At 38.0% G+C, this 288,358-nt stretch overlaps 3 protein-coding genes and 1 non-coding gene across 4 annotated transcripts; 3 read left to right on the forward strand and 1 right to left on the reverse strand.

The window, feature by feature from the left end:
- Positions 1-20,095: 20,095 nt before the first annotated feature.
- Positions 20,096-157,397, forward strand: LOC126027864 (bifunctional heparan sulfate N-deacetylase/N-sulfotransferase 3; the record flags this gene model as incomplete). The annotated part of the gene is made up of 13 exons (XM_049786902.1): positions 20,096-21,130; positions 64,710-64,797; positions 69,337-69,491; positions 83,545-83,730; positions 88,021-88,149; positions 123,770-123,952; positions 127,670-127,766; positions 133,978-134,101; positions 138,278-138,452; positions 140,395-140,565; positions 142,949-143,058; positions 147,498-147,600; positions 157,035-157,397. Coding segments are annotated over 13 exons (2,676 nt in total), but the record flags the coding sequence as incomplete, so codon positions are not given.
- A 21,243-nt stretch (positions 157,398-178,640) lies between these two features.
- Positions 178,641-178,769, forward strand: LOC126029326 (small nucleolar RNA SNORA24). The gene has a single exon (XR_007502941.1). It is a non-coding gene; the product is annotated as a small nucleolar RNA SNORA24 (small nucleolar RNA).
- A 1,611-nt stretch (positions 178,770-180,380) lies between these two features.
- PRSS12 (serine protease 12) lies at positions 180,381-245,319 on the reverse strand. Its single transcript, XM_049786898.1, has 11 exons — positions 244,749-245,319; positions 223,999-224,149; positions 211,056-211,234; positions 208,299-208,440; positions 203,241-203,437; positions 199,226-199,367; positions 194,610-194,815; positions 190,615-190,693; positions 189,567-189,689; positions 182,845-183,125; positions 180,381-180,841 (listed from the first exon to the last, which is right to left on the reverse strand). Exons 1-11 carry the CDS (start codon positions 245,251-245,253, stop codon positions 180,534-180,536), a joined length of 2,313 nt encoding a protein of 770 aa, XP_049642855.1. The 5' UTR covers positions 245,254-245,319; the 3' UTR covers positions 180,381-180,533.
- Positions 245,320-252,522: 7,203 nt separating this feature from the next.
- LOC126027939 (NADH dehydrogenase [ubiquinone] iron-sulfur protein 5-like) lies at positions 252,523-252,834 on the forward strand. The gene is given in 1 exon segment (XM_049786972.1): positions 252,523-252,834. A coding segment is annotated over 1 exon segment (312 nt).
- Positions 252,835-288,358: the final 35,524 nt, after the last annotated feature.

Below are 288,358 nucleotides of genomic sequence, written 5' to 3' on the forward strand. Positions count from 1 at the left end.
TATTTTTCTTTCTTCTCCCACTCCATATCTCATAGGTTATGATTAGTGACATGGGATTTGGGAATATTACTTGTACCTCCTACACCTAATTTACTAGTTTTACTAGAAATTACAATTAGACTCTGTTGAGCTCTTGAAGAGATCACATAATGCATTTATACAAAGCTTCAGCATGTGACATGCTTCTGTTCTGGCTTTGGTTGTTCCAAATTCTCTCCTACATTAAAAAGTTAAGGGGCCAGGAAGGTGGCGCTAGAGATAAGGTGTCTGCCTTGTAAGCGCTAGCCAAGGAACGGACCGCGGTTCGATCCCCCGGCGTCCCATATGGTCCCCCCAAGCCAGGGGCAATTTCTGAGCACTTAGCCAGGAGTAACCCCTGAGCGTCAAACGGGTGTGGCCCAAAAACCAAAAAAAAAAAAAAAAAAAAAAAGTTAAGTTTTCAACCTTGAATTACAGTTGATATTTTTGACAAGAACCAAACAATTGTTTGTTACTCCATAGTAGTGAGTCTTAACTAAGAGTAGATCTGTTGGGCGTTGAAGAGATAGCACAGTGGGTAAGGAATTTGTCAACCCAGGTTCAATCCTCTGCATCCCATATGATCCCCCTGACCCCTGAGCATTGCCAGATGAGGCTCAACAACCAAAGAGAGAAAAAAAAATCTTTTACCACTTAAGTCCCTTTACATCAGCTAAGTTTTTTTCTATACTAAATACAAAGAAAATACAAATTTTAGAACAGTAGAGATTATCTGCTGACCTAACATCCTGCCCAATCAATGAGAAAATTGTGTTATTGTGTTTAATTATGGTAATTCAGCTATATTATTATAGGCACAAATTACTAGAATATTTCAAAGTAGTGAAGAATATTTCTCCAGTACATTATATAAAGGACTTTAAGAAAATGAGTATTTTAAGATTTAAATACATTATCTAACATATACGTAATTACCTTTTCCAGAGAGCTCCATGTGGAATAAAAATAAAATGATAATGAGTCCTATAGTTAAAAGTTAGACTTGGGGGGCTGGAGCTGTGGTGCAGAGTGCTAAGGTATTGCCTGCACTAGCCTAGGACAGACCGTGGTTTGATACCCCAGCATCCCATATGGTCCCCCAAGCCAGGAGCTATTTCTGAGCATATAGCCAGGAGTAACCCCTGAGTGTCACTGGGTGTGACCCAAAGCAAACAAATAAACAAAAATTAGACTTGGGAGGAGCAGAGTACTTTTCATATACCCAGAAAATTTCTCTCATGTTATTTCATTGCTTTGAGTGTGAGTTCTATTTCTTAAAAAGAATTAAAGTTATAAATTAATTTTAAAAAATAATAAAAGTTTCTATTACCTTTCTCTCATAACCTTAAGGTGCTGCACAACACTGTGCTGTAAGTTCTATTATGCAAAACTTCCCCAAAAAGCTAATATTTTAAAGAGATGAGCAGAAAATGGACATTCCAACCAGTTGATAGTAAAACTATAAAAATGGCTGAGTCATTCCCAAGAAATTGCATTAACAATACACATCATATTCTGCACAGAAGAGTTAAAATTAGTCTCTAATTAAATAAAGCTATTTTTGAAGGCAAAGCATTTGAAAATATAACAGAAATGATAGAAAATAATGTGTAGAAGAATTTTTCTATAAATTGCTTTTTTCAAAAAGTAATACAGTAATTTCTTTAATTTGGGATGTACAAAACCATACCTATGATTTGCAAGAAAATAATACTTTTTATTTTTTTAGTACTTTAAATATATGCTTTAAAAATAAATAACCAGGGTCTGGAGTGATAGCACAGCAGTAGATTGCATGCAGCTGCCCAGGACAGACCTGGATTTGATCCCCTGTGTTCCTTATGGTCCATCGAGCCAGGAGTGATTTCTGAGAGCATAGCCAGGAGTAACTCCTGAGCCTCATCGGGTGTGGCCCAAAAACCAAAAAAAAAAAAAAAAAAAGAAAAAGGAAAGAAAAGAAAAGAAAAGAAAAGGAAAAGAAGAGAAGAGAAAAGAAATGAAAAGAAAAACAAAATTACCAAAAACACTGCTAATGTGCATGACCTTATTTCCCAACTGCTCTGAAATCTATGCCAAAAGCCTTGCGTTTTTTAACAAGTCATTTTCTATTCTTTAGCAATTTACCTAATTGGTTGTATGGAGAGTCATTAAAATGTTCAACTGACTGCATACTCACCACGATTTTCATTAACACGGATTTCATTTTGAGACCAGATGTTTATGGAATAATATACAATCGTTCTTACAAACCCACCAAAAGATGCAAACTGTGTTTTGGGTAAGGCTCTATCACAAGGATCTTAAAGGGGTCCCAGAGTGTCGCCTGCAGCATCTAAAAACCTGTTTACAAAACAATTTCTCAAGCTTTGCCTACTCCTACAGAATCAGAAAGTCTGGAGTGGGCCAGAATGGGGGATCACTTTCAACAATGACTGGAAAGGTAGCACCAAGGGCATACCCTAAAATGCTCAGAGGCCAGGGTTTCCATGTGGAGCTGGCGGTGGAACTGAGGACATGAAAGGCCGGAGCTCTCCCACTGGAACCATTTCCATTACCCGAAGTGAATCTGATTCCTGACTCTATTCCTATACCTCAGAACATAGGAAACATGCAGATTCAGAAAATATACCCACTCTAGATCCTGTAGAAGAAGCTGACTTCTTACAGTTAGCTCAACTCATCAGAAGTAACTAAAGCACATAGATAGGGAACACATCTGCTTTTCCTTTCTCTTAAAGGATTGTTGAAATCTCAGAGTCAGAGATGGTTTTCATTTTCTATAATGCAAGTGATAAATATGCCATACATGTTTATGAGATATGCAATAAGTTTAAAGAATATTAACTATATCTCGGCTATTTTAGTTGGCTTCCAAAGGTGCAATTTGTTACATCACTCCTGTAATCTACCAAGGCACATCAACAACAAAACAACAACAAAAACAACTATAAAACATTGACACTTTAAATTCCCAATTAATTACTTTAAGAACATTAGGTTCTAATCTTGATATACAAAATCCAAATGCCCTAGAAAGTTCAGCAACATCTAAAAGTCTTACTTTCTTTATCATTTTGGGTGAGACTCAATCCAGTAGACAGAAATGTCACTTATGACATAAGTGAATTTAGTGATCACATATGTAAACGTCCAGAGGTAAAGATGTGCATCAGCCATGTCTGGACTCCGGCTCAAATACCCCAGCAGAGTGAGGACTTGTCCTCCCAGCCTCCCTCCTTAGTATATGCATGCATTCCCGGACTCCCTGGGAGGACTGATGAAGGGCTGAGTCAAATTTTATTCTGCAAAGCCCAGTAAAAGAGAATTTTGCCATAGTCTTCTACTTCCTTAAGGGAGAAATCCCATAGAGGTTCCTTTTGTCAGTGATTGACCAAATGTGGGTCACAAGTATCTAACCAACGCCAGCAACCAGCCAGGCACATGGCTTCGCAAGGTGTCACCTAGTGGTTGTCACCAAAGCAAGTGGACAGGAGGTGGATGGATCTCGCCCGAATGGGGCAACACTACCACACACAGAGGGGGGTTGCTGGGAAGCAAACCATACCCATTGGCTGCAAATTATTAGTAAAGTTCACCATACACACACACACACACACACACACACACACACACACACACACACACTCACACACACACTTCCAATGCCCCTACTGGGAAGCAAACCACACCCATTGGCTGCAAATTATTAGTAAACTTCACCACACACACACACACACACACACACACACACACACACACACACACACACACACACACACACACACACATTTCCAATGCCCCTACTGATCAGAACTCCTGAGCATGAAGGAAACGAGGGGAGCAACACGAAAAGACACACTGGATGGAAGCTCAAGCCCTCGTTTCCAAAAGTGCGCCCTTACACCTGGTACCAAAACATCCCTCCAACTGCTGGCTGTCACCCAGGCTGCAGGAGCACCACGCAAGGCCTTCCCGGAGCCCTTGGCGCCAACTCCCCTCTGGCTTCCCAAAACCGCCCCCACGTGCTTCCAGGTCATGTGTCACCAGCAGGGTTAGAGCCCAGCTGGGGGCTAGGGTTGAAGTCGGGGGGTGGGAGGGACGCCGCGGTGGCGCCGCGCCTTCCCGCAGTAGCCCGGGGCGTTGCATTAGCTCCCGCGCCCGCCCGCCCGCCCGCTGCTGCGGCGCACTCAGTCCCGTCCTGGGTGGCCGCCGCCTAGCATCACCGGGTGCCCCAATGTGTGGCCAGGCCGGAGATCGGCCGGACCACCCGGGCGGGGCTGAGCGGGGCGCGGCCGGGGGTCCGTGAATGGGGGCGCCCCTGGCCCTCGGACCCCGCGCTTTCCCCCGGAGCAGTAACGCGCGCTCCAGGAGGCGGCGCGAGGGCGGAGGTGGCGCGGCCGGGCGGGTCCCGGAGGTGCTGGAGCGTGGCGGGGACAGCGCGGGGGACCCGGGCGCCTGCCACAACCGCCCGCCTGGAACCCCTCGCAGTCGGTCGGGGACCCCGGGCGCTCCTGGGACGGGGCGAGCTGTCCTGCTCCCCGCCCCGCGAGCCCCGAGTCGGCCGGACAGCCGGGCCGCCTGCAGGAGGCGCTGAGCGCGCAGCCCTGGACGAGCCTCGGCAGAAGCTGCGCCCGAGGTCCCCGCCGCTGCCCCCCGAGTTCTCTCGCCCTGAGACCCCCACTCGTAACGCGGGCTCCGGGGGACCGACGCGCTCTGGACAAGTTTCTGGCGACTGGAAAATGAAGCGTCCAGGAGCCGACCCTGGGCGTATGTAATCAGCCTTTGCCTGTCTGCTTTTGAGCACCGCGCCTGCTTTGCGACGATGAAAAATGCAGCCGCCCGGGGAACTGTAGGTTTGTAGCCTTAATCCTGAAAGTTTTTTTTTTTTTGCATGGGGTGCTTATTTGTTTGTGCCTATGTGGTAGCCCGGTAACTCTTCCGCCGTCGGAAAACTGGCATTTAAAATATTCTTGGAGGAATATTTACAAGTTCGCGGCTGATTGGGGCATGGTGTTATTTATCAGCTTAGTTAGCATCTGTCTTCCCGAACCGGTACCAAAGCTGGTCCCTTGGCGATGGGCTTTGTGTGTGACACTCTTGCCCTCTAGTGCCTCGCCAGTTTGGTAGCAGTTTGATGGCTAATATTAATAAGATGTTACATAACACAAAGGTGCTGGGCCAGAGCTGCTGTTGCTGCTGCTGCTGCTGCTGCTGCCGCCGCCTGGAAAGCCAAAGAGCCACCACTGATGGTCCAGGCTCAGGCTCTTTCCGTTTCTTTGCAATTCTCGGAAACTTTGCTCAAGCACTTTCTGCTCCTGCAACCTGAATTCCAGGTAAGTGCATCTGTTTGTTTGCATTGTGCGTTAACGCCTCATTCATACATTTCAGTAAGAGAAAGCAACTTTGTTTTCACATCATCTAAGCTTTCCAAGACTGAATGAAGAGTGTCCTCTTTGAGTCTTGGAGAAGTAAAACATATCAATGAAGTGAAACAAAGAAATACCTTATCGTTCTAGGGGGAAACTTTAAAACCTCCCTACCATAGAACTAAAGTGCTAAGGAGATGACCCTTTGTCATGGTTTTATGTGGAGACAAGCAACTTGTCCTGTAGCAGATTTGTTCAACAGAATACACGTCTTTTTGATGTACTAGAAATATGTAATCAGCATTGGAGAGTTCATCTCTAACTGTCCATCTGTAAAACCCTCAACAAATCTATCTGAATCTATCTGAAATCTATCATAGTACAAATTATATTAAAATAAAACGAAACAGGAACGAAATAATCGGCCTCAGCATTGACTATAGAAACCTGAAAGGAAAAGAAAAATACATATTTATTTCAATTTAATATATCCACTTTTAAAAATAAAAAGAAGTTCCATTCTTTAAGGAATCTAGTTGTATTATCTCCTAACGAATTCTTTAAATATCTGGAAACTACTTAAGCTTTAAACTTGTCTCAAGTTGAAATTGTATCCCTATTTTTATATACATACTGGAGTACGGCAGCATTTGTGATCTGAAAGAGTTTTGAGTAAATCATTTCTGAGCAATCTAAACAGCTACTGCTTGGTATTAGGTTAAAATATAAATTAATTATTGGGACACATGTAGAGTTAATTTCAGATCTGCCTTTTCTTTGACCTAAGAAGACATCAACTATTGAACAATACTCTTCACTACAGAGTAGAATGATGTAGAGACACTTTGCAATATCTGATATTTGGCTGAAAGACATTCCTCTTGTTCTTCTTGGCTACCTTTGGCATTTGAAATTTTGAAAATATAGTTAAGAATCTTTTTAGGAAAAGTATTAAACAAATCTAGAGACTTGTCTAACAGAAACTCTTTTGAAAGAGAAAAACTCCAGTTGACACAGTATCTACTATCTCTGTAATACTTGTGCTTGGTTTTTTTTATGGCCTTGAGGTAAAATAAATTTTTTTTTAACTATAAAGAAGTACTAACATTAAACTGGTCACATGAGTTACTTTATAGTGTTTGAAGTTAGAATTACTTTACTCGAGTTTTTATAATATTTTAGATAAGATAAAACTTTGATCTCCTTTGGAGAAATCAGCTATAGTTTAGCCCCACTGCATTGTAGTTTATTTTCTCTTATTTTCGTGAGAAAATCATTGAGTCTGAAGATTGCAGCTAATATCAGAGTAGTTGGGGTTTAACTAAAAATACATTGGGAAAAAATATAGACAAGATAATCAGGGCTTTGACCTTACTTATTCTGAATTTATATGCTACTAAATAATAAACATATCATAATCATAAGAAGAAAGTCTACATATTTAGTGATTGGGATGTCATTCCAAAATTGTAAAACCATAAGTAAATTACAATTGTTCCTTTAAGTTCAAAGCTCTTATCACAGTGGAGTTTTAAGTGTTCTTTGGTGACCAGTTTTAACTTTTTAGCTTAAATATCTGTTTTGGGGGTATCAAATATATGCAAAGTGGGGCAAAGGAAGACCACTGGGGGAAAGATATTCAAAGAAAACTATATGTAACTATTTGTGGTCTGTAAGCACTATAAAAGCAGGAGAGCATTATTAATGGTAAAGTACTATTCCCAACTAAATGAGCCTTTAAAAACCCTCTGATCCTCTCAATTGCTTAATATTGTATATAATACTATAAATGAATGAAAGTTGATTTTTGTCATGCTATGGTTATTGAAGATGAGCATTCACACAGAAATTCATAAGCTCTAAACACCTGTCCACAATAAAGCATGCTATAGGGCCACATATATAACAAGTTACTGTAAAGATAGTTATTCGAAACAATAATCCAAGTTCTTTTACAACTGAAGTTTATCTTGGAAAACCCAAGTAGTTTAGAAAGCCTATTACATGGTTGGTTTTTATTAATTTAACTGGCAATGCTCAAAGCATACTACTGGTTCTGTCCTGAGGAATGACTCCTGGTGGTCTTGAAGGGCCATATGGGATGTGAGGGAATGAACTCAAATTGGCCACATGAAAAGCAAATGCTCTATCTGCTATACTATCGCTCTGACCCCAGTTGGATTATTTTTAATAAAACCAATATTCTGGGGCCAGAGTGGTGGCACAGTAGTAGGGTTTTGCCTTGCACACGACTGACCCAGGACAGACCGCGGGTCGATCCCCCGAAATCCCATATGGTCCCCCAACCCAGAAGCAATTTTTGAGTACATAGCCAGGAGTACTCCCTGAGCATCACTAGGTGTGGCTTAAAAAGCAAAAAACAAACAAAAACCAAAAAAAATACCAATATCCTTACATTTTGATATATTGCAATGAATGTTTGATGTTACTTGACTATATTGTCATCAATTTCATGTAAATTGCCTAACTAAAATAATGGTCAAAAGTCACTACAACTATACAATAACTATACAAATTATTCTTATTCCCAAATACGTACACATACTCCCAAAGGATAGAACTCTTGAGGACCTGTTGCTTAACAAGTACTTAAAGATCAAATATTCAAGACCTACATACTAAAACCTTTAAGAATCTCATGATCATGATAACCATTTTTTGTGGGTTTCATTTTAAAAACTCTTATTGTCTTTTATGCCAGTATTTGGGAATGACATGAAACTAGATCTAGACTCCATACCTGGTTCTGCCATCGTGCTTGTAGGCAATGGTTTGTGGTCCCTCACCTGGAACAGGGTTATCTCAAAGATCCTTGCCTTGCCTCTTTCTTTCCCAGCAATATCAAGATAGGGGAAATAGGGCAAAAAGACAGAATAAAATATTAGAGAATAATACTAAATTTAATATACTGATAGGTACTATCATTATGTAGATTCTCCTGAATTAATTAATAATCAAGTAATGTTATGTAATCATTTATGGATATTTCTAGGCCACACCTAGCAGTGTTCAGGGACTGGTGGGGGCAGTAGGGTTGGAGGGTTGAGCTCATTGTGGTGTGTAGGAAACTACAGTGACCAAGCCTCCCTCCGTGCATTTGAAACAAGCACTCAGCTCTCTGAATTCTCTCCAATCCTGATGCAAGTGATTGAAATGGTAGCACTGACAGAATGTTTTCCTGGTAGTACATTCTATTCTAAGTACTTTACCTATTATTTTGTATCTCATGTAATCATCACAAAATAATGTCTTCTGTGAGACTCTATTTCCATTTCACAAATGAAGAAATAGAGACACGAAAAGATTATAAACCTAAGATTCACATGGTGATTCTGGGACACAATTCATCTCTGACTCCAATGCACATGCTCTTAACCATTCTATCACATTGTCCCTCTATAAATTTTCAAATATTTGTTCTGGAAGTTTCTCTTGATATAATAGAGGCAATTCATGTGCATTTCAACCATTCCCACTACTTCTCTACATGCATATAAAATGACCATTCATTCATTCAAGAGTTATTTAGCTCCCAACTGCTGTGTTAGACTTGTTTGTAGCAGTCCCTGACAAATACAGATGGTGCCCTCCCTTAGGAAGTATCACAGTCTAGCTTCAATGACTTCTTTATCTGATTTCCATGCCCTAGTTGGGTGGATTGTCACCTGTTCTAAATTGAAATTTTTCTGACTTCTTTATGGTCCATATATTGGACAGAGACTAATAGCACCAGGAAGCAGGATACCTCAGTGTTCCCCTGAATTTTCTTAGGCCTTCATTGCTCATCTAGTCTCTACACATTGATTGGGACTTCCTTGCCCAAAATAAATCCAAACAGGTTATCTGTAACTTTGCATCTTACAGTGCGAGGAAACAGCACAAGATTGGACCCACTTACCCCATGACTCTGAAAAGGACACAGATGACAGTGGTTGTATCATATTTTGAAGACAGACTAGGCAGTAGTCACAGGACCTTGCTGTTAGGCGTATATTGATGTGTAGATTCTAGCTCAATTTAAGAGGACATAGGTCAGCATTTTCCCATTTAAGCCTCACTGGCAGAACAAAAAACAAGCAGCTGAAAAACAGTTTGCTTCTCTTGTCTCAGTGGTTGTTGAGTCTATTGAAAAAATTATTTTTCATTTCATGGGTTCTAAATACAAAGAAAGAGAAGAGATTGCAATAAAAATCTCTTTCCCTTTGTTGTTGTTTCAAGAGCAAAGCTTGTATGGCTTTTCTTCCATCTTTTTTGTTTAAATTCCGTTTCTAGAGAGTTCCTTCTTGATTGTAATCCATGCAAATCATCTTACTTGTCTACCACAACAGCATTCCATTAATATGACACAATTTCACATATTCTTTCCCAAAAATAATGCATTATTTCTCAATTTTTTACTATTACTAAATTAGTTTTAGCAAGCTATGTCATGTATTTGAGGTCTCCTAATACATTTTTAATGTTATAAAACAGATTCAAATTTTGAGAAAGAGGAATAGTGTCAGGTCTTTTGAATATCTTTCATTTCTGTTAGAATCTGAAGTTCTTTAGTTATTAATACTCATTTTCCAGATGGCAGTCTTTTTTCACATTTCTGCTACTGCCAAGTTTAGCTTGATTCTAACTTTACTTAGAAATTGATTTTTCCTTTGGGTTGATGGTGAGGAAATAGAGGTTACAGTGGCAAGCAGATATTTTCCTTGCAGATGCTGTATTACTTGGCAAAATATATGTTTGTATATATTCATTTCTTCACAATATATAGAATGACCAGTGATTTTAAAAAAGCAATTCTGCTGTCTTTTGTTAATGATATATAATTAAATAACTGTTAATTTTCCCTTGGTGAAAAGCATATGTTTTTTGCCTTAAAAAAAAACAGATACATTAGAAAACAACTCTAGCCATACTCAACTCTGAAACATAGAAGAATGGGAGAAATAACTATCTGCGTCCCTAAAAGGCAAACTCTATGATTGATTCATGACTGGAGTAAAGGAGTTTACTGTCATTCATGGTGTTTATATGTCCCCCTGAGACATAGGTTTGTGGTCACTAAAGAGTGTGGCTTTATGACTCCCCAGTTTATGAATGCAGATAATATTTCTAAAATTTAGTGTAAAGCATCTTTTCCCCCAACTCATTTAGCAAGTATTCAGTGGGGTATTTATCCCTCAACCCCTTAGTTGACATCAGGAATAGAGATATGAACAAAGGCCTAAAAGAAAAAAGCATGCTTACCATAGTAAGGGATGGGAGGGAGGCAAGGGGGTATTGGTGGGAGGAAGTAGACACTGTTGAAGAGATTGGTATTGGAACATTACATTTCTGAATCTCAATTATGAATTACTTTGTAATTCGTGGTGTCTCATTTTTAAGTGGGTGGTGGAAGCAGGAGAATACTAAGTCTTAATGAGGGCAGAGGTGTATTTCTATGAAGAAATGTTTAGAAGAAAAATCATGTGACTAAGTACAACCATACAACATAGTAGAAATAATGCAGATATATGTGTAACACAGAGACTGAAATTCTGGGGTGAAAAATATGAGAAGACTTTGAGAGGTTAGCACCAATTGAATTCTGAGGAGAAACCAAACAAAGCAATGGGGTGAGAGGGGGACTGCCAAAAAGAACTGAATAAGAGAAGGCTCTGAGTGAGAAAAGGTGTTCTTGGGAGAAGTAGGTAGGACCTGATTCTTGCACTTGCTCCAACGACAACAGCACTATCTGGATAAGGAGAGACGTGTATGTGGTGTACTTGGTCAGAGGAGCTATGAGAAATAGAAAGGAGGGAACTTGGGTCACTTTAGCTAAGCAGACAGAAAGGAAAAGGAGGTGGTAAAGATGAGGCATTAGAGTGAGAAGATAGAGTTAGTTTTAAAGAACAGATCACAAATCCTAGTTTTAAAGAACAGATCACAAATCCCATGTTAGAAAGGTTGAATTTGCCTGCACTATTTCCAGTGTGCCAAATTGCAACTAGAAGATAATAAGGAAGGACACAGTTACTGCGTGTTGTTGTCATTATTTCAAGTTGATTGCTCCATTTGAAATCCTATCAAGAAAGGAAGTATGGTTGAATTATACATGACCATTTTGGATGTATTGGGATGTAGGAGGTAAGGAAAGTCAGAATGTACAGGAGCAGCCTAGGGTAGCTACAGTGCTGGTGGGATTGAATCTCTGCTTCTGCTCCGAGACCCCCTGGACCACAAAATCTTGGACTAACTGTGGCCTTCCCAAGCTCTTCATAGCTGACTGCTTCTGAACTAAATCCTGAGTGTATTTCTGTTGGCCGTCTCCAGAATTGGACTTATTTTTTTTTTGATCACTGATCTATAGCATCATCATTGCCATCATAATGGAAAATTTATATTCATCATATTCATTGTGCATGCCAGACATTTTTCTAGAGCTTCTTCTAGCTAATTTCAAAATCCTCATCAGAAACCTGTGAAGTTCATCTCATAAATATCCTCACTCTCATTTCAGGGAGTTGTGGCATGTGTGGGTAACAGCTGTAAGGTTTACAAAGTCCTACATGTTACAGCATAAAAGGGCCATGATGTAATTGCTTTGGTCAGATTCTCCTGCCTCACACTCAGGCTATTAGGTTCAAGTTTCAATGCAACCAGACTGAGATCTGGAAAATTTGCTAGGTTACTTAGTTTTTAAAGGCAGGGCCCAGCATCATGCAATTTTACAAATGTAGAGAGATTAAATATAGATAAATAATAAAGATAGATTATAGATATAGGTTTAGATAGGTATAAATACAGAGATAGAGATATGGTATTCATTGATCATAACTGGTTTGCTATTAGTTATCTTATGTATCTTATAGCTGGTTATCTTATGTTTCCATATAATCATTCCTTAAAGTGACATACAGAAAATCCTGATGAAGTGATGTTTATAAGGAGTCCAACCCTGAAAGTTTCCTACACCTAAAGCAACTATTTCAAAATGCCACTAAATGGTTTATATATTTTCTATGCAGTGAATATACCTTAGAGGTTATTTGGTCTATCATAGATGTCAGCTAGTTCTCCACATGCGATCACACTTTCAGCTCCAAACTTCTAAGGATAAGTCATATCTTGTGAACCCTGACACAGCAACAACTGGGCCTGTTGGCAAGTCATTGATGATCCCACAAACTTTGGTCATTTTTATTGCATTTTTATTTCAAAATACCGTATTTTCCAGCATATAAGATGACTGGGCATATAAGACATCCCCCTACTTTTCCTGTTAAAAAATATAGGGTTTGGGCTATATTCACCGTATAAGACTACCTCTCTTTAAATGCCCACCAAATGGAAATTAAAAAACGTTAAGAGAAAAAGAGTAGAACCCTCAAAGGTTAACAGTATATGTTTAATAAAGCTAGACTTTGGAGTGCCAACAATCATTTTACATTTGTCATTAGTAGTGAGTGACTGGTTTTTTTTTGGTTTTTTTTGGGGGGGAGGCCACACCCGTTTGATGCTCAGGGGTTACTCCTGGCTAAGCCCCTAGCTTGGGGAGATCATATGGGACGCCGGGGGATTGAACTGCAGTCCTTCCTTGGCTAGCGCTTGCAAGGCAGACACCTTACTTCTAGCTCCACCTCACCGGCCCCAAGTCACTGATTTTTCTACATTGAAAGCAGGAAGAGGGGGCTTCTTTAAGAGCAGTGGCTGGAGTGCAGTGATTAATAGGACAGCTAGAGGGAGATAGAGTGCCTCCTCTGCGTCCCATAAAAGCTGAACAGAGGACTGAGCACCAGAAAGCCGCATATCAACGATGACAACCAGCAGCTGCATGGGATGCAGTGCTCGGTAACTCAGCTCTTCTGTGTGCCCTGAAAGATGAATCAGGACAAGCAGAGGACTGAGTGATGACGCCTGGCTGGATGGGATGCGGCAGTAAGAGGGTGGTGGATCACTAGTCCCTGAGGCTGGAGTATTTTTCAGCATGTCGTACACCAGCGTATAAGACAACCTCTGACTTTAAAGAATTTTTTTTTATTTAAACACCTTGATTACATACATGATTGTGTTTGGGTTTCAGTCATGTAAAGAACACCACCCATCACCAGTGCAACATTCCCACCACCAATGTCCCAAGTCTCCCTCCTCCCCACCCGACCCCCGCCTGTACTCTAAACAGGCTCTCCATTTCCCTCATACATTCTCATTATTAGGACAGTTCAAAATGTAGTTATTTCTCTAACTAAACTCATCACTCTTTGTGGTGAGCTTCCTGTGGTGAGCTGGAACTTCCAGCTCTTTTCTCTTTTGTGTCTGAAAATTATTATTGCAAGAATGTCTTTCATTTTTCTTAAAACCCATAGATGAGTGAGACCATTCTGCGTTTCTCTCTCTCTCTCTCTCTCTCTCTCTCTCTCTCTCTCTCTCTCTCTCTCTCTCTCTCTCTCTGACTTATTTCACTCAGCATAATAGATTCCGTGTACATCCATGTATAGGAAAATTTCATGACTTCATCTCTCCTGACAGCTGCATAATATTCCATTGTGTATATGTACCACAGTTTCTTTAGCCATTCGTTTGTTGAAGGGCATCTGGGTTGTTTCCAGAGTCTTGCTATGGTAAATAGTGCTGCAATGAATATAGGTGTAAGGAAGGGGTTTTTGTATTGTATTTTTGTGTTCCTAGGGTATATTCCTAGGAGTGGTATAGCTGGATCATATGGGAGCTCGATTTCCAGTTTTTGGAGGAATCTCCATATCGCTTTCCATAAAGGTTGAACTAGAGGGCATTCCCACCAGCAGTGGATAAGAGTTCCTTTCTCTCCACATCCCCGCCAACACTGTTTATTCTCATTCTTTGTGATGTGTGCCATTCTCTGTGGTGTGAGGTGGTATCTCATCATTGTTTTGATTTGCATCTCCCTGATGATTAGTGATGTGGAGCACTTTTTCATGTGTCTTTTGGCCATTTGTATTTCTTCTTTGTCAAAGTGTCTGTTCATTTCTTCTCCCCATTTTTTGATGGGATTAGATGTTTTTTTTCTTGTAAAGTTCTGTCAGTGCCTTGTATATTTTGGAGATTAGCCCCTTATCTGATGGGTATTGGGTGAATAGTTTCTCCCACTCAGTGGGTGGCTCTTGTATCCTGGGCACTATTTCCTTTGAGGTGCAGAATCTTCTCAGCTTAATATATTTCCATCTGTTAATCTCTGCTTTCACTTGCTTGGAGAGTGCAGTTTCCTCCTTAAAGATATCTGTAATGTCCTGGAGTGTCTTGCCTATATGCTGTTCTATATATCTTATGGTTTTGGGGCTGATATCGAGGTCTTTAATCCATTTGGATTTTACCTTTGTACATGATGTTAGCTGGGGGTCTAAGTTCAATTTTTTGCAAGTGGCTATCCAGTTGTGCCAACACCACTCGTTGAAGAGGCTTTCCCTGCTCCATTTAGGGTTTCCTGCTCCTTTATCAAAAATTAGGTGATTGTATGTCTGGGGAACATTTTCTGAGTATTCAAGCCTATTCCACTGATCTGAGGGCCTGTCCTTATTCCAATACCATGCTGTTTTGATAACTATTGCTTTGTAGGACTTTAAAGAATTTTTCATGGGTTAAAAAGTCGTCTTCTACTTTGGAAACTATGGTACATGCATCTTCATTGTATTCATTGTACTCCAGGTATACAGTCACCGGTACACTGAAGTGTTTGCCTGCTAATCTTGTTAACTTTCAAATAAAAGTTTCTATCCCATTTATTGCTTGAAGGAGAATTCAGAGTAACATAAGCCTCCTTGGAAATTCCAGTCTACAAGAAAAAGGGCACTGAATAAATAAATTTGCTCATCATATTCAGTAGGACTTGTGAATGAATGTCCTACATAAAAAATAATTCTAATTAGAGTGCATGATCTTTTACTTGGTCTCAAAGAAAGCGGAAGTGGGGTTGGTCAGGCAAGAAATCCCTATGGGAGAAAAAAAAAAAGAAACACAATCCTTTTTTAAAAAGTTGCTGTTGCTGGTCTGGTTTCTTTCTTTCTTTCTTTCTTTCTTTCTTTCTTTCTTTCTTTCTTTCTTTCTTTCTTTCTTTCTTTCTTTCTTTCTTTCTTTCTTTCTCTTTCTTTCTTTCTTTCTTTCTTTCTTTCTTTCTCTTTCTTTCTTTTTCTTTCTTTCTTTCCTTTCTTTCCTTCTTTCTTTCCTTTTTTCTTTCTTTCTTTCTCTCTTTCTTTCTTTCTTTTACTCTTTTCTTGTTTTTGCTTTTGTATTTGTTTTGGGTTTTTTGGGGGGTTTGTTTCTTTGTAGCTGATGGTTTTGGGTTTTGCTTTACTCTTTTTTCTCTTTTTTTAAATCCTTTTTGTACTTTTTTTTCTTATTGGTTTTTTGTTTTTGTCTTGTCTCATTTTATTTTGTTTTGTTACTTTTTTCTTCTTTCCCCTTTCTTCTTCCAGCACCTAGACAGACTCCTCCCATATCCCTTCTGATATCTCCAGTAGAGCCACATTATTGGAATCACCTTGATCAGCATCATAATTGGAGGGAGGAAAATGAATGGTACCAAGACCAGACAGTCGTATGTCCATTTGGTGGAAATAAAAAATGATCAGACTTGAACACAAAATCCAAAGTCAGCGACAGCAGAAATGATACCCAATCTACATCAAGCTGTACATGGGGGGAACGGATGCACTAGCATTATGGGGGGTAGAGGAGGGGGAAAAGGGATGCATGCTGGGAACAGGAGTAGAAGGACAACACTGGTGGTGAGAATGCCCCTGTACATTACTATGTACATTCCTTAAATATTACTGTGAAATATTTGTAATTCACTTTGCCCACATTAAAAAAAGAAATCTCTATGGAATTGGGCTTAGGTAACAGATCATTTTCCTACAAGACATAAATAGAAAATATTGCCATGTCTTTATTTTAAAGTGTCAACATTTATCTATCTCCAAGAAGTTTGAGATTCTGCACTGCTTCCCTATATCTTGAGGTCATTCAGACAGAATTCATTCAAGTCAACCGTCCTTCTAAACTTCTGATTCTCCATGATTGACAAGTTTCATTCTAGATTCTAAACTTGCCCTGCTCTCCCAATTATCATGTAAGAGCAATCATGCCCTTTTTTTATTTTCCTTCCAAGTATTTGTTTTTCATGTTCTGCATCATTTCAAAACTGGACACATCCCACAGCCACCTGAATCAGGAAGTTCCTCATGTCCCCACTCTCGTGTGCCCTCTTGGGAGTAGTATGTGTTTGCTCTTTCATCATCATCACATTGTTGTTTATCTACTCTACAAGTCACTGTTGCACCCATCTTCTGTAAACACTGGTTTTATTGTCTTTCTCCTATACCAAGAAAACCAGTGCTATTTCCAAGTAGATTCTCTTGTGTGTCAAAATCTCAACCCAAGGAGCTTCAATACTTAGCAACCCTCTTTCAATCAATAGCGTCCCCAACTGCAGCCCAACACTTTCTGTCCTGTCATTACTCTCATCTCCCACTCAAAAAAACACATTGTAACTAGATGTCTGCTTTTTTCCATGTTGGATTTGCCTGAAACGCTCGCCCCAACCTCAGACCCAAATCCATATTTCTCACAACAACCCCCCAAACACCATGTGTCTTAGAAGCTGTTTCTTGCTTTCAAAGACTTCATCAATCTCCTTTGTCCTGAAACTCGCCACAGTTGTAGTCTGTCCTACATTAATCACTACTTATTATGTGCAGTGTCAGCTTGGCTGGCATTTCCCAAATCTTACTTCCTGTGGCAGAGACACTTCTTCTAGAAGAAGGGGTCATTTCTGCCATGCCCTCACTTGTGCTCCCAGAACAAAGCACAGCATTAAGTCCAAGGCAGGTGTTCAATAAATACCTAATGAGTGAATGCAGGATGATTAATCAGACCCCAGAGGCAACAAAGGCTTCATATGTACTAAAATGGGGCTTTTTATCCCACAATGGAATAGAACGATTGGATTTTCTTATTACTTTAAATAGACACATCAAGCCTATCAAATTTAGAGATCATTAAAATCATATTAATAGGAATGTGTAACCTTAAAGATAAAGTCAGGAACTCAGAATACAATAGAAATGTCAAATTACCTCATAGAAGTAATGCACCATTGTATCCCATGAATTCCCCACATGGGGAAGCCCTCCATGCCTGGAGCTGACTGATAGATACTGAGGCCTTATCTCTGATCTATGCAAATTCACAGATAGACAAGGGAGACTAACTTTCAACAAAATGCAATTATAACTAGGGCAGTAGTATATGTAGAGATGCTTTGCACAATGAGCTGTTTGACTTCTGCATTTTTATAAGTTTGGAAGGTCAGACAGGCTGAGGCAAGAGGTTTATGTGGAGAAACCTAATTTTTGGTCCACAATGACCAAAATGGCACAGTTAACAATGAAAAAAAAATCTCTAAGTCCTAATTACATGAAAAAATACATGCCAAATACAATAATTTCCAACAATGCTTTCATTCTGTCTGCCAGTTTTCAGCCTGTCTATGGACAGTAACCAAAAACTTTATTTGACAAGTGCCACATGTTCAATGCCAGGTAAATGGATAAAGAAGTTGTTTTATGCTATCTTATGCTCAGCACAGCACTATTCACAATAACCAGAAGCTAAAAACAGCCCAGGTGTCCAACAACAGATGAGTGACTATAAAACTATGTTATATCTACACAATGGAATGCTATGCAGCCATTAAGAAACATGAAGTCATAAAATTTGCCTAAACATGGATGGCTATGGAGACTATTATGCTGAATGAAATGAGTTAGATGGAGAAGTATAGACATAGAATAATCTCACTCATTTATAAAATATAAGAAAAACAAGAGATAGTATGGTAATAATACCCAGAGACAATAGAAACAAAGCCAGGAGGTCCAGCTCAGTGTAGAAAGCTCGCCACAAAGCAGTCAGTATAGCTAGAGTAAAGAAGTGGAGAAGGGAGGCCGGGCGGTGGCGCTAAAGGTAAGGTGTGTGCCTTGCCTGCGCTAGCCTTGGACGGACCGCGGTTTGATCCCCCGGTGTCCCATATGGTCCCCCAAGCCAGGAGCAACTTCTGAGCACATAGCCAGGAGTAACCCCTGAGCGTTACCGGTGTGGCCCAAAAACCAAAAAAAAAAAAAAAAAAAAAAAAAAAAAGAAGAAGTGGAGGAGGACAATAATAGATGGAAATGATGGTTCTGGACAAGAGCTCGGTGCTGAAAGGAGAAAAACTAACAAGCAAGGCACCCCTCCATTAAAAATAGTGCATCTCATCTTGGGAGATGAGAGGGGTGTGTGTGTGTGTGTGTGTGTGTGTGTGTGTGTGTGTGTGTGTGTGTGTGTGTGTGTGTGTGTGTGTGTGTTTAAAACCAGAGTCAAAAAGAAGAGAGAAAGGTAGAGATAATGAGTGAGAGAGAAACAATTTGTCTGTCCTAGAGCAATGCAGGTCTGGGGATAGGGGTGGCATAGAAACAGGAGACATTTGGGATGTTGATGGGAAAGGTGCACTGATGAATGATGATGCACATTGTATGACTTAAACCCAACAATGAACAAATTTGTAACCACGATGCTTAAGTAAAGCAATTAAAATTTAAAAAATAATTTAAATGTAAGTTCTATAACATATGCACAGTGGGATATTACACACCTATAAGAAACCTTATTTCCAATGTGTTGAAAATAAATTAATAAAAACTATTTAAAAAAAGAAATCTTATTATTTGCTGAGCTCAGAATAAACTGGAGGACATTATATTAAGCGAAATAAGCCAAACACTGTATATTCCCACTCATCTGTGGTAGTGAGAAACAAAACAAGGAAATGAACAGCACTGATAGATGATATACCCTCCCTTTTTAGCACAAAACTGACTTATCAAGAAGTGGAGGAAGGGGAGAAAGGAAACACACAGACCAGCTTGCCCATAAGGCCAATGATGGAGGGTTCTCAGTACTTTGTTGGTAGTGAAGGTCTAGATTGTGAACTACAATTATCATGACTGCACTGTGTTACCAAAAATTCAAAAGAACAATTCTAGGAATGTTCAGGCTGGCCAGGAAGATAGTTCAAAGAACTGGAGCTCTGCCTACCATGCCTAGGTTCATGACAGAAACCCTGCAAGTGTTTACAAAGGTCACTAAAACATGAAAAGGATTTAAAATTACAGCCTAATAGGATGTTTAGAGAAGTTATCATTGTTGCATGTGTATGTGTTTTTCATACTTTATGAGAAGTTTTTGACATACTCATAATTACTGAGCCCATTTCAATAAATGTAGAAACCAGAAGATAGAGAACATTAGTTTCTGGGTAAATATCAAATTGGTACAAAGTCTGCCAGGGGTAGAGACATTATGCTCAGCAGAGGCCTTTTCCTATGCTGCTCTTCTGTGTCCTCCACTAAATATGGGTGAGGAAGGAATGTTTTCCTGTCTATCACACACCAGGGCATTGCACTTATGAGTGGCCCCTTGTTCCAGTCAAGAGGATTATGAATGTTAGCTAATCTTATGCTACAAATTGAATGTTTGATGTTTTCTTCTATTTCAGACAAGATTCTCTGGGAACCCTGATTCAGCGATTCCAATGTGCTGCAATGGTGACATAAATTATTGACTGGGACTGAAACAACAGCAAAGTCTCCTTCTTATCATCTCTCTCTCACTCTTAATCTTTACAAACCCCTTCTTCACTCCTTTTATGGTGCTTCTTTTGGAACCATCTGTGTAAAAGAATAAATAACATAAGTTTTATCATGAAGCTTCACAGACACTTTCAAAGGACAGTTCTCCTGCTGACCACGTTCTGTATGGTGAGCATTATTATCTCTGCTTATTACCTTTACAGTGGCTACAAGCAAGTGAATGAGCTCTCTGAGATGGCCTCAGAAGTAGACTGTGGGGACTTCCAGTCCCCGCCATATCAGCCATATCAGTTGATGGGAGTGAAGACAACTAAGTTGTCTGAGGCTGCCAGGACAGAACTCACAGTGCTGGTGTTTGTGGAGAGCCAGTACTCGTCCCTTGGCCAAGACATCATCATGGTTCTCGAATCAAGCCGATTCCAGTATCATATTGAAATTGCTGCTGGAAAGGGGGATCTCCCTGCACTTACAGAAAAAATGAAAGGCAAATATGTTCTCATCATTTATGAGAATATTTTGAAATATATCAACATGGACTCTTGGAATCGAAGCCTTTTGGATAAATACTGTCTAGAATATGGTGTGGGTATTATTGGATTCCACAAAGCTAGTGAGAAAAACCTACAGAGTTTTCAGTTGAAAGGTTTTCCATTTTCCATCTATGGGAACCTCGCAGTGAAGGACTGTTGTATCAATCCTCATTCTCCTTTGCTTCATGTGACCAAATCATCTAAGCTTGAAAAAGGCTTTTTACCTGGAACTGACTGGACAGTTTTCCAGATCAATCACTCGGCCTACCAACCAGTCATCTTTGCCAAAGTCAAGACCCCAGAAAACCTTTCTCCTCCCATCTCTAAAGGTGCTTTTTATGCTACTGTCATACACGACCTGGGGCTCCGTGATGGAATTCAGCGAGTTCTTTTCGGCAACAACTTGAACTTTTGGCTGCATAAGCTTATCTTCATTGATGCTGTTTTCTTCTTGTCAGGGAAGAGGCTGACACTGACCTTGGATAGGTATATTCTTGTGGACATTGATGATATTTTTGTGGGAAAGGAGGGAACAAGGATGAATACCAATGATGTGAAGGTAAGTTCTATTTATCTCAAAGTTTCAAAGTTGAGTTCTTCTCTGTCAATTTTCCAACTGTTTTTGTTTGTCAGGACTATGGGATTCTGAAGACAAAGGGCTTCAATTTTATCAGTGACATCTCGGATAAACAAGGAGGGAGGGTGACTTTGCTCTCAGACCTGGAATAAATAATTTTTTTGTCCCCAAATAAAGAAAGATGAAAACTGTGTCACAGGACTGAGTGTAGCAGAACTCTGAAATGTTTAAAAAGTAATTAGGGAAAATCACATTTTTTCTCTCCTAAAATCTTCATACCTCTTACATTCTAGATGAATATGCGTGAGCAAATAACACTATTCACTTGACTAATTTTTCCCTCAGCTTTGAGGTTAGTTAGATGTATTACTAACAGCAATTCATTACATTAATAGTCTCAAGTAATTTTTCTAGAAGTGCATCCACAGGAGACTAATTAAAAAATAATTTTAAAACCAGGACCACCACACAGTAACTGAAACACTGGTCATCATTTTCATTTCACCTTTTTACTCTTTCTGTATATTCTCTTTGACTTCTTTTGTGTTCCTACATCCACCTCAGCATCAATGCTTTAATTTGATTTTATGAGCTTTTTTCCCTCTTTGGACTCACTAATGTAATTACTCCAGTCCCCAAACAACAATAGAGCTGTGATCCATCTTTGCTCCCTTCCTTTCTCTGATATTTGGATTTGTACAGTAATGCCTCTTTTATCCTCCTATACATTTACATATTTATTTTTATGGAACTAGCTATTTCTATTTTTTCCTCTCAACTATATATACTGAGTATGGCCAGCTATCTCTCCCCACCAAAAAGAGAAAAGAAATGAAAATTTTCTGTGTGTGAGAATCAAACCAGCTGGTTGGGATATTGACCAAAACTCTTCCCCCAACTCCTTGCCCCCACAAAAGCATTCACTACTCTTTGTTTTGAATTCAATAATCTACTCAAACAAGGAAAACTGGGAACAGAGCCTCCTCTTTTTCAGGAATCCTAAGAGACGAGGTATTTTAGATTACATAAAAAGGCAACCTGATATTCTTGAGTAAATGAATTAGTAGTTTTAACAATCAGTCTGTGAAAGATTGGAGTTTCTGTCATCAAGATAGCACTTGTAACCTACTAAACTTGGGGTTTCTGAGATACTGACAAAACTTTCCATGGATTTTGTAGAACATTTTTAACAAAAATTACCTGACAATATTTTGAAAAGGAAGAGTCATTATAATGAACATTTATTTAACTCTATTCTATTCATCTAACAAAGAAAATTAAGATCAGTACCAAAAAGATGTTCTTTGAGTCAAAAAGATAATACAGCATGTAGGGCACCTGCCAGGAGTGATCCCTGTGCACAGAGAAAGGAACAACCACTGAACAAAGTCAGGTATGCAAATATACCCCCCACACACACAAAATAAAAGTGTTCTCTTCTCTAAAAATATAAAAAAAATTTTGGTTTTTGGGCCATACCTGGTGACGCTCAGGGGTTACTCCTGGCTATGTGCTCAAAAGTCACTTCTGGCTTGGGGGACCATATGGGGCATCGAAGGATCAAACTGTGGTCCATCCTAGATCAGTGCATACAAGGCAAAAGCTCTACCATCTGTGCCACTGCTCTGGCCCCTAGAAATATAAGATATTTTTTTTAAGTTGAGGGATGTTTTCAATAAAGTTGTTATGAACTATGAACACAGGCATGTAGTATCTCTTCAAATCAGTGTAAATTAGTGGTCTTGTGTTATTTTGATGCTACTTCAGAATGGAGTTTCTGAATCATAAGGCAAATTTATTTTAATACTTTAAGAATTGTCAGGGCCGGAGCGGTGGTGCAAGAGGTAAGGCATCTGTCTTGCACATGCTAGCCTAGGATGGACCACGGTTTGATCCCCCAGTGTCCCATATGGTCCCCCAAGCCAGGAGCGATTTCTGAGCACATAGCCAGAAGTAACCCCTGAGCATCAGCAGGTGTGGCCCAACACCCCCCCCCCAAAGAATTGTCTATATTAGTTTCATGGATGCTGTACTACTTTAGACTTCCACTAATTCTGCAAAAAGATTTTCTCTCTTGTTTCTGGCCTTTTTATTCTGTTGTGGATCAGCTGCACAAGTGTAAGGCAGTTTCTCATTGTTTTGACTTTCATTTCCACAAAAATAAATGACAATGGAATTTTTTTCTGCTGAATATCTTCATGTTTTGTTTAGTAAAGTGCTTGTTCAAAAATTTTCTCCAGTTCTGATATGGTGGTTTGACTTTTTATTATTGAATTTTATGAGTCCCTTATTTGCCAGGGCTATAGTGAATGAATATTTTCTCTGATTTGGTAAAATATGTTTTCATTTTTTCTGCTGAGCAGAAGCTTTTGGTTTTATGTAATCACATCCATGTCTTTTCAGTTTTTGGTTTTCTTATGAACTGACTCCCCCAAATACATCAGAGAAACTGATATCTTGGAGGATTTTTCTCATCTTTTCTTCACTAGATTAATGAGCTGGAGTCTAACATCCGAGTCTTTAATTAATTTCAGTTTGATTTTATGTGTGGTGTAAGATATTCATTCAGTTTCATGTGACTAGCCAGTTTTCACAATGGAGTTTTCATTAATGGATACTTCCTACACTTTACGCTCCTGCTTCTTTATTACAAATCAACCATTCATGTAGCTAAGAGTCTAATCTGGGTTCTAAATTCTATTGCTGTGCGTCAAGTAACCAACTTCAAGAGAACAAGGGGAAAAAATGTGGTATATAGCACCATGGAATACTATTTAGTCATAAAGAAAAAAGAGTTCTTGACAATTGCAAAACCATACATAGAACTGGAGAAATTCATATGTGAAATATAAACAGACATATCATGAAAAATACTAAACTGAATGAAAACAAACCTAGCATAACCAAAGAGAGGGGGGAAACCCATTGGCTTATATAGGAGGGATATCGCTACTTTGGTGGTGATTTTGGTATGGTAATTTATACTTGGAAGAAGCAGTATCTTCTTTCCCCTAGGAGATCAGCCATGCAAAATATTATTATGTTAATAAAAGTGAAAGAAGAGAGAAGATAGAAACTTTCACAATTTGTTTTTACTTATCTGAAGCAGGGTTTAGTAATGGTGTGTAACAGATGAAATATGGGAAAGAAAGCTGTCTTTCCAAACATCCTTAGAACTTTCTTGCTAAAAGGAAATCTCTAAAATTGTATCACTTGAAACTTCATGGAAACTACTTCTCAGGGAACTATCATTTTTTTCATTGCTCTCAGAAAAAAAAGTCAATTTCCTAAAAAGGTTTCAGACTATGGGATTCCACTAAACAGAGACTGTTTTTCAATCCTCTTAGATAATTTAGAGCCATTGAAGCTACCATGTCAGGTGTGCTCAGAAATAGATTTAATGTCTCAGTAATATCTCCCAAAGCAGGGAGAACACTGAAGGAGAGGAACTCACAGCACATCTGTATTTCTCAGCCACCAATACTTTTCAGATGTTTTCTCTAGCCAAACTGAATTCCTCTAGGGGCAAAATCATCTCTGAATTGAGGCTGAGCCCTTAAATCTTTTATGTTTGACATATTCAGTACATTCAGAAGAAGTGCATTTTTATTGTTGATGAGTCTTAAAGCCCAAACATATTTAAGTATTCAGGATAAATCTACTTGGAAATCTACAACAATAAAAGCCATTACTCTAGTATTTTTAAAAGAAAGAACGTAGGAATTTGTGACTACTTTCATCTAAAACTTATCTCAGAAATGTGATGATATTTTCTTAAGTTTCTTAAGTTTCAAAATCATTTAAAATTATTAAAATCATTTAAATGATTATTAAAGTATTTTAAAATCTTGAGAAATACATATTTGTTTAATCTCATATTCACAGTCTTTAGACCTCCAAATTCTGACTTGGAAGCCTAAGGAGGACCCAGGAATATAGGTAATATGTAATATATGCTAATCTTGATAGTTTCAGGCAGTGGGAAAAACCCATGTTGTAGGAAACAGTGTTTTGATAAATTGCATTCCTTTTTTTGCAAAAGATTAATAGATAATTCTTATCTCTACATGAATCAAATTAGAATGATTTCACATTAAATATTTAATTACCTCTCTAAACCTTTCTGTAACAGAAAGAGATCATAACAGAATTAATATATTTAAACTTACTACCCTTGACTCAGAAAGTTTTTGTTTTTACTGAATTGACAGTTACATACCAAGGCAATCAGTAGGAGTCTATTTTGGCAAATGTTTATACTTGGGAAATTTCTTGGGGGAATGAATAAAGGAGAATTTACAGGAAGGTATGAGCAGCAGAAGATGAGGAGATGATTCTGATGCCTAACAAAGCATCGGTGGATAATTCTGTGAAATTTAAATAATGAGACATGATTACTTCTGTGCATTAAGTCAGAAGAGTCTCCAGATACAAAACCAACCAGGAGAAGGAATGTTAAGTAGTAAAGGAGTAGTGGGTATTGGGGAATGAAGGGAGGAGAGAAGAAAGAAGACCCAGACAGAAAGAATTGTGAGAAAAAAAAGTCATGACAGAGAGAGAAAGGTAAGGAGAAAAAAGGAAGTGAAGGAAGGTGTATTTATTCACAAAGTTTCCAATTTAGTTACATTTTTAACATTGATATCAAAGAAATCATTAAGATTCATATTTTCAATGACAGGTACAGAGGTTTCCTACCCAGTGAAAAAAGGAAGATAGAAAAATATTGGGGATGGGGCCTAGTTGGCAGAGCACAGGCCTGAAAAGTATGAGCTGAACCTTAGGCACTGGAGCTGAACTGCCAGCCCCTGGTGACCAAGACTTACCAGTCTGGTCCCTGAACTTCGCGAGCATTGTTCAGGGGACCTACTTAAGTACAAAACATACACACAATATGCATAGTTTAAAATAAAAGGTCAAATAATGAAGAAAACTATAAAGAAGGTAGACACCGAGAACTCAATAAAAGGTATTTTAAATGTTCGAAGATGCTATAAGAATTTTCTGAATTTTAAGTTATAATTTGTATTTAGTTGTGGCATAGGGTTAAAGTCATTAAATGTTTGTTGCCCATTTGAGAACTCACTTTGGCCCATTTATTTATTGGGCTCCAATTAACTAGAAATATTTTTAAGGGGCCAGAGTGGTAGCAGAGTGATAGGACATTTGCCTTGCACGCGGCTGACCCAGGATGGACCTGGGTTCAGTTTCCAGCATTCTATATGGTCCCCTGAGCCAGGAGTGATTTCTTAATGTAGAGCCAGGCATAACTCCTGAGCAATGCTGGATGTGGCAAAAAAAAAAAAAAATGAAGAAGGAAGGAAGGAAGGAAGGAAGGAAGGAAGGAAGGAAGGAAGGAAGGAATATTTTAAAATTTTACTTTATTATTAACCTGTATATAACGCCATGTCTTCACAAATCAAAAGAAGGTGCTGTATAAATATAAAAAAGTGATTTCTAGGCTCCCTGTGTGTGACACCAGGCGGGGAAAATCCGTGAAAGTACACCGGCCCAGTGGGGCTCAGCTGTGAAAGACTGTGAGTGTGACCTGTCTATGTCTGTCTACTGTCCTCTTGCGTGAAACTCTTGCGAGTGGGGCAAAAAGAGCCTCCAGAAACCTCGCTCGCCCAGACGCCATTTTCAGGGAGGGACTTCAGAGCATAAAAACCGGCTATCCTTTGCAAAAGCTGGCTCCCTGTGTGTGACACCAGGCGGGGAAAATCCGCGAAAGTACACCGGCCCAGTGGGGCTCAGCTGTGAAAGACTGTGAGTGTGACCTGTCTATGTCTGTCTACTGTCCTCTTGCGTGAAACTCTTGCGAGTGGGGCAAAAAGAGCCTCCAGAAACCTCGCTCGCCCAGACGCCATTTTCAGGGAGGGACTTCAGAGCATAAAAACCGGCTATCCTTTGCAAAAGCTGGCTCCCTGTGTGTGACACCAGGCGGGGAAAATCCGCGAAAGTACACCGGCCCAGTGGGGCTCAGCTGTGAAAGACTGTGAGTGTGACCTGTCTATGTCTGTCTACTGTCCTCTTGCGTGAAACTCTTGCGAGTGGGGCAAAAAGAGCCTCCAGAAACCTCGCTCGCCCAGACGCCATTTTCAGGGAGGGACTTCAGAGCATAAAAACCGGCTATCCTTTGCAAAAGCTGGCTCCCTGTGTGTGACACCAGGCGGGGAAAATCCGCGAAAGTACACCGGCCCAGTGGGGCTCAGCTGTGAAAGACTGTGAGTGTGACCTGTCTATGTCTGTCTACTGTCCTCTTGCGTGAAACTCTTGCGAGTGGGGCAAAAAGAGGCTCAGAGGAGCACGGCCGCTCCGCTTCGCTACGCGGCCGTGCACTCTTTCTAAGGAAAGAACTCCATTGCAACAAGAAGGAAAAATCACACTAAGAACGGCGCTATATCACAGAAGCAAACATTTCTCTCTGGACTGTCTTCTCTGTTACATGCTCGGGCCTAAGATTTGACCCAGTGTGAGGCTTCATCCACGGAGGACTCCCCTCCCTTAGAGGCAAGTCAGCCCATCCAGAAAGGGAGGAGCCAGAGGAGTGTGCTGCCTACATCATATAGACAATGAATACCACTACAACACGTAGAAAAACCCACAATACAAATGTGACAATGGGGAAACAGCGCAGGCCAGCATCAGACATAGAGAATGAAGATGACAATTCTGAGGACCAGATAATGACTGAACAACTAATCAACCTCTCAGATAAGGACTTTAGACTAGCAATATGGAAGGTGCTCAACAGACTCCAAGAAACCATGGATCGAGTTGAACAGAACACTAATAAGAACCAAGAAAATATGAAGGCAGAAATGACAAAACTCCAAACTGAAATAACATGTCAACTAACAGGCCTGAAAAACTCAGTAAACGAAGTGAATGACAAAATGGATAAGCTCTGGGACAGGGTATCAGAAGCTGAGAATAGACTTGGTGCTGTGGAAGATGAGATACATAACAATTCCATACAGCAGGAGAGATTGGACAAAAAACTTAAAGCAAATGAGCAGACAATGGAAAAATTAGTCAAAGAATGGGAACAGACGAAAATAGAAGTCTATGATAAGATCAACAGAAACAACTTAAGAATCATTGGAGTCCCAGAGACCCAGGAAGAAAATTTCCAGGAAGAATCAATGGTCAAGAACATCATTAAAGAGAAACTCCCAGAGCTAAAGAATATATGTGATCAAATCCTGCATGCCCGAAGAGTACCAACCAAAAGAGACCCCAGAAAAACCACCCCAAGACACATCCTAGTCACAATGACAAATCCCACAGATAGAGACAGAATTCTGAAAACAGCAAGATCAAAAGGGGAAATCATGTTCAAGCAAGCTTCCCTGAGATTTACAGCAGACCTGTCACCAGAAACGCTCAATGCCAGAAAGCAGTGGTGGGATATTGTGACAAGACTGAATGAAATGAATGCTTCACCCAGAATACTATACCCAGCAAAACTCACTTTCCGGTTTGATGGAAGAATACATGGTTTCACAGACAAAAAACAGCTCAGAAACTTCACAGACACAAAACCAGTCTTAAGAGAAAAACTGAAAGACCTAATCTAAGACAAGACTACCCAAAAGACACACCAAATTTTGAAATAAAGATGGCGTTAAATCCCAGGACAATTCTTTCTCTCAACGTCAATGGACTAAATGCACCAGTTAAGAGACACAGAGTGGCTAAATGGATCAAAAAACTCAATCCAACCTTCTGCTGCCTACAAGAAACGCACCTGAATAGTCAGAACAAACATAGACTCAAAATAAAAGGCTGGAGAAAAGTTATCCAAGCAAACAACACCCATAAAAAAGCTGGAGTGGCCATACTAATATCAGATAATGCAAACTTTATACTCAGGAAGGTTGTAAGGGACAAAGACGGACATTTTATATTAATCAAGGGGTACGTAGAGCAGGAAGAATTCACTCTCCTAAACATATATGCACCGAATGAGGGGCCAGCAAAATATTTAATACAACTGCTGACAAATCTGAAAAATAATATCAACAACAACACAATAATTGTGGGGGACCTAAACACGGCTTTGTCAACACTGGACAGGTCAACCAGACTGAAACCCAACAAGAATATACTAGACCTGAGGAGAGAAATGGAAGAAAGAGGCCTAGTGGATATATATAGGACACTCCATCCACAGAAACCTGGATACACATTCTTCTCCAATGTACATGGGACATTCTCCAGGATAGACTACATGCTGGCACATAAAACATACCTCCATAAGATCAAGAGGATAGAAATTTTGCAGACTACCTTCGCTGACCACAAGGCTCTGAAATTATTTGTGAACTCCAAAGGGACTCAGAAGAAACACTTTAACACCTGGAAGTTAAACAGCCTCATGCTCAATAACCAGTGGGTCCGAGATGAAATCAAGGAGGAAATAAAAAGGTTCCTGGAAACAAATGACAATAAAGACACAAACTCTCAGAACTTATGGGACACAGCAAAAGCAGTACTGAGAGGAAAATTTATAGCTTTGCAAGCACACATCAGGAAGGAAGAAGGAGCTTACCTGAGTAGCTTAATGACACAGCTAATAGAACTAGAAAATGCTCAACAAAAGGACCCAAGAACAGGAAGACAGAAGGAAATAACAAAGCTGAGAGCAGAAATCAACGAAGTGGAAACTCAAAAAACAATCCGAAAGATCAACGAAAGCAGAAGTTGGTTCTTTGAAAAAATAAACAAGATTGATAGACCACTGGCAAACCTAACAAAGAAAGAGAGAGAGAGAAACTTGATAACTCGTATCAGGAATGAAAAAGGAGAGATCACTACTGATATGACAGAGATTCAAAGGGTAATCAGAAACTACTTTGAAAAACTCTACGCCACTAAAAATGAGAACCTGGAAGAAATGGATAAATTCTTGGACTCTTATAATCTTCCACGGTTGAAGGAAGAGGATGTAGCATATCTAAACACCCCCATCACCATTGATGAAATTAAAACAGTAATCAAATGTCTGCCGAAAAACAAAAGCCCAGGTCCAGATGGATTCACTAATGAATTCTATCAAACTTTCCAAGAGGAACTACTGCCAATCTTGGCAAGACTCTTTCATGAAATTAAACAAACAGAAACACTTCCAAATAGCTTTTATGAAGCCAACATCACCTTGATACCTAAACCAGACAGAGACGCTACCAAAAAAGAAAATTACAGACCAATATCACTGATGAATGCAGATGCAAAGATCCTCAACAAAATCCTGGCAAATAGGATTCAATGCCTCATTAAGAAGATCATCCACTACGATCAAGTAGGTTTCATCCCAGGAATGCAAGGCTGGTTTAACATCCGTAAATCTATCAACATAATACACAACATCAATAACAAGAAAAATAAAAACCACATGATCATATCAATAGATGCAGAGAAAGCATTTGATAAGGTCCAACACCCATTCTTGATCAAAACTCTCAGCAAGATGGGAATGGAGGGAACCTTTCTCAATATAGTGAAGGCCATCTACCACAAGCCAGTGGCAAATATTATCCTCAATGGAGAAAAACTGAAAGCCTTCCCTCTAAATTCTGGCACAAGACAAGGCTGTCCTCTCTCACCACTCCTATTCAACATAGCACTGGAAGTACTTGCTATAGCGATTAGGCAAGAAAAGGATATCAAGGGAATCCAGATAGGAAAGGAAGAAGTCAAGCTCTCACTGTTTGCAGATGACATGATACTCTACTTAGAAAACCCTAAAGACTCTATCAAAAAGCTTCTAGAAACAATAGACTCATATAGCAAGGTGGCAGGCTACAAAATTAACACACAAAAATCAATGGCCTTTCTATACACCAACAGTAATAAAGAAGAAATGGACATTAAGAAAACAACCCCATTCACAATAGTACCACACAAACTCAAATATCTTGGAATCAACTTGACTAAATATGTGAAGGACCTATACAAAGAAAACTATAAAACTCTGCTCCAAGAAATAAGAGAGGACACACGGAAATGGAAACACATACCCTGCTCATGGATTGGCAGGATTAACATCATCAAAATGTCAATACTCCCCAAGGCATTATACAGATTTAATGCCATCCCTCTAAAGATACCCATGACATTCTTCAAAGAAGTGGATCAGACACTTTTGAAATTCATTTGGAACAATAAACACCCTCGAATAGCTAAAGCAATCATTGGGAAAAAGAATATGGGAGGAATTACTTTTCCCAACTTTAAACTGTACTACAAAGCAACAGTTATCAAAACAGCATGGTATTGGAATAAGGATAGGTCCTCAGATCAGTGGAATAGGCTTGAATACTCAGAAAATGTTCCCCAGAGATACAACCATCTAATTTTTGATAAAGGAGCAGGAAATCCTAAATGGAGCAGGGAAAGCCTCTTCAACAAGTGGTGTTGGCACAATTGGATAGCCACTTGCAAAAAATTAAACTTAGACCCCCAGCTAACATCATGTACAAAGGTAAAATCCAAATGGATTAAAGACCTCGATATCAGCCCCAAAACCATAAGATATATAGAACAGCACATAGGCAAAACACTACAGGACATTACAGGCATCTTCAAGGAGGAAACTGCACTCTCCAAGCAAGTGAATGCAGAGATTAACAGATGGGAATATATTAAGCTGAGAAGCTTCTGCACCTCAAAGGAAATAGTGCCCAGGATACAAGAGCCACCCACTGAGTGGGAGAAACTATTCACCCAATACCCATCAGATAAGGGGCTAATCTCCAAAATATACAAGGCACTGACAGAACTTTACAAGAAAAAAACATCTAACCCCATCAAAAAATGGGGAGAAGAAATGAACAGACACTTTGACAAAGAAGAAATACGCATGGCCAAAAGACACATGAAAAAATGTTCCACATCACTAATCATCAGGGAGATGCAAATCAAAACAACGATGAGATACCACCTCACACCCCAGAGAATGGCACACATCACAAAGAATGAGAATAAACAGTGTTGGCGGGGATGTGGAGAGAAAGGAACTCTTATCCACTGCTGGTGGGAATGCTGTCTAGTTCAACCTTTATGGAAAGCGATATGGAGATTCCTCCAAAAACTGGAAATCGAGCTCCCATACGATCCAGCTATACCACTCCTAGGAATATACCCTAGGAACACAAAAATACAATACAAAAACCCCTTCCTTACACCTATATTCATTGCAGCTCTATTTACCATAGCAAGACTCTGGAAACAACCAAGATGCCCTTCAACAGATGAATGGCTAAAGAAACTGTGGTACATATATGCAATGGAATATTATGCAGCTGTCAGGAGAGATGAAGTCATGAAATTTTCCTATACATGGATGTACATGGAATCTATTATGCTGAGTGAAATAAGTCAGAGAGAGAGAGAAAAACGCAGAATGGTCTCACTCATCTATGGGTTTTAAGAAAAATGAAAGACACCCTTGTAATAATAATTTTCAGACACAAAAGAGAAAAGAGCTGGAAGTTCCAGCTCACCTCAGGAAGCTCACCACAAAGAGTGATGAGTTTAGTTAGAGAAATAACTACATTTTGAACTGTCCTAATATTGAGAATGTATGAGGGAAATGTAGAGCCTGTTTAGGGTACAGGCGGGGGTTGGGTGGGGAGGAGGGTGATTTGGGACTTGGGTGATGGGAATGTTGCACTGGTGATGGGTGGTGTTCCTTTTATGACTGAAACCCAAACACAATCATGTATGTAATCAAGGTGTTTAAATAAAAAAAAAAATTAAAAAAAAAAAAAAAAAAAAAAGTGATTTCTACTGTTAAAGTAAAACTAATTGGGCATCACATGAAGGTGAGCATCTACCTTCATTTTCCTTTGCATACAACAAAAATTGCTTTAACTATACCTTTAAAGGAAGTATTCCATTTCCTTACTCTAAGTTTCTCTGGTGGGTTATCAATTTCTGTTTTATTTAATATACCATAGTTAGAACCAGATATTTCTGAGTTGGTGTATAGCCCTCACATTAATTTTTCTGAGAAAACCTCATGAGAATTCTCAAAATTGGATGAAATAAAGCCTCATTAATCCCAAGGCAGGCTAAAGTAAGTGTGGCCTGATGGTTCAATGTGGTGAGGGACCACACAGGTATGTGGAAAGATGGGCAGGGAAGTAGCTGAATATTAAAATAATATCATGGGTTAAGTGTAATTTTCTGAGAGGAGGAAGCTGAACTTCTATGTGTAATCTAGAAATCACAACTCTTTAAGATTCTTTAAAACACTGACAAGGATGACAGTATGCTTTAGGGTGGACAGATGGTCCCTGTATCTCTTAGGCCCAGGGAATTTCCTTTCTAATTTCCCTGATACTTACTGTGCCTATGCAAAAGAATAAAAACAAACAAACAAACAAGCAAAAACTTGCCACATCAGCCCCCCTTTTTTCTTTTTTTTTCTTTTTTTTCTTTTAAATTTATATATATAGCTTCAAAACAGGGCTTTCACCAGTTTTATTTAACAGAACCATTGAATATGAATCATTTTGCTTCGCCCCATATTTCTAAAGCTTTCTACAAATTGAGAAAACAAAAATGTGGATGGTACTAGAGGAAAAGCAGTCTCATGAGCATTGAGTTGAAATAAAAAAATGATCAGACCTAAATACCCAACCCAAAGTCAATAGACAGTAGAATCAAGAAACCCAAACTGCAACAAACTATACACAGAAGGGACCTGTTATACTAGCAGTCCAAGGGGCTAACGGTGAAAGTATGGGATGCATGCTGGGAACAGAGAGGGAGGTCAACAATGGTGGTGGGAATTGCCCGAATTAATTCACTCTCGCTATATGCCTTAAATATAACTGTGAAAGACTTGTAATTCACATTGGTCTCAATAAAAATTTAAAAATAAATAAATAAATAAAACACTGACAAGGAACAAGGCAACAGAGCAACAGAGCAACAGAGCAGGAGAGCAGAACAGCTTCTGAGACTCCAAGTCTATCACAGAATGGATGAATATCCATCCATGGAGACAGAATCCCAAGTCATTAATACAGAATCGTAAGATACAAATCACAACAACTGCACTTAAAACATGCCTTCCAGGAGGAAGGCTGAGGTATGGAAGGCGAGTTGCCCCCATTGACAGAGAAAAATGTACTTGATGATGGGTCTGGAGTTGGAACACTGTATGCCTGAAATTATTGTTAGCTTGGTATATAATTCTTTTTAAATGAGAATAGTAAAAGGCATGGGGTTGGGGTCAGGGGAAGTATAAGGGGAGTTCTACCTTGGATAAGTTGAGGGGAAAATCTGCTGTACTACAGCACTGAGCAGAGATTTGAAAGAGGAGGTAGCAAACACAAAAACTTGGGATAAAAGGATCCATGCAAAGGGACTTGACATGTAATAAAACCATCTTTTCTAGAATAAACTGAGTGAGCAGCCAGATAAGGCAGCCAGTGTGGAGTAGAGGGTGTGAAGGCGCTAGGGTGAGATTAGTCCAGAAAGACAGGCAGGGATCAGCTAAGGTGAAGTCTGACAGAAGACGGGGGTTTTCTTCTCCTTTCAATAAACAGCCATTAGAAGTATTCAGCTAGGTAGTGATAAGGTCTTATGGGATTTTTTTTAAATACACTGGCTATCATTTGAGGAATGGGCAATAGAAAAAGAATGAAGTGTTGACCACACAGATGGTGTTCAGAGGTTAGGTGAGGAATAATGAGGCTAAGAACAATAGTGAGAAGGCAGCAGATTTAAAACATATATTTGGGGGAAAAAAGCAGAGAAGAGCCATTAATATGAGAATAATTAAGAATGAGTCAAATAAGGGGCTGGGATGAGATGCCATGGAGCAGACAGCAGACAGGGAGTTTGATCCCTGGTCCATGAACAGAGAGCCAGCAGTAAGCCCTGAACACTTCCAGGTGTGGCCCAAAAATAAACAAAGAATGAATAAAGCAAAAAACATTCCTAAGGTCTTTGACACCTGACCTTGTTCCTGCGAGGGGGTGATAGTGGTCAAAAGCAAGCTCTGAGACAAGGGTCAAATTAAGTCCCCATCTCCATTACATCCTACGTTAGCTTTTGTGACTCAGTGTCTTTTTGTATAAAATTAGAACCATTTTAGCATCTATATCATGGTTATGCCCTAAGATGTAAATGGTTAAATGGATATAAACCTCTAAGGGAAGAGTCTCTGCTGATGGTAGTAGCTATTTGGGGAGAAGTGGGACTGAGGCCACACCTGGATGTGTCAGGGATCACTCCTGGCAAGCTTTGGTGTCCATAGGAGATGCCAAGGATCAAATCTGGGCCACTTCATCCAATGCTTGTGCTCTACCCACTGTTAACTCTCCAGCCCCATGGCAAGAGCTATTTTTAAGGGAAGAAATCAATAGCTCTTTTTGCACTGGCTAATTTAATGGTGTTTTGTAAATGTCCACTAAAAAGGTACAGGCACATGAGTATGTTCTGAGACAAGTGAGGAAGAAAATGTAAGTCAGGAACTCATTGGCATATTGATGCTCTATAAAGCCTTGACACTGGATGAACCCACTGAGGAAAAGAGAGCAGAGATGAACATGAGAAGGACCAGTGTGAGTGCTTCATGGTTAAGGTCAAGGCTCCAGCATGTTTAGAAGTCACAGAAAGGTTGAGAGTCTAGTGAATTCCTTATCTCATTTATTTCTAAAAAGTTTCCTATTCCTAAATTAGTTCATGAAAGTCTCATTTTCAAGTTCCAGATCACACACTATTTTACATTTCACATCTATGCTTTGTCATCAAAGACTCCTCCTAGTGACATTACATACCCTGATGTTTTTAATTTCCTTCATTGTCCCTATCATACAGCAGAAAATATAGGTTATCTTAATTAGTATTTTATGGGTTCATTATTTAATGAAGTTATAATGAATACTTTAGTGTTTTCCAGGGGACCATATGAATGACTGATTACTGGGAATGCGATTATTTTGTTCTTTCGAAGATTAACTGATTGTTTTCTTGCCAACAATGACAAAAAAGTGTCCCTATTGAGAGACCAAAGAAAAATCCAGGCTTATAAATAAATGTGTCTTCCTATCCTTCTTTCTCTGCTACACAAGGACTAGTTATAAAGGAAATCTAATGAGGCTTTGAACTTAAACAAACTCATGCCCCAAATCCCAGGCCCATACCCATTATGAGACTTGAACATTTCTTACTTGTGTTACCTGATATCACAGCATCTATTTCATGATGTCTCAGGGGAATTGTCCAGGGCACAAATAGGGCTTAACTTAGGTTTCTTTTTATCTCCCACATATTATACCGCATCTTATAGGAGTATTTTGTGTGAAAAATCATCATTGATAAGATTCTCTGAAGAGAAAGTGAATTTGTAAATGATTCAATGCAAGAAGTAGGCTTTGTGTCATCTGAGTCCACTGAGATATAAAAGTACTCTCTAGTTTTACTTAAAATTTACTTATTGCTAAATTATAGATATGATGGGATCTTTCAAATGTAAGAGAGAAACTTGTTGGGGCCGGCGAGGTGGCGCTAGAGGTAAGGTGTCTGCCTTGCAAGCGCTAGCCAAGGAAAGGGCCATGGTTCGATCCCCCGGCGTCCCATATGGTCCCCCCCAAGCCAGGGGCAATTTCTGAGCACGTAGCCAGGAGTAACCCCTGAGCATCAAAAGGGTGTGGCCCGAAAAACCAGAGAGAGAGAGAGAGAGAGAGAGAGAGAGAGAGAGAGAGAGAGAGAGAGAGAGAGAGAGAGAGAGAGAGAGAGAGAGAGAGAGAGAGAGAAACTTGTTATGATAAGCTGTTGCTTTAAAACAGACTTAACAAGATCCAGCAGGGAGGGCAGTTATGGTCTCATTATTTCCTGCCCCTCAGAGATGAACTGTGTTAATTAAGTCCATTTAAAAGAGGAAAAAAACTCTTTACTATATATCCCCATTAAGCTACTACTTCTTTAGTTCCTGGTGCTTGCTCCAATGTATTAATTGTGAATTAAACTTCACAGTAAATTAACCCTTTTTATCTCCACTCAGTTGGCCAGAGGTAGAAGTTAGGTAATGGAACCCACTGGCCTTCTGGCTTCCTGGAGAAGACAGACATAAAACTATTTCCTGCAGCAGTGAATCTTGGATTAGTTTAACCGATGCTGGTTAAACTATCTGTGAATCTGGTACCAATGCTAGTTTTTGAGCCAGGAGCAAATATATAAATCATGTGCAGCCTGCTGTACCTGTCTTTAGAAAACAGTTTACTGTCATGTATATTTATTGGTCAGCCATAGTTTCAAGCAATATTTTTCTTTGCCTCCCCTTTTTGTATGCACACACACAAATTCCTATCCCCTAAACCTCTTCGGTTCATCATAAAATACAGCCTTTGAGAATGATTATTTTTCTCACCTACATCCCTTGCACTGTTGCTTGAGGTAGAACTGTAAATGAATTGGAGCTTTTGCTGTCTAGGATGTTTATGGAGCTCCTTTGCCACTTGTTAAGAGCTATGGATAGTCTGAAATTTCCCCCAGCTTGTAGACTAACAGGCAGCCTGGTTTGGAGACTCCCAAGGTCTAAGGAAAGGGACTTTATGGCTTGCAGCAGTAGCAGTAGCCAGAGTAGCCCATTTGAGTTCATTTTACAAGCCTCAGTTCCTCCAGGGGTTGTGAAAAGGCTCAGATGTTTGATACTGCCCAGGCAGATTCTTCTGTGAGAGGAGCATGATTCTTTTATAATGGGGAGGAAAACTTCATGACTTTTGCCCTGGAGGCAGCATTTATCTTTTTACTGAAAAGTAAATTAACTTGCCCTTTTGCTGAAAAGAAAAATATCACCTTTGTCTTATAGGGTTATCTACTGTAGTAACAATCCTTCAAAAGATTATCAGGAATCCTGAAACACAGTACAGCAAGTAAGGCACTTGCTTTGCAAGTGTCCAGAGTTTGATAGGCAGTTCTGTACGTGGTTCTCTGAGCACCACTGAGAGTGATCCCTGAGCACAGAGTCAGAAGCAAGAGCTGAGTAGTATTATGACCTCCTTCCCCAAATAAAGGATCGTACAATGAAAAGTAGTACTGACTACTCACGGACAAGCAGAAACCCAGAGTACCATAGCATATCATTCTTCTAAATTTCTAAAACATTCCTTCATGCATAGCCTTGTGCTATTTACAAAGGTTTTCAAAACCAATTCCATGCCAGGAACGTGGATGTACTCCCAAAACTTCATCCTTGTAAAAACCCTCAGAACTCAGCCTTGCAAAAGAATTTATACTCCATATCCCATCTTATAAACTAAACTAAAATTCTACTTTAAATTTCTGCTCCATTGATTTAACCTCATCAATGTCTCCATTTCCTCATCTGCAAAAATGAATCCTATAATAATACTTTAATTCAATGAATCTTTGAAAGCTTCAATGAAATTATTCCAGTGTGAAACACAAACCCTACCAAACATTAACTGCTCTTTGCACAGTCAATGTCAGCATTAAATAGAACTTGCAATAAGAACGTTTTGATCAAGAAATATAAAATAATCTGTTTGTAAAACACATCATGGGCCTATTCCTAGTAAACCTTGGAGTGCTATTTGACTTCGGTTGCAACACAAGCAATTGTCATTAAAGAATAAAGGGCTGATGAGACAGTATATGGGTTCAGATGCTCCCTTTGCTGTATAGCCAACTCTACTCTACTCTCTGCCCCCATCTACAATACCCAGGGAATTGCCAATGAATGATCAATGAGCACAGAGCAAGGAGTAAGCTCTGAGCACTGCCAGGTATGCATCCCCCCCACCCCCCCGCTCAAAAAAAAGATAAGAGAAAGGAAAAGCTTGTTTGTATTTTCAGTTGATTATTTGGTCTTGTGCTCATGTATTATGAACATATAGTACCTTATATCTAGTGACCATATATTATTTCAATCATTCTCCACAGCTTTGTCATAAAGAAGGTGTCATTTTACAGTCCAAATCCTTGAATATGTAAGAACAAACATTGTCTGACTCTAATCTGACTGTGCATTTTCCACTAGAAAAACACTGGATGTGAATTCTCTCAACTCTCACCATGCTTTGAAATAACTATATGCACAAGATATTTTATTTCAAGCCTAAAGGCAAATAATTCTTATATTTATATTTATAATTAAATAATTATAACACAACCTATTGCCAAGTCCTTTGATTCAGTGAAGAATTTTTATCCCTCTTTTTATTCCATCTTTGTCAGATGCAAGGATATTGTCTTTGCAAAATTAAATAGAAATTTTAAAAGTAAACAAAGGACCAGAGCAAGAGTACTGTAGTAGGGTCCTTGCCTTGCTTGCTGTTGGCCCAGGTCCACATGATCCTCAAGTCCCACCAGAAGTGATTCCTGAGCATAGAAGCAGGAATAAGTCCCAAGCACCACAGCTGGATATGACCTCCCTCAAAAAAGTAAATTAACAATCTAATATAACTCCATGTATGATAAGTCGTAAAAACTCACTTGTAAGTGTAGAAAATATTTTGTTGTATTAAAACAAACATGAAAATGTGTCCTTTAAACTTAGTTCATGGTGATTGTCGTATTGTAATTTTTGTAGAAAATTAAGTTCTATAATCTAAAGCAATATATAAAATCAGATTGGGGCTATAATGGTTTCTTATTAACATTGTAATAAAGCATTCTAGAGATTTGAATCAAAATCTGTATTTTCTGAAAATATCTACTGAATTATTAAACATTTTATTAAATGTTTTCTGAAATGATGCATCTACTCTTCAGCACCTTAAGAAAACTCTAGCAGAAGAGTTTGGACAATTCCAGACCTTTTGGAAAATATTGAGATTCCATGCAAAAATCATTAGAAAGATAAATAAAGAGGGAAAAGAACTGACAGATTATTCTGGTGCTATAATTGAACATAGTCAAACAAGTCCCTAAATAGAATCAACTGATGCTATAATATTGGAAATGAAATCAATCAACATACTATTCAGAATAATAAGGGGGTGAAATATTGCAATCTTTTGTTGATAAAATTGATGATTTCAGGTTTATACCCTTCTTGTTCATGTTGAATAATCTGAAATTTTATTAATTCTATTTGTGTCCCACATTGGATTTTATGGAATCTTTTTGTTGTTGTTGTTGTTGTTTCTTTAGTATTCTGAGTGAAACAGAAGTAAATATATAGTACAGTCTTTTAAGAAAATCAGAACATAAAGCCATGAAATGAAGAATTTCTTTCTATCAGCTAATCTCACTTTCCCTAAGAGTCCAATTACTATATCAACTTTTATCTCTTCAACTGAGCATTTGCTAAGAAAATTACCTATTATAGACTACCAACAGATCCTGGCTGTATTGTTCCTTCAGATTTATCTGAATTCCTTTCAAGGATTACAATAGAGATTTTTATTCTGTTCCATATTACTACCATTTGTAGGAAGTTTTGTGATTTTACCTAAGAAAAGATGGTACACAAGTTCTTAATTTTCTCAAAAATTTATTCATCCCATGTGGATATGTATTTGTTTCTTTTCTTATTTGGGGAGGGGGCATACTAAGTAATGTTCAGGCCTTACTCCTGGGTCTGTGCTCAAGGATCACTCCTGGTGGACCAGATGTGGTGCTGGGGATAGAACCCAAGTCAGCCACATGCAAGACAACTGTCCTACCCACTGTACTATCACTCTAGGCCAATGTGACCAGTTATTAAAAGTTCTGTGACTTGCTCAAAATTTATTTATGATTATATTTCTTAGTCTCTTTACTATACTTTATTAACTATTTCAGCTTTAGTATTTTATAACCAAGTCCTACTACTGCAGCTTATTTAAACTCTGTTCTGTGTTAAAATTTATGAATGGGTATTTATCTTAACTTTATTTATAAAATAAAGTCCAAGACCCAAACAATATACATAGTAAAATGTTCCTGAGTTTTCATTTGATTCATTGATATCCGTCTCCTCATGCGTACAGCTTCCTCGGAAGACTCCTTCTTATAACAAATTATTTTTCAGTTCCCCAATCATCTTAAATTTACTCATTCAGACACCACCCACACACCCTCTAACACCTTCTTCCTGTTTGAAAGAAGCTTTTATGTGTATGCGTCACCACCTTCCAGATTAACAGGAATTACATAAAAGCAATCTGTCAACTAGCTTGGCCTATGGACAAAAAAAAAAAAATTGTATTTAGTGTCAACATGAAAGTCATTCTTGCTTGTGGAGAATCACAATAGAGCACTTTGAATACCTAAAACTCTTAGGATATCAATCCTTAATCTATATCTTATGCTCCAAATGAGTGGCCTCTAAAGTTTACATTTTGGGAGGTTTCGTCTAAGCTTTTTGGCCTGAAAATGCTAAATCCACTTTAAGTGGGTTTTTTCAAATATAGCTGCAAAGTGAAAGGCCAATTCACATGTAAGAAAGATTATGTAACTACATATGTAGAGAGAATATCAATTAATAAATAAACATAATATTGTCAAAAAACTTTGGTTTTAACACAGATACAAAATATTTGTGTGGAAAAATATAAAAGATATGGTTTTCAGTAAGAAAGATTGTTTTCTAGTGTTCAAAAATCTTTAAGATATGTTTACATAAGGTACTGTACTTGGGACATATATTAATCAAGATATTTTTTGTTTTCTTTTTACTAGACAAGGTAACTCAAATGAAAATATGGCTTAAGTCTTCACCTACCATCAACCCCTGCCATTCTTCCTCTTTCTTTTTAATATATTTTATTTAAACACCTTGATTACATACATGATTGTGTTTGGTCTTCAGTCATGTAAAGAACACCACCCATCACCAGTGCAACATCCCATCACCAATGTCCCAAATCTCCCTCCTCCCCACCCGACCCCCGCCTGTACTCTAGACAGGCTTTCCATTTCCCTCATACATTCTCATTATTAGGACAGTTCAAAATGTAGTTATTTCTCTAACTAAACTCATCACTCTTTGTGGTGAGCTTCCTGAGATGAGCTGGAACTTCCAGCTCTTTTCTCTTTTGTGTCTGAAAATTATTGTTGCAAGAATGTCTTTCATTTTTCTTAAAACCCATAGATGAGTGAGACCATTCTGCATCTTTCTCTCTCTCTCTGACTTACTTCACTCAGCATAATAGATTCCATGTACATCCATGAATAGGAAAATTTTCATAACTTCATCTCTCCTGACAGCTGCATAATATTCCATTGTGTATATGTACCACAGTTTCTTTAGCCATTCGTCTGTTGAAGGGCATCTTGGTTGTTTCCAGAGTCTTGCTATGATAAATAGTGCTGCAATGAATATAGGTGTAAGGAAAAGATTTTTGTATTGTATTTTTGTGTTCCTAGGGTATATTCCTAGGAGTGGAATAGCTGGATTGTATGGGAACTCGATTTCCAGTTTTTGGAGGAATCTCCATATCGCTTTCCATAAAGGTTGAACTAGACAGCATTCCCACCAGCAGTGGATAAGAGTTCCTTTCTCTCCACAGCCCCGCCAACACTGTTTGTTTTCATTCTTTGTGATCTGTGCCAATCTCTCCCTCTTATTCCATGTGTGAATTTAAGCAAGTCTCTTCTCCAAGCTTTGGTTTTTTGAAATGTAAAGTAGCAATAATACTGCATTTCTCGCCTCTCTGTAGATAATTCCTGTAGACAATTATCAGTAATAAACCTATAAATTTCTGGGGGTGGGAAGCATGGCTCAGCAGTAGAAAGCATGCTGCAAATATGTGCAGCTCTACTTGTGACTTCTCCAAACAGAAAAAATAGCAAATAGATGGAGTAAAGTGATGCTAGTTTTATCCCAAGTACAGTACACACATCCTGGTCATTACTCTGATAAAGCTTGATCAAAATAGTGTCTTGTCAATGTACATGGGCACGTTTGGGGACCAGGTTGTTTGTGCTAAATCCTTTCTAGTTTGAGGCTTTCCACAAGGACCACCCAGCTTGGGCTTTTCTTGTACTGGAATCCTGAAAGCAGCTGACACAGCCCTAACTCCTTCTAGCTGAAAGTGAACCCTGGGAGGTCCCATGTAATTCACTCTCCTCCTTTCTTTCCAGCTGGCTTTTCACCCCACACTCAAGAAACTTCAACAAAGCTTTTTGGGAGTTGCCTACACACTTCTCTATAGAGGCAGTAGAGATTTTCCTTCTCTAGGAGCGTCCTAGTCAGTTCCCAGATATATTGGGATTCTGGGGTGTGAGATGCAAATCACTGCCTCCTACTGTAACTGGCGCACCTGCTGTCAGGCTGCAGACCTTGAGTTTTTCCAGTGGCGGAGGACTGGCTTCTCGAAGAGGCTTGAGTCACTGGCTTTCTGAAAGCGACTGAAAGGAGACTTTTCAATTCACATACTCTAGGTAACAAAGAACAAGACACAGTGAGACAATAAAATAAAACAAGACAATCAAGGGATCCCATTGGAGGCAAAACATAGGCTCCTCCCCTAATGCCAATTCCAGACTAGGAAGGCAGAGGAGGCTCAACGAGGCTGGCCTTGCCTATTCAAACTTGTAGGGTACTGGCTTACATGTTGGGGGTCTTAAAGGATATAAAGGTCCCCTTTTGTGGTTTGTTTACGTTTCCTTGCACTTTCTGAGTGAAGTTGGAAGTAAATAAACCTATAACATGGAACTTTAGTCACCACTTTTGTTTTCTGTAAAAATACCAGTCAAGTGAGAGGAATAATATCTGTCCAGGTAGATCAGAAGCGTTCAGTTTAAAAGAATGAGGGAATGCAACATGTGGCTATGAATTAAAGAACTTGCCTGGCTGGCTAAGGGTTGTGATTCATGTCCCCAGTGCTATCGTGACCCATTAGTGATCCACAATTAAAGGGAGCCAGAGGTTGCTTAGAGGCTCAGAGTTCTTGCTTACATGTATTTGAAACCTACTGCCATCTGCATAACCCTATGATGATCCTGACCTTCCTGTAGACTGAGGTAACTGACAAAAGAGGTTGGGGTAAAGCAGAGCATAATAAAAATAGCAGGCATGGGCCCAAAAGATAGTAGAGCAAAGGGTGCTTACCTCATCTGCAACCACCTAAAGTTCAAACATCAGCACCTCAGATGGTTCCCTGAGCCCACCAGGAGTGGTCCTGAGTGCAGAGTCAGGTAACCAGAGCATTGCTGGGTATGACCCAAAACAAAACAAAACAAAACAAAAACAATAATAGCAGGCAAAGTCAGGAATACCACTATTTGCACTGAGCACATGCTTTGTGTGCCTGAGACATACCTAGATTCTATACTTAGCCCCTCATGGTCCTTCATGCACCTTCAAAAGTCCCCATCCCTCCACTCCTGCCTCAGCATTGGGTTAGAAATAGCCTCTGAGAACCCTGGGTGTGGCAAAAAAGACCCCCCAAAAGATACACAATGAAATCATTGGAATGACTATTTTTAGAAGCACATATCCAAACAGTCACTATTTAGAATTCAGCTAAAGCAGATTTGTAGGATTATATGTGTGCAGTTCTTAAAAAGCACAGTCAATACAGAATTTTTGAAAGTTTTCCCTTAGGCACTTATTGAGGGCATTTAATGGAGAGTGCAGAGACAGTATATTAAAGGGAATAACAGATTATAAGGAACTCAAAATTATCTTTGATTTCCCCCCGGTCAGTGCAAGAGGGCCTTGGGAAGCTGGGCTGCCAAGTGCCAGAATAAGGAACCAGCACTTGTCCCCCTATCCCCCATAGCCATAATCCCACCTGCCACAGTTTTTTCTGCATTATTCCTCTCAGTCTGGAGTAACATGCTAATAAAGCAAAGAAATTGCACAGGAGTCATCACCATCAGTTTCGTGGAATTTCATTAGCCTCTGAAATGTTTGCATTTATAAGAGTAGACTGTTTCTGAGAAGGGCCTTTCCAAAACCCTTCTTTTCAAACCACTTGTTTTCATCTGAATTTTCAAACAGAGAAATACAAAACCCATTAGACAGTATCAACTCAACCCTTCAGTCATGGCTTGGTTGAGAAGTCTGGGTGGACACTTGAAAAGTTGACAGTTGCTGGCCCTGAGAGTTCTGGGCCTCACTGAGGTTGTTATTAGTAGATTTTCCATTAGACAGACTCAAGAAATATATAGTCTCCACTAGACAGCTGTTCTCCACTGAATTGGGGAATTGGAACAGTGAACTCCTATTTGGAATCTAACCATCCAACAAGCATGAGCTTGTGGGGAAATAAAGAATACTTGGAATCTTGTATTGTTGTTATTTTTTCTTAAACAATAATTTTGCTTAGGCACTATGATTTATAATTGTATCCAGACTAGATTTTTAGCATACAATGTTCCAATACCAATGCCATTATCAGTATCAACTTCCCTCCACCAATATCTCCAGGACCCATCCTCTGCCCTAGCCTGCCTCCTTAGCAGGCACAGTTTCAAGATTAATTTTTTTGAAGTTTGGGTTTAACAGTGCTTAAATACGAATGGCTCCACAATACATTTGTTGTTGACAGTTTTGAATCAACTCTAGTAGAAACTAGTCATACAATTGGATTGGTATGTCTATTTCCCTAGTAATTATTTAAATATATTGATATATATCAGTGGACCAATTTGTATGTATATAAATTCATGACATACAAACAGTAGAACTAACTTATGGAGCCTGGACAATTCTATCATTCTTTCAATTGTCACTTTAGTTTAATGTAGCATCGTGTATATCAAGAAACTTCTTTTCATTAAGAAACTAGCTAGATGTCCTGACTTCCTTCTGGAGAGATGAGGGTCTTTTCACATAGCACCCCGGTTTATATCTGATCTAGATCATAAAGAACTAGTAAGTAATCTCAGTTGACTAAAACACCCTTAAATTGAAAAGCAAGTTTCACAGTAAACTCACCCATGAAATTTAACCTAGGAATTATTATTATTAGAAAAGAAACAGACTGGTTTGATGTCACTATGAAGACAGATATTATCTGTTCGGTAACTTGAGAGATAAAAGCACCAGTGTGTATATCTGAGTACCCTCATGAATCCCTTGATTCTTCATTACTCTGGTGTGTATCCCCCAATTTCATAACAAATGAGGGGCCCTTGGCCACATTATCTAACAGGTTATTATCTAAGGGCTTCATGTTGCTCTTATTCATGTGGCCAATTATTAATCCTGAAATAAGAAGACTGGGGCATAAATTTCAAGAATAAACTGAAAGTCGAGAGAAATGTAAGAAAGAAAATATGGAATAAGGCACTTGGGATACTAACTTGCTTATAAAGCTCAATTCCACCGTTGCTATACCATAAGGGCACATCTAAAAAGAAAAGACATAAATATTCAGAGCACCAATCAACAGAGACCACCTGCCAAACACAAGGAAGAAGAAAACTCCACTTCCCCAGCCCAGAGAGTATGGCAAGACCATGTCTCCACTCCTTAGGTCTTGTTACAAGAATCCTGCCCTCAGCACTAAGAATGAACCAACATTCTCCTCCACCTTCAGACTCTGCAAAGTCCTCCTAGCAGAAGTTGATTGTCGAAGTCAGGTCTTTGATGCCACATTTCACAGAGATTTCAACAGGGGCCATATACTGAAAGCAAACTGGAGTAAGTTCAAGTTTAGTTCTTCTTAGAAAAATCCATTAATGAGGCATTTAGAAACACAGGAATGACATATCCTCCAGGTATTTTTTTCCCCTGCAATGATTGAGACGAAACCCAAGCATTGGTTTGAGCACCAAATCAAGCCATGATTAAATTCAGTCAAAATTAACCATACTGAATGACACCTCCAGATTGGAAAGTACATTAAAAAATGAATGACTATTCATTTTTACTGATGCAGCCTTAAATTAATTATAAAGCAAATATATTCTTTGTATATTATAATACATCTAATGTTAAATTGTTATAATGCAAGGCTGTTTCAATTAATTTTAAAATATTTAGGGCCCAGAGAGAGAGCACAGGAGCGTTTGCCTTGCAAGCAGCCGATCCAGGACCAAAGGTGGTTGGTTCGAATCCCGGTGTCCCATATGGTCCCCCGTGCCTGCCAGGAGCTATTTCTGAGCAGACAGCCAGGAGTAACTGGGTGTGGCCCCCCAAAAAAATATTTTAAAAAAATAATAAAATGAGTTGCACTGTCTTCTTAAAGTTTATGAGATGCATATAAAGTCAAGAGTCATGGGAACTAATTGGCTTTGGTTCTTTGACTTTTAATTAATTAAAACAGATGAATCACTGAACTTTCTTTATATTTACAAGAGAAATTTGAAATGCAAACTGATAGAGCAATACAAATAGGCTGCTATTTGTACTAACAAATAAATAGCATAAAACCTAAACAAACTCCACAAACACAAATTTGAACTGTAACTTTTTGTAATATTCTTCACTCAAATAGAAAAAAAAAACTTTTAAAAAAAGAAATACTTCCCCTTAGATAAATTACTAGGACACATAAGCAATTTTCAAATAGCCTCTGAGCTAATTACAGTATTAGATTTCTTATTATAAGAACATTTCCTACCAAAAATTCCATAAGTTTTATAGGTAGAAGAGTTCTCTGAGTGGGTCTGGATTGAGTCACCTACAAAGAAGTGAAACTTAAATTGTTTACATAAGCAAATCATGGTATGCACATGTCACAACGTTTTCAGTGTTTTGGGATTTGAGATCACACTTTGCAGACACAGTGCTCCTTGGGGAACTATGCTATATCAGGGATCAACCTTGGGGTTCTTGTATCAAAGCAGATAGGCAAAGACCCAGAACTCAGAACCACCTAAGAATGTGCAGAGGGATGAACTGAATTAGCATTGAGTATCTCCCCAGCCTCCACAACAATGTGTTTCTCTTGTTCTGATTGGTTTTGTCCTTTAACTGTGAACCCTTTAAAGCAGGGGTCCTCAAACTTTTAAAACAGGGGTTCAGTTCACTGTCTCTCAGACCATTGGAGGGCTGGACTATAGTAAAAACAAAAACCATGAACAAATTTCTATGCATACTGCCTATATCTTATTTTGAATTGAAGAAACAAATGGGAACAAATACAATATTTACAATGAAGTAAAATTAAATAAAAAAAATTTACCAGTATTTCAATGGGAACTATGGACCTGCTTTTCGCTAATGTTAAGTTCCATATTTGTCACTGCTAGTCATAACAAATGATGCAAGTGTGCATTTATTATTCTTGATCTGGTGAGAGATTTCAAATGCTTCATTCTAGAAAAAGTCTTTTCACAGACATAAGTGCTGCCAAAGATGGTTGCCATTTTAAGTGCATTGTTCCTGAGATGAGGATATGTCTCAGAGGGGAGAGTGGCAGAAAAATTAAGAAGGCTGCTTGGCTTGAATGCATTTTTCAGAGTCACAATTCTGCAGTTCAGCCAGTTCTATTTGGTAAACTGTATCCACATTTTCAATGTAAATAGAAAATGGGTTATGAAATGCTGTATGTCCTGTTCGTGGAGATGAAGCTCTTTAAATCTAACTTGGAACTCCTTTTGCAATATTTCCAGTGAATCCACACATGTTTCTTTGGAAATGCAACCAATGGTTTTTCCGCTAACAAATTTTGAGTTATGGGAGATGGCAGAAGTTTTCCTCCTTCACTTGTTTGATGAGGAGGCCTAATTTTACTTCAAAAGCTTTGACATGTGATTGCATTTCATAGATAAGCTTTCCCTTTCCTTGAAGTTGCACATTAAAATTGTTGAGTAGCTCTGTTACATCTGCCAGAAAGACAAGGTACCATTTCCATTCTGCACCACTGAGCTCTGGTACTTCTTTGTTTTTTGAAAGCAGAAAAGTTGTAATCTGTGCAAGTAACTCATTGAAAAGTTTCAAAACCCTCCCTTGACTCAGCCAATGGACTTTACTGTGACACAGAACATCTTCATAGTCAACATTTAGCACAGACAAAAATTCCTAAAATTGTCCGTGGTTTTGTGCCTGAGCTCTAATGAATTTGACACAAGATACCACAATTTTCACAACAGAGTCCCACTTTAGTGATTTACAACACAATGCTTGTTGGTGGATGAGGCAGTATGGTCATTGGATGAAATGATTATTTTTTGTCCATCTCTTGGTTAATGCAAGCAATTGCTCCTTTCTTAGACCCCACCATGCTAGGAGCATCATCAGTTGTCACGCTGGCTAGTTTAACCCAGTCCAGCTCCAAAACATTCACAGTTTGGCAAATCTTTTCACAGATTTCCTTGCCTGTAGTTGTTCCTTTGATACTTTGCAGTGCAGCACACTCTTCTGTGACTTCAAAATAATCATTCGTCTCACGAATAAAAATTAAAAGTTGTGCAGAATCACAAGCATCATTGCTTTTGTTGAGTGCCAAGGAAAAATATGAAAATTTTTTGGTGAAGTTCTGCAAATGCTGATGCAAATTGTCTCCTATTTCTTCAATCCTTCATATAATTGTAGGTCCTAAAAGACTCACTGTACTAAATAAATTGGCCTTTTCTGGACATAAATCTTAGGCAACAAAAAGAAGGCATTCTTTAAGATTCTCCTTCCACGAATGGTCTGCAAGTGCATGTTATCAGCTTGCCAACTTAAAAACTTGTTCACAGTGATGAAATATTTAGCTGCTTCTTCACAAAAGTATTTTGCTGAATTGTCAATATAGTTTTCAGTTTTATTATTTTATCTTTTCTCAATCATCCGACCAAACAATCGAATTTATCTGTATGTTGAGTTTCATAGTGCTGAAGCAAATTGTATTCTTTGAACACAGAAACTATTTTCTGGCATATAGGATACATAGCTTTTTCCTTGTACTGCATGAAAAAGTAATCAAAAGTCCACTGTTTTTTGAATATCCTACACTCCAAGTCAATTTTTCTCTTTCTTAACATCATTGTTTCCTAGAGATTCCAAATTACTATTAGTAAAACACCAATATATGTATACATATATATGCATATATATGTGTATATATATATACAGTGCTGCAAAAACAATATACCAGCAATAACTGTTCTCATAGAGACATACAGACTGTAATGCAGAGTTTCTGCTTTTATGCAAAAACTCCATTTTTACCTCAGGCTCATATTGGTGCATATGCCATTAACCACTTGACATCTGCAGTGTTCTGCCTCCTTAATGACTAGGCCCTTTTAAGAAATTTTGAAATCTGCGACTTTAAGGTTATTGCGCAGACATACCATATAATACAAGCGATCAGGTCAACACATTTTTCCCACCACATCTAGAGCTTTCGTTTAAGACTGTTTGATTGCTTTTGCAACTTCTATTTTTTTGTAAATTAATAAAAATTATAGTAAATGTTAATTTTTATTATCATTTTTACAATACAGCAATCCTTAAACAATTAAAAAGTTAATTACCCCTGCAGTTTTGTTCATAGATTACAACAGTATAAATCGGGGTTTAAACAACATACAACATATGACATTATGCAACTGAACATAAATGCACTCATTGTATTTTAAATTGGGTTTTGTTACTCCTCAGCTGTTTGTCATTGACCAGTAGGGGAGAACAGCAGGCAGCCCATACAGAGATCAGAGATCACTGTTACCACCCATCCAGCGTAACATCTTTTCTTCTCTCCTTTCCACTTTTCCTCCTTTCCTGCCTTTTCCCCTATCTTTCTGTTCTACCTTACTTCTTTCCTTATTCACACCATAACTTCTTTCCTCCTTTCTACATTTCCTTCTGTCCATCTTTCAGTGTTTCCTTCTTTTCACCCTTAACTACATTTATTCTTCTTCTTATCCACAATTCCTTCTATTTATTCTGGTAGTGACCAGGGAACTCATCTCTGAATAATGCTGCCAACTTTCTCCAAGCTGTCTCTGCCCAGCACCTCTGTCTCCCTCGCTCTCTCTCCCGCTCTCTGACCTTCACTGCCCACAAGCCACTGAATCCTGGATAGTTGTAGTCTGGCTGCGATGTTCCAATCCTCTCACCACCTAAAGGCCGGACATCAATTCCCATAATTACCTGCTCCCTCTTTCTCTGATGACTGTCCTTCTGTTAAAAAAAAAAAATGAGAGGCAACAGCCGGCTCAGTGGGCCGGCAGGCCAGATAAATGTCCTCAATGGGCCGCATGTGGCCCACAGGCCATAGTTTGAGGACCCCTGCTTTAAAGGATTCTGTCTAAAATAAGGCAGAATTCTGCTAAGATTTCTCAGATAAAGATGAAACTCTTATGTATGTAGGGAGTATATGCCAGACTATGGAGCCAAGACTCAGAGGTTTGGAGAACAGGTTTGAGAAAGGCCAGGTATGGTGATCATGAAAATGTTCCCCAGCTCAAACATTCTGTGACTATTCATAGTGATGGTGCCTCCCACCTGCACCCCAGGCAGAGGACACTTCAGTCAGGTCTGGCTGTCAGTCTTTCCACTTGTGATACTAAGGTATGAGAGAGCAGCTACATTAAACTATTCCTGGGCCCTTTCCTGACTCCACAGGTAGCAATATTCTTACCCCATTAGACAACACAATACTACCCTGCACCTTGCATCTATTTTATTCTGCTCTGGCTTATTTGCTTGTCCATTTTCCTAGTGAAAAATATTTTGTGGGCCAGATCAATCAGTACAACAGGTAGAGTGCTTGTGTCACATATGGTCAACAGAGATTCAATCCCCAGCACCCCATATAATCCCCTAAAGTCCTTTCCAGGAGTGACCCTGAGCACAGAGCCAGAATTAAGTGCTGAGCACAGTTGGATGTGGTCCCAAAACTAAAAACAAACAAACAAACAAAAAAGTAAGGCTGAAGAGATTGACTCAAGTTCATCCCTAATTATCTTATACAGTCCCCTGATCCCCATTAGGAGTTTTTCCTGAGCACAGAGCCAGGAGTGAGACCTGAGCACTGTGAGGTATGTACCATAAACGAATGATAAAAATACAAAGAAGTATTTGTGCACCTCCTCTGTTCTCTCTTGAGTGCATTCCCCTCTCTTTTATCTTAGTTTTTAAATAAAATAAAATTTTAAATAAAATAAAATTTGTATATAATTTGATGTTATATGAGTACATAACAACTTAAAATATCTTTTAGAATTAAAATAGGACACTACATCTTTTTTAATTTTTACTTAATTTTATTCATACTAATATGTATTATACACACAAAAACAATGAATGTACAGACACGTGTATTCTTCAATTAATGAGTGATTTTAAGTTATTTAAGGGCACAAGTAGATTATATACCTTTTTCCTATACTCTATTCTTATTTCCATATTGACTATTGCACTGAACATGAACATTTAAATGCAGTAAACTTAAGTGTATAAAGAGTCTAATTTTCCTGTAAGTCTATCTTTAGTTAAATTGGAAATTTGAGCAGTAATACATATATGTATAATATATATTAACTATGTCCTCGTATATATCTTGATAATTTCTGGCTTTCAGACACTAGGTATTACATCACCCAAAATTTATATTCCTATGAGTCATGCAGTGTCACCCACTGTTTTTTCTCCTGAATAAGGAAAGTATGGCTCAGATAAGTGAGTCAAGGCAAAAGCAACTCACTCTCTGAAAAGCTGCTCTGAAACCCAGGACTATACCAGCGAAGGCTCCTGGTTCCTCCCACTGGATGGCCTCTGTGCACCTGCATTGAAGCCTTTATCAAAGGTGAAACCTTTTCTCTTTCTAGTTTCCTCAATTCCGCTGGTTAGCATTTCCCTCTTCAATGCTTAGCACCCCTATTTCTGCTTTGACTGCCATTCCTTAAAACCCTAGAAGTTGAACTAGCTCAAAGTCATTTTTATCTCAGTTTTTGGTCTTTCAGTGGAGAGGGGAGCAAAGTGTACTTCAGTTCTAGGCTCACACACCCCTAAACTCTAGGTCATTAGCATACACTTGTTCACTCAACACCCTTGCCTATTACATAGGCCCAGCCCTTGGCACCTTTTGGTAAATGCATCTCCCAGCCCTAACCCCTCATGCTCTCTTTAGGGGGAGATCAGTCCAGATGCAGGAGGCATAGCTGCCATGACAGAAGCTGCAAGATTGATGCTGGAGGGCAGAGAAAATGGGGGGTCAGTACCCAAGAAAGGAGGTATGTGACTGATGAGATGAAGAGGAAAGAAAGGCTCCCTAAAAAGGTCCATAGAAGCAGAGACATGAGAGGAAGGCAGGTTCAATACTGTGATGGTCTTTGTTCAAATAAAACAAATTCGGGCTATAAAACCCAAATGGTCGTGATCTCCAGAGAAAAGAGAGCAGAAGCAGTGAAATCAGTAGAGGTGGTGGAACCTGGGAAATGATGTGGACTTATAGGGCCATTGCTATCCCCAGCCCCATTCTTCCTTTGTAACCTTACCTGCTAGTAAGATCTGCCCATTTCTGGGAGGGGTCTTTGGGAGATATCAAAAGATTGCCTCAGGGTCAGGAAGGAGGATTGATTGAAAGATTGGGAGAGATTCAGGAAAGAAGCAGCAGCTGGAGAAGAGATGGTTGAAACATGTTAAGATGACAGGAATAGGCTGCTTAAATGGTTAGCCTAGATGGCTAGGGCCTTGAAAGCTTCATGTCTCCTGAAGCCTGACTGCTGTGGATGTTTTCCTCACCGTTATCCTGAACTTGCAGACCTGCCGACTGAAGAGGGTTGCAGATGCATGGCCAGGGCCAGCAAAGAAAGGCACCTCTATCCATCTCACCATCATCCAGCCCCATCTAGGGCTGTTATTCTACAGGCCAGATATTTGAAACTTGGATCAAGTCATAGCTCAAGGTTAACAGAATAATAGTAATAAATTGAATATGAATGCAAGTGAATAAAACGGGAATAAATTTCTGGGGAGGAGAAAGCAGCAAGCAAAAGCCTGAAGCAAAGATCCTTTGGGTATGCCTGTCCTTGAGGGAGGCCTATGGGCCCAATTCATTGAGAAAGAGCTGAAGCTGAAAGGACTCGACTCATCTGTTTGTCACTCAAGAGTGAGAAATGGGGGCCCAAGAGGAGTAAATTTGGCTATATATGGCTATATATGGCTGCCCAGTATCCTGTATGGTCCCCCAAAATATTTGCCAGGAGTAATTCTTAAATACAGAGCTAGGAGTGACCCCTGAGCATCACTGTGTGTAGATCATAAAGCAAGGAGGAAAAAAAAGAGAAGTGTCTGATTTTAAAACTAGATGCTAATGAAAAAGATAGAGAGAAGGAAAAAAATAAAAAAGAGAAAAAAAACCTAGATGCTATTTCTTTAGAACACTTACTACTATGACAATGATAATGAAAGAGAGAGGTGGGATGCCTGTATTGAAGACAGGCAAGGGGTGGGGAGAGGCAAATGTTGCATATTTTGGTGGCAGGAAGGTTGTACAGGTGAAGAGTGGTGTACATGCAATAATACAAACATTTCTGTAACCACAGTGCTTAAATAAAAAAATTATTTAAAGAAAAAAATAACAAAAAAGAGGATCCCTGGTTTCTAAACCAGATATTCTGATCAACAGAGTTCACACTCTTGCTTCCAACTGAGGTCTGAGTTCATTTTTTTTTGCTTGTAACCAGTTGTCCAAACAATACTCATTGAAGAGGCTTTCCTTGCTCTATTTGTGTTTCTTGTCCCTTTATGAAATATTAATTAATTGTATATCTTGGGTTCATTCTCTGAATTCCCAAGTATATTCTATTGATGTGAGGATCATTCTTTATTACAATAGCATACTGTTTTAAAGACTATTGTTTTGGAATACAATTTAAAGTTGAAGAAAGTGATATCTCCCATCTTCTTTTTTCTCAAGGTTGTATTAACTATTGTCAGCATTTATTGTTCCAAATTAATTTTCAGGAATGTTTGATCCACTTCTTTAAAGAATGTCATGGATTTCCATAAAGGGATCACATTAAATCTGTATAATGATTTAGGGAGTATTGCCATTTTAATTATGTTAATCCTCCCAATAGGGTGTATGTCTCCATTTCCTCATGTCCTCTTTTATTTTTGAAGCAGTGTTTTATAATTTTCTTTATATAGATAATTCACCTCTTCAGTTAAATTGACTCCAAAGTATTTGAGTTTCTGTGGTACTATTAAGAATTAAATTGTTTCTTAATGTTGATTTCTTCTTTATCATTATTTGTGTATATAAGAAGGCCATTGATTTTTGTGTGTTAATTTTGTAGTCTGCCACTTTGCTATATGAATCTATTGTTTCTAAAAAGCTTTTTGGTAGAGTCTGTAGGGTTTTCTATATATAGTATCATCTCATTTGCAAACAGTGAGAACTTGACTTCTTTTCCTATACGAATGCTCTTGATATATGTTTCTTGCCTAATTGCTATGCCAAATACTTTCAGTACTATGCTGAAAAGGAGTGGCAAGAGGGGGTAGGTTTGTCTGTGCCAGAGTTTAGAGGAAAGAGTTTCAGTTTATCTTCATTGAGTATAATGTTTTCCATGGTTGCAGTAAATATCCTTGATTACGTTGATAAAAGTTCCTTTTATCCCCATTTTGTTGAGTTTTTATTATGAATGGATGTTTGATTTTATGAAATGCTTTCTCTTTCTATTAATATTATAAAATGTTTTATATTTTTCCTTTTGTTTATATGAGATATAACATTGATTGACCTGTATATGTTAAACCATCTTTGCATCTCTGGAATAAAAGCTACTTGCTCATGATGTATGTATGATTTTCTTGGTGAGACATTGGATCCTCTTTGCTAGGATTTTATTGAGGATTTTTGTATCTGTGTTCATCAGAGATATTGGTCTATAGTTGTCTTTTATGTGATATCTCAGTCTGCTTTAGGTATCAAGGTGATGTTAACTTCATAAAACTATTTCGAAGTGATCCTGTTTCTTCAATTTCCTGGAAGAATATAAAAAGGATTGGTAACAGGTCCTCTAGAAAAGTGTGAAAGAATTTGTTAGTGAGTCTATCTGAGCCTGGGCTTTGATTTTAAGAAGATTTTTGCTTACCATTTTAATTTCTTCAATAGTAATAGGCCTGTTTAGATATGTTAGATCATCTTAGTTCAACCTTGGGAAGTTATAAGAATCCAAAATTTTATCTATTTCTTCCAAGTTTTTTTGTTTTGTGGCAGAGAGTTTCTCAAACTTTGAGAAATTACCCTTTGAATTTCTGTAGTCTCTTCCCTTTTTTATTTCTAATTTGGCTTATTAAGTTTCTCTCTCCTTTTCTTTGTGAGTTTCTCTAGTGGTCTATTAATCTTGTTTGTTTTTTCAAAGAACCAATACTTGCTTTCATTGATCTTCCATACTATGTTTTGTATTTACATTTCATTTATTTTTTCTCTAAGTTTTATTATTTTCTTTCTTTTGCATATTTTTGGTTCATTTTGTTGATCACTTTCCAATTTTTTTTTTTTTTTGGTTTTTGGGCCACACCCATTTGACCCTCAGGCGTTACTCCTGGCTTTGCGCTCAGAAATTGTGCCTGGCTTGAGGGGACCATATGGGATGCCGTGGGATCGAACCAAGGTCCATCCTACGCTAGCACTTGCAAGGCAGACACCTTACCTCTAGTGCCACCTCTCCGGCCCCATACACTTTCCAATTTTTTAAGCTGTGCCATCAAGTTACTTCTTTAATCCCCTTCTTCTAGCCTATGATGATTCCTGTTGAGTACTGTGAAGCTAAAAAGTTTCCTCTTAGTATCTCTTTTGCTGTGTCCCACAATTTCTGATAATTTATGTCTTCCTTCTTGTTTGTTTCCAGGAGTCTTGATTTTTTCTTTGATTTCATCTTAGTAGTGAGCTGTTTAACTTCTACTTGTCAAAAGTTTTCTCTGCGTTTGTTTGTAATTCACTTCTAATTTTAGTGAATCATGACCTGAGAAGGTACTTTATTGCAATTTCTAGCCCTTTATTTTATGGTGGTATGTTTTTTTATAGGCCAGCATGTGGTCTATTTTGGAGAATAACCCATGTGCATTGGAGAAGAATGTGTATCCATTTTTCTGGGGATGGAGAGCCCAGTTTATATCTACTAAGTCACTCTCTTCCATTTCTTTCTTCATATCCAGTATATCTTGTTAGGTTTTAGCCTGGCTGACTGATCAAGTATTACATGGTGAAGTTGAAGTCTCCAAATACTCTTGTGTTGTTATTGATGACTTTCTTCATATCTCTAATTGTTTTAAATGTTTCTGGTCCTTCATTGGGTGTGTATATGTTTAGGAGTGTGATTTTTTCCTGTTGTATGTATCCCTTAATATTAATAATTTTTCATCTCTGTCCCTTATAACATTTTAAAATCTAAAGTCTGTGTTATCGTATATTAGTATGGTCACCCTAGTCTTTTAAAGGGAGCTCTTTGCTTGAATGATTGTTCTCCAACCTTTGACTTTGAGTCTATATTTGTTCTGACTATTTAGATGTGTTTCTTGTGGGCAGCACAAAGTTGGATTCAGTTTTTTCATAAATTTTTCCACTCTTTGTCTCTTAACTGGTACATTTTATCCATTAACATTGAGAGAGATGATTGTTCTGGGACTCCTTGTCATCTTTTTGTAGAAGTTTGGTGTATCTTTTGTTTGTCTTATCTTAAAGCAGACCTTTCAGTTTATCTTTTAAGGCTGGTTTTGAATCTGTAAAGATTCCAAGCTGCTGTTTATCTGTGAGTTGTATATTGTTCATTTAAACTTGAATGTGAATCTGGCTGTGTGAAGTACTATTGGCACTCTTTTCATTTCATTGTGTTTTGTCACTATATCCCACCAGTACCTTTGGGCCTTGAGAGTTGCTTGTGACAAATCTGCTATAAATCTTAATCGTGCTCCTTTGTATGTAATTTCACTTTTTGATCTTTCTGCCTTTAATGTTCTATTCCTATCTGTGGTATTGGTATTCATCATTGTGGCTAGGATGTGTCTTGGAGTAATTTTCTTTGGATCTCTTTTAGTTGATACTCTTCAGGCATGCAGGATTTAGGTATGTACTCTTTAGCTCTCAGATTTTCTCTGCAATGATGTCCTTGACTGCTGATACTTCATGGAGGTTTTCTTCTTGGGTCTCTGGGACTCCAGTGTTTCTGATGGTGTTTCTATTGAGTTTATCAAAGACTTCTATTTTCGTCTGTTCACATGCTTTGAGCATTTTTTTCAATTGTCTCATCATTTGTTTTAAGGTTCTTTTCTAACCTCTTCTGTTGTATGGAGTTGTTATGCATCTTATCTTCCAGCTCACCAATTTTGTCCTCAGCTGCTATTACTCTGCTGAAGAGGCTTCCCAGTGAGGTTTTCATTTCACCTACCAAGTTTTTCAGCCCTGTTATTTCAGTTTGAGGTTTTTCTCTTTCTACTTTAATATCCTCTTGATTTTTATTTGTGGTTCATTCAGTTCATTCCATAGTTTCTTTGAGTTCTTTAGCATTCTCCAGATTTCCTCTCTAAAGTCTTTATCGGAGAGGTTACATAGGTAATCAGCACTTGTTGGGTCTGCAGACTTACTACCATCATTTTTCTCTAAGCATAGTGGTGTTCTTCATTGTTACCCCACTGTGTCCTTTGCAGTGTGGTGTGGTGTTTTCTGTGTTGTTCTGGAGTTCACTAACTAGAGGATATGTGTGTAGCCTTTGAGCAGGGATTGGGGAGCTCACCACACTGCTGGTCATCCCTCCTGCTGGCTCCATTTAGGACTGCAGGCTTGGACACAAGTCTCTGAGCAGGTTGTTGGCCACCACCTCTGGCTCACCTCTGCTGAACTCACCACATTTCCAGTCACTCTTCCCTGCTGGTTCCCTTCCTCTTTTTTTGTTATTTTGTTGGTGTGGTGTTTTTTTTTTTTTAATTAGTGGTCACACTTAGCAATACTCAAGTAATCAGGATCACTCCTAGAAGTACTCAGGGAACTATATGTGCTGCCAGGGATAAATCTATGTGAGACATGTGCAATGCCAGCACCTTACTTTGACCTGAAATCTGCTGCTTTATAAAGATTTACAGGTGATCCTCAAGTACATAAAACTTTGAGAAGCACAGAAATAAGAATGCACATTTTAAAACTATGTGAAGAAATATTTTATAATTACTTTATTGAACTAGAATGATATTGGAACTACCTGTCAATACTCAACACAGCTTATAAAATAAAGAGTAGAGGATTATTCCTCAGTGTTCTCTGTCTTCCCTCTGTGTTTACTGCACCATCAGAGCAATTAGAAACCATACTTGTCTGTACTCCTTAGAGAGACCAGGCCAGTCTTTTTGTTCCTATATCACATTGAGCTTTGGAAATGAATGAAAGGTGAGCCAGATAAACAGTATCACTATTGCACAGAGTATATAATAGCCCCGCCACAGCTAACTTTTTTTTTAATATACAACACAAACATTTTATTTGTTGAAGGAAACAGCTAGGGAATATTTCATCCATGGAGCAAAAAAATCCATAGCATCTCACTCATGTATAAAATATAAAGAAACAAAGGAAGAGATCAGAAAATGTCTAATGAAAACCAACCTTTAGAATTGAGATTTCCAAGGAGCAGTGGATGGTGATGGTAAGATTTTGGCACTTAGGGGTGGGCGTGGCATAGGAACACTTCCCCAAAGCACAGGAACATTCACATTCTTGAAACCAATGTTGCTTTAGTTAAAACAAATTAATTTGGGGGCCAGAGAGATAGCACAGCAGTAAGGCGTTTGCCTTAGACACAGTAGGATGGAGGTTTAAATCCCGGCATCTCATATGGTCCTCGAGCCTGCCAGGAGCAATTTCTGAGCATAGAGTCAGGAGTAACCCCTGAGCACTGCCGGGTGTGACTCAAAGAAACCAAAAGAAAAAGAGAACATAAAAGAAAAAGAATCAATTTTTATAAAAATCACGTTAGTTTCTAAAGTATGACAAAATTTGCATATGAATTTTGAATGAATCTGCAGCATGGTACTCCTTTTCTATTTCCTCATTTCTGTATCATTATTTTCAAATGTTGGTTCAATATGTTCTAGCAAACTGTCTCATCTATACAGTTCATGGGTGAATATGCTCCGTACTAGTTTACAAACATAACAAAATTCAGCATTACAGTGCAACTATTCTTAACTATCACACAAAGCCCTGTCATTACTCTGTTGCTACAATACAAACAAAATAGGTAAACATCCAAGACCAGAATAAAAAATTCCCTTAAAATCACTTAGGAAAAAAGCTACAATATTGTTTTTTGGATTGTTTTATTCTTCTGTTTAAATCCTTTGTGCTACAAAATTGTTACAAAATTGCTAAAACTTGATTTGAAAGTATTGTTTTAAATCTTTAGGGATATCTCTGATTTTTCTAAAAACCATTCTGAGTGGATTTTGCATGCACAACAGGATAGCTAAGAGCTATACAACAGATTCTCACCACAGGGAATATCAGGGTTGGTTAGTAGAGATCTATGTATATTTTTTGTCAAGAAACTTGCTATGCCATTGCAAAATGTGATCATGTATCATGCACTCCACTAATTTACCCCTTTTTCCCCTGTGCTTCTTTCTTATTTCCATCCCCAGTGTAGGCTGGTCATAGATTTTTGTTTTGTTTTTTTCATTGGTTCCCTCTAATTATCTAAGATTATTATCACCTCAATATTAAGTCTATGAAGTTTTTTTTTTTTTTTTTTTTGGTTTTTGGGCCACACCCTGTGCCGCTCAGGGGTTACTCCTGGCTATGCGCTCAGAAATTGCTCCTGGCTTCTTGGGGGACCCTATGGGACACCGGGGGATCGAACCGCGGTCCGTCCTAGGCTAGCGCAGGCAAGGCAGGCACCTTACCTCCAGCGCCACCGCCCGGCAAGTCTATGAAGTTTTCCCACTAAATTTCATTGATATACTCAGCTGGGAATAAGCATTACACAAAGAGGCCTTCCAGTTCTGTGCATGGTTAAGAGAGAGGCCAGTGTAATGATTGTATTTGGGGTGAATTAAATAACTCTTCTTCCATCTCGAAGCATGCACTGAAGCCTTCTTAGTTTGGGCTTTCACTGATACCCATCCTTCTTTCTCCTATTACCCGTTAGGTAAGGGAATAAAGAGCTAAAGCTAGTAGAGAAAATGATTTAAATAAAACTTAATTTTCTTCTAGTGGATTATGTCACATGGGTCTGTATGCCAGTGATACAATGTTCCATTTCAGTATCTTTGTTGTTTCTACAGAAAACAGAAGCATTGAGCTTAAACTGTGCAAAATTATTGTTAAATTGCCCAGCATTTAACTAGCTTTGTGAAAACAGTTAAATCATTTGAAGTATGTAAATTATATAAATTATAACTGCTGTGTTATAAAATTGAGGAGGGGTATCTCTTTAACTTTGTATCAGAAATCTAAGAGTATGTATGTGTGTGTATGTTTCAATAGACACAAGTTTATAATTAGTTGTTTAATTGTTTTCATTTGTTTTAATACATGAAAATGCAAAATATATTAAATTTAGGTTGGCTAAGAAAATAGCAACTCTAAAACTTTCTGCTACTAAAACCAAAAAATCAACACTGAAATTTCTTTCACAGCTTTAATTTGACTCACCAATTCCTTTGACTGGCTTCAAATGATAAAAAAAAGGGGGCCGGAGAGATAGCATGGAGGTAAGGCGTTTGCCTTTCATGCAGGAGGTCATTGGTTCGAATCCCGGCGCCCCATATGGTCCCCCGTGCCTGCCAGGAGCAATTTCTGAGCCTGGAGCCAGGAATAACCCCTGAGCACTGCCGGGTGTGACCCAAAAACCAAAAAAAAAAAAAATGATAGAAAAAGATTTAAAACATAATCTAGGAATACATACATGAAACAAAATATTAGCAGATGTTCCCCTAAAGAATGGCATACTTGTAATGGTATTAATATGAAGTACTAATATAAAATTCATTTGCAGTGATTTTTAATTTTTGCCTTCTTGATTTACTCTAACCAACATAATCTTTTTTATAGAATGTTGGAGAAAATCCAGAGGAATAAAAATAAAGCCTCTATTATGCTCTATTCTCAGAATTCAAGTTTTTATTAGATTTTTTTGATGTACCTTAGGTGAAAATGTTTAAATCCTGCAAGTGTTTTTGGCTTTGAAGTATGAAGCATCCAAAACCAACTTAGCAGCCAACAATGCAGATTCAAGAAGAGTAATGTTGGAATTAACTACATTTTGTGACCCACTATATACATATTTAAATTTTCTAACAATGTTTATTTGGTATTTTTTTCTCTTAACACTTCCATAACCATTCTTCAATTTGTTGCATAACTGATAAAATATAAATAGAACTATTTTCTCCTGAAGAAATGACTGCTTTATTGACATATAAATGAGCACTGGTAAGAAGAACAGTGTTCTTACTAACCAAAAATGCATAAACAGCTAAATGGACAGCAATAGGATAACAGGATTCAGTGAACTGTAGAGTATCCATTTGACACAACATTCTGTGTCCATTAAAATGTGATTTGGAAGAATTAATGTGACAGAAGAAAACTCATGATACACTTTCAAGTAAAATGAAAATAGAAAATTTCAAAACTAAAGTTTTTGTGATTATTGTGACAGTTCTCTTCATTTTTTCTTGGCTATTAACTTCATATATCTGGTTACCCATATAGCTGCATACAAATATCTTTATATTTTATTAACTACCTATCTGCATACATAAATCTTTGTATTTTAATTGGAAGTAATTAAAATGCTGTCCTTACTTAAAATTTTAATAACTTGCCCTAAGGTAAATTAGTCATTTTGATTTTTCAATTAGAAAAATATTATTAACAAAAATGTGATTTCTTTGAACTATACATTGTCCTGCTAAATAAATATACATGATGTTTTAAAAAAGCAAAAGTTTCATTTGTCAATAATGGAACACTTTTAATAGTGGACCTCTATTTTCCTTGGGTTCTTGGGTTGGAACAGACAGATCAGTGAAAGATGGATGCTGTTACCTGTCTCCCATTTATGTCAGAATTTGGTATAGTAATATTAACATGATCATATTTTTAGATTTCAAAATTATCACACCATCATAAGCACATTGTATGGAGAGAATAAACGTGTCATATAATTTATAACATTTTGTGCATGAGTATTAGTTATTTCGATTTAAAATAGAATGGCGCAAGGCCAGAAAGATCATTCAGGGGTCAGGTGCAAAGACTCAAGTTCAATCCCTAACACCACATTATTCTGAATACCACCAAGTGTGGCCTTTTTATGAGGGCACTGTGAGGCAACTCAGGAGGATCCAACACTGAGCCCAAACAGAACTGTATTGCCAAGCCGTGGCACTGAACTCCATGGCATGATCAGCTGAGAATCATGGGACCCTCATTACTGTTTGGGAGGCCAAATTAAATAAAGTTTAATGATGCTGAATTAAAATAAATCTAATTATGAGAAGGATGTGACATAAAAACACCGATGAATGTTGAGCTTCTACAGCACAATTTACAAAAATAGGAATGATGGGGTGAATATATGACACTGCTCTCCATAGATAAAAATTCTGGTTCATAAAAGTAAAATAATCTTAGCCTTGGTCATTTTAACCATGAAAATAATCAAGCCACCTCCCCTAAATTTTTCTACATGTAAAGAAGTGCTGGTTAAAATCTTCAAAAACCCAAAGTTGAAGCAATTAGTTCAGCAAGTAGGCACTTGCCTTACAGGTTCAATCTTAGGAGTCCCGTATGTTCCCCCAAGTATCACCAAATATCCCTGAAAGCAAGCCAGTAACTTTGGGGAATCTGGATGTGACCCTGAAACACAAACATTATAATTAAAAATAAAAATATATAAAAATCTCCAGAAGTCCACCATTTAGTGTTACTTTCCACCTAACTAAAGTGAGTGCTCACATACTCTGCATTGTGTTTGTGTGTTTGTGTGTGTGTGTGTGTGTGTGTGTGTGAGAGAGAGAGAGAGAGAGAGAGAGAGAGAGAGAGTAAGAAACAGAGATAGGAGTGGAGATAGAGAAAGAAATGTAAAATAGAATTTTCAATAAAAATAACCAAGAAATGGAGAAGAAATAAAAATCCACTAAGTATGTATTGAATTAATGGTAAATATATTCATTGGATGAATATAAACACTTAAATAAGATATTAGAGATTTTAAAAACCCTTTCCTTATATGAAGCAGAGAAAATAAGAGATTTTACAATATGACCCTTTAAAGTCAATCACTATCTTTTGGGAATCAAAGATTGACCGCCTGAGAAGCCCTGGATAGTGAAGGCTAAAAGCAGACTAAGAATGTTTCTTCCATATCTTTACCTGCAGTTTCATTTAATGAGAGTCTCCTTCTCTTGACAACTGGTGATCTATTCCCTGAAATGAAGAGGGAAATATGTTTTATGTACTCGAAACTAGTTCCTTTGATACATTCAGAAAAAAAAACATTTTTATTTAACTGCCTTTTTCTAGCTGACATGTGCTGCTGATTTATTACAAGCTAAAGGATATATATGTGTGTGTTTTATATAATCTCAAAAACATCTCACTGGCTTTAAAGGGGTACAGAAACTGTTTTCTCTCATTTAATTCTCTCATGTACAAGGGGTTATTTTACCCTAGGAATAAAAAAAAAGCCAGATGTCTCTTAAAACTTCTCAATGCCATTCTCTTCCTGATACATTTTTTAAAATTATGTGTTCCAGGCCCTACTTGATACTCAGAATCTTCTGCGTGCACAAATTGCAAATTTTACTTTCAACCTGGGATTCTCAGGGAAATTTTACCATACAGGTAAGGGAAGGAAAATGAATTCTTTCCATTTAATCTCTTTAAACTTGCTCACCCCTCCTGTTCACACCTTCCTCCACTCCTCCTCTGTCTTCCTGTCCTTCAAGCCCATTTAACATGGTACTTCCTAACCTTTACAAAATGTTAACAGTTTGAAATTTTAGTCACCATAGTCACTAATAACCTTCCCTTCCTATTAGGCTCTAATTTACATAATGACAGTGAATAAATAATACACATAAGACCCAGTAAGTTTTCACACAAAATACATATGTGTGTAGTCAGCATTAGGAAGTAGAATTCTAAGAGATCTACTTCTTGTCTCTGCTCCCACAATCAGGATCTTGTCTCAGAGTGAACCACTTTCCCAACTCCTAGTACCATAGGGGTTGGTTGGCTTTGATATGTATATGAGAGAAACCTGGTAAACTTTTCTTTACCTAGTTTGCTTTGCTTGGCATCATTTTAATTTCACCAACAGTATTGCATAGAGTTATAGTTCTTTCATTTTCAGAGTTCTGCATTATTTGATTATACCAGTTTATCATTCCGGTGTAATGTAGAGGTTCCGGCCATTTCCTGTGTTTTGTTTTTAACAGTTAAGACTATCCTTCAAAGGGTATAATTATTCTTGTTCTTGGTTGTCAACCCAAAATAAAGTGCTGGTTATATACACAGTTATTATCAGCTTTTGTACAAAACGTCAGTCTCTAAATGGCTGTGATGATGTAAATCCCCAATGGCGTATAACCATTCCTATTGTTCCTAATTCTCACCAATATTTAATATGATTTGTCTTTTTAATATTAGTCTTCTGGTGGAGATATACAAATACCATAATTACAATGAATATTTTTCTAATGAAAACTGAAATTGTGCTTGCATATGCTTGTTAACCATTTAGATACAAAGTTTTATAAATCATTTGGGTGGGATTATTTTATTACGTTGTCTATTCTTTAAAGATATGTAGAATTCTTTTTTATTTTATTTTTAGGCCACTCCTGGAGGGACTCAGGAGTTACTCTTAGTTTTACACTCAGGAATCACTCTTGGCAGGCTCAGGAACCATATTGGGTGCTGGGGATCAAACCCAGGTTAAGTGCATACATGGCTAGCAATTTATTTACTAGACTATATCTCTGGACCCTAAACTGATGCATATTTTTAAATTTTCAATAACTTTATAAGATCCCACTGTCAGGAAACAACTTAAGAAATGACATTTAAAATTCAGGAGTTTTATTTCTTCTTTATTTTTTATTTTATTTTATTTTTGGTTTTGGGGCCACACCTAGTGACCCTCAGGGGTTACTCCTGGCTATGCACTCAGAAATCGATCCTGACTTGGAGGACCATATGGGACACCAGGGAATCAAACTGGTCTGTCCTAGGTCAGCGCATACAAGGCAAATACCCTACTGCTTGAGTCACCACTCTTGTCCCAAGGGGTTTTACTTCTAATTCTACCTTCCTCCATTCCTGACAAAGATGAGAATGTGGGAAGATAAGAGACAGTAGGAATAAGTGCAATTCAATCATAAACAACTATTTTTAAATATTCTTATCATAATGTTTAATCATAATTATATCTAATTGTCCTCCATATGATTAATTTGTATGTAAAATATCCCTAAATTGGGATTAAGGGAAATCCAATTTTAATAAAAGAATTATGAAGCAAACTTGAAAGGTCTCAATTATGCTTATTCTGAATTTACATATATGTGGTAGGGAAGATATAATTTGTCTAACTCCCACACAATCCAAATGTACGGATATTCTGTTCTTCTACATGGTATTAGAGCTCAAACAAGGGCCTCATGCATGCAAGACATGTTCTCTCCTACAAGGCTTCACTCCAGGCCAGTGTATGAACATTTTAATGTTCACCATGATTTCACCATGATGCTCAGCATAAGACAACTGCTAGGTAATCTTCCACAGAACACTGAGATCTGACACTCTGTCCTAAATAGAAACTAGAAAGAAAAAGAGGAAGAAGAAAGACACAGGTAAAAAGGAGTTATAGGAGTTAAGGGACAGAATAGGGTGAGTCTTCATATACTAGAAAATCTCTACTCACTTTACCCAGGGGAGGTGACGCATTACTGGGAAACCTCAGGAGGCTTTTGCCTGTTCTCAGCACAGGAAGTCAATTTGCAACTGGCTGTAATCTCAGCTACGAAGGTCTCCTCAACATGTCCAGAAAAAAATATCCAACAGAAACAAGACACATTTGGCATATCTGCCCCATCAGCAGAGTAGCACATTCTCATCCTGAGTTCCATTATTTATCAACTATCACTAAGATGAGCACCAACTCACCTGCCTTTTCCAAAAGCAAAAAAACAAAATTATTCAGCACTTACAAACAAGAATTGCCCCCTTCCTGCAATTTCACCTGAGACAACTAGAGCCCTTCAGCCCAAGGGACAGACCCCTACTTAAAGAAACAGTGACCAAAGAGGTAGATGGAGGCATAATCCCACCTGTATTGGGGTCATGGAGACTCAAGAGCCTTGACTGCCCATTCCTTTTGTTCCCATTCTTTTCTAGAAGACACTTGAGCTGTGAAATCTTCATTCAGCTACCTCAGGAAGCTCAAATAGTTGTAACTTATTAAATAAAAGGCCAATGTGTTAATATCATCTCTTGAGTCCCCTTGCCATGGCCTAAAGCACTATTACAGTCAGAACAAAAACAAAATGCAAAACACTTCAGGAAGACTTGCAAGAACAGTAAGAAGAAATAGAGATGAAGGAAAGCAGGGGGGCATTTTAAATGACCTGCCAGTGCCACCTAGGCAGATACTTCCTCACTCTAATCTATTAGTGAGTAATGGCACAGGAAGCCTGTCTACCTTCTAAATCTGCTACTCGACTTTAGCTGTGTTGGAATCTTAAACTCCACTAAAATCTGACTCTAAAGGCTATTCTTGTTCCATTCTACTATGGCAACACAAATATATCATACAGAGAGAGAAAAAGAAGGCAAATAAAATAAAGTATCTGTCTTTTATGTGAATGTGAAGGAAAGGCCCAGGGTACTTTATGTGAGACAGGACATTCTTCCCCTTGAAAGACTGTCATTCCTCTCATTCTGCATCACACATGCCAGCCCCGCTAGTATAAGTGAGCAGGCAGTGCCGTCTCCTTCTACACCTTTATCTCTGCTAAGTGGCTTTTATTATCGTTAAATCAAAGAAGCCAGTTCTTTACCTGACAGCAGTCTGTGTATTTCTTCTCTTGGGAAATTGCATGAAAGAACTGGAATGACAGGAGGGGCCCAGAGGGCTTAGGACAAGTACCATTCATCCTTCCTCATTACCTGTTACAATCAGTCCGAAAGGAACCGCTACTAAAAACACATGAGAGGACACATTCTTTGCACAGTGGGAACACGGAATACCTCATTGTCCTAGAAACATAGTGAAGACCATGTGTGGCTTGAATGTGCAATGTGGCTGCCTTGGGCTGATTATCAGCATCTTAAGATGTGCCAGGATAGTATGGAGATGCCCTTGACTGCACTCGCTTTCTGTATTAGTAAAGAAAGTCTTTTTCACCTGGTTCAGTTCAGAGAAGATTAAGAATGAATTCATTTATTCAGTTGAATGAATGCGGAAAATGGGAAAAACCCAGTGGAAAAGACTAGAGGAACTGTAAGAGCTGCCCCTAGAGGAAGGTGAGCTTCCTGATGGACCATCTGTCCCTAAACCCCTGAGGGGATTATGATAACAGGAACCCTCAAAGGGGCAGGTGGCTTTGCTCTGCTTTCCTACTTCCTAACCTCCTGTACCACATCTGTCTTTTCTTTTTATCCTGTCCATCATCACTAATTCTCCCAATGGCAATTCCTACATTTCCTTTTTCTCCCCATTTTGCTCCTTTGGGTACCAAGGAGTTTGGGGTCACAGGAACTCAGGAACATGCCTTTGCTCTGTGTTCAAAGGATGCCCATGGAAGTGCTCAAAGGCCCATATGTAGTACCAGAGCCTTGAGCCCAGTACTTTCTCTCTAGCCCTTTCTGCTCTTCTTCAAACATTACTTTTTATTAAGTAGTAGATTCTTCTCCAACTAAAGAGTAACCCACATAAATCATGACAGGATTTTGTTGTAAATGTGTTGAAACATCCCATGTTAAGACCATCTAATCCCATGGCTCTGCCACACATCTCCTGACTCACATTCCTTTTTACCACATGTTCCAGTTATCCTATTAGACCACACACTGTCAAGATGAGCCAGAATCAAAAGTCCTTGGAAATGGGTGTGGATTCCCATTTTGCAATAATTTGGTCACCATATGTCATGTTTAAAGACATTTTAAAAGATTTTGATCCATATTCTCTTGGTCGTTTCCCAAGTAACAGTTTATTTTTTGCTAATGTTGGTGTTCAAAGTCTAAATATACACTAGGCATCTAATACAGTCTAAATCATGTCTTCTAAAGATGCATGTAGAAGTGCATAATTAGATGATACACTGATTGTCAGTGGACCTGGAATTTATTACATAATATGTGCCCCTCTCCCCCAAGGAACTGAAGAAGAAGACGAAGGGGATGACCGTCTTTTGGGTTCCGTGGATGAGTTCTGGTGGTTTCCACACATGTGGAGCCACATGCAGCCCCACCTCTTCCACAATGAGTCATCGCTGGTGGAGCAGATGATTCTCAACAAAAAATTTGCCTTAGTAAGTACCTCATTTTGAATTCCACATTGAACTCTTTATATAACTGTAGAAACACCTTGCTTTCAGTAGAGAGACCCTCAGCACAACACACTGGCACTGGCAAGCATGCTTCTTGGTCTGGCCCTTGCCAGGCAGCCAGTGCACTCTGTTTGTGACTTTCAGATGGAGGTGCAGTTTACATCACTGTACTCAGTGAGGTCTCATTTAAGAAGGTCTTACCTGATTGTCTTAAGACTTGGTTACATGGCCCAGAGAGATACTTTGCTAAGTAGGTGCATGCCTTGCATGTGGATTGCCCCAGATTGAGCCCTTCTATTATATGCAGCTCCAAGCACACACTTGCTGTGTTTGATTATTTGTCCAAAAATCAAGAAGAGTTTTGTCCATGATGAGAATGTGAAAATGTCATGACAGTATTTATCAAACCCCCTGAGGAAAAAATATGCCCCCACCCCACACCAGGACTTAAGTCAGTAAGAACTTGAGAAAATACAATACTCACAGTGCCACCATTTGTAACAGGGACCCTGGCAAACCTATCACAATGTAGTAGGCACTAATTCCACCATCAGGACTGCTATTATCAGCAAGATACCCGTGGAGAAGAAAATGAAAAACTGGCTATATAGCTTTTTAGATAAAAAGAAAGGGATTTGAGAAAGGAAAATAATAACTACCATGAAATTTTACAAAATGTATACAGAGTGAGGTTTCTGTTGTTTGTTGTAACTCTTGTGGTAGTCTTCAGGACAAATAGTTCAGACAGATCTGATAATAGACGCAACATTCATTATCAAACACCAAAGAAAATAGAATATTATCCAAAACATAGATTATTTAAAGTGTTTTTATCATTTGGATGAAACAAACGCATGTCAATCTGATCCTTAATGGTATATATTGTCTATATATATATCAATAGACAAGCATTATACCAATTTATTTACATTTTCAGCTAAATATTACAAATACAAATAATTCAAAATATGAATTCAATCAATTTAATGGGGGTGTGGGGGAGAGTAAGGGGAGGACCTTCCCAAGCAATACTCAGCTTCAGCGCTAGAGCCTGGTGATAAGGTTCAGCATGAACCCAGAGGTGCCAGAGACATACTAGGGTCCCCCAGGTATGCTTAGTAAATCATGCATTACATGTGCTACATTAAACTCAGAACTTTATGCATGCAGGGTGTGTCTCCTTTTAGACTCTATCTCCCTGGCCTCTATTGGCACAATCTTATCTTCCTAACTCAAAACCAAGCAAAACACGGCTCTTAGAAGTGTTATTCTTCACTACTGGTTGATACCTCACATAATGTTCCTTGAGGCAATAGAATGTTCATAAAAGCTCTTGTGTTCTTCAGTGTTTAATCAAACACGGTTAACATTTTTTTGTTAGGAGAGGACAGATATGAACAAAAGGCAGAATTAGACCCACTTGCTCCCCAGCCATGACTTCATAGAAGAGAACATAGCAGGGAAACAATGGGAAATAGTGATCAACACATAGTAAACAGTAAGCAGATGGTAGCTGTTGTTATTATTATGCTCAATATCATAAAATTGCCATCTTCAATTTCTTTAAAAATCCTCTATTTGAAAAGCTTTTCGAAGCATGGGAGTAGCATTTGGTTAATGTGAGTTTTGCACATTCCTAAATATGTGTTAATTTACTTCTTACATAGGCATTAGTTGTACAAAATTGACCTGGGAATTTAAAGCCTAAATGAGAAAAAGAAAAACAAAGTTTTTAGGGTTTTTTTTTTTAATATAGATTTCAAGGCTAAAGCAATAGCATAGTTTGTAGGATATCTGCCCTTGCTCAAGGCCAACCCAGGTTCTTTCCAGGCATCCCATATGGTCTCCAGAGTTTGCCAGGAGAAATTTCTGAGCACAGAGTCAGAAGTAAACCCTGAGTACATCCAGGTGTAGTACAAAAAAAAAAAATCTGCATTTTTTTATTCTTACAATAACATCATCCAAAATATCCAAAACAATATCTAAACTCTGATATGTAGATATATTTATTCTTACTATACAGATCAGGAAACTGAACACCAAAAGAAATAAAATCACTTTCTCAGGTTTATAGGACTATTTTATGGAAGAATTAAAAACTGTGTAAATCACAACCTTGGCTTCTTCCCTGTCCTCCAGGCCCTATTCACTGATATAAACCTACCCTCCCTGCTTTCTGTCAGTGTGTCAGCCAAGGGAATTCCTTGTAAACCTGATCATATAAGAGAAATTGAGAGAAAACTAGTGGAAGAATCTTCCCTAAGGTTCCTGAAGGTTCTCAAAGGGAGAGGAAGCAGATGGAAAAACAACTGGATCTGAGGAACGTTCTACCTGACAGTGTCGTGGATAGAGATATAAAGGCTATTTTCAGTTCCATGGTCTCCAAAGCCTAATGTTAACACACACAAACTATTCTGAAGAAAAGGCTGCCGCAAATCTTGACTCATTACATGGAACAAGAAAGTCTTAACTTATGCTTAAAAAAATACTATTTTTCCTAAACTGGATTACAACTTGCCTCTCTTCACCAAGCTGGTGGTTCTTAATTTTCAAACAACCATAAGGATGGAGAGACAGATCTAAGAGCATATATGTGCATGCAGGATTTCTGGGATAGATCCCCAGTATTTCATGGTCCCCAGAACAAGATTAAGAGCAAGCCCCAAGAACACAGAGTAGCCAGAGCACAGCCATGGATCAAAAACAACCAAAAATTAATATAAATGAATAAAAAGACCACCAGTGTACCCTAGTGAAGGAACTGAGAAAACCTATAGCTACCTTCAGAATTATTGGGACTCAAGATAAAATTCAATAGGCAAATAAGTGTGTTAGAGAATGTTTTATAGCCATTCCAATAAAAAAAACTAAATTTATAATGTAAGTTTTGTGTACTGGAGGCATTCTCTATCACAACTGACAGCTGAACACATGCTATTTTCATTGAGTTTTGGCAAGCACATCTGGTCTCTTATTCTTTTGCAAAATGTGGACAGTTCTGTATTACAAGGGAATTTAATGTCCATTTTCATTTAGTTTTGAAAGCTCTGTCTAATAGCTTATTAGGAAAGGTCCAGAAATTCTTTAAGCAAACTTGCATTTGATGACAGCCATCAGTAAATGCAGCTTTAGAGGCTGATTCGGAAACATTTTTTAGTTATCAAATATGGGCCTATTTGGATATTAAATTGAAATTTCAGCAAGGATTTTGTTAAGTAATATCTTCTAAGCAAGGATCAATTATAATGGCAATGATAAGCATACATCAGCATTTACAATATCTATTGTACAATTTTAACAATGGAACACAATTAAAAAAGTAAAATAATTATCTGTATCTAGCCCTAAAAACAAATTAGTATAATGGAAGAGATAGTACAGCAGGTCAGGCACTTTCCTTGCACACAGTCAACCTGGATTTAGTTCCCAGCACCCCACTGGATACACTAGGAGTGACCCCTGAGTGCAGAGCCTGGAACATGCCCCAAACCAAACAAAAAAAATCAGTAAATACATTCTCAACTGAAGAAATAGATCTAAACTTAGGATTATTAAGTAGCTTACCAACAATTATTAAAAAGTCTACCACATGGGGCTGGATCGATAGTGCAGCTGTAGGACGTTTGCCTTGTACTCAGCTGACCCAGTATGGACCTCAGTTTTATCCCGGTGTCCCATATGGTCCCCCAAGCCAGGATCAATTTCTAAGCACATAGCCAGGAGTAACCCCTGAGCGTCACCGGATGTGGCCCAAGAACCAAAAAAACGTAAATAAATCTACCACAGAAATCATTATCCAACATCAGATGAAACTTATGCAGTTACATATAATTTGATCCAATTAGTAATAATAGAATTGTGTTCTGATAAACATAAAATATTGCTAATGACTGCCTTTTTATTGCATTGCCATTATGCCTTCTAATAGTATCCTTTTACTCTCTTTCCCAAACTCAGCAGAACCTTGTAATTTACACTAACTGGAATTATCTATTACAATTATGTGACTTCTTAGATTATTGAGCACATTAACTATTCTAATACAGAAACCAAGCTTATAGTATCAATATATCATTTAAAATACATTGAAAAACTTGCTGATTTAAGTAATGTGTGATAACCTTTTTATTAGTTCATGAGTATGTGTGCCAATTAGCAAATGAATGAATTCTATTGCTTCTAATTTGAAAAAGAACTTTATAAAAGGCGCACGCTACGTTTCCATTTTATTTATATATAAAACAAATTCTAGTATAATAGAATTCAAGTCAGAAAGCAAAGAATGACTCCGAGTTGGCAGGCCATTTGTAGAGTAACCCAAGTACCACAGTTCATGGAAAATACTTGGCTATATTGAAAACAGGGTGATCAATCTGGTTACAAAAAAAAAACAAAAACAAACCAGGATTCACTTTATACCTGAAGAGGGCACAAAATAGGGGTATATGTCTTCAGGGTCAATATTCAACTTACAAGGAACTGGTATGGTGACTCTTGTTACTAAAATATTAAATGCCAACAATTTTACCCTTACCCCATTGCCACCTCACCTTCCCCAATATGTCCCCAACCTTCCTACTATTCAACAATTAAATGGACCTAATTTAAGATCCCCAGAATTAGACCCACCTTTATGTCAGTCAACCCTATAATCTACCTCTGATTGATCGGAGACATACTGGCTGGGAAACAGTTTTAGAGTCGCCCCTGAAAGTGCCTGGTTCATACCACGGACTTGGAAGGTATCTGAATCAATGCATTCAGAAAAGAATTCAGAAGAGGGAATCTACTGCCATCAATTCAAGCAGAGCTCTTCTGATCTAGATAAATGCATACAGAGTGGTCATGAACATCTAAGAGGTGCTCAAAGTTTTTCAGATGAAAATAAAAATATTTCTTAACAATTTTCATCAATACTGTTTTTAAAATGTAGATTTTTATTATTACTGTTGTAATTGAGTTAATAGCCAAACATATATTTAGCTTATAAGACCAATTGGAACTGCAGAGTTTTTTTTTTTTATTGTTAGTTTGTTTTTGGTTTTGGGGCCACACCAGGCAGCACTCAGAGGTTAATCCTGGCTCTGCCTCAGAAATTGCTCCTGGCAGGTTTGGGAGAGCATGTAGGATGCCAAGGATCCAACCTGGGTTGGTCCTGGGTAAGCCAGGTGCAAGGCAAATGATCTACATGCTGTGCTATCACTCCAGCCCCTGGAACTGAAGTCTTGACTGTAACTTCTTCTTTAGGGTATTTTATTACACCTGAACAAAGTTATCCTCCTCCCACGCACATCTTTGGCGGCACAGAACTTTTCCTCATTTAAGTATTCATTAAACTTTTGAAAATGCTTTTGATTACCTTGTGAAATCAAAATTTCTTTTGTAAACTTTCTGCATTGCCTTATTATATGTTCTCAAGGAAGAGTTCCTGCTCCCTAAGAACTAGAAATTATAGAAAAACTGTTACCTGATTTTTTTTGTTTTGGACAAAAGACATTCTTCTCTAAGCCATCTTATAAGGGCGGGAGTTCACTCGAGACTCAGTTCCATTCCCAGCCCTACATGCAGCCCTAGTCCCCATCCAGAATCTCTATGTGGCCCTGGTGGCCCACAGCAGCAGCCTGGTTTCCAGAGTCCCTTGAGCATCACTTAGATGCCCCCTGACAACCCCACATTCTCCACTGCATGTCCTACATTGCACGTAGGGGGATGTATTTTTAAATACTGAATTTTAAAAGATAAATTTTATACGTGTCCTACATTAAAATAGTCCCTTGCTGCTTGAATTTGGACAAAGAGTAAAGGCTTTTAAGATTATTCTGATAAAGTTGATGGTGGGGTTGAGTCAAGATACAGAATAGCAGAGGGTGGGAGTCTTTTTCCAAAACCATGCAAGCTGCTCCTGAACTCTGACTCCTCCTTCCATTATGTTTTACATTTAGCTGAAATGGAGCGAGCACTTGTTTTTTGAGAAACGGTCATAAACCTGGCAGATGTCCCTCTGGGTTCTTCCTTCACTGAAAAGTTCCCATCCTCACTCTTCCCAAAGTTCTCATTCCACATCTGGACTTTCACAGAAGCCTCTATGTTACTCTCCACAATTCCCTATTCTTTCCTTTTAATTTATGGGGAGATCAGAGAGCACTTAAAACTTGCAATTCTCCTCTTCTCTTTCCCGCTGCATGAGACAGAACCTGTGGTTTCAGTCAGAAAGATTCTTGACTCTCCAGAGGAAATGCAGGAAGAGACGTTTCTGAGCTCCAGATGTTTACTGAACGTTTAGCCTCATGTTCCCCACGTATCCTCAATTATTCCTCAAAACCACCTGTGAGACTGCTTATTCCCACACTGAAAACACAGACAGGGGGCTCAGAGATCTTATGTAATCTTATGAAAAATCACACAGTGACAGTGAAAGCTGGAAAAAGAATCTACTCATAGATCCATCCAGATTCAAAGCCTATGTCATTGGAATGATTTGTAGAAATGACAAATAGTCATGTTTTTTATGTTCTTACCAGTTTATATTACAAAGCCATCATGATCCTAAACGTATTTCTTTCCTAAATTATTTTACACTATTGTAAAATATGATACATAGTAATAAAATCATATGTATATGACTTATTTCTTTTGTTTATACAACTGACATAAATGTTATCTGCCCTGGTGGACACTATAAAGTCTACAGGGTATGTGGGCAAAGCAAAGATCATTAAGTTTTTCTACCCTTTCAAAAATATTAAATTAAAATTACTCCCGTGCAGATTCCCAACTCTAATCACCTTGTTTGTTTTCTTAAAGATTAAGTGTGTCTGCAAGCACTTTGAGAAGATGAATCTCTCTCTGAATGTTTTTAGCTTTATTATCTCAAGGGCCTAAAAGAGGTCCACCAAAAATCGTTGCCTCAAATTCTGAAAATGTGTGTTAAACCAATCCCTCTGAATCCTCCACTGTATATCTAAAGAGTTTTATATTCAGCTATTTTGTGCTGTGGCATAAAATGCTTTTATTTAGAGAAAATAAATTAAAATATGTCTGTAAATTTTTTAAGATTTCCACCAACTCCTTCATGTGTTTACTTAAAGAAATTCAAGCAATTCAAAAAAATCAACTTGGTCTAGCAAAGTACAAGTGTTTCCATCTTTCTTTTAAGTATTCTTACTAAAGTGCATACTTTAGTGGCATATTTTTTATGAGACACTCAACATCGCTATGAAGACACTTAAACAATTCTGAAGGGAATGTGAAGAGAATAAAACAGCATACATTGTTAGATAGAAATTTTACTTGAAATAAATTACATAATTATGAGGCTAGAGTAGGGGAATAGCTGTCACTACCCCCTCCACAAATAAGTCCTAGAGATCACAAACAAAAAAAAAAGGTTAAGGTCTACATATTCTTTCTGTAATCATTTTTCAGTATTAAATGAAATTCTAGTTGACCTTATTCTAGAAATATCTTTTTGTATTTATCTTACTAAACTTCACAGGTCTTTCAAATAATTCAATCATTAATTGGAATAGTATATGAGGAAAGTATATTGCAATGAGAGGGTTTTGCTGTGTATTTTTACAGTCTTGACAAATTGATGCATTACCAGAGGCATTTCTTCCACACCTAATACATAGTATTAAGAAGAAAAGCATACTGCTTAGCAAAGCATTTTAAAAGATAGTCTTTATCATGATAGTGTATCTTTTACAATCCCCAGCATCCCTATGGTCCACTGAACCTGCCAGGAGTGATTCCTAAGCTCAGAGCCAGAAGTGAATCCTGAATGTGGCCAGGTATGGCTCAAAAACAATGAAATTTTCCTATACGTGGATGTAACTGGAATCTATTGTGCTGAGTAAAATAAATCAGAGGGAGAGAGATAGACACAGAAAAATCTCACTCATCTATGGGTTTGAAGAAAAATTAAGGACATTGTTGTAATAATGCCCAGAAACAATAGAGATGAGGGCCAGAAGGACCGGCTTACAATATGGAACTTACCACAAAGAATGGTGAGTGCAGTTCGAGAAATAACTACACTAACAACTATCATGACAATCTAGATGAGTGAGAGAAGTAGAATGCCAGTCTCGAATACAGGCTGGGGTTAGGAAGGAGGGAGGGGACACTGGTGAAGGGGGGTGTTCTGTTTATGACTGAAACCCAACTACAGTCATGCTTGTAATCATAGTGCTTAAGTAAATATTTTATTAAAAAAATAAATAAATGAAAAATGTGAAAGAAAAAAACAAACAAACATCACCTTTTGATCTCTGGGGGTGTGAACCAGCTAGTAGAGCACCTGGCTTGCCTGAAGTTCAATCCTGAGCACCACCCACCTATTATGCAAGGTGCAATCCCAGTGTGGAACCCCAGGCAGTTTCTAGCACACTGAAGTTAAGTTTGTGTAACACCACAACTAAAGTATGTGACCCCCAGAGAATACATTATCTAGATTTGAAACCCTGATCTTCAGAATAAAAATAGGGAAAGGAAGGAGGGGCAAAGACCATCAAGTTCCATAAATTTTTGAACCTCTGATTTCTTCAACATGGTAAACTCACCTAAATCTCAGTTCCAATATTGTTCATGAGTTTTGTTTCATTTCATAGTCATGATTATTTGAATTACTCAGCCAAAGAATTGAGCTCAATCTCCAGCTCTCTTCTCCCTCGAAATCAGGCTGATGTCACCTGGCTCAAAGTCTGACCTGCTGATTTACATGGTTGCTCTTTAAGCCATGACCAAATATGACTCATCTTGTTAAAAAAAAAAACTCAGAGAAAAAAAATCTTAATGATACATCAAAAATAACAAAGACACCCCTGTTACTGAAAATATGCCAAGGATTTAGGGCTTTCTAACAGGAGTCAGGATGAAAAAGACCAGCCAGATGTTTTTATTACATAATAGTTTACAACTGAGGTTTATTTTAAACCAAATCTGTTTCTAAAAATTATAATTGTCACTGTAATTTACATACTAGCCAGCACACAGATATTTTAATATGGATTAAAGAGCAGCATTTGGAGGGGGTTAGAAAGAAATTGAACAGCTAAATCTATAAACACTAAAGTGATATAAACATATCTATTACAATTTAGAAGGACTTCCTTAAATATGCAAGAAGAAAATGATACATTGTAGACTGGGAAAACTATATCTGGAGGGTGCTGAGTAGGAATGTTCTTGATGAGTTATAGGAAAATATTAATGTGACAAAAACATAGCAAAGTGTGGCCAATAGTAAAAGGAACAAGGCCATATCATGCAGGGCATATGGCTCACTTCCAAACTTTTGTTCTACCTTAAGCATGCTTGAAAAACCATAGGAAGATTCTGAAGGAAAAGATCTATAATCAAATTTCTATCTAAAGTGTGACTTGGACTGTATGGAAAGAATGGGCTGGAAACGGGAAAAAGAGAAAATGGGGTAAAATAATGTGAAAGATTGGCAATGGTTCTATTAAAATATTTAAGATAAATGGGAAACAGAAAATATAGCACTGATAGGATTTGAACAGCAAACTGTATTTGAGAGATATGAGGAAACAAGTGCGAAGAGCAACACCTATCTTTATGAGGCATCGAGTAGTTGGTCGATGAAGATAGTGAAATGGCATGAAGGAACACTCAAGAAAGATTTTATCTGGTTGAGCTGAGAAGCAGAGATCAAGAGTTCCAGGGTAAGACTAGTCAATCATACTTATTTTCTATTATTTTACCTATAGTTTATAGTAATATAACTATGACTATATTGTTATTTTGGTAGGTTCATGCTCTTCACCAGGAAAACCATGATAATAATTACAGATTTTCTAGATACAAGATACTAATTCTCAATCAATGACTAATAGGAGCTGGAGTGATAGTACAGTAGATAAGCCACTTGCTTTGCATGTGGCTAACAAAGGTTCAATTTCCAGGATCCTATATTCCCTGAGCACCACCAGGAGTGATTCCTGAGTACAGACCCAGGAATAGCCCCTGAGAACTACCAGGTGCTCAGAAATCAGAAACCAAACTACTTAAAATAATATATTTTTATACATATAATTCATATATTTTCTACTGAGGTTAGAGAGGTAATGCAGAGAGTAAATTAATTTCTGAAAAGGCACAAGTTTCCCTAACACAGAAGGGATCACTAGCAGAGCCAAGAGTAAGCTCAGAGCATTATCACATAAGGAACTAGAGAGACATCCTATTGCTAATGGTTCACAAACTAAAGAAACGTGACACTGGCAGGAAATATTGGAAAGAACCAAGATTACCTAGAGAGAAGATTCAAGCAAAAAGGACAAAACTGGTTTAACAGAAGAGTCACAGGAGAAAATGCCTGTATCGCATGAAAAGTAGAAAAAATGTGATGGCCCGGAGGCTTCATAATATCTACAATGTAGAGCAATAGAATCAAGCTTAGGAAATAAAAAAAAATTTAAATAGAGTAATGTTTTATAATAGCAAACAAATTTCATTGAATTTGTACCATGTTTGCAGGACTGCACTAAATGCTCTCCATGTACAATTTCATGTACAATTGTGTTATTTAATTTACTCTGACGCCTGTGGCATTAAGTTGTCTCACGGCCAATAATTTTAATCTTTATTTAAGCACCATGATTACAAGCATGATTGTAGTTGGGTTTCAGTCATAAACAGACACCAATACAACATTCCCACCACCAATGCTCTCCTGCCTGAGCTTATCCCCTGTCTGCATTTGAGACAGGCATTCTACTTCTCTCACTCTTCAACATTGTCATGATAGTTAGTGTAGTCATCTCTCTAACTAAACTCACCACTCTATGTGGAGAGCTTCATATAGTGAGCCGATCATTCTGGCCCTCATCTCTATTGTCTCTGGGCATTATTACAATAATATTTTTAATTTTTCTTAAAGCCCGTAGGTGAGTGAGACTATTCTGTGTCTATTTCTCTCCCTCTGACTTATTTCACTCAGCATAATAGAGTCCATGTCCATCATGTATAGGAAAATTTCATGACTTCATCTCTTCTGACAGCTAAAGAATATTCCATTGTGTATATGTACCACAGTTTCTTTAGCCATTCATCTGTTGAAGGGCATCTTGGTTGTTTCCTGAGTCTGGCTATTATAAATAGCACTGCAATGAATATAGATGTAAGGAAGGGATTTTTGTATTGCATTTTTGTGTTCTTAGGGTATATCCCTAGGAGCGGTATAGCTGGATCATAGGGGAGCTCAATTTCCAGTTTTTTGAGGAATCTCCATATTGTTTTCTATAAAGGCTGGACTAGATGGCATTCCCAACAGCAGTGAATAAGAGTTCCTTTCTCTTCATATTCCCACCAGCACTGATTGTCTTGTTCTTTGTGATGTGTGCCAGTCTCTGTGGCGTGAGATGGTACCTCATTATTGTTTTGATTTGCATCTCCCGATTAGTGATGTGGAGCATTTTTTATGTGTCTTTTGGCCATTTGCATTTCTTTTTTGAGGAAGTGTCCATTCATTTCTTCTCCCCATTTTTTGATGGGGTTAGATTATTTTTTCTTGTTTAGTCTGTCAGTACCATGTATATTTTCGATATTAGCTCCTTATCTGATGGGTATTGGGTGAATAGTTTCTCCCATTCTGTAGGTGGCTTTTGTATCCTAGGCACTATGTCCTTGAGGTGCAGAAACTTTCCAGCTTAATATATTTCCATCTGTTTATCTCTGCTTCCACTTATTTGTAGAGTGCTGTTTCCTCCTTGAAGATGCCTTTAGTTCCAATATCCTGGAGTGTTTTACCTACGTGTTGTTCTATATGCCTTATGGTTTCAGGGCTAATATGAAGGTCTTTAATCCATTTGGATTTGACCTTTCTGCATGGTGTTATATGGGGGTCTGAGTTTGTTTTTTTGCAAGTGTCGGCCAATATTTTAAAGACAGGACAAGAAGCTTGACCACTGATGAAAAGGAAATGAGACTGAAAAATATTTAATATTCTTTTTAGTATTTAAAAACAATCAAAAAAAACAAGCCATTTCCTATATGTTCCTAAATATTGTTAAACAATACAAATAAGAGAGGTCTCTGCGCTGGGCCAGCTTTTTTTTCTTTTTCTTTTTTTCTTTTTTTACATGCCTAACTATAGTTGGGTTTCAGTCATAAAAAGAAGCCTTTACCAGTGCAACATTCCCACCATCAATGCCCCTATCTCCCTCCTTCCCCACCCCTTGCCTATAATCCAGACAGGCATTCTACTTCTCTCACTCATTAACATTGTCATGATAGTTAGTATAATCATCTCTCTAACTACACTCACCACTCTTTGTGGTGAGCTTGGCACTGAGAGCCATGGACCAGCTTTTATTTGAGGACATCGGTGATGGCTTTCAGGCATTTAGAACTATTCTAAAATTTCCATCAGTAGAGTCCTATAAACTTGGAGATATTTGAATTTCAAGTGTAAAACTGGAATGTCATTCTTGCTTCACCCTTTAAAATTGCTGGCCTTTAATTGTTCACTTTTTTTAAATTTCTGTGATAAATATTATTTTTCCTTCATCTGGTCCATTATCACTACTTCTATTCTTTGAGGCATGTGTACATATATACATATACAATATGATTATAGATTCAAGATTTAATTTTCACATTTTTATTGATGTTACATTCATTATTATATGATAGCATGACCATTTATACCTTGTCAAATATATGTTTTGAATGTATACTTTCATATTAAAAATAAAGTTATCCATTCTTTTTACCATTTTTTCATGTCTCTTTGAAGCATACAGCTACAAATAATGCATTTAGCAGCCTCATACAATTATTCTCTATATGTGAGCTTTCTCTTGGCATGATGAAAGACCATGACTAATTTCAAAGAAACCTTATGTGTGGAACATTTTTTTTTTTTGGTTTTTGGACTATATCCAGTATGCTGAGGGGTTACTCCTGGCTCTGGGCTCAGAAATTGCTCCTGGCCTGGGAGATGCCAGGATTCAAGATGCCAGGATTCAAACCATCGTCCATCTTAGGTCTGCTGAGTGCAAGGCAAATGTCTCACCACTGTGCTATCTCTCTCATTTTGTGCAACTTTTTAAGACTCACAAAGCAATTCAAAAATACAGAAATACAAATACAAATACAAAAACACAAAAAATACAGAAATATAAAAATACCATTCGGGGGAAAAAAACACATTTCAACTACTGAAGTCATGGATATTCTTTTTTATAAGAAGACATTTTATCTTTTATTCCTAGGCAATTTTCCTTTATGTTCAAGAGATTGTTCAAAATTAATTAACTATATCAAACAAAAGAATAATCACAATTATACAAAGCTGTCCCAAAGAACCACCAAAATAATCCAGATGACATATAGATTAATTTTGGGAATTACCAACCCAGTCAAGACTAACTAAATAGAAGAAACACTGTGATGCGGGATCAGTTATTTCCTGAATTCTCTCTGTGTGTGTTCACATATTTCAAAACTCATTAAGCAACACTTATTTTATGTACAAAGGCTTGACTTCAAATCAACTAAGTTCCCAGAATTTTCATTCTTTCAATAGATTCAGAAAGAAATGTGGCACGCAGGTAGAAAATGAGCCCTGAGCTAAATAATTACTTGTCAGTTGTTTCAATGAACTCAAACACATTCTAACCCTTCGATAAGTATTTGTTTTAGTTAGTGGGAGTGTTGAGTGTGTTTATAGCAAATTTTTGTCACTTAATTTGCTGAAATTATGATTAACAGAAGAATGACAAAGAAGTGGAATGTAGATCCATTCCAATTCTTCATTAAAACCACCAGTCCTGTCCCACCCAGTCTCAAACACAAATACATGCATATGCATATTTATAAAAGTAACATCAAGACTTCCAGAATGGCTACAAGACTTTATAAGTCTAGAGGCCTAAATATCTGTTTAACCATACTGCACAAGTAATGGAAAATGTGGACAAATGTATGTATTATACATTTGAAAATCATGGCATAGAAAAAGGGTGAAGATCAGTCTTCCTACATTCTAATGAGCATTTCTTCATCACAGGAGCATGGCATTCCCACTGACCTGGGCTATGCAGTAGCCCCACACCATTCCGGTGTCTATCCTGTACATGTGCAGCTGTACGAGGCATGGAAAAAGGTTTGGAATATTAGAATCACCAGCACTGAAGAATACCCACACCTGAAACCAGCAAGATACCGGAAGGGCTTCATCCACAAAAACATCATGGTGAGCTGTCTTCAGCATGCACAGGGTACAAATAATTCAGCCAGAATTCTATTCCTCATCTGCAAGAGGAACAGAAATGCCATGTTTTCAAAAACCACTGTAGGAATAACTCCATTTTTGTCGGATTCATACTTGTTATATCAAAGCAGTGGATTTTTTTTGTTAAATTTTATTTCTAATCTATTCTAAATTAGAGCATAATCAGTTGCACTGATCCTACTACTCTTAAGACAGCACTAATGTGAAAATACTTAGAAAAATATTGCACTTAGGTTATGATTCATCTTCAAAAGTCATCAACTCTGCAAAAACTTCTTAAGTACATGAAACTGAAACCAACTCATAGATTAACCATGCTGTTTTTACAAGCCAAACCTGGCTCCTCCCTTCAAATGTAAGGCTTAAAATAAAAAAGGAGAAAAATTATTATAAATATTATAAACAATTTAAAGCACAAATGAAACATGAAATTAGTAAAATAATTCCAAATCTCTCCAATGTTCCTCTTTATTGTTGTTTTTTGGGTTTGTTTTTTTTTTGGTTTTGGTTTTGGGGTTTCTTTGTTTTTTGGGGCTACACTGGGTGATACTCAGGGATTACTCCTGGCTATGTGCTCAGAAAACCCTCCTGGCTTGGAGGACCATATGGAAAGCCAAGGATTGAACAGAGGTCCTTCCTGGATCAGCCACTTGCAAGGCAAACGCCCTACCACTGTGCTATTGCTCCGGCCCCTGTTGTTTTTATTACATTGACAACAACTGTATATTATCCAGATATATCCTTCTTAATGTCTTGTGAGATTTAAAACCTAATAATTAAACTCTAATTTTTTCCACAAAGTGGAAAAATCAAAGAACACCTTTGAAAAATCAAGGTCATCAGAATGAGGCTTTGGGCATTAAACATATACTTGGGGTGTGGGGGAGGAACACTGCACAAAAGGGACTCCTAAACTTGCCTAACTATGTCTGCCCCACAAAAATTCGGTAGAACTGCTTTTCTCTAATATTCCTTATGCCAGTTAAAGTTATAGGTGCCTAATGACATTTAACTTGGACCAACTTTCAACTTTTCTCTCAATAAACAATATATGGAGCCAGAATGAAAGCACAGTGGTAGAGCATTTGCCTTGCATGTGACTGACCCTGGATTGACCTGGGTTCAATCCCTAGTATCCCAATATGGTCACTTAAGGCTGCCAGACGTGATTTCTCAGTGCAGAGCCAGGACCAACCCTTGAGTGCCATCAGGTGTGGCCCTAAAACCAAAATAAATAAATAAATAAATAAATAAATAAATAAATAAACAAACATATATATATATATATATATGAGATGGGAACATAACTCTCATTCTAGCCCAATCTGCTGGGCCCACTGATTCAATGTGAGCTCTTTGTGCCTCCAGCTGATACTCTTTTGAGTAAATAAAGAAGACCTGGTTTATATTGTAACTAAAAATCTTTCAATATTCTTTTGTCATTTAAATATCATGTGCAGTTGTTAGTAGAATTCTGAACTAAAGGCTTTATTCAAGGCTCTTTTGTTCTGCTAGGAAACTTGCTTGGAAATGTCTTTAGAGATATGTTCATTTTTCATTTCTCCTAAAATATATTTTACCTGTATATTTTACCTACACTATACATGTGTGGCTCTTTCAAGTAACAAAAGCTTTCACAGATTTCCCATCTTGATGAATGTCCCTATGTTTCCACTTTTGAGGCAATCTATTAGCACGCTTATTTGCTTTGTGTTATCTTGAATAAGCATCTGCAGTGGAAGATGTTCAGCAATTAGTTAATCATGTAGTAGCAGAGGACAGGGCTGAAATAATCTAACTAGAGATACAAGAGGAGAACACAAGAGCCAAAATGCCTTTCAAGCGGTTTAAAAAAAAAATGAATAGCGGCCTGAGAGATAGCATGGAGGCAGGGTGTTTGCTTTGCATGCAGAGGACTGTGGTTCGAATCCCGACATCCCATATGGTCCCCTGACCAGGAGCGATTTCTGAGCGTAGAGCCAGGAGTAACCCCTGAGCGCTGCCGGGTGTGACCCCAAAACCAAAAACCAAAAACCTAAAACAAAAAAACAAACAAACAAACAAACAAAAAAACGAATGATGCTACTCAAACCTTTAATTATTTGGGAATGTACTTCTCCCAAATTATTATGGAACATTTAATTCAATTACATCTCTGACCACTTTCTTTTAGTTGTTGGATTTGTTCATAATTCTATGGGAATAAATGATACTTCTGAATCTAGACATTATCAGCACTAATCCTACACAATAAAACTGAAGTACCTTCAACTATTTTATCAAGTTCTTTAAGAAGTCAATATTTGCAAACTTACTGAAATAAATGGGATGCATAACATTTTATTCACACAGCAATATACTAAATGGCCTGAAAATGTTTTGTAAAAAAAAAAAAAACCTCTGCAATATTTAAACTTATTTTGAGATGAATTTAAGCTTAAGATAAGATCTGGTGTGTATTTCAACAATGTTCTTTCAAGGATAAGGAAATCCTGTGAAGATAATATTTTGAAAGCAGAAAACACCTATTAAAGAAAAGTGCTGTAAGAATCAAATCAGAAAAAAATTTTAAAATCAAACCAGTGCTGGAGAGATAGACCAGCAGTAGGGCATTTGCCTTGCATGCAGCCAACCCAGGACGGACGGTGGTTCGAAACTTGGCATCCCATATGGTCTCCAAGCCTGCCAGGAGCGATTTCTAAGTGCAGACCCAGGAGCAAACCCTGGGTGTGATCCACAATAAAATAAAATAAAAATAAAGTCAAAAGAAACACCTCCCTTTATATAGTGCATAAGCCATTGTAGACCTATAAAAGTATATTCATTAATTTGTGCTGCTCCATTTGCAGAGTAACAAACATGTGTGATAATGAAAAGAAAAATTTAGCTGAGTAGGGCCAGAGCGATGGTGCATCCGTCGAACGATTGCCTTGCACGCGGCTAACCAGGACAGATCATGGTTTGAGCTGGTGTCCCATATGGTCCCCCAAGTCAAGAGTGATTTCTGAGCGCATGGCCAGGAGTAACCCTTGAGTGTCACCGTGTGTGGCCCTCCAAAGAAGTTAGCTGAATAATCTATCATTTTCTATGTTTTGTTCAAATCTTCTTTTATAATTCTTCTGATACTTTACCAAGAAAGTTCTAAGAATGGGGAGGAGGAGAGGGAATGCCTTCTTAAAAATGTATATAACTGATGCAAATGACTTTCATATCTACAGGATGAAAAAAGTTCTTTTTTTTTTTTTTTTTGATTTTTGAGTCACACCCAGCAGTGCTCAGAGGTTACTTCTGGCTTTACACTCAAAAATTGCTCCTGGCAGGATTTGAACCACCATCCTTCTACATGCAAGGCAAATGTCCTACCTTTATGCTATCTCTCCAGCCCCGAAAATACTCCTTTTCTAAGTGACTTTTTATCATTTTGATAATTTACAAAAATTACTAACAAGATATACAATCTCTATTTTGGAGCAGATAGACTTCAAATTTAGAATTTGGGGGCAATAACTGAAGTTTGCATTAAATGATATTGGGGGCTAGAACAAATACATCATTTATGCCTCAAATATTTATTCTAACTTAAAATGCATTTATTAAGAATAACAAATTGATAATTGAGGTCAGAGCAATAGTACAGTGGTTAGGGTATTTAACCTGTAAGAGTTAATTCGGGTTCAATCCATCATCCCATATGGTTCCTTAAACCCACCAGGAGTGATCGGTCGCTGAGCACATAGCCAGGAACAGGCTCTAAGCACCTCTGGGTGTCACCAAGAAAAAACAAATAATAATTAATACTTACTTAATCTTCAGCTTCTAAGACGTATGCAGATTTTTTAAAAGCATTATCCTTAAACATTAGCATGAACAATTCCAATAATATATTAAATCTCATTTTTACTTCTTATATTAACTCTTAGATGCTTGTTTATACTTGAAGGACTAGGGGTTTGAAGAACAATTGGCTAAAATTATTCAAAGTTTATATCAGTTTTAAAATATTTCTGTAACCCAGTATTCTTTTTGTTGTAATGTCATTTTTACTGTGTGAAAGTGAATTAGTTTGAGTTCAGGAGTAATACCAGGCTATATATTAACTCTATAACCTATAACTATATAACCTATAACTCTATTAACCTATAGGAAATAGGTTGTTTCTTGGTAAATTACTTGGTTAATTAATTGGTTGATAAAAACCCATGAATTAATTGGTTGATAAAAATTTTTCTCCTACTTATCTATTTTTTTCAGGTCCTTCCAAGGCAAACCTGTGGGCTTTTCACACACACAATTTTCTACAAAGAATATCCTGGTGGTCCTAAAGAGCTGGACAAGAGTATCCAAGGAGGTGAACTATTTTTTACAGTGGTTCTCAACCCAGTAAGTACTTTGAGTTATTTGCCAAATAAATAATTTTTAAAATGACAGGTGGTTGAAAATTTAAGCTTGCCAGAAGACAGTTACCAGCTAATGAATTATGAAGTTCTAGCTTGAAAACAGGATTTAAAACTAAATGGAATCACATCTAGAGCTAATAGCGAACTCATCCATCCAACACAGATTCAAGACTGGAGTGACTTGTGTAAGCACCAGCAGACCAGTCTTCCCTGATAAATGGCCAGAATTCAAGTAGTCTTGCTTTTATAGAAATAAGATGTTCACTTTCATTTAGTTGACTAATACCACTACTATTTTTTCTGTAAAGAGAAATTCTAAACTTAATGGGAGAAGAATTAGTCATTTAAAAGATATTCCTGTTAGAGTTTATCTTGCTGGCTTCAGGCTAGAACAGGGCATTGTGTTTAATGCAATTATGTTTGTCCCCTCTTCACTTCTTAATATGTGTGTGCCAGCCTCACAATAAATCATTCACACATGTTTTAGCTTCAGGCAAGTATTATACAACTGTGTAGAGAAAGAAAACCAAATGAAGTACACTGAAGGGAAGGGGAAAATATTCACTAATATGAAATGTAAAACTAGGTTTATTTATCTGGAGATGTGTGTACTTGCTCTTAGCAATAGCAAAATTCAAGAGGAAAAATACACAACTTTACAAATATGGGATAGGACCTATCAATATAAACTTTAGTTAAGATCAAGATAAAGACAACAGAATTTGAAAACCTGCTCTTGACCTTAATTTTACAAGTCCTACAAATAAAATTACAGATACTTTTCATTATTTGTTCTTATTTAGTAACTTTCTCATATCTTAGAAAATGAGATTGAGGAAGTGCAATTCATCATTGGGGGAAAAAAATCAGCATTTGTATAAAAAAGTTCAGCATAGCTTGGGGTAGCAAGAAATTACCTTTCTGGAAATTTATCAGCTTTGATGGCCACAAATATGAATACTTCTGATTTATACATAAGAAAATATATTCTTATAACTTAATGTTTTTTATAAATAGATAAATCTTTGGCATCTTCTTATCTGGTATTTTTTTCATGTGTTTCTTCAGTCAGTGTTATGCAGGGATAAATACTTAAGCCATTATTTTGCTATGAACTGAAGTCTCGATTATAATGTTCTTGACATGCTAAAATTGTTCACCATTTTAATTTTGTTTGGTATACAAAACTCTGTGTTTTACATTCCCTTTCATCAAAATAAAACAATGAGAGTATGAACAGAATAATCAATTTAATTCTTCTAACCAACAGTTGCTTTGGTGCTTAACAAATTTCAAGTGTTACCATTTCAAAAATTTCTAAACAAAATTAGTTTCATTTAACATCAAAATTACATCATTCATGCATGATTAAGTTATAAAAAATATAGTTTTTTCTAATTCAAAAACAGATCATTAGGAAAAAGTTGTAGTAAAGCTTATGTTAATCTTGCTTACAAAAGTGGATTAAATTAAATGAATAAACACTTTATATACTTAGGTAATCTTACTATTTTCAGGAGCTTATCAATTGTATTTTATGTTTTTATCTGTCTTGAAGAAAATATAGATATAGATAAAATATTGGATATAGGATACAAAGGAAGAACAAACTTCTCCATATAAGTTAGTCTTTCTTAATTTAGAAAATTTTCAGTAGATAGTCATTTTCAGATTGACACTTTCAGACAACCTTACCAAAGAATTTAGTTTTCTTTCTTATATTTAAACCCACTTTAATGCTGAGATTAAAAATAAATCAAAGTTGGGGTCTGAGAGTTGGTGCAGACGGTAGGGGGTTTGCCGTGTATGATCCCCCAGTGTCCCATATGGTCCCCCAAGCCAGGGGCGATTTCTGAGCACATAGCCTCAGCATCACTGGGTATGGGCCAAAAACAAAACAAAAAAAATTAGAGTTTGTCAGACACCTTTTTTTTAATATCTTTATTTAAACACCTTGATTACAAACATGATTATGGTTGGGTTTCAGTCATGTAAAGAACACCTCCCCCTTCACCAGTGCAACATTCCCATCCCCAATGTCCCAAATCTCCCTATTTCCCACTCCACCCCCGCCTGTACTCTAGACAGGCTTTCTACTTCCCTCATTTATTCTTATTGTTAGAATAGTTCTCAATGTAGTTATTTCTCTAACTGTACTCATCACTCTTCATGGTGAGCTTCATGTAGTGAGCTGGAATTTCAGCCCTTCTCTCTTTTGTTTCTGAAAATTATTGCAAGAATGTCTTTTATTTTTCTTAAAACCCAAGATGAGGGAAACTATTCTGCATCTTTCTCTCTCCCGCTGACTTTTTTTTTTCACTCAGCACAATAGATTCCATGTACATCCATGTATGGAAAAATTTCATGACTTCATCTCCTGACAGCTATATAATATTCCATTGTGTATATGTACCACAGTTTCTTTAGCCATTTATCTGTTGAAGGGCATCTTGGTTGTTTCCAGAGTCTTGTTATGGTAAATAGTGCTGTAATTAATATAGGTGTAAGGAAGGGATTTTTGTATTGTATTTTTGTGTTCCTAGGGTATATCCCTAGGAGTGGTATAGCTGGATTGTATGGGAGCTCAATTTCCAGTTTTTGGAGGAATCTCCATATCACTTTCCATAAAGGTTGAACTAGACCACATTTCCTACCAGCAGTGGATAAGAGTTCCTGTCAGACACCTTCAAGTAGGCAACAACTCCCAATGAATTTTCTGGAATGGCAACTCCAACTTTTGGAAGCAACTGGAAGTGTGTTTGAAAAATTTTCACTTTTGGAGTCTTTCTAAATCAGAGGGAGAATGAATCATTAGCTAGTGATTTGTCTTGTAGAATAAAATAAGGAGTGATGGTCCAGTTACCATGAATTTTCCACTTTTTAATTGGATACTGTTTATATAAAAATTAGTAAAGATCAGAGTTTACTGAGTTATGCTAGTAAAAAATACTCTTTAAGGTCAGAATGGAGGGGCCAGAACAGTGGGGTTTTCTGTTTGCCTTGCATGAGGCTAACCCAGACCAACCTGGGCTGACCTCAGCATCCCATATGAACTCCCCTATGGTGCCATGAGTGATTTCTAAGTGCAGAGCCAGGAGTAACCCCTGAGCAATGCTGGTGTGGCCCAAGAACCAAAAAAATAAAAAAATAAAAAACTATATATAAGATCAGAATGGAAATGAAAAAAATTTGATGAAATCAAAGACATTAGAGACAGCAAAGATATAACTTTTAATTTTATTGAACTTATAGACAGCCATTGTAAGCTGAAGTAATACCTTCGGCTTGGATTAGAAATGTCATTTTCGGGGCTGGAGAGATAGCACAGTGGTAGGGTATTTGCTTTGCACTCAGCCAACCAAGGACTGACAGTGGTTCGAATCCCGGGGTCCCATATGGTGTCCCGAGCCTGCCAGGAGCAATTTTTGAGCACAGAGCCTGGAGTAACCCCTGAACCCCTGAGCACTGACACTTATGACCCAAAAACAAACAAAAAATGTCCTTCTCTGCAAATACTGAATGAGATGGACAATTATTGCGGAAGGGTCTTTGTGTCTTAAAAACACTCCTAAGCATTAAAGTTTAAATACACATAGTTAAAAATGAAAGCAAAAATAAAGGAAAATGCAACTCCATTGGGTGAAATAGTATCGGGCCACAGTATCAGTCACAATACCAACTACCAGTATTATTTCAGGATGAAACTAAATACCTCTTGTGTTAACTGAAATAGATGACAGCAAAGATACTTAAAATCCTTAAACAGATTAAGTCTCTATTGTAGTATGTTCAACTGCTACCAAAGACATTTTCATTGCTACAAGAAAAAAGTGTCAAACAAGTCAATTCAAACAAAGAGTTACATAGAATTGTTAGTTTGGTCTAGGCCTGATGAGGTTAGATATAGAGGTTTAATCAAATTTTGTTTGTTTGTTTGTTTGGTGGACCAAAGTCTGTGGTGGTCAGAGCTCATGGTTAGTTCAACACTCAACGATCAGTTTTGGTAGGGCTCAGGAGACCACATGGGGTGCCCAGATTGAACCCGGGTCAGACATGTGCAAAAAATAAACAACCTACCTGCTGAGCACCCACATTATAGATTTAATTTGGGTCACTTGGGAGTAGGCCCATCAAAATATATGAGCCTGAGACCCCTGAAGAACTAAATTCTTTTTCTGGAAACTTCTGATTATATTTTACTTTTCTAGATAGCTCCTCCTAGAAGACAGAAAAATATTTATAGCCAAAAAAATTGGTCAGGCTGTAATGATAGTACAGTGGATAGGATACTTGCCTTGAATGCATCTAACCTGGGTTTGATCCCCAACACCCATTTTGGCCCTTTTAGCCCCACCAGGAGCGATTCCTGAGTGCAGAGCCAGGGTGAGCACAAATGGGTGTGGTCCAAAAAACATACATAAATACATACATGCAAGCATACATACATACTTGTGTCAAGACTGAGAGAGTTCAGAAATGGGAAATCCTTCGATGCATCCAATCCCATTCAACCCCCCACATAGTATCAATTTTCTAGAGCACTGCCAAAGGTCATTTGTGAGTACTGAGCTAAGCATAGCTTGTCCAAGTGCCACAGTGTGTTTCCCAAACTCACCTCCACAACCAAAGAGGGAAAAAAATTTTATTACTAAGATAGTAATTTGAAATAATTTTTTAACTTTCTTTTAATTGATGTCCACTTCTCTTATTTCCTTTCAGGAAAGCATTCCCTAATCTAATTTTAATTAAAATAAATTCTAATCTTTCAGCTCCTCTACAGTTCGTTTTATATTTCATATTCAGTTTTACATATCAATTTCATTTTCTCTGCTAATTGATTTCTTCCCTGAAGACTTTGACTCAAATTTTGAAGCATGTTAAGATAAGAAACAGACACTGCAGTATTCTTTTGGTGTTAGTTATCTTGTGGATATCATAGGAAACAAACTATTCATATAACATGGTTTCTAGCTATAGACATTTGTATTAAATTTCTATAACACCATATAAATAGACTTGATCAAATCACATCACTGCCAAGTACATACTGTGCAAGAATACTACTCTCTGTAGTAAAATAATAAATAAATAAAATGTACAGTAGATATACCTATGAAGTGGTATTAGAAGATGCCAAAAATAATTAATTGACATGACCACCTGTAAAATTTATGACATAGATACTGTACAAATGGAATTAGGGAGAGTTTACCATTTGATGTAATGTGAGTTTCTACTCCCTTTTATTCTAGGAAGATGTAATAAAATGTAGCTACTTAGATGAAATAACTAGTTTTGCATGAGACAGGATATATGTTGCTATTATCATATTAAAAGCTATCTAATATGTCATAACCAGAGATACAGTACTGCAGCAGTAAAGTCTTGGACTTGGCAAACCCAGATTTGATTACCAGCACCCTAGATGGTCCAAGTGTGATCCCTGAGCACAGAGGCAGGAGTAATTCAGGAGCACAGTAGGGTATGCCCTCGAAAAAAGATAAAAATAAAAAATAATATAATAACAATGTCATATCTTCCATTGCTCTGGAAAAACAGCTGTCATTTTCTATGCAAGTGTTTTATTTATAATTACAATATGTTATGAATTTTTGCTTATGTTCTTGTTCAATAAATAAGCTCTAGATGTTGAGGCATTAACAATAGATACCACTGGAACACTTTACTTTCCTATAAAATGCCTGATAATAAATTAAGTACTTTATCTATTAATTCAAAAAAGCTGTGAGTTATGAATAATATTCTTGCTCTTTCCACACTTCCTCAAATTTAAGCAGAAAAATTTCCTGACAACATCAGAAAATTATTCTGTCTTCATAAATTTCTAAAGCAGATCATCTAAACAGTTAACACCTTTAGGCCTGTATTGTTATTTTGTACAGAATTTGTACAGCTATTTTCTCGATTTGAAGTAGTATCAATCTGCCATTCTGCACATTCAAATCCCTGAAAGCCAAATTTAAGTTGTCTTTCCTAATTAAAGTAAAAATCATAAGCATGAATGAGAACAAAGTAAGTATATTGTGCTAGGAGTAACACATATACATTAGAATAAAATTAAAATAGCAAGAAGATAAACTATATAAATACATATTAAACCACATTGATTTTTTTAACTCTCTATATATAGAGGTTGTTTGCTGATCTATAAAATTCATCTAAACAAAGCAATTCTCTCCTAAGAAAAAAATTTTGTTCTTTCTTTGTTCTAGAAAACATTGTAATAACAAAAAATTATTTAAAGATAAATAATGGCAAGAACAACTTTGGATAGGAAACAATTAGACCAGTGCATGAGTTGGGACACTCTGGGTGATGGGGGGAGTAAATTTAATGCATCAGAATTTCTAGGGAACAGTTTGGGGTATCTTCATTCTTTTGGTTTGTTTTTGTTTTTTGTTGTTTTTGGGCCATGCCCGATGACACTCAGGGGTTACTCTTGGCTATGCACTCAGAAATCGATTCTGGCTTGGGGAACCATATGGGATGCTGGGAATCGAACCAAGGTCCCTTCTAGGTCAGCCGCGTGCAAGACAAACGCCCTATCGCTGTGCTATCGCCCCAGCCCCTATCATTGTTCTTTAAATGGGCAGTTCTTACTATTGCAAAATTTAGGGAAAACTCTGCCAAGAAAGAAAATGGAGAAATGATTTTGGTAGTCAAAGATCCCTGGGTAATAGTGAGCTCTTGCATGTGTTCAATTTCCAGCACCACAGAAACAAAAAAGGAACTCAAAATAAATTCTTCTCTATAAATGTAGACCTTTAACCAAATTGACAGAAATAAAAATGAGCTCAAATATACAGCTGGATCTTAAAAATAAACAAAACAATTGTTTTTTCTTAGTGACCAGAGAACTCTACATCGAACTAGGATTTAAAGGAGAAGTAACTTCTGGTGATCTCTTAAAAAGAAGGTGAAGGGTCCACACATGCCCTCAAGTCCGCAGCAGATCCTCTATAGTGTGATTTAGAACCCCTCCTGGTAGTCCAATGTGTTCTTTGTACTTTCAAACTATACATTCCCTGCATTGTAATTCCAGATCTACTCTTAATCTGTTTGATTTGGGAAAGCCTATTTTCACCTCCAATACCATCCCAATGTTCTAAGTATAATATCTTGCATGTATTAAGGAAGAGAGACTAATTTTTCTAATGGTATATAGTCCTTTAAAATCTCAAAGGAAATAAATTTACATCTCTGTTAAGAGAGTTTTCTAATCAAAACCTCATTTTTTGAGCTAAACCTTTCACAATTGTGATGGAAATAAACTAAGCATTCTATACAAAAGCAATTACCTCTTATGTGAACACTTGTTTCTGTAGAGTCCATCTGATTATTAGGACCACAGCCTTGCTCAGGTTATCTCAAGTCAAGGAGAGAACTTCAGAAAGATAAGTTGTCAGTGCCCAGGGGACCATAGGTATTCAAAGGTCAAGACAGTTCTGTGGGTCATAAGAAGAATTCTGATTGATTCTTCATCTTCCCTAAGTACTTTAATATAAACACTTTCATATTAAATTAGATGTGGGTTTTTGTTTTTTTTTTTTGTTTTTTGTTTTTTTTTTGTTAGGTTTTTGGTTTTTGGGCCACATCCAGCGGTGCTCAGGGGTTACTCCTGGCTTTCTGCTCAGAAATAGCTCCTGGCAGGCACAGGGGACCATATGGGACACTGGGATTCGAACCAACCACCTTTGGTCTTGGATCGGCTGCTTGCAAAGGCAAACGCCGCTGTGCTATCTCTCCGGGCCCTAAATTAGATGTTTTTTTAATATAATTTTTATTTTAATTATAGTGGCTTACATATCGTTCACAGTAATATTCCAGGTACATATTTACATTGAATCAGGGGAATTCCCACCACCGAATTGTCCTCCCACATCCGCTCCCATCCTGCCTCCCAGGGGCTGCTAGAATGCGTGGTCCCTTCTGTGTCTAGTTTATTACTTAGTGGTCTTGTAACTGTTTGGTCTTGGTGCCTCCATTACTGCCCCCTCTAATTGGGAGGCGGGACTAGAAAGTTCAAGTTATGTGGTTTTGTTTGAGGAAGAGAAAGGTAATATAATGGGGTAAAAATCGACTACGCTGACGATGAGCAGTAGTTGTCCATTTTTTATTTAAATTAGATGTTTTTATATGTCTTAGTATCCCTTTTTTTTTTCCACTTGCTACAGACTGTCCTTTTAGGCTCCATAAGTACTGCTTATTTACAACTTCTGTGCCTTCATTAATTAAAGTATCTGCATCACACTGGCCACATCAAATACTGCCTATGTAAAACCTGCCTTCAATTCTAACTTGCTGACTTATTTGCTTTCTTGTTAAATTCCCAAACAGGGGCCTCTGTCTGGCTCAGATGTTTGATGACAGTTACTAACAGTTCTGACTATCATGAAATGTGTGTTCATGTCTCCTATCTTCCCTCTCTAAACTTCATGCAGTGGACACCTTATATGACACTTCCAAAGGCTTTGAATGCTGCATGGTGAATCTTGTGGAACTGAGAATGATCCTCAGTCAATGCCAGAAATGTAGAAATAAGTTAAATTTCTTGAAGGAGGAACGATAAATTAATCTTGAAGCTTATAAGTATCAGTAAGCATCTCTCTAAAATACACTAATTAATAACTGATTTTTGTTTTATTTTGTTTTAAGGGCACACTTTGTGGTGCTCCTGGGCCTACTCCTGGCTCTCTGTCCAGCCATTATTTGTGGCAGGCTCAGGGAATCATGTGGGGCACTGGGGGTTAAAACCAGGGGCCAGTGAGGTGGTGCTAGAGGTAAGGTGTTTGCCTTGCAAGTGATAGCCAAGGAAGGACCGTGACCTTGGTTCAATCCCCAGCATCCCATATGGTACCCCCAAGCCAAGGGCAATTTCTGAGCACTTAGCCAGGAGTAACCCCTAAGCATCAAATGGGTGTGGCCTGAAAAAACAAAACAAAACAAAAATCAAGTCAGCCATGTGCATGTCAAGTACCATACCCAATTTACTATCTCTCTGGTCCCCAAACCAATTTATTTTATCCGAATTAATTCTAAAACACAACTTTCAAAAATGTGTGTACCTCCTGTGCTTTGTTTTCTCAATATCCTTAGTACTAAAATTTCCTGGCATGCACCAAGTGTGAAAAATCATTGCATAAGTGAATGAATGAACTTAAATGTCAGAAGATAGAAGTAAAAGTACTAGAGCAAAGTAAATTATGTAACAAAAAAAATAATTTTAATGATATGAGAAAGTGTTCACTGAAAAAGATTATACAAAAAAATTAGCTACGAGCAGGGAAATAAACTAGATGGAATTCAGCCAGGAATTTAGCAATTGTCACTAAGGCCAGAGTAAATATGGTATAAAATTGACCTAGACAGAAGAAATCATAAAATCTTTCTCTTAAGCAAAAAACTAGTGACTGTCCTATCCTGTTACTTAAAATTTCATTACTGATGATCTCCCCCTCTCTAACTTGGTACAGGTTTGTCTTGAAAACCCGCAATCCAAATTCCAGAAGCTTATGAACAAAGTTAATCAATTAATGTATTAATGCTGGGTACCAAATGCTGAAACCAATACAGCCATAGCCAACCAACAGAACCAGTTCATTGGGAAAAAAATTTGCAGTATAAAAGCCATGCCTAGCCGTGCCCCTACTCTGACAATTTGTAATTATCATGGAAACCCTAGGAAAACAACCAAATATAGTCATGGCTGGACGATGCTGCGAGTCCTAGAAATCGCCATCTCCAAAACCTCCTTCTCTGAAATTTAATACGTATTCCATACCTCATTTCTATAACCTAGAAATTATAGAGAAAGTGTGACTCTAGAAATATACATTTAAGACAACTGTCATAGAAACCATCCTACAATCTTTAGACAACGCTTACACTTTGACTCTTCACTGTACACTTTCCTTTAATAAACTTTGTACCTTATTTATTGATATTGAATTATTTACTTTGGTGAGGTCAAGAACCTGAACTCTTAAGGTGGGAATAACAGCTTTAGCCCTGAGTTTTTCCTATAAGAGTGTTTAAGATAATTATCACTCTCTTTTGGGGGCTGGAACGAGACCACTGTGGTAGGGCATTTGCCTTGCACACAGCCGACCAGGGACAGACCTGGGTTCAATCTCAGGCATCCCATATGTCCCCTGAGTCTTCCAGGAGTGATTTCTGAGTGCAGAGCCAGGAGTAAACCCTGAGCACTGCTGGGTGTGGTCCAAAAACCAAAAAAAATCATTGTCTTTTTTGTCTGCATTTTATACAATGTTTACAATGAACATCTATTATTCTTATAGCTATAATAATACAAACACATACATATATACAGTGCTACCTTACAAACAATAATAAGAATCATTTAGCTCAATTGTATATAAAGTAGAAATATTTGTAGTATATTAGGAATAATGATATTTATTTTATCCCAGTTTTCTTGGTAAATCCCTCATACCTACCTCACCATGTGGACAGTTATGTATTCATCTTTTCTTCATGAGGGGACATTCTAGCAAGGATATTCTTATGTGACTTTCATCTTTGTGCTTCCCATTGTTCAGACAGACATTTTAAATCTAATAAGAGGTCACTAATTGTTTTATAAATGACTGACTAAATGCATGAATAGTTATGTTTAGGAGAATAACTTCACTACACTTATCAAATGTGGATAAGAAATTTGGTTTTAATTAAATCACATTCTGGCAGACTGCGTATAAGTTGAGTTCTAGGAAATTTCTAATTGACTCAAAATTATCTGGCAGCTTTTCACAAATGATTAAAAATTAACCTGACATGGAACAATGGACAAGTAAAATGGAAATCACCTAAACTCCAAGGATTCAGTCACCTTGGTTTAAGCTCCTGGTTACTTCCCTAGTATTCTTTGAAAACAGTGACTCCCTTTTTATTTTTTTAGGAAACAGCCTTTTTTTAAAATAAAGGTGATATTAAACAATTTTTAAAATCTTTCTTAAATCGATTTAGAAGTAATTATTCTATTGAAAAGTCATTCTGTTTATTCAGTTAAATAGAATTAGCCACTTAACATCTATTTAAATGTGGGTATGTTAATATTACATATTCTTGCTTTCTTGATTTTGCATCATTACATTTGGGGGGGGGGGTTAGGCCACAACCCAGCAGTGCTCAGGAGTTTCTCCTGGCTCTGCACTCAAAAAATCATTCCTGGAAGACTCAGGGAACCACATAGGATTCTGGGGACCGAATCTGGGTCAGCATGTGCAAGGTAAGTGCTCTATTGGCTGTGCTATCATTTCAGACCTTACTACATTTTTTAAATTTAATTAAAGAACTATGGCTCACAAAGTTATTAATAGTTGAGTTCAGACATATAATACTTCAATGCCAGTCCTCCGACCAGTGTCAATTCCCATCACCAATGCTCCCATACTCCATCATCCTGCACCCCCTCACTCCACTCACTCGGGCATATTATAAAGTTCTGTGGTTATAATTTAGATGTTTTCATGTTTTCAGTGTTGTTGTATCTGTGCTTTGGATTTATACCACTCTCTTGCATCACCAATAACCAAAAGCCTTGACCCCTTTCACCCATTACTTCCTTCTGACTTCCTTGGATTTAGTCTTCCACCACAATACCACATTACAAAGCTATTTCAGCATTCCCAGATCAGTTTTCTTCAACATAATGCATTTTGCCTCTAAATGTGATCTGATATAAAATAAAAGTTTGAATAATTTTAAATTTCTGGTCATTATTTAAGGAATACTAAGACATCTCCAGGTTTGATATAAAGCCAAACTAAAGTGTTTTTCTTTTTTTAGAAAATCAGAATGAGCAATTGTATCTAAGGGAAAGTGTCAATCTACTTTTTGAAGAAAATTACTTTTAATCTTACAGGATCAAATCTTACTAATACCACATGTAAGTTGATGACATGTATCCGTAATGTCAGAAAGATTTTTTATTTCACTCACTATCCTCCATATGTCTCTAGTAGCCATGTTCTTTATGACTAACTACCATATAATAATATGTAATTATTTGCAACTATAAGATCAAGAACACCACCAGAAGTTAAGATGAAGGTTTTTTCCAATCTCTGCATTAAGTAAAGTTGAAGTTCTCAACCCATCAGAATATCTTATTAGAAAATTTCAGAAAATGAAAGTTTAAAACAATGGATACTATTATTCCATACTTAGTCCTTTGATTAATCCCATTACTTTGGGGATAAGCAAAAAAACACTTTATATGAAAAAAAACACTTATAGTCACTTCAATAATATCATATATTCATCTTTCCCTTCACAGATAAAAACCAATTTTTACTTCTCAAAGCAGGATCTGTTATATAGGGGACTCCCCTCAAATCTCCAGATCTCTTCCATGTCCTCACAGCTTTTAGCCAAAATACTTAAAATTACTGCACTATCATCAGCCATTTTTCTTATCCAACACTTGGTGCATTCTGTGATAGAAAGTATCATACCTAATTTTATTTATAATCACAGTAATCTGCAAATTCATAAAAGGATCTCAACAAATGACTATATATATATATACTTTTACAGCATGTCTTAGCCTCTAAATTTGAAGGAAAATCTAGTTACTTTAAAAATAACTTGATTAACTTATTGATTGATTTATTGGTTTTTGGGTCATACCCTGCATCGCTCAGAGGTTACTCCTGGCTCTGCACTCAAAAATCACCCCTGCCAGGCTAGGGGACCACATGGGATGACTGGAATCCAACTGGGTTTCTCCTAGGTCCACCGCATGGAGGCGAATGCCCTACCACTTTGCTATCTTTCCAGCCCTTCTAGTTGCCTTTTGTTTAATTTTTATTTGTTTGTTTGTTTGTTTTTGCTTTTGGAGGCCACACCTGGTAATGCTCAGGAATTACTTCTGGCTAGGTGCTCAGAAATCGCTCCTGGCTTGGGGGACTATATGGGATGCCGAGGGATTGGTGCATGCAAGGCAAGTACCCTACCATTTGTGCCATCACTCAGGCCCCTTCTAGCTGCCTTTTGGAAGCCATTAAATGTTTTTAAGATTTTCAGTTTCACACAGAGGAAGGATGGTACTAGGCTTAATATAATGAAATACTATTGTTTGGGGGTTTTTGTTGTTGTTGTTGTTGGGTTTTTTTGGATTGAAGGTCACCATTCCTGGCTCTGTACTCAGGGGTCGGTCCCTCTTGGCAGTCTTTGGGAGTCCATATGAAGTGCCAGGGATAGAAGTGGTACAAAATAATCTCCTAAACCCTTGAACTATCTCTCTCTCCAGACCATGCAAAGTTATATTTAATATATACTAATTTGACAAAATTTCATAGGACTGGTTCAATATTTTGTTAACAAGATCATAAAAATCCAGGCACTTGCTTTCATGGTCATGGAGTATGTAGGTGGTACTGTTCCTAATGAGAAATGTTAAATGGGGTGGCCACATGGAAAGAGGATAAAGTTGGCCTCCAAATGATCACAGAACTGGCACAGGACCCAGCAGCCTCACTTTCAGAGAGGCCCTAAGAATTGAACAGGAGATCTGAAAGAGACTTTTTTCTTGGTTCACTGTATCATTATTCATAATAGCCAAGAACTAGAACCCTCTTAATGTCCAATAACAAATGAATAAATAAAGAATACATGGTGGTTACATACAGTAGACCAATATTCACCCTTCAAAGGAAAGGAAATCCTCCAGGCAACCCCATGAATGAAATGCTAAGTGGAATAAATCAGATACAAAAGGACAAATGCTGCCTGATGCTACTTGTTGAAAGTTGACTAAAAGAGTAAAGTTCTAGAAATAAAGTTAAATGGTAATTATCAGGAGCTGGAGGGTGAAATTAAAGTTTCTGTTAGTAGCTATAAAATAAAAGACATGTGAGTTGAAAAGTTTCTGAATGTTGCTATAAAATAATGTACATGTATTGTTGCTACTCTGGACAGTTAACATTTTTGAAGGTCAATTCATTTTATGTCTTTTCTTAACCACAAAAAAAGGAGACTAAAATATATTTCTGTATTCTTAATAGTACAGATTTGTAAAATAGATCAATTTAGACTTTTAAGGCTTTCAACTGAAATTACCATCCTCCAGTCAATCACCAAAATGATCAACACAAAGGGAATGCCGAGGAAGTGCCCACTATATGCGTTCGAGATCTTTCCATAAACAAGTTCTTTTCCCTTTGGTCACATATCTGTAGATCTACAAGAAAAGTGACTTTGTAGACATCATGAGAATAGACATTATTTGCAAAGGAAGGCCCCACAAACGTTCCCCTAGCAAAACTGGGAGAGTGCCCAATGTTCCCCAGCATGCTGCTGGCATTGTCATGAACAAATTAGTAAAGAGCAAGATTCTTGTCAAGAGAATAAACGTTTATGTTGCATATATTAAGTAGTCTAGAAGTTGAGACAGGGCCTTAAAACAGGTGACAAATAAATGATCAAAGAAAGAAGAAAGCCAAAGAGAAGCGGACTTGGGTTCAATTGAAGTAGCAGCCTGCTCCACCCACAGAAGGAACTTTGGGAAAAACAATATGAAGAGCCTCAGCTGCTGGGAGCTATTCATTAGGAATTCAAGTCATGAGAAGGTTTTTTTTTTTTAATAAAAAAGACCTCTGCACAATTAAAATAAGCATATCAATTTATGAAGAAACCATTTATAAAGTTAAGCATTAGCATATTCTTTAAAAATAAATTTCCTCAGCTTTTCAAAAAATATTACGTTAATAATAAGCTCGAGCTTTTAAAGCATAATAATCTAATGTCATTTCTACATCTTAATTTTGACTGTATCCTGAATTTTTAAATAAAATTTATTTGTAAAGGTTATTTTTTCCCCGGTGCTGAGTAACCAAGCCCTGAGATAGTGGCATTCTAGTATCTTCCCTGGTTCTGTAGTTTAGAATTAGGAAAAGACTGAGTGGGGTAATGCAGTCACAAGTGTCAGTCAGATGGTGATGGTATAGATCAGGGGTCCTCAAACTTTTTAAACAGGGGGCCAGTTCACTGTCCCTCAGACCATTGGAGGGTCTGACTATAGTAAAAACAAAACTTATGAACAAATTCTTATACACACTGCATATATCTTATTTTGCAATAAAGAAACAAAACAGATACAAATACAATATGTGGCCCGCGGGCCATAGTTTGAGGACCACTGGATAGATAGATGGTGATGGATAGATAGATGGAGCAATAGCACAGTGAATACGGCATTTGCCTTGTATGTGGCTGACCCAGGACTGACCCAGGTTTGATTTCTGGGATCTCATATGATCCCCCAAACCTGCCAGAAGCGATTCTGAGCACAGAGCTAGGAGCTCTGTACAACCTGAGCACCACCGGGTGTGGCCAAATAAAAAGCAAAAATAAAAAACACCTGGCACTTGGAACAGTGAGTTTCAGTACTTTTTCACCTGCACCTTCATTATGAATTCTAGAGGCTTTCTCAAGTGACTCTAAGGTTTTTAGGGCCTGAGTCTTAGGGCTCCTAAAAAGATAGGCAAAAACAAAACAAAACAAAACAAAACAAAACAAAAAAAAACACCTACTTTTAAGTAAAAGTCACAGCCTCACTTTGTGTTTTTTTATTAAATAATGTAATTTTAAACACCGTGATTACAAACATAATTGTAGTTGTGTTTCAGTCATAGCAAGAACACCACCCCACACACACACCATGCAGCCTTCCCATCACCAATGCCCTCATCTCTTCCCTGCCCCACCCTCCACCAGTATTCCAGACAGGCTTTCTACATCCCTCACTCACTGACATTCTTAGCGTAGTTATTTCTCTAACTGCACTCACTATTCTTTGTGGTGAGCTTCATATCTTGAGCCAGTCCTTCCGGCCCTCATCTCTGGGAATTATTTCAATGTCTTTAATTTTTCATAAAACCCAGAGATGAGTGAGACTATTCTGTGTGTATCATTCTCTCCGACTAATTTCACTCAACATAATAGATTCCATATACATCCATGGGGAAAATTTCATGTCTTCATCTCTCCTGATTACTAAAGAATATTCCATTGTGTATATGTACCAAAGTTTCTTTAGCCATTCATCTGTTGAAGTGCATCTTGGGGGCCGGAGAGATAGCATGGAGGTAAGGCTTTTGCCTTTCATGCAGAAGGTCATCGGTTCGAATCCTGGCGTCCCATATGGTCCCCCGTGCCTGCCAGGAGCAATTTCTGAGCATAGAGCCAGGAGTAACCCCTGAGAACTGCCGGGTGTGACCCAAAAACCACAAAAAAAAAAAGTGCATCTTGGTTGTTTCCAGAGTCTGGCTATTGTAAAAAGTACTGTGATAAATATAGGTGTAAGGAAGAGATTTTTGTACTGTATTTTTGTGTTCCTAGGATATATCCCTAGGAGTGGTATAGCTGGATCATATGGGAGCTCAATTTCCAGTTTTTGAAGGAATCTCCATATTTTTTCATAAGGGCTCTACTAGACGGCATTCCCACCAGCAGTGAATGAAAGTTCCTTTCTCCCCACATCCCCGCCAGCACTGATTGTTCTTGTTCTTTGTGATGTGTGCCAGTCTCTGTAGTGTGAGATGGTACATCATTGTTGTTTTAATTTGCATCTCCCTGATGAATAGTGATATGGAGCATTTTTTCTTGTGTCTTTTGGTCATACATTCTTCTTTGAGAAAGTGTCCTTTTATTTCTTCTTCCCATTTTTTGATGGGGTTATATTTTTTTTCTTGTTAAGTTCTGTCAGTATCTTGTATATCTTAGATATTAGCCCTTATCTGATGGGTATTGGTGAATAGCTTCTCCCATTCTGTGAGTGGCTTTTGTATCCTAAGCATTATTTCCTTTGAGGTGCAGAAGCTTCTCAGTTTAATATAGTCCCATTTGTGTATCTCTGCTTTGACTTGTTTGGAGAGTGCTGTTTCTTCCTTGAAGATGCCTGTAGTTCCAATGTCCTGGAGTGTTTTACCTACATGTTGTTCTATATACCTTATGCTTTCAGGTCTGATATCAAGGTCTTTAATTCATTTGCATTTGACCATGGTGCATGGTGTTAGCTGGAGGTCTGAGTTCGATTTTTTGCAAGTGGCTGACCAGCTGTCCCAACACCACTTGTTGAAGAGGCTTTCCTTGCTCCATTTTGCATTTCTTGTCCCTTTATCAAAGATTAATTGATTGTACATCTGGCACACATTCTCTGAATACTCTAGTCTAGTCCATTGATCTGAGGGTCTGTCTTTATTCCAATACCATGATTCATATAGCAAAATGGCAGGCTACAAAATTAACATGCAAAAATCAGTGGCCTTCTTATACACCAATAATGATAGAGAAGAAATGGATATCAAAAAAATATCTCATTTACATTAGTGCCACACAAACTCAAATATCTGGGAGTCAACTTAACTAAAGATGTGAAGGACTTATACAAAGAAAACTACAAAGCCCTGCTTCAAGAAAAAGCCTCACTTCTTGAGGAAAGCCTGCCTGTCTGCCTTGAAAGGGAGAGACAGGATCCACATCTCTTTATAAAAGTGACTTTGCTGCAGAGGAGAGAGGAATCAAGTTAATGATCTTGAGAAATCATCGTCACAGACAAATATATACAATAGATGGCACACTGACTTCATATTGTAGTCCTATGCATGAGAGATTTGATTATATAGTAAAATGTACATGTGCTCAGATGGTACATAAAAAATGTATTGATAGTTCCTTAATATTTGCTACTTATTTTAAAATATTTTCACAAGTTAAAATGCTGATTATGATAAAAAAGTGAAGCAAATACAACAAAAAGTAAGAAACTGGATAACAGATGAAAGGTATAAATAGAGCCAAGGCAATAGTACAGCAGGTAGAGGTTTGCCTTGCAAGCAAGGCACCCAAATTCAATCCCCAACATACCATATAGTCCACTGAGCACCACCAGGATTGATTCCAGAGAACAGAGCCAGTAGTAACCCCAGAGCATTGACAGGTGTGGCCCCAAAGAAAAATAAACAGAGAGAAAGATATACAGATGTTGAATCCCTAATTTTTTTTCATTCTCCATGATTTCAAATGTTTCCAAAATAATTAGGGGGAAAATATGTTTGATTACACAATTTCTCTGCTCACAACCTGCACACAACCCTCCTTAGAACAGAGGTGAGACTTCTTAGCATGACCAGTGTAATCACTGAACCTGATTTCATCTGCAGGTAGAAGGGGCAGTAACTGCAAAGAACCCCAAAGTCTTCAGGACTTTGAGACAGCAACTTGTTTACTATAGTGTCTTAATATATTTGAATTGATGCCTCTCAAGCATCTTCTGTGTAAATCTTTACATGTAATTTATGTGAAACTTAATTCTAATCAACTCATATCTCTATTGGTTTATTTCAGTTATAGAATAATTCTGCCCCAACCAGATCACTTCTCGCTGTCTCTCTCCCCTCTTCCCATCTCCAAAAGGTCTGATAAGTCAGTTCAGTGAAGGAAATGAGTGCCAGTGAGGACTAAATTGAAAGCTCACAATTATCTTCAAATACAGGTTTCTCCAATTTGATGTCCCCTCAGAATGTCTGATGCAAGGTTCCATTCTTACCTCCAGGGCATATGTATTGTAGGTTATTTGGAATTGAGACTATTTAAGCATACCCTTCACTAACTCATATGCTCTTAATATTTTGCTTTGTTGGATTTAATCCACTGGAATTCTCACCGAGCTCCTTTTGGCTAAAGCTCAGTGTTCTCTTGGACCTCACTTGTCTGTGACCCTAGAACATGATATGCTTGTGGCTGACATTGGTGATTTCCTGTCTTGGATAGAAGCTCTCACAGAAGCTGCCTTTGCATTTGGTGTATTTGTTCCTGAGGATATGGTCTTTCTTGGGTCTAGCTAATTTGCATTTCTTTATGGCAGGCATGTGAAGCTGCCTTCTGGGGGAGGGGGTGTTAGTCACACTGATAATTACCTTCTGGTTCCCAAGCTGAGTGGGCTGGTTCCTCTCCTCCCAAACCAATGAAAGCTGTGCTCTAGAGGGCATATTGGTAAATTCTATGTATTGGGAGCTCATACAGGGCCCATAAGCCATGTTGGTTCTATAATAATAAAGACAGGGCACTCAATTTGGCTCTCCAGAAGATACTTTGTTCTTCCCTGTGCACTTTCCAATAATGTTAATAACACTGGAGGTAATAGTAATAATTATAACATAGGTCTTATTAGGTATTAAATATTCTTATTTAGGTATTAAATTATTTAGGTATTAAATATTTAATGGAGCCAACATTCTAATTAAGGTGACTGGATACTCTCTGTACTTGGCATCACTTAAAGAAAAAAGCCCTACTCAGAGTACAAAAGAAGAGGAAATCGAAACATTCCTGGAAACAAATGACAATGAAGATACAACCTATCAGATTCTCTGGGGCACAGCAAAAGCAGTACTGAAGGGAAAATTTATAGCTTTGCAAGCAAACAGCAAAACAGTTTTATTTTCCCAAAAACTTGTATGGGAAAAAAAGCAATATGAATTTTTAACATAAAGAAATTTAGAGGAAAAATGTTACTAAGAATATTTATGAGAAACTAAATTTACACAGTACTGGACAGCACTTACTGAGTTTAACTGTCCATTTACAAAAAAAAAAAGGACCCTAATAACTCAATGCATGTAGTTCAAACTCATGGTACTCAAAGATCTTCAGAGCCTATTGGAAGACTGAAAACCAAATGTGATTACTATACTGAGGTGCACCCCTTCCCTAGAACAGGAAGCATCCTGATTCAGAAATCATCTGCTTTATCTACCCAACTAAAAACTGGCAAACAGACGTAACAGCTACTTGGTTACTAATATGCCTTGAAATATTTTGCTGGAATAACTTAAAAATAGAACTGAAGTATCAACTGGAGCTTTCTGCACTACTGTGGTTTAATCGAACACAGCGATTTGTGTAAACACAACTTTTGTGGTTTTTATTCAGGCTGTTCTCTGTGGCCTTCCCACAGAACAGGAATGCGTCAGAAGCTCAGCTCTGCTTCCTGTGTAGGCTGGAAACTGTTAACTGCAAAGTTTGGAGACAGTCTACGAGCTCTTTGCCATATGTTAAACTAAACTTGATATGAAAAATCGTATCAGTTTCCAGTTTCCCAGAACATTAAAAAGAAAAAAAAAAGCTCAAGTTTTATAAATATAAAAAGCATCTGTCTGCACAGGAAATTCTACTCTGTTATTTTGCAAATGATCCCTACTTATATTTACAAGAGAAATCAAATATGAGGAACTATATAGGAAGTTGTGCACCATTTTGTACAAAAATGTGAAACACACATTTGTAAGTCTGGATGGCTGGGCAGACCATGTACTAATCATCATTGGATAGAGATCTCAAAGACTGCCCCTAAGCAATATGCACTATTTGATTGTATGCTGCTAACTTAAGCATTTCTATCATATGTGAATCTGTGTTTGCATGTTCCCATCACTATTTCTAGCTGAGGAAGGTTCATGACAAGTTCCAAAGTGATTGGTACATTCTTCTAATGCTTTTTATTTCTCAATTCCCTTAACCTCAAACAAATTGTACATCATGGCTCACCCACATGCACTCATTGAGTTAATCTTGTGTGATTTTTTTAAAAGAAATTCCTTTCCTTAGCTTCCTGCTTACCTAACTCCCCAATAACATCTATTTTTTAGTCATTTCTAAAACAGCTAGTATGTTTAAAACTATCCCTTCCTGGGGCTGGAGCGATAGCACAGCAGTAAGGCATTTGCCTTGCACATGGCCAATCTAGGACGGACCTTGGTTCGACTCCCCCAGCATCCCATTAGGTCTCTGACCCAGGAGCGATTTCTGAGCTCATAGCCAGAAGCAAAAACAAAACAAACAAACAAAAACTTATCTCTTCCTTTCATGCCTTCATTTCATGATCCTCCTTAGACCAACAGCTGAAATCCATGGTCAAGTCCTGACTACCCATTACCTTTTACACAGAAGGTTATGCCCCTTCTGTTTTCTTAATGTCCCATATTAGGCCTGCAGCCCCCCCCCCAAGATTCACTGTAAGCCCATTGACTTGCATCATCAATTCAGTACTCCAATACTAAGCTTTGTCTTCACTGTTTATTTTTTTCTTCACAGTAAGTAATTTTTCCATAAAACTGTCTTTTTTGTCTAATACCTTGTTTATGCCAATATTACCAGATAAACTCCTTGAATTCCATTCAGGATGTTTTGTTTGTTTGTTTTGTTTTCCTTTCTTTCCCATCTTTATTTTGCCTAGATTTCACTCTTTATTCATTCAGGGGTAAGGACTGGCAGTACTCAAGCATACTCTTGGCTCTGTGGTCAAGGATCACTCCTGATGGTGCTCAGGAGACCATATCTTGGTGCCAGGAATAAGCTCCTCTCACTCTCAAGCTCCCTTCACTTCCACCTTTATTCTCTCTATCAGATCAGCAACACAGTCCAATAATCATTCTTCATCCATCATCAAACCCACATTAGTTTGTTTCCTGCTTTAAAAGTTGCTATTTCTTTACTTGAAAGTTTGGTTTGGTTTGGTTTGGTTTGGTTCTTGGGCTACACCCAGTGACGCTCAGGGGTTACTCCTGGCTATGTGCTCAGAAATCGCTCCTGGCTTGGGGTACCATATGGGATGCCAGAGATTGAATCGTGGTCCATCCTAGGTCAGTGCATGCAAGGCAAATGCCCTACCACTTGCGCTCTATCTTATATAAAGTATCAAAGAGGTTCTCATAGATAAGTTCTCACTCTGGGAAGAAACTACAAGTATTTTAACATATACAATAACCTCTAGTACAGAGTTCATGATAGAGGTCAAAACTTTGGAACAATATTTTGTAAATTACCAAATATGTCACTTCTACTTAACTTTTAGTTATCATTGATTTTAAGTTTTAGGAGAAAACAAAAATGTGAGCATACTTATCCTTACATATTTTGTCATATTCTGTCCACTCATTTAATGCATGAAATAATACATATAATTATATGTATTACATTATACCATAGCTAATATTAGATATAATAATACTTATATACTCATATTGAACAATATCTAAGCTTTAACTTGAGAAATTAAAAGTGTGGAACTGGAGAGACGCTACAGGGTTTAAGGAATTTGCCTTGAATGCAGCTCACCCTGGCTTGATCAACAATACTACATAGGATTTCCTAAGTACAGTGAAGAGTTATACTGAGCACAGTGAGAGAAAGAAAAAAAAGAAAGAAGAAAGAAAGAAAGAAAGAAAGAAAGAAAGAAAGAAAGAAAGAAAGAAAGAAAGAAAGAAAGAAAGAAAGAAAGAAAGAAAGAAAGAAAGAAAGAAAGAAAGAAAGAAAGAAAGAAAGAAAGAAAGAAAGAGGGAGGGAGGGAGGGAGGGGGGGAGGGAGGGAGGGAGGGAGGGAGGGGGGGGAGGGAGGGAGGGAGGGAGGGAGGGAGGGAGGGAGGGAGGAAGGAAGGAAGGAAGGAAGGAAGGAAGGAAGGAAGGAAGGAAGGAAGGAAGGAAAGGAAGGAAGGAAGGAAGGAAGGAAGGAAGAGAAGGGAGGGAAAGAAGGAAGGAAGGAAGGAAGGAAGGAAGGAAGGAAGGAAGGAAGGAAGGAAGGAAGGAAGGAAGGAAGGAAGGAAGGAAGGAAGGAAGAAAGGAACGGCTGAAAGCATATAAGTATATATATCATTTCTTCTTTTTATGTTTAAATAATAAAGAGGAAAATCTACATAGACTTACTCTTAAAAACAGAATATTTTTACTAGAACACATACAGGAATGAATGAAATTCAGTCTCGGGCTGGAGTGATAGCATAGTGGCAGAGCATTTTGCCATGCAAGCAATCGACCCAGGACAGACCCGGCATCCCATAATGTCCCCTGAGCCTGCCAGGAGTAACCCTTGAGCACTGCCAAAAAAAAAAAAAGAAGAAGAAGAAGAAGAAGACATTCATTGTCTCTTGATTAAAGAACTGAATGAGCAGAGTCTCTACCCCCATAATCCCTACCCCTACCACCAGAAAACCCAGCAGCTCCTCCCACACCCACCATCTTCCCAACAGAAAAATGGTTTAATTCCTTTACAAAGCTCCAAAAGAAAACAATGGCCACTGATTCTACCAGATTGTCTGCTCTGGATTGATATCTCTGTGGCACTTTTAGGAAGGGTGGAGCATAGTCCCCTTTCTGCATGAATCACAACAACCTTTCACCACACCTGACAGCCTCTGACAGGAACAGCCCAGCTTCACAACGTCTAAATGCCAAGTCACCAAATTTGTTTTAGATCTACAGATCCTGAAGTATGCAGTCACTTAGACACCTCAAAATTCTATAATAGTGTAATTCAGTAGGAGAAGCAGAAGAAATCTGATGGGAAAGTAAAAGAAATCTACAAAGTTCAGTGAGCCTGAACAATAACACAGAAGGTTCATTTAGCACAACCACAGCCCAGAAAATCCATGGACTCTGACTTTAGTAACACCATGGATAAAACAGTTATTTAAAATCAACCCTTGTTGACCTGAATTTTGATCATTCTTTTTACCTTTGTATTGTAACAAACTATATGAAATAAATCTATTTGTGCCTACAATGAGGCAGGCGAGGGTGAAGGATGGAAAATTGGAACACTGGTGAAGGGAATTGGTGTTTGAAAAACTAATGCCTGAAATAACTGTATTATGAACAATTTGGTAAATCATGGTGTAATAATACAAATTTTAAATTATAAAATATGTTAATGAAGAACAGAGAAGGACCAGAAAGACAGTACAGTGGATAGGGTATTTGACTTGCACAGGGCCAATTCAATACCCAGCCTACAATAAAGTCTTCTGAGCATCATCAGGAGTAATACCTGAAGCATCACTGGGTGTAGCCCAAAACAAAAACAAAAAACAAAGAAAGAAGATATTTTAACCCTTCCTTCTTTCAACACAATATTATTTACCAAAAAAAATATGCAGTGAGGCCCAAAATCTGAGTGGTAGCTAAGATATGAGATAGACATCAAAAGTTGGTAATTATTCTTTTAGTAGAAAGAAAAATATGGGTTGCTATGAAGAAAAATGTGTACAACCACAGTGCTTAAATAAAGAAATCATTATTAATCAAAAAAAGGGGAAATAATAAAAATGTGTACAATGTTAAGGATGAAATAGTATAGTGATATGCATTGCATGGAGTAAAGAAATAAATGGCTGAAATAAAATTAGAAATTCTGTGTTCTGGTCTGAGTCTTTAGACATATACTTATTATTCCATCTTTACTGTTGAGCCACAAAACACCAGAAAGTTTACTGCTTTTCTCAAGGTAGTAAATAGTACTACATAGAAAGCTTCAAATGGAACAAAAAAATTGAAAGGTATTGAAATTATCTTTATAGTGGGAATGCACAAGAGAATCCTAACTTCTTCCCACTACTCCTTCCCATCTACATAACATGTACTTTCTTATTCATCAGGTCCTATTCTCTAGAATGGCATATCATGAATTATGTATCAGAACCCTGGCAGCTCTTTCTCATTCCTAATATATAAACCCTTGCTAGATGATGATGATGATGATTTTCTTATACACAATTACTAAGCAACAGTTACTAAATTTAAGTCATTATGAAGATACTACCTGTAGTAAAAGACGATCTCTTTCTGCTCTTATAACCATAATTAGTCTCTTTGTATTTCTTTATATCTCTGTATCTCTTCTGTGCAGATCTGAATAGCTGTTCCTAAGGGAAGATTCGCAGACTGGAAAAGGAAACCTTTATAAACTACCTCTTTTTAAGAAGTTTCATTACCTTCTAATTCCTAGAAAAACTAACTTGCAGACTTATAACTCATTTTATAACACCATTAAGCAGTAGCTTGATTCATCTATAAAATTATTCTAAAGGACCTGTCATTTAAAGTCAAAGTTGATTATAGACCAAATATAGTCACAAATGTTGAAAATATGTGTGTGATTTAGTTTTCACCTTAGTGGCCACGTCACCTTTCACTCTCTGGTTAGAAAGAAGCCTCTGTCTTGTCTTTCTCACTAGAGCTGCTAGCCAGTAGTAGATGACCTCTAGTTTTTGTGACTCATGAAGGTTTGCAATCTCTTTATCTCCAACTCTTGCCATCTCTGTGGAAATACTCTGTCTAGGTATCTTGCCTCTAAGTTTTCACACAGCACCTTAGCTGATTTGTGTCTGGCTTTGTCATCTCCTCGCTCCCTCAAAATCCTGAATGAACACTCACTTAGTAAACTTTATTTCTTAAAATGTCTTCCAATCAAAATAGTAAAAGATGCTCACTGCAATACAAATGAATTTTTTGAATTTTTCTCTGATTAAACATAGAGACACCTGAATGATTTCAATAATATCTAGTGTTTATTCTTTGCTATTATTTTTTCTTTCCTTTCTCTACACAGTAAACTCTCAATGCAGAGTTCTAATGTTACAGAATTAATACTCTGAAAGTATTGTAGCATTTTAAGCCTTTTACAAATAACTTAGGGTGGTTCTCCAAAGTTGATATGGTTTTTGAATATTTAGCAACAATTAAGCACTAGGTCTTTAGAACCCATCTTTGTTAACTCAAAAAGTAAATATAACTATTTAGTATGTTGATTTCCCTCTCCAACAAGGTGAATTCAGGTCTATTAACATATATAGTTAATATAAATCACCTAATTAATAATTGACAAATAAGCCAAAATCAGAGTTTTATTCAGATCCATATACTTAAATATTTTTCTTTTTTTTATTTTTTGAACTGAATTCTTTATTTAAACACTGTGATTACAAACATAATTATAGTTGGGTTTCAGTCATAACAAGAACACCCCCCTTCACCCGTGCAACCTTCCCATCACCAATGCTCCCATCTCTTCACTCCCCCACCCCCGCCTGTATTCCAGACAGGCTTTCTACATCCCTAACTCACTGACATTAAATGATATTTTTAAATAGACATCGTTGTTTGCTGTTAAGTTAAACACCTTTCAAGGGATTTCATTTCCTCTTTTTATTTTGCGACAAATACAGTGCTTTAAAACTAAGTGGCCAAATGTTCTGCTAAAAAAAAAAAAACAACAAGATATTTTCATTGCAAAATTGAATGTAGCTTTTGTGCTACATTCCTGCCTAATAAGAAATTTTCTGAATGCATCAATTTTAAGTTTATCATGAGCTGTAACTGTATTCATTATCCTCTTGCTCTTGGAGTCCAATAGAACAGAAACAGCTATAATCTGGTTTCTAAGGAAGCACAACAGGATCTTTTGGAGTAATGTAGGAATATCAGAACATTGACTCCCCCCAGGGGTGATGAGAAATCAATCAAAAATTGGTGTTCTGAGAGTTGGAGCCATTCTCATGGTATACGAACATTTGTTCAGCAGCTCAAGTGATAGCAATGCTTTACTCCAATAGAATTATTTCTGGCACCTAACAGCAGTGTTAATTGATCATCAATCATTAGCCTCAAATAAAAGGGCAAACTTGCAGCTCTAAATGTATAGCCAGAAAAATTCACTGAGAGACAAAAATGTTCTAAAAGAGACAAACGGTTTCCAAGCTAAATTGCTTTAAATTACACTGACCTCTTTGCTGTACTTTAAAACCTGTTCCTAATTGAGAGCAATTGATTTACTCTTCTAGCTTTCCTTTCAAGCACATCAGATTTCAAATTCTAAATATTAAGAGCACTTTAAGCCAAATGATTCTGCAATTGAACTCTCTCCTTAGAGATTTTTTTAAATGATGAAATAGGTATAAGCTAGGTAGAAAAACCAGTACTCAGGGGAGTTAAACCTTATAAATAAAAGTAGATCTTTTTATCTCTTATTAGACAGCATGATAAAGTAATTGTTAGCACAAAACAGTTTTAATAGGAACTGGAGCCATCACATAGCTTTGCCTTGCATGTGGCCAACCAGATTCAATTCCTGTCACTCCATATGGTCTACCTAAGCACAGAGCCAAGAGTAACTCCTGAGCACTACTGGCTGTGGCCAAAAAAGTTGTAATAGTACAAAAATATTAAAGACAATTGGCACCATGACAATTGTCCTAAAAGCTTGTCCTAGACAAGCTGTCCTAAAATATGTTCATTTCTCATCCACACCCAAAGTAAAATACTCTAGATGGAAGTTGAAGAAGGTTGTGAGCAGGCACATGGGGACATGGGCTCTGTCCACTGCCAGCTCTCTGTGGAATGGAAGATGATGAAGACCACCCACTGTTTATCTCAGCCCTCCAAGGGCCATAGGACCACATGGAAGAGTCTGGCTTGTGGTTCTCTCAAGAGATGGACATACTTATAATCATCTGTCTCACAGCTGGGAACAAGTTCAACTTTGACAGGGCATTTTCAGTGGCAGATGGAGACAAATGCGAAATTACAAAGGACTTTACAAATAGAGAGAGTGGGTGAAGAGTAAAGACAAAACCAATAAATGCTCCTTTGAAGGATGTGGCAAGGAATGATTAAAAATTAAGAGAGATCCTGAGCTGAGGGAGACTCTAACGTTCCCTGATATCAGTGAAGGAACAACAGCAAATTAAAAATAGAGGAGGAAAAAATAAATATTTGCCAGAATGAGATCTCTCTGGAGATGAAATAGTTCAGATGAAAAGCAGAGATATTCTTATCTTGAATATAAAATGGAATATCTCTGCCTAACATCTAAGATATCTGCAGTCAAACTTGAAGAACATCTGGCTGTTAGAAGGGAAGATGGCTGAAAGTGTTGAACTAAATGGACTTTGCTCCCTGATACTCATGACCTGATCAGCTGTAGTGTTAAATAATTAAAGATGGATCTGGATGGTAAAGGATGGATGGAAGGATTTTTCTCTGCCATCCCAGGCCACGTGGCTCCGCAACCCCCATTTAGCTGGCGGGTCCCAGGTTTAGGTGAACGGCGGAATCAGACTCATCCAGAGACAGGCATCGGGAAGCATCAGCTTTATTCATGCCTTATCCACCACATGTGTGGCCTATATTATAACCTTTTAAACAATTGCTATTCTTAGCTAGCCCTGCATCTTAACTCCTTTCAGCCATCTTCCATTTGACCTTCATGCTGGTCAAAGACCAAAAGGGCAGAGAGCTAATCCCCTGGGTCAAAGGCCTTATCTACCTTTTCCAAGACCCCTCCCAAGAAATGGGCAGGGTCTTGCAGGTAAGGTCAAGTTACCTGGAGGGATGAGGTTTCAATCAACTACAGGATGAAGAAGAGCAGGAAATCTAGAAGCGGTTCTCAAGACAGAGATGAACACTTGACTTAACTGATGAGGGAAATTGAAGAGTGAGGTGATGAAGAATGATGAGATAAAGGATCCAGGAATAAAATGTAGACTGGGACCAGGTGTCTATGTTGTATTACTAGCCTCCACAGAAGTTCATGTTTTCTTTCTCTTTGCTATAACAGTACAAATGTGGAGGAAAGGAAACTGAATGTCGAACTTATCCCAAATATCAGATTTGTGGAATCTGAAAAAGAAAGATGATTTGGGAGACTGGGTTATAATGAGAAGTTCAAGTTGTTGACCAAAGAATATTACCTGGTAGAGGGTAGAATCAGTCATATAAACAAAGAGAGAGAAGTGAGAGGGAGAGGTGCTCTGAGAAATTCTATTTCTCTAAGAGCAATATAACAGAATAATCAATTGTTGTATATGAAAACATTTCCATAAGATTAGTCTTTGCCTGTTGTCCCACCTTGACCTTCCAGGCGGGGACGCTGTTGAGAGCCAAATAGTTTGGGAGCGAGCTGTTCAGGGTCTTTTGGCAGAGTTTACTGGCTGGCTCCAGGTGTTTTTTTGGAGCTGGTAGTAGGCTGACAAAGGACTCTCTGGGCTCAACCTTTTTACCCCTTTACCCTCCTGTCTGTGTGGATTATTTGCCGTGGATAAATATTACCAAGATCTCCCCCAACAAGGAGATAAGGGATGGGAATCAATTTCTCATTCTGGGAGCTCTTTGAGGATACACAAATAACCAATAAAGGAGTAAACGGGACCCAACAATCAATGACTAGTATTAAGCAATTATTATGCATATGTTAGTGTTTGAAATTGATTTGATTAACAATATTTCATTATCACAACCACCCTTTGATATAGTTTTATTATAATACTTTTATTTTTATTCTAATTAATTAAAGTCCAAGTTTAATTGTGAAAACCAAATGCAGCAGGTAGCAGGAACCTGTTCTCTCAACATTGTGCTGACCAAGTGTACAGATTCTGAGGGTCAAAATGTTATTGATAGGAAACGAAGTTTAACAGACAATAGAAGAAGGTGGCTTAAAAAAATAGTTAAGGGGCCGGCGAGGTGGCACTAGAGGTAAGGGGTCTGCCTTGCAAGCGCTAGCCAAGGAAGGACCGCAGTTTGATCCCCCGGTGTCCCATATGGTTCCCCCAAGCCAAGGGCAATTTCTGAGCGCTTAGCCAGGTAACCCCTGAGCATCAAATGGGTGTGGCCCGAAAAAAAAGAAAAAATAGTTAAGTGGAAACCAAGGTGGCATAACTTGGAGCTGAGAGAAAAATGGGACTCAAGATGGAGCAGCACATACATCATTGTAAAGGTTTGCTAAAGACTAGAAAAGGCTTACCAGAGAAGTTGACACTGAAAAAAATAACTGACTCAAGGTTTCTCAAATTCACAAGTCAAATTAGTAGCCTGGACAACAGTACTCACAGCTGACATCTGACAGGGAAGGGGAAGTCTTGCAGAACTGAGCTCATAACCTGAGTGAATCTGAGGTTCCCTTCAAATGGATGATGTCAGAATTTAATCAAACTGTAGGGAAGCCAGCTGGTGTCATAAAGAATTGCTGGTGTGGAGAGAAACTTCCACACATTTGGGAACCATATGTGTAGTCTTTCATGTGAATAGAAAAGGAAACTAACAGGGAAGAAACACACAGTAAGGTAAAATTGGGTTTTCCCTGTACAGGAAGACAGTAGGGGAGATAACATTATCCTTTGCAGTAAGTACTTTGTCATGTTATACGCAATTAGAATCTATCAAGCTAGAATAAACTTGGGGGAAAATTATTCACACCTGGCAATGCTTCCAGGACCATGTGGGACCCAAGATCATGCATGTTACCCTTTGAGCCACCCCCGGGCTCAGAGAGAAGTTTAATCAACCACTACTCAAATAAACTTTATTATTTCAGTCTCCAATAATTTTAGTTTCTAAAACTCTCATTAATTTTTGCTACAACTAATTTCTCCTAATACACTTATAATAAAAAAACTCTTGTAAAATACAGTTGTGCCTTCTTTTGACATTTTCCTCATTACTGGAATATAAAAATATTTATTTTAATCAACTCCATCCTTTAAAAAAGTTCTTCAATTCTGAAGTACTCTTACAATTATAATTAACTGTTAGGGAAAAGGTTAATATCTACTTTTTCTTGGCTGGTCATTTTTTCAAGTGTGTTCGTTGTCTTTCTTTCCCATGCAGTAATTATTTTCAAATGGTGAACTGCCAATTAGTGAAATGATATTATACATACCCTAGATTAAAATAGGGATAACAAATATTGCCATGATAGCTAACTTTTTTTGCTTATTGTTCAAATATTACTAAATGAAAAATAATAAACAAAACTCAGGGAGGTTACATGTGTCCAATCTCTCTAGGCATTTCTCTAACTACTCAAGCAATCAAATTAATGCCAGGTGGAAGAATAGGAGGAGATAATGATCTAATTTCATATGTAGAGGAGATAGATTACATGTGGATTCCAAAGACTATGGGGTAAAATGGAAAGTGTAGCTCCAGAAATAATGAGTGAAATAGGGACTACAAGAAAAGATGATGAGAATTATAAAATGATAAAGTAACTTTTATAATAATCAGAAGTTCAAAAATTGGATGTCTGCCCTGCTACATGGGTAATTTCCAAAACAGAAAGTTTATTTCTGATAAAAGTCCCAATTCCAGGCAAAATAATATCCCCAAGTTTCATTCATCCAAGTAGTTAAGGTGCTAGAATAAGGGTCTACTATGAAAGTGACATGCATGACACTTCTTAATTAACAGTAGTGCAAAGCGCAGTGTCAGAGAGAGAGAGAGAGAGAGAGAGAGAAGTAAAATGTCTGGCCCAGAAGCAGGTAGTGAGGTTGAGTGGAGAGAAAAGAGCATGGGGAGGGAGGTGAGAGGGAAATTTTTGACATTGGTGACAGAAATGCACACAATGAAGGTTGTTGAACATTGTACTGAAAAAATATTTGTTGCTAAAGTTTTAAGTTTTATTACATATTAAGGAAGAGTGAAAATAACATAATAATATGTTATTGATCACAATTGTTGAAGCTTTTCACATGAAATTCTGTTGCATTTGTTTAATAGAATATAGAATAATGTGATTACCTTTTATTCATGATTTAGTAATTATATTTTTCTGAATTCACTATACCAAATCTTGTATAATCTTTCTCTCATAATTGGCACTTTACCTCAATAATTTCCTTCCATATTTTCTTTAGTCTCCTAATGAACCTATTATAGACATTATGAAGATTATAGCAGCTCTTATATTGTTAGTCACATAACATATTTTTGGAAAGTATTATTATCACATGAATCATTTTATGTTCTTTTTATAGCAACATACCTGTTACAATGGTTTCCTTTCAGTTGAAAAGTCTAAGCAAAATACTCCCATTTTTCAAAATTAACCAACAAAAACTATTACAGTCATTTAAAACAGAGATTTTTAACGTTGGGCTGGAGAGATAGCACAGTGGTAGGGCATTTGCCTTGCACGTCGCCAACCCAGGACGAACCCGGGTTCAATTCCTGGCATCCTATATGGTCCCCCAAGCCTGCCAGGAGTGATTTCTGAGCGCAGAGACAGGAGTAATCCCTGAGTTAAAAAAAAAATTTAATTCCAATTTCTTATCAGAATACAACAAAGAATGGATCTCTAGAGATATGATGCTATAGAAAAACACTATAACTGGCTATATATCCTGAAAAATTAAAATTCATTTCACTTAACTATGTGCTCAAGAACAAGACTATATTCAAAATGCATACAAATATTTTATTATAAAAAGCATAATAAGAGGGGCCGGGTAGGTGGCGCTGGAGGTAAGGTGTCTGCCTTGCAAGCGCTAGCCAAGGAAGGACCGCGGTTCGATCCCCCGGCGTCCCATATGGTCCCCCCAAGCCAGGGGCGATTTCTGAGCGCATAGCCAGGAGTAACCCCTGAGCGTCAAATGGGTGTGGCCCAAAAACCAAAAAAAAAAAAAGCATAATAAGAAATAAAGTGCAATTACTTCAAAGTTAATAAGAAATTTATGTTCAAAAATGAATAGAAACTATAAATTAATAATAATAATAATAATAATAATAACCTACAGAGGGTAGGTTGTTTGCCTTGAACATGGCTGACCCAGGTTTAATCCCCAGCACAATATATGGACCCGCAATTTATGCCAGGAATGACCCATGACACAAGGCCAGGAGTAATCCTAAACATAGCAAGGTGTGTCCACCAAATAAAACAAAATGAAAAGCCAAAATCGGATAATAAAACATTAAAAACTATGAAAAAACAACTACAAAAGAGGAGTGTAAAATATAAGATGATTAAAAAAATGAAGTTCCAGGTAAAAACTAATTCTATGGCATGGAATAAACAATGGAAAATCACTGTAATAAAAGGTGTCAGATAATTGGATAGCCACATGTAATAGATGAAGCTAGATCACTATCTAATAGCATATTCAAAACATAATTCTAAATGGATTAAAATGTTGCATACCTGAAGTAATAAAACACATAGAAATAAAACAGGAAATACTCTTCATGACAACAGAAACATATTTTCAGGTTCAACTACACTGTTAAGGGAAACAAAAGCAAAAATGAACATTAATACTATATCCAACTAAAAACCTCTGCATAGAGTCTGTCATCAAACAGGAAAGCATTCTACTGAATGGGAGTAGATCCTTGCACATCATACACCAGACAAGATACAAATGCCTAAAATATGTAGAATTCACAAAAATGAATAAAAATATTTTTTAATTGTGAGGGTTTCTTAGTAGGAGACATGCAGGGCTAGATTTATAGTACAGTAGTAGGGCATTTGCCTTGCACGCAGTCAACCCAAATTCAATGCCCAGAATCCTCTATGTTTCCCCAAGTCTTGCCAGTAGTGATCCCTGACAAAGATCCTGAGTCAGGAGTAAACCCGAGCACTGCTGAGTGTGACCCCAAAACAATTATTTTTTTAAATAAGACATACAAATGGTCAACAGATACACAAATAAATCTTCATAATTTCTAATTACTAGTTAAATGAAAATCAAAACAACATATTACTTTTTATCAGTAATATTTACTTGGCTATTATCTAAAATATCATTTTAATTTAAATTGCATATGATTATTCTACTTCTGGGTATTTACTCAAAGATCAAGAAAATACTAATAGTAAGAGATATATGTATCCTCATGTTCATCAAACCAATATAATTGCCAAGAATTTGAAATACCCTACTGATAGGCAATTGGATAAAGGTGTTCTGTAGTTATACAAAGGAATACTACTTATCTTTCACAACATGAAATTAAATCTTCCTACTCATTACAAATGAAAGGAAAAAAATGTGGTATCATTTCACTCATATGTGGTACATAAATAAATAAGCTTTTTAAAAAAAGCTGTTAGACTCTAAAGCAAATTATGGTTACCATAAAAGGGCAAAAGAATCAGGTAAATGGGGCCAATCATATGATCAAGGATGATGTAATATATTAAAAGGTTGACTTATAATGAGATCTACATGAAACCTATAAAAATGTCAGAAGCCAAAGTCATTTCATTCTTTAAAAAGCTAAATTCTGATATATGTTCCAGACCAATTCAATACATTGATGGAGAATGGGCACCAGTGGGACACGATAGCATCGAAGTGTTGATCAACTCTAAAGAACTTAATTTATCGCATTAATAAATTTCTCATGTTGGCATTGGTGTCTTTTTCTATGCATTAATTCAGATAAAAAGTTGGTAACTAAGCATTAAAGAGTGTTACTGAAGGAGATATATTTCATCTTGTTTGTTTCTGGAGCACACCTCGCCATGCTCTAGGGATTATTCTTGGTGGGTATCAGGGGACCATATGGAATGCCAGGGATCAACTGCAAGTACCCTAACCACTATATTATCTCTCCAGCCTCTGATTTTGGAAACATAAATATCTTGGATAAATGAATATGAAAAATGGTTTGAGAGTATATTGATGGAAATATTTCATAATTAATTTTAGAAAAATTATCAGGCACTAGTCTTTTGTCATTATGTTGTCTAATAAATACAAATCAGAAGATATCTAGTTGACAATATCTATACCATTTATACTAGTTCTCTTAAAATCTGCCTTATAAAACAAATTTATTGTTTTCAAATTCTAAAGTTCTAACCTTCAGAGAATCTTTTTTTTTTTTATTTAAACAATTTTATTACATACAAGATTGTGTTTGGGTTTCAGTCATGTAAAGAAGACCAACCATCACCAGTGCAACATTCCCATCACCAATGTCCCAAATCTCCCTCCTCCCCATACAATCCCCGCCTGTACTCTAGACAGGCTTTCTATTTCCCTCGTACATTCTCATTATTAGGATAGTTCAAAATGTAGTTATTTCTCTAAACTCATCCCTGTTTGTGGTGAGCTTCATGAGGTGAGCTGGAACTTCCAGCTCTTTTCTCTTTTGTGTCTGAAAATTATTATTGCAAGAATGTCTTTCATTTTTCTTAAAATCCATAGATGAGTGAGACCATTCTGCATCTTTCTCTCTCTCTGACTTATTTCACTCAGCATAATAGATTTCATGTACATCCATGTATAGGAAAATTTTCATAACTTCATCTCTCCTGACAGCTGCATAATATTCCATTGTGTATATGTACCACTATTTCTTTAGCCATTCATTTGTTGAAGGGTATCTTGGCTGTTTCCAGAGTCTTGCTATGGTAAATAGTTCTGAAATGAATATAGGTGTAAGGAAGGGATTTTTGTATTGTATTTTTATGTCCCTAGGGTATATTCCTATGAGTGGTATAGCTGGTCGTATGGGAGCTCGATTTCCAGTTTTTGGAGGAATCTCCATATTGCTTTTCATAAAGGTTGAACTAGACAGCATTCCCACCAGCAGTGGATGAGTTCCTTTCTCTCCACATTCCCACCGACACTGCTTGTTCTCATTCTTTGTGATGTGTGCCAATCTACCTTCAGAGAATCTTGCTGCCTCAAATTATGAGTGGTCTACACATTCGGAGGCCATTTCAGGAGTGAATATTTGGCATCAATCTCATTGCATCAACATGAATATATAGCACTTTTTATAATGAAATACAATCAAATATAAGAATGCTCATCAGGTTTTCCCAATGACATATACATAATTCTTCATTGACATAATGAGTACTGGGGATAAGTCCAAAACTCAAAAACATGCCATGAATTAAAATCCAGAGCAGACTTAGAAAAAAGTGCATCACTATAATTGTACTGCCATCTAGAGTTCAAAAGCTTGTTTGCACAGTACATTTGCCTTTTTCAGATCAGCATTTTCATGACCCATTTGTCCAACTATGGAAATGACCGACTGGGCTTGTACACATTTGTAAACCTGGCCAACTTCGTGCAGAGCTGGACCAATTTACGACTTCAGACACTGCCTCCAGTGCAACTGGCTCACAAGTACTTTGAGCTCTTTCCTGATCAAAAAGACCCTCTCTGGCAGGTAAGCTTGGTTTGATTGTTGGCATAATTAAATATTCCAACAAAAATATTTTAGTTTTATAATATAATCCAAATCTGAAAAGTGAAAGTTTATTTCAGAGGAAGCAAATGTTTTTAGATTTAAGAATCTATTTCTTCTTTAATGTAGTTTTATATTATTGATACATATTGGACAAAATTCTCCATTCCTGTGTTGATTAGAATATGGGACCTCTGGCGCACCAGCATTATAGATGTGTGGTGTGTACATATGTTTGTATATATATATATATATTATATGTGGTACAAATAATACATATATTAATGTCACTTTTATGTACATATTCTCTTAAGATCAATGATTTTTCCATGAAAAAAGTATCCATGTCTGAAATTATGTATAACTAATACTTTGAAGTATTATGCCTAAAACTTTTGAGTAATATCAGTGGTGTGATGGTGTGAATGCATATATGCTGCAGAAAACAGGTTATATATAAGCCAAACTATAATAACCAAACTTGAGGATCCTGGAGACATTGGTAGTAGGTAGTTGACACTGGTGGTGGGACTGGGGTTGGAACACAATATGCCTACGATTATATTATGAACAACTTAATAAACTATAGTACCCTAATTTAAAAATTTTAAAATGATTACCTGGAATTCTGAAACTCAGTGAGGGGTTAATTGGATAACTTAACCTGTATTAAGTTATATAAGGGATCCATTTTCAGTCCGCGATAGACTGAAAGAGCAGAAGATAGCAAATAAGCTTTGTATTAGGCAGATAGTAAACAAGTCAGCCAGCAGCACAACCCCTTATCACTAAGACACAAATGACATTAAAGGGCTGAATAACAAAAGTTAAGACTGACAGCTGGCTCTGTACCACTGAGTATATCAGCTGCCACAAAAAATATAGGCAATTTCAAACGTATTAATTAGGCATAATTTCAAACATGGATTACATGGATTTATTTTATAGCAAAAGTCATTTATCTTAAGGAAAATATAACATAAATATTATATTTTCAGGTTGTTTCAGACATAATGTCCAATTTCAAAGGACTTGGACTCATACATCCCAGAATTGTAGAGCGCTAGTTTAAACTAAATTCATTATTATATGATCTATTATTACATATAACAAATCTTAAAAACTCCTTACATAGTGTTTACTATGTGTCAGACTGGACTCCTTATATATGTTAGCACATTTAATTCTGGTAAATACCTCTTTAGGTAGGGTTCAATTATCTTAATTTTACAAGTGAAGGACTGAAGTACAGAAAGGCTGAGACATTTCACCAAATCATAGATCTAGCATGGGCAGAATGAGACTAAATACTTAATCACAGTTCTTAAGAACATTCTATAGTTACTTCCAGAGGGGTCAGAACAGGGGAGGGCACCTTCCTTGTATGTAGCTGACCCAAGTTCAAGCATTGGCATCCCATATGATCACCTGAGCCTACCAGGAGTGATTTCTGAATGCAGCCAGGAGAGAACCAACCCTGAGAACAACCAGGTATGGCTCAGTTAAAAAAAAAAAAAAAAAAAAGGAAGTCACTTCCAGAGCAGTGATTCAGGCACAAACATCTCAGAAAAACTCAATGGACTTCACAAATTGATCTTACAGTAAAGCTCTGACCTCTATAGTCAACTCATCCAGCTTGGAACTTGAGCTAATTACTTTCTGAACCAAGAAAATATCCCAAAGATGAGAAATAACAGCACATTTATTAAGCAAAAGTTAGTGGTTTGGGAATTATAGTTTCTTATTTCTTTGTATTTGAGCACACATATTTTATCTTAACAACTACAAAATAGCACCAAATGTTAGCCACTAGAAAGATATATAATTTTCCTGCTTATTTACTACTACCTTGTTATTAAGGTATAATCAATTGTGTTTCAGGCAACAAGCTTGAAATAAAATTTCTTCCAAAACAACAGCCAGAGAAGTTCCCTTGTTAGTCCTCAATGAAAATAAGCAGTCAGGGATCAGAGCAATGGTACAGTGGGTAGGACACTTGCCTTGGAATTGGCCAACTTTGGTTGAATCTCCAGCATGCCATAAAGACCCCCAAGCCCACCAGGAGTGTGATTCCTGAAGGCACAGCCAAGAATAACCCCTGAGTATCAAAGGACCTGGTCCAAAACAAAAAAAGAAAAAAACAAAAAAAAGAAAAGTAGGGGCCGAAGCTATGATAGTGCAACAGTAGGGTGTTTGCCTTGCATGTGGCTGACACAGGAGGAACCTGGAATCAATCCCAGTGCCCCATATGGTCCACCAAGCCAGGAGCTATTTCTGAACACATAGCCAGGAGTAACCCCTGAGTGTCACTGGGTGTAGCCCCAAAACAAAACAAAACCAAAAAAAGTAAAGCAAAGAGGAAGGGGAAAAGGGAGAAAGAGAACTTTGCAAAAGAAATTACGATCATTCTAAATTCATCTTATATAGAAAATACTGGTTTAAGTACTATAGAGTAAGAAAAAATTTAAAGAATGTAATTTAATTTTTACATCATTTTACCTGTTTGGTGAAGTTTATTTTTGTTGGCCTCATGATCTCTAAAGTTATAATTTTGCCTATATATTTACTAAAGTTTAAAAATAAATGAAGGGAAGTTGAAATCTTTTACAGTATTATTAAGGCTATATCTTTGAAGTACAAGCAGAAAAGTTTAAAGGTACTTTCATTAAAAATATATTTCTTGATGATGGGTTTTGTTGGAGTTCAACTATGACCATGGCCCATATTCCCAGACCAGTCCACCAGTGAGAAAATTCCAGGAACAAGACAACAGCTCTGGAGACAGTATAAGACTTAGACCCAGAACAGAATGAACCTGACTGTTTGAGCTAACTAGAAATTTCTAGTGGTTGGCTTCATCTTATTGCAGCATATATGCATCTCTATCCTTCTTCTCTTTGTTTCTTTGACAACCGTTCCCCTTTCTCTACCCATGTATACCTAACCATACAATCTATAAAAGTAGACAGATCCCTAATAAAAATTGTGATTGACCATCAGTCTGTAGTCCAGGCAACTAATCATCACTTGGTAGTCCAACTCAGGTTCCACACACCAGTTACCCATTCTGTTGAACAAGACAGATGTGCTGTTGGATTCCTCTCATGAGAAATCATCAATAACAATATTATAATTTCATCAATAACAACATTTTAAATTTAACTTAAAAATAAAACATTAAAAATCAGTACCTTGAGGCTAGAGATGTGACTCCACTGTGAGACCCTGGATTCTCACCTTTGAAGCACAATGTGAAAGCACCTGTAAAAAAAATATGCACCTTAGATTTCAGTGTGTTTATCTTATGTTTAAGACTTTGTCTCTTCACTACTTCACTACTGGGAAATACTGATTCTACTCATCTATTTAAAATGTACATATACACATATACAGGCACCTGCATAAGAACCCACACAAACATACACCTCACATTCATGAACATTAAATAGACAATTAACACAAACCTGCTAGCAGCTATACAAATGTTTGTCAGTCAGCTCTTATCCATAGTTAGAAGTAGAAAACATGCCCTGTGTAGTCCTCTGGAGATACTTAATTTCAAAAAAGAAAAGGAGTTACTGGAAACATTCCATGGGTCTCTTAGGGATTTCACTTCAAAGGAGGGACACTAGTGTCGTCATCAAAACATACAATTCACATGCCAAAAAAGTGACACCTCTCAACTATTCTTACCTTTAGAATCCTTGTGATGACAAACGCCACAGAGACATTTGGTCAAAAGAAAAAACCTGTGATCGCTTACCAAAATTCTTGGTCATAGGACCCCAAAAAACTGGTAAGAACTTTTTATGTTGTAATCAACCAAATAGTGCAAACATTCTAGTATAAAAAAATGAGTTTTTGTCAGAATGAATTCTCTAATTTCCTGTAAATGTTAATAAGCAGATAACACATGTCAAAGGAATATATGACATAGAACACTGTGTGAATTTACTGTTAATTTGATATTTTATAAATTATGTCTTTGTTGACATATTTATGATATTATGTAATTATGATACATTTACCTATCATCAGACTATAAGATTCCTATAGCTTATTTATTCCTTGCAAGTTTGTGCTCTTTACCAGTGTCATCTCCCTATCTTCCTATTCCTGGGTAATCCCCATTTAACCTTTTTTAATGAATATTGCATCGAAAATTCCAAAAATCAGCAATATAGAGTGCTTGTCATTCTCTTCCTCTTTAGCATAATATGCTCCAGGTACATCTATGTTGTTATAAGTGTCAGGATATCCTCCCATCTCATGGGGGAATAGCATCACATTGTGTCACTCCATACCAATCTGTTAATCCATTCATGCAGTGACAAGTATTTAGTTTGTGTCCATAAATGGCTGTAAAAATGCTACAAAAAGGGCCTAAGAGACAGCACAGCGATAGGCTGTTTGCCTTATAAACAGCCGACCCAGGACCAACGGTGGTTCAAAACCCGGAATTCCATGTGGTCCCCGTGCCTGCCAGGAGCTAGCTATTTCTGAGCACATAGCCAAGAGTAACCCCTGAGCATTGCCAGGTGTAGCCAAAAAAAAAATGCTACAAAAAAGATAGAGGTAGTCATATCTCTTTGAAAATTATCTTTTCTTTCCTGATGGTATGTAACTAGTAGAGGAGTTGCTGGAACACATAGTATATCTACTTTAAGTTTGGGAGGAACAGCCATCTTGATTTCTGTAATGGCTCAACCAATTTACTTTGACACCAAGTATGTAAGTGTTCCTTTTAACCTTGTCCTACCCAATACTTTACTATAGCAGAATAAAACATTTTATTCTTGACAGTCTTTGCCTAACTTGATACTGTGTATAAATCTTTAACAAAGTGAAAAAGAAAATAAAACATGGTTTAATTATAAACCATTATATGACCATATATGGTCAGCATTATATATGGTGACAAATATTTCCTTAGTTCTTAACTGAATTGTTAACATTTCTATTTTTTATGTTTGTTTGTGTTTTGTGGCCACATCCTAAGATTCTCAGGAGTTACTCCTGGCTTTGCTCTCAAAATCAGTCCTGGCAGTGTCTGGGGGTCCATATGGCATGCTGGGGATCAAACTCAGTTTAGCCACATTCATGACAAGCATCGAAACTGCTGTACTATCTCCCCAACCCACAATATTTCTAAATTCAAATTTTCTCATGGCTTTAGATTTACAGATAAGATTTTTGAGAAGTTGAGAGTGACACATATTTAAGTTCCTAGAAATCCTTATTATAAACCACTTTCAGGGAAAATAACCACTCCCTGACTTCTTCCTGGTGCTGTTTTTCCTAAATTTTCACAGATGAGTATATGCTAAGTCAAATATATTTCACAAGCAGAATTTCTAAATGAAACCAAAACATTTTGTAAATTGGGGCAAGAGAAATATATGAACCTCTTCTAAAATTTGTGTATATTTTTATATTTTTTATTTCCTTAAGAATCAATATTAGAGTGAATCCCAGCAGAAGCCATAAAGTGTCATACAATTATGTCTCATTATTATTGATAAGTTTTTTGAGAACTTTGGATATTCTGGCTCTCATTTCAACCTTACTATACCTTCCTAAAGAAATGATATTTCATTTCTTCATCCTCTAGTAATTAGAGTGAATTATATGCAAAGCAGAGACTAAAGTTTTAGCCTACTAGTTTTTCTAGCTCTATATGCAATTAATAACTTTAATACATTAATAACAACTGTAAAATACGTTTTCTTATTTAATTGCATGTCCTTATCATTGAAAGTCAAGATGCAGCCAGACAAACACTTCAACTAAAATCTTTTCCATGGACTACCTGCCACTTCACCATCTTGTGGCTATATATCAAATCTCTCTGAGAGTTGATGGTCAATTTTACTTCAAAAACCACTGCAGGAATGCCTCCCCTGTGTTGTACTAAGTGTGCAGACATTTTAATATCATTTCAAAATTAGATGGCAAAATTATGACTTGCCATCTTAAACTCAATGAGTTTTCCAAATGTTTATGTAACCTATTTATGACATTTACCTGTGAAAGAGAATATTCTATTTGCTTTTTATAGGAACTGAGAATTTTAAGGAGGTATAATTGACATGACAAAACTCCATTTTAAATGAATTTGATGAATTTTAAAAATAGGCAATTGTGTCGACACCAGATCCAAAATATGGAGCAGAGTAGTCCTGTCTCCTTAAAAAGTTTCTATACTCCCTTTACAATTGATTTCCCTAGAATAAAACATTTGAGCTTCTCCCATTTTGTTCTGTATGCAGACATTTCACAATTGATTTTCAAATGGACAAAAACTACCCCATTAAAATATTAGACGGCTTCACTTTTAATTGTATCAAAAATATTTTTCTAATTTTCACAAATCCATGTAAAATTAGACAAATTTTCATACAATTGTAAAATGTAAATACAAATGTAAATCCAGACATATTTCATATAATTTTAGTATTAAAACTGAAGCTTTTTATATAGCTATCTGAATATGTATAGCTATGATTATATAGCTAAATTAGGAAACTAGGGTGAGGGGGGACAAAAAAAAAAAAGAAAACTAGGCAGATAAGAAAAAGAAAAAAAGATTTGTCAGGACCCAAAAGTATGTGTAGGTAAAAACAGTACTAAGAAGTCACATCTTAAATTTATTAACACTGAAATTTTTACTGATCATGCAAATAATTACAAGTATCTAATTTTTCTATTTGTCTATTAATGCTGTTATGAAAAACTACCCAAAGCAAACATGTCTAATAGAATTGTAATGAATAAAACTAAGGAGAAAAAATCATTTTGAATTGACCTACTTGATTTGTTTTATTGTTTCACATATAAGTCACACTTCCTATCCCAAATACTTATTTTTTAGTTTGTAAAAATGAATCTTAGTGCTGGATAGATGTACTTTAAGGCATTTGCCTTGTAAGCCACTGACCCCTCACTCAATACTCAGCACTAGACATTCTCTGAGCACTGCCAGGAATGATCCCTACACATCGAGCCAGGAGTTAAGTCCTGAGCCTTCCAGGTGTGCCCACAAATACTATAATAATAAGTCAACCAATAAATAAAATAGATGTAGCATGTTCTCTGCTGTGTGCATTTCACCCTAAAATATGTGCTTACTCTCTCTGCCTCCTTCCCTATTTTCCCACCTCCTAATGTTTTTATAAATAAAATTAATTTACTTCAGTTAATATGTTTTAGAATTATATTTTAATAACTCTTTAAAAACCTTATAAAATATTCAGATAGGGTGCTACTTAGCAACTGTCACATAACTATCTCACTTGGCCTTAGTAAACTAAAAGCCAAGAATTTTTCTCCCCCATTACTATACAAGCAAGAAAACTAAAACCTAGGCTAAAAACCTAAGTTTTAACTAAGAATCAGTTTTAACTTGGGTTAAAAATATTCTCAGACCAAAAAGGACTTGCAACATTCACTATAATCAAAAAAACTCTAAATTAACTACAGAAAAGTCACTTATATAAACTAAATAACCAACTGCAGCAGCAACAATCCTCCACAATATAATGATTCACAGCCCTTTCTGTTAAGAGTTTCCTAGAATATCAATGGACTAATAAACTCTCCCATCCAAAGGTACAGAGTTTGATATATTTTGTTCAGAGTCACATAGATGACAACTACTAGGGAAAATAAAATCCCCAAGCTAAGGATCTATGATATCCTTCTCTAAATGTTTTGCTCCACTGTATATTTCAAGTGGCAAAATGTTTTTCCACAGTAAGTACTGGATTTTGTTCCTTATTTCCGCCAAGCCAGGATTCCCAGTGTGTGCTTAATTAGAAACTCTGGGGCAAGAGGTTGGCTCTCTTTATTGTAAATTTAAGAAATCACTGTTAGAAGTCATGTCTATGATAAAAGCTTTACTTTCTATATAAGATTAGATATATTATATGTACCTCATTACCCATAGGTTATCATTATAAACAATGCATTCATTTTGGGCTCAGTTATATTCCAGGTTCCTGTTTCCTTCAGTCTAAATATTTTAGACAGAATCATTCTTTAGTTTTAAAGTTTTTTTTAACTTTTAGATTTTTTCTTTTATACACATATAGTAAATTTAAAAGACTAAATAAAGTTTATCAGAAATTTTAAAAATACAAATTGTAACATGACATTATTATTAAGAAAAGTTAGAAGAATCATTTATCCAAGAAGAGATATTAAATGTCATATCCAATGACAATTGCTAGCTGTTGACCTGAATATAATGACCAGATCCTGGTCCATGTAACTAAGTAATACTATAAATGACATTAGCGTACAGAAGTGAAAACTAGAGAATATGTTTCTCTCTGAATAGTATCAAACACTTAGATACATTTAAAATTTTTATATTTTGATCCTTAAACACCATCATGTAACTAATTTCTCAGAAAACTGAAGTACATCCCATCTTTTTTATATATCAGTTACATTTTGCTTTTGACTTTTGGAATGTAGGGGAGTAATACCTTAATGTGTTGATAAGGATCATACCTGGGCTCCTACATATACAGTATGTGTTCCAACCCATACTTAGTTCTTCTTTCTGATCCAATGTACATCATGTCATCTACAGTCTCAGTTTTACTTCCTTTCCAGTATGTATGCCTTTTATTTCCTTGCCTTGCCTACTTTGTCTAGTTAGGACACTCAATACTCTGTTGATAAAGAATTAAGAGTTGACTTCAGGGGCCGGAACGATAGCACAGAAGGTAGGGTGTTTGCCTTGCCTTGTGGCCAACCGGGTTTGACCCCTGGCATCCCATATGGTCCTCCAAGTCTACCGGAACTTACTTCTGAGCTCTATGCCAGGAGTAACCCCTGAAAGCCACTGAGTGTTGCCTCTTTCCCCCAAAAAAGAGCTGTCATCATTGTCTTCACGTTGATTTTAGATACAAAACTTTTGATTTTCCACCTTTTGTATTATCTGTAGTCTTTTCAAATAAAACCTTTATTATAGTACACTCCTTTATTCCCATCATGTTGCAGATTGCTTTACTTTCTCCTGTAACAGAAAAACTAAGGTATAGCCTTTAACTTATAATGTAAGCTAAAAAAACTCTAATTCTATAGTTCATGACACAGCTTGCTTATAAAGTCATATCTCTGATCCCCAATATTCATAAATCAATGTGGATACCTATGACAATGATATTTTCTTTCACCTAAAGTGTATATGTATAAGTTATGTCTTAATAAAGGGAAAAAATGTCCTAAATTTAGTTAACTTACACCAATTTGGCACTAACTGTATATTAACTACATTCAAATCTAAATTTATAAAAGATTAAATTGGTCTTAAATTTAATAACCTTTCCTAGACCTCAAAGAAAACTTTATTAGTGAACCCAAGCATGAATTTTTGGTAATGTAACATTTATATTAAATTAAATTAATTTTGTTTCACTTGTATAATTATTATCAATGTAAAAATAATCTCCAAATAAGGATAAGAGAAATAGTACAATGAGGAGAATGTTTGCTTGGTATGCAGCTGACCTAGGTTTAATTCTCAGAATCCCTCATGATCTCCCAAACTCATCAGGAGTGATCCCTGAGCAGAAAGGAAGCAGGAGTCAGGAATCAGCCTTGAACACTATCAGCTGTGGCCCTCAAACTAAAAATAATAATTGTCAAATGCAGTGTCTTTTCATCATCAATGAAAGACTGTGAAGTAAGTAAGGCATATGAGTCTTCACCAAGGAAGAGTGATGATAAGAAATCTCACCAAGACGAGAAATGCAAAGACGAGAAATGCAAAGAGCCAGAATCACAAACCAAATCAATAACAGCTTCCCCAAAGGTTGTCACAGTTCTGTCCTCCTCAAGTCACACTAACTCCGCTTTTTAGAATTCACTCAGTTAATTATCTGCTTAGTTTAATTCAAGTAGTACTTGTGGTTTGCATCATAATTAATGACATTGAAATGTAAATAGTATGATACTGTTTCATTTCCTTCAACTCTAAAACTCTGTTGTTTTTTCAGGTACCACTGCTCTGTATTTGTTCCTGGTTATGCATCCTTCCATCCTTAGTAACTCCCCCAGCCCAAAAACCTTTGAGGAGGTACAGTTCTTTAATAGAAATAACTACCACAGGGGGATTGATTGGTAAGATGGGTTATTAGTATAAATCTAAAAGTATATGTACTGTGCACATCATAAAATTAGAATATTTATAAACATTTAAGTGTGTGACCGCAAAGAAAAGTTAACCTCTATGCCATGTGATCTGATTGGATAATGTAAAGGAGTACAGAATGTCTTCATAACAAACTTTACTAAAGAGAACCACATAATTTTAATTTGTATTATCTTTGATGGTGATTACAACTATGTCAGAAATTCAATAATCGCCACAAATTTCATTCTGCTCTACTCTTAGAACTTTAACAGCATTCTTTTCTTGTGCACTATGAATGAATGTGATATTACAGGGGATAAGAAAACGGTTCAAGCAGTACAACACATATTTAGCATGTATGAGACACTGAGCTCAGTCCCCAGAGGTGTGTGACCTTACTGGTCCCCAAACACCACTGGAGCTAAGCAGCCATCCATTCCCTGGCAAGTGCTGCTATCCTGTCAAGCCAACCTCATATCCTCAAGTGGAATCCCAAACTCTGGTCTGCAGCACCATTGTGGGGACTGATACCACAATTTAAGTATGTAATTTTCTAATTTAGTTTGGCACAAAAGTAAATAAATAGAACCAGAAATGTGTGTATTTCCTAAGTAATGAAAAGTAGAAAAAGTGCTATCACTAATATAAAGATTAACTTTTAGCCTTTGAGTTGAACTATAAATATATGTCATGTGAGGAAAATATTTAAAAGTAAAGCTATCAAAGACACATAAAAATAGCCATGACTGGAAAATTGATATTATAACCTAGCATGTTAGTTGCCATTAAAAATGATGTAACTATTAACCCTCTCAGTAATTATTGTAGGCTACTCCAAATGGAATGATAAAAAAATAGCCTGAGTAGAACTTAAGTACCAAAAATAATTTACACATATTCTAGTTATTATTTCACTGTGATTCTTCAGCACAGTGTTCATTATTAGACATGTAGTTTTAAATTACAAATCTGATAGTCAAGAAAGCATCCACTACTTTACTATTTGACCACTGAATCAAAAATATATAGACTATGTACAGCAAAAAAAAAAAAATATGATACCATCAGGTCTAAAGGAAGTCAATGAAAACTGCTTTAGAAGTAAATGGAAATACAATACCTGAGTTCCCTGAGACTTACAAGTATCTGCGGGAATAACCAATTTTTTAGAAAGCTGATTATAAGCCAGTCATGTGTAAAAGCTCTATTAACAGAATAAGCAGCCCTTAGGGAGTTTACATGGAGATGACATAAATAAGGAGAAAGCTAAAAAGCAATTAAAGATTTTAATTATAACTCGGGGCCGGAGAGATAGCATGGAGGTAAGGCGTTTGCCTTTCATGCAGAAGGTCATCGGTTCGAATCCCGGCGTCCCATATGGTCCCCCGTGCCTGCCAGGAGCAATTTCTGAGCATGGAGCCAGGAATAACCCCTGAGCACTGCCGGGTGTGACCCAAAAACCACAAAAAAAAAAAAAGATTTTAATTATAACTCACTAAAAACACTCCAGTTGCAAATGCTTTTGATTGACAAATTATATGCTTATAAAAGGCAATTAAGAGAAATAACAAATCATAGCTACTGCAAATGTCAATCTATTAGCAGGAAGCCTAGCTTTACTTTCAATAGTATCAAGTATTCCCAGCCCTCAGATGAGCAGGGTCAGCTAGGACTCAGCACCTTAGCTGTTCCTTCAGGACCCCAAAGTCACAGGGTGAAGATTCTGCATGTGAGCTTACTGGCAGGATCAGCCCAGGTGCAGTTCTGCCAGGTTCATGGATCTGCCTTTCTTGGAGAATGAGAGAAAGCCGGGGTTGCCTTAGCATACAGGCAGCTAAATATAGGTTTAGAGCAGAAAGTAGAATAGATGAAAACTAGAAAGCTCCACCTTAACAAAAATAAAAACTAGTTAAGAGTTGCAATCAGAAGATCTCAGCCATTGGATTTCTACAAATATTAAAGGTATAAATTGGGGGGGTTGGTTTATTTTGTTTTGTTTTTCAATTACCTGAGGATGAAGCAAAGGGTTGGCATGTTGCATGGAAAACCATCAAATTCTATTAATATCTACATTCTTTAAATGTCTTAACCTGGCTCTGAGTAAATCACTTACAACGTTTCAGAGCTGGGGCTAGAACAATAGCACAGTGGGTAAGACATTTGCCTCAGACAGGGCCAACTCAGGTTCTCAGGTTGGAACTCCGGCATCACTTATGGTCCCCAGAGCCTGCCAGGAGTGATCCTGAGTGCAGAGTCAGGAGTAAGTCCTGAGCAAAAAAAGCAAAGAAAAACAAAAAATATATGCTCAGGGTCAACTCAAGTTAACTCAAAAAATATTGAGAATGGCAAGTCACATCTCTTAGTAGAAAATATCACTGAAATGCTATGTAATGTAAATGAGTTCATTTTTGAACTCCCAAATTTAGACACTCCCAAATTGTAAAATCACTCTAGTTTGTCAATTTTTGGATAACCTGGATTCATTTTCTTCAAATATAGATCTGTTCCTTCCCTTGAAACAAAAGGCTAATTATTTTTGTCCTGTCATCAAACATTGTTCAGGTGCATGTAATTTCCAAGCACTGAACTATAAGAACCATAACATGTAGTCAAACAAAAAATTGCATCCAAATTTTTCCATGAAACTCTAGGTAAAATTTATGCATTATAGGTGTAAAATCCTGAATTTTGTGACTTTTTCAAGACCTAAATTATAACTCAGTTTCAGGTACAAAGGACTCCCAGGTGGTAGAGCAATTTTTGGAAACTAAGTTATCTGGATTCAATACCTTTTTTCCTTTCCTTATAATTTTTGGAGACAGTTTCATACTTTTTTCAGAATAAGCAAACTTTAAACAGGCATTGACCATTGAACTACCAGTAGACAGTTGAAATAACCTTGGCACCTGTTTACAGTCCTACTTTCCATTTCTAGAATAAATTAGAGAACAGTGCAGATCAAATTTCTGGAAAAATTTGTGTGTGTGTTTGTATATATATATATATATATATATATATATATATATATAATATATATATATATATATATTCTTGCCTTGTCACCAACAATGCAATTCCCATAAAGCATAAAAGTATTTAAGTACTGCCTGGAACCTCAAAGCATTGTTTGGCTACACCAACCAAATTTTTCCAATATGTTACCAACTAGAGTCTGCCAGAAGCTTTAATATGAAAGAAAGCAACACAGTGCAGAAAAGGAAGCTAGTACAAAATAAATGATAATGAGTCTTGGTAAGTTAATTTGAGCTACTTAAATTTGGTGGTTTGTGAGTTAAAAAAGGAAAGTAATGGTGAATGAGGCCATTCTGATAAATTAGAAGAAACTCTACAAGTTAAAATTGTCTGTCTGCCCTCTCTTAAAAGACCCCCTTTGCACTAAATGAGGTCTTCAAAAATATCTGCTGTTATATAATGAACAAGTTTGTACTTTATGGTTTTTGTACCGATAGGACATTATACAAAAGTCACTCTGTTCTGTGCTTCAATGCTTAAAACTACAAATACAAATATTCACACCTGTTTACCCTGCTCAGGATTTTAATTCTCACCTCACTGGAGGTGTGGGACCTAACTTGAGGACATTTGATAGGATTTTATACTTAAATATATGTGCATTTTCTTTCACCTTTATAACTAAAGAATAGGAATGTCTTTATGAAAAATTTAAGTAAAGAGGCAATGTTCATACCAAAATATAATTTGACACTTATAATTGAATATATATCAGCACAAAAAAAGTGTGATGAATGAAATTATTTTACTTGCTGTAAGTAAAAATGTTTTGTTTAAACCCATAAAATGCCTTTGAACTGAGCATAAAGGCTCTGCGAATCTAATTTTGGTTTCGGTTGGGCACTTCATTATTCTCTGTAAAATATTTAATCAATATTATGTCTTTATTTTTGTTATTTCTCATCCTACATTTTCCTGATATAGAAAAAAACATAAAATATACTTGCAGAAGATTTTCAAAGTACATTATTAGACTTCTATATATTCTTTTCTTACTTTGTGGGACGAATGTCACAAAGAAAAAGGCTTTTGTTTAGGAAACAAAAATCTATAGGATGCTTTAACATCTTGTCACCAGGTAAGTCACTAGCATGAGTCAACATGTTACTTTTGAAATATTCCCCTCCTAGGTATATGGATTTCTTCCCTGTTCCATCCAATGTCACCACTGACTTTCTGTTTGAGAAGAGTGCCAACTATTTCCACTCAGAGGAAGCACCCAAAAGAGCAGCTTCTTTGGTCCCCAAAGCCAAGATCATCACCATCCTCATTGATCCATCAGACCGAGCTTACTCCTGGTACCAGGTTTGAAACCCACAGGCGAAAGGGAAGTCTGGAGGAGGGAAGAGGGTTTTCTGCATGGAGGAGGAGGGTTTTCTGTAAGTGGGAAGGGTTTTCTGTAGGAGGGAAAATTTTTGCAGGAGAGGAAGGATTTTCTGCAAAAGGGGAAGGAGAGGTTTCTGCAGGAGAGAGAAGAGATTTCTGAAGGAGAGAAGTAGAATTAAAATGAATTATTTCATATGGCACAAAGCACAAGGTTATGTCAGCAGGTCAAGGGTGAAGAGCAGACCAAGGAACTGTGAAAGTATAAAGTTGGGTCAAAGTGGAATGTCATGTTCAAAGATCCTTTTCTGAACCATAGCTGGGTTGAAATCTGTTGGATCTGAAGACTCAGACCCTTGGGGTAGGAGATGATCTGCTCCCAGGGATGGGTCTTCAGACAGCAAAAATCCCGAAAATGGACAATATTTGAGAAATATGTTTTTAACAAAGAGTACCACTGCTATTTGGCCAAAGCAGTTTTCCACGTTCACAGGAACAGTTAGTCAAAAGATTTGGTGGGCCCGGAGAAATAGCACATCGGCGTTTGCCTTGCAAGCAGCCGATCCAGGACCTAGTTGGTTCGAATCCCGGTGTCCCATATGGTCCCCCGTGCCTGCCAGGAGCTATTTCTGAGCAGACAGCCAGGAGTAACCCCTGAGCACCGCTGGGTGTGGCCCAAAAACTAAAAAAAAAAAAAAAAGATTTGTTGACTGGAACTAGTGGGCAGAGGAGGTCTGACACAGCAGATGAGACATGAGAGGAAGATTGAAAAATTCTTCTGCAGGTGGAGAAGTGGGAGAGACCCACTTTCCTGTGCGTGCCCTCCACACCCACCTGACAGAATCATCTTCTTCATCAAAATAGACAACAAATCGCAGGTTGACTGGTTTTATTTTAGACCCTTTACCTTTGCTACCTGGTACCTGGAGAAAAGAAAAACAAACCTTAATTGACTCCAAGAGGAAGAAGAAAATGGAGCTTGGCAACCTCTTAGCCCCTGAAAAATTGAGAACTTACTTAAATAAATAAGTCAAGGTTTCAAACTGCAAAGCTAACAAAACGTCCTAAATATTTCAAATAAATCACTCCACAAGGGCCGAATACAGGCCTTAACAAACCCTACTCAAGTTTGGAGGACAGTGATTTGAATCTCAATTGCAGGAAATTTGCTTTTCAACTGGATGTGGTAAACATCTACAAACCCATCACCAAGCCTGAATATTTATTGGTCAATTTAGGGGAAAGTAGATTCTTTCAAACCCAAGGGCTTTTGCCTGGCCATTAGCAGGTGCTTTCCTATTTGGGTTGCTGCTTTCTGAATTTTCTGCCCAAGAAATGAATCTGATTCATCACAAAGGTGACCATTAGGTAAAATAATCTTGGCTTTTTAGATGCGAGGTAGAAGGTAAAAGCTGCAGGCTTTGATAATGTGCCTGTCAGAGTGTGCAGCACTTTCTCCATTTAAAGTAGCTGGTCGGGCTTTTCTCATCGCAAACTGTTTTAGGAGCTGGAGCGAAAAAACAGCACAGCAGAGCTAGCCCAGTGCAGTGCGAGGGCATTATGGAAATTTCACAGGAGGCCACACATGGTTCGCTGATGGGCTAAAAGGGGAGCATTAATGCAACTTTCTGAAGTTTCCTTGCAGAACAAAATATATTATAGAAGTCTATAGACTCGATGCAGTTGGTTAAAGAATTGTAGCAACCAGAACGTAGGCTCTACCAAGTAAGTTAAAAAAAAAAAAAAAAAACGCAATCCCAGAGGCCAAAGCTAAAATTCTGGTGCTCCAAACCAATATCTTGATTCCGTATTGTCAAGCAATTAACTATTGTTGGATGGTGAAACCTGTCACAGATATCGGAGTTGAATGATTTGTGCCTTTGGCTCAAGTTGGCTTAACTATCCCCCTTTTCACCCACCACAGCATCAACGATCACATGAAGACCCCGCAGCGCTGAAGTTTAGTTTCTACGAGGTGATATCGGCCGGTCCTCATGCCCCCACAGAGCTCCGAGCCTTGCAGAAGCGATGCCTGGTGCCGGGGTGGTATGCCAACCACATAGAGAGATGGCTCCTTTATTTCCCTCCCTTCCAGGTACTAAGCAATAATCATTTACCTCACGTTACAATCTCATTAAGTTGATGCGTTTGACTCTAAGAGAGAGACGAAATTTTGACTCATTTCATTACCAGATTTTAGTGTTCAGTTGTAAACAATGAGACTGTAGCTGAGAATGATAGTTGGACAAAAGGAGAAAAGGCTGTCTTTAAATTTTCAAACTAAAGGTATTTTAGGCTGTCTCCAGCTGTAATTTCCAATCCCTACCCAACAAGTGCTCCATGCATCGAAGAATTATCTTCCTGCTTCTTATCCTAGGAGACACTCAAAACCATCCTAAACATGGCCAAAGTTGCTTTCCATAATTAAAGGCCATCATTTTCCTCTGAGTCACCTTGCTGAATTTTCCTAAGCCCAATGTTTTCCTGGATTTCCTTTTCTCTCCTTTCCCGAGCATCAACCTGGATCACAGAATCAGTACTTCGGGTATGCAGTGGTCACCTGATGTGTGTGTGTGCCAGTGTGTGTGGACTGTGCCACTCAATAGACTGGCTATCACCATGTCCAGCTAAAGTCATATTGGAATTAAGTAAAATTACAGATTTAGCCCCTCAATTATATTAGTAATTTCTTTTTCTTGTGGTTTTGATTTTGAGGCCACACTTGGCAGTACTCATTAATTATTCCTGGCTCTGCACTCAGAAATCACTCCTGGCAGGCTCAGGGTACCATATGGGATGCTGGGAACTGAACCTGAGTTGGCTGCTTGCAACACAAATGCCCACCCGCTGTGCTATGGCTGCAGGCCCCCAGTCCCATTTTAAGTGCTCAAAGGCTAGATGTCCACATCAAAGCCTATAAAGAGCATGTTCCATATTTGTCTTTACAGGACATTCTCTGATGAACAAAACTAATCCAGACTACATTAAAACAATAGAGCAATGTGAGCTAGAGGTCTTGTGACCCCAGACTTCCATCTATCTAGGGTCTTTTATATTGGTGGGTTTACCCCATTCACTCATCCTAGAAGCAAGCAGTTTTTTCCTGAGTCAGCAGAGAAACTCCTGTGTTCTGGTTTTTTGGGGGTCCTGACCCTCTCTCTAGAAGAATGATCAAAGTTGGTTATTTGGGGGAAGGAGGTTAGGCACATCCTGCAGCACTCATGAGTTACTCCTGGCTCTGAACTCAGAAATTACTCCTGGCAGGATTAGGGATACCTTATGGAATACTACATAGATCAGACCTTGGTCAGCCGCGTGCAAGGCAAATGTCCTACCCACTGTGCTACCGCTCAGCCCCTCAAAAAAAAAAAAAAGCTTTCTGGCACTGCTCTTTAAAATGGAGTTATATCCTCCATCATATTATATCTGTCTGTTTGTTTTTTTGTTTGTTTGTTTTGGGGCCACATTTGGCAGTGTTCAGTGTTACTTCTGGCTCTGTCAGAAATCACTTCTGACAGGCTCAGGTGCCATATGGGATGCCAGAGATCAAAAGGGTCTGTCCTGGTCACAGCATGTGAGGCAAATGTGCTACCGCTGCGCTATCTCTCTGGCCCTATATCTGGTCTTAATAAGACCATTTCCCTTTCTACTGTCCTCTTTCCCAGCTGGAACACCCATAAGTGTGGTTATTTTTTGCTGTTTTGTTTTGCTTACTTGTTTGGTATTTTTGTTTACTTTTCATTTTTAAACAGAAGCCACCATTAAATGGTGCTCAGGGTGACCCAGGAGATGCCCACCAAATCATCTGGTATGGGCCTGGTGCTCAACCAAACTCATACTGCTTAAGGGTCACCAGAGTCACAACTGATGGTCCTAGGGTCTGAGAGGGAAAAGGGGTAAATGAAACATTATGATTAAAAACAAGGGTCTCAAACATGCTAGGAGTGTACTACATCACTTGCAGCATCTCCCTGGTCCCAATTTTCAAACTGTATCTGCATGTGGTTCTGTAGCCATATTCATAGACTCTCATGGTCTCTTCCTGGCCTTTTGGTTTTCTGTGGGAAAGCCTGCCTATTCAGATGATATATGAGTGCGGTCAATAAGTGTGATTTATTTTTTCTGCCAGGTCAGTAAAGAGAACCACCTGGCAAAATCTAACAGCACTACATGCAAATCCCCCTTGGGACAGTATCTCCCATTAAAAAAATTTCAGGGGCCAGAACACAGCGGTAGGGCATTTGCCTTGCACAAAGCCAACATGGAATGGACCCAGGTTCAATCCCCAGCATCCCATAAGGTCCCCCAAGCCAGTAATTTCTGAGCATAGAGCCAGGAGTGACCCCTGAGTGCCACTGGGCGTGACCCAAAAAACAAAATAAATAAATAAATAAATAAATAAAATAAAAAATTTGGGTTGCAGAAACATTTTATTACACAAGTCTTTGTCCTTTTTTTATATTCTTTTGGTCATTTAGTTGCTAATTATTGATGGGCAGCAGCTAAGAAGTGATCCTGCAACAGTGATGGATGAAGTGCAGAAGTTTCTAGGAGTCTCGCCTCATTATAATTACTCTGAAGCTTTAACGTAAGTCTATATTCTAATTAATTTAATGACATTTGGGCAGAGAGCTGATTTTAAATAAACTGTCATTTGGTGATGCAGTTGTTAAATGAGTTGTTCTTTACATACTGATTATTGTCTGATGTGAATTAACCACAGGGGGAAAAACATCTCAGTGCTATTGCAAAAAAAGGTCCTAAATCTTCTATTGATTCCTCAGCATGAGCAATCTTCCCTGAAAGGAAAGTATTAAAAAAAAGGAAAAAAACAGTGTATTAAGCCTATTTATTTATTTTGGTGGTTATAGGGACAGGGGGTCACACATGCATGTGCCCTAATGCTGAACTACATTATTGACATCTTACTTATAGCATACAGGGATGATTAACTGGGTAATAAATAAACTTAGGCCTTTCTCCTTGTACAGCTTCTCAAAAGCATGAACAGAGAGCCAGAAATAAGCAGCAAGTCACAAAGTATATGCTAACTGAATGGGCAAAGAGACAGATGCTCTTATTTTTTCCTAAAACCTCTATATTTGAGTTTCTACCTTGTCAAACCTACTGTGTGTCTGACCTGAGCACCTCCCCTTTGGGGGTTTCCACAGTTAAAGCTCTAGATGGGTTTTCCTGGACTGGTTGCCTTTCATTTCCTTAGTGAAAACTAAGGTGAGGCCAGAGCCAAAGATGGTAGTGGACAATCCTGACAGCTGAAGTCTTTCAGGCTTGACCTTAGTCTTGCCTCCAGGCTTCACTTAACATTTTAAATGGCCCAGTTATAATTATGAGAGGTTTGATTATACTTCACATGCTAAGAGCTGTTTGAAGATTCTAAGGTGAATTGGGGGTGGCTCACTATAATAAACATTATTTTTGAAATTTTAGGGTCATGAATTGAGCCTTATAGAAACTGACAGGGGCCAAAGATAGGACAAGGGGAAAGGCACTTGCCTTGTATACAACCAACCTGGATTTGACCCTGAGTAAGCCCACATGGTTCCCGAGCCTACCAGTAGTGATCCCTGAGTATAGAGCAGAGCCAGGTGTGACCACCACCCCAGAAAAGGGAAACGAACTATCTGTTTGTATGTGGTATTATATAAGATCCTTCTACTGCATTTGTCTGTGTATTTCTCTGTATAAAACTCTATTCCTTCCGTCAATTTATTTTCCCTCTTCATTGTGCTGTTGATTCTGGAGCAATGTAGAAAGCAAAGAATATTTTCCTTTCCCTTTGTTAAAGATTGGCAAGAAAACATCAAATACTGCTTACATCTTGCACAAATTGTACTTAGAGCCACTTGTGAGAGAAACATTTTGAATTAGGGGAACAAAGTAGTATAACATGAGGTGTAGGCTTCCTTTGTATGTGTCACTGACTTTATCATCACTATTAAACCCTGCCCTCTGCAATTTCTACACTCATGTACCACTGGCACTTCTAAGGCTTGGTTCAAGTACTAATAAAGATATTTAGGTATTTAACTTTCAGCTTGACCTTAAAGAAAGCTGTGGTTTCAGTTTGTAGCTAGAAATTCAACTCCACTTTTTGCTTTGTGTCCTCTTAAGTATCCTGTAGAAAAGAAAACTTTTATGTTCTATACTGTTTCCTATTTCAAGTTGGCTTATCTCAGAGGTTTATTTTAATAGATCATATAGTGAAGCATTGTATCAGGTGAAAGAATGTCTTTATTTTATAAGGACATAATCTCTCTTTCTTCTGGAGTCATCCTTGACCTACCTGCTGTGTATCTGACCTCTTTGCATCCGACTTTTTCTTTGCCTCCACCATGGAGGACATGCAATGTAATGTAAACTGGAGAGAAGCACCATCAAAGCAGCATTCTAAACACAGAGTACAATAGGGCGCTTTGTGACCTGGGACACATCTGTCTGCATTGACCTGTTCCTTGATTATCAAGCCTAGTTGGGGATCAGCAAGATAAGATTAGTGTAGCCTTTGAAACCAGTTTCGGGTGCAATAGGCTGTACAGGTGCTCACCCTGCTGACAGAGATAAAATATTGCCATTCATTTGCCTTTCATGCCATTTGTCAGTCATTAGCAGATCTGACACATCTTGTAAAAAGCAGCAGCAAATAGGTTGTAGAATATTTTGAATTTCATGTCAGCATTATAGGTCTCAATTGATCCTCCCTTACTCATGCTCTCTGCTGTTGTTTTCAATCCTTTCCTCATAATTTTATTTTCTTGCTAGAGAAACGACTGAATTGCTTCTGGGAATGTCTGGGGCTTGGGGGGAGGAATTAGGAAATAAAATGTAGGTTCTTAAAAATATTATCATTAATTCTTATTTTTCCTGCTAGTAATAGTTGGTGGTGTTTTTTTTTAAAATTTATTCATAAAGTCTTTTGAATGTACTGAACTATCAACCAATAAACTTCAAATAGATGAATTTTCAACCAACCACTTTTATCCAGTTCTTTGCACACTAGAATAAATTAACAAAACTAGGTCTACACAATAGTTTTATTATATAGTGTTGGTATGAAAGAGTAAGCATTCTAAGTCATCTATAAATTGATGATCTTTAATATGAAAAAATTCTATTTCAATGCTATTTTTAAGAAAAATGACAGAAGTTTCATTGCCAACTGTTATTTCTTTCTTTCCCAGTTGCTAAACAAAGTATACTAACTTTTAAATTTTATACATTCACTGGATGGATAGTTTCTAATGTATGTAATATAAATTAAAAATCCCAAAAACATGAATATTTGCACTCATAAACTCAACATATAATATAATGACTTAGTAATACCATTGTGGATTTAAAGTAGAATTAAAATGTGATTTTAATTTACCTATCAATGTAATTATACACTGGTTTGGGGATAGATTCTTTTCATATAAAGTTTGAAACAACCTAAGACATCTATTAGAAGATTTTTTTAAAGGAAGTACTTCTGTTTCTCATTGGTACAAACTTACAATATAGATCTATATTGTTGCACAACATTGTATCACCACAGTATTGTTCTAGAATTTTTTTCTTTTCTTTTCTTTTGTATTTAAACACCGTGATTACAAACATAACTGTAGTTGGGTTTTGATCACAAAAGGAACACCCCCCTTTACCAGTGCAACATTCCCAGAAGTTTTTCACCTACAGTAAATCTCGTTCAAACAACTGCTACTTTCTGTTTCTAAACCCCTCTTTTCTGGAAATTTCCATCGTTTGCGGGTTGTTCGTTTGTTTGTTTTGGGGTTTGTTTTGTTTTGTTTTATTTTGTTTTGTTTTGCTGTTATAATATGTCATGTTTTGTTAATCTATTCACCGGCTGATGAAAAATTTTATAGGTTCTCGCCTTTGACGCTTATGAATACTACTACTATGAACAAGTTTTCTTGGCTCTTGGAGCAGATACCTGGAAGTGGAATGGGATTGAATTATTTGGAAATTACTCTAAGTTTTTACTTATTTATTCATTCATTTATTTATTTATTTATTTATTTTGGGGCCACACCTAGTGATACTCAGGGGTTACTCTGGAAATTACTCCTAGCTAAGCGGACCATATGGGACGCCAGGGAATCGAACTTCAGTTCATCTTAGGTTAGCACTTGCAAGGCAGATGCCCTACCGCTTGTGCCACCACTCCTGCCCTAATTATTCTTAGTTTTAAGGAAACTGCTTTTCCTTTTTTGTGTGTGCCCTCTGCTCCCCCACTTTCATGCCATTTGTTGCTGAGTTCTGCCTATGGTAGACCTGGTGATCTCTGGCATTGTGTGGTCAGAGAGAATGACAACAACATCCTTAGGCCTCAGCACCAAACCCCCAGCCAAGTATCACAAGCAATAGCCCCTAAACTGGGAGACCCCCAAAAGTAATTACATTGCTGAGTGCTACTTATACTTTTATAATCAAGCTTTTAAATTGCTATTTATTCACAGTAAATAATAAGAACATACCCAGAGACCAGTAAAACCAAAAGGTCCTGTGTCTAAAATGAGGAGGCCCAGTCATGCACTGAATACTGAAAAAATGTAATGAATTATAGCTAGAAAGTCCTCAAATTAATCACTGTTTGGTAAAAAAAAAAAAGTATTTTATGACCCTAATATTTTATTATACAAGTATGCAAATCTACAGATATAAATAAAGTCAAACTTTTCACTTTTAAACCCTACAAAGGGAAAAAATGGGCCAGAAATTTATAAAAAATGTTTTCATTCCAGAAACTAGGCCTATTAATTTCTATTAATAGGAGACCTTCTGCTGACAATTTTTCTATTAGGAATCTGGCAAACCTGCAAATATGACAGATGGATTGAGAATTCGGGAGTATGCCAAAAGACTTTATGCAAAGAAATATAGAAAAAATGAAGTTAGTTTCTCTAGTTATATGTTGAGGTTATATTCCTTGCCAGATCTGTAAAAAATAATTAAGGTCATTATATCTTATAAATTGCTTGAAAATACTTTTTATTTGCATCTTTTTAGGTTTGATTCTCATAAAGGTTTCTGGTGTCAGTTACTGGAAGAAGGTAAAACAAAATGCCTTGGGAAGAGCAAAGGAAGAAAATACCCTCCAATGGATTCTGATGTAAGCATAAAGCTTAAACAAATTAAGCAAAAATGATAAATATTCTTAGGCATTTTCTCAGAAAAATGGGAAAAGACCAATTTCAGCCTTTCTAGAAATTAAATGTGACACTTCCATACATCTAGGTTGCTTGTTCTGGTTTTTACAATAACAGATGTCCTGACATGCAAGAAGAAAGGTAAACAATAGAACTTGCTATTTTAAATCAGAACAAATATGGCAACATCTCATTCCAAACCCAAGGACATGCCTACAGGTATTTCAACACTAGTAATGTTTACTAAAATCAAAACAAAAAATATTTAAACTAAAAACAGGAAACAACTCAAAGATTTTTACTTTTCACTATTATACTAAGAACAATGATATTAATTACTCTCTTGCTGAGCATTGGACTGTTAGTGGCAAACAGATTAAAGAATAAACTCCCCAGGTGTCTAACACAGTAACAGATACTATAGGAGATAGGGGTGGAGACCAGATTTACGGGACCGGCGCGGTGGCACTAGAGGTAAGGTGTCTGCCTTGCCAGCGCTAGCCTAGGACGGACAGCAGTTTGATCACCCGGTGTCCCATATGGTCCCCCAAGCCAGGAGCGACTTCTGAGCGCATAGCTAGGAGTAACCCCTGAGCATTACCAGTTGTGGCCCAAAAAAACAAAAAACAAAAAAAAAAGGGGGGGTGGAGACCAGATTTGCAGTATGTATTTTCCTGTTGATCTCATTCAGAATGATCTGGCAATCACTGGATCCTACAGCTGTCTCAGCTTGTAGTCTTATATTTTCATCTTAATGCTTTTAAAACCATGTAAATTTTGAGTTAAGAACCAGTATACGTATTTATCTTGCTATTAGAACATGAAAGTGGCACATAAATGATTCATTTAAAAATTAATTCAGAAGTTTAAAATATCATTGGGATATTTTTCCATAACGTTGAAAGGATCCTATAAACTAAGAGACCTCTGGTGGTGTAGGAATCCCAGATTGTCTGAAACCACTAATGCTTTTATTGTGTTTTGTTTTGTTTTGGGGGCTACAGTCTCAGTACTCAGGGGTTACCTCAGACTGTGGTTGGCTCTAACTCTTATTTGTGCTCAAGGGACTATGGATCCCGAGGAATGAAACCCAAAATATACATTCGGCCCTCAGCCCAGAATCATTTTGAATACTAAAAACTTTGGGAGACTTGCTATTATTCAGACCTAAAAAATAGAAGTTGTCCTTACTGAACTTGTACTTAACTGCTACCTGAATGGTCCTGGAAGAGGGTGTTCTCTAGCTGCCCTGATAAATAATAAGGGCCAACGGTAAAGCACATTGGTTATGCCTGCACCACACCTGGGTTCATCCCTGGCACTGAAGAAGAAAAAGGGAAAAAATAAAAAGCATGATAAACAAATCACAGTCTCAGAATTGCAGTTTTCTATCATCAGAGTATTCTGAAAACAATTCTCAAATTTGAATAGAAATTAGAAAAATTCAGGGGCAATTTTACAGTATTTCAAGAAATTGTATACAATAAATTATTTTTGCTTATATGAAAGGTCTCTATATTAAAATGTCTGGAAAGCATTTTAAGTATGTTTCTGGGAGAATTTAATTTACTGTGTTTATATTGGAACAAAGAAGTGAATTTAGTTAGAAACATACAAAGCCTGAGTTTTAAGAAAATCTATGTATTTCAAAGAAGATTATGGAATAATATATCTCGAAGATCTCTTCTAACTCAAGTATTTCTGAGACCAAACATGTGGACATCCCACATAAGCAATTCTCCCATTTTCTATAGACACCAACTCATTTTCCTATAGGCTGATCAATACTGACCCTAAATTCCTGAGGTAGTGCAGACCACACAGGTGATGGGCTCTGCCACTATTTGCCAACTCCAGAGGCTTCCCAGGTGTTTCATGTTCCTGAATCCTTGGCTACAAAACCAGGGTTGCAAGACTCCCTCCACAGGCATGAGGGTTTGCTACCATAGCTTTGCAAACACAAGGAAGCACTCCAAAATTTATGAGAATGGACATAAATCTGGTGAAGAGGTACTTAAGACAAAAACTGTATGGATTCAGAGAGCACACTCTCCAGCAGAGTCTGGGGTGTAAACCAGCTCCCTACCCACGCTGGTGTTTGGTAACAGCAGTTCTCCCAATTCTCTCATGAGGGAATCTTATGGGTCTATTAGGTAGGCCTTGTTTATTAAAGCATTGGCTATTAGTGATCACCCAATCTCAAGATCTTTTCTTTATTTGGGGGTTGAGGAGGGGGAACATACCAGTGGGTGAGGCTGAACACTCCAATCCTATGACTGGTTCAGTCTCTTCTGTTCTCAGGGTCACACTACTAAAATAAATTCATTAATGATTTATAAGGGATTAATACAAATAACAAAGGCATCCTTATGACCCTCTAGCCAGAGAATTTCATAGTTTAATGGTTTAATTTTGTTTAGACAAAGACCAAATATACATTGATTAGCAAAATTCCATATGTATTTAATATATACATATTATTTTAGGAAGTATATAAATATATGCAAATATTAAGTGTCCTGAGAGTAGGCAAAAGGAAACAACCCAAAGGTGATAACACAAAGATGTAGAATATATCAGATTAGACTCAATGACACCAGGCTGCCTGCAACTCCTTCTACTTAAGAAACACATGTCTCCTCCCTCCAGATTATCACCATACATCACAGCATCCAGTTAATCCTAGAGAATAAGAGTGTTTTGTATCTCACACATTAAACAAAAGTCAATTCAAAGTGATTAAAGACCTTAAGGCCAGACCCAAATCCATAAAATTCATTAAAGAAAACATTGAGGAATACTCCAAGACTTAGACCTCAAAGAAGTCTTCAGTGTTAGGATGCCAATGGCAAAGTCAATAGCATCAAATCTGAATAAATGGAACTACATAAAACTAAAAAGTTTCTGTATGGCCAAAGAAACATGGGCTAAAATTAGAAGACAGCTAACTAGATGGGAGAAAATATTTGTGACTCAAAACATCAGATAGGGGCTGGTGAGAGCACAGTGGTAGGGCATTTGCCTTGCCTGCAGCCAACTTAGGGCAGATGGTGGCACGAATCCTGGCATCCCATATGGTACCCTGAGCCAGCCAGGAGCAATTTCAGAGTGTAGAGTTTAGTAACCCCTGAGTGCCACCAGGTGTGACTCAAAAAGCAAAAACAAACAAAAAAACCTCATCAGATAAATGTTAATATCTAGGATATACAAAGTACTCACAAAGGTCAATTCCTTAAAACCAAAAACCCCATCAAAAAATTGGGAGAGAAAGTAGACACTTCCTTGTGGAAGATCAATAGATGGCCAACAGACACATTAAAAAAATGCTCATCATCACACATCATTATGGAAATTCAAATCAAGACAACAATTAGAAATCATCTTATACCAGTGAGAATGGCATATATCAAAAAATACTGGGAACAATATGGTAAGAAAGGAATTCTCATCCACTGCTGGTGGGAATGCTGCCTGGTCTAACTTTTATGAAAAATAATATGTAGGGTTCTCAGTAAACTCAAAATTGACACAGGAATCCTACTTTTGGGTATCTTTCGCAGGACAGAAAAGCATTCATCCAAAAGGATGTATGCACACAGTTATTCATTGCAGCACTCAGAACAGTAGTGAAGACATGGAATCAATTTAAGTCCATCAATAGATGAGTGGATCATAAAGATGCGGTACATATATACAATGGAATACTACATAGCTGTAATGAATGATACAATCATGTGATTTGTAGCAACATAGATAGAACTGGAAGATATTATGTTAAATAAAGTATGCCAGATAAGAAAGATAAATACAGAATATCACTTAAATGTGGTATTTAGAATAACCGCATGAAGAAATGCAATGGTCTAAATGGGAGTTAGCTTGAATACCCTTAGCCTTAGAGTATAGCAAGGAGAAGGGAAGAAAATGTGTCGAAGAGGAGAAACAAATATAAAAGGATGTGGGGCAGGGGCCAAGTGGTCTTGGTAGTATCATTGGTAGTGTTAAAAAAGGACAGAAGTCAAAGTCAACAGCAATGGAATCAAGAGACCCAAATTTTAACACTCTAAACTTAAAATGAGCTGGCTGAGTGGCAGGGTGTGATATGGGATACAATTGGGGAACATTAGTAGATGGAGGTCAACACTGGTGGTGGGACTGGCCCTGATGCATTGTATGTCAGCTATGAAGGATTTTTTAAATCACAATGATTTCAATAAAATAAAATTTTTAGAAAAAGAATGTTTTGGGCCTGGTTTCAATTTGACTTTGTTCAGCAAAACACATTCATCAAAGAAACAGAAACCAGTAATTTTTAATTTTATTTTATTTTATTATAAGAACTTTATAAGTCCTTCATAGTTGAGTTTCAGACATAAATGAATCAAATTCCAATTCCACTACTAGTATAGACCTCTTTCCACTATGTTTCCAGAGTGTATCCCAATCACCACCCTTTGCCCCACACTCTGCTAGTATAACTGGCCCATTTAAATTTTACATTGTTGGAGTTTGAGTCTCTTGATTCCATTTTGTTGACTGGCTTGTATATTTAGTTCTATCCTTTTTTTTTCCTCCACCAATGTACGTGAGACCACTTGGCCCTTGGCCCCATCCTTTCATATTTGTTTCTCCTCTTCCACTCAGTTTCTTTCCTTCTCCTTGCTACACGCTAAGGCCAAAGCTGTTCAAGATAACTCCCATTTAGACCACTGTATTTCTTCATTGCAGTTATTCTAAATACCACATTTAAGTAATATTCCTTATTTATCCTTCTTCATCTGGCTTATTTTATTTAACATGATATCTTCCAGTTGCTGCAAATCTCATGATCGCATCATTCCTTACAGCTATGTAGTATTCCATTGTATATATGTACCACATCTTCATGATCTACTCATCTATTGCTGGACTTAGGTTGATTCCAAGTCTTAAATATTTTAAAGTCAACACACTGAATCTGTTAAATCAGCAAAGCAAACATATATAAAATTCATTAAATACAGAATTAATAAAAAAAAAAACACCTTAACCAGAACAGAGCAAAAGCACAGCTGTAGGGCATTTGCTTTGCATGTGGACAACCTGGGACAGATCCGGGTTTAATCCCCAGCATCCCATTTGGTTCCCAAGCCTGCCAGAGCAATTTCTGAGCACAGAGCCAGGAATGAACCCTGAGCGCCACCAAACAAACGAACAAAAAAATGAGGGGCCGGAGTGATGACAGGGCATAAGGCATCTGCCTTGCGTGCGCCAGCCTAGGACTGACCGCAGTTAGATCGCCTGGCATCCCATATAGTCCCCAAGCCAGGAAAGATTTCTGAGTGCATATCTAGGAGTAGCCCCTGAGCATCACCAGGTGTGCCCCCAAAAAAAGAAAGGAAAAAAAATACTCCACTAATCATCAGGGAGATGCAAATCAAAACAACTATGAGGTACCATCTCACACCACAGAAACTGGCAAACATCACAAAGAACAAGAACCATCAGTGCTGGCAAGGGTGTGAAGAGAAAGGAACTCTTATTCACTGCTGTTGGGAATGCCATCTAGTCCAATCTTTATGGAAAAACAATATGGAGATTCCTCCAAAAACTGGAAATGGAGCTCCCATATGATCCAGCTGTATCACTCCAATAGATATACCCTAGAAACACAAAATACAATTCAAAAATCCCTTCCTCACACCTATTTACAATAGCCCAAATCTGTAAACAATCCAGATGCCCTTCAACAGATGAATGTCTAAAAAAACTGTGGTACACATACACTGGAATATTATGCAGCCATCAGGAGAGATGAAGTCATGAAATTTTCCTATACATGGTTGTACATGGAATCTATTATGCTATGTGAAGTAAGTCAGAGGAAAGGCAATAGACACAGAATAGTCTCATTCATCTATGAGTTTTAAGAAAAATTAAAGGCATTAATGTAATAATGCCCAGAGATAATAGAGATGAGGGCCGGAAAGACTGGCTCACAATACAAAGAATAGTGAGTATAGTTAGGAAAATAACTACACTAATAACTAGAATGACAGTGTTAATGAGTGAGAGAAGTAGAATGCCTGTATTCATACAGGCATACAGGGGGTGGGGCATTGGTGGTAGAAATGTTGCACTGGTGAAGAAGGGTATTCTGTTTATGACTGAAACCTACTACAAGCATACTTGTAATCATGGTGCTTAAAGATTTTATAAAATAAAAACATATAAATGGGAGGGGCGGAGAGATAGCATGGAGGCAAGGTGTTTGCCTTTCATGCAGAAGGTCAGTGGTTTGAATCCCGGTGTCCCATAGGGTTCCCTGAGCCCACCAGGAGTGATTTCTGAGCATAAAGCCAGGAGTAACCCCTGAGTGTTGCCGGGTGTGACCCAAAAACAAAACAAAACAAAACAAACAAACAAAAAATATATATATATAAATGGATTCCTCATACAAAAACAAAAGTATAAAAAAACCTTAGTCAAAAAAAAAAAAAAAAAAAAAATAAAAGGGGCCGGAGAGATAGCATGGAGGTAAGGCGTTTGCCTTTCATGCAGGAGGTCATCGGTTCGAATCCCGGCGCCCCATATGGTCCCCTGTGCCTGCCAGGAGCAATTTCTGAGCCTGGAGCCAGGAATAACCCCTGAGCACTGCCAGGTGTGACCCAAAAACCAAAAAAAAAAAAAAAAAAAAAAAAAAAAAAAAAAAAAAAAAACCTTAGTCATGACTTTATTATATAATTCTTATTTTGCTAGGGTCTGGTAGGCTGTTTGGGTCACACCTAGCAGTGCATGATATCAAACAGTCCCACCTCCAAGCTTGGAGATTGTTTCCAGTGGTGCTTAGGAGACCAGGCAGGGCCAGGGATTACATATTGCAGCCCTTTGAACCATCTTTCCTGGCTCTTTTTTTAAATAATATTATATTTTGGTAGTTTCTATTATTTTCTCCTATTATATGTTCAAAGTAACCATGGTGCCGATTGGTTTCTCTGGTATTATCTTACCATCTAAATTATTCCCCCTTATGATGATCATCAGATAACAATGTGAACAATAAGGCTCCTGGCTCATCATCAAGTTCTGTCATAGTAACTACTGTTAGAATATACTCTCCTCTTAAAGAGGATTATTGTACTTTGCAAATTTCATACCACTGACTTTACCACATGGAGGAAACAGAGAATCAAGAAGCCTTGACTAGCAGGACACTGAGAGGAGCTGGATTAACAACATACATTTTTACTCACAACAGCATACAGAGCAGAAGTCAGGCATCTCTGACTACTGCTGCTGAAAGTAGGGTTTTGGGAAGTCAAGGAAAGAGTACCAGGAGCAAAGTTTCTCATGGTAGAAAGATCTTTCATTTCTCCCTAAATTTCAGGACTGGTTAGCAACAAAGAAGGCACCAAACGATCTGATGGAAATATCTGGAAATAAAGTTGACTTCTACCTTTCTTCAGCCTGACTATGCTAGCTGGGCCTTTCAGTGGTTTTAGAGCTAATGACTGAGGAAGCCTCAAACTAAGTAATGAGAAAGACCCACATACAAGCAGCACAAAGACTGGGGTTGTCCCTGGACACCAGTAATTGCTATAATACACTACAGACATTCAATCTTGTTTCAACAGCCATGATTATTGCAAAAAATCATTTATAGGAACCAGAGACAGTGCAGCAGGGTCCAGGTTGCTTGCAGCTGACCCTGGTTGAAACACTGGCACCCCAGATGGTCCCCAAGCACTGCCAGGAGTGATCCCTGAGTGCAGAATCAGAAGTAAGTCCTGGATAGGTCCAAATGTGACCCAAAAATAAAACAAACAAAAAAATTTATATTGAAATTATAAAGAATAAATGAGACATTTTCTGGCAGTTAAGTTGAGTTATTACTCATATATGACACAAAAGAAAAACACAAAGAATCAACTGACTTTGTAAAGATTCTACAGAACAAGGGGTCAGAGAGATAGCACAGCAGTAGGGCATTTGCCTTGCACGCAGCCGACGCAGGACAGACTTGGGTTTGATTCCCAACATCCCATATGCCTGCATTTCTGAGCTGAGAGTCAGAAGAAACCCCTGAGTGCCAGTCAGGTGTGGCCCAAAAACCAAAACAAAAATTAAACAAAGAAAGATTCTATAGAACAAAACGCACAGATTAACATGGAGCAGAGAGAAATACAGATGCAAGAAATAGCCCTTTCACAACATTCCCACCAATGGTCACCTACACTATCTTCACTAAACCTACACTATCAGTAAATCAAATCAATTAGAGATTCTTGGAAGTTGTTAAGATTAAGGGAAAATGTATAATAAAATCAGAATTTGAACACTGCTTTGTTCATTGTCAGCTATGAGCTTTTATCTCCTTTGTATGGTAATACATCATTGAATGGAACACTATTCAAGAGCCTGCTGTTTGGGCCAGAGCAATAGTACAGCAAGTAGAGCATTTGCCTTGCACATGACTGGCCAGGGTTCAATACCTGGCCCTCCATAAGGTCCCAAGCACCACTTGGAAGTAACCCCTGAGTACTGAAGGTGTGGCTCAAAAAAACAAAAAGAACCCGCTGTCAGGACCAAATTAACTGCAACTGTCAAATACAACAGCCCTTGCACTGCTAACAATTCCAGTTATTAAAGTATTTATCTATACTAAAGGGTAATCTTCCTTCCTATAAATCATGCATTCTTTTCCTCCTTTGGGTCAAATAGTACATATTAGGGTTTAGGCTTATTTATTGCATTTTAAGGTTAAACACATAGTGAGTATTTTATACAGACCTCAAAGCTTTCTTTAGTATTACAATAAAAATCTAAAGTAGTGGGGCTGAGAGATAGCAGAGCAATAGGGCGTTTGCCTTGCAAGCGCTGACCCAGGACCAAAGGTGGTTCGAATCCCGGCATCCCATATGGTCCCCCATGCCTGCCAGGGGGGATTTCTGAGCAGAGAGCCACGAGTACCTCCTGAGCGAAGCTGGGTGTGGCCCCAAAACAAAACAAAACAAAACAAAACAAAAAACTAAAGTAGTAATGACAAAGGATTATTTTGTATTATAAATTAATTAATCTAAACTCCCCTAAATTAGGATGATTTTAATGAAACTTTGCATGAAACCCAATCACTATTGTCTTTCTATTGCTCTATTGTTTTTAATAGCACCTCAAATTATTTTAACACAGCTCTGCACAAATAAACCCTGTATTTCACACTAATACCCTTTTCCTACTTGAAACAACCCATGTCTGTACAATGTCTACTTTGAAGGCCAGCTAACTTAGGTTACATCAATAGTGTACAGATTTAACGTATACTTCCTGCAGGTATATTATACATTTATTTAAATGACAGTGATTCTGGGCCACGAACGTTACTAAGAGACTGTCCTGTTCTATCCTCCTCCCACTGCAGAGCAGATCCTTTCTTTCGAGTTACTACCGCGACCACAATGTGGAGCTGTCACGGCTGCTGCACAGACTGGGGCAGCCCTTGCCAGCCTGGCTGAGACAGGAGCTGCAGAAAGTGAGATAGCACTGAGAGAAAGTTCCTGGGCACATCGCCTCTCCCAAAGCAACCAGAAGCTGCCAAAAAAGAAAGTGGTTTAGACATATACCTCGACATGAGCAAACAGAACAAGGTTTCTTCCTTTTGCTTGCAGGTGGATGATCAGGAAAATTAAAGAAAAGAAAGTGTCTGTCATGAGACTTGAGGCCTCTGGCCAATCTCGGAACAAATATCTGAACAATATGTGGGATCCTCAGAGACTATTGTACGCTTATGTGAAATACATCTCAGACACAAGTGCAGAACCATTCCTTTGGTGGTAATATTTACACTTTTCTATCGCAAGTAAGATTGTGTCTCTGTAGAGTTTTAGACCACTGTTTCCCTGTAAAACATTTTATTCTTTGATCCTATAAAGTGTCCTACAAAACAAGACCAAACAAAACTAACAGAATAAACATCAGAATGTAGCATAAAATGCCAAAGGCATTATGCTTGCCAAAATCTAAGCCCATTGAAATATTTAGAAAAATCGTAAACTATAATTTGTACTAGATCAGAATGGAAATATCCTTGATGGGATTTTACCTGCATCAGAAAGAGATGTTATGGCAAAAAACAATTAGTGATTTTTTTCATATACATAGTGTATTTATGTAAAAATTACTAACTCTATCATAATTACTATACTGAGATATTTATTATAAAGCTGTTTGATGATAAATGAAAATACAATATACCAAAACAGTAAATAATTACATAAAGCATACTGACTAACTAAAGCCCCTGAAGCTACAATCACTAACAACATATTTGTCCTTCCTGTGAACTACATCTCAGCCCAGATAATCCTTATTCTACAGAAATGCTAGCACAGAATCTGAGTCCATGCCAACTCCAAATGTAGACTATCTTTTAAATGTGATAACTTTTTGTAATATTTTCCAGAATGTAACATACTAAGTAAAAACTAAGAGCAATATCTCTATAATGTAAGTTGTTTACATTAAAATGATTTTTTTAAAAACTATATTTTGGGGCCAGTAAAATAAAACAACAGATGGAGTGGTTGTCTTGCATGCAGCCAACCTGAGTTCAATACTTGGCATCCCATATAGTCCGCAAAGATCACCAGGAGTGTTCCCTGAGCATGAAGTCAAGAAAAAGCCCTGAGTACAACAGTGTCCCAAAAGTAAATCCGCCCCCCCAAAAAAGGACCTGCTATTATTTCTACATAACTTGAAATGTAATGATCTAATATAGATGATTATAATGAAAACATTGATATACTATTATAGTAATTTCAATATTACTCTCAAAACAAGGCTGAAAAATAAATAGAATCAATTCCCTCCTTTTGTGAGGGAAAGGGTGGCCCATAAGTAGCAGTGGTAAGGACTTACTCCTGGTTTGGTGCTCAAAGATCACTCCGAAAAGGCTAGGAGACCAAATGTGCTGCCATGTACTGAACTGGGGTCAGCAGTATGCGAGGCAAGTGCTCTACTTGCTGTACTAGATCCTCCCCATGTGTCCCACTTTTTAAAAGATTATTTCACATATCACTCTGATTTAAAACAACAGAACATAATTGAATTTATGGATTGCCTACTAAATTCAATAAAATACAAACATTTTTGTCAAAAAAGACTTGTCAAATATGATTCTTAAAATATACTTACGCGGGCCGGAGAGATAGCATGGAGGTAAGGCGTTTGCCTTTCATGCAGGAGGTCATCGGTTCGAATCCCAGCGCCCCATATGGTCCCCTGTGCCTGCCAGGAGCAATTTCTGAGCCTGGAGCCAGGAATAACCCCTGAGCACTGCCAGGTGTGACCCAAAAACCAAAATATATATATATATATATATATATATATATATATATATATATATATATATATACTTACGCTAAATTTTAAATGAAATTTAAATTTAAAATTCTTTATGAAAGAATAAGTCAAACTTATTTCCTATGTCATATTTACCTAATTTTAAGCTTATATATTGAACAATTTAAGTAGTAAATTTCCACTGACTCTTAAACCCCTTTTTATTTATGATTAGACAAAAGGGATATGCAAGGGCCAGAGAGACAGTACAGCAGATAAGGTATGTGCCTTGTTCACAACCAACCCCAGTTCTATCGCTGGCACTACAATTCCCTCATAAGTGATACCTGGACACAAAGCCAGAAGTAATCCTTGATCATCACCAGGTGTGGCCCAAAAATTTAATCCATAAAATATTTTCATTGTCATTAAAACATATAAAATTAAATGCTATTGACCATTTACAATTAGAAAACAATTTCTCTTTATTCTTTTAATTATCACTAATGTTTTTTCTAAATTTTATGTACCTAGATGATGTGCTAATCTTTAAACAAACAAGCTATCAGGAAAAAAACTAAAGAAAGAACCAGTCTTTAAGATCCCTAATCAGAGAGAGAGATAGAATAACAGGTAAGACGCTTGCCTAGCAAGCAGATGACCAAGATTTGATCCTTGGAACCCGACATGGTCCATTCTGATTCCCCCCAGGATGAAACCTGAATGAAAAACCAGGAATAATCCCTGAGCACTGCCAGGTGTGGCCAAAAATAATAATAAATTATAATTAGAGTCTTTTATACGAACATGTGACTTCAGTATTCTTACTAAATTACACAGTCTGTTCTGAAATATCAGCTACTGAAACACGCTTAAAAATGATCACCACTTTCATCTCCACTCATTTAGGAAATAAGCTTTCAAAGATCAAACAGTAAAAACAGATCCCCTCAGTTATTCACAAAACCATGCTTTTCTTCCCACAGTAGCATTTCTACTGTAAAAGAACAATACAACACAATCTATATTATTTAATGATGAGGTGTAATGATGAAACCTCTAAACAAAACTGCTAAAAATCGCAATTTGAAATAGTCAAGCCAATTGAACAACTCTCCTTTGAAATTAATGTTTAAAAAAATAACATGCTACATGCATGTACATGCTACATGCATAAAAGAAGGAAAGGAAGAGCAACAAGGTCTCATTCCCAGTGCAGGTCTTATGATATGAAGAGTAGCACACTTAGAAAAGCTTTTGACCTCCCAGTGGTCTTTAAAAACCCATCCAATCCCAGAAGACATGCATACTTCCTACATTATATTCTCCTGGTGGTCCTGAAGCTATTTTCAAAGTTACAGAAATAAATATACATGAGGGGGAAAAGGAGAGGTCATGTGATCAAAAGCTCACTCTGTATAGAATTGCTTTCTCGTTTTAAAAATTGAAACTTCCTCAGGAAGAAATGAAATGGTTATTTCAATGTTTATAAGCTATAATATTCTTGTCATTCACATTGAATGAAATTACTTAAAACTTTTTTTCTGAGTTTTTTAAAATAAAAAACCTGGATATAATTCTGATAGTCGCATGGTACCTCATATGTACAACAATAAACTGTGATAAGAAAATGAAACATTTGGTCTGATGATTTTAAGTTTTAAGTGAATATTTACCTATTCTGTCTGAAACAGAGAGGTAGGTGGTGAGAGTATAAAGACTACTAAATTATGTGAAAATAAAGAGACACGTGGAAAACAAATTTGGATGAATCTTTCTAATAAATGTCAGTGATTACTTTTGTCTAATTCTAATGAATGTCTAGCTAGCACTTCCCATGAATCCTAAAATAAGAGAATCAGATTTGCCTAACAGATTTGAGAAACTGAATAAATCTATATCTTTCATTAATTTGCTACTCATAAATTCTTTCTTTAGAATTTACAATGTGTTAGGTCAGGACTAAAGGGACAGCAGAGCAGGTAAGGCATTTGCCTTAAGTATAGATGACCTAGGTTTAATTCCAGCATTGCATTTGGTCCCTGTAACCTCACCAGGGGTAATCACCTGAGCTCAGAGCAGGAGAAAACCCTAAGCATAGCTAGGGTAGATTAAAAACTAAAAATAAGGGGCCGGAGAGATAGCATGGAGGTAAGGTGTTTGCCTTTCATGCAGGAGGTCATCAGTTCGAATCCCGGCGTCCCATATGGTCCCCCGTGCCTGCCAGGAGCAATTTCTGAGCCTGGAGCCAGGAATAACCCCTGAGCACTGCCTGGTGTGACCCAAAAACCACACACACAAAAAAAAAAAAAAAAAAACTAAAAATAAAAATGGTAGGTGGGGTTCCTTTTGTTAAAAAATATATATGTGGGCCCGGAGAGATAGCACAGCGGTGTTTGCCTTGCAAGCAGCCGATCCAGGACCAAAGGAGGTTGGTTCGAATCCCGGTGTCCCATATGGTCCCCCGTGCCTGCCAGGAGCTATTTCTGAGCAGACAGCCAGGAGTAACCCCTGAGCACCGCCAGGTGTGACCCAAAAACCAAAAAAAAAAAAAAAAAAAAAAAAAACCAAAAAAAAAAATTATATATATATGTTATATATATATATTGTTAATATATATCATCCTAGATGGTAGGTAGGTCAACCTAAATGTGAAAAATACTATGCATCCCAGAGATAATAGCAGTACAATTTCCAGGAAATACACTTAAAGATCAATTCCCAGGGCTTGCTAATGGAAAGGCAGTAAATTGCATGAATATTTCAGTATACTGCATACATAAGACCTGGGGGAAAATACACAACACACACACATACACACACACACACACACACACACACACACACACACACAAACACACATTAAAAGCATGTCAGTCATTTCAAAGGACAGTCAACTCTCCATTAACTGCACATTCCTGTTCTCCCCGCTCATCCCAATTGTTCCCCATCATGGGAACAGTGATGAATATGCCAGAGAAAATATTCAAGAAATTATTTCTGTATTGGCTTGAAATGCCATCTTTTCTTTGCTTACTTTACCTACAATCTTGGGAATTTTTTGTTGTTGTTCAAGCCATAACTCTGACATTTGAGGAGAAAAGCAGTGTGACTTTGATTCCTTTCTCAATATCTGGGCTCTGTGTAAGTTTCTCATCTGTTGTGCAGAATAGCCAACATTTGGGGTCACTTTCCCCCACAACCAGTACTCCCACTAATTTCTGCCACTTATTGTCAATTTGTTGTCTTCAAAAGTTTCTTCTGCTTTTAGCACTTCCAACAAATGCCCAACATAGAATTAATTCACTCACCTTTTAGAGTAAAAACTTTATTTTAACAACAACTTGTACCTTCTTCCATCAATCCTATAACTAGCTTAATTTTTATCCTCAGTCTACATCCATTACTCTAAAAGTAAAGTAATTAATCTCTAATATTGGAACTACCTAGATTTTCACTATCTCTTTCAAAGTCTTTCTTAAAAAGTAAGGAGCAGTGACGCATGTAAGTAAGTATTTGAGAAAATGAAAACTTGCCAAATTCAGGTCCAATGTTTTTTATCTAAACATCTATCCCTTTCAAGGAAACCAGAGAAAATTCCACAAATACATACATGCAGCATACAAAAAGTTTTCAAAATGTTCTTTGGAAGAATGGACCTACCCACATTCTATCATACAGAAAATAGAATTAAGCAAATGAAATTTGAAACACTGCAAAGCATACAGACAGTGACAAATCTTACATATTGTCTGCATCAAGCTACCTCTTCATGATGAGAGAATAAGTTAAATGCAGGAAATACCTGCTGTCTATATTGTGCCTGCAAAAATGTACTATTCAAATCAATAACTGAAATGGAAACCAGATCTTGCTTTAAAATATTATGCATAATTTATATAGGTGGGACAGAGAAGACTTGTCTTCTTTTCTGTTTGGTAAATAATTTCTGAAAATGCTTTCTTGTTTCAACTATAACAGAAATACAAGCTTGAAACAATATGTATACTTAATTTCTACTCTGTCATTTCAGAATTTATCTTTAAAGAAAACAAGAATTTTCAAGGCCTAAAAATATGGTATGAAAACTAAAATTTATTTCACTCACAAGTGAATGAATTAGCAAAGTTAATAAATTAAATATTATATATTTAAATATATAAAAGCTATGAAATGTAATATTAACAAAAAATCCATTCCCATTCAAGACAGTACAATAAAACTTATTGTATGGTCTGAGAGTGATTGTACAGCAGTTAGGTCACAGGCCAACCCAGGTTCAGAACACTACCAGGTGTCATTCTTGAGCATCACTGGGTATGCCTCCCCCACCAAAAAAATAAAAAACTTCTCTCATTCCTTTCCCCAATAAATTACAAGGTTGTCCTTGGAATAATCAGAATAGCAAATATAAATTAGTGATGATAATATCCATTACTAACTAAATGGGTCAACCATTCCCCCAGTTCCTACATCATGTGTCCCCTGACAACTTTGTCTTCCATTATCTTTAATATGTGATCCTCCCCTGGGGCCGGAGCAGTGGCACAGCAATAGGGTGTTTCCCTTGCACATGGCTGACCTAAGACAGACCTGGGTTCTATCCCCGGTATCCCATGTGGTCCCCCAAGGCAGGAGCGATTTCTGAGCCCAGAGCCAGGAGTAACCCCTGAGCATCATAGGGTGTGGCCCAAAAAGCAAAAAAAATTTTTAAAAAATAAAAAATAAAATATGTGATCCTCCCTTTCTCACATCTCTAGAAAGATCCAGAGGGCCCAGCCTATAGCAGCCTTGGATTGAACTGCAGGCATTTTATGCTTGTCACTTAAAGGTAGATTTCTAGGGCAGCAGATTTCTGTTGAGCTTTTTTATTTTGTCCTTAAAAAGGGAATGATAGGCCTAATAAATTGGGAACCTCTAGTGCTTAAGTTGAAAGTAAACAATGGCCTCACATCATTTAACTCCTTTCTCTTCATTTTTGGGGGAAACTAGTTTGCTTTGGATCTACAGTAAGTTTATCAGGACCCTATGTTTAAGCATGTTTTTAAAGTCACAAATTTAACCCTAAAGCTTAGAAACAAACATAAAAATGCAGCAAAGCTTCAAAAAATGAGCAAAAAAACTGATTTGAATGAGCTAAATTCCTCATCCTTCATGTGGAAAGCCAACACACACAACTTAAAGGTGACAAGTAAAAAATTAATATTTTAAAAGATCGTTGAATCATGGAAGTAATGAACACAACTTTTCAATAGAAATAGTAAAAGATAGTAAATAAATAGAAACTAGGGTGAGTGAGCAATGAAAATATTTGACTCACCCCAGTGCTTGCTTTATACCATACATCTCTAGAACAGCAGCAGCATCATTAAAGCAAATTAAGCATAGAGTCTGGGAAGTTGAGGTAAGGGGCGCATGCCTTACATGCACACAGACCTGAATTCTCCTTCCCTTACTCTGTGGCCTCCCAACCACCACTGCATACAAACAGGAGTCTGTAATCCTGTAATCGTCACAAAAAGGCAGCAGCCCTCGGTGAACACAACTAAAAAGATGAATGTGTCGTGTCTTTTGGAGAGTCCACGTGTAAGCATCACAATTAGAAGGTTACATTAAATTAAACAAATTTAATAAAATTCATGAAATGAAATAAAATATAAAACTAAGTTCATTTACATTCTTTAAATTGTAGGGAAAGATGGTAAGACACTAGCCTAGCACATACAGAAGCCAACGCAGGTTGTATCTCCAGAAAAACATTGTCTCAAGCACTGCTATGAGTGACTGCTGAACACAGCTGGGTGTGACCCCAAAATCAAATTCATTTCTAATTCTTTTTTTTTTTTTTTGGTTTTGGGGCCACACCCGGTGACGCTCAGGGGTTATTCCTGGCTATGCACTCGGAGTCGCTCCTAGCTTGGAGGACCATCGAACCGCTGTCCGTCCAAGGCTAGCGCTGGCAAGGCAGACAGACACCTTACCTCTAGCGCCACCGCCCGGCCATTTTTAATTCTAAATAAAATAAAACTTTAAATAAATTCACTTCATACAAAATAAGCAAGGTTCACAAAAAAACTGAAATAAAAGTAAATCTAATAACATTAACATGAATAATGTGCACAAAAATAAAACAATAAAAATGTAATTCAATCTATATAGCAAACAGAAATAAATTTGAAAAAGAAATATATTCAGTAACATTAAATTAAGAAACTCATGCTTCATTTTGGGGTTATCTGTATCTCCATTTCAAACATAGACTTCCTTACTTTTCCTTTACTTACAGTCTCCATGTTGGGTATTGTTCATATTCTCATATACTAAGACATGGACTCCCAGCTCTGTACCAACAGAAGCCCAAGTTCCCTCTTGAATACGTATCTCTCTTTTTCTCCTATCAGATTTCTCTAAGCAAATACAGTTTGCTTTCAAGAAATAAAACGATGGGGCTGGAGAGAGAGCACAGCGGTAGGCATTTGCCTTGTATGTGGCCAACCCCTGACGGACCCAGTTCCATCCCATATGGTACCGGAGCCTGCCAGGAGCGATTTCTGAGCACAGTGCCAGGAGTAATCCCTGAGCGCCGCCGGGTGTGACCCAAACACCACCACCACCCCAAAAAAAGAAATAAAATTATGGGGCTGGAGCGATTGCACAGCAGGTAGAGCGTTCCCTTGCAAGCAGCGGACCCGATTGGATCTCCTACATCCCATATGGTCCCCCGAGCCTGCCAGGAGTAACCCCTGAGTACCACTGGGTGTAGCTTAAAAAACAAAAATTTTAATTTAATTTAATTAATGATTTCCAATAGAGCACAATAATAAAACAGTTGCTTTGCACAATTTCATCTGGGTTAATTTAATATGAATAATAAAGTAATTATTTTAAGTATTTCAAATTAAAATGTATCTGATTGAATTCAATCTTAACAATATTAATTATATATTAAAATTATAATACAAAATAAATTAAATTGTTTTAAAAATAAATTTTATTAATTATAAATGTAAGTAAACTATTGAATTCCAGATAAACATTAATAAATTACATAATTCATATAAATTGTGTCATATAAGAAATTAAATAATAAAAGACTAAAATTGGGGCCGGCGAGATAGCATGGAGGTAAAGGCATTTGCTTTGCATGCAGGACGTTGGTGGTTCAAATCCCAGCATCCCATGTGGTCCCCCAAGCCTGCCAGGAGCGACTTCTGAGTGTAGAGCCAGGAGTAACCCCTGAGAGCTTCCGGATGTGACCCAAAAACCTAAATAAATAAATAAATAAATGACTGAAATTAAGATATATTAATAAAAATTAAAGTTCCAAAATAAAATAAATGGATCCAAATCTTTAATAAAATGTAAATTAATAAACCAACAGGATTATATGATAAATAACATTGATATTATGTAAGTTCACGCATTATGGAAATATAACCAATTATATATACTAAAATTAAAATCAATTATTAGAGGAATTTAAGGAACTATAATCACATTAGAGGAACAGAGTATTTTTATTAAATTACCAAAGTAAACTATCAAAAACAATTTACAACATTCATAATCAATGATCAATTTTGAATTTTCAAGTGAAAATTATAATCACAGAACATACATATGTGAATGACAGCACAATGGCATACAACTAAAGACTTTTTTATGAGATTGATGTTATTAACAAATTTCATTATCTAATAAATATTGAAATGTAGTATATATGAAGAGTAGTACATAGCTCCATAATGAAATAGTATCCAAATTACTTCTGCATTAAATTACAAAATTATACAGTATAGGAGCTAGAGCAATAGCACAGCAGATAGGTATTATGTTTTGCATGCGGCCAACCAAATTCGATCCCTGGGATCCCATATGGTTCCCCAAGCCTGCCAGGAGTAATTTTTGAGTGAAGAACCAGGAGTGTGTCTTGTGAGCACTGCCATATGTGGACAAAAAATAAAAAAAGTTCATACACAACATAAACAAGATCTATTCTCAGGAAAATATTAACCAGGACATTTTAATGTACCTAAGTATGAAAAGTTCATTACATTTATTTCAATTCCAAGTTGCAAATAGCCTTTAAAACCACACACCTGGGGCCAGAGAGATAGCATGGAGGTAAGGCATTTGCCTTGCATGCAGAAAGTCAGTGGTTCGAATCCCAGCATCCCATATGGTCCCCTGTGCCTGCCAGAGGGCGGTTTCTGAGCATAGAGCCAGGAGTAAACCCTGAGCGCTGCTGGGTGTGACCCAAAAACAAAAGACAAACAAAACCACTCACTTTTATTTCATATTAATGTGATAATATTAAAAAATCTGTAATTATCTTCAAAGACTATAAATATTTATTTTCCCAAAGTACATAGCTTAGGTTATTTTTCTACATATACTTCCACAAAAAACAATCTAACAAAATAATGATGTAAGACTAGATAGCAAAATCCAGCTTTCTTCAGTAAGTCAAACATTAGAGTTTTTGTTGAGTTTTGGCTTTTGGTTTTTTCTTTTGTTTTTTGGTGACACTCAGGGGTTGCTCCTGGCTATGCACTCAGAAATTGCTCCTGGCTTGCAGAACCATATGGGACGCTAATCCTAAATTAGCTGCGTGCAAGGCAAATGCTCTACCACTTACTCCAGCCCCAAACATTAGAGATCTTTTAACACATTATGCAATGCCATATTGCTCATCATTTGTTTAATAAAATAATTTTTCTTTAACACTATTATCTTCCTGGGGCTGGAATCCTTTTTAAGAATCTTTTTTTTTTTCTTTTTAAGAATTTTAAAAGATTTTTTAAGAATCTTTTTTGGAATCTGTTTTTTGTTTTTGTTTTGGTTTTGGTTTTTGGGTCACACTCAGCAGTGCTCAGGGGTTACTCCTGGCTCCACGCTCAGAAATTGCTCGAGGGACCATATGGAATGCCGGGATTCAAACCACTGTCCTCCTGCATGCAAGGCAAACACCCGACCTCCATGCTATCTCTCCAGCCCCTCTTTTTTGGAATCTTTTTTAAGTTTTTTATAATCTTTAATTTTCAAGGCACATTCTTATTTGATTATTATGACATTATATGATATATGTGAATTTTTTAAAACATCTACATTATCCCAGTCATACAAGAACAAATGCAATATAATGTTGAATCTTCTCTATGTGAAATGACAAGATTTAAGTGTGTGTGCAAAAACTAAATTGTGGGCGCTGTGCTCAGACTTACTCCTTGCTCTCTACTCAGAAGTGACTGGCAGTGCTTGAGGAAACATGTGGTATCAGGGGTTAAACACGCAAGATAAGCACCTTATCTGCTCTAGCGTCTCTCCTGCACAAGATATAGAGTTTTTTTAGGTTTGGGGGCCACACCCAGCAGTGCTCCATGCTTACTCCTAGCTCTGTACTCAGCTCACTTCTACCATCCAGGGTGCCCTATCCACTATATTACCACTTGGGTCCAACATGATGGGTTTTTTTTATTTTTTATTTTTTTTATTTTGGGTCACATCTGGCAGCACTCTAGGGCTACTCCTAGCTCTGCGCTCAGAAATCACTCCTGGCAAGCTCAGGCACCATATGGGTACCAGAAATCGAACCAGATCATCCTGGATCAGCCACATGCAAGACTACCACTGTGCTATAGCTCTGGCCCCAAACATGATGTTTTTAATTCCTTTATTCATATGCCATCTTTTTTCACTAAGCATTGTTTATGTCCTTATTATCCCCTCTGTTGTAATAGCATCATTTTTTTTCCACAGGAGCCCAATCCTCTTAATCTATCCACCTTTTTTTATTATCTTTATTTAAACACCGTGATTACAAACATGATTATAGTTGTATAATTACAGTCATGTAAAGAACACCCCCCTTCACCAGTGCAACATTCCCACCACCAATTTCCCAGATCTCCCTCCTCCCCACCCCCCTACACCTGTACTCGAGACAGGCTTTCTACTTCCATCCACCTTTAATTATCAAATGCTAACAAGATAGCATTCTAATCTCTCTGGAATTGATCTCTTTCCATTAGAATCCTCAGTTCGATCCCTCAGCATTCCATATGGTTCCCCAAGCCAGGAGCGATTTCTGAGTGCATAGCCAGGAGTAACCCCTAACCATCACCGGGTGTGGCCCAAAACAAAACAAACAAACAAAAACACTATTATCTTCCAGATTTGCTCATTACCTTCAGTCACATTTTTAAAATGCCTCAAATTAAAATTTCAAACATAGTAAATATTGAAAGCTCTGACCTTTATAAACAGAAGTCCATATGGATCCTTAAAAATTATTATGAATGCAAGGGTATACTGAAACTTAAAAACATGAAAGCTGTGGGGAAAACTCAAACAAAATTTAAGTTTCAAAGCTAAGATATACACCAAATAATAAACTATAAAGAAAGACATGGAGAGTCAAACCATGCCTCCTACCATCTTCCATTTCTTTCACTCTCAATCTCGAAGTACCTAGCTGGAGTGATAGTATACTAGAAAGGGAGAGAAGTGATAAAATGAATATGATCCTCTGTGCCCTGAGTCATTAATAAAAGTAAGTAACCTTAAGATCAAGGTCACCAAGTACTACAAGTTGTATCCTTTTTTCCATCTCAAACTTTGTAAAGCTGTAACCATCTATTTGCTGTGCTAATCAAAGGTGTGGAAATAAAACCGAAGAAACAGCTGATGATCTATTAGGTACAGGTAACTTAAGACTGCACAAGTTTGGGGCTGGAGAGATCCTACAGTGTATAGGGTGTTTCCCTTTGTGTGTGGCTAACCAGGTTTAATCCTCAATGTGCCAGGTGGTTGGTTGCCTGAACACTGCCAGGAGTGATCCCCGAGCACAGAAACAGGAGCAAACCCTAAAACAGCGCAGTGTACCCCATTCCACCCATGCAAAAAGAAAAAGCCAAGAAGGCTGCACAAGCTCAATAATGACATAGGAAAACATATTCAAGTGTCCAGTTTTTCTAGAAGCTTTAAAGAGTCAGAGACTGGGATACTGGGACCAGAACCCCTAGTACCCTCTAGAAGCTGAGGACTAGAATGCATGGTACTTCAGGACAGAAAAGTGAGACCAGGTCAGCAGCTTAGGAGGAGCCTGATGTCCAAATATCATCCTGTTAACTCATGTCAACATCAGGACCACCTTGGAAAGAAAGGAAAAAAAATAATCCTGAATTTCATTGGATTTTTCTACCCATTATCTTAAATATTTAAATATCCTTAAAGCAATGAAGCATATTTTAAAAGGGGATGGTTATTTAAAACTAAAGAAAGGTATATTTCTGCACAGGTTGTATATTTGGACACTTATATTCACTCTATAAGCATTTATATAACATAATGTATAAGCAGGCAGAATATTGAAGGAATAAGAAAACCCAAAGAAATTCATGATTGATCCCTTGTGCTGTGTAACTCATGGCCCCAGTAAATAGACCCCCTAACAAAGTAATAACAGTAACAAAATTTTTCAGAGTAATGTGCAAGTCCTGTCAGTCATTTGAGGATAAACTAGAATGAAACAATGGAGTCCTTGATATCTCACTAAGAATATTAATGAACAAACTGAACCCCAAAGATAATAATAAAGAACTATTACAATTATGAATACTGGCTAACAGGAATCAATGATAAAAGTTTAACAAAAAAAAAAAAAACACTCTCTGGAAATGTTTTCCATTACAAATTTTAGCCCTTTGTACTTAACTTACTCCTATATATAGGCACTGACAAAGCTAGATGCTATATGTGAAGCAGAGGGTGGAAATGAGTGCTTTAAAGTATATCTCCACAGGAAAAGGAAAAACTCAACTAAAATGTTGGCAAAAACAAAGATTATATGCATCCAAGGCCAAAATATCTTTGCCATTGTTGCAAAACTACTAGCTATACTAGTTATATGAAACTACAGCTTTTTTTTAAAATTTATTCATTATGTACAGTTCCCTCCCTCAATTTGGGAAGGTGGATCACACTTGGTGGTGCTAAAAATGTACTCCTAGTTATTTTTTTCAGGGATCACTTCTGGCAAGGCTCAAGCAACCAGTTGGAGATCAATCCTGGGTAGGATGTATGCATGAGTGTGTTGCATGCAAAGTAAGCACCCTACACTCTTTCCTATCTCTCCATATCCTCTCTACAATTTTTTTCACTTTTATCATCTAGTACCTTTGTTCAATGTTCACTGAGCACTTACCAACTAATACCACTACCACCACCACACTACTACTACTACTAGAGAGCAAATATGTAATAATTTCCTTGCCTACAGTAGTAGTAGTAGTAGTAGTAGTAGTAGTAGTAGTAGTAGTAGTAGTAGTACTATAGGCAAGGAAATTATTACATGTTTTCTCTCTGCTAGATTGGCGATAATATTTCATTTTTATATAGATTTCCCAACCTTGATACAGTCCACATTATAGATTTAGGACCCAGCACTTAGGTTCCCCGGAATCAGCCAGAAGTGATCTCTGAGCATACAATAAAGAGAGAGCCCTGAGCACCATTGGAAAGCAGTCAAGGACAACTCAAGAAGCTGTTCCCAGCCGACCCCTATGAGAAGGTAAGCCAAAATTTAACCTTCGAGCTATTTTCTTTGATAGGAAGCATTGTTTGAAGTAAGACTAAGGAAGATCGCGTCAGCCCAAAAGAACAATTATGCAAAAAATTTGACAAGCTTGAAGAGCTTCTGGCCAGTAAGAAGACAACCTTCTTTGGGGGCAGTTCTCTTTCTATGATTGATTACCTCATGTGGCCCTTGTTTGAGCAGGTACTGGAGCTAAACAAGTGTTTAGATCATGCTCCAAAACTCAAGGTTTGGATGGCTGTCATGAGGGAGGACCCTGCTGTATCAGCACTCTTCACTGACCCACAGACCCTGCATGGGTACCTCAGTCTCTATGTGCAGAATGACCCCTAAGCTTTTGACTATGGGCTGTAACATAATGTAATGTAATGTAATGTAAGACATGTCTTACATTTTCATCATTAGTCATAAAAAATATTGTTTATATCTTGCCAAATGCACTCACATCTCACTGAACCACCTTAATGTTTGACTCAGACCAGTTGTGGTCTCAGGCCATTCTACAGGAATGTAAGCACTTCCTGTCTCTGGGTGCTCTCTGGATTCTAGCATATCTGTACCTTCTAAGTAAGAACTGGATGTCTAGATTTCTAATTCATCAGAGGATAGTTTCACTTGCATAACTGGACCGATGCCCAAGTTTAGAGTCCGGGTTCAGCATTAATAAACTTTCTTTCCTTCCAATTAAAACAAAATATCAGATCAAATGATTCAGAGAATAGAAAATGAATTAAATATCTACCTGATCAATTTACAATGAAAATCAAGTTCTCACGTAGGAAAGGTCCATGGTGTTGCAATTAAATTCTTATTTAAGCTATGTTGGAGAAAGTTGTTCTTTTCCAGCAGATTCTAAAACTTTCAATATTCACCCTAAGCCTGTATTATAACTGGAGAATAGAGTGTATGTTTGTAAAGCCAATTATATAGGCAGACATTCTCACATTATTATCCACTCACTCATTTACACAGTCACAATAATTTAAAAGTATTTCATTCAGAACAGTGTTTTGAAGACCTAAATAATAAATAGGACAGCAGTGCCACCTAGTGGCACATAGTGGCCTCAACAAAACTGGACTGATAGATTTTTATTTTATAAGCCTATTTCACTACTACAGATAAACCTAATTATAGATGAAAGCAAAATAATTCTGGATTTGGGGCCAGAGAGATAGTATGGAGGTAAGGCATTTGCCTTGCATGCAGAAGGACAGTGGTTCGAATCCCGGCATCCCATATGGTCCCCCGAGCCTGCCAGGAGATATTACTGAGAGTAGAGCCAGGAGTAACCCCTGAGCGCTGTCAGGTGTCACCTAAAAAACAAATAATAATAATAATAATAATAGTAATAATAATTCTGGGTTTGAAAACCATTGTAAATTTTTATATCATGAAACCTAAAACTATAAGGTAAGATAAATAAGAAATTAACAGAATTTTAGCTGTCATTGAAGTTTCAAATTATTTCAATATGCCTAACATAAAAGTATTCTATATTTTACATATATTACCTTATAAATATTTCAAGATTAATTATATCTTATATTCTGGTTTATATATTATTACATTAATTGTTAACTACCTTTCTTTGATATTCTCTTGAAAAAAATCAGTAACAAATCAAATCAAGGGTCATAAATCATCTTTGAAAGAAAAGCAAAGAAGATAGTTTCTAATTTGTTTCGGGATTACACCTGGTGGTGCTCAGGACTTATACCTGCTTCTATGCTCATGAATCACTCCTGGAGGTGCTCAAGAAACCACATGGAGTGATGGAGATTGAACCTAGGTCACCTACCCACTAAATTAGGGTTGGCAAACCCTCACTCAAAATGGCAAAATGCAATATGTGTTTAATATATTATTGTTAAAATTATATGCTTTGTGTGAGTGTTTGTCTGTTTTGGCAGGTCACTGTGTGGTGTGGCTCTCTGACTCTCACAGTTTAAAATTTTGGCTCTGTGTCGAACTTGTTCACCATCCCTGCACTAAACTATTGCTCTGATCCCAAAGAGTAAAGTTTTTGAGAAGTGAATATTGGTGTTATATCTGATTGACACAGCCTTGAGATGTCACAAAACTTGAGATATCAGAGACAACTTAAGAAACAACCAAACAACTTTACAGTTTATCATGATAAACCATACATCTCGAAATATTGCCTGCTGAATTTTCTGAGTATCTGTATTTTAGATATTTTATGATAACATTCAATCTGACAAAATTAACTCAACTCCAATTGCCCTCCTTCATTTCAAAATGAATGGCACTGCTTATGTTTCAAATGTCCTTAACTCAGCATATACTATAATCATGACTTAAATTCCATGACAAACCAATGATAATCTCTCCTCTACATACATTCCCCTTCCGTTCTGTATTTACTCTTGGCAAACCTCAATCTCTGATTATTCCAATTCTATTACACTCATTTCAATAGCTAGGCCGCTGAACTTGGTGTAGAGAAGATAAGCAATAATGTTTATTTTTTATTTAAATTCATCACAGGAATTAAGTTGCCCTATTATGGTCCAGAAATCCTACTACAATTCTATTCTCATTCTTTAACTTTTCCTCTCTTCTATTACACAATACCATCTCACCAGTCATGAGCATTGATTTCTATTACTATGAGAAAGGGAAGGGAAGGGAAAGAAAAAAAAAAAAAACATAACGTTCAAAAGTTCACATTCTCATATTCACTCATGTACCAACATCTGTACCAATGTTTATCACTACTGGTTCTGTACATGAAATGGCTAAACTAAAACATGCCACCTCATTTGTGAAATTACCCCAAGTGACAGGGTATCTGGGGAAGAAATAAACCAAGCCTGGGGGCCAGAGAGATAGCATGGAGATAGCATTTGCCTTGCATGCAGAAGGACGGTGGTTTGAATCCCAGTATCCCATATCCCTAGGCCTTCCAGGAGCAATTTCTGAGCTTAGATCCAGGAGTATCCCCAGAATGCTGCTGGGTGTGACCCACCCCTCAAAAAAAGAAATAAACCAAGCCGGAAGTCCAGTTTTCTCTTGACTAGTGGTCTCTCTGCAGGTCTACCAAACCAAAACCTCTCTTTATTAAGCCAGTAAAAATTCACCAGAAGAGGGAAGGTTTAGTGAGAAATAGAAGTACCTATCCAGGTGGACTTTTACAAGTCAAGGGGGCTGGGTGAAAAGAAGTTGGGGAATCGCCTTTGTTTTGGGTGAAGGCAGGGTGTGAACTAACACTTTTCTGAATCTTTTTCATCTGAATGTAGACCTGACTTACATGGTCACAAGCTTATAAAATAATAATCTACTCTTAACCCTACATCTGGTTTTCCTTCTCTAGTAGCAGCTCAAACAAGTTATCTTTGCCCATTCCCATTCTCCCATTTTCTCTGAAATTGCTCTCACTAAGGTCCCAATTAACATTCATGTTGCTAAATCCAATGTTTATTTCTCAGGTACAGGTTTGTGCCATGTACTCTGTTACTTCCATTTTCCTTGAAAAACTTTCTTAGCCATTTTCAGAATGACACCTCATTGCCTTTTTCCTTATCTTAGGTAAATCTATTTTAACGGTCCCTGTTATCTTTTCCTGGTAGATATTGATGTTCTAGAGGTCTCGATCTTTGATCTACAGTTTATTTTAACTTTGTCCCTTACCTTTAGCATCCAATATCATAGCTATAAGTACCATATATAAGTCACTTCCAAGTTTGCTTCTTCAGACCTCTCCTCAGAACTCCATACTTAAATATCAAATTCCCTACTCATCAATTCCACTGGCCATACCAGGTAGCCTAACTGGAAAGGACACTAGGGAGAGGTAGAAAGGTACCCTAGGCAGCAGCCAACCATCTTAAAGATCATCAGAAGCTAAACTTCCTCATCCCCTCCCTGTATTTATCTCCTCCCTGTATAAACTGGCTTGTGACAGGTTAGTTTGGGGCTTATGGCTGAGGGAATAAAATTTTGTTTTGTTTTACTCCAGCTGGTGTGATTTCATCAACTTTGGACCCTAAAGTATATCCAGAATGGATTCCTTTTCTCCATTGCTACCACCAAATTCAGACCATTCTCTCTCCTCAGTATTTTTTACACTAACCTAAAAAGTCTATTTAACCCTATTCTAATCACTATAGTCTCAACATCATTTGGAAGAAAATGTTCATTCTTAATCGGTGATCACTTTTTTTTTTTTTTTTTTTTTGGTTTTTGGGCCACACCCGGCAGTGCTCAGGGGCCACTCCTGGCTGTCTGCTCAGAAATAGCTCCTGGCAGGCACGGGGGACCATGTGGGACACCGGGATTCAAACCAACCACCTTTGGTCCTGGATCGGCTGCTTACAAGGCAAACACCGCTGTGCTCTCTCTCCGGGCCGCCAATCACTTTTCTACTTCAAATTCTCCAGTGACTACTAAAGTAACCTACATAATTAGAATCATACAGCTCACAAGGCCCAGCTCATTTTTCTTTTTGTTTGTTTGTTTATTTGTTTGTCTTTTGGAGCCACACCCAGCTGCGCTCAGGGGTTCCTCCTGGCTCTACACTCAGAAATCAGTCCTGGCTCAGGATACCATAAGGGAGGCCGGGAATCAAACCCAGGTCCACCTTGGGTCCACCTTGGGTCTGCCGTGTGCAAGGCTAACGGGCCCTACCGCTGTGCTATCTCTCCAGTTCCTGCTCATTTCTTTTCTAACTTCACTTCAGACTTTTTACCCCATTCCAGTTGGTCTCGTTTGTTCTGAGTCATGAATTGACAAATAATAAATCATCCCAAAACTGGGGGCCTGGAAGGTGGCGCTAGAGGTAAGGTGTCTGCCTTGGAAGCGCTAGCATAGGACGGACTGCTGTTCAATCCCTGCCCCCCCCCCCCTGTGTCCCATATGGTCCCCCCAAGCCAGGGGCGATTTCTGAGCGCATAGCTAGGAGTAACCGCTGAGCGTCAAACGGGTGTGGCCCAAAAAAAAAAAAAAAAAGAAAATACTAATCATCCCAAAACTGGCTCTTAAAAATACCAAGACCAAACAGTCATATGAACATTAAGTAGAAATAAAAAAAAGGATCAGGGGCCGGGAAGGTGGCGCTAGAGGTAAGGTGTCTGCCTTGCAATCGCTAGCGTAGGACGGACCGCGGTTCGATCCCCCGGCGTCCCATATGGTCCCCCCAAGCCAGGAGCGACTTCTGAGCGCATAGCCAGGAGTAACCCCTGAGCAGCAAACGGGTGTGGCCCAAAAAAACCAAAAAAAAAAAAGGATCAAACTTAAACACCAAATCCAAAGCCAATAACAAAATAGACAACATGTTGTAGATACCCAGTCTACAAGCTAGACACAGAGGGGACCACATATACTAGCAGCCTGGGGGGTATAAGAGGGGGATATGGCAGTGGTCGGCAACCTGAGGCTCACGAGCCACATGTGGCTCTTTCCACTTTGAATTTGGCTCTTCTGTGTGCCTGGGGGCTGCTCCAGGAGTCAGGACTCTGCTCCTAGCCTCTGTCAGTGAGCGCCCTGTGTGGATCTCAAAATAAATCTTAATCGTGGTTTGGGCGAGATTTGGCTCAGTTGAAAAAAAAGGTTGCCGACCACTGGATATGGGATGCATGTTGGAAACAGGGGTGGAGGGAGGACACCATTGGAGGTGGGAATGCCCCTGATTCAATGTCACTATGTACCTAAAATATTACTGTCAAAGATTTGTAATCCACTTTGGTCAAAATAAAAATTATTTAATTAAAAAATAAAAGAATAAAAAATGATCAGACTTAAACACCAAATCCAAAGCCAACGACAACAGAATTGATACCCAATCTACAACAAGCTAGACACAGAGGGGACTACTTATACTAGCAGCCTGGGGGGTAAAAGAGGGGTATGGGATGCATGATGGGAACAGGGGTGGAGGGTGGTGGTGGGAACGCCCCTGATTCAATACCACTAATGTACCTAAAATATTACTGTGAAAGATTTGTACTCCACTTTGATTAAAATTTTAAAAATGCGGGGAAAAAAACAGACTCAGACGCTTTAGGCCGGGGACCCAGGTGCTGCAGGACTGGATTCTCTGCCTCATAGTTAACATCTGATAAATGTGATCACCTGCGCACTTCGTCATTCTCATCTGAAAAAAGGGGAACGTGTCAATGCTGGTTTTCATTGTGCGCTACATTCATGGCACTGCAAAAACTATCCAGGGAAACTGGATGTGGGTGCATGCGAACTACGCCATTCTTGCAACTTTTCTGCAAATTAAAAACTTGAGGGGTGACTGAGGAGACTCTGCCCTGAGAGGTCCCCGCTGACAGGACCCGGGAACCAGCCGAGGTACCAAGGGGGGCAGTGCCAAACTCCAGCGCCCTCGGTGAGAGCGAGCACATCCCAGTGGACGAATGCGCCTCTGGAACCTTGCGCAATGAAGGGGACTCAAAAACGCAATGTCCTAGGACCTAGAGCACACCCATGGCGAAATCGCGTTAGGGGGCTCCAAAGAGCGGAAAAGAGTTCCAAAGTCTCGCGAGAACACTTAGCCAGCGTGGTTTGCGCGGTTGCCCAAAACAAAGCCTGGGCGGGGCCGGCGAGGCTGGATGGGCGTGGCCATTCGCGACTGAACGCGGACGGGGCGGGGTTCAAGCGAGGGGCCTCGCAAGACCCGCCTCTCAGACCTTCTTCCCCGGAAGTGCGTCATCAGGACTACTATAAAAGAGCGTGCCCGGAAGCGTGTGTCCTTTTGCGTCCTGGTATCCTCACAAGGGGCAGTGTTCTGTCTCTTTGCTGAGATAAAATGAGGAGGGTTTTTCAGGATTCCCGTCATCGGCCGGGTTTTAAGTTTGGAAAGGTTCGGAAAACAAAGCGGACGTGTCTGTTTGGACTGGGCAAGGTGAACCTAGCACATGGCGCTTTGTTAGCCCCGGGATGATCTCGGGAGAGCTGTGCGAGCCGCGGCCTCTCCGGCCCAGTGATGGCAGACCAAGTCTTCAGCTCGGATAGTGGAGGCGCCTAGCTTGCGATCTGCATGTCTTTTGGCTTCGCTTCCCAGCCTCGGCGACAGTGGTGAGTGGCAGCTACTGAAAAGCACGCCGATCTGCCGAAATTGTGACTACCCATGTGTCTATGGGACCTGCCGACGGTGGCAGTCTCCCTTCCTAGGCATGGAAGAGCAAGTCCTTGTGATTGGCAAAGCTGTACCGCTCCGTTGGTAGCAGATTCTGACTTGCACAAGGGACATCTCAAGATGCCATAAATTCGTAGCGGGTGCTGGGCTGTGGGGCGACCGTCCGTTAACTCACATCATTACAAAGGCAGCAGGATTGTTGCTGGAGTGATGAAGGAAAAAATGAAAGTATGTGCGTTTGTATATTTTCAGATTAGACCTGTAAAGTTGGATTTCTCTTGCAGGTAAATCCAGTATGACACGTGGAGGAAGTTGTATTTGTGCTTCGTGGTTGTAAAGGAACCCTTGGGCCGGCGAGTTACTGAAGTTCTGCAATATTTTGAGTGTAAGCATGAGTGGTTTTAAGTATGTAAACTAAATAACTGCTCAATAAAGTGATTGGTCTTTGTGCAGTGTTCCTGACTCCATTATTAGTCTGCGTAATAGAGCTATTATAGACTTAGCAATGTGAGTGAAAGTAGACGCATACAAACCAGATTTCTTAGACTGCTTAGATTTCTGGCGACCGCAGAATGGAAAGGTTATACGCTTTATACAAACCAAGTCATTTTCATTGTAATGATGATTTAGTTGGCTAGAAAGCACATTTTACACAAGCTGCCTACTTGTAGAGCTGAGATAGCACTTGAGATGGGTAAGTTGAACTCAAGGGCACTGGGGTTTGATCCTATCAGCTCAGTAATCTATTGTGATGATTAACTATTTGCTCTATGAAATTTTTGAGCATTTAGGTATGTCCATGCTACTCTGCAAAGTTATATAAATCAACCAGCTTTATATATTTTTGGATAAGCACCAGCTAAAGGGTTATGTGGTTTTTTGTTTTTTTACAAAGGTGAATATAAATCTCCACCAGATGAGGAAAGTAGAATTAAATAGGTTTAACAAATTGCTTTAGGGCCATGATTATCCTTTCTCAAACAAAAGATGCTTTGCTACCCCAAAATAAAAATATTCTGTAAGGATCTGTAGCCAGTCGCTTCACTTTGTGAAACTGGGAAATTAGGAGGCCATGTCGAGAGGTTTTTAGAGTGTAGAAGTTATTTCTCCCTGAAGGGAGGATCTTGGTATAGGACTAAATAAGTAGGAGTTAATTAGTTTTAGGCTAAGTAGTAGAGTGGGTAGGGTGTTTTGCCCTGCAAATGGCTGACCCAGGCTTTAAAGCAGGGGTCTCAAACTCAATTTACCTGTGGGCCACAGGAGGCAAAGTCAGTAGTAAGCCTTGAACATTGGGGGGTGACTCAACTAAAAACAAAAAGATCCCTCTAGGGCAGGGCCACAAGTTTGAGACCCCTGCTTTAAAGCAAGTGCTATTAGTAGGCTTTTGCAAATGACTGGTATATAAATGCTATGTACAGAATTCCAAAAGCAAGTTTTCTGTGCCTTGATAAAACGCGTGTGTTTTGGGTGCTGGGGAACTGGAGCTGCCTGGCAGGTGAAGTTTAAAAGCACCTTGATAGAGGAAGTAACCTGAATATCCCATTGTGGGAACTGAGTCATGAAGAATGCTGAGGGAACTTTCATTTTCATTTAGGAGAAAAAGATCAAGGGGCCAGGATGGATTAGAATGTGGAACAAATAATGCATGGATGGTTCCTAAGTTCTCTTGAGGTTCCATTGTGTCATGGGTAAATTTCTTAACTGAATGATTAAAATGAACATTGTGTCTAACCTATAAGACTGCAAAGATGAAATATTAGTGAGGTATCTGTAATCAAATGTTGACATCACATTATCAAACAAGGGAATACACAGTTCTTACAACATAGCAAAATGTTCCATTATCTTGAGCCCTAAAAGGGGCTAAGGTCTTTCATGAACTATAACTGGGTGACACTTTTTATCCAGGGTACAAAGGCTGAGACTTTGGTATAAACACCAGGTGAGTCCTTGGCACCACAGCCATATCCCCAGGAAGTGACCCCATACACAACCCAGCTGTGGTCTAGCCTTTCACACATGAGTGGCCCTCCACTGTCACCCTGGCAGCTGTCCACACGGCTGTGCTCCTGGAGGTTCCCAGCACATAACATCCTTCCTGTAAACCGGCCCTTATATCGTTCTTCGCAAAACTTCTTGGAAAGTAAGGGGATGGCTGCTTGCTGAAGGGTTCTTGAATAGGCTCGTCCTAGTGGGAAAAAAAAAAATTTTTTTTTTTTCACTTTTCTCAACATGGAGCCAATTAATTATTAGTGTTTAGGGATTTGATATCAGAAATGGGTAAACTGCTGGGTTAAGGCACTTCAAAGTGAAGATAAATAACCTCATGGTTCTTGGGCACACAAGCTGAGACCACATAGTAATTAGCTCTGCAAACTAGAGTATCTTATGGAAGCTGGAGCTAGTGTTACAAAATGCTGCCACATAATCCATTTAAGATTATGGACACTACACCAAGAATTAAGTCTTAATTTTATAATGAGCACATCCATAGCAATGATGTGAATAATAGTAAGGTATTGGCCAAGGATGATTCAGAAGCAAAATATTTAACAACTGCTTGATGTTAGTACTTTGGAAAGATTGCATTTTTTTTTGCTAATGATTAACATGAATAATCTTTTTATTGATATCTTTAAACACCTTAATAACAAGTATGATTATACTTGGGTTTCAGTCATGTAAAGAATACCCCTCCTTCACCAATGCAGCATTCCCATCACCTATGTCCCTGATCTCCCTCCTCACCCCACCCTCACCTGTACTCTAGATAGGCTTTCTACTTCCCTCATTCATTCACTTTGTTATGATAGTTCTCAATGCAGTTATTTTTTTTTCTTTTTGTTTTTTTGGGCCACATCTGTTTGATACTCAGGGGATACTCCTGGCTAAGTGCTCAGGAATCACCCCTTGGCTAGCGCTTACAAGGTAGACACCTTACCTCTAGCGCCACCTCTCTGGCCCCAATGCAGTTATTTCTCTAACTGCACTCATCACTGGTGAGCTTCGTGTGAGCTGGGACATAAATAATCTTGATGCTATTTGTGAATCTAAATTCCACCAGTGCCTGAGATTTTATTTCTACCACTGGAAAATTAGTATAATGTTTTTAAATTTTACTTTATTGTCCAGATTTAATGTTCAATGGGATAGAATAAATAGTTACTAAATCATGAAATTAACGAGAATAATGCTTTTTTTTTCCCCAAAAATTTGATTCTGTACATAATAGAGAACAGTGACTTAAAGTCTTGTGAACTGAGCATCTAATTCAAGAGAGCTGAATCCATTTCCAGTAAGCACTTTTTATGTACACTGATGAGTAGTACAAAAAGCTGCATTTAACCAAGAACATAAAAGTACAATACTGGGCCAGAGAGATAGCACAGCAGCAGGGCGTTTGCCTTGCACTCAACCAGTCCAGGATGGATGGTGGTTCGAATCCCTGCATCCCATATGGTCCCCGTCCATACCTGCCAAGAGTGGTTTCTGAGCACAGAGCAAGGAGTAACCCCTGAGCACTGCTGGATGTGACCCAAAAACAAATGAAAAAAATAAATAAAATACTAACTTGGAATTTAGGAGGCAGATATTGGAAAGTAGGATTTGGGGGAGATTTTTTGTTTGTTTGGTTTGGGGTTCACTTGAGCAGTGCTCAAAGATTATTCCTGGCAGGTCTTGAACCATATGGCTATAGTGACAGAATCCAGGTCAGCTACATAAACACTACCCACTATACTACTTCTCTGGCCTAGAAAATAATTAGAATGTCTTTAAGTATATCTCTCCACTTCAACCTCGCCAGCTCTGTCTACTATAAATTCTCTTCCAAGGTTTAGTTCCAAAAAGATCTCCCTTGCAAAGTTTTGTAGACTAGACTGTCAAGCCCAAGTCTGGGAAAACTAAGCATGAAAATCTCTTATTTTGTATTCACCTAGGAATTTGACTGGACCTTAAAAGTGGAAGAATCAATTCAACACCACAAACATTTCTGTCAGCTTGTACTATTTACAGTTCCAATCAGATGTGACAGCACTGAGACTTGGAAGCAAAATTACAGTTGTGCATCACACCTTGTCAGAATTCCCAGGAATCTAAGAGTATACCTCAAGATTTCCTACACAGTTTCCATTCAAATGCCAGGATAGTCCTAGGCACAGAAAAGTGCCTGCATCTCTGTATTTACTGTACCTGTATCGCCCCATCCTGTTATGTAACAGTTGAAGGCAGTTTTCTGCGGTCTCTCCCTGTGGCGTGGCAAGCAGGCTGGCAAGACGTGGCTGCTGAACCTGGCACATTGCTCTCTCAGTCCTTGTAATCGAACCAGGGCAATATCGTAGTCACTACTGTCTGGTCGATATGCTCGGTGAATCACAACCTGCTCAACTCCAATTTCTTCTTCGAACTCCTCTGGCACCAGAGTATGATAATCCCCAACCCGAACAACATAGTTCCTAGAGTTGTTTCCATACCTGAGAGGCAGAAATAGATATTGAGGGGTTTATTTCAGGTGCTGGAAATCAATCACCATCAGGTCAGCGTAGGAGGCCGCTACACCAAACCATTAGTTCTCTTTGCAAATTTAACCTTTCATTTCCCTTAGCTTCCCCCTACGTTCAGTCCTGTACTTGAAATCCATCCATCACTCCTATTCATTTATGGCTTCACCCAGGTAAATATTACCTGGAGACCTCTTCCCAATCCCTTGCTTTACCTGAAAATGAGTCAATCCATTTGAAAGTTTCCAGTATAGTAATATTTGTCATAGGCATTTATATCATTTTCTAGGACTTGTTAAGCCACCAGATCTTCCCATGCAGTTAATGCTGCTAACGTTTCAAACCAACCACACCATGCTCACTTCTGGATTTCAGTACTCAGTGAAGCAGTTGGCACTGAAAGTTCTTATATAAATAGACTAAACTTTGGGAAGACATCCAATCCACATACGTACTTTTATCCCTAATTTAATGATAGCAGACATTTCACCAACTCTTAAAACAATATCATAAAATTTTCTATTTTTTCATTTTTCAAAAATCTAATGTTAATGCTGGCTTTATATCAGAATCTTCTATACTGCTTTAAAAAAAATACAAATACACAGATCACACAATGTCTCCTAACATTAAATGAATACAGCTAATGTAGGAGTAGAGAGTCAGGGCTGCATCACAGAACCAAAGGCTTAAAGACATCTGATAACTCCTGTTCCTGCATGCCCGTAATTTCACTGGTTGAAATAAACAACCTAAGGGATTAAAGTAAATATCAACATGTGAGACTACACATACATACTGTAGGACCTGAGATCCAGTAGATTTGTGCAGCTATTTTTACCCCAAACTAACATGCTCGTCAAGCAACAAAAAAGAATAGTATTTTGGCTGAGGTTCCCAATACGACTAACTTCAAAGTGTTTATTATGGATTATGTTTACCAGGCTTCTTGAGAAAACTGATCAAGTTTTCTTTTCAATATATTAAGCTTTTGTTCTTTTGATAGATTCTATTAGATTCATGCTTCTAAGGCAAATGTTCTGGTTTTGGCTGACACACCACTGGGTTGTTTGCTTTGCTCAAACGCCTTCAACTCCCCCTCAAATAAAAATGATGAAATTTCCAGACAAGCTTGAGCAAGAGAGGATCTGAGACAAACTACCATCGAAGATTAGAATTCAAAACTAAAATGGGGTGGTGATTCCGGTTGCAGGGTTATATTCTTTGTGAGTTTTAAACATTCAACACTTTTTAAACATTTTTACACTTCAAAAAAGTCAGTATTTTACATCAGCATGTGTACTGCTACAATTTGCTTTTCCTCTGTTGTTTGAATGAATCTCAAAACATGAATTAACTGAGTGGCTCGCTGAGATTTCTTGTACAAGTTGTTCTGATTGTTAGAACAAAACAAAATTCTCTAAAACCTTGCACTGCAACTATATATTTACTGTTAAATGTGTGCATACATGCATATTAATATGCATGTTTACTGTATACATATATGACATGTGTTCTAAGAAAAGTTTTAATTTGACTGGTGGTATTAATAATATATTCTTTAGGCGCCTGCCATCTACTAGATCATGATGGGACTTATGCACCTAATGTATCCCTCTTCTTGAAAACTAAGACATATTTCCACTGTGCCTTAATTTCCAAATTACAAAGGTAGACATTTATAATTTTCAGAGAAACAATCTGACAGTGTTCTGTCCCAAAGTAGTCCTAGTAAAAAGATAAAATCAAGGGGCTGGAGAAATAGCATGGAGGTAGTGCATTTGCCTTGCATGCAGATAGACAGCGGCTCGAATGCCGGCATCCCATATGGTTCCCTAAGCCTGCCAGGAGCAATTTCTGAGCATAGAGCCGGGAGTAACCCCTGAGCGCTGCTGGTGTGACCCAAAAAACAAAAAAAACAAAAAAAAAGACAAAATCAAGTTAAAATCATAGTCTTGGAACTGTAGAAATTGCCCCTTATTTCAAGTAAGCCTTTCCTCCAAAATGGTGCTTGTTATCAGAGCAAGCAATTATAAGGCATTAATTTAATACTCAGGAATTTCCCTCTTTTATATTGCTATGCCAACAGAGACTCATTTTGTGGTACTTGTGGTTATAATTTAGAATAGAAAAGAGCAAAAGAAAGTAAGCAATTTATTTTAAACTGTATAAGTTTCACAGAAAAAAAAAACTTTACCAGAAAAAAATTTATCCATGTTTTCATTTCAAACTGTCAGAAGGATATAGCATTCCAAAATCTGCACTACATTAACACTAGAAAAAATATGAAAGAGGACACTGATGATCTTTAAATGATAATTTAAAAACTTAGTTATCTGTGTTATACTGGCATGAATTTTGAATGCCTCACACCAAGTAAAGCTATGGACAGATTAAATTAGTAGATCTTAGTTCACCTTAAATAAAGTTTCCTTGTCCTGTAAAAACAGGACATTATTTCCTGTAGGAAGCAATAAGATAACTTTATCAGTTGTTGCAAGCAGGAGGCCCAGGTTCAATCCCCAGCATAGCATGGTACATTAAGGCCTGCCAGTAGTTATTCCTAAGCACTATAAAATAAATGTAACAGATGGCCAACCTAAAATAACCATACTCTGGTGCCCTCCTTCCACTATCCTCAGATAATTTCTGGCGTAACATCTACATAAACAAGTCACTATTCTATGAAGACAACACATACCAAATAAGCTGCCATCCTGTGTAATAAAATAACATGGAAAGTAATAATACTTTATACCTTATGTTCAGAAATGACTATTTAGGAGCAGTGACTTGTATCATCACTGCAAAAATTAGGCACTGAAGAATATCAAATAAGTTACATGTACAGAAATCCAGAAGCTAAAGTAGAGGGAATACAAATAGAAATATTTCTAACAAAATTTGAGATATTTGGGTCCCCTTACAGCTACACCATAAACTAGACACCCAGGAAATCTAAAAGAAGGGTTGCTTTAGAACCTAACTACAGTTCTTCTATACTACAATTTCTACAATTCTAGAGGAAATCTACTTTTGCAAATCTTAGTGCTTCTTATGATAAAAAGAAGTGCTGTGAAAACTAAGTCTTTGAGCCTAAAAAAAACAAACTTGTTTTGTTTTTGTTCTAATCACTGGTACATTTTCCTGTGTGTTTTAATAAACTTATTGCAATAAAGATGTGTGTTGTAGCTTCCTAAAGCATTTCAAAAATGATAAGACTATGAATTTTTGTTTTTGTTTTTGGGTCACATCCAGCAGCGCTCAGGGTTACTCTTGGCTCCACGCTTAGAAATCGCTTCTGGCAGGCTTGGGGTACCATATGGGATGCCGGGATTTGAACCACCATCCTTCTGCATGAAAGGCAAATGCCTTACCTCCATGCTATCTCTCTGGTGCCAAGACTATGTAGCAAATGCTACATAAGATATTTTACATAACTTATTTTAGCAGTTTCAAAACAAATTAATTTGTATTCACATTGAGTCATTAAATTCAAAGCAAATCAAAATCTTATATATCATAATCTGCTTCTATGCTTTATAAACAACTACTTTATCCTGCCTATGTAATAGGAAGAAATTTAGAATGACATATGGAAGGAATTATCTGTTGATCCAAGTTTAAAATACTACCATTCTCTGAAGAATCTAATGCCCTTAAATATATCTACTCTGTGGCAACTAAACACTGCTTTCATCATGCAACAATCATTGAGGAGTATCTACTATATGCCAAATAATACACTAGGCACTTAATTGATAAACACAAATTAGACCTTAAGCAATAATCAAGTAAAAGCAGGTCAAGGGAGGAATAATGTCATTTAAACAAACAAATCCAAGCATTTAACAAAGAGAAAAATATAAGGCAATTAGCCTCAAGTGGAATTTCAGTAGTTGAACTCTTATGAGTCTTAGCAATGACTCGAAAGACAGACTTTTTTTTTACTTTTATTATTTTTTTCTTTTTTAAATTTAAATTATAATAAAAATTGTAATTGAATCACCATGATACACAGTCACAAAACTGTTTACACTTGAATTTCAGCCATATAATGTTCTAACACCCGTCCCTTCACCAGTGCACAATTCCTGGCACCAGTGAGTGTCCGCAGTTTTCCTCCGGTGTCCCACTATGCCCTCTTCTCTTGTTTTTTCTCTTTCTCTTTCTCTCTCTCTTCTTTATTAGGCACTACACTTTTCAATACTGTTACTGAAAAGGGTATCAGGCATATCACTTTGTCTTTCAGAAGACAAGAACTCTTGGATAAGAAAATAATATACAGTGACTCACTGACTTACTTTGCCTAAATTCCAAATCCAAGAATGGCCTGCCATACTCACTACAGCTTTCTACCTCATTCTTTTCTTCTGGTCAGTATAATAGAGTGATCCCAAATTCCCTAATTTTGCTAACACTAATTCTTAATTCCATTCTTATATCCAACATAATAGTGCACCATGGTTTTGAATTTGACAATTTATTTTATTTATTTTTAATTCTTTTTCTTTTTTTTTTTTTTTTTTTTTTTTTTTTTTTGGTTTTTGGGTCACACCCAGCAGTGCTCAGCGATCACTCCTGGCAGGCTCAGGGGACCATATGGGATGCCGGGATTTGAACCTTGTCCTTCTGCATGCAAGGCAAACACCTTACCTCCATGCTATCTCTCCGGCCCCGAATTTTACAATTTATAAAATACTTCCATAACCCTCACAATTTTTCTTCTCACTATAAACATCTCAGTCTAGTTATATTTATAACTAATTAATCTCCCAAAACTCCCTTATGCTCATATTTACAAAATTTTAAAATTTAATTTTGGTTGCATCATACCAGGCACACCACGCTAAACAGATTACTTCAGTCTCAGTGCATGGAGAACTATGTGATTCCAGCGATGAAACTCAGGACTCCCACATGCAAAGCATGCAAACTTGCCCTTTCAGTCATCTCCCAAACCCCTATGGTCATTATTTCAAGGCTCAAACACCTTGGTAGTGTTCCACTGCCAAATGAATGAAATGCATTAGCCTGATATTCCAGGTTTTCTGCCTAAGTCCATGACATAAGTGCAGAGTTGCTATTCTAGTCAGTAACTGACATCCTTCCAAAATACTATGTACTTTATGCTCTAAATATTTTTCATTATCTACCATCTGTTTCAACCTTATATAGAGTCCAGCCTCTCTGCTCAAACTGACTCCAGAACAGAACTCACTCTTCCTCCCACCATTAGCCCTGTTCATCTTTAAACTGCCCTCATTGGGAATGGAGTGGGTAAGGTCTTGCATGCAGCTGACCCAGATTTCATCACCAGCATCCCTTATAGTCCTAATGACCTTAACATCAGTAATATTTGAAACATCAGAAAACAAAGCTAAGCCCAGCCCATGCAACCTCCCTTCTAACTGCCTTTCTCCATGCACTGGGCCAAATTTCCTTGTTCCTTAGTTTCCAGAACTTAGCACAGTTCTCTTGGTTTGATCATGACAGGGTTATTGTCCTCAACAACAGTTTGAGCACATTAATATCGATTTACAAGTGTTTTGTTCACACTGTTCTGTCTGTGTTTCCCAAGATTGATTAACTTTGTAGGCAACATTATGTTGCTGACTTATATTAAAACCTATTACTTGTGCTGCATCTGAGCCACATTTCCCGGAGCTAAAACCAGCATTTTACTCTGTTCCTCTTCACTCCTGCTTATTAGAAGCAGCCTGTCAATATTTCTTTATAAAAATGAATCCTATCTTCCTTGCCTTCCCAATCTCCTGGCACTCAAGAGTATAATTAACTTATCATAAGTGTCCATTTTCAGTTTCATAATTAATATGTTGAATGTGACAAGTATCCTGTTAACTCCATTACATTTTGCTCATATTATCCAAAAATTCACATCTGTTATTTTATGCACTCAGCACCTTACAGACAGCTGACCTAGATTCAATCCCTGGGTTGAGTCAATTACATTGGCACCAAATAGGATCCCTACTGAGCACCACTAGAAGAGATCCCTAAACACAGAGACTGGAGTAAACTCTGAGCACAGAGCCAAGAGCAAGATCTAAACACAATCAGGTGTGACTCTCGCCCTTCCCCCCCCAAAAAGCCATCTGAGATGCTTGATGAAAGTGCAAGCACCAAACTTCAGCTCCAAATTCTTCTATATCTAGAGTAGGGACATAGAATTTTAAAATAAATATCAAAATTCCTGCTGGAAAAAATGGTAATTACCAGAGCCTACCAAAGATCTCAGGACAAGAAGGAAAGCCAGAGAACAGGCTCTATAAAATGAGAAGCCTATAGCTGGATTCTGACCCCTATGTTTCCAAGATTTTGTAGAGAAAGTAGGGATTGAAAAAACAGGCCACTGAAGACTAAATGGAGGCACCTGAGATGGCAGACACATACCTTTTGAAGCAGTGAGCAGCTGTAAGGACCCAGCAGCTACTCAGGAGTGTGGCCCCACAGAGAAGTCTACCATCGCCATGTGATGACTTGAGTCGGAGGGACACTTGCCAAGGCCAACCACCCCTAAGAAGAAAGTAAGTCACATGCCAGCTTTGGTAAAGGCAGAAACACCACAAAAAGTATCAGTCTAACAAGGACACAAAAACTCTAAGGAATAAGATTCTTTCTGCTTTGAGGAGGATTTTCCCACCCCCAACTCTGAGCTGACCACCCTCCAGAATTGCATCTGTGTGCATCCTCATCTGAAATATATTTGAAAACTAGTTGAGTCTTCTGTATAGTTCACAATTTAAAGTGTATTTTCTCACATTCTTTCTCCTAAACAACCTGAATAAGCATTTACTAAAGCAAGTTGCTGATTTTTCCTTTTTTGTTTGTTTTGTTTTGTTTTTTTCGGCCACACTCGTTTGATGTTCAGGAATTACTCCTGGCTAAGCGCTCAGAAATTGCCCCTGGCTTGGGGGACCATATGGGATGCTGGGGGATCGAACCATGGTCCTTCCTTGGCTAGCGCTTGTAAGGCAGACACCTTATCTCTAGCGCCACCTCACTGGCCCCAAGCTGCTGATTTCACACACACACACACACACACACACACACACACATATCAACAATGATATAAAATCAACAAGTCCAAAGACATTTGAAATTAAATGAATTTAATTAAAATTAATGAAATTTAATTTCATTGAAATTAAATGAATCATCATAGTGATATACTTTTTTCCAGGGTTCCTATCAAATTTTCAGCAGCACATCTGCTCCATAAAATGTTGAAGTTGGGAGACTGTGAGAGAAGAACATGAGCTGTCTACAGTAAATGTATGTCAAAGAACAGTGAGATTATCAAAGGAATCTCAAGGTAATTTATAAAATAAAGTGGGTTCAATAACTCCTTCCTATAATAGTATAAAATTTTGCTTTATAACCCTGTCCATCTATAAATAATTTTAATTCTGAAAAAGCTCTCCTGAAGAAACTTTATTACCTTAAGGAATTATTTCCACCAATGATCCGCTTCTGCCGACGGTGTAGTAGCCTCAAGCCACAGACAGAAGACAAGGTCTCTGAAGCAGAAAAAGATTATTAATCAAACTAGCATATTGCTGAAAAAGGAGTTCAAATACATCCCCCTGCTCCATCCTCCTGTATTTAAAAGAATTTTATGTCCTTGAATTATAGGATAGTTTTTCCTATAAGAAAAATAAAATGAAGGAGATAAAGTGAAGGCATGATACCCCTTCAGCAACAGTATTGCAAACCACAGTGTGTAAAAAGAAAATAGAGAGAGAGAGAGAGAGAGAGAGAGAGAGAGAAAGAGAGAGAGAGAGAGAGAGAGAGAGAGAGAGAGAATATCTGCCCATAGACAGGGGAAAAGTGGAGGGGGGGCAGGTTACTGGGATATTCATGATGGGAAATGTGCACTGGTTAAAGGTGTTGTATATTGTATGACTGAAACTCAATCATTAAGAATTTTGTAACTGTGAAAAAATAGCTGTATTATAAACAACTTTATTTAACCAAGGCAACAATTCTGTAAGCAAGGGAGGAACTTCAGGATGCCTTCTTCACTTACCTCTGATGTATTTTCATAGGCTGCTGAAGAACTGACCCCTAGTGACCTACACCTCAACCTCTGTTGATTAACTACTAAGCTGTTCTGGAGTTTATGTACAAATAAAATAAGAAAATTGTAAATTGTTGCCTTCGTTAAATGAGAGAACAAGGCAAGTGCCTTAACTCCTGTAGTTCCATTGGCTCCTAAATTAAAAAATGGGGGAGTGCTGGAGAGATAGCATGGAGGTAGGGCATTTGCCTTGCATGCAGAAGGACGGTGGTTCGAATCCCGGCATCCCATGTGGTCCCCCAGGCCTGCCAGGAGCGATTTCTGAGCGTGGAGCCAGGGCTAACCCCTGAGCACTGCTGGGTGTGACCCCCTCTCCCCCCCCAAAAAAAAACCTTGGAGCCAGAGTGATAGCACAGCGATAGGGTGCTTGCCTTTCATGCGGCTGATCCAGGACCTCGGTTTGATCCTTGGCGTTCCATATGGTCCCCCGAGCCAGGAGTAATCTCTGAGCATATAGCAGCAGTAATCCCTGAGCATCACCAGGTGTGGCCCAAAAACAAAACAAAAAAAACTGACCCAAATTTTTTTTTATTTTTTAAATTATTTACTTTATTTAAACACTGTGTTTATAAGGTTGTTCATAATACAGATGGTTTGGGGGGGAAGCCACACTCAATAGTGCTCAGTGACTACCCCTGAATCTGAGTTTAGGGATTATACTGGCAGTGCTCAAAGAATGAGTGAGAATCAGCTGCATACAAGGCAGGCACCTTAATACCTGCACTATCTCTCTTTCAATAATTTATAGTTTACAATTAAATATAGTTCCTTCTTTGAATTATATAAATTTCCTTAAGAAATGGAAAATGTGGGGCCGGAGCGGTGGCATAAGTGGTAGGGTGTTTGCCTTGCACATGCTAACCTAGGACGAACCGTGGTTCAATCACCCAGCATCCCCTAAGCCAGGAGCAATGTCTAAGTGTGTAGCCAGGAATAACTCCTGCGTCACAGGGTGTAGCCCAAAAAACCAAACAAACAAAAAAAAAAAAGAAAGAAAGAAATGAAAAAAATGTAACAGTCATGCATAGTAAAATGTTATGCCCTCCTACTTCTTTATAAACCTAAACTAAGAAAGTCCAGAGTTATTTCATCATCATGACATTATATTGTCACTGAGCACCATTGGGTGTGGCTGCCCCAAAAATTATTGAAAGAATAAGTTCTAATCAATATTTAGAAAAATTAGTCTAAAGTTAATGTACAACATTTAATATTAATAAATTTGCATCTACTATATATTGAATACAATATACTGCAAAACCTTATCATGTTATAAATATTCTTTCTCTACACTAAACAATTCCTTAGCAAAGATTCATATTAGAAAACATCTAATTTGTTTTGTATTATTTTTAACATTTCTTAAAGAAGTTAGAAAACTGAATGCTCAAATACAAATGCATATGACTAGAAGAAAAGTCAATGTATCAAAATTCTGACTTTCAATTTCCATCTTGACGGTTCTCATAAAAAATATAAACAATTTGGGGACAGAGTAATAGTGCAGTAGTAGGGCGTTTTTGCTTTGCACACAGCTGACCCAGGACAGACCTCTGTTTGATCTGTGGCATCCCAGATGGTCTCCCAAGCCAGGAGCGATTTCTGAGTGCATAGCTAGGGGTAACACCTGAGCATCACCAGATATGGCCCCCCCAAAAAGAAAAAGATAACCACAATTTTCTCCAAAATTTTCTCTTCTCTCATTCAAAATAGAATGTTTCACAAAAAGTTAACACAGAACTTTTTTGTTTGTTTATTTGTTTGTTTTTGTTTTGGGGTCACACCCTGCATCGCTCAGGGGTTACTCCTGGCTCCATGCTCAGAAATCGCTCCTGGCAGGCTCAGGGGACCATATGGAATGCTGGGGTTTGAACCAAAGTCCTTTTGCACCTAAGGCCTTACCGCTGTGCTAGCTCTCTGGCCCCAGAACTTTTTTTCTTTTTAACTTTATTTAATGATTGGTTGGTTAGTTGGTTTCTGGGCCACACCTAGTGGCACTCAGGGGTCACTCCTGGCTCTGAACTCAAAAGTCGCCCCTGGCAGGCTGGGGTACCATATGGGATGTCGGGAATCAAATCGGGTCCATCCCTTCCGGGTCAGCTGCATGCAAGGCAACTACCCTACCACTGTGCCATCTCTCCAGCCACTAACACAGAACTTTTAATTCTATTATGCTTACCCAAGTATAAAACTTCCTTTTTGGGGGGTGGGGTTCTTGGTTTTTGGGTCACACCCAGCATCGCTCAGGGGCTCATGGTTCTGCACTCAGAAGTAACTGCTGGCAGGTTCAGGGATCATATTCGGGATGCTGTGGATCAAACTGGAATCTGTCTGGGGTCGGCCGCGTGCAAGGCAAACACCCTACTGCTGTGCTATGCCTCCAGTCCAATGTCCATTATTTTAGTAGGCCAAAATATTTTCTCTCATTTTTCTTACACTTTTTAAATACAGAGAAAAAAATCTATAGAAGATTTTAAAATCTATAGAAGTTAATTTTTAAATTATTCTTAAAGTTATTGTTTAAAATATCAGTAAGAATAGAAGAAACTTTTGATTCATTTTTACTGTTTTTCTCTTTCCATTTTTGGACACGAGATAAGGAAGCCCAGGGGTTATTGCCTGCAAAATTTGGCCAACTGGACCAAACAGTTTAACTGGACCAAGTGATGCCAGGAATACATGCCAAGGACCACTGACTTACTTTTTTTTTTTTTTGGTTTTTTTTTTTGGGGGGGCCACACCCGGCTTTGCTCAGGGGTTACTCCTGGCTGTCTGCTCAGAAATAGCTCCTGGCAGGCATGGGGGACCATATGGGACTTACTTTTTAGTTCCTTTTTTTTTATTTTTAAGGAAGTGAACATCAATTTCGAACCTTCAAGGATACCAGACTTTCAAGTTTTATTACATCAAGGGAAGGAATGAATCAGAAATAACAGAATGAAAAAGGTAGATGATCCCAGTGATTGTAAAGCCTGGTAAGACTTTTTAATTTTGTGTTTATTTTGTTTTGTGTAGCACCCAGCAGTGTTTGGGTTCTCTCCTAGCTCTGTGATCAGGAGTGAGCCCTGAAGCTATTTAAGAGACCTTGTGGTGCAATGAAAAACAGGGTCAGTTGTATGCAAAGAGCTTTAACACTCCGGTTCTCTAAGCCCACTCTGATGTCTGTAAACCCAGCTTTTCCAGTCAGCTTTCTGCAAGCAACTGTGTTTGGAAGTAATGCTTGTAAGTATTAGCCCAGGAACAAGGTTTTGTATGTATTCTATGAAGGGAGATTTTTGTTATCAAAGTAATCATTCATATAATGAAATGGGGATTTGAGTTATTGCTCTTGTGTGGTGCAGCAGAAGAGAACTGACCTTTGTTAATGGTACCTGATGCTTTCTTGCCAAAATAATCACAGATAACTCCCGCATCTTCACTGTGACGGCAGTTGTGCTTTCCAATATCTTGTTTAATGCAGTCAGCCAGGGACCTCTCGTTTCCTGTGCACTTCACATTATCCACATGAATAGGTCCCTTTCCTTCCCCAAAGTAAGCCATGGTTCTTGCTTTGGCTGGTCCCCTAGAAACAGCATTTTATAGGATGTGGCGATCAATTTTATATCTAGATAAAACATATATTTACTCGCAATTATATTAACCTTTTTATATATTAAAATTAGCATCAATAAGAAACAATTATTTGATGACTGTAAAAAAAACTTAAGAAAGGTAATAATCATGTCTTCTTTAAATTTTCACAATCCACAGTTTTAGCACTACACCAAATGTCTCTAATTTCTGCTGAAGAATATTGCTTATTTAATCACTTGTCACAATAATCATAATAACCTTAAACTCTTAAGCAAAATAAAATTGTCTCAAAAGTCTTTACCCCAGGCCCGGAGAGATAGCACAGCTGCGTTTGCCTTGCAAGCAGCTGATCCAGGACCAAAGGTGGTTCGTTCGAATCCTGGTGTCCCATATGGTCCCCCATGCCTGCCAGGAGCTATTTCTGAGCAGACAGCCAGGAGTAACCCCTGAGCACCGCCGGGTGTGACCCAAAAAACCAAAAAAAAAAAAAAAAATCTTTACCCCTTTACAGAGCATAATAATCTCATATCATTGGTGTGATACGGACAGGAAAGTTATGAAATTCATAATTACCTAAGGATCTCAAAGCTAAATTTTTTGCCTATGTTAGAAGTTAAAAATAAAAATGATTATTTCTAGCAGAAAAAAAGTAGTGTTGTTTTTTTTATCATGCCCTGATGTGCTCAGGGTTACTCCTATGGCCAAGGATCACTCCTTTTTGGCCTCCTGCCCTCTAGTACTGCTGAATAAAGCCCCCAAAACTACAACCACAACTACAAACACAAGCATAATGCATTTATACTTCTTTAAAATACTCAAATACTAAAGATTTGAATAAAAGATTTTAAACAATGCCATGTTCAAAAGTCATTTTAGATTTTTTTTAATAATTTTTATTTTGACCATATTGGCTTACATATCTTTCACAGTAGTATTTTAGGTAGTCATTTTAGATTTATAAGAAAATTATCCTTGGGCCCAGAGAGACAGCACAACGGTGTTTGCCTTGCAAGCAGCCGATCCAGAACCAAAGGTGGTTGGTTCGAATCCTGGTGTCCCATATGGTCCCCCGTGCCTGCCAGGAGCTATTTCTGAGCAGACAGCCAGGAGTAACCCCTGAGCACCGCTGGGTGTGGCCCAAAAACCAAAACAAAAAAAAAAAAAAAAAAAAGAAAAGAAAAAAAGAAAATTATCTTCATAATATTAAGTTTTGAAAGTTGGGGGGGGGGTGTCCAGGGATAGATCCAAGAGCAACACATACTTTTAAAGCATGTGTTCTACCAAATAAATAGACTGTGATGGGGAAAATGTCATATTTAAATGTATGCTTATAGAGTCACACAAAGCTCAAACAGAGTAATATTCCCATCACAGTCTATTTAATGAGTTTAACTAATATCAACATATGCACTCTCTATAAACAACACTCATAATGCTAGATGTTGTCAGACATCATGCAAAGCATTAAATAATGCTTTTTACTGTCTGGCTATTCACTCAAGCTTATCGATCTTATTACCATAATCATAATGTCTTATCACATTCTCTATTTTGTTTGTTTTTTAATTTAACTATTATTGTTTTGGGGAGCACACCCTGTTGCCTTCAGGGTTTACTTCTGGCTTTATGCTCAGAAATTACTCCTGGCAGATTTGGGGGACCATATGGGATGCCAAGATAGAACCTATGTCAGCCACATGCAAGACAAATGTTCTACCTGCTGTGTTACTGCTCCAGCCCTGCATTCTCTGTTTTATTACCATTTCACTTTTGTATCTTCCATGGTAAAATATATTTCTCTAGTACTATTAGGAGCTTTGGAGTTTCCAGGACTAATTCTTAAGTATGATACAACTGGCTGAGAGAAAAATCTCTGGAATTCTTATTCATAAAGTCCAAGTCTTTTGACAGCTTAAGTTTCCCAGGTTAATTTCTATAAGCAAATGCTTTATTAAAGATCCGTAAAATTTCCAAGAAAAAAGATTCAGTACTTTCTTATCTGGAATCCCATTTCAAAAATGGTGCAAGGGTTCTTAACCCTTGCCTCACATATAGCAAACTCCTTCAATCTATGTACCACATATGGTCCCTCAAGCATTGTCACATCCTAAGCCAGGAACAGCCTTTGAGCACTGTTGAGAAAACAACACACCCCAATTTTTTGGCTTTTTCTAAGGGCCACACCAGGTGGTGCTCAGGATTTATTCCTGGGGTCCACTGTGTACACAGCATGGTCCTTACTGTATACAATCTCTCTGCCTGGGATGCCAGGAATCAAACCAGGCCTTTTCCATGTCTGCCGCATATAGAGATAACTAATTTATTGTAGTAAATTTGAATTCTAGTTTACATATTTAAAAGATAAAGATTTAAAAAATCACCAAAAAAGACATCTCCTTTCTGTTCTTTACAATTGTGACAGAAATATTACTGAAATTTCAACAAACAAAATTTACCATTTCAGTGGAAATAATGAAGTAGACCAAAATCTGCTTTTTAAAACTTATGAAAAATAAAGAAAGCAATCAAAGTAAGATGTATTTTCATAAATACAGTTATAAACTTGAATTAGATACACACTTGAGCATAAAGTGTGACATATTTCTTTTTTCTTTTTTTTTTTTTTTTTTTTTTTTTTGGTTTTTGGTTTTTGGGCCACACCCAGCGGTGCTCAGGGGTTACTCCTGGCTGTCTGCTCAGAAGTAGCTCCTGGCAGGCACGAGGGACCATATGGGACACCAGGATTCGAACCAACCACCTTTGGTCCTGGATCGGCTGCTTGCAAGGCAAACGCCGCTGTGCTATCTCTCCGGGCCCAACATATTTCTTAATTTCTTCAAAGATCATACAAGGTTCTCTGAACCACCTATACCAAAAGAAAAAAAAAACAACCAAGAAACCTGTTTAACAAGGGAATGTACTATAATAACTAGTTTTGAATAAGTCAATTCACTGAGAATATGACATAAAAACTTATTTTCAAATAAATGAGAGATAAAAATGTAGATAAGCAAAGGTAACAAAATAAATCATTGATTAATCTTACCTAATAATCTAACTACTGTTACCCTATGTTTTGAAAACTGATCATCTCTGTCATATATCTATTTGAAAACTGAAATTTTGTATCCCAAACAATGAGTCTATTGGCCAGAAGGAAACTAGTATACAATTAGTCCTAAAACAGAATAGTAAACTGAAATAGTATCTGAGCAATGGAAAATAAACTAAATTATAAAGTGAGAAAAAAATGTTTGGACTTTAATTAAAATAAAGCTTCATAAATTGTTTCATTTTTGTTCACTATTTTGCTAATTTTGCTTTATTCTATTAATTTAAATGTAAAAATGTATTCTACCTATAAACAGTAAATTAAAGTTTAATGATGTTTAAGACAGACAAATATATAATTAAAACAATACATTTAACTACAAGTCAGTATTAGTAATCAACTATGAAGAATGAGGTTATTTATGTACATTAGCAGAAATTTTATAACCCTCTAACCTGTAACCCGTTCCATGAATCAGCAACTCCAAAGTCAATCCTGGCTGTATTTTCAGTCATCTGCATATACACAAATTTGCTTTCACAAATTTGCATGGCTCAAAGGAGGTCTCCCAAGATGATGATACTTTTTTTTTTCAGCTCTCAATCTGTAAGCAAGGGCCTTTTCTCTGGTCTACTTAATGGCACTTTTTTTTTTCAACTCTAAATTATACCTGAGTACACCTGAATAACACTGTCATTTCTCCATAATGAATATCTCTACCATCTTGAGTTCAGAAAAACTAGACAGCAGGTTAGCAACTATCTTGGAAGTCATTTTAAACAGTGAAGTCATCATCACCAACCAAAATTCAAATAATGAAAGAAATAAAAAGGTAGTAGACTACTCAAAAAAATAAAAACACAACAAAACAAACAAAACAAAAACCACCACAACTGTTTATAAGTATGAAAACTAAAAGAAGGAAGACAAAAAATTTTCTCCTTAAACTTGAGCCCTGAAGGCAATATAGCTCATCATTTGCTAATTCACTGTGCACAGTGACTTGACAGTATGGATCTAATGTTGTGGCCGACCAACTGTAACTTCCAGTGTCATGGAAGACTACAGTGCTAACACATGAATCATAGAGAAGAAAGAGACTCCCAGGTTTGACAGAAAGAACATAAATAATCTAGTATTAGAGTCTTTTATTATTAAAAGGCTTTATTTGTACACATATAATCCTTGTGTGAAGGAGAAATTTAAAAGACCTATTTATCTGAAACAAATCAGAATACTGCAAGTGTTTTCCACTGAATGAAGTAAATGAATTTTAGGTGTAAAATAACTTATGAGAACAAGTCCTCCACCACCCAACTGTTCATCAAGTAACTCAGGCTTCCTTACTTGTAACCAAGCTGCCGACAGATGACAGTAGCATCTTTATCAGTCCACCCGTCATCACAAATTGTTCCCCATTGACCATTGATAAACACTTCCACTCGGCCTTCTTTCTTATTTTCTCCATCCATCAGTCTGATTGAGAAACCTAAGTCATTATTTAAGAGTGATAGTAAAGTCAAAACAAGAAAATATGAAAGATTTTGTAAAATGCAATTTGCTATTAAATATTCTATAAAATCAGCTGGGCAATATAAAATTATAATAAAGAAAAATGAGAGAAGGAAGAGAAGAAAAAGGAGAAGAAAGGAGAAGAAAGGAGAAGAGGGGAAGGGGAAAGAGAAGAGGAAAGGCAGGAAGGGGAGTCTGTAAGACATAAGACAAGAAAAGGAAAGTGAGAAGAGAACAGAGGGGAGAAATGAAATTTTTCTTTAATTCACTTTTGCAACATTTTTTGAAGCCTTGAGGCAGAACCATCATTTTGCTCAAATTTCCAGTTCTTGGTCCAGTGTCTGACATATAGAAGCCATGGAGTAATGTTGTTGAATTAATTAGTAAATTAATCAACATAAAATTGTAAATGATATTATCATACCACCTAAATAATGTAATATATTAATTTAGATCTGTTTTGCTTCATTTCTTTACTTTCGTATTTGTCCTTAAACACACCTGGATATTAATTCTACAAAACAAAGATTTCTAGCAAAGCATAAATATACACAAATGGCATTAATTATTAAATGCTGGCAGAGGACAATTTCCATTTAGGGCTTCCTATTTACTATTGATTCCAGAAGAAGAGCCTAAGTCATAAAAACAGATATAAATGAGAAGTTGAGAAGCTGAGCCAGAACAACTGGCAAGAAGGAGGGCATTTGCCTTGCACGTGGCTGACCCAAATTTGATCTTTGCCATTCCATATGGTCCCCAGAGCACCACCTGGAATGATCCCTGAGCACAGAGCCAGGAGTAACCCCTAGCACCTTCAGGTGTGCCCCCTCCCCAAAAAAAGTTTGGAAACTACTTTGTAAATTGAAATTTATCTAAATTGTGGTTTCAGAAATTTTGGGACATCTTTGAACACTGGTGAGGTGGTGTATGACTGCAAACACTCACTATGGCTTGCAGCATCATGAGGATAAGCTATGAAGTTATTATTATGAGCCTAGCCCATTAGGGATGGTGACTTTACTAAAAGGGAAAATTTGTCTATAAAGAAACATAGAAAGAAGACATCAAGAGACATTGTTGAAGACAGCCACCCACAAGCGAGGAGAGAAGCTTGAAAAGGATTCTTTCTTCATAGCCCTCAGAAGGGTCTAACTCCATATGAGAATTTTGAACTCCTAGGATCCAGCACTGTAAGCCAACAATATCCATTGTTTGAGACAATCAGTCTGTGGTTTTTTGTTACAGGCCATGGAAATGGATATTCATACATTTGGTTTTCTAATTATGGGAAGAATCCCCTTCAGAACCCCACAAATTTACTGGTAAGAGCAGAGAGAAAAGAAATGAAATCTGGTGAAATGATCAGAACTAATTAGGGAAAGTAGACAGGCAGCCAATGAATACAAGACCATTTTACATATAATATATTAAAGCCAATATATAAAGTTACTGAATTGATATTGGCTGATTGGGGAAAAATCTTTTGATAAAATAGGTGCATCTTTCTTACATTCCTGAGCAAAGGTGACTGGATGTGTTTCTCCAGAGTATTTGTTCCCTGCTTTCTATACCTGATCACACTCACACCATAAACTAAGAAGCATAAAATCAACACAGCAAAGTCAAGATAAACAAGTGTTATGGAATATGTTCTCTGTACTACCTACTATTAGCTGAAATGATAAGGAGTGTGAGTGACTAGGTATCTCAGAAACAGTACCTTTGAATCTATACATTTAAAATAATGCACCTGATAATAATAATGCATTTATAAAAGTGATAAGGTGAAATAGGGATCCTCAGTGAAAAAAGTTAAAACATGAAATAACTATTTTCATCTTTACATTTGTAGGTCTTTGTTCCAAAATTAACAATGCAGAGAGCTGGGGTAATAGCACAGCAGTACGAGTCATTATGCAGTTGACCTGGGATGGACCCAGGTTTGATCCCTGGCATCACATATGGTTCCCCAGCCTGGCAGAAGTGATTTCTGAACATAGAGCCAGGAATAACCCGAGTGCTACTGGGTGTGGTCCAAAACCCTCCCCCAAAACAAAATAAACAAAAAACAAAATTAACAATGCATAAGCACTTGGAATGAGATTTCCACAGTCCAACCCAGTGTTTTTATGGGCAATATTTATGTAGCATAAAAATAAATAAGTGTGTTTTTAAAGCATAAGTTGTGTGTTTTATAAAAGTAATATACAAAATATTTTAAATAAATTTTAACATTCATTTTGCAAAATTATTATGTTTTCAGTACTTAAGCTATATGGAATAACAAAACCATGCTTTAAGTACCCCCTTGCTGTTTTGTGCTGGCAGTAATAACATACATGTTTTATAGGTACTATAATATAATATATAAATAGAAATGCATGGGAAAACAAAATTGTCCTATAGTTTCTTCAATTTTATGTGATTTATATTACTATTCTCATTTAAACATATGGTTTTTCTTGATTAGTGGAAAAGTAATGACCTCTCAGGATGAAAAAAATGGAAATATGATTATACTCTAAAAAGAGAATGGACTCAGACATAATGTTCTTCAGAAAAAAACTAATAATTAATGAGACACATTACCAAAATTAGGACCAAAAATATATAAAATAATGATCACATGTTTTATTAATAAGTATCATTTTCAACTTTTTAATTAAAAATTGTCAAGAATCTGAGAAATTAAGATTTTCAGGAAACCTGAAAAGATTAATCATCCTAACTGCAGAGATATATTTAAATATGCAGATATGTGTAGAAACTCCAGCTATAGCATTTAGTATACAGTATTTCATCTCCAAGAATCCTCATAGAATAATATGTCTAACTACTCACGCTATGATTCAAATACTTGCTATCTGAGAATGAAAAGTTTTGTTTCTAGCTGCAGTCATGTACCACATAATGTTAGGAGGAGCTTAAATCCTCCATAAGAATAAAGGAATGAAAGTACAAATGAAAAGAAACCAAGCAGAACATATATCAGGAGTGAAGTAATATTGCATTTCTATGTAGTATAATGCTCTTGATTCACGCAGGAAACCAATATTTACTTAGAAAAAAAAACAAAATATATAACAGAAATAATATGGTAGAATTCAATAAGTTCTTCTATTTTATATTATAAAGATTCCCATTTTAGTCTCAAAACTGAAAGATAAGGAGATAATTCAACCATGAAGCCAAAGAAGATGAAAATTGATATGATTATTTTAATATTTATGCACCAAAAATACAGGCACAGATATAAATGCAATTGTGGTAGCATTCTGCTAAGTCTCCTGAATATCTTCCTCATATTTTTTTCATTCATAATAATTTAATCATCCTTGGATATCAACTCTGACAAGAATATGGGCTGCCTTCCACTCACAAGGGAAAACTTTATCCTTAAATATTTCAATATTGTTAGATGAGCAAGTTACGGCATTTCCAACTATCAGACTGAAAAAAAATTGGAAAGTAAGGGATCTGGCTTTTTAGATTAAGAAAGCATCTTAAAATAATATGTGGACTATTTAATCCAATGAATTCAATTAGAAATCCATTGAGAAGCTTGGAAGATGTAGGTTGGAACAGAGCAATAACTCATTAGAATTCAAAGTAAATGATAGCCATTTACTAAGAAACTAGTGGTTATAATTTCTTTATTCCATCTTTCAGTCATATTGACTTTTTAACCTAGACATTTAGACTTCTAAATAAAGAAAAATAGTTCTTGAAATAAGAACTCAAAAGATTATTTTCTTCCACATTCAGATTACAATAATGAGAAATGCTTTAGTGGGTAGAAGGTTGAGTCTACTGACTTATAGATACCCAAACAGTGGTCAGTCCTCACCCAGTGAAAGCCTGTTCCCATTACTGCCAGAAAAGCAGGTGATAGCAACATCTTCCCGGTGGCTGCAGTCATGCCTTCCCCACTGTTTCTTGGAGCACTGAAGAAAACTGGTTTCCTTTCCTGAGCAGCTGACATCATCCAACCATATCACTCCTGTACGTTCTTGAAAATGGTTTGCAGAGGCTTGCTTGCCATATCTAGAGCAAGGAAAGTAGACATCATTTGTAAAACTGCTGTCTCTTGTTTCAAAGAACAAAAATAAACATAATTCTCATGATTTCAGAGGGTAAGCATTTGTTTTCTCTCATAACATGACAACTCAGTTCTAATAGCAGTATTTGTTCCATTACTCACCTTGATCATATTAATAATTTCTGACTGATTGATTGGGTTACTAAAATTACTTCCTTTCCCATAATCAAACTTGTGTTTTGTGTACAATTTAACTCACTAACCAGAGTGTGTGCAAAGAGATAAACCACAAATTCCTAACCATGAAATCTGAAAAACTGAGAAATTCCTTGGTGAAGAAGAAAATGAAAATATTTGACTTATATTGGCCTATAATGAGGCATCTGTGCTCATTTTATTTCAGTGACTCTTCTAGGACTCTTTGGTGTCCCCTTAATCAAAATAAAAGTTCAGTGATTCCTCAAGCACATAGATAGCTAAAGTTTTTGATAAAGCTTGGATAGCAGTCCATTAAAATTAGAATAATTTCTTAGCTTTTCATAAGATTGCATAAATATAATTAATTTTAAGCTCAAATAAATTATGTTTGTGTTCCTATTCACTTTTTGATAGTACATAAAAGGTTTTTTTCACCACAAAAATACAATACAAAAATCTTTCCTCACACCTAAATTCATTGCAGTGCTATTTACAATAGCCATCTTGGAAACAACCAAGATGTCCTTCAATAGATTAGTGGCTTAAAGAAACTGTGGTACATATATACAATGGAATGTTATGCAGCCGTAAGAAGAGATGAAGTCATAAAATTTTCTTATACATGTGTATACATGGAATCTATTATGTCAAGTGAAATAAGTCAGAGGGAGAGAGATAAGCACAGAATAGTCTCACTCAGCTATGGGTTTAAAGAAAAAGAAAAAAACATTATTGTAATAATTTCCAGAGATAACAGAGATGAGGGCTGGAAGACCAGCTTTTGGTGTGGAGCTCACCACAAAGTGTGGTGAGTGTAGTTAGATGACTACACTATCATGACAATGTTAATGAGTGAGAGAAATAGAATGCCAGTTTCAAATACAGGTGGGGTTGGGGAAGGAGGAAGATGGGGGCATTGGTGGTGGGAATGTTGCCCTGGTGAAGAAGGGTGTTCTTTTTGTGACTGAACCCCAACTACAATCACGTATGTAATCATGGTGCTTAAATAAAGAGAAAAAAAAACAATACTATTTAAAAAAAATTTTTTTTGGGTTTTTGGGTCACACCCAGTGGCGCTCAAGGGTTACTCCTGGCTCTGTGCTCAGCAATCACTCCTGATAGGCTCGAGGGACCATATGAAATGCCAGGATCTGAACCACCATCCGTCCTGAATCGGCTGCATGCAAGGCAAACGCCCTACCTCTGTGCTATCTCTCCAGCCCCTAAATTGAAAAAAAAAAATGGGTCACACCTGGTGATGCTCAGGGGTTACTCCTGGCTATGAATTCAGAAATCGCTCCTAGCTTGGGATGCCGGGGATAGAACATAGATCCGTCCTGGGTCAGCCGTGTGCAAGACAAACGCCTTACCACTGTGCTATCACACTGGACCCAGAATTGAACTTTATTTTTTGGTGTTTTTTTTGTTTCATTTTGTTTTTTGGGGTCACACCTGGCGGCGCTCAGGGGTTACTCCTGGCTCTATGCTCAGAAATCGCTCCTGGCAGGCTCAGGGGACCATATGAGATGCCGGGATTCGAACCACTGACCTTCTGCATGGCACGAGGGACCATATGGGATGCTGGGATTCGAACCACCAACCCTCCTGGATCAGCTGCTTGCAAGGCAAACGCCCTATTGCTGTACTATCTTGCTGGCCCAGAATTAAACTTTTTTTTTTTTTTTTGTGGTTTTTGGGTCACACTCGGCAGTGTTCAGGAAATACTCCTGGCTCCATGCTCAGAAATTGCTCCTGGCAGGCACGGGGGACCATATGGGACGCCGGGATTTGAACTGATGACCTTCTGCATGAAAGGTAAACGCCTTACCTCCATGCTATCTCTCTGGCCCCGAATTAAACATTTTTTAAGTATCTTTTTCAGAATTTATCTTACCAAATGCTTACTACCCATAAATTTTATGTCAATCATCCCCTCACTGGATGCTTTTGTTGTTTCTTAATTAAGAAGAAAAAAACTTTCTGTATGACATGAATTTTCCTAATTACTTCCTAAATTTGTAATTATTAAATTTTAACAGATTAATATTTTGATGAAGAAAATGGCACTTTATTTTTTGACACTTTTTCAGTTCTGATACTTTCTTTTTTATATTTATTTATTTATTTATTTATTTTTGGATTTGAGGCCACACACGGTGACACTCGGGGTTACTCCTGGCTCTGCGCTTTGAAATCATGCCTGGCAGCCTGGGGGTACCGTATGGAATGACGAGAATTGAACCAGGGTCTGTCCTGGGTCAGCTGCATGCAAGGCAAATGCCCTACTGCTGTGCTATCACTCTGGTCCCTACTTTCTTTTATTTTATTTTTGTGTGTGTGTGTGGTTTTTGGGTCACACCCGGCAGTGCTCAGGGGTTACTCCTGGCTTCATGCTCAGAAATAGCTCCTGGCAGGCACGGGGGACCATATGGGACGCCGGGATTTGAACCGATGACCTTCTGCATGAAAGGCAAACGCCTTACCTCCATGCTATCTCTCTGGCCCCTCTTTTATTTTTTTTAAATTAAACTTATACATGCATTTATATATCTACTTATTTATTTTTTAAATAGGTTAAATATTTTATTTTATTCTTTTTAATAAATAATTCCTTTATTTAAGCACCAATGGTTACAAACTGATACCTAATTTCTAATCAACACTTAGGTGGAAAGTAAGTAAACTAAATTCCATATTGCTATTATTTTTAACATATTCCACTTTTCATAAAAATGTCAAGGTGACCACATCTATATTCCTATCAACTAAGTAGCACAAGAGCAGAAATTTGACGTAGGATTTCATTAAATGAAGCAAATCGGAATTTGCTTATTTTCTCATACCAAAAGAGAATTTTCTTTCAATAATCTCAATAAACTAAAAAGAAAATGTAGTAAATGTCTACTTTTCTAAATCACCTAGACTTTACATTTTAGACTAAAACCTTTAATTTTTCATAATTTTTTTAAAAATAGAGAATTTGTGAAAAAGTGGAAATATGGTACTCAATGACTTTAATATAAAAATATAAAATAAGTGCCAATATGTATAAATGTTTGAATCTGTGAAAACAGAATATAGTTCTTTTCTTTTCTTTTTTGGTTTTTGCATCACACCCAGGGAAGCTCAGGGGTTACTTCTGGCTCTGCCCTCAGAAATTGCCCCTGGCAGGCTCGGGAACCATATGGATTGCTGGGAACCAAACTCAGGTCTGTCAGGGTTGGCTTCATGCAAGGCATGCCTTACTGCTGTGCTATCATCTCAGCCCCAGGATACAGTTCTTAAACTAAGAGATTAATTTAAAAATTAAATGGCATTTATTAAGTTATTCATGTCAATTTAATGACAGTATTTATTTGGTTGTTATAAAATCAAGAGTTGTAATAACTGCCTGCTCATAAAAATTTAAAATACTAGACAATGTGTCCCTTATATATACTTGATAGTATTACAACTAATAAGAAACATTTATCTAAATATTAAGTATTAGTTGTATATAAATGCTATCATCAATGTTATTATGTCAGGAAAAGAAAATTATGAGTATGTAATATAAGAACTAAAATGTAAATATGAAAATTGTTTACTACTAGAGCACCTTGAAAGTTTTTCATTGAAGTTGCAATCATGATGTGCAAGAATAGGAAAATTATGGGGCCGGAGAGATAGCTTGGAGGAAGAGCATTTGCCTTGCATGCAGAAGGACAGTGGTTGGAATCCTGGCATCCTGTGCACTGTCGGGTGTGACCAAACACCAAAAAGGAAAAAAAAAAAAAGAATAGGAAAATTATGAGTATCTCTTATTTTCTTTTTCATAAAATTTCTTTAATATTTATACTATATTTATAAATTAAAAATTATAATTACATGGTCAAGCCTATCTTGAACAAAAGTATGTTTAAGTGTTATTAACTTTATTTTACTTTAGATATTTGCAATTCACTATATCAAATTAAAGTATAATAACTTGGACTATTTTTATCAAGCTCTTACTTTAAAAGCATGGCAGAGCAATATGGCAAAACAATATGGGCATTCATAAACTTCATTCAGATATTAGCTGCAAGGCATAATTTTCAGTTTCTCTAACTAACTTAAGTCTTCATTCTGGAATGCATTATATGTATGACATGAAATGTATTATCCAAATCATGATGCAGTTTTAAGAGAGTGAGGTCAAGGGTGAGTTCTTAAGGTCATCTCAAAACAAGAGGACTTTTTCTCAAATAAAAGTGCTAATTTTTCATCACACTTTTAAAAGGAGAATAAAATAATAGTAAAGAATTTGACACTGGAATTCTCTGTAATTTTAGGTCCAATGACATCAGAACTACAATACTAGGAAGAATATCAGAATGAAGTAAAAATATCAGTGCATACGATCTCACTTGAATAGATACAGTCATCCACAGTTCCAACAAGAAGAGTATTAGGAATTATAAAGGTAAATGAGATAACAAGTAGGCTATTCTTTACAGGAAATGCCAAATTTCACTTGAATTCCATATCTGATAAATATATAAATAGGAGGTTGCTGATAAAGAATATGTATTCTTAGTCTTATAAACTTCAAGTAAGGACTACAAAATGAGACTTGAAAATTAAAATTTGACATTCAAATATTATTAATACTAAGGTCTCATCTGCCTTTTAATCAATGTATCTTACTTAAATCCCAGCAGTCGGCAAACCACATAGGTGTTCAGTTCAGTCCAGCCATCATCACAGACAGTCCCCCACTGTCCCTTGTAATACACCTCCAGGAGACCCTCGTGGCTGCTTTTAGCACCAGCAAGTCTGAGAACCCCATCTGGAAAATGAAGGAGACACAGAAACAAATCAAATCAACTGTCAAAAGAACATTTTTATTCACTACAAACATCACCCTATTCAGAACACTCACTTGGTCTTTTGTTAAATTTATTTCATGACTTGTTAACAATATGTGGTCACTGGATTGTTCTAAGAAAACATTTTTTTTATTTGTAATTATATTCTCTGAGCAGAAACAGATGTTGATATAATTCTAAAGTGGCTGTTCCATTTCTCAGGATTAAATAATAATTCTACTTATAATTTACATTTTATTTACTTTAAGCAATGGTAGTGACTAAATACTAAGAGTAAGAAAATATAATTGGAAAATAGTTCATAATTTTAATACAATGCACATAAAGTCTGTAACTGATAAAGAAAAATATATCAGTCAATGCAGTTATTATTACTTAGGCACTCATAAATTATAAAAACTGGGGTATATGTCTTGCCTTTGTTTAGTATTGATAACACATCTAAATTGGTGATGGGAATGTTGCACGGTTTTTATGACTGAAACCCAACTACAATCATGTTTGTAATCATGGTGCTTAAATAAATATATTATTTTTTTAAAAAGTTATATATAAGTATGCATCTCCATCTAAAATAATATAAACAGGGGCCAGAGTGGTGGAGCAAGTGGTAGGCTGCCTTACATAAGTTGACCTAGGATGGACCGTGGTTCGATCCCCCAGCATCCCATATGGTCCCTCAAGCCAGAAGCGATTTCTGAGCGCATAGCCAGGAGTAACCCCTAAACATCACAGGATGTGCCTCCCCCAAAAAATAATAATACAAACATCCTTCAACTGTGATATACAGATATATCTTGGGTAAAGATCTTACTTTCCATGAAACTCTGGAATCTTATTTTAAAGCAAATAATGTTTTTTAACAATAGACACACTTACTATTTTATTTTTTTTTATTCTGGGGGGCAATCAGGGGTTATTTATGTCTCTACACTCAAAAATTATTTCTGGCCGGCTCCGGAGACCATATGGGTTGCCAAGATCAAAACTGGGTTGATCTTGTACTAGACAAATGTCCTACCCATTGTGCTATAGCTGTGGCCCAGATCCACTTATTACTGTAATATTTACTGTCTTCACAGCACTGTTATGGATATTATGTATTCCATTAGAACACTTTACAAATTATTCTATTTGGCAAGAAGGAAAATGAGCTCAAGAAAATAAAATGATCTGGCTTAAAATGTGGCCTAAGTCTGCCTACTTCTATTGTATAAATATTATTTTGCTTGTTAAAATACAACTTTGCTTATTAAAGTTGTACATAAATACAAATATGTGGATTAAAACATATAACTTCAGTATTTTGTAGGTTTAACAAGCTTTTCTTTTCATTTCATTTTTGTTTAAAAACAATATTAAAACCCCAATTTGACTTCAAGCTCTTTTTACTATTCAAATGCAATGATCCAAATTCTTTCTTTTCTTTTCTTTTCTTTTTTTTTTTTTGGTTTTTGGGTCACACCTGACAGCACTCAGGGGTTACTCCTGGCTCTATGCTCAGAAATCAGTCCTGGCAGGTTCGGGGGACCATATGGGATGCCAGAATTCGAACCACCGTCCTTCTGCATGCAAGGCAAATTCCTTACCTCCATGCTATCTCTCCAGCCCTGATTTGATTTCTTAAAAGTATATTTAATTAGGGGCCAGAGCAATAGCACAGTGGTACGGCATTTGCCTTGCATGTGGCTGACCCAGGACAGACCATGGTTTGATCCGTAGAGTCCCATATGATCCCCAGCTAGGAGCGATTCTGAGTGCATAGCCAGGAGTAACCCCTGAGCATCACCAGGTATGGCCCAAAAAAACAAAACAAAACAACAAACCAAAAAGTATATTTAATTAATATTAATCACCACTAATTAATGTTAAATAATCTAAAAATACTTTTGCCAGCCATAAACACATTTTAGAGTCAAATAGGTTTATAGATGGATGCATTTATTAAAATACATTTATTAAGATGTAATAAATAATATCTGAAGCTCATTATTACAACTGATTTTGATTATTGGGTACAATTAAATTTCAATAAAGTCATATTTTGTAGCCCAATTTCATAGTTTTAGATCATTTGACCGAAAAAGAAACAGAGCACTCTAGAGCATTTTAATATATAATTTGCATTAACTTCATTTTTCTCCAACTTCATTGGAGGATATGTTTGCTCATTTAGTAAGAAGATTTAAATTGCTACTATGCCTGTAATGTTTAAGGAGTTTTGTAAGTTTTATGGCTTTAGATTGCCTTGTGTGCTGTTAAGGAATATTATAATGTGTTACAATCTGGGGACTTGCGGGACAAAGTAATTTGTACATGGATTCTGTCTTATTTATCTTAATGTTCTTTGGCTGAAATTTCAAAGTTAAGATATCAGCAAGGGGACTTCTGAGAATTATGTTATGGGTGATTGTCCTTCCACTGTAACTTTACCGTGTCCTCTTTCTTTGCATCCTTGTTCTCATAATTAAAAATAAAAAAATTAAAAAAAAAAGATTTAAATTGCAGAGAAAGGAAGGTAAGCCCAAAAGATGCAGAGCAAGAGTTGATAACATTAATGGGAAGCCATCATCACCGGTTAGAGGGGTGCAGGAAACGCCAGCATCTTCTCTATGGCCACAGTTATGCTCGCCCCAGGAACTCTTCAGACATTGTTCAATAGAAAGCTCATTTCCTGTACAGCGAACTTCATCCAGCAACACAGGGCCAGATCCTTCCCCAAAATATGCCTCAGTCCATGCTTTGGCGATGCCACTAAACATAGGAAAGAAACAGAAAAATTCTGGATTAGACACCAAAAGCTCTTAAAGTTTTATTTTTGTTGCCTTTTTAAAAGTAGAATTAATGGGGCTGGCGAGGTGGCACTAGAGGTAAGGTGTCTGCCTTGCAAGCACTAGCCAAGGAAGGACCGCGGTTCGATCCCCCGGTGTCCCATATGGTCCCCCAAGCCAGGGGCAATTCCTGAGCGCTTAGCCAGGAGTAACCCCTGAGCATCAAACGGGTGTGGCCCCCCCACCAAAAAATAAAAATAAATAAAAAACGTGTAAAAGTAGAATTAAAATAACTCCATAAGTTTTCATCTCTAGTTACTCTTAAGGTCATGCATTACTTTATATATCCCTTATGTTTTTTTGTTTTCTTAATTGTATTGCTTCTTATATTTTCAGTCATCACAAGTGTTTCAGTCTGCTGGTTTATTCATCAATATTTAGTTGCCTTTTCCCATTAGTAATGAAACACTGAGTTTTTAGAAGAATAATGGTTACCCAAAATAAAGTCCACATTTCACAGTCTCCCCTTCTAGACAACTGTTTCCTGTAAGTAGATATAACATAAAATTTACCATTTTTTGGTACACAGTACAGTAACACTAAATACATTTATACTGTTGTATACCTTTTAAAATCTCTAGAACATTAATTTTTCTAACTATAACAACCTACTCTAGATGAATAAGTTTTGACCAATAGTATTTGGTGGAAGTGTTACATTAGAACTTCCTGGTAAAATCTTGTTCCATTTTCTCATTTCTGCTGATCGCAGAGGTGGTAACTATATTTTGAGAAGCAATTGTGAGTTCTAAAGTGCTAGTCTAAGGACAACAGATCTGCTTATAAGAACCACCATGCTAGCCTAAAACTGAATATTTCAGGTCTCCTGGCAGAGAAATACGTTCTTGTTTTGTTAAAGTCAAGGCACTGACTTGACTTGATATATTCAGTTGTTTTATTTATAAACATATTTCTGACTAAAAGTTCTTGTTACTCAATTATTAATGAAAAGTTTAATGAATTTATACATCCCAAAGCCCAGATTTCTGTAAAGACTGTGAGTATCAAAATGATCAATTACTGGCAAAAGCTGGCTCCCTGTGTGTGACACCAGGCGGGGAAAATCCGCGAAAGTACACCGGCCCAGTGGGGCTCAGCTGTGAAAGACTGTGAGTGTGACCTGTCTATGTCTGTCTACTGTCCTCTTGCATGAAACTCTTGCGAGTGGGGCAAAAAGAGCCTCCAGAAACCTCGCTCGCCCAGACGCCATTTTCAGGGAGGGACTTCAGAGCATAAAAACCGGCTAACCTTTGCAAAAGCTGGCTCCCTGTGTGTGACACCAGGCAGGGAAAATCCACGAAAGTACACCGGCCCAGTGGGGCTCAGCTGTGAAAGACTGTGAGTGTGACCTGTCTATGTCTGTCTACTGTCCTCTTGCGTGAAACTCTTGCGAGTGGGGCAAAAAGAGCCTCCAGAAACCTCACTCGCCCAGACGCCATTTTCAGGGAGGGACTTCAGAGCATAAAAACCGGCTAACCTTTGCAAAAGCTGGCTCCCTGTGTGTGACACCAGGCGGGGAAAATCCGCGAAAGTACACCGGCCCAGTGGGGCTCAGCTGTGAAAGACTGTGAGTGTGACCTGTCTATGTCTGTCTACTGTCCTCTTGCGTGAAACTCTTGCGAGTGGGGCAAAAAGAGCCTCCAGAAACCTCGCTCGCCCAGACGCCATTTTCAGGGAGGGACTTCAGAGCATAAAAACCGGCTAACCTTTGCAAAAGCTGGCTCCCTGTGTGTGACACCAGGCGGGGGAAAATCCGCGAAAGTACACCGGCCCAGTGGGGCTCAGCTGTGAAAGACTGTGAGTGTGACCTGTCTATGTCTGTCTACTGTCCTCTTGCGTGAAACTCTTGCGAGTGGGGCAAAAAGAGCCTCCAGAAACCTCGCTCGCCCAGACGCCATTTTCAGGGAGGGACTTCAGAGCATAAAAACCGGCTAACCTTTGCAAAAGCTGGCTCCCTGTGTGTGACACCAGGCGGGGAAAATCCGCGAAAGTACACCGGCCCAGTGGGGCTCAGCTGTGAAAGACTGTGAGTGTGACCTGTCTATGTCTGTCTACTGTCCTCTTGCGTGAAACTCTTGCGAGTGGGGCAAAAAGAGGCTCAGAGGAGCACGGCCGCTCCGCTTCGCTACGCGGCCATGCACTCTTTCTAAGGAAAGAACACCATTGCAACAAGAAGGAAAAATCACACTAAGAACGGCGCTATATCACAGAAGCAAACATTTCTCTCTGGACTGTCTTCTCTGTTGCATGCTCGGGCCTAAGATTTGACCCAGTGTGAGGCTTCATCCACGGAGGACTCCCCTCCCTTAGAGGCAAGTCAGCCCATCCAGAAAGGGAGGAGCCAGAGGAGTGTGCTGCCTACATCATATAGACAATGAATACCACCACAACACGTAGAAAAACCCACAATACAAGTGTGACAATGGGGAAACAACGCAGGCCAGCATCAGACATAGAGAATGAAGATGACAATTCTGAGGACCAGATAATGACTGAACAACTAATCAACCTCTCAGATAAGGACTTTAGACTAGCAATATGGAAGGTGCTCAACAGACTCCAAGAAACCATGAATCGAGTTGAACAGAACACTAATAAGAACCAAGAAAATATGAAGGCAGAAATGACAAAACTCCAAACTGAAATAACATGTCAACTAACAGGACTGAAAAAGTCAGTAAACGAAGTGAATGACAAAATGGATAAGCTCTGGGACAGGGTATCAGAAGCTGAGAATAGACTTGGTGCTGTGGAAGATGAGATACATAACAATTCCATACAGCAGGAGAGATTGGACAAAAAACTTAAAGCAAATGAGCAGACAATGGAAAAATTAGTCAAAGAATGGGAACAGACGAAAATAGAAGTCTATGATAAGATCAACAGAAACAACTTAAGAATCATTGGAGTCCCAGAGACCCAGGAAGAAAATTTCCAGGAAGAATCAATGGTCAAGAACATCATTAAAGAGAAACTTCCAGAGCTAAAGAATATATGTGATCAAATCCTGCATGCCCGAAGAGTACCAACCAAAAGAGACCCCAGAAAAACCACCCCAAGACACATCCTAGTCACAATGACAAATCCCACAGATAGAGACAGAATTCTGAAAACAGCAAGATCAAAAGGGGAAATCATGTTCAAGCAAGCTTCCCTGAGATTTACAGCAGACCTGTCACAAGAAACGCTCAATGCCAGAAAGCAGTGGTGGGATATTGTGACAAGACTGAATGAAATGAATGCTTCACCCAGAATACTATACCCAGCAAAACTCACTTTCCGGTTTGACGGAAGAATACTTGGTTTCACAGACAAAAAACCGCTCAGAAACTTCACAGACACAAAACCAGTCTTAAGAGAAAAACTGAAAGACCTAATCTAAGACAAGACTACCCAAAAGACACACCAAATTTTGAAATAAAGATGGCGTTAAATCCCAGGACAATTCTTTCTCTCAACGTCAATGGACTAAATGCACCAGTTAAGAGACACAGAGTGGCTAAATGGATCAAAAAACTCAATCCAACCTTCTGCTGCCTACAAGAAACGCACCTGAATAGTCAGAACAAACATAGACTCAAAATAAAAGGCTGGAGAAAAGTTATTCAAGCAAACAACACCCATAAAAAAGCTGGAGTGGCCATACTAATATCAGATAATGCAAACTTTATACTCAGGAAGGTTGTAAGGGACAAAGACGGACATTTTATATTAATCAAGGGGTACGTAGAGCAGGAAGAATTCACTCTCCTAAACATATATGCACCGAATGAGGGGCCAGCAAAATATTTAATACAACTGTTGAGAAATCTGAAAAATAATATCAACAACAACACAATAATTGTGGGGGACCTTAACACGGCTTTGTCAACACTGGACAGGTCAACCAGACTGAAACCCAACAAGAATATACTAGACCTGAGGAGAGAAATGGAAGAAAGAGGCCTAGTGGATATATATAGGACACTCCATCCCCAGAAACCTGGATACACATTCTTCTCCAATGTACATGGGACATTCTCCAGGATAGACTACATGCTGGCACATAAAACATACCTCCATAAGATCAAGAGGATAGAAATTTTGCAGACTACCTTCGCTGACCACAAGGCTCTGAAATTATTTGTGAACTCCAAAGGGACTCAGAAGAAACACTTTAACACCTGGAAGTTAAACAGCCTCATGCTCAATAACCAGTGGGTCCGAGATGAAATCAAGGAGGAAATAAAAAGGTTCCTGGAAACAAATGACAATAAAGACACAAACTCTCAGAACTTATGGGACACAGCAAAAGCAGTACTGAGAGGAAAATTTATAGCTTTGCAAGCACACATCAGGAAGGAAGAAGGAGCTTACCTGAGTAGCTTAATGACACAGCTAATAGAACTAGAAAATGCTCAACAAAAGGACCCAAGAATAGGAAGACAGAAGGAAATAACAAAGCTGAGAGCAGAAATCAACGAAGTGGAAACTCAAAAAACAATCCGAAAGATCAACGAAAGCAGAAGTTGGTTCTTTGAAAAAATAAACAAGATTGATAGACCACTGGCAAACCTAACAAAGAAAGAGAGAGAGAGAAACTTGATAACTCGTATCAGGAATGAAAAAGGAGAGATCACTACTGATATGACAGAGATTCAAAGGGTAATCAGAAACTACTTTGAAAAACTCTACGCCACTAAAAATGAGAACCTGGAAGAAATGGATAAATTCTTGGACTCTTATAATCTTCCACGGTTGAAGGAAGAGGATGTAGCATATCTAAACACCCCCATCACCATTGATGAAATTAAAACAGTAATCAAATGTCTGCCGAAAAACAAAAGCCCAGGTCCAGATGGATTCACTAATGAATTCTATCAAACTTTCCAAGAGGAACTACTGCCAATCTTGGCAAGACTCTTTCATGAAATTGAACAAACAGAAACACTTCCAAATAGCTTTTATGAAGCCAACATCACCTTGATACCTAAACCAGACAGAGACGCTACCAAAAAAGAAAATTACAGACCAATATCACTGATGAATGCAGATGCAAAGATCCTCAACAAAATCCTGGCAAATAGGATTCAATGCCTCGTTAAGAAGATCATCCACTACGATCAAGTAGGTTTCATCCCAGGAATGCAAGGCTGGTTTAACATCCGTAAATCTATCAACATAATACACAACATCAATAACAAGAAAAATAAAAACCACATGATCATATCAATAGATGCAGAGAAAGCATTTGATAAGGTCCAACACCCATTCTTGATCAAAACTCTCAGCAAGATGGGAATGGAGGGAACCTTTCTCAATATAGTGAAGGCCATCTACCACAAGCCAGTGGCAAATATTATCCTCAATGGAGAAAAACTGAAAGCCTTCCCTCTAAATTCTGGCACAAGACAAGGCTGTCCTCTCTCACCACTCCTATTCAACATAGCACTGGAAGTACTTGCTATAGCGATTAGGCAAGAAAAGGATATCAAAGGAATCCAGATAGGAAAGGAAGAAGTCAAGCTCTCACTGTTTGCAGATGACATGATACTCTACTTAGAAAACCCTAAAGACTCTATCAAAAAGCTTCTAGAAACAATAGACTCATATAGCAAGGTGGCAGGCTACAAAATTAACACACAAAAATCAATGGCCTTTCTATATACCAATAGTAATAAGGATGAAATGGACATTAAGAAAACAACCCCATTCACAATAGTCCCACACAAACTCAAATATCTTGGAATCAACTTGACTAAATATGTGAAGGACCTATACAAAGAAAACTATAAAACTCTGCTCCAAGAAATAAGAGAGGACACACGGAAATGGAAACACATACCCTGCTCATGGATTGGCAGGATTAACATCATCAAAATATCAATACTCCCCAAGGCATTATACAGATTTAATGCCATCCCTCTAAAGATACCCATGACATTCTTCAAAGAAGTGGATCAGACACTTTTGAAATTCATTTGGAACAATAAACACCCTCGAATAGCTAAAGCAATCATTGGGAAAAAGAATATGGGAGGAATTACTTTTCCCAACTTTAAACTGTACTACAAAGCAACAGTTATCAAAACAGCATGGTATTGGAATAAGGATAGGTCCTCAGATCAGTGGAATAGGCTTGAATACTCAGAAAATGTTCCCCAGAGATACAACCATCTAATTTTTGATAAAGGAGCAGGAAATCCTAAATGGAGCAGGGAAAGCCTCTTCAACAAGTGGTGTTGGCACAATTGGATAGCCACTTGCAAAAAATTAAACTTAGACCCCCAGCTAACATCATGTACAAAGGTAAAATCCAAATGGATTAAAGACCTCGATATCAGCCCCAAAACCATAAGATATATAGAACAGCACATAGGCAAAACACTACAGGACATTACAGGCATCTTCAAGGAGGAAACTGCACTCTCCAAGCAAGTGAAAGCAGAGATTAACAGATGGGAATATATTAAGCTGAGAAGCTTCTGCACCTCAAAGGAAATAGTGCCCAGGATACAAGAGCCACCCACTGAGTGGGAGAAACTATTCACCCAATACCCATCAGATAAGGGGCTAATCTCCAAAATATACAAGGCACTGACAGAACTTTACAAGAAAAAAACATCTAACCCCATCAAAAAATGGGGAGAAGAAATGAACAGACACTTTGACAAAGAAGAAATATGCATGGCCAAAAGACACATGAAAAAATGTTCCACATCACTAATCATCAGGGAGATGCAAATCAAAACAACGATGAGATACCACCTCACACCCCAGAGAATGGCACACATCACAAAGAATGAGAATAAACAGTGTTGGCGGGGATGTGGAGAGAAAGGAACTCTTATCCACTGCTGGTGGGAATGCTGTCTAGTTCAACCTTTATGGAAAGCGATATGGAGATTCCTCCAAAAACTGGAAATCGAGCTCCCATACGATCCAGCTATACCACTCCTAGGAATATACCCTAGGAACACAAAAATACAATACAAAAACCCCTTCCTTACACCTATATTCATTGCAGCTCTATTTACCATAGCAAGACTCTGGAAACAACCAAGATGCCCTTCAACAGACGAATGGCTAAAGAAACTGTGGTACATATACACAATGGAATATTATGCAGCTGTCAGGAGAGATGAAGTCATGAAATTTTCCTATACATGGATGTACATGGAATCTATTATGCTGAGTGAAATAAGTCAGAGAGAGAGAGAAAAACGCAGAATGGTCTCACTCATCTATGGGTTTTAAGAAAAATGAAAGACACCCTTGTAATAATAATTTTCAGACACAAAAGAGAAAAGAGCTGGAAGTTTCAGCTCACCTCAAAGAGTGATGAGTTTAGTTAGAGAAATAACTACATTTTGAACTGTCCTAATATTGAGAATGTATGAGGGAAATGTAGAGCCTGTTTAGGGTACAGGCGGGGGTTGGGTGGGGAGGAGGGAGATTTGGGACTTGGGTGATGGGAATGTTGCACTGGTGATGGGTGGTGTTCCTTTTATGACTGAAACCCAAACACAATCATGTATGTAATCAAGGTGTTTAAATAAAAAAAAATTAAAAAAAAAATCAAAAAAAAAAAAAAAAGATCAATTACTGTAAAGTATATATTTTAGCTCTTTTAGCCTTAAAATCTTAGAGCATTTATATTTTAAATTAATTTTCTAAGTATGCTATATATATTTCCCATTTTTAATGGGTTTATTTTCTTTGGGTTAAAATATTATTAATAGTGGTTTATCATGTAAATAATTCCAACAGCACACATCACCAATGTACCACCTCAATCTCCCAAAGACCCGAATTCCCCTTCCTTTCACAGACACCCCCAAATCAATAGTGTGAATCAGTTCTTTCATTATGTTACCTTTGACCCTTCGAAGCTGCTATGTGTCTTAAAGGCCAACATCTGAGAGCTATGATTCCTATCTAACCCTTTTCTTCTGACTGATTTCACTCAGCAGGATATCTTCAATTATATACATGAGAAGCCACCATTAATAATATTGTAAATCACAGTACCTCAAAATGTTTAAATGTAAAAAAAAACATGGGAAGATGCTCAATATTCAGAGCACAAAGAGAATGCTAATTAAAATGTTTCAACCCATCGTTATATACATATGCATTCTCAAGTTCAGTTTTCTAACATCTGGCTGCCTTCTTTCCTGCTCATTTATCTTTCTTCAAGTTCTGTGTACATCAAACTTAAGTGTTGTTAAGCACAGCCATTCCTTTTGCATTTAGGAAACTTGCCAGCTACCCAAATCTACAGACACCATTAAAAGATGAGAGGCGAAGCCATCGCATAAAGTAATTGTAACCATGACTCAAGGGACTCATGTGGTACTTTCCCTTTGGGAACTGAATGAAGCAGACAAGATGGGGATAAAATTTGCTTTAGGAACAAATAAAAAAATTGAGATCAACAGTTAAAGTGCTGTAGTTTCAACCACATAAAGATGATTGAATATAAAACTATTGTGCACTGAAGTGAGCAAAACAAATTCAAGAGGAAAAGCAGTTGCTTTAATACAAATTCATGAAGGAACTACAAAAGGCAGCAGAAAGAAAGCTCAGTGAACTTCAGCTCAGATCAGAGCAATACAATTGAAACACATCTCGACCAAGCTGAACTGACTGCTGCACAGCCTTGCAGAGGATCTTTGCATATATTCAAAGAAATCCTTCCCTCTAATAACTCTTCGATAAAGGAAACTTTTTACACAAAAGAAGGCAGAGAATAAGTAAATTCTTATTATGCAAATACTTCAGTGTTCACTTTTATTAGTTTTCCTTGTGATTCTATCTCTATATTCTTTCCCCTTCTGTGCTGCTATTCTACTTTATTTTTTCACTGATTTTCACAGACACCTTCCTCTTTGCCACTGTTGCCACAATCCGCCTTACTGTGATGCTCTCACACTTTAAACTGTGGTGCTCAGTGAGAAGTCATACATCAGGTTTCAGAACTAGTGTATTTAACTGCATGTTCATTGAGGTTGCTCTGATTTAGTTGTGATGGCTGCAGACTCATTCATGGTGGTGGTGACATGTCAGCTCTCAGTTGAGGGACACAAGATGTAGATATGTGGCAAGCCAGGGGTTCCTATGGCATTCACCATGTAGTTACACAGATGCAAGTAGAGTTCACACTTCCTGGCCTTGATGTTTGAATATCTTTTCGCAGTTGCTGGGATCACTGGGGGTTCAACTCCTTTTTATAAAGCTATTGCCTGAAAGTTACTTGCAGCACTGAAACTCTCAAACAGCAGAGCTTCAAGGACCATGTTTGCTGATATGGGGTTTTGAATTTGTGACAACCCACTAACAAAATAGTTGCTCTAATCCACAGCTGTTTTAGCCACTGTGTAATCTCTCTTTTCTTTCAATGCAACAGGTAATTGTCAACATAGCCTTTGTTTCAATGAAAAAAAAATTCTTGGTGCTCAAAGAATTCTACATTACAAGATATTTTTTGTATTTATTATTTTTATTTAAACACCATGATTACAAACATGACTGTAATTGCATTTTAGTAACAAAAAGAACACCCCTTCATCAGCGCAACATTCCCACCACCAATTCACCCCATATCCCTCCACCTACACCCCCTGCCTGTATTCGACATAGACATTCTACTTCTCTTAATTATTAACATTGTCATGGTAGGGGCCAGAGAGATAGCATGGAGGTAAGGCGTTTGCCTTACATTCAGAAGGATGGTGGTTTGAATCCCGGCATCCCATATGGTCCTCCAAGCCTGCCAGGAGCGATTTCTGAGCGTAGAGCCAGGAGGAACCCCTGAGCGTTGCTGGGTGTGACTCAAAAACAAAACAAAAAAAACCTCATTGTCATGGTAGTTGTTAGTGTTCTAACTGCACTCACCCCTCCTTGAGGTGAGCTTCATATTGAGAGCCAGTCCTTCTGGCCCTCTTCTTTAGGCAATATTACAATGTCTTTTATTTTTCTTAAAATCCATTGATAAGTGAGACTATTCTGTGTGTCTCTCTCTCCCTTTCACTTATTTCACTAAGCATAATAGATTCCATGTACATCCATGTATAGAAAAATTTCATGACTTTATCTCTCCTGATGGCTGCATAATATTTCATTATGTAGGGGCCAGAGAGATAGCATGGAGGTATGGCATTTGCCTTGCATGCATAAGGATGGTGGTTCGAATCACAGCATCCCATATGGTCCCCCGAGCCTGCCAGGAGAGATTTCTGAGCAGAGAGCCAGGAGTAACCTCTGATCGCTGCTGGGTGTGACCCAAAAACCAAAAATATACATACATACATATATATATTTTTTATTCCATTGTGTATAATATGTACATATTATACATATACATATACATATGTGTATAATATGTTTCTTTAGCCTTTTATCTGTTGAGAGGCATCTTGGTTGTTTCTAGAGTTTGCTATTGTAAATAGTGCTGTGATGAATATAGGTGTGAGGAAGGGATTTTTCCGCCTAGTCCAGCCCTTATGGAAAGCAATATGGAGATTCCTCAAAAACACTGGTAATTGAGCTCCCATATGATCCATCTATACCACTCCTAGGAATATAACCTAGGAACACAAAAACAAAATACAAAAATCCTTTCCTCACACTTAAAAGATAATTGTTAAAGCCACATATATAAATATACATAATAGATATATAATGTTTCATTTAGACTCTAAATAAAATCTAAAATCTAAATTTTAGATTTTTATGCATCTTCTAAGCAATAAAAGCTCGTTTTCCTCCAGAGAAATATGCCATTTAAAATGCTATAAAAATGCTATATAGATTAAATTTAGAGTAAACTGTATTGTAATTGGTAGTGTTAAATACACTATTAATGCACTCTGGAAGTTCTTCATATTTTGAAGAAAGGCATATGTTTCTTAGTAACTTTCCTAATAGTCAATCTGTATAATATGGGCCACATAATTAATAACCCAGAAAATATGCATGTATTTCCATTAGGATATTTTTTAAATATAAAATTTGTAAATACAGCTAAAAATGACAATAGGAAAAAGAAAACTAGAAGGTAAGACATTCTCCAGAACTGTTTTGACCTAACATTTCAGTAACAAGAAAACAAGGGGCTACCTTAAGCCTGAAAGAGATGGGAGTGACACAGCCCCAGAAACAATAAAGGCCCAGTATTAAATTCTCTTTCATATGAACCCTCTCTCCAGGGTACTATGGAAGAAAAGAAGGGGATTTCAATATGATAAAGCATGATAATAAATATGAAAAATGAGTACCTTTTATAATGATAGCCATGATAAAGAAAAGTGCACTATCGGGACCCAAGAGTACAGGAGTAAGACTAGGAATGCAGCTCTAGTGGCCACAATCCTGGTTTGAATTCCCAGCACCACAGATGATCTCTGAATACCAACCATCACGGGTCACTCCTAAACACAGAGGCTCAGAGGAACAGTCTAGTCTTTGAGTGATGTTAACTGTAGCCCAATCTTCCACCCACCCCTAAAAATGTATACTAAGGTAACTAGAAATAAAATGCATTAAAATATCTATAGTTTATATTGGTAGACTTCATTGTAATCAATTTTTTTAAAGTGGAGGGTCATTTACCAAAATAACAGCAAAGCATGAATATATATATATATATATATATATATATATGTAATATAAATGGTTCATGCTTCAAACAGGTTCATGCTTAATTGGACTAAATGATACATGGACAGAGAAGTTTGAATCTCTAGAGATAGCCAAATAAAACTTTTTTTTAATGTGAAGAAAATAATAGGTCTGAGAATGTACTCCAGGAGCAGCAGCTATGGTTTGATTCCTGGTACCACATGGGCCCTGACCATCACCAGATGCACCATCCCCCCCAACAATAAGAAAATGTAGTAAAATACCTATTACTTAAATAGCCCTAATATAATTCTAAACAAAAATTTATGCTTCTTACACCAATATTTAGAATTACCAAAGATAATTTTTAAAAGATCTGGAATGATTACACACAGAAAAAAAAAATCAGATTTGGAATAACAAGAGAGGCTGATTTGCCTACTGCTGTTTGTGTGCTTCCTTTATCCTACCTTACTGGGAAATTACTTCCTTGTATATTAGTAAATAACCTTTGTTCTAAGAACATACCTAACAAATAAGGAAGCAAGGAACAAAAGTGTGTACAATCCTTGAAAGAAAGAAGTTAAACGTCAGTCAAGGTAGATATGATATAAAAAGAGGAGTAAAAGATCCTAGGTATTTGGTTGGTGGTGAGGTGAGGAACTGTACATTAACACCATAAATATGAAGACGATTGTGACCACTTTACTGAAAACTATAATTTTAATATATCAAAAATTCTAGTTAAAGTCTAAGAACTCGTTTCATCATCTGATTTTGGTAAGTCCCTATCAGCTGCAAATACCTGTTAGTAATGCAAAAGCTACTGATGAAAAGTAGTGAAAGGCTTAGTCAGATTTTTGAGAATATAAAGTCAGTTGAAATCTGAAACAAACAGCCCTCCTCGGGAGTGCATGCAAGCTCTGTCCAGGGGAGCCTTCCACCTAGTACAAAGATCAAAAGGTGGCCTTTTTTCCATTTGTTCAAGGAAGTATACAATTTAAACACACAGCACCTGCCTTTGCATAGGGAAATGACAGATTGCAAACTTCATGCAGGACAAAAAGGAGAACAGCAGAAACAAACCTAAGGCCCAGCTGCCTGCAGACCACTTCTGCATCTGCATCATCCCACTGGTCATCACACACAGTGCCCCACTGACCAGCGTGGTAGAGCTCCACTCGGCCTTCATATGTGCTGCTCCCACCAGCAAGGCGGATGACTGGAACAGCTGGACCTGGGGATAGAGGAATTAGAGACACATTAGGCCTACATCTTTATACTGAGTGATAAGATTATGATGTTTCCTTGCCCTGCTCAGTAGTTAAATAGTATTTATTGAGGAACATCAGTGATTTTGAAATATCCACACTTATCTAGTGTCTATTAATGCAATCATGAACAATTAAAATATTCTAAATAAAATTATGTTTATATAAATAGCTCTTTTTGTTTGTTTGTTTTGGGGTCATACCTGACAGCGCTCAGGGGTTATTCCTGGCTCTATGCTCAGAAATTACTCCTGGCAGGCTCAGGGGACCATGTGGGATGCCGGGATTTGAACCACCAACCTTCTGCATGAAAGGCAAACACCTTACCTCCATGCTATCTCTCCGGTCCATATAAATAGTTCTTAAGAGGAAGTAGTCTACACTAACTTTTTTCCCCCAACAATCTCAGAAACCAAAGCAGACATATTCAAAACTGCAGCTTGCTGGAAACACATTTTATTTTTATGACACTGTAGTGGTGATACTGATTTTGAATTTAAAGTAACTTGTACAATGACAATAGGTAACTAATAGGGGCCGGAGAGATAGCATGGAGGTAGGGTGTTTGCCTTGCATGCAGAAGGACGTGGTTCGAATCCCGGCATCCGAGCCTGCCAGGAGCGATTTCTGAGCATAGAGCCAGGAGTAACCCCTGAATGCTGCCGGGTGTGACCCAAAAACCAAAAAAGAAAAAAAAAAGGTAATTAATAAAAATGGTACTATATGTCTGTGACATGATAGTTTTCAGAACAGTTTTTAGAACTTAGTATTTATCGATTCAAGTTTAAGTTAGCAAGTTAGTAAATATCATGGCCAGTACCTTCAACAATCAATACTGAAAATTCACTTGTGTGTGAACTAACCTATTAGTTTCTTCAGATAAGAAATACCAAAGGTTTTCCTTTCCAGTTTAGTTTTTTATATATAGATATATATCAACACCCTGCTTTGGTCATTTTTAGTTTCTAAGCTTTTCTCTCTTTACTCCTACTCTTTTTCACTAGAGTTCTTCTTTGTCCCCCAAGCACTAGAAGTGTGTAGAGCTATTCTCTCTGTTTGGAATAATGATCCCCATCGTCTTCATGTAGCTTCTTTCTCAGATATCTGCTCTCGACTTGGAAACATCCTTTCAACAGGAGGCTTGTCCTAACTCCACTAGCAAATAACAGCACCCAAAGACATTGCTATGCCATTGCTGAATCTTGCATTTCCTTTTGAGTATTCATCTTATCTAAAATCATATTGATTTGATGACTTGTCTCAGCATCTGTGAACAAGAACTGAAGACAAAGACAGTGCCTTTCCCTATTCCTTGTGTATCTCTAGTACTTCAAATCACACCCTAGCAATGGTCCTCAAACTACAGCCCGCGGACCACATATTGTATTTATTCCCATTTTGTTTCTTCACTTCTAAATAAGATATATACAGAGTGCATAGAAATTTGTTCATGATTTTTGCTTTTACTATAATCTGGCCCTCCAACAGTCTGAAGGACAGTGAACTGGCCCCCGGTTTAAAAAGTTTGAGGACCCCTGCACAGCCTAGCGCTCTCCAGAATAAGGAATAATAATGAACAATAGCCATTCATACAATTCTATTTAACAAACACATGAGGACAAATACATATAAACAAAAACATATGTACAAGGAGCTACAAGACAGATTCTTCCATCCAATTCAATGCCAACATGTGTTGATAAAATAGTAAAGAAAACACTGTGCAGACATAGAAGTGTTCTGCTCCCTACTGTGACAGTTAGGATATCTCTGAAGAAGCTGGACTCTGAAGAGGGTCAAGGGTAATAAATGGGACTTCAGAAATCAAACAGGAGAAAGTGCTATTTACGTAAAAGAATAAAATTATTGGGGATTCCATTACCAAATGCTAATAATTTGTCCACATAAAATATATTTCTAGGGGCCGGAGTGATCGCACAGCAGTAAGCCATTTGCCTTGCATGCAGCCAACACAAGAAGGATCCTGGTTTGAGTCCCAGCATCCTATATGATCCCCTGAGCCTGCAAGGAGCAACTTCTGAGCACAGAGCAAAGAGTAACCCCTGAGCACCACCGGGTGTGACCCCAAAACCAATATATATATATATATATATATATATATATATATATATATATATATACACATATATATATATGTATATATATGTATATATATATATCTAGATCCTCCACAGTGTAAGTGACTATTTCTAAGTGGTACCTGGATATTTATATTTATATTCAAATGTCATCATTGAGTTTTGCAGCAGATTTGGGTCAGCAAATATGTATGTATAGATACTCATGTTCTAACTTCTGCTATCTAATTTACTTATATAAGCCACTTAACACTTATAGTTTATAAAATAAAAAGATGAGTTTAGTAAGCATAATTTTATACTTCTCAATATTAAATACCAGCTCTTTAAAATTGACTGAAAGTAATAAACAAATGTGCATGTTGTTATGATATTTCTTTTCTTTTTAATAAATTTGGAAAACTAAAATTCAAAAATATTTCTTAATCTATATTATAGTCTCCTGCCACTATCTGACCTAGTAATGTTGGAGGAATAAAAGAACAAATAGTTTTAAGAGAAAGTACAAAATCACCTATTGTCTAGGACTGTTATGGCATATTATTTTACATGTGTAAATGTTATGCATTGTTTTAAAACATGTGGCTTTTTTCTGGATGTTGAAATAATTAGAAAATATGGAAAAGTATGGGTCAAATTTGAGTCAACATCCCACATCCTCTCAACAAACATACAAAATACAGAATACAGTGAAGCAGTGGACTCATGTTTACCTTATGAATAAATAGAACTCCCAGATGCTTTTACTTGCATTGTCATTTTCTATTTTGTGACTATTTGAAATGTAACAAGGTGACAAAAATATTGAATTTACTTTTCAAAATAATCTATTAAAATATATTTTAATTTAATATTTAATCTATTAAAAGTCAAACATTTTGCGTTAAGATGTACTCAGTATATTCTGATTTGATCTATTTGTTTTTAAATTCCCATTTAATCTTCTAGAAGAGAAACTGTTTTCCTTCTCACTTCTATGGCTGAGAAGATAGTTCATGAGGCTAGAACACATTCTTTACATGTTGGAGTCTTGACTTGATTCCTGGCATCACATGGTCTCTTGTGTACTACAGGAACCAATTCAGAACCAGAAGCAGTAGATCCTTAAAACAATTAAGTGTGGAACAAAAGTCACATCACTCATCCAAGAAAATAATGGGAACATTTCATGTTTCAAATTTATCTCAACCTTCATATTTTTGTATATGTCCTTGAATTTATCTCTGCAGCTAAATTTTAAACAGATAGATTATAAAAAACGAAGTTAATAAAAATAAATATTATGAAGCGAAAATTATTGTTATCAATATATCATTTAATTTAATCAGGTAGAACACAGAATACAAACAAAGCTTTACAAAAATAAGATTTAAATTCATCTAATTCACATCATCTTTAGGAAAGCATCAACAAAAAATGTACTAACCAAGAAAAACATTATCCAAGGTCAAGAGTCAATGAGAAAAAAGAAAAGACTTAGAAGACATGAAGATGCAGCATGCACCACCACCAACCCCATCCAAAGAGGACTGCAATTCTCACGTGTCTAGACCAGAGGATCTTCCAACCTTTGCCAGAAATGACTCTAATTGGGTCCTTTGAATTTATGGTGGTACCGTCTCTATTTCTCTCAAAACTTGCACTAGAATAAAAACCAGTGCCTGGACTAACTGTAATATTCCCAGGTCTGGCACATCAGTTTATGCTGCTATTTCCAAGGAACATGCAAAATTGACATACTGGTTTACAGTGTGGTAGACTCAAATCAACTGACACTTTAAAATATGCCATAGTCTATGATATTGTATTTCTGAAGGTTGTCATCTTATAAGTCAACATAAAATAGGGGGAACAAGTAATAAGTAGATAGAGTTTTTACAAATATGCCACAATCCCCAGGAAACCTATCGGCCATTGTAAAAGGCAACTGTTCCCTTCTCCACTTACACTCCTACAAACATGTATGCATTTGAGTACTGGAATTCTGCTAATCACTTCATGCCTAGTAGATGATACTTGGAAGGTGCCCTTAGCAATTTAATTTTATGACATGTGTTATCTATAACTCCAAGGTGAACACTGGTACCATGCCTGTAAAATGAAAAATATCAAGTTGCTGCAGTATTTTATACTTGGTCTCAAGATGATTTTTCCATCTGGATTCCATCATGATTGTCAATTAACAAAATAAATGTTTCATTATAGTATATAATATTTTTGTCATTAATTCAGTGGAACAGAAAATATTAAATGTGAGAGCATTTGAAATTCAATTGGAATTTAAACTGCTAGACATACTTCTATTGATGTCTATTGAATCAGACTGTAGAAAATTATGTTCAGACTTCTGTCTGTAGTTAAGCTCCTTCAGGAAATAACTAAACTAAAACTTTTATCATCTGGGATCATGTTGAAAGCACAATGAAAATCAAACAAAAGAATAAATATTTCTTTTACCATGGGAAATGCTACACGTGACAGAAGCTACCATCTTCTGTGGACACACCCACCCTGCCAGATGTCTTTTTCACATAGCGCTATATATTTTTTCTATCTCCTTGGCAACGAACATTGCTCCAATAAATAGGAATAAGGCCCAATGCAGAAAACGAGATTTGTTTTGCTATTCTTTTCCCTTTGGAAGAATACTGATCAATGTTAGGGACATGTTTAGCAAATGTAGTCAAATTTATTTGGTCAACATTAGAAAATAGAAGAAATCAGTAAAGATGCACATAGAGAAAGAAACAGAAAAACACCACAGATCAGATAAGTTTTAAAGAAATCAGGACATCAGATCGAAACCTGGGATGACTACATTTGGCAATATATTTTTCATCAATGAAAAGGTATTAGCGTGCATGTCACAATATCTAGTGCCAATAAGCATAGTCTCTATCTATGACTGATTTTAGAAGATAATGGACAAATAGTACAGTTTCAAGACAGAAATGAGTCCTCAGTGGAAAAAGTGCATCATGTGGCCCAATGAAATTTGGATTCCTGTCTGGACTTAACTCAAAGCTATAAGTGTCTCTAAGGAAAAGTCTGAATACTTGAAGATTCTTTTCTGTTTCAAACTTCTAGGGTAATATTTTCTTTTTTTTTTTTTTTTTTTTTTTTTTTTTTTTTTTTTTTGGTTTTTGGGTCTCACCCGGCAGTGCTCAGGGGTTACTCCTGGCTCCAGGCTCAGAAGTCGCTCCTGGCAAGCATGGGGGACCATATGGGACGCCGGGATTCGAACCGATGACCTTCTGCATGAGAGGCAAACGCCTTACCTCCATGCTATCTCTCCGGCCCCTAGGGTAATATTTTCAAAATTATTATTAAAAACACACCTAAGCAAGCTAATATCAAGAAAGGCAACCCATTCACAGCTTTTAAAAACTTAGCCTTTAAAAGATTAAATGCCTGATTATCATGGTAATCTTTAGCATTTTTTCTATATAGTATTTAAAAACCAAAAGGGGCCAGAGTGGGCCCGGAGAGATAGCACAGTGGTGCTTGCCTTGCAAGCAGCCGATCCAGAACCTAAGGTGGTTGGTTTGAATCCTGGTGTCCCATATGGTCCCCCGTGCCTGCCAGGAGCTATTTCTGAGCAGACAGCCAGGAGCACCGCCGGGTGTGACCCAAAAACCAAAAAAGGGGGGGCCAGAGTGATAGCACAGTGGCTTTGCACAGGGCCAACCAGGAATAGACCTGGGTTTGATTCCTGGCATAGCATATAGTCTCCCGAGCCTACCAGGTGTAACCCCTAAATGCTGCTGGTGATGTCCCAAAAACAAAAAATAAATATAAATAAATAAATAAAAACCAAACAGTAGATATTTAAGGTATAGCTGAAGGAACAATATATCTTAACAACAAAGAAGATGAGTTACTCTGTTCTTGTTTTGCAATTCTTAGGTTTTTTTAAAGAGCTACCAAGAGCATAGATAAACAATATATTTGCTTATGTAAACTTTATAAATGTAGGTACAATAAATGGCTATATTTGTTCAACTGTAGTTCTTGGCATCACACTACAGCTCACATTTCAACAACAATGTTCTTATGTTTAAAGTCTAAGTCTCATAGGAAATGTGATTCTTTTCTAAATTTCAGGTACAATGAAGTTTCCTAAGAAATGTCTATCTGGGGCGGGAGAGATAGCACAAGCAGTAAGGCATTTGCCTTAGGCACGGAAGGACAGTGGTTCAAATCCCGGCATTCCATATTGTCCCCAAGCCTTCCAGGAGCGATTTCTGAGCATAGAGCCAGGAGTAACCCCTGAGCGCTGCCGGATGTAACCCAAAAACAAACACACACACACACACACACACACACACAAAGGAAAATATTGTAGCAGACTGAAAGACGTGCAGTTTGCAAATATTTTGGAGTAGTAATAAGTTACAGATAATATCTAATATGAGAATACAAATGAAACTGCTGTCTTATTTATTTTCTCTAATTAGCAAGAACATTAATTTACCAGCTTTCTCTTGCCTGAGAGAATGTTGAATAATGAGTATTCAATAAAAGCAAACTATGAAGACTTAAGTTTTACTCAGACTTAAGGTGCTATTAAAACATCTAATGGGGTTAATGTAGTTAATTAATTAACCATTAAAACCATTAAAACTAGACCCAGATGAAAGGAGTAAGGCTAGAAACGCACAGCTCAGGAATACTGATCACTGATTCAGGGGTTACTCCTGGCTCTATACTCAGAAATCGCTCCTTGCAGGCTCAGAGGACCCTATGGAATGCCAGAATTCGAATCACCATCCTTATGCATGCAAGGCAAATGCCTTACCTCCATGCTATCTCTCTGGCCCCCAACAATATATTTTCCATGTTTTTCACAGATTTCTGGTGATAAAAGCCAAGAAAAACATATGGCATGTGTACTTGAGTTGGGGGTTGGGTGGGGGAAAAGACAGACAACCAGGTTAAGAACTACCACAAAACAAACATTGTTATTCAAAATTGAGCTTCCTATAACAGGGAAAACTAGGCACAAAGGAGGAAAGGCTTGCAGGCAAAGCATATACTCTTTACCTGGAAGATCCAGCAGTTGCTCCAGAGGATGGTAGGACACCACCATCTCTCACAGGACTCCCTTAGAGCTATAAAGATTGTCCCTCTACATACTCAAATGAACTTGTATGGCTAAAAGTAGAAAGCAAAAATGAAGCACAGCAACCTAGCACTGCTTGCACTACTGCAAAGTATTTCTCAGAATTAAATGCTTTTCTTCTTAGGATACAGCAACTGCTTCTGTTAAAAACAAACATCGGAGCTGGTTATATACCACAGAAATTAGAGCACAGGCTAGGAATCACCCCATTTCCATCCCCAACAACACATGGCTCCAGAACACATGAGTAAGGCCTAGCATTGCAGGGTTCAGGCAGCACCTCATCCTCAACAGGCCCTCTCCATTAACTACCTGCCCACGGACTAAGAATCGCTAGGAGTGACCCTCGTGTCCCACTGATCACTGCTTATAAGTCTACTATCCCAAAATAAAGGCCAAAAGGTGATTTTAATTTTGTTTCACTCGGCATTTTCCCATTTCTAGTCAGCAAGAGTAGTAGTAAGTCAAAGATAGGTATGTGTTAGAATCAGGGGTCTCGAACTTGCAGCCCGTGGGCAGCAAAAGGCCCTCCTCCGTACAACATTTTGTGGCCCTGCCCTAGAGGAATCTTTTTTTGTTTTGTTTTGTTTTGTTTTGTTTTGTTTTAGTTGTTCGGGTCACACCTCCCAATGTTCAAGGCTTACTACTGACTTTGCACTCAAGGATCACCCCGACTTTGCCTCCTGCGGCCCCCACGTAAATTGAGTTTGAGACCCCTGTTAGATAATTCATTCCTGTTCCCATGGGCCCTTTCTTTATATTCCTGTTGTGATAAGTGAGAATAAAGAAGATGAAATGTTTCCAAGGCAGTAATGGGTATAGCCTATTACTCTTAGATACCTGGTGAAGGATGGGGGACTCACCCCAATGGCACCTGTTGACATACTAGTGATGCATTAGGGTCATCCCATTTGTTGCTACATATTCTGCCCCTAATACCATTAGCATCACTGTGCATATTCTGCCACAGTGCCTTCCAATTCAGTTATGCCATTAATAAGTCACACTGACTGACCCTATAATGGGAGGAAATTCCCACATTCTTTAATAACAAAGAATCATTTGAACAAATGGGAGACACTCCTCAGCTAATAGGGTTGGTGAGTCAGAACAGTCTAGCTTCTGCTGCTCATAGCATGTGCTTCTATCTTGCAGTAAAGATCTAGGTTGGGCTCCCCTTTTCCTTTTGCCAAATATCAATATCAAATATGATATCAATACTAATTGCACTTTATTTTCTATTGAGGCAACCAAATAATCCAATGATAATTTTTATTTTTGCTCATAACCTGGCTCTGTGTTCACAGATCAACCTGGCGGGAAATGGGGGAACCATATGGAGTACAGTGACCAAACCCAATTTGGACTATCCACTGTACTACCTCTTTGCCCCAATTGAAATTTTAAGAAAGGAAACTAGAAGAGTGTGATTAATACCTGATATCGATCCCAGGCATGAAATTATCTCACACATGAAGCTCTTATCATTTGTGACTCACCTCCCATTTGTGACTCACTGGAAGTTATAGGACAAGAAACACAGAAAAAAAATTCAATTTTCTGATTATAAATTAGCTGTTATTAACTAGATATACCTTTTATCTAACTTGCTTCTCCAATAACCAAGAGTACAACCACAAACCTAAAGTGAAATTTACCAAAATGCTAAAACTCCTGTTAGTCATTTCAAAGATGTGTTAGTGCTGAATATATTACCTAATATTAAGCCTAAGGAAAACTGATACTAGTCAGAGAGGCTTGGTGTAAATCAATGTTCCCACAAAGTCACATCCCTTATTATCATCTCTACTTAGTTATTCCATAGTGTATGACTTGAGCCATACATAAATTTCAGTTTAGTGACACTTTGGATGACCTCTATTCCATAGGAAACAATGGATAAAGTCCTCCCCCAATTTTTTTTTTTTAATTTTTGGACCAAACCCTGCAATGCCCAGCAACAACTTTTGGCTCTGTGCTCAGAAACCACTCCTGGTAGGCTGGGGACCACATGGAATGCTGGGGACTGAAACTGGGTAGGCCACATGTAAGGTAAATGCCCTACCTGCTGTGCTATCGCTCTGGTACCTCCCCCAAATTTTGACATGTTTTCATAGTTCAAAGCTATTATGTGTGGCTTTAAATGTTTTTCTAGTGACCATGCAGAAAGATGGCAGTTTGAATCCCGGCATCCCATATGGTCCCCCGAGCCTGCCAGGAGCAATTTCTGAGCGTAGAGCCAGGAGTAACCCCTGAGTGCTGCCGGGTATGACCCAAAAACAAAAACAAACAATAAATAAAGAAAGAAATAAAATGTTTTTCTAGGGGCCGGAGCGATGGCGCAATGGTAGGACATTTTCCTTGCACACAGCTGACCCAGGACATACCACAGTTTGATTCCCCCATGTCCCATATTGTCCGGCAAGCCAGGACTGATTTCTGAGCACATAGTTTGGAGTAACCCCTGAGCGTCACCAGGTGTGGTCCCAAAACAAAACATTAAAACAAAAAATTAAAAGTCTTCCTAGAAATTTGATTAACATATTTTCTATTTATTTAATTTGCACTGGTCCAGTCATCTAGGAAAAATATTTTATATACATCACCCTTTATAATTAATGGTTTGGGGGTAAAAATACCATTTCTCATGACAAAGGATCATCTAATCTAAATAAAAGGTAACAATATGTGGACAAAACTATGCACTACAAAATTCTGATTATTCAGAGGAGTATATGAAATGGGTCACTCATAAGACAGGTGAGCCTAAAAATCATTCATAAATTCTAACCCTCATATATGTAGATGAAGCAGGAAGAAAGCCTATTGTCTAGTTCCTTGACACATGTGAATCAAAGGGCATTTGGGGAAAATGGGTTTGTAAATTGCTCATTTCATTGCTCCAAGATACTAGGGTACTTTTTCTTTGCTCTGAGCTAAGGAGTGACTTCTGACAGTTCTCAGGGAATAATATGCAATATTTGGTGTCAAATCAAGTCAGTGAGATTCAATGCAAGGGCCCCAACCTCTGTACTAACTTTCTGGCCCCAACAGAAGAGCATATTTTTTAATTATATCTAAATTAACTGAGCTTAACTACAAAAAAATTATCCAAAGAGAAAATATTTTTAGTTGGAAAAAATAGAAGTCCTCTAAAGAGACACACATAACACTCTATCACAAAGATCAGAAGTTTATTCCAATTCAGAAAACTTGTTTACACTTCAAATTTTATTTGAAATGATATCAAACATTTATTATTTCCTTATTAACTCTACTCTGACCCCATCAAATTGCTCATGTCAAGAGATAGAAGGTCTAATCATAAACTGGAAATCTACTTACACAAATTAATTTAAAATAAAACACAAATTTCACTTTTTTGTCTTAATTTTTGGGTCATAGTTTTTGGCGCTCAGAGGTTACTCCTGGCTCTGCACTAAGAAATCACTCCTGGCAGGCTTGGGGGACCCTATAGGATGTGCGAATCAAACCTGGGTCTACCATGTACAAAGCAAACACTCTACCCACTGTACTATTGCTCTGGCCCCGAAACACAAATTTCAAACCTAAGTTTCTTTTTCATTTTTTGGGGGGAGAGGGGGCGGGGGGAATCACACCCAGCAACATTCAGGGGTTGCTCCTGACTCTGTGCTCAGAAATCACTCCTGACACTGTCAGGGGACCATATGGGATGCCAGAAATCAAACCTGGGTCAGTTTTGTGCAAGGCAAACACCCTTCCTGCAATGCTGTTGCTCTGGCCCAAACCCAAGTATCATCTAAGAAGAAAAACACTGCCTAAATAAAACACAGGCACACACCACTATCAATAAAAAACGATGCATGCATATCACCCACATAATTAATGTATTTAGAGATAAGGAGGCAATGTGTAAAGTGCAATTGTTAACAAAGATTTAAATGGTAATGACAGGATTAGAATCAGTCTCCAAGTCAACTATCAGCTTCACCATCTTTTCTCAGATGCTCCAAACAGGCTGTGAAAGCCTGGATTCTTTTAGCTGTATCAGCTATCTGGCAAGAAACATGATGTTTGCATCCAATTTTCCTTTAACAAATGAATACAAATATTTGCAGTTCTGGAAAGGCAATTTGCATGTCAATGACTAATGAATTCTCTGTCTGAATCTACTCCCTACACAAAAGTCAGAATATACAACTTCCTAGCAGTGTTCCTTTACATCTTTACCCCTTTTTCCTCTCTACGTAGCTCCAGTAAAGAAAAAAAAAACAGGCCCGGAGAGATAGCATAGCGGCGTTTGCCTTGCAAGCAGCCAGTCCAGGACCAAATGTGGTTGGTTCGAATCCCGGTGTCCCATATGGTCCCCCGTGCCTGCCAGGAGCTATTTCTGAGCAGACAGCCAGTTGTGACCCCTGAGCACTGCTGGGTGTGGCCCAAAAAACAAATAAACAAACAAACAAAAAAAAAACAAAGAAAACACATTAAAAAATGTCTTTCTTGGTTTTGCTTGCCATTATGGTTTGGTTTAGGGCAGTGGCCGGCAACCTGCTACTCATGAGCCACATGTGGCTCTTTAAACTTTTAATTTGGCTCTTCTGTGTGCTCCAGGAGTCAAGACTCTGCTCCTAGCCTCTGTCAGTGCGCGGCATGTGTGGCTCTCAAAATAAATTTCAATCGTGGTTTTGGCAAGATTTGGCTCAGTTGAAAAAAAAGGTTGCTGACCACTGGTTTAGGGGACCACACCCCGTGATGCTAAGCCAACCTAGTTTCAATACTCCGCATCACATACTGATCAAAGAGCACCATCAAGAGTGATTCCTATAGCATGCACAGCTATAGGTAACCCCTGAGCATTGCCAGGTGTGACCCCCAAAATTAATTGTTACAGTTGTTATAAACAACTCTACTAACAGATAAAAATTTCACAAAAAGATTTTTGAGAAAGGTTGGATCTCAAACCATTTTACCCATTTCAATCAACATAAGATCATTTAGAGATGACAGCTGATCAGATAAATTCTGGCCTTGTGGCCTGAGAGATAGTACAGTAGGCTGAGCCCAGCACCCAGATTTGAATCCCAGCGCTCCCAAAGCCTCACTAGGAATGGTACCCTGAGCAGTTAGAGCGACGAGTAAGCCCCAAAAGAGCACAAGTAGGTATGGCCCTCAAAATAAACACAAGACAGATTCTAAACACAATGTTTTTCAGGGTTGTTTACATGGGTTTTCTTTGAAGGATGGGAGATAGAGGGGTGGGGTTACATCCAGGGATGCTCAAAAGCTACTCCTCCCTCTGTGCCCTTGGCTCATTCAAGGACCATGTGTCATGCTGGGCTCAATCATAATCAGCTGCATGCAAGGCAAATATATTAACTCCTGTCCTATCTCTTAAGAATCATATTTTCCTAATACTGTATTGTTATGAATTTAATTAGATCACCCTTTCCCTTCCCATTGGCAACCACATTGTGGAAGTGCTAACCCCCAATACCTTAGAATCAGACTCTATTTGGAAAGAGATCTTTACAGACAATCAAATTAAAATGAGGTCATCAGAGTGGACTGTAATCCAATATGCCTATATTCTTACTTTAAAAACAGAGAAATTTGGAAACGGAAAATGATGAGAACAGCAACTGAAGCTCTTCAACCCAAGGAAACATCAGGAGCTCTGGAGATTTCTGGAACAGATCCTCCTCTAGTGCTTTCCGAGGAAGCTTGGCCAGTTCGGAATTCTGATTTGGGATTTCTAGCCTTCAGAACCATGAAACAGTAAATTTCTGTGGTTAAGACCACTCTGGGGCTGGAGTGGTGGTGCAAGCAGTAGGGCATTTGCCTTTCACATGCTAACCTAGGACAGACTGCAGTTTGATCCCCCAACGTCCCATATGGTCCCCCAATCCAGGAGCGATTTCTGAGCGCATAGACAAAAGTAACCCTTGACCATCACCAGGTATGGCAAAAAAAAAAAAAAAAAAAAAGACCACTCAGTCTGTGGTGCTCATTACTGCAGCCTTAGTCAACTAATGGAGCCATTATGGAATTATTCCCTCTGTGGATAGCAAACAAAACCTTCTTTCTCATACTCCATACTGTGAAGAGGACCAGAACAAGAATAATAAGAGTTGGCTATGTTTCTCCTTTAAATCCAGCATATTCCATAATAAAATCAGCTTATTCCAAAATAGGCCAAATGAAAAGATAAGACTTACTTAATGAGCTAATAAAATGTACTTCCAGAATTGTAGTATTATAGTCTTAGGGGAAAGAAAAATATTCCAATTATAGTATCTTTTAAATAAAATTAATAAATAATTCTAAAGATTTTAAATCAGTCTAATAAATGACTAAAAAAATTAATGTCACACAAATTCTTTTTAAGTCTATTGCTGAACTTCATAGAGACACAAATTAATTTTAGTCATTTCTATTGTTCCAGTAGAATCAGAAATAATATATGCTGGTGACATCAAGCTATTTTTCAGATCTATGACAAAAACATACTTAAAACTAAAAAATTGATAGAAGCTGTGAGATTGTACAGGGATTAGGGCACTTGCCTTACACATAGCCACACAGGGACTAAAATGGTCCCTTGAGCCCCACTAAGAGTGAACCCTGAGCCAGGACTAAGCCCTGAGCACTGCCAGATCTGACACAAAACAAAACAAAAAACTAAAAGTTATACGTGATTTAGGTTTATGATTCACTAAAGGGCATAAAAAACAAGTCATTTGGGGGACAATTCCATATATGGTTGACAAATGAATTATAATCCTATGTTATACTAAAAAAATTGGGAATAAATTATTTTCTATGTTGACTATAAACTACATAAAAAATTTACATGGTCTAAAAAGGAATGAAATTGAAGAACTATAAACTCACAAGTTTAGTAGGGAATGCTACGTTTATGTTCTTCCTATGTTCTACTTAACATTACTAAAATATACTACTTTTATTCATTATTCTATATGTACCTGTAATTAGCAGCAGTTTTAGCCTTGTGAAATAATTGTATTCAAATGATGCCATGTCAGAATGAAATCAAATTACATTGTAAGATATGGAGCATTCCCCTGAACCTACCTTTAACTGAACTATATTTGCCTCCATTAGTTCACATCTATAATTCATATTAACTGTTCATTTATTATTCATATAGCTATCTTTTGTCTTGAGAAAAACCATCCAAATTGCTCTGTGAGGTTTTCTTTGAATAAGCAACTCTACATTTACATTGGCCTTATTAGAATTTATAAATCATATCAATTGTTCTTTGATTCAAACATTATACAAAACAATGCAAATTGAGATTCTAAGGATTGGGGCCGGAGAGATAGCATGGAGGTAAGGCGTTTGCCTTTCAGGCAGGAGGTCATCGGTTCAAATCCCGGCGTCCCATATGGTCCCCCGTGCCTGCCAGGAGCAATTTCTGAGCATGGAGCCAGTAATAACCGCTGAGCACTGCTGAGTGTGACCCAAAAACCACAAAAAAAAAAAAAAAAAATCTAAGGATTAAGGTTAAATAGATCAATAGTGCATACAATATACCCTAACAGATAATTTCACAAATTATGTCTTTAAACTATTTATATAAGCAAATGTTATCGCTATGTTATTGTACATCACTGAATAATGAACTTAAACAACCTGAAAGTAATTCTCCCAGTGTAATTATCTCCCAGAATAGGTACCACAGTAAGAAGATAATACTTTGTATTCTACTAACATCTCAACTGAGAATAGCATACAAAACCAGAGGACAGCACTGATTTCTTTCATCTCTGTAGGTTCTGTTCTGAAAGGAAATAGTAAAGATTTAATAAAATCTATCCTTGTTTCATAACAAGAATCAGCATTGTGCACTCCTTGTGTCCTCTGGTCATCTTAATAAAATGTAATGAGGCTGAGTGAGTATGTGTGATTTCATTACTTTGCTGCTTTGTACATAATAAAACTTTTATTGATATTGTGCTGATTTACAGAAAAGTGAGTGTTTGGGGGAAAAAATAGGATGGTAAATAGGCAAAAGCAATCATCCTCTAATTTTCTAACAGCAGTGAGTTCAAAATATGTCTGAGATATTTTTGCTTGTTTCTTTGTATTGAGGGGTAGGTTGGCCACACCCAGAGTCTATTTCCAGGGGATCAAATAAGGATTGTATAGATACAAGCTAAGTCCCTTAACCCCTTTAATTCTATTGTTTGCCATTTGTCACATTTAGTCACCTATTCATAACCATCATTTGTGTTCTCTTCTAAACTTTCTCTGGCATCTGAGCTGACCGCTGTCATACTGTGTGTAAATTTTGTGACAATCTTTTCTTCTCAACATTGCCATAAGCAGTTATTTTCACTTTGATAATCTATACAAGTATCACCTTTTGCTGTGTATGTAAACATTTTATGGGGTTATTATGTTACTAACCCTACCCTGATCGGTGATTGTGCCCTACCCTAGAGTGTGACCTGGCATTCTGCCCCCACCCTAGGGTGGTACCTGATTCTGCTCCCACCATTGGGTGGTACCTGTTTCTGGGGGATAAAAACAAGGGTCTGTGGAAGACGGGGGTGGGGGGGGTTTGCTGGAACTGATGCTGGACTTCAGTCTTGTCCACCAAATAAAGCTAATATTTCCAAAGCCTGACTGTCTGCGAGCTGTTTACTCGCCGTTTCATCTCAGAACCACCGGCAGACGCGTGCTCCGAGCTGGAGGAGAAAGACCTCATCCTCCATCCCTCCATCAGTCAACCTCTTCAGGGGCTGACCTGCAACAATCTTTTTTATTTTAGCTGTACAGTATCTATAAAATGAAGGACTCTGAGCACTACCTTGTTTCTAGATAATTATTTGTTTGCCTTCATATTCACGAACCATATACCTTGTGTAAAGATTGCCCTAATGTACACACATGAACACAGTTAGCTCATGAATATAGTCTCAGATAATAACTGCACAGCTTAATTTCTTTGTCTTCATCTGCACAATAGTGAGGAGTTTGATGATGTCCTAGATTAAAGTATTTTATATCTCCTTTAGTCTGAAAGACAAGTAAATTCAATATTTAAATTATAGACAGGATTGTATCAAATATGGTATTACTTATACATGTTTCCAGCACCTGCTACATAGAATCAAGAAGGAGCTAATTTTTAAAATAAGTGAATGCTAATTAATGAATTAATCTTCAAATACCAGGCAAACTCCTAAGGAAACATCAGCCTGTATACAATAGCCTGTGTACAATAGTGTTCATCCCACAAGATTACCAACTCTTTTTAAATCAGCAGATTTAGATGAGTGGATGCATTGAAACAGATTAGCATGACATAACCCAAAAAATCAGGTTTATGAATCATTTTTTCTAATAAAATATCATTATTTGGGCATCATAATTTATTGTACTTTATTTACAAGATAAGAATCTAGCTGAACTAGAAAGATAGGACAGCCAATAGGGTGTTTGTCTTGTATGCTGCTGACCCAGGTTCAATCGCTGGCATCCCACATATCCCCTAAACCAACCAGGAGTGATTTCAGAAGGAAAGAAGGAGAGAAAAAAGGTCTATAGCACTGCATCAAGCAAGTTGTTCCACCTGCCAAGTTCACTAGAAACTAAAAATAAATGTGTCCCTTCCTAGTCGAAAACCCTACATTAATTTCAGGTAGTAATGGGAAGAGTTAGTTGTTTAAGTCCTCCTGTAGATAGAAATGTGAGAATAGCCTGGCTCATATTCACTTCCTAATCAATTTCTGATAGACTTGGTTGTTATCATCCTATCCTAGACAAAGGAATTAGAACTGGTGATGTTATCTTCTAAAAATAACAAAAATTTTCAATAGGTCTTCGTATGTTTGATCTTTTTTTTTTCTTGGTTTTTGGGCCACACCAGCAGTGCTCAGGGGTTACTCCCGGCTATCTGCTCAGAAATAACTCCTGGCAGGCATGGGGGACCATATGGGACATGGAGATTCGAACCAACCACCTTAGGTCCTGGATCGGCTGCTTGCAAGACAAACGCCACTGTGCTATCTCTCCGGCCCCCTATGTTTGATCTTAAACAAGCAGGTTTCTGTTACAGAATAGTGGCCTCCATGTGTCTACATAAACACAGTAAATTCTAGAGGGACCCTGAAACCCTCCCATGATTCATTGGCTGTGACAGAGGACCTATATAACCAAATAACTTTGGCTGCTCTTTAGAAGTGCAAATTCCTGAGATTTCCTCTTCTGGGCCTGGGACAGTTAGAGCCCAGTCATCTGCATTCTATTGAGGGAGCACTCTCTTTGATACTCAGGAGCTATTACTCTCTTAGGGGCCATGTGGTAACAGGGTAATAGGGTCAGTCATTGTAAGGCAAGCAAACTTAAGCTTTCTATTATCACTCTCTGGCCCAATTGAAGTGATTGTAATGCTCATTATGAAAACTACCATAACTCCCTAGGGTTTTTTGGAGTGGTCCAATCTATTGAATGACTGACTGTTCATTACAAATTTTTGAGGGTTTTTTTTTTTTACCTGCAAGTCATATTTCTTAATCTCAGACACCTGAGCCCCTAGAGTATGCACACCCAGTCCTAACTATCCTGGGCCTGCTACCCCCACCATTCTTTCAAACAGGCTTCAAATAACTCTCCACCAACTTCCTCATTTCTCTCTTTGCAACTAGATATGCAACTCTGGCCTCCAGTTTTATTAAGGGGGGATCTCACAACTATACATTTTCTTTCCTTTTGTCCAAGATTTTTTTTTAAAGAAAAACAAATTAAAAAAAAAAAGAAATGCGTGAGTATTTAAAATTGCAAGGGACTAGAAGTCATATGTACTGGACCAAATGAAATTCTTTTTCCCTTCCTTTCAGATATATCCTCAAGCCCCAAAAGCAGGATCAGTAACAAGCTCAGATATATCTACATGTTTATATAACTAAAGAAATAGAGCAAAATGAGCTGTGAAGTGAAAATGTGCACTCTATTTTAATGTTGTTATGAAAATCGCTGAGAAAGCTAATGTATAAAATGCTTAGCCCAGCCTCCAACACAGAGTGAGAGATGAATAAATTCTAGCTGTTACTACCAAATCAGGTCATTTTGGTCCATGAGCAAAGTGGCAAAAGTATTTTGAATAAAACTATCCCAAAACAGCTTCTTTTGTTTGTTTGTTTGCTTGCTTGCTTGCTTGTTTCATAAGGAACAAAATTCTGGGAATTAAGACTCTTGCTCAACATAGTATAACTACTAACAAAGCCCAGAAAGACCTCCAATATTTTTTAAAGCCCAACTCCACATTTTCTTCACCATTCTATGATTATTTGGTTCACAGTCTCTGTGAAATCAAGAAAATGGTAAGGGGCTGGCGAGGTGGCGCTAGAGGTAAGGTGTCTGCCTTGCAAGCGCTAGCCAAGGAAAGGACCACATGGTCCCATATGGTCCCCCCAAGCCAGGGGCAATTTCTGAGCGCGTAGCCAGGAATAATCCCTGAGCATCAAATGGGTGTGGCCAAAAAAAAAAGAAAATGGTAAGATTCAGGAATGCCTGTCCTTTCAAACCCTATGTCTGATCAGAACAAGATCATGACTGGAAATTCAATCTCTATATTGCCAGCTTTCCTGGGTTATATTTTGGTAGGACTGGAGATGGCCGACACAGTCTTTTGTTTTTGTTCTTGTTTTTTTGTCTTCAACCACTTTATTCCAGAAAGTACTGTACACACAACTATTAAGCAGTGTTTGGAGTCTTGGCTGGTGGGAATTAGCTGTGCACATAAAGGCATCATAAAGAATCTGCATTGTTGTTAGGTGTAAATTCCACACAATAGGGCCAGGATTCAAAAAAACAAGCTATCCAACTTGATCTGAAAAAAGGAACGATGAGGAAGAGAACTGATCATAACTGAGTTTTTTAACGTGAGTTGTTTTATCCCCTTTCAGCATGTATTTATATTTAAGGAAAACATGTGTTTTCTTTCCAGTAGTTCCTATTAATTTTCTATTCTGATCTATTTGTAAAATTGAAAAACACAGGACAATGAAAAAAAAATGTGTGTTTGCTAAACAAAACACCCATGAGGTTTTGCTATAATCTCTTACAGTAAATAATAAGATAATGCTGGGGCTTCTGTTTCATAACACCTTAATTTTTTTATAGCCACATTGGCATTCTGTCTGTGAAACACGAGTATAGCGATGACTTCATTCTCTAGGATGAAGGATAATTGATCTTAACCTTCCCATCACTTTCCTGTAGCTCAAAGCACTACTGCAATTGAAGGCACAGATAAATGACATTTTCTATAGGAAAAGAATGTCATTCTCAGGGTACCTCCAAATTACCCCCCAAAAATACCATACACAATCTAGTTCAGAATTCTAATTCATGGAACCCTATTCTACAGCTTGGATGGAGAGACGCCAAAAAAAATTTTTTAAAGAAAATTCAAAGTTTGAAGGACATAAGATTTTTCATCTTCAGCTGTTGCTGGGGGAGGTGGGTCCATGGAAGTAATATTAAACAGACCCCCTCCCAACCATAACAAATAAAGCACTCAATAGCAGATGGTTAATTTACAATAAATGGATTTCTGTGATATTATTAATTACCCTATTTTCCACGGATAACAGGTGAGGCTAAATAGTGGCATTCTGCTTTGGATCAAATAAAATTGCTTCTTTCTTTTTTCTTTTTTTTGTTTGCTTCTTTCTTAAGAAGATTACTCATACTATCTCTCTCTCTCTCTCTCTCTCTCTCTCTCTCTCTCTCTCTCTCTCTCTCTCTCTCTCTCTCTCTCTCTCTCTCTCTCTCTCTCTCCCCCCCCCCCCCCACTCCCTTTATCCTTTGGTGACACGAACCAAAACGTAAACACCATTTGACAAGTTGTATTTCGGTTCTGAAATTCTGCTGCACCTTTTCAAGTGAGAATGAAGAGTGTGAGAAATGCATATTTCTTTCTTCAATAACTGGGAGGTGAGGAAGGTGACTGGTGTCATGGAAGACTTAAATGTCCCTTTCCTGAACCAATCAACAAAAAACTGTCTCTTATTATCCCTTTGCCTTTCGTGTCAAAGTGGTAACACCCTTCCGGGAGAGCTCATCTAGGCTACACACATCCACCCGAAGTACTCAATCACTCTTAGTGCTCAGAGGCCAGAACAGTTAGTTCCTTACAGTGAAATCATCTCCCCCGGACAAAGCAAAGCCCGGTTCCTCGGCTGATCAAAAGTCAAGGTTTCAGAGGACCCGACAAAGAACTCCTCGGCCGTCCCTTATCACTTCGCAGCCAGGGCAATGCCAACCTGCCACTCCCGCCCTCCCTGCCCTCCGCTCGCGGTCCCTCTGCCTCGTCCAGCAGCCGCTCACCGTGTCCGCAGTCGCAGTAGCCCCAGTCCACCTTGCCTTGCGCGTTCGCGTAGAAGCACCAGGGGCGGCCGGCGCCGTCGGGGCTCTGGCAAAAGTTGTGCCGCTGCCCCCGCAGCGGAGCCCAGCCCGCCGGGGGCGATCTGTCGAGGAAGGGGGGCACCTCTGCCCAGATCAGGCAAGGGGCGCCCAAGCCCGTCTCGTTGAACCGGGACGGAGCGGCCGGGCAGCCCCCGGGGTACGGCCGCCGCGCGGGGCGGGCCGGGGGCGCGTGCGGGCGCGGGGCGGCGAGCGTGGGCAGGGGGCGCGGGGCGCGCGCGAGCAGGGCCAGCTGCGGGGGCGTCCTCGGGGACCGCTGCCCCGCGGGCAGGTAGGAAGGGAACGGGGAGCCCGCGGGGTGCGGGTGGCGATGGCGCTGGGGCCAAGGGGACCTGGGGACCGCGTCCGAACGGACCCCGGCGGGGAGCGCCCCTAGCATCAGAGTCGCCACGAAGCAGGCGAGCGCCATGGTGCCGGAGCAGCGGGCTGTGGTCCATGCTCGCCCGCCGGCCGGGATCCCGAGGCGTGGGGAGGGGCGGGGCCGCGGGTCCCCGAATCCCACCCTCGAGCGCCCTCCGCCCCCGCCGCGCGCCGGGCTCCCCTCCCCACCTCGCGCGGGCGCGCCAGGTCGAGCCCCGCCAAGGGCAGGAGGCGCACGCCCGGCCGGGGTGGCGGGGTCGGAGCCCCAGGGAGCCGGCAGAGGCCGCTGCCTGCAGGCTGCCGGCGCGGGGCGCACAGCCTCGTCCCGGAGCGCGCGCGACCTTCGCTCCAAACTGCAGCTCGCAGGGATCAGCCGGACCAGAGTCTCGGCCAAGGCCAAGCCCAGGGTGCCTGTGCGGGGGCGCGGCATGCCATCCGCGCCTGCAGACTCCCCGGCCTCACCCCCGCGTTCATCTCCCCACCAGCCCTGGGCCGCTGCTGGCTGGTATGGAGACCTCCAGCTGCAGGGTGGACGGACGAGGCTGGAACTCTCGCCCAGAGAGAGGAGCGCTTTCACGCAGCCACGGTGCGGGCCGGTGGTCTTCTCAAGAGCCAGCTTCCCATTTCCTTCAACCCCCTAACCCAGTGCTCACCATCGTGCTCCCCACTTAGTAGGTGCCAGCAAACATCCGCTGAAATAAAGTTTTCGATCCGGCCCAGCAAAGCCTGCTTTGAACCTTTCACCTTCCTGCCTCCCACTTTCCACCCAGTGCCCTAGACACTGCCAGTTGTCTGGTTATTATTGGGATTCAGCGAGGCTCTCTTAAGACCAAATTTCCTTTCTCGCATAAGCTTTCATCTGCCCTGGTCACCATCCTGTCCAAAAAGACCATCCCTTTAACCCTGCCTGGTTTTTGCAGGACAAAGGCCTTGCATTAAGCTGGCCCACTAGCCACTGCAAAGCTGACTCTGCCTGCCTTGATTTTGTGGCTACAAGATTTTGTGGTTTGACTTTAGTTTTAACACTTTCACAAACACAGTCACTGTCCCCCAATCCCAATTGACTTAAACTTTAAAGACCACGATGGATAAGGATGTTTTGGGATTTCCCCTTTCCTGAGTATGCCACTAAAGACAAACAAGGAAAAGGAAAAGTAGCGGTTTACTTTCTGGCAAGATCATTTTTCAGTGTGGGGGAGATTATTGTGCCCTAACATTAACCTACCCGATTTACTCGAGCCCAAAGTAAATATTTGTGGTTAAAACCCATGTTTCAGCCAGAGGCTGACTTAATTCCCTCCGGCTGGCTCAAATAATCCATCTTTGTCTAACTTTTGCAAAATATGTTGCGTGTTACCCCTACTTCTTTAAATGAAACATTTCAGCGAGAATTGGGTAAAGGAGTATTGGCGATCCTGAAATGCATTGGCCAAACCTTTATCCAAGACGTTTTAACTCAAGATTCTTTTACCCAATTTTATGGGGTTTTTTGCTAACGCTTTCCTGGCTCCAGAAGTGAAGTTATGACTGTAGGTGGAGAAGGAAACGAAAAATGAAACACACACCTCCAGAGGGAGGCTGGCACACTGTATTAGGAGGGTGGATACAGTTTACCTGTTCCAGATGCTGGGTGTAGCAGAAGCCCAGTGGGATACCCAAATGAACGAAATCTCAGAGTAAAGAGTAGAAGGGAAGATGGGCTCCAGAGCAGAGAGACCCCTGGGATGGACAAGTTTTCCTTGGATTCCCCTGTACTACCTACAAAGAGGTGAAGAACATCTAAAGTCCATATCTATCTCTCAAATTATGATGCCACAAGGTGGAGTTGCCTACAGAAAATTACACATCTGGATTTAATCACTTCAAGTTTAACACATACCTTTCTCATAAAAATTAACTGACATTAATATAGTAGTATGACTATAAACTTGGGTTGTGGGGTTTTGCCCTCAACGTTACTATGACTTCAACAAACCAGTTCTTTATACACTACTCTCCTCCCTCTGTAATGTTTCCCTTCCCTCTCCTTCATTTTCTCCTTGTTGCTACCAATGTGCAGGTGCTTAGAACTTAATTTCAATTCTCAGCACAATCCCCAGAATGCATTTCTCACTCCCATCTCCATCACATCCCCTGGCCATGTAGGGGGTAGGGAAGTAGTGATGGAGCTCACAGGAGAAACCTTCTCCTGGGCCTGAAAGATAGCACAACAGTAGGGCATTTGCCTTGCATGCTGCTGACCCGGAATGGACCCGGGTTCGATTCTTGGAATTCCATATGGTCCCTGAGTCTGCCAGGAGTGATTTCTGAGCACAGAGCCAGGAGTAACCCCAGAGTGCTGCTGGGTACGATCCAAAAATGAGAGAGAGAGAGAGAGAGAGACAGAGAGAGAGACAGAGAGAGAGACAGAGACAGAGACAGAGAGAGACAGAGAGACAGAGAGAGAGACAGAGAGACAGAGAGACAGAGACAGAGAGAGAGAGATCTCAGTTAGGTGCTTCCTAGACATAACTCCCTCCTGGAATTCTCATTTTCATAGTCAAAGGAGAGGAGTAGAGTAGGCTATCTTGTTAAAAGAAAATTACAGGCTGGCTGACTGCCTTTCAATTCCTTTAGCAGCAATGGAGGAGGGAAAGGGAACTGTTGGCAACATGTAACATCTTGCAGGCAACCCAACAAGAGGTAGCTGGCTCCAGCTAACTAGCACACCACTCGTTTCCTTTGCCTCTCGCTTTGCTATTCTACTCATGGATTTTGGCCCAAGATCTAAATACTTGGCAACTGAAGCAAGTGTCTCCCTACTACATTCTAGCGAGGGAGAGAGGAATCTTGGGGGTGATTGAGGGGTATATGGACATTTGCAAATCTTTTCTATTTATACCGAACATTTGTTTCATGCTGGATTGGGAACATTTCTTTCACATTCAAGATGAACTGAATAGTTTTTTGTGCAGTTTTACATGGAAAAGATAATCAATATGCATATAGAGTTCCAAAAATCAAAATAACTTCTGGAAAGAACAGTTCTATTTCTGATTTAAGCACTGCTAAAAGAAAAATAAACAGTATTTGTGAAATTCCAAGTGCAAAAGAATGTTTTTAAAAAACAGTAAGCACCAAATTCAGAAGTACCTACATACTAGAGTATAAGCCCAATTTTTCCGGCACAAACTTGGCGTTTATTCAGGTCATACAGGTTATTTGATCCGGTGCTTCGCACCAAATCTAATGCATGTAGTCGCCAATCTTCTGCTGTTTGCTAGAAGGGGCCCCTGGTGCTTCAGCTCAGTCCACAAGTCGAAGCTGAGCTGAAGAAGTAGGTGCCTGAACTGAACTGGATGCCACTGAACTATTTAACCCACAATGTTCTGCGCTTTGTATGAGACAGACAGCAGTGATGGTGATATCTGCGAACTCAGTGATGATGACAATGTCTATGCTGATACCCTCACATCAGATACAGCTGAAACTCTGGACATACAGATGAAGAAGAGGAGGAATCCAATTTTGAAGGATTTTAACCTTTGTGATTTAGCTTGATTACCTATTAAACTATGATTTTCTGAACTTTGTTTAAAGCTTTAAAGTTATTGTTGCTAATTTACAGTTTTTCTTTAGCAATAAATATTAAAAAGCATCTAACCTACTGATTCCTCAATTATTGTAATTGTTTTGGGTATATATTTTTATTTTTGAAATTTACCAGTGGCTGCTGCATTTCCCACCTCGGCTTATACTTGAGTCATTAAGTTTTCCCAGTTTTTAGAGTAAAATTAGGGGAGTCAGCTTATACTAGGGTCAGCTTATACTCAAGTATATACGGTGTATGACTCAGTGGTAGATCACTGACTTGCAGTCTTACATATGTGGTGCCCTGGGTTCCATCCCTGGCACCATAAAAAAAATCAATGAGTGTAGCACTTTCACATCAAAGGGGAAAATATCAAATTTGAAATTATGAGATATGATGTTATGAGATTTGTAGAAAATGGAAAATACAACGGGAACATATATTTAGTTAAAACTTTAAAAAAATTAAAAGAGATTCAGGCTATAAGTGATGGCATGCTAAAAAAACAGGGCAGTGATTCCAAATCTGTCAGCAAGAAGTCACTGTGTGGGGAAGTAGCGTTTGCACCTCTCCCTGAAACTGGCTCTTCTTGGCCAGCCCTCTGCCTCATTGACAGATAAGGAGCCACAGTGACAGCAGGGATCCTCTATGCATGTAATGGTACTGACCTTATATGTAGTGCCCAGGTGCAAATAAAACTCTGCTTTACTCACCATGTGCTTGTAAAATTCACTGTGTAAGTAAAATTCCTAAGAGTCATTTCTTCTCTTTGTTTCTCATTGTTCAAAATTAAATTTTATAAAGCAAAATACATTTTTAGGTTTTAATTTTATATTTAGAACTCAATCTAACTGGGGGCCAGAGCAATAGCACAGTCAGTACGTGTTTGTCGTGCGTGTGGCCAACCTAGGTTCAATCTCCAGCATCCATAGACCCTGAGCCTGCCAGGAGTGATTTCTAAGGGCAGAGCCTAGTCCTAAGTGCTGCCAGGGGTGGCCCAGAAACAAAAACGAAAACAAAGAAAGAGAACTCAATCTAACTGTGACATAATTTCTAAATAGAAATTAATTCCATTCATTTAATTTAATGTAAATTGTACCCTAACACAGGAGGGAAAAAAACAAAGATTTAGAGAAGTAGTAATAGATAGATAGATAGATAGATAGATAGATAGATAGATAGATAGACAGACAGACAGACAGACAGACAGACAGACAGACAGACAGACAGATAGATAGATAGATAGATAGATAGATAGATAGATAGATAGATAGATAGATAGATAGATAGATAGATAGATAGATAGATAGATAGAGGGGGGATGTGGAAAAAATAGCTCAAAGGGCTAGCATGCTCTTTGCATGCTAGAAATTTTATTCCCAGTGCTGCTAGAGATTGAACCATGTTTAACACTGGGGAGGGAGAGTCCCCAAGCACCACTGGATTTGGGTCCCTCTTCAAAAAATTAAAAGTTACTCTAGCCTTGGAGTCAAATGGTCTGGCTCCAGTTCTGATCACCTGGAATTCTAAATCATTGTGGCTTCCTTTAGTCAGAGGCCTAACTTGAGTGGGAAAGGGACGTTAAGTATACTTGCATGGCAGATTCCATAGTGGAAACTAAAATAATAAATGTCAGAGTACTCCATATAGGCCAACCATGGTAAAATAGACTCAGTAAATTCCCCCTGAATTCTTAATCCCTGAGACAGAAATCAAACTGGAGGCTTGACTATGCACTGGAGTACCTTTCTTTCAGTTGTTTCTCTTTGCCTCTCAGGTTTGGTCCCTGAAAGCCAATCTGAAGTTAAGTCACTTTTCCTGGGGGCGGGGGGGGGGAGGGGGAACCAGAGTTTTTAATTTCTTCATTACAGATGGGCTATAGCCATAGATGCAAAGAAAAAACAGACTGAGAGCAAAGTCGCATTACTACTGCCTTCCAGGGACTTAAGAAGCAGAGTTAGTGTTGAGAAGCACTGGGAGCTCCAACTTCCTGTCAAAGCAATAATCCTTCCAGAACACAGAGACAAGTGGAATTTCAGCTCTTTCTGGAAAACTTTTGATGGGAGAAATTCTTATTTAGGAGCCAGAAGACTATAGGAAAAGTCCAAATTGTTGAGGAAAATAAATCTTCCCTTCAGTTGAGTCAGAAGTTGCCTTCCAAAAGAAATCTGCTTTATCTTCATGGAATTCACGTTGTATTGTCCTCTTGCTTTGCTATCAATTTAGAATCTGGCAATGCTAGTGTCCAATCTGTTAAATAGGTTACAAGCTTCTTGGATTCCCTTCTCCCCCAGTTCTTTCTACCTTCATAAAAGGAAATATTGTGGGCCCAAAGGACTAGTGCAGGGAATAACAGTGCATGCCTAAAAGCATACAGGCATGAGTTCAAACAACCAATATTGCCACATGCACTAAATATGATCTGGCAACTGTTCCTAGAGCTCAGAATCTCTACTTTTTGTGAACCCTGGACCATTGAAGCCTCATCCCCCACTCTTTCTCCCTAGGTAACTTGACCTTACCTACAAGACCCCGCCCATTCCTGGGAGGGGTCTTGGAAAAGGTAGATAAGTCTTTGACCCAGGGGATTTGGCCCTTTTGGCCTTTTGGCTTTTGGCTGACTCTCATGCTTTTGGTCTTTGACTAGCATGGAGGTCAAAGGGAAAATGGCTGAAAGGAGTTAAGAGGCAGGGCTAGCTAAGAATGGCTGAATGCTTGAAAGGTTATGAGATAGGCCACACACATGTGGTGAATAGGGCATAAATAAAGATGATGCTTCCTGATGCCTGCCTGTGAGTGAGTTCAATACCCGTCGCTTTCCTGGACCCCAGAACCGCGGCTGAATGGGGGATGAAGCCACGTGGCCGGGGCCTAAGAACAAAGGCCTCCATACTTTACCATCCATCGCCATCCACCACCATCTTTAATTATTTAATTCTACAGACCATTAGTGATTTCTAGATGCACTGCAGCAGGTTTGTGTCAGCACGAGATGGGAATGAAATCCCCATGAGCATCATAAAGATGTCTGAGCACCATCACCAGAAGTGGGCATCTCCTGGTGAGCACCTAGATGAGCATCAGGTGAGCCTGAATGAGCCCCAGTCAGTCATCACCTGAGTGCCTCAGCTAAAAGTGTGACAACCCTCTCTGGAGTCAGAACCTAAAGGAATACAAACTTTAGTGAGCACTGCAGCCCAGGATGTGAAAGCTGCTGGCAATAACCATAGTTAGAGGCATGTGCAACCCTCAAGGAGTCAGATCCAAGAGGTAAAACAAGGTAATGGGGCATCCTAGGGAGCATCATCATATAAAATGTGAATAAGTGTAGAAGCATAAATGACTAATATCCTTTCTCTTAGTTACTCTTTATTTCCTCATAGGAATCTTATAACACATAAAGCTGAAATTTGGGCATATGTTGAGACATAAAAAAAGAGATATTTTTTTAGCCGCTAGGAAATTACACTGAGGTTGGAGTCAAGACCCAGCTAATTGTCTATAACTGCATTGGTCTGGGCTTGTCCCATGCCCAAGACTTCCATGGGGAATTGACTGCTTATATGGGAAGGGGCAAGTAGTGGGCAAGAGCAGAGATAAGATTTAGTGATCCTAGCTCCCAGTCATCCATCAATCCCTATTAATCTCTAATTACAGTTTATCTTTCTATTATGACAATAGTCATTACACTTTACAAAGTTTTAGAAACTAGAAACAATGTATTAAAGGGCACTGAGGCAGGATGCCATGCTTTTCTTCGAAGTACAGGAAAGGCTGGGTATTAACTTAGACAGCAGGTTGACAATCCAGAGCATCAAACAGCCTTACAAGATTCCAAGTCGATGCCATGCTTTTGATAAAGAATAAATAGAATGTGCACATGGAGGCACATGAGCAAAGAAAGAGTGCAAGATAGAATATGATGATTTTTTTAAATGTATGCTTCATCAGAAAATGATCTACTGCCTGAGTGCCAGGAAGCAGTGGGATAAATTAATGAAGGAAGGGAAGTCCACACCTCTGCCTCACCACTCCGGTCAGGAGGATCCTCAGCCATGAGCAGAATGGCTGTGGATGGCTGCAGGTGGATCCTTCTCTTTTCCTACTGGAGAGCTCAGTCTCTGAGATGCCTCTATGTGGAAGTGTCTGAAAATAAAATATTACTCCATATTAACAAAAAGAAAATATATTAAGTACTAAAGCCTAGACTCTTATTTAAGTATGCAAAAACAATTAGCAGGACTTTCTACTTCTTTTAGACTAAATATACATTTCTTCCTATTAATTTTTTGGACAAAACTTAGATTTCAATTGGATAAAGTCTCTTGTTTCAAATACCACACTATGACTGCATTCATGTCTTTATAGTCATAACATTTGGCTCTTTCTCAATAAATACAAAATTAACTAAATCCCTGCCAATCTGGTAAAAATAAAATTCCACATCCCTTGGAGCCCAGTTCCAACAATTAAATCTTCTTTAAACAATTTCTGCTCTTGAAATATGTGTCAGCCTAATTTTATGTTGATAATAAACATCTACAATTATATATACTTCCAGATTTGTCTTCTTTATAAACGTTTTAGTGGACAGAATTATGCATTCCACTCTAACTGGCCCTGGAATGCATCTAATAGACAATGGAATATTATTCAGTACTACAAATAATTAGCATAAAAGTAGGGAGGGGTTCTAAATGATAAGTGACAGACATTTGAAAAAGCTACAGACAGTATGATTACAACAATATGGCATTTTAGACAACTCAAACTATGGAGACAGCTGCCAATGCTTGGGATAAAAGGGGGTGGGGAGTGAAGAGCCAGAGCACAGAGAACTTTTAGGATAGAGAAAAGACTCTATGATCCCAGAATGATAGATACATATTACTGCAAATATCTACCAGTTAACTATGACTTTAAGGTACAGGCTACCTGATATGGCCCTAAAAGAACAAGCTGCCTGGCTTTGTGTAGTGTTAAATAATTAATGATGGTGCTGGATGGAGATAGATGGATGGAGAGACCTTTCTCTGCCATCCCAGCTCACGTGGCTCTGCAACCCCCCTCAGCCGGCAGTCCGGAGATTCATGAGAGTAGCAGGTAGAAATCTCACTCACAGTCAGGCTTCAGGAAGTATCAGCTTTATTCATACCCTATCCATCACATGTGTGGCCTATACCATAGCCAATTAAGCATTCAGCCATTCTTAGCTAGCCCTGCATCTTAACTGCTTTCAGCCATCTTCCCTTTGACCTCCATGCTGGCAAAAGACCAAAAGGCCCTGATCCCCTGGGTCAAAGACCTTATATAACCTTCCAAGACCACTCCCTAGAATGGGAGGGGTCTTGCAGGTAAGGTTACATGTAATATCTGGTTCCCAAGACCCCTCCCAGAAATGGGTGGGTCTTAGGTAGATACACGTAAATCCAGGGTGCAGTTACATCTCCCCTTTCTCTGAAATATAGAAGCTTTTATAATTCTGACTCTGCCTTTAGCCACAGGCAAGTAATATTTCCAAAGCAACAATGTAATAAAGTGAAAATTAACATACCAGCTCTTTTAAAAACATAATATTTCTGCAAAATATACTATACACCTGTAACTTAAAATTATCTTAATGCTTTCTTACCAAGCACTATTCCAGAACTTTCATGTTCCTATACTTTTAAACTATATTGGGGGAACTTTCTGTTCCTATTAACCTTCCTACACACAAGCATAAAGGCATAAACACAGAATATACATTTTAAGAAACAGGCTTAATACATTAAAATACACCGTAAAACATTTTGCAATTGAAAATATTAACTATGGAAAACAAAGCATATTTAAATCATAATGAAAATGACTTAATCAAGACAAAGTTAGATGCAGGCAGTTAGAAATCAGATATTTTAGTTGGGCTAAGCTGTTATTACTCCCCTTTATTTAAAAACATTTTTACACTACTACATAATTTTTCCCATTACCAACATCAATTGTGAAATTCCTTCACCTAAAACCAAATGTCCAGATGATTAATTTTTCCCACGCTGTTCTCACCACGTGGTTTACTTCCATAGTCCCAGGCTACCAGGTAGTAGTATAAAAAAAAAGGAGGTAATACAGCTTAGCCCAACTAAAAGATCTGATTTCTAACCGCCTGCATCTAACTTTGTCTTGATTAAGTCATTTTCTTTACAATTTAATGTGCTTTATTGTTTTCCATAGTTAATGTTTCCATTTGTATAATGTTCTACTGTGTATTTTTATGTATTGAGCCTGTTTTTAAAATGTATGTTATGCATTTATGCTGTAGTACTTGTGTTTAGGGAAGGTTAATAGGAACAGAAAGTTCCCCCAAAATAGTTTAAAAGTATAGGAGCATGAAAGTTCCAGGATAGTGCTTGGTAAAAAAGCATTAAGAAAATTTTAAGTTACAGGTACATGGCATATTTTGCAGAAATGTTATGTTTTTGAAAAGGGCTAGTATGTAAATTTTCACTTTATTATGTTGTTGCTTTGGAAATATTACCCGTCTTTGTCTAAAGGCAGGGTCAGGATTACAAAAGCTTCATTTTTATTTCAGAGAAGGGGGGAGATGTGACTCTACCTTGATTTAGGTGTATCTACCTGAGACCCGCCCATTTCTGGGAGGGGTCTTGGGAACCGGATATTACGTGTAACCTTACCTGCAAGACCCCTCCCATTCTGGGGAGTGGTCTTGGAAGGTTATATAAGGCCTTTGACCCAGGGGATTAGGCCCTTTTGGTCTTTTGCCAGGATGGAGTTTGGAGGTAACATGGATGAAAGTAGTAAGATGCAGGGCTAGCTAAGAATGGCTGAATGCTTAATTGGTTATGGTATAGGCCACACATGTGGTGGATAGGGCAGGAATAAAGCTGATACTTCCTGAAGCCTGACTGTGAGTGAGATTTCTACCCGCTGCTCTCATGAACCTCCAGACCCACCGGCTGAAGAGGGTTGCAGAGCCACGTGGGCTGGGATGGCTGAGAAAGGTTTCTCCATCCATCCATCTCCATCCAGCACCACCATTAATGATTTAACACTACAGCTTTGAACTGTTAAATAATAGCTCTTTCACACACTGTTCACAGGAACTGCTTTGCAAAGACAGTAAATGCATTACAATTGTTTTGCTGGAAAGAATAAGTACAAATCATACACAAGCCTTTTTATCCCTGCCCGCCTTTTGCCTCAAGACAATCAGCAGAGCTAAGATTTCTTATAAGGAGAAATGGTTCAGAAGGTCAGATGGCCTTAAGGTCTCCCACATACTGTTTTTTTTTTTTTTTTTTTCAAAGAACCAGATTGTTTTCAGCTTTTCCTTTTACCAATATAAAAATATTCTCTGAAACAAAAGAATTGGGAAGGGAGGTTTAAGTATAGCCCTTGCCTTCTTTTAATTCTGGACTACAATAATTTATAAACCCCTCTCTCTTTAAAAAAAAATGGCAGTGTGTCAGTGTCTGGCTTTCTAGTGCATCAGACACTGGGCCTATGTTTGGTTTCACAAATCTGTAAAATGCAAACCACCATGAGTGAATTGTACCATAAATTATAGATAAACTTTGGGTGACTGTGATGAATGCAAACTAATCAATTTGTAACATATATGACACCCTAGGAAGGGATGTTGATAATAGAAATAACTATGCAGGAGAATGGCAGGAGATATATGGAAAGTTTGTGTACCTGCTCATCAATTTTGCTGTGAACTTAAAACTGTTCCTAAAAAATTAGAGCAGTCTTTAAAATTCCAGTCAAGAAGCAGTCATAAGACACAAGACTAATGAAATTCTGAAATGCAAATGAGCTTTTAAAGTTATTTACAATATGGCAGTATAATTGCCACAAAAGAGATTATAAGATAACATACCACAAAATGGGTGTCTTGATATGAATCATGTTAAAATATATTTTAATGCATTATTTAAAAAGCAATAACTTGCCCTTCAAAATCTTACAAGGATTTTGTATATATTTGATAGAATTTTGTGTAGCTATGCCTAAAGTCATCTTGTCTCAAACTGCATTAAAATGGGGTATTTTGGAGGATTATATGACCTTTAAGATAATTTATCTCTATTTCTCTGCTTGCTCATCCATATTGGCTTTATCTTCTGACTGCAGCAAATAAGGCCTTACATCCTCATAGAACAGCTGTTCAGAAGAAAGGAGATCTCTTTATATGTATTTCTTTTTTTCTCTTTTTCTCTCCTTTTTTTCTTTTTCTTCCTTTTCTCCCCTCTTCCTTTTTTTTTCTTTTTCTCTTTCCTCCCCTTTTCCTTTTTTCCTCACACAAAAACATCTTTCCCAGGACTATTTCATTTTTTAACTTGATTTATTTATTTGTTTCTTGTCCACACCTAACAGCACTCAGGGTTACTCCTGGCTCTGTATTCAGAAATCGCCACTAGCAGGCTGGGAGACCATATGGAATGCTAGGAATCTAACCAGGTCCCTCCTGGGTCGGCCTCATGTGAGCCAAATGCCCTTCTGCTGTGCTATCTCTCCGATTCCAGGACAATTTTTTTTTTTAGGAAGATTTATTCATTCACCTGTGCTGACCATTATTGGACTATGTGACCATTACTGAAACACTCACTTGTAGGGAAAAATCAACTTATAAAAATTTGCTTAGATTGATCATCTGGAGTATACTGGGTGCTTAGAAAGATGCTGTCTTTTGTAAACTATTACTTGAAATTCAAAACATATAACAACATCGCAACTCAAATTCTCTGGTAGCAATAAATGCCTATAATCCTTTCCATGCTCATGTATTGGAATTCATCCTCAGTTCACCATTACCATCACCTGCCTGGACTTTCTCAGTCTGTAGTATACTATCCCATAGTTTATACTTTTTTTTCTGGAAGGAATTCTCTGATAAATCAGTTTCATATTTTTCAGGTGGGGTATTCTAGAGCTAATGATGAATTGTCTTAGTATCTATAGTGACATACCACATGTTTATCCCACAACTTAGTGGCTTTCTTAGTGCTAGAATCTGGGAGTGGCTAAGCTGCATGGCTCTGGATCAAAAGCTCTCAGGCAGTTTTTTAATACTATTAAATACAGATTTTATTTGACTAATACAGTTTAATTAAAATAATTTTCTTATGAAATATAAGGAGTCTTACCACCAGATGAAGAGTACCCCCAAAGTATATATTTCTAAAAATTCAACACCTAAATTTCATCAATGAGCGGGTATGATTTCAATCATCTAAAGGTTTTTCTGGTATAAAGAATCTGGTTTCAGTCTTGATCATGTGCTGCTGACTGGAAATTTTCTCCATGTACACATGTACATGTACATGTACTTTTTTCCTGGGACATGGTATTGATTTTTTCCTAATATCAAGCAAGTATGACCAATCCAAGAGCTGGTTCTCTTGGTTATTTTATGCAAAAGAAAGAAAAAGCTAATATCAAAAAACTTAGATAAAGTATTTATAGTATGTATATTTTACAAATGCTAAATAAATATCTTGGGAGTGCATTGTCATTTGAATAACCATTTTATATTAAAAGAAATCAAATCTGGGCAAAAATGTGTATTAATTTTCCTCACAGTTGTATATTCCATTTTCCATTACAAGCATACACTGTCTTGCTCTTTGGCTTCAAGAAAACAAAAGATGCTGTCAATGAAATCAGGTCTCTAGACTCCTTGGGCAATCTTCTAAGTGTGCCAGCTAGCTGCCTGATAAGACAATATGTCACCCAGTCTGGAGTTAACAGTTAAACAAGGATAAAAGAATGCACGGAAAGAACAAAGGGATTTTAGGCGTTCCTTGAATGGAATTTTGTAGGAATAGGAATTTGTGTAAGGTAGATGCCTCCTAAAACTATCCCTTGTGAGACTGTCCATTTTAGGATGTTGCTAAAGTCAAAGCAGCATAAAGCAACCAAAATGATCAGAATTTAATTTAATAAAAAGAAACAAATTTTTTTAACTAAAGTGTATTCACAACCTATAAATCATTTTTTTTGTTTGTTTGTTTCTGTTTGTTTAGGGACCACACCTGGCAGCACTCTATGGTTAATCCTGGTTCTGTGCTCAGAAATCACTCCTTGGGGCCAGAGAGATAGCATGGAGGTAGGGCATTTGCCTTGCATGCAGAAGGACGGTGGTTCAAATCCCGGCATCTAATATGGTCCCCGGAGCCTGCCAGGAGCGATTTCTGAGTGCAGAACCAAAAGTAACCCCTGAGCGCTGCCGGGCGTGACCCAAAAACAAAAAAACAAACAAAAAAAGAAATTACTCCTGGCAGGCTTGGGGGAACCATATGGGATGCTGGAGATCAAACCCAAGTTGACCGCATTCAACACGAACACCCTACTCACTGTGCTATTGCTCGGCCCCATCTATAAATCATTTTATAATGAAACAGTTTCTTGTCCAAAAAAATTAAGTTCCTCACATCATTTCTGCTGCTTTCCTATTTGTATGCTTTCTACAGCAAAAAACTCTGAAGCATCAAAAGACTTGCATTTATCTTGCACAAGATATTTATCTTGCAAAATATCTGTTACAACTAATTTTCTGGTAAAGATTAAATCAAAAGGAACTCTGGCCCCCTTCCATAAAATAGTTACATTGTAAAGAACTATTTCCTCATTTTATTACTAAAAAATAGACAGTTTTGAAACAGAGACTCTTTGGACCATTTATAGCTAGGCTGTAAAATAAAACAAATGCAGGGCATTCAAACAAGGGTATTTATTTTTAGATGTCTTAGTAACCTTTATGCAGTGTAAAAAGACTCACCATATAATTGAGAGTTCTTTGCTATCAAAAGGTCATTAGAAAGATAAAATATAGTCACTCTGTGAACCAGAAAAACTATACTTGGAACAGAGTATCAGTTATATTGGAATCCACAGCTGAATCTAAGCAAGGCTACTTTATTGGAGATTTTTGTGTGACGCTCAGGGGTTACTCCTGGCTACGCGCTCAGAAATTGTTCCTGGCTTGGGGACCATAGGGGACACTGGAGATCAAACCGAGGTCCATCCTGGGTCAGCCAAATGCAAGACAAAAGCCCTACCACTGCACTATAGCTCTGGCCCCTTTATTGGATATTCTGAGTAACATATAGATGCTTAAAATTCTGGGATCAGAGCATTAACTTTGAGCACTTGCAGAGGTCCCCTGGTGGCTTCTGAAGCACCACACAACCAGCCTACTATCAGCAGCTTGATTCTGAGGTCTCAAGACATCCCCCAGTAAAGCTGGGTGTGGCCCCTATAAAATAAGATATATTAACTAATAAGATGTTTTCTGTAGAAGAAATGGCCACTAATGCAATGCATATGTTCTATGGAAGGTTTATCTTCAGAAATTTTCAGTTTTCAAAAACTTCAAAGAATCAAAAAAAATTTGAATAACATTAATCTTTGGAACTTAGCCAGCTCACAGTAGATGCAATGATTAAAACAGATAGGAGAAATCTATTGAAGTTAAGAGTCTAAAATGTTCAAGCAATAAAAAGAAACACAAGTACCTGAACAATAACATCAGTATTAAGACAAACATGCCATGATATTCAGCTTTGATTATGATATATAGGAGTCTTTAAAGGCTGTGATTTATACTTAATAATTTTGAGGCTTCCAAGTAAAAGCATAAAATTGAAAACTTCAGTAAAATACACAGGTTTTCTTTTTCCCTGAAAATGTAATGGTGTTTTATGAGAGATGTTATTTGGAGCAAAGTAAATTGGGGCCAGAACGATAGCACAGTCATAGGGCGTTAGCCTTGCACACGGCTGATCCAGGATGGATCTTGGTTCGTCCTATATGGTCCCTGAGCCAGGAACGAGATCTGAGTGCATAGCCAGCAGTAACCCCTGAGCGTCATTGGGTGTGGCCCAAAAAGCAAAAATAAGTAAATAAGTAAAATTAAGTTTAAAAAAAAAGAGCAAAGAAAACTAACTTTACAAACTTTCTCACTACATTTTTTCCTTACTGTCTCAGAAAATGAACTAAAAAGATTGTGACCTACACAGTTTATAAATGTCTGGAGCTGAATTTGGAGTGATTAAAAATGTTAACATTTGACATTTTATATAGTGTCTGATGGTCAGGGTCGGTCAGACCAAAGAAAAATCAGAGAACTCACATAAGCACATTGTATTTCTCTCATAAGCACATTGTATATGGTAGAATACTAAATTTTCACTGTTTTAAAAAATAGCTTTAAGGCCATAGATATAGTAGGTAAGGGGCTTGTCTATGTAGTCTTCCCCTGTCTGATCCCTGGTATCCCATAGGATCCCCTGAGCCTATCAGGAGTAATTCCTGAGTCTGTAGAGACAAGAATAAACTCTGAGTACTACTAGGTATGCCCCCCCCCAAACAAACAAACATAACTTCATTTGGTTAGAGACACAGTACAATAGTCCATGCATGCAGCTGAAGTTGACCCAGTTAATCCCCAGCACCACATTTGGCCCCCTACCCCAATCAAGAGTAATCCCTGAGCATAAGTTTAGGAGTGATTTCTCAGCATAGTCAGGTGTGCTTCTCATCCAGAACCTTTGGAAAGAAAAGCTTCACATTATTAACACATTATTAACAATAAATTAATAATGAAATTTTAATATATTAATAATCATAAAGCAATTCTGAGTAAAATATATAAATTACTGATTTAAATTGGTAAAAAATACATATGGCATGTTAAATGGCTCTGATATTTTCAGAAGTTTGAAAAAATGTTATTAACATCACTATATTTTGGAAAGATGTTATTAGTGGAATGATAATGTATTTTATTTTATTTTTTGGTAATGTATTTTAAAGAAACACATCCTCCACACTTATTATTCTAAAACCCAGGACATTGTGAAGAAAATGGAAATTTTTATGATTGCCTGATTTTTATTTGAAAGTCATAGAGCTTCGCTAAGTACTGTTAATATCAAGCTAAATATTAGATGAATTAAGACCAGGAGCATTAGTGGATCTTAGGGGAATTTAGGGAAGACCTTGATGACTAAACCCAGTGTTGCTAGGCTTAGGAACCATGTGGTACTGGGGATCACTTGCAAGACATGCACCTTCACCCCTATACTGTATCTGCAGTCCAGAAATTCTTTTATTTTTAGTTGGATTATTCTAGTTGTTATCTTCAACCACAAATTTCTGAACAGTCATTCAAGTCCAATTCACCTTCTTTAAAGAGTGTTGGAGAGCTTCCAAGCAATGTAGCTTGAACCCAGAAAAATAAAGTGAATTATAACAACACTCCCAGGTGTAGTTAACTAGGTGAGACAGGTCAATGGTAGGCTTGGTGTTACAAGGCTAATTAGGGCCACTGATGCTGCTGGCTAGTAGGGCTACACCTGGCAATGCTGAGGAAATTTTTTTTTTTTATTTTTGCAGTACGGGGATAAATGCAAGGCCTAACAAATCCCTGGTTCCAATTCAGCATTTTTCAAAGCAAAGACAAAGATCCTAGCAGACTATTACAAAACCTTTTTAAACTAGAGTGGCTTCATAGTGGAGTCAAGCAACTCAGAAAAGTGGATTCAATTTTAAAAAAAAAAGTTAGAATGATAATAATATCCAGAGAAAATAGAGATGAGGGTCAGGAGGACCAATCCATGGTAGGAAACTTGCCACAAAGAACCATGAGGGCAGTTAGGGCAGAGAAGAGAAAACTATGACAATGATAGTTAGAAATAATTACTGTGGACAAGAACTGAGTGCTGAAAGGAGATAAATGATACCCCTTCTGTAAACAATATTGCAAACCACAGTACCTAAAATGTAAAAAGGGAGCGAGAGACAGAGATAAAGAAGACAGAGACAGAGAGATAGGCTGAGAGACAGAAAAGAAAAATGTCTGCTGTTACAGAGGCTGTCAAGTGAAAGGGCAGGGGGTAGGGCAACGGGGAAACTAGAGACATTGGTTGAGGGAAATGTGCACTGGTGAAGGGTGTTTATTCTATCTCACTAAAATTCAATGGTGAAAACTTTGTAACTGAAAAAAAAACTGTATTATGAACAACATTGTAAACTACAATGTTTAAACAAAATAAATCCTTAAAATTAAGAAAAGTGGATTTAAGGAGCTTAATTCTCTGGATTTAGTGACTATGCTTATTGGATAAATTTTTACCTTTGATCAGCTGAATTCAGAGTGCTGACTTCTGAAAAGCTAGAAAAATAAATAGTAATAATACTAATAGCTAATGAAAGATGACCATCTGCCACTGAGCTAAGTACCTAACCTGTTTATGACATTACCACATAAGAGAGTTTTGATGGCAAAACCTGGCCATTTCCAACCGTTCACAACAGGTTCCAATTCAGCAGCTGACTATCAAGTGAATTATTTGGACAAGTTACCTAACCTAAATCTTATAAAATTGTTTTAAAAAATTCAGTGGTATCATAAGCTCTAGTTCATAAGCCCTTACTAAAGAATAATGAAAATCTTTATTTGAAAACTGCTTTTATTTTGTGAATGATAGCATAGATTTTTTTGGTTTGTTTTCTGGGGAAGAGCTATAGTCAGAAATAATCATGGGCTACTCTCAGCTCAGTACTAGAGGGACCATGTGGTACAAGAGATCAGACTTGGATGTGCTACACGCAAAGTCTGTAACTGTCTCCACAGTCCTTGATATGTAATTGTTAAAAGGTAAAACTGCTCCGTATGCCTCAAATAGCATTAAGTCAGTAGTTTACTCATTTTACTTGTTGACTCATTCAAGAAATTAGGACAACTATAATATAAATCACACGGTGATCATTGTTTAGGGTTTAAGTAGAATAATGCAGCATAAGCATAATGCCACTATACATTAAGTTCTAGATGGTGCTTATTAATATTAAAATAACCATCATCATTATTAGTAGTATACACTTATAGTATGAGTTCAATCTTATCCTTATCCTGATACTTTCTGATTTGGTCACAGATTGAATCACCACAGTCTTCTAAGAAGGGAGCAGGAGAAAGATGTTCGGGACATAGTTAAATGAAGTCATAGATTCTATAACTCACTTGTCCTGTCCAGGAACCAAGAAATCCTTAGACTGTCTTGTCTCAAGTGATTCATGCCTAAGAGCAAAAGTGTAACAGTCTTCTACAAGGGAAAAATATTACTACATACACTTGAATACCACCTAAAAGAGCTCTTGGGCATTAGTTCTTTGGCTATTAAGATGAGAAAAATTAATATTGCTTATTTCTGAAAACTGTAAAGTGTTCACCCCAAGGTTATGCATGAATTCCCACATAACAGGCTAAAGGAATTTAGAAGAGATTCTTTCCTCAACCTCAGATTATGTTTTCAACGTTTCCACATAGACTCTCACTGAAAACTGTGTTAGCCTCCTCCCTCTTTTCTAGGCCTGCTCCATCACAAACTATATCATGGCAGATTTATAACAGCAAATCATTTTTCAGGTTGTTTGTTTTGGGGCCACACGTGGCAATGCTCAGGGGTTACTCTTGGCTCTATGCTCAGCTTAATTGTCAAAATGTGATGCCGGAGATCAAAATCAGATTGGCCATGTGCAAGGCAAACATCCTACCTACTATACTATTACTCTGTTCCCACCACCGTTTTCTTGTATCACTGAATGGAGGTGCTACAATGAAGGCGATTTCATAAATTGAGCTTACTGTTTCTTAAAATAGTAAATAAATTCAGCTTTGCATTATCTCAGTTACTTCTAAATATGGAATATGACTCTGTTTGGTGGTTGTCACAAAAATTGACAACAAGAGGCCAGAGAGATAGTACAAGTGGGTCGGAACTTGCCTTGCATGCAGCCAACCTGAGTTCAACCACTGGTAACCCAGATGGTTCTCTGACCTCTCTAGAAGTGACCCGTGGGTGCAGAGTCAGAAGTAAACTCTGGGCACTAATGGGTGTACCCCTCAAAAAAACAAGACTGTCAACTAGTATCAACCAGTTGTGCTAATGGATATTCAGTCCAATCATCCTTTGCCACAGCTCAAGCCTTTGCTAATTCTTCTGGGCTGTATCTATGGTGACAATGTCACCTAGGAGCTGTGAACAATGTTGTTAGCTACTTCCTAGGTACTCAATGGCATGGTAATTTTTTCTATATTTTCCCTTTTGTGTAATCTCAGTGTTTAATATCATTAGATCACCGATAGCTTTTTTTCCTATGCACCGTGTATTAAAAAGCAGTTTCACAACCCAGACAGAAATAGAACTGGTCAGAAAATTAGATGGTGAGGCCAGACCAATAGCACAGCAGTAGGGCGTTTGCCTTGCATGCAGCCGATCCAGGATGGACGGTGGTTTGAATCCCGGCATCCCATATGGTCCCCCGAGCCTGCCAGGAGCGATTTCTGAGCACAGACCCAGGAGTAACCCCTGAGCGCCACTGGATGTGCCCGCCCCCCAAAAATTAGACACTTAAGAAAGCAATAGCCTTTACAAAATATCTCACTTGCAGTGGATTTGGGTCCTAAAGTTCAATAAATAGCATGCATTTAATTAAAAACTGCCTTTTAAATTAGTTAACAATGAAATTCAAAGCAAATTAAAGTGCTGTTAAACCTATAAAATATAAAATAAATTAAAATTTACTTCTAGGGACTAAATTATGCACTGATATTTTTTCAGTTCACAAACAAAAGTCTCAAACTGTGGGGGTTTTTTTTAACTTTATTTTGTTTTGTTTTGTTTTGTTTTGGGGTCATACCCATCAGCATTCAGGAGTTTCTCCTGACTCTATGCTCAGAAATCGCTCCTGGCAGGTTCGGGGGACCATATGGGATGCTGGGATTCGAACCAATGACCTTCTGCATGAAAGGCAAATACCTTACCTCCATGCTATCTCTCCAGCCCTTTTTATAACTTTATTAAAAATAAAAATAAAGCATTATTTGATTGCAATCCCTGGTATCAAACGTCAAATGAAATAAAAACAAAAAAGACTGGGGCCAGAGCAATGTATTACAATACAATACAATACAATACAATACAATACAATACAATACAATACAATACAATACAATACAATACAACACAATACAATACAACACAATACAATACAACACAATACAACAAAATACAATACAATACGATACAAAACAATAGCACATTGGATAAGGTACTTGCCTTGTATGTTGCCAAGCTAGGTTCAGTCCCAGCACCTATGGTCCCCAGAACCCCTAAGTGCAGTCAGAAGTAGACTCTGAATATACTTAGATGTAACCTAAGAACCAAAAAAGAAAAAAAAATAGTAGAAAGCAATATATAACAGAATGTTGTTATATATAGTGTGTTGGTGAAGCCATGTAATTGCCTTTCTTCCCCTCTGATTTCAGATCCTAACTATAGCAACTATATTGCAGTTTGTATTTATCATGGAGGTTTGTTAATCTTTTACCAACATCAGTAGTAAAAATGTTATCTTTGTTTCTGGAACAGAAATTTCTGAACTGAAGGTTAAGGAGATTTCGAATTTCACTCAGATTTTATCTCCAGCTTTACTAAAGTAGGAATACTTTGTCCCTAGGCTAATTCTGTCTGCTAAATCCATATAGAGCTAATGATTAAAGCGATTCTATCTGTCTCTGAGTTCTCCAGAGCACCACTTCTCAATTGAGGAGCATATGACCCCCTGAGTACTCCAAGATATTACAAGGGGGCCACAGGTGAAAATATGTGATACTATAATGCATATAAATGGGGGGTTGTAAAATCATCCCACATGCCATATCTCCAATTCCAGTTAAACAAGTCTAAAGCAAGGTCACTCATGAAATAATCCAGACCATGCTGAGAATGAAACATGTGTACTCTGGCAATCTTCTATCTTGTATATAGAGCAAGCTGCTCTCTCTCTCTCCCTCTCTCTCTACATATATATATATATATATATATATATAAAATAAAAATAAAAATTCTGCTTTTTATTGAGTACAGAGATCATCCCCAAGTGGGGGAAGTAAGAACAAAGTAAGGGCAGCTAGCTCAGGTTATCCTGTACCTGTCCTGCCCAGGTTCATATGTAAGACTATCTTTGTTTTGGATGAAAGCCAAGTTGTAAATAAATAGAATCAAAGAAACCAGGAGCGATCTTTGTTTTGGGTAAAACAAGGCATAAATTAACAACTGCCCCTTTTTTGTGTGCAAAAAAATTGAGGGGGTACTTAAGTCCTGTTGTCTTGTTCTCTGAAAGAGGCGGGAACCCCAGATCAGAACTTCTAAAAGTGATTGATATTTTGCATAGGCACAGTAAGTTGGCTGTAATAGCATCAAACTTTAAATTGTATACATCATTCTCAAAACAATCAGCCTTGGGGCCAGAGAAATAGCATGGAGATAGCACGTTTGCCTGGCATGCAGAAGGACGATGGTTCAAATCCCGGCATCCCACATGGTCCCCCGAGCCTGCCAGGGCAATTTCTGAGCATAGAGCCAGGAGAAACCCCTGAGTGCTGCTGGGTGTGACCTCCCTCCCCCCCAAAAAAATCAGCCTTTTCTATATCACAAAATTTTTTCATAAACTTCTCTGAACATAGCATTAGAACCTTTCTGCAGATACATTTAATTTAAAATTTCTTAAACATTCTTACACCAAGCATTGTAATTATGAGTTTAGAACATCCAAGTTTCTTTTATAAACTTCTCTAAACAAAATCTTAAGAACACTTCTGCAAATATATGTAAACAATTTGAACATAAGTTTGCTAAACAATTTTATAATGAGCACTGTAATAAGAGTCTATAGTATCCAAGTTCCTTTTCCATCTACTCTGTGGACAAAGACAATACAACATTTTTACAGACATAATTTGAGAATAAGTTGCTATGGAAGATACTCAATCAAACATCATAGCAATTGAGAAACATTCACTAAGATAGCTAAGAACTTTTGAAACTCTTAAAAACATTATGCATTTCCCCGGAATTGTGCAAACTAATATTAAACCACTAAAGTTGGATATATTTTCTGTTTGCAGGGGCTGGAAAGATAGCATGGAGGTAAGGCAAAGTTTGCCTTGCATGCAAAGGTGGGTGGTTCGAATCCCAGCATCCCATATGGTCCCCTGAGCCTGCCAGGAGTGATTTCTGAACATAGAACCAGGAGTAACCCCTGAGTGCTGCCAGTGTAACATAAATAAATAAATAAATAAATAAATAAATAAAATAAATTTTGCAGTGGAGAATAGAACAAAACAGTAGCTATTAAGCTCCACACAGATAACAATCTAACTAGCAATATAGTGGCCGATTCAAATAATGTCAAGAAAATTAATTTTTTGGTGGTAGCTCAGGTGCAGAAGGTTCTGAAAGCAGCTTCTCCTCAACTGGTCTTCAGCTGGGGTTGGTCACTTCGTCTTCACTTTCTGTGTTAGTCAGTTGGAGTCTACTGGAGAAGCTGCTGCAGGTTGGAAGGCCGAAGTCCTCGCAAAAAACACCTTTTGTAGAATAAAGATGTTAGGTGTCAGCGTCTGGGACACTGCCCAGAGTCTACAGATCTCTCCCCTTCACTATCTGCTTCTGTACTGCCCGAAGAAACCTCTGCTACCATGGGTAGTGGGACAGCTGATGACAGAGGATGAATCGGCAGAAACTATGTCGAATGGGGAGCATATTGGCTACCTTGCACCAGCACTCTGCCAGTTCCAGATACGTTAGTAGCTTTTGGTCCCCTCTCTTTCCATGACAAAATCTCCACAGTCTCCCCATCTCCAATGCTACACAGAAAATTCCTGGGATTGTTTCTCTCAATAATTATCCAGTGAACAAAGACACCTTCTTTGGTGTTGTTTTTGTTGCTAAATTCATAACCATTCGAACACTGAACCATTTGACAGTACCAAGGACTTGGATTGCCAGCACTGGCTTGTCCACCTGACTCAGTGCCCGAGTCACACAGGCATCTGGTTGAGCTGTTTTCAGATTCTGAGTCTGCAGAGATGAGGTAGCTCGTCATCCTTGGTGGAACTTGGGATTGTCTCTGGTTTAGTGCTGGTAGTAATTTATAAGTTATCAACTCTGGGAAAGCCTTTAGATTGAGAACTTGTCACCACTAGGAAGGCACCCTTCCTCTCTTGTGGCATGTGTACAGAAGAATTTCTAGGGAGTCTGGCACATTTAGTCCAGAGTGAAAAATGTAGGTAGATGGACCACAGCAATATGAAGCTGTTCAGAACAGGGGCCATGTGCACAGCACATTCAGTCCAGTTCAAGGGGGCCACCATGGTAATTCTCCAACCAGAAGTTCAAGAAACCATCATTGGAGTCTTCTCAGGTACTCAGGTCACTGTTCTAGTGCCAGTTGTAAAATCACACCATACACCATATCTCCAAGCCTAAGGAAATGAATCTACAGCAAGGTCACACACGAAATAATCCAGGCCAGGCTGAGGATGAAATACTTCTAGTCTAGTTGTAAACAAACAAATACAAAGAAAAGAGGAATTACCTTTGTTTTTGGGTAAAACATTTACAATCTAACAACTCTCCTCAGAGACAATGAAAAGCAGATATGGCTGGATTCTCACCAATCAGCTTCTGGCTGGCTCTGGTGTAACCTTTGGTGACTTAAACAAGATCAAGCTCACAAGTTGCTCCAGTACAGAGGAAGCAGTGATGGGGTACATGCTAGGAGAGAACCCTGAGTCAGTTATAGCCACTGCATAGTCACTGAAGCAGGGTTGAAATAAAAACAGTAGTGGCATAATGCCCTCAATATTACAGACACAACTCAGAAATAAATCTATAGACAAAATTGCAAACAAATGGTGCTGATAGAAATGAGGCACAAGGTAAAAGTTCGTGGGTCTGGAGGCCTCAGACAATCTGTCCTAGACCCCAACTCTTCCATAGTCCAGGAGTCTGATTCATTGTGATATATAAATTCCTGCCTGTGTACGGCCTTCCCACAATCACCCTGAAACAGCTGGGTGGTCAGTGCAGTTTCCTTCCTCATTGTCACTGAGCAGAAGCGGGAGAGAGGTTGCGAGAACTATGCAAGGATCACAAATAGCATTTCCATACCAGTTCTCCAATTCAAACAGCTCCCCAGAGTAAAAGCTGACTTTGTCATGGATTAAACAGAGTCTCTGGAAGATGAGTAACTGTCAAATTTAGTAATGTGGTTTATCCCCCCTTCCCTCCACAGCATGTCACTTGCTAAGGCACTAGAGAGTTCTAGTTCAAGTCTAGAAGGAAGGGTTCTTTTTTAAATGTTTTGTTAAATCCTTCCTCCAGTTCCCCTCCCCCCTCCCTCCTCCTTTTATATTTTTATTTTTTATGCCCTCCCACTTTTAAAAAAATTTTAAATACCTTCCCCAGAGGCAGCCTTTTATTGCTAATCACTTGCTTTTTAGTTTTAGTATTTATATACTTGAGTCTGAAGTTACACTCAGCAGTGCTTGGGGCTTATTCCTGGCAGGGCTTGGAGAGCCTTATGAGGTGCAGAACAAACCTGGGTTGGCCACGTGCAAGGCAAGCACCTTAACCCCTGTCCTATCTCTCCAACCCCACCTAACTACTTCCCTAAAGGATATAATTTCAAAGACTTAAAAAAAGGGAAGGAAAGAAGCTGTTCATTGTTACATGGAGCAAGACGTCAGTGATCAGGAGGTTGCATCTGAGCCATAAATTTGTCTCCAAACTTAGCTGCTATTCATGGGTGTTTATTGTTCCAAAAGAATTTCATCTATTTGTTTTGTTTTGTTTTGTTTTTACCAATGACTTAAGTCATTTATTTTTCCTAACAAAAAGCTTTTATTGTGTTTCCTCTCTACTTGGAGTATGTGGGTGGAGCATTAACCTTGGCAGATTTGTTGCTCCTATTCTCAAATATCCAACGTGGAAGGTGGGACCCCAAGGGGGTCCCTACACAATCAATTCACTGACAGTCCTTTCAATCTTCTATTTAGTACATCTTCTGTTCTTCTGTGCTCCAAGCAATTCCAGAAACTCTATCATATAGCAAGGTTGTGACCTGAAGTGAAAGACTGACTTTTTTTTTTCCTTTGTGGTTTTTGGGTCACACTCGGCAATGCTCAGGGGTTATTCCTGAATCCATGCTCAGAAATTGCTCCTGGCAGGCACGGGGGACCATATGGGACTCCGGGATTCTAACCGATGACCTTCTGCATGAAAGGCCTTACCTCCATGCTATCTCTCTGGCCCCAAGACTGACATTTTTGATTTGTTTGTTGGGAAGGACACCCAAGTCAAAGCTGGCTGGTGGGGAATTGTATCCAGGAGTTCCCAATGAAAAGTGTGGTCTCCAGTCCCTTGAACCATTTCCTCAAAGTAATTTTTTAAATTTTTATTTATCTTTATTTAAGCACTATGATTACAAACATGATTGTAGTTGGGTTTCAGTCATAAACAGAGCACCCCCCTTCACCAGTGCAACAATCCTTCCACCAATGCCCCCATCCTTCCCAACCTTTGCCTGTATTTGAGACAGGCATTCTACTTCTCTCACTCAATAAGACTGTCATGATAGTTGTTAGTGTAGTTATTTCCCTAACTGCACCACTACTCTTTGTGGTGAGTTTCATATTGTGAACTGGTCCTTCTGGACCTCACGTCTATAGTCTCTGGGCATTATTACAATAATGTCCTTAATTTTTCTTAAAACTCATAGATGAGTGAGTCTATTCTGTGTCTATCTCTCTCCCTCTGACTTATTTCACTCAGCATAATAGATTCCATGTATATCCACATATAGGAAAATTTCATGACTTCATTTCTCCTGATGGCTGTATAATATTCCATTGTGTATATGTACCACAGTTAAGAATTTTGACAGTGTTTGATCCACTTCATTGAGGAATGTCATGGGTATCCTCAGAGGGATTGCATTAAATCTGTATAATGTTTGGGGAGTGTTGCCATTTTAATTTTGTTAATCTTCCAACTTCATAAACAAGGTATGAGTCTTCCTTTTTCCTCTTATTTCTTGAAGCAGTGTTTTGTAGTTTCCTTTATATAGGTCCTTCACCTCTTCAGTTAAATGAACTCCAAGGTATTTGTTTTTGTGGTACTCTTGTGAATGGGATTTTTGTTTTGTTTTGTTTTGTTTTTGGGTCACTCCCAGCAGCGTTCAGGGTTACTCCTGGCTCTTTGCTCAGAAATCGCTCCTGGCAGACACGAGGGAACATATGGGATGCCAGGATTTAAACCACCATCCTTCTGTATGCAAGGCAAAAGCCCTACCTCCATGCCATCTCTCTGGCCAGGGACATTTTTTTTTTAATTTTTTGCCACACCCAGTGATGCTCAGGGCTTACTCCTGGTTCTGTGCTCAGAAGTAGCTTTTGGTAGACTTGGAAACCAGAAGGGATGCTGGGAATCAACCCCAGGTCCATCCTGGGTCTGCTGCATGCAAGGCAAACACCCTACTTCTGTGCTATATCTCTGGCTCCACGATTTTTTTAAATGTCTATTTCTTCTCTATCATGATTTGTGCATAATAAGACTATTAAATTTTGCATGATAATTTTATAACCTACCACTTTGCTATACAAAAATCTATTGTTTCTAGAAGCTTTTTAGTAGAGTCTTTAGGGTTTTTTAAATAAAGTAACATATCATCAGCAAACAAAGCTTGACTTCTTCTTCTCCTATCTAGATATTTGTCTTACCTACTGCTACGGCAAGTACTTCCAGAACTTAAATAGGAGAGGCAAAAGGGGGCAGACTTGTCTTGTGCCAGATTTTAGAGGAAAGGATTTCAGTTTTATCTCCATTGTGTTTAATATTTACGATGGGTTTATGGTGAATGGCCTAGATAGACTATATGGAGGAAAGTTCCTTTCATTCCCATCTTGCTGAGATTTTTTTTTATTATAAATGGGTGTTGGACCTTATCAAATGCATCTATTTATTTATATGATCATATGGTTTTTATTTTTTCTTTTGTTGACATGTGTATTATATTGATTGATTTACATATGTTAAACCGTCCTTGCATTCATAGAATGAAAGCTACTTGCTCATGGTGTCTGATGTTCTTGAGCCATTGGATGATATTTGGTAGGATTTTGTTGAGGATCTTTGCATCTGTCTTCACCAGGGATATGGTCTGTTGTTCTCTCATTTGTTTATTTGTGGGGTTTTATTGTTGTTTTGGTAACAGGGTGATGAAGCTTCACAAAAACTATTTGGGAGTGTTGCTGCTTCTTTAATTTCCTGGAAGAGCCTGAAAAGGATTGGTAGTAGGTCCCTTTGAAAGGTTTGAAAGAATTAATTTAGTGAATCCATCTGGGCCTGGGTTTTTGTTTTTAAGAAGGCTTCTTTTTTATCACCATTTTAATTCCTTAATAGTGATAGGTCTGTTCAGATATGCTAGATCATCTTGGTTTAACCTTTGGAGGTTATAAATCCAAAAATGTATCCATTTCTTCCAGGTTTCTTATTTTGTGGCTTAGAGTTTCTCAAAGTAGTCTTGATTACCCTTTGAATTTCTGTAGTACCTGTAGTGATCTCCCTTCTTTTCATTTCTAATTTGGTTTATTAAGTTTGTCACTTTCTCTATGAGTTTTGCTAGTGGTTTATAGATCTTGTTTATTTTTGCAAAAGAAAACAACAACTATCTCTTGTATTCATTGATCTTTTGGATTGTTTTATGGATTTCCAATCTATTGATTTCTAATCTAAGCTTTATTATTTCTTTTTATCTACCTATTTTTTGTTCCTTTTGTTGATTGCTTTCTTTTTTAAATAATTTTTAAATAAAATCTTTATTTAAGCACCATAATTTCAAGCATGATAGTAGTTGGGTTTCAGTCATAAACAGAACACCCCCCTTGTTGATTGCTTTCTAATTTTATAAGCTGTGCCATTAAATTATTATTAATGTAGTCTTCCTTCTTCCTTCCTGATGAATACTTGCAAAGCTATATATTTTCCTATTAATACAGCTTTTGGTGTGTCCCACAATTTCTGGTAATTTGTGTCTTTGTTTGCATTTCCTTTCCAAGAGTCTTTTTATATTCTCTTTGGTTTTGTCTCTGACCCAATGGTTCTTCAACAGTGAGCTGTTAAATTTTCAAGTATTTAAGTTTTTCCTTTGTGTCTGTTTGTAATTCATTTTTAATTTAAATGCATTATGATCCTAGAAAGTGGTTCATACAATTACTATCCTCTTAATTTTATGGAGCCTTGATCCATGTGCATTGGAAAAGAATGTGTATCTAGTCTTCTAGGGGTGAAGAGCCCTATATATCAGTAGGCCACACTCTTCTATTTCTCCTTTTAGACCTAGTATATTCTTCTTAGGTTTTAGCTCAGGGTTTCACAGTTGGGAAAGGGTTTATTCTCCAGTCTGGCCTTTTCTTTCCTTCATCAGCATTTCTCTGTTCTCACATCTGAGGGAGGTCCCCTGGAGATGTGGCAGACACCCAAATGGATCCCTTGGGAAATTGTTCCATAGGAAATATGAAGGACTAGATAATCAAGGCACAGACTCTCATAGAACATATGTGTCTGATGGGGCCAGAGAGATAGTATGGAGATAAGGTGTTTGCCTTGCATGCAGAAGGTCGGTGGTTCAAATCCTGGCATCCCATATGGTCCCTAGCCTGCCAGGAGTGATTTCTGAGCATAGAGCCAGGAGTAACCCCTGAGCACTGCTGGGTGTGACACTCCCCCCCCCCAAAAAAAAAGAACACAAATTCTTTTTCTTTTTTTACTTTTTGAGTCACACCTGGTGATACCTAGGGGTTGCTTCTAGCTCTGTACTCAAATCATTCCTGGAAATGTTTGAGGGACTATATGAGAAGCCTGGGATTGAACTCTGGTGAGCCGCATACAAGGCAAGGCTCTAACTGCTATGCCATTGGTCCAGCTCATTGCCCACATTTTTGTGATAGTGCTTGTCAGGGGAATGGTGGTCCCCACACATATGATTGCTAAGGGTTTTGCTCCTGACCATGGTGCTCCACATCTTTATTTGCAGTGCACTACACATCTGGCTGAAAGGCCCGTTAGTACCCCCAAACCACGGAGCTGTTGAGACTGCTCTTAGTATGTTCAAATTTACGGGGTATTGAACTCATTGCCAATGAATCAGCTCAGGCCTGCTGTCTCTCCATTCTTTTTTTGTAATAGGGGATTTGGGCCACACTTGAGAATTTACCTCTGACTCTGTGCTCAGGGCTCACCCCTGAAGGTGCTGTTCTAGGAATTGTATTTGGATCAGCTGTGTGCAATGCAAGCACCTTATCTCTGCTGTCTTTGTGGCATTCCTTTCCATTTTTTTTTATATATATTTAAACACTAAATATTCCAAACATGTTCATAGTTGGGTTCAGCCATAAAATATACACCCCCCTTTACCAATGCAACTTTCCTGCCACAAATGTCCCCCCTTTCTCTCCTCCCACTTTGCTTGCCTATCTTCAAAATAGGCATTCTATTTCTTTCTCACTATTGTTGTCATGATAGTTGTTTAGTGTAGTTATTTTTCTAATCACACTCATCATGCTTTGTGGTAAATTTCATGCTGTTGTCTGATTCTTCCAACCCTCATTTCTATTGTCTCTGGGTATTTTTTTTATCATATGGTCTTTTATATTTCTTAAATCCAACCAGTAAGTGAGACTATTCTGTGTCTAGCACTCTCCCTATGACATATTTACTCAGCATAATAGTTTCCATGTCCATCCATGCATAGGCAAATTTCATGACTTCATTTTTTTCTAACAGCTCTATAGTATTTCATTCTGTATATATCACACATACAGACATACCATCATAAAACATATGTGATCTGATTGGCCCCCTTAGCCATGTCCCACCTTCATCTGTATTCATGATCCAACTGGATGACATCATAGAGCAGGGACATTAGTCTCCTGGACTGTAGTCAAAGCACATACAGGAGAAAGTTCATTTTTCTGCTAGTGGAGGATGGAGGCTTATATTGGAATGCTCATATTGCTCATCCTGTTCACAGGATGCTGACCTGATCCCAATGAACTGTAGAGGTACAATTTGCTCCCCAGTCTGTGCTCCAGAAGAAGAGCTGAGCACCAGGCCTTCTCCATCCTCCTGTCCAAGCACCCAGTAAGGAGTCAGAAGGAGGCTCTCACTGGACATCAGTGCCCATCTCTGGCCCTGGGAGGACAGTTGCTGTGGGCAGAGCTCTCACCTGGGCCTTTCCTTCTCAGAGAGTCCCACAGTCTCCCTCCCAGAGAATGGAGCCCTCTCAGAGTCCTGTCTCCCTTTCTGGGTTCTGACCAGGCTGGAAGCGCTGGAGCTGGGAGAAGCCAGAGCAGTGAGAGAGCTCTTTTGGGAGACTTTTGAGCTTTCCTTCCCCTCTAGGTTCAACAATTGACATAGTTCCTAAAAGGATCAGTAGAAATGCCTGGGATGTTTAGTAAGAAACTTCCCTTGCAAGGACTGGTGATAGGACAGCAAGTAGGGCACTTGCCTTGCGCAAAGCAGACCCAGGTTGCCTCCCAGAATCCCATATGGTCCCTGAGCATGGGCCCCCACCCCACAGGATTCCCAGACAACTCCTTCACGCATTCTTGCTGGTGAGCTCTCTGGCCTTGGCCATGCACTGTCTTTCCTGGGCACCTCTACTATAGGCACAAGGTCTACACCCCAGATTTCTTCCCTATTCCAGCTGGAACCAAGAGCTGGGCACCAGCAACTCCAGTGAAGTCAGCTCCTGTGCTCTGAGTAGGTAGCAGGGAGACACACAAATGCGTGTGCACACCACCACACCCAGAGACATACAGGCACATGGACTTGCATGGACAGGAACACAGCCACATGTGCACATAGACACAGTCACAGCCAGACACACATAATCATAGCGACACAGACACATGCACATAGATACAGACATACAATCACACGCAAGACTGTGCATGACATACAGTCACACCTAGACACACAGACATATGTTCTAAATCTCTGGCGTCCTCCTTCCCTCTCCACAGGAACCAGGCTTGGGGGTAAGGGGGCGGCTCTGCACTCCAGCCCATCTCCTCTCTGTCCCAAGATAGCCAGCTCAGACAGCCACAGCCCATGCATTGATTCGCTTCTCCTCAGCTCCCAAACTGCCATATGCCCCCAAGAGTACGTGTGTGTTTCCTTCTCCTTGGAGCACCCCCCTGGAAGCCCCTCCAGACCTGCTCCAGCCTGATGCCCTCACAGCCCAGTGAGCCCAGTGAGCAGACACCACACTGCCCAGGCCTTCTGGCTCTGCCCCCCCCCCCCCACACACACACACCTCAAGCTCCTCAGGACTCCTTCAGCTCCATTTCACAGAGTTCAGCAGTGCCCATCGCTGTCTTTGGGTCCCAGCTGCAGCCCTGAGGTGAGAGCACCTAGGGATGTGGCCCAGGCCCCTTGTCAGTCTGGCTGGCAGGTCCACACTAGTAAGCTTTTGATCGAGGACTGGGTATAGGTCTTCAAATAACTTTTGATTAACTTTAGTATTAAAAAGTTTGCCTATTGCCTCCTCATCTGGCTTTTTCCTCCCCTTGGGGGTGGGCTTTGTTTTTCCCAATAAAGGCTCCTCAGGTGGCCTGGAGGAGCAGCTGTCATCTTAACCTGTGGTTCCACATGGTGGAATGACTAGCTTGTGGGTAAGCAGCTTTTGGTGTGAGATTCTGGCCTGCTATTCCTTCCCAATCATGTGTGGATTATTTCCTGTGTCAGAGTTGCTGCTGGACCTGCATCTCTTTTCCTACCCAGATGGGGCATGGGAATCTCTCTCCTATGTGGGGATTGTAGAACACACAACCCACCATTTATTTTTTTAATTAAATATAATTTTTATTTTAATCATAGTGGCTTACATATCATTGAAAATAATATTTTAGGTACATATTAACATAAAATCAGGGTAATTCCCATCACCGAATTGTCCTCCCTCCACCTCCGTTCCGTCCTTCTTCCCATAACCTCTTCCCTTACCCCTGGGGCTGCTAGAATAAGTGGTCCCCTCTGTGCCTAGCTTACTACTTAGTGGTCTTACACCTATTTGGTCTTGGTACCTCCCTTATTCCCCCGCCCCAATTGGGAGGTAGGACTAGATAGTTCAAGTTATGCGGTTTTGTTTGAAGAAGAGAAAAATAATTTTCTTTTCTTATGTGCTCTGCCACATTTTTTTATCTCAATACCATGGCTTTTATATGGTGCTTACCCTTTTGTTTTGTTTTGTTTCTTTGTTTGTTTTGGAATGCTCACTGGATATTTTATTTGACAGTTCTTTATGTACTGTTGTGGTGTTTTACCTTCTTTTTCCCCTTCCTCTCTCAAACCAAGGATGAAAGCCTCTAGAAGGACTCTGCCCATTTCCGGAGTATCTGATTCTTTTTTTCTTTTTTTTCTCCAGGTCATTAAAATCCACCATTTAATACGAGGCATTGAGAAAGACAAGCAGTAGCATCAGAGCCAACCACAGTGGCAACAGCCTAAGAGGGAGCAACACCGATGGTGAAATCATCAAAGCCAGGTGCAGTGAGCATGGCCTCAGAAGCAGAAACTCCAGCAATGGCTCCAGCAAACCCAGCTGCAGTGACCATGGCCTCAAAGGCAGCAACACTGATATTGTCACCATCAAACCAACCTGCAGAGACCACTACCGCAGAGGTAGTGACGCTGAGCGTGGCAACATCAGAGGCTTTGGGGGTGATGGCAGTGACAACAGAAACTTGGGGACAGAAAGTGCAATGGCAATGGCCGAGACCCTGCCAGTTACTGCCATGAAGGCACTCATGGCTGCCTTAGAGGCAGTAATAAAGGCAGCAGCTGTGAAAGCAGAACTGTGCAGACCATAGCTTCAAATGCATCTGACAAATAATGGCAGTCATTTGTCTAAAATTTCCTGTTTCTGCTTCCTCAAGGACAGGGAACTTACACTGTTTTTTAGGTCCAATGTCATTGAGAAGTGAACATGGCTCTTGCATAAGAAATGCTCAGAGAAAGTGAGTTCATAAGCAAAGCAAAGAGATCTGGCAGAGGAAAGTCACCTTTCACATCTGTTAGGTAGACTGGCCTGTATGGAAATTGAGATGCAGATACGAAGAATGGTGTAGAGCACATGGTGTGAATGTGCATGAGCTTGGGTTCAGGTGCTCAAGTAAAAGTATAGTGGAGAGGGTGCTTGCCTTACATGAGGTCAACCTAGGCTCCAGCCTGGGTATCCTATTGCCCCCCCTCCTGCCACCAAAACCTGGAGTGACCCCCTGAGTGAGAAAACAGGAGTAGTCTCTGAGCACCGCTGGGGGTGTGGCCCCAAAACCAAAATAAAATGAAATTAGACCCTGGGTTCAGTCCTCAGCAGCCCCCCCAAACTTTGGAAAACACCCTGCATCCTGAGCACCCCGGGGGTGGGGGGTCCTCCAAACACGGGTTATACTTCAAATCAGATAGCAATTAATCAAAAATTTTATAAGATGAGACGTCACTTAGTGGGAGAGCATATGCTTCTTCACTATGATATGCTGAGTAGGTTCCCTGACACTCTCATAACCAAAGATCCTTTCATACCATGATGTGTGGGAATGAAACAAACTTAAATATATATTTTGGAGGAGACTTGATGTCAAATAATTTGAAGATGAGGATGAGTAGAAAAGCCTCTCTAGAGAGGTGACCTGTGATTGAGGTCTAAGACATGAAGAGCTGACTCTGTGAAAGCCCATACGAAAAATGTTATCATAAGAGAAAATAGAAACCAAAAAAGGCCTGAAATAGTGAACTTAAAAAAAAAACAATATTAAAATAGTGTAGGGGGCTAGAGAGTTAGTACGGGAGGTAAGGCTCTTGTCTTTCATATTGCCATTTTGGATAAGAAGCTTTCTTTAAGCATTTCCTCATTCTTCATTGACAATGACAGGCTCTTAGTGTTTGCAAGGTTTAATTGGGTAAATTCTTTCTGCTAGAGAAAAAAAAACCTGCAAGGCATAACTTCATCTTCAACAATCATAATTAGAGTTATATATACATATATATATGTATATATATACATATATATATATATATATATATGTTTAGAGCTTTTTAAGATAACCATCCACTTTAGTGTGTTACCCAAAAGAATGAGAGAAGTTAAGTTTCTAAATCAGGTTAAGGGTGAAAGGGTGTAAAAGGTATGCTTGTTGAGTTGTTCAAATTCTGAAGGTATTTAGCCAGTGACTTTTACAGATTTCCAGAACTTAGTAAGTATTTGAGCACAGTTTCAGGGCTATTCCTGACTCAATGCTTAGGATTGTAGTGTAGCTGTTGGGGGATCAAATCAGGAGCTTCTGGATCTAGCCCATTGAGCTATCTCCCTAGTCCCTTCTAAGGTGATTTTAAAATATCTGCATTCCCATTGTTCTTATTTTTACAGCCACTTACTTCTCAGAATATTCCCTTTGTCTCTCCCACACCCATTTCCGTGATATTTTTCTACACCGCTTACTCAGCCTTAAACGGTCTCTCTAGCCCTATTGGTGCGTTGCTCTTTCACATACAAGCTCCAGCAAATTTCCTTTTTGGAAATCTGTTTTTTTCTGAAATGGGTATGGGCAGCTCTGAAGCTTTGTTCTCAATATCATAAAAAAGAAAATAAGATGAAGAAAGGTAAATGACACACTGGATCTGTTTCTCATCTTTCTCTGTGGTTCTCAGAGAGGAAGAAAACAGGTCCTTATGCTTTTGAAAAGCTTAGGATGCTTCCTCATCTCCCCTGATGGATTGCAGATATTTCTAAAAGTCATTAGGTTGATAAGGAATAGCTAGCCTATTATTTGCGCTTGACTAGTAATATTATCTTTACTAAAAATGGTTACAATAAAGAAAAACCACAAAATTATCTACAGCTTTGCTTCAATCCAGTCATCATTTTTATGTTGTTAAAATGGATAAAATATAAACTTAAGCAAAGATTTAATTAAACCATTATTTTTTAAGTCATGCAACCAGTGAGTATTGCCATAAAAGAGCTGCTTTTTTGTATATATAAAAATTGATTCAAGGGGCCAGAGTGATGGTGCAGCAGTAGGGCATTTGCCTTGCATCTGGCTGACCCAGGACAGACCTTGGTTCTATTCCGCGGCATCCCATATGGTGCCCCAAGCCTGGAGTGATCTTCGTGCACATAGCCAGGAGTATTCCCTGAACATCATCGAGTGTGACCCAAAAACAAAACAAAAAAAAGTGAGCTTTTGGGGCCAGAAGGATAGCACGGTGGTAGGGCATTTGCCTTGCATGCAGCCAACCCAAGACGGATGGTGATTAGAATCCCTGCATTCCATAAGGACCCCTTAGCCAGCCAGGAGTGATGTCTGAGCTGAAAGATAGGAGTAATCCCTGAGCGCCGCTGGGTGTGACCCAAAAACAAAACAAAAAAGTGACCATTTTCTATAAAAATTATGTATCACAATATAACTTTTTATACAAACTTAAAATTTATAATGTCAACTGCTGTCAACAAAATCACTTTGAGATTTAAATTATAAAAAGTGTGACATGATTATGAGATTTTTAATCTCAATTTTCCTAAAATGCACGAAAAAATATAGCTGCACTTTTTACCACAGTGACATTAAAAGCTCTGCTTTTACAGGCCTGCTTAAATTTCAATCAAAAGCCTTTTGTCTGTTAGTAAATGAGCTCTATAGAAGGGCTGTGTAATTCTTTAAACTATTGAGAATGGACTTGTTGCCAAAGAGATTTAGGTTACTATAATGAGATTTAATTAGTCTGATAATGAGGGCATAAAGAAATTTTAAAAAGCAACAGCAAGAAACCATTTAATTTTAAATAGACAATATGAACTTAGCTGGACAAGAGACACACACCACAAACATTAAAAAATAAGAGTTACTACTTTGTTCCTGCAGCACTTTGATGATGTGGTGGAAAACGAGTAATGCACACAAATGTGGACTAATCCAACCCAGAATGTCCAAATAAAGTTCAATGTCTTCACTTATGTGAAAATGTAAGAAATGACTTTATTAATTTCTGTCTAGAGATATATAATAAACACTAGAAGTCACACTAGAAATAAACACTAGAATCACATAGTAGAAATCACATAGCACTGGAAATTAACAGTCTTCACCACTAGCAATGAGGGGCAAATTTCAATATATTATTTTATTAATCAACCCAGCAACAGAGACATTTTAAAAATAAGAATGAGAGTTAGTGAGGCTAAGAAAAGTACTTCAAACGAAGTGGTGAAAGGATTCAAATCTACGCATGCCCAAACGCCTGCATTTCACCTACTGCCCCATGCTCCCACCCTACCAGTTTGTGGGCAGTGAGAAAAGTAATCTTTTTTTTTTTTTTTTTTTTTTGACTTTCAAACAGACAGATATACTATGTGAATCTACAATTTAAAAACAGGGCCAAAGCAAAATTGTGAAATGACAAGGGTTTAAAATTTACTTAAGGAGGGCTGGAGTGATAGCACAGCGGGAAGGGCATTTGCCTTGCACGCAGCCTTCTCGGGTTCAATCCCCGATATTCCATATAGTCCCCTTGAGCCTTCCAGGAGTGATTTTTGAGTTAAGGGCCTGGAGTATCCCCTAAGCATCAGGTGTAGCCCAAAACAGAACAAAAAATAAAATCTACCTAAGGGTCAGGGTTGTAATTCGATGGTTGAGTACTTGCCATGCAAATTTAAGGTATGGATTTTATCCCCCAACAAAACACATACACCACCACCACCCATAAAAAAACCAACGAATCTGAGGCTTGCCTGGTATCTTTGATTGAGGAGGAAAAACCATTAGCTTGACAGAAAAAAAGAAAGCATTATGGAAGAAAATATACAAACTATGATGTTCCTTCAGACTGATGGTCCTTTCAGACAGGAAAAACTTTAGCTATAACTTAAACATTCTTTTTTTAAAAAATATAGTACTATGTCCACTTAAAGTCCCAAAATGTGTCACAGAAATAGAGTAACAAGAGGACACAACCTGATACCTGACTGCTGCAAACCATTTCTCAGACTCCACAAGACCACGGTGAGGGATGAAAATGTGCCCCGGATCTTATCTCCCCACCCCATACTATCTCAAAAGACTTAATGGAGATAACTATATTTTCTTGGTATGTTTCTGTAGATATATTTTCTTAATAGCTATAACTCAGTGTTTATTTCCATATGTAGTAGTAGCCTCCCCCATCTCTTTTTGTTGTTGTTGTTGTTTGTTTGTTTGTTTTGCTTGTTTTGGTTATGCTTAGTAGGAAATTCTAGTAGAAAAGTCTTGCTTGGGATAAGAGCTCAGGTCAAAGCCAAGGCACAGAGATTGTATAGCTTGTTATTTTTTACCCCAAAATGCACCAACAATATAACATGGCATCGTTCCTTTTTCATAGGCACTCTAAAATGGGGAAATCTTATGTATAAAAAGAAGTTCTTACCCAATAGGGATAAAAACCCATACATTTTATAATGCAGAGGTGCCTTCCACCCTGAACATTTATCATGGGGACTTGACTTAGTCCTCAATTGATTGGGCATTGACTGTCTTACACCGAACCCCAGATCCCAACCTTACAACTGGCACAGTTCCCTGCAACAGCACCAGGAATCAAATTCCCTCTGAGGGAATACCTCTCTGGCACCAACTTGCTCCAGGGTAGGTTCATATTACTCCCTAACAACTAGGAAATAGCAACAACCTAATCTAAGGGCGGGTTGCCCTACCTCACCATCTAACAGTGAGATGAAATCAGAAGACCTTCTGTCCTAGTATCTGTGCAAAAATCCAAGATCTCTACGGACAACTATGACATCTGTGACTGAGCAGAACTTTTCCTGGGACCATAAAGAAAGACCTTGGGGGTCCAGAGAGGTAAGGCGTTTGCCTTTCATGCAGAAGAATGGTGGTTCGAATTCTGGCATCCCATATGGTCCCCTGTGTCTGCCAGGGGCGATTTCTGAGCATAGAGCCAGGAGTAACCCCTGAGCGCTGCTGGGTGTGACCCAAAAACCAAAAACAAAACAAAACAAAAAAAACACCCAAAAAACAAAAAAAAAAAAGAAAGACCTTGGAATTTGACAATTAACATGCCTAGAGTTGGTCTCATAATGGTATGCTTTAAGGATGGAGACACTTGTATTTTTAGGCCAAAAAATATTTTCCTTTCTAGTTTCCCCAACATTTACTACATTTATGCAAAACAAACAAAAACACTTGCCACATCTGCCCTCCTTTTTTTTATTTATAGCTTCTAGATAGGGACTCCTACCTTTTTTACAGAACCATATAACATGAATCATTTTTTTCTGCCTCATATTTCAATGTCTTCCTACAAATTGAGAAAATAAAAAAGTGGATGGGACACCGACCAGGGGCCAAGCGGTCTCAAAAGCATTAAGTGGAAATGAAAAAATGGTTAGACCTAAATACCCAAATCAAAGTCAATGACAATGGGACAAAGAGACCCAAACTATAACAAGCTATACACAAAAATGGACCTGTTAACAGTTCAGGGGCTAAAGGTGGAGGGATGGGATGCATGCTAGGAATTATGGCAGAGGGAGGTCAACATAGGTGGTGGGAAGGCCCTAATTCACTGTCACGATGTACCTGAATTACAACTGTGAAAGACTTGTAATTCACATTGGTCTCAGTAAAACATAATGAAAAAAAGAAATAGAGTAACAGTTGTTATAATCAAATAATGGCTCCCTTCAGATAAATTTTATTGACAGTATATTGCTACATAGAAACATTAAAATAACTAAAGTGGTGCATTCTCAATTCTAGAGTATTTTTATGAAAATAACTATGGAAGTTGATAATTATGTAATTCAGATGGATGTTTCAAATAAGTGATATTCAAATTAATGTTTTAAGCTACGTTCATTTTTGTTTAATGTCTTGCTTGTTGTGTTCAAGAATTTAGTGCATTCCTGCAATGATTTGCAGCATGGTGGGTGGATATGTCTGATCTCTCCTCGTTAATAGACTGGGCCATCAGGATGCCTAGATCTGAATGATTCTCTTTGTATACCTAGGGACTTGACTATGCCTATTAACTGATAGATACTTTATTTTTGCTTTGTTTTAGGGCCACATTCAACAGTGCATAGGGGTCATTTCAGGGATTGAATTCAGGTCTCCCAAATGTAAAATGTATTCAGTTCATTAAACTATCTCTCTAGCTCCTAAATTTTTATTTTTCTGAACTAATAAACAGAATTTATCTGCCTCAGTATTACTGATATTTTGGTTAGATAATTCTTATCTGGTGTGTGTGTATGTGTGTGTATGTAGTAGTAATTCAATTAATAAGAGTCCTTGATGGTGGTAGATGATGATGAGGCCTTTCTTGGCTGGCCAGGGCACCTGTACCCCCTTCCAGCCTGCAGGTCTGCAGGTTCAGGGTAGTGGCAAGGATATGATCCATAGGCAATCACATTCCGAAGACAAGAGCTTTATTCAAGGTCCTAGCCACCACATGTGACTTCTAAGCTAAACCTTTTAAGCAGCCTCCATAAGCAGTCCTGCACTTAAGCCTATTTCTTATCCCTCCATGCTGCCAACTCCCCTGCCCCATTTTGCTGAATCTTCTGCTGAATCTCTCACTGAATCTTCCCTTGCCCGTGATGCAACCCCTTTGTTACCTTCCATAGATCCCTCCTATATGTGGGAGGGTCTGACCATCAGGTAATATTAGCATTTTGTGTAGGGTCGGTGACATGTGTTTGTGTATGTGTGTGTATAAGATTACTATAGATTATGGAAGCTACAGCAGCATCCTTGATATATAACATTAAGTTCTAGCAGTTTCCATCTACCCATCTTAAATATCTCCAGATAGTTTCAAAAGTCCTGGGGATAGAGAGAGGTTAATTTCACAAAATTATTCCTAGCTGAAGAACACTAATATTAAAATTAGTTGAATAGGAACCAGCAAGATAGTACGCTCTTTACTTGCATCCTCCCAACATAGGTTTGTTCCCTACCACTCTATTATGATCCCAATCATGCCTGGAATGATTCCACAGCACAAAGGCAGGAATAAACTCTGAGAGATATTACAACACATAAGGTATTTGCCTCACATGTGACTGACCCTAGTTTGATCCCTAACATCCCATATGGTCCCTAAAGCCTGCTAGTAGTGATTCCTGATTGAAAAGCCAGGAGTAACCAACCCCTGATCACCACTGGGTGTGACATAAGTCCCCCGAATTAAAAAAACAAATGGGCTTTAGTAAGAGGTAAATCTCTCTTTACTCTTTTCAACCAGTTTCATTTATATTATTCTAGATGAGTCTCTTTATCTAGCTACATGTGGCTACATCTTGCACGTGAAATGTGGCTTGTTCTTATCAAACTGTGCTAAGTACAAAAAAAGACAATGCATAGTGAAGACTTAAAGGGCTTAACAATATCATTAATAGTCTTATTATATTAACAAAAACAATTCAAAGCTCCCGTGCTGATCAGTAGTGGAATCATGTCTGTGAATAGCCACTGCACTCCAGCCTGGGCAACATAGCGAGACCCTGTCTCTTAAAAAGAAAAAACAACAACAACAACAACAAAGAAACAAACAACCCCCCCAATAATTTGAATATACTGCATAAAATAAAATACACATTCAAAATTAATTTTAGACCCACATGCCACATGGTGGAAACCATGTAAGCAGCCCAGCTTCACAGTTTGATGACTAATTTCAGAAATGACTCCAAGCTGATGAAAATCACAGGTAGGTACTCTGATTTTCAAACTGAAAACTTTGGGGTCTCCTCAGGAGAAGGAGGGGCTGAGTCCCTTGTCCTGTCAAAGACCTGGAAGCCTCACACACATTCCACAGCCTCCACCATATAAATATCTCAGATCACTGCATCAGGACTAATCTTGAAAGACACACCAAACCGACAATTCTTAAGTATGCTGGTCTTCAGGCTGAAAACTTGGGCCTTCTACAAATGGGAGTGGGAAGCCTTCCCCTAACCACTCCCTTAAACTTTTGGAAGCCCAAGCAGTCACACCCACATCCCATAGCCATTGGCCTATAAAAGGCCCAGCTTCCCACTAATCTCACAAGAGATGCCAAGAAGATGAAAGTCATAGGAATACAGGTCTTTGAACTGAAAACTCTGGGACCTCCTCTGGAGCAAAGCAAACCAAAATCTGTCCCACTCTATAGGTCTTGTTGCTCCTTGAGGGTGCAGTCACACAGGTGGCCATAAGACATCTCCAAATTGTACAGTAATGACAGTTCAGTAGTACAGCAAATTAGAGGGGAAAGCAGCAGAGCTCATTCATTTAAATAAGCACATAATATCACAGAAGTCCCAACTAAGAACAAACAACTCAGTAAATCCTCAGTGTCTTTTAATAAGATATAACTATTTCCATAGACTTTCTTTTACTGAGCTACTTTTTGATAGTTCTACCTATCATCTTGTTGAAATAGGCAAAACAAAATAAATTATTTTGTGCTCACTAATCTTGTGAGATATGTGGAGAACTGGAGATAATCATGGAAGAAAGGTCACGCTCATGGTGGGATTGGTGCTGGAATATTGAATGTTCAAAACAACTGTTTTATGAGCAACTTTGTAAGCCATGGTGTTTCTATAAAAATCAGAAAAAGTAATTTTAGCTTACAAACTTTTTGACTGTAACTACTTGTTTCCGTTTATTTGTATTCTCTAAATTCTCTAAATACCTAAATTTCTTTTTTAAAATTTAGGAGGAATCAGAGAAATAGTTACTAAGCATAAGCGATTTTTTTCTTGCATACAGCCAACTCTAATTTGATTCCTGCACCATATCTAGAATCCTTAGCACTACCAGGAATGCTCTCTAAAATAAGCAAGCCCTGAACTTCCAGATATTGCAAAAATATACATAAAAGAGCAATAAAACAGGTATTTTCTATTATAATATAGATTATTATTTTACTTAGAGGAAAAGGGTTATGAATGAAAGAATAAAAGAATAGTACTAGTGACAGTTAAAAAGTGGGTGAGATTTTTATATTTTCCTTTCACATTTTATGAGGATATGCCAATTTTTCTGATTTTTTAGATAGATCCATTCTATAATATCCCTAAGTAAACACTGCAATCACTAGTGGCATTTTATATGAGAAAGCAATATAATTTAAAATTGGATTAATATTAATATATCAACCTTGAAATTATAATTTTTCACAGGATATTTCAACCACTAACAAGAAATTTTTATCTAAAATATATTTCAAATGAAACATTTTATTTGACTAAAATATGATATCTGCTTTTAATAACCCTCTCCCTCTAGCCATTCCCTCAAGCATCTCTATTATGAATTTAATACCTTTAAATTAAACATGTTCCTGAATTTATGTAAGTGGGACTGAAAGACAAATGAATTAAAATACTTATTAGTTGGGCCCGGAGAGATAGCACAGCGGCGTTTGCCTTGCAAGCAGCCGATCCAGGACCAAAGGTGGTTGGGAATTCCAGGACCAAAGGTGGTTGGTTCGAATCTCGGTGTCCCATATGGTCCCCCGTGCCTCCCAGGAGCTATTTCTGAGCAGACAGCCAGGAGTAACCCCTGAGCACCGCCGGGTGTGGCCCAAAAACCAAAAAAAAAAAAAAAAAAAACAAAAAAAAA

This window comes from Suncus etruscus, chromosome 14 (assembly GCF_024139225.1).
Source record: "Suncus etruscus isolate mSunEtr1 chromosome 14, mSunEtr1.pri.cur, whole genome shotgun sequence".
NCBI lineage: Eukaryota > Metazoa > Chordata > Mammalia > Eulipotyphla > Soricidae > Suncus > Suncus etruscus.

Coding starts and splice junctions, on each gene's coding strand:
- PRSS12 (XM_049786898.1), bottom strand. CDS start 245,253: ATGGCGCTCGCCTGCTTCGTGGCGACTCTGATGCTAGGGGCGCTCCCC. Junction 203,438..208,298: donor TGCCGACTGCTGGGATTTAA/GTAAGATACATT, acceptor TCCTTGCTCTAG/ATATGGCAAGCAAGCCTCTG. Junction 194,816..199,225: donor TGTCGGCAGCTTGGTTACAA/GTAAGGAAGCCT, acceptor TGCTGTTTCTAG/GGGACCAGCCAAAGCAAGAA.